Source organism: Heloderma suspectum, chromosome 4 (genome assembly GCF_057233095.1).
Source record: "Heloderma suspectum isolate Gila_16-S chromosome 4, 16-S_ref, whole genome shotgun sequence".
NCBI lineage: Eukaryota > Metazoa > Chordata > Lepidosauria > Squamata > Helodermatidae > Heloderma > Heloderma suspectum.
The window spans coordinates 58,701,978-58,990,335 of record NC_139461.1 but is presented as its reverse complement, the minus strand read 5'-3'; the positions used below and the strand labels follow the sequence as shown (position 1 = coordinate 58,990,335).

The 288,358-nt window shown below is 41.9% G+C and overlaps 1 protein-coding gene and 1 long non-coding RNA gene across 2 annotated transcripts; one reads left to right on the top strand and one right to left on the bottom strand.

Annotated features, from left to right (window-relative positions):
• The first annotated feature begins 55,681 nt into the window (after nt 1-55,681).
• On the top strand, nt 55,682-273,879 carry PREX2 (phosphatidylinositol-3,4,5-trisphosphate dependent Rac exchange factor 2). The gene is made up of 40 exons (XM_084848048.1): nt 55,682-56,075; nt 107,269-107,340; nt 107,420-107,542; nt 108,328-108,432; nt 110,435-110,536; nt 112,526-112,687; nt 121,235-121,368; nt 122,268-122,371; nt 123,378-123,527; nt 126,497-126,641; nt 127,042-127,142; nt 138,733-138,836; nt 140,794-140,843; nt 143,482-143,557; nt 144,915-144,987; nt 156,018-156,160; nt 156,647-156,739; nt 158,689-158,837; nt 159,485-159,570; nt 161,786-161,922; nt 164,807-164,924; nt 171,104-171,288; nt 184,875-185,036; nt 194,346-194,568; nt 197,546-197,753; nt 204,984-205,157; nt 206,167-206,261; nt 207,762-207,844; nt 211,016-211,106; nt 212,552-212,680; nt 216,654-216,695; nt 217,577-217,794; nt 221,190-221,292; nt 223,500-223,643; nt 226,390-226,504; nt 242,121-242,187; nt 242,999-243,189; nt 252,740-252,842; nt 264,130-264,197; nt 271,565-273,879. The coding sequence occupies exons 1-40, from the start codon at nt 55,935-55,937 to the stop codon at nt 271,608-271,610; spliced, it is 4,815 nt and encodes a 1,604-aa protein (XP_084704174.1). The 5' UTR covers nt 55,682-55,934; the 3' UTR covers nt 271,611-273,879.
• Nucleotides 117,907-147,731, bottom strand: LOC146346880 (uncharacterized). Its single transcript, XR_014789836.1, has 5 exons — nt 147,680-147,731; nt 143,149-143,260; nt 125,745-125,944; nt 121,092-121,347; nt 117,907-118,382 (listed from the first exon to the last, which is right to left on the bottom strand). It is a non-coding gene; the product is annotated as an uncharacterized LOC146346880 (long non-coding RNA).
• Nucleotides 273,880-288,358: the final 14,479 nt, after the last annotated feature.

Sequence of the window (288,358 nt, the reverse complement as noted above, 5' to 3'; positions counted from 1 at the left end):
CACATCTGCTCTGCTGAAAGCCCGTTCTGTAAAATACCACCTGCCAACCCACATTAGTAGTTCTTGTACAAGTAGAGGTGTGGCGCTGTACTGGTGAAGAGGGAGAATGCTTACGTCTCAACTGAAAATCATAACATGGGAGAAAGATGAACGCAACAGCAAACTGATGCTGCTTCAGACTCCTCTTAGCCACTCAGTTCTCTATAGTGAATGATCCTCGCTTTCAAAGTGGGTTCTTTCCTTTCTTTCAACTCTCCCAAGCAATTATGCTGATAAAAGACAGCTGCTCTGTCATACAGGAAGGATGAAGATGACTGTGCTTTGCTCTAGACCAGCTCTCCCATTTATTAAGAAACTTTATGTATAATTTCTGAAAAAGGACTTATTTGATTGCATTCTGTTCAGAATAGTTGTGGAGAGTTTTTGAAATGTTGAAGGTGTTACTGAGGATCTGTCTGAAGGATGAATAAGATACTTGCTAAAAAAGAAAGGCCCTGGATGGTAAAATGGGAAATGTCAATAGTGAAAGAGATCTGGGGTTATTGGGACGGCAGCATCTTTGGTGATATTGCCTGAAACGCGTGCACAGGCATACGTCCTTCATGTGTGGAACTTCCTTCTCCACTGATGTAAATACTGAAGTCAGTGCCAGCTGGAAAACCGAGTGTGTGCACTGAAGTCCCCAAACATAGCAGGGATTGTTGGATAAGCTGGTTGCCTGCAATATAATTCTATAAGCTTTAAATAGACATGCCTGGAGTGGAGAAAGCATCTCTTGAGGCATTTTGAGGTACTCCAGGATCATGAAATGTTATGCTTTAAGTTAGATATTTTTGTTTAAAAATATATGGTAAGATGTGCTTATGGTTCAAAAGTCAAAAGAAAGCCAAGATACTGATGTTAAAATTCAAGGTGAAAAATATCAGAGATCTGAGACAAAAAAATATAAGGGGAAGTTTAGTTAGTGGTTTTGCTGGACATCTGATTCTAGAATATGAGGTCAGGAACTTTAATTTGTTTATGAGTAATTATTCACTGTGTCATAACTGCAGAATTCAGTGGAACTGCATGTGTTTCAAAGTACCTTTGCATAGGAAGAACACAGAGATGTATGAAGCCAAAACAGATGACTAATAAAAGAAATAGGCACATTACGTAAATCATCCATCTCTTGTTCCCTCCCCCCTGCCCTGGTACCTCTGCCAAACATAATTATAAAAATGACACATCCTTTTCCATTAGAAGGAATTCACATTAACACAATAAGCTTAATTAAGATAATTTATAAAAAGCTTGAACAACAATGAGTACTTTGAGTACAATGAGTACTTAGAGGGAAATTATTTTTTTTAAACCACTGAAATACCTGAAACTTGAGGGCTATTTGGTATGATATAGAACAGGCCCATAAGAAAGCAGAATATTAGCTGTGACATTTTTCATGTGGAAAATATTAAATTATTGTAAGGAAAAAAAATGCAAAATTATGGTAATAAAAGGGCAGATTCTCCCAATAAGTTCCTAAAATGCACATGATATTTCACTGAGGGCTTATGGAAGCATTTTGTGGGGAATCAAGGACTAGTAAATATTCAGCAGAACACTATTTTTTCCCCTCCCAAGGCAAGTCCTTTCTATTTTCTATAATAAATCTTTCGCCATTATACTTCAGGCTGCAGACCCTCCTTTTGGAGCAGGTTTTTGATCACTAGCAGCTTGCTGCTAGGTTAACACTTTCCAGGTATATATTATTTCCTCTCTTTGACCAAGGTATAAATCAGTGGGGAAAAGTCTCAGTTAAGTGGGAAAAAGTCATAGACTTGGTTCACAAATGACACTAACCCATGGTTTATTTATCCCATGGGTTGTTGAATTCTGGGTTGTCATGATGTGCGAACCCAGCCATGCAAACAAAGCATGGTTTGTTAACCACAAACAACCCAGAAAGAGAATCCATGGTTTGTTGTTGGGTTGTATGCTCCGAGTTGTTTAAACCAATGGTTATGGTTATATGTTAACCCAGAACTGTGGGTTGTTTTGCCAGGCAGAAGCCAAGAGTGGTAAAAAACAACATCATTGATGACAGCAACAACACGAACAGCCATTCTACATGCCAGTACAACAGTGCCACAAAGGCATTTGGGATACAGGGAAGGGGTGGACGAAGGAGGAGAGAAACAAACAATCCAGGGATTGAGAAAACAAGGCATAGTTTGTTTGATCATCTAACAAATAAAACCTGGGTAAGGCAACAAACAATGGGTTAAATAAACCATGGGTTAGCATTATGTGTGAATCAGGTCACAGAGTGAGAACCATTTAAGCATCAAAAAGGATGACAAATTCAACATGAATAATTCCTGCCCTGATACCATGTACCACAAGAACGTTTTGCTGAACAGACCCTCAAGGTTTTGGCTTATTATTTTGATCCTGTTTCCCGCCTCCCAGCTGAGCAGAGCAGAGCAGAGCAAGCTGCTCCAGCTGGTCCAGGGACTACAGAAGCAGACAAGCTCCCAGAGAGCGAGCGAACAGAGCAAGCGAACAGGGGGAGCAAACAGGAGTTGGCCAGGGGAGTTGCAGTGGTTGAAGAGGCAAAGGAGACAAAGGAGACAGAGGCTAAGAGGTAAGTGGGTTTCAGGAAGCCCAGGGGGCTGCCCTTTATCCTTCTGATTGGCTTTGAGCTCACCAGGTGCTTCTGAGAGCTCCAACTGAATTGGAGGGGTGTGGCCTGAGTACTCCCAGCAGCTGACTGGACGGGAAGCTTCAGTCTGTTTCCCGCCTCCCAGCTGAGCAGAGCAGAGCAGAGCAAGCTGCTCCAGCTGGTCCAGGGACTACAGAAGCAGGCAAGCTCCCAGAGAGCGAGCGACCAGAGTGAGTGGACAGGGGGAGCAAACAGGAGTTGGCCAGGGGAGTTCGGCAGGGGAGGTCAAGGGGGAGGCCCCTAACATTTTTTTTCATTATTTTTATTTTTTATTTTAACTAACTTTTTTCCATTTATTTGTCTTGTAACACACACTCTCACACAAGTGGGACTCTGCTTTTAACCTCTACTGAGTAGAGGAGCAGGCACAGGCTAGTCTAGAACAATCACAAAGCTAGACACAAAAAGGGAAAAGAGGCTATGGAAGGACAAGACTCTCCAGTGGTGGTGACCTGCAAGGTGTGTGCAATGTTTGTTTTCTTGCCTGAGAACAACATGGCCTACACCTGCAACAAGTGCAAGTTGATCACGCTGCTGGAGGAAAAAGTAAGTGGACTGGAGCGGCGACTGTCGACCCTCCGGGGAATAAGAGAACACGAAGAGTTCTTGGACAGAATGGGGGAACTACAGCAGCAAAGGGCAGACCAGAAGCTTGAAGAGCAACAGCAAGATGAGGCAGTGGGAAATGCTGAGGTGAGGAAAAATGGAATAGAGGATACTCCTTGGAAAAGGGTGACAGTTAGGAGAAGAAGAACTAGACGCCACTCTGCACCAGTGGAAGCAGTGGAGCTGTGGAACCGATTCCAGGTACTTGCGGATGAGACTGGAGGACAGCCTGCAGAGGAAGAATCACAGGGGAACCTGCATGAGAGTGAGCAAGAGGCTAAAGGTCAGTCAAACAGAGGCGATGAAACCCAGGCCTACAAAAAGAAGAAGAGAAGAGTGGTAGTAGTGGGAGACTCCTTGCTGCATGGGATCGAGACCCAAGTATGTCGCGAGGACCCGTGGACTCGCCAGGTATGTTGTCTTCCAGGAGGACAGATTAGAGACGTGACTGAAAGGTTGCCTGTGCTCATAAAGCCCACTGACAGGTATCCCTTTCTTCTCATCCATGTGGGAACAAATGATACCGCCAAGCGGAGCTACGAAGAAATCACGTCAGACTTTGAAGCTTTGGGAAGGAAACTCAAGAACTTTGGGGCCCAGATAGTTTTCTCATCCATCCTTCCAGTAGTTAGAAGAGGGATAGAAAGGGAACGAAAAATACTCCGGGTGAATGACTGGCTACGAAGGTGGTGCCGACGAGAGAGATTTGGATTCTGGGACCACGGGCTATACTTCCTGGAAGATGGGCTGTTGGCTAGGGATGGGTTGCACCTCACAAAGGATGGGAAGAATGTGTTTGGCCACAGCATGAAGAACTTCATCAGGAGGGCTTTAAACTGAATCCCACGGGGAAGGGAGATGTAATGTTGGGGGTAACAATGGACATAGGCGCATGCACTGCAATGGAGAGAACAGCTCTGATAGCGCCCAATAATAGTCTTCAGACACATGTAGGAAGAAAGCCAGACTATGAAGCACATGGTCTTCGATGTCTATATACTAATGCCCAGAGTATGGGAAACAAACAGAACGAACTTGGAAATTATGACCTGATAGGTATAACTGAGACTTGGTGGGATGACTCTCATGACTGGAATACAGCAGTTGAAGGATATAACTTGTTCAAAAAGAACAGGAGGAACAGAAAGGGAGGTGGGGTTGCACTGTATGTGAAAAATACATATCTCTGCACAGAAATACAGGAGGAGGAGCTTGGTAGCCCCATCGAGAGCATCTGGGTTGAAATAAATGGAGCAAAGAATAAAAGGAACCTGGTGGTCGGAGTCTACTACCGGCCACCCAATCAAGAAGAAGACAAGGATGAAACTTTTGAAAAGCAAATAGCCAATGTTTTAAGGAAGCATGATGTAGTAGTAATGGGGGACTTCAATTTCCCCGATATTTGTTGGGAGACAAATTCTGCAAAACATGGCCCCTCCAGGAAATTCCTGACTTGTGTGGCGGATAACTTCCTCCTACAGAAAGCAGAGGAAGGAACTAGAGGATCGGCTATCCTTGACTTGATCCTAACCAACAGAGATGACTTAGTGGATAAAGTAGCAGTTACAGGAACTCTGGGGGAAAGTGACCATGTTGTACTTGAGTTCTTGGTTCTAAGGGAAGCAAAAGCCGAGTGTAGTCAAACGCGTACCCTGGATTTTAGGAAAGCTGATTTTCATAAACTCAGAACAATGATCAGTAAGGTCCCATGGCAAGCGATGCTAGCGAGAAAAGGAGTCCAAGATGGGTGGGAGCTTTTAAAAAAGGAAATTCTCAAGGCACAATCACAAGCAATTCCAACAAGAAGAAAAGGTGGAAGACAACAGAAGAAGCCAATGTGGCTTCACAAAAAGCTTAGGGATGACCTGAAAACAAAAAAGGGCACATATAGGAAATGGAAAGAAGGCCAAGTAACAAAGGAAGAGTACAGGCAGATAGCAAAGAATTGCAGGGATGGCGTCAGGAAGGCTAAAGCTGAGAATGAGATGAGGTTAGCAAGGGATGTTAAAAACAACAAAAAGGCTTTCTTCAGCTACGTGCATAGTAAAAGGCAGAGGAAAGAAATGGTGGTTCAGCTATTAAATAAGGATGGCAAAACAATAACAGATGACAAAGAAAAGGCAGAGGTGCTCAATTCCTACTTTGGCTCAGTCTTCTCCCAAAAGAAGGTCTATGACCCCCCTGGCAAAGGCGAAGTACAGGCTGAAGGGGCAGGATTGCAGCTTGAGATCGACAGGCATATGGTCAAGGAACACCTCATTACTTTGAATGAGTTCAAATCTCCAGGGCCAGATGAACTGCATCCTAGAGTCATAAAGGAACTGGCAGAAGAACTCTCAGAACCGCTGTCTATTCTCTTTGAGAAATCATGGAGGACAGGGGAAGTGCCAGATGACTGGAGGAGGGCTAACGTTGTCCCTATCTTCAAAAAGGGTAAAAAGGAGGAACCTGGGAACTACAGACCAGTCAGTCTGACATCAATCCCTGGGAAAATTCTGGAGCAGATCATAAAGCAATCCATCTGGAAGCACCTTGACAACAATGCCGTGATTACTCGAAGCCAACATGGATTTGTCAAAAACAAGTCCTGCCAGACAAATCTGATCTCATTTTTTGATCAAGTAACCTCCCTTGTAGACCGTGGGAATGCTGTAGACATCATATACCTCGACTTCAGCAAAGCTTTCGACAAAGTGCCCCATGATATCCTGATGAGCAAACTAGCTCAAAGCGGGCTAGATGAAACAACGATCCGGTGGATCCACAGTTGGCTACAGAATCGGACTCAAAGAGTGCTTATCAATGGGACCTTCTCAAACAGGGGAGAGGTAACGAGTGGGGTACCACAGGGCTCAGTCCTGGGCCCAGTGCTCTTCAACGTTTTTATTAATGACTTGGAGGAGAAGGTGCAGGGAATGCTGATCAAATTTGCAGATGACACAAAATTGGGAGGGATAGCTAATACTTTGGAAGACAGAAACAAAATTCAAAGTGATCTGGATAGACTGGAGCGCTGGGCAGAAAACAACAGAATGACATTTAATAGGGACAAATGCCAAGTTCTGCACCTAGGAAAAAGAAACCAAATGCACAGTTACAAGATGGGGGATACGTGGCTCAACCACACTACAAGCGAGAAGGATCTTGGAATTGTTGTCAATCACAAGCTGAATATGAGCCAACAATGTGATGTGGCTGCAAAAAAGGCAAATGCTATTTTGGGCTGCATTCATAGAAGCATCACTTCCAAATCCAGGGAAGTACTAGTTCCACTCTACTCAGCACTGGTTAGGCCTCATCTGGAGTACTGTGTCCAGTTCTGGGCACCACACTTTAAGAAGGATGCAGACAAACTGGAGAGGGTTCAAAGGAGGGCAACAAAGATGATCGGTGGACTGGAAAGAAAGCCCTATGAAGAGAGACTGAAAGAACTGGGCATGTTTAGCCTTGAGAAGAGAAGACTGAGGGGAGATATGATAGCACTCTTCAAGTACTTGAAAGGTTGTCACAGAGAAGAAGGCCAGGATCTCTTCTTGATCATCCCAGAGTGCAGGACACGGTATAATGGGCTCAAGTTACAGGAAGCCAGATTCCGGCTGAACATCAGGAAAAACTTCCTGACTGTAAGAGCAATACGACAATGGAACCAATTCCCTAGGGAGGTGGTGGGCTCTCCCACACTGGAGGCCTTTAAGATGAGGCTGGACAGCCATTTGTCAGGGATGCTCTGACTTGGATTCCTGCATTGAGCAGGGGGTTGGACTCGATGGCCTTGTGGGCCCCTTCCAGCCCTACTATTCTATGATTCTATGATCATACTAATTTGGTTTAGAAAGTGCTGAGAACATATAGTTCAACACAAACTCTCTGGCTCAGCTGGATAATGAAAAGGCTTTTCTATACATAGGTCAAATCATAACTCCTCAAATGATGCAACAGTAATGGTTTGAGAACTATATCGACAAAGTTTTGTCTTTTTCACATTCTGCATTTCCTTCCCTAAGGCAAGGCAAAGCTGGTAACTAACAATATCCCCTTGCTCTTATTCCCACCTCTGAATTCAAATTGAATCAAAACGTTACAGTGGTGTTGTTAGTTCTGTCGCACAATAGAAAATATATAACTCTGGACTAATATATATGGAGACATTTTTCTTCATAAATTGTGAAATGGATAGGCAACCAAAACACAGAATGTGTTCGTGTGTGTGTGCGGACACAAGAGAAACATGTCCCCAATACTTCAAAATTCCATTGTAAAAATAGAGAACTATGATTACTGGTTGGGAAATATTATTTTCTAGTTATCTAACCTGATTTGATATTCATGCTTTAGAGTTTCCTTGGACAAGTCAATTTGATACATTGTCAGCAATATATCACAAAAACGTATCACATCAATTCACTGCAGATGTAATATATCACTTGTTTTAACAAAGCAGAACTCATTAAGCAAAGCCTGTTCTCCGATTGATTGCTATCAATAACTAGGGTGATCTCGGAACAACAAAATATATAGTGATATTGCTGTATTTTGAAAAAACTAGTACAGTTTAGATGGGAGGAGAGATTTAGAGGGGAAATTGTCATACTGAAGCTACGCTTTGTGGCTACTGAGTACCAAACTCGTGTGTGTGTGTGTGTGTGTGTGTGTGTGTGTGTGTGTGTATACAACTGAGCTTCAGAGGAGGCAAATTTAAGTAGTAGGTACAGGGTAGAAGTTGCCTGCTCGGACTCAGATGTTGAAAGAATACCCCTTCACACACTTTTTGAACCCTGCGGGCACCACTTCTCTGTTACATTATCCCACATGACAGCATCATATGTGTACCACAACCATCGGAACAAAGTGTATCACAGTTGGTTGTCTCCCTCCTAGCACTGTGCTAATTGGGCAGTATTGGGCAGTGAACCCACACATTCACACATATGTCACACGGGAAAGCCATTACCACACAGAAAGTCTGTAAGGGGGACTGGACTCTAAAGCTCAGCTGAGATTCTCCAGCATGGACTGACATTTGCCAGGCCCCCCTGAAAATTCTTTTTAGAAGAACTTCAAGGAATTTAACAGGGCAATTGCCCTGGTTTTATCAGAGAAACCACCTGCCTGAAAGTGATTATCCCCTAATTCTTTCCAAGGTTTTGATTCCTTTGACGTTTCCACCCTTACCTTATGATGTAATTACAATGACGTTAGGTGCAGTAAAATTTCATATGCCATTGTAGTTGTATTTGCATTCTGTGTACAAATAGAGCAGATATGTTCTGCTATTTTGTGCATCAGTTGCAATCCCATCTGAACATTAAGCATGAAGGTCTGTGCTCATGTAGCTGTCCCACAGGTGACTGAAAGACCTTTAGGATGATGGTGACACAAAGGTGAAGCTAGGCCTATTCCACTACATGGTGGATCATTCAAATATACACTATTCTGTCACCATAACATTGTTTTCCCAGTCACAGTACATTGATAACTATATCAGTGGGACCAGGTCTTGTGAACAGCCTAGCATAAACTTGCTTTTCCATCTACCTGATTAAGTTACTTTCCACAGGGTGCATGAACATCCCCAATGTGAGAGACTGTTGGCCTTTTTGCCTCATTGACTGGCACAATTTTCCTCTTCTCCCGCTCCAGCCAGCAGCAGACTGGAGGGAACAGATGCAAAAAAACAAAAGAAAAGAAAAACATGCAAGAGTGGAAAGTAGGGTTTCCCGTGAACATTTTTGTTGTTGTTGTTCAGTCGTGTCCGACTCTTCGTGACCCCATGGACCATAGCACGCCAGGCCTTCCTGTCCTGCGCACTCTCCCGGAGTGTGCTCAGGTTCATATTCATTGCATTGGTGATGCTATCTAGCCATCTCATCCTCTGCCGTTCCCTTCTCCTTTTGCCTTCAGTCTTTCCCAGCATCAGGAGCTTTTCCAGAGAGTTTTCTCTTCGCATTAGGTGGCCAAAATATTGGAGCTTCAGCTTCAGTATCTGTCCTTCCAATGAGCACTCAGGGTTGATTTCCTTTAGGATGGACTGATTTGACCTCCTTGCAGTCCAGGGGACTCGTAAGAGTCTTCTCCAGCACCACAGTTCGAAAGCATCAATTCTTCGGCGCTCAGCCTTCCTTATAGTCCAGCTCTCACAGCCATACATTACTACTGGGAAAACCATAGCTTTGATTAGACGGACCTTTGTTGGCAAGGTGATGTCTCTGCTTCTTACTATGCTGTCTAGGTTTGCCATAGCTTTCCTCCCAAGGAGCAAGTGTCTTTTAATTTCATGGCTACAGTCACTGTCTGCAGTGATCTTGGAGCCCAAGAAAGTAAAATCTGTCACTGCTTCCAATTCTTCCCCTTCTATATGCCAGGAAATGATAGGGCCAGATGCCATGATCTTCGTTTTTTTAATGTTGAGTTTCAAACCAGCTTTTGCACTCTCCTCTTTCACCCTCAACAAGAGGCTCTTGAGATCCTCTTCACTTTCTGCCATTAGGGTGGTATCGTCTGCATATCGGAGGTTGTTGATAATTCTCCCAGCAATCTTAAATCCGACCTCTGATTCATCCAACCCGGCATTTCTCATGATGTACTCTGCATATAAGTTAAATAAGCAGGGTGACAATGTGCAGCCTTGTCATACTCCTTTCCCAATTTTGAACCACTCGGTTGTTCCATGTCCGGTTCTTACTGTTGCTTCTTGACCCTCGTATAGGTTTCTCAGGAGACAGGTAAGGTGGTCTGGTACTCCCATCACTTTAAGAATTTGCCAGAGTTTGTTGTGATCCACACAATCAAAGGCTTTAGCGTAGTCAATGAAGCAGAAATAGATGTTTTTCTGGAATTCTCTTGCTTTCTCCATGATGCAGCGAATGTTGGCGATTTGATCTCTGGTTCCTCTGCCTCTTCGAAACCCAGCTTGTACTTCCGGTCGTTCTCGGTTCGCATACTGCTGAAGCCTAGCTTGTAGGATTTTGAGCATCACCTTGCTGGCATGTGAAAAGAGCGCAATTGTGCGGTAGTTTGAACACTCTTTGGTGTGGCCCTTCTTTGGAATTGGAATGTAAACTGACCTTTTCCAGTCTTGCAGCCATTGGTGAGTGTTCCAAATTTGTTGGCATATTGAATGCAGCACTTTAACAGCATCATCTTTTAGGATTTTAAATAGCTCAGCTGGAATACTGTCATCTCCACTAGCTTTGTTGTTACTAATGCTTCCTAAGGCCCACTTGACTTCACTCTTGAGGATGTCCGGCTCAAGTTCAGTGACCGCACTATCATGGCTATCAAGGACATTACTATCATGGCTATCAAGGACATTAAGATCTTTCCTGTATAGTTCTGTGTATTCTTTCCACCTCTTCTTAATCTCATCTGCTTCTGTGAGGTCCCTGCCTTCATTGTCCTTTATCATGCCCGTCTTTGCACAAAACGTTCCCTTGAGATCTCCAATTTTCTTGAAGAGATCTCTAGTCTTTCCCATTCTGTTGTTTTCCGCGATTTCCTTGCATTGTTCATTTAAGAAGGCCTTCTTGTCTCTCCTTGCTATTCTCTGGAACTCTGCATTCAGTTGGATATATCTTCCCCTTTCTCCCTTGCTTTTTGCTTCCCTTCTTTCCTCAGCTACTTGTAAAGCCTCATCAGACAGCCACTTGGCTTTCTTGCATTTCTTTTTCTTCGGGATGGATTTTGTTGCTGCCTCCTGAACAATGTTACGGACCTCCGTCCATAGTTCCTCAGGCACTCTGTCTATCAGGTCTAATCCCTGCAATCTATTCCTCACCTCCACTGTATATTCATCAGGGATATGATTTAGGTCATACCTGAATGGTTTAGTGGTTTTCCCGACGTTCTTCAATTTCAGCCGAAATTTTGCAAGAAGCAGCTCATGATCTGAGCCACAGTCAGCTCCAGGTCTTGTTTTTACTGACTGTATGGAGCTTCTCCATCTTTGGCTGCAAAGGACATAATCAATCTGATTTCGATATTGACCATCTGGTGATGTCCATGTGTAGAGTCGTCTCTTGTGCTGTTGGAAAAGAGTGTTTGCTATGATCAGCGTGTTCTCTTGGCCAAACTCTATTAGCTTTTGTCCTGCTTCATTTCGTACACCAAGGCCATGCCTGCCTGTTATCCTGGTGATTTCTTGACTTCCTACTTTAGCATTCCAGTCCCCTATGATGAAGAGGACATCTTTTTTTGGTGTTAGTTCTAGAAGGTGTTGTAGGTCTTCATAGAACCGATCAACCTCAGCTTCTTCGGCATCAGTGGTTGGGGCATAGACTTGAATTACTGTGATGTTGAATGGTTTGCCTTGGATTTGTACTGAGATCATTCTGTCATTTTTAAGATTGTACCCCAGTACTGCTTTTCCCACCCTTTTGTTGACTATGAGTGCTACTCCATTTCTTCTAAGGGATTCTTGCCCACAGTAGTAGATATGATGGTCACCTGAATTAAATTCGCCCATTCCTGTCCATTTTAGTTCGCTGATTCCCAAGATGTCGATGTTCAATCTTGCCATCTCATGTTTGACCACCTCCAGCTTACCTTGATTCATTGATCTAACATTCCAGGTTCCTAAACAATATTGTTCTTTACAGCATCGGATTTTCTTTTCACCACCAGACATATCCACAGCTGAGTGTCCTTTTGGCTTTGGCCCAGCCGCTTCACTCTTTCCGGCACTACTTGGAAATTCCCTCTGTTCTTCCCCAGTAGTATATTGGACACCTTCCGACCTGAGGGGCTCATCTTCCGGCGTCATCTCTTTTAGCCTTGTGATACGTTCCATGGGGTTTTCTTGGCAAGAATACTGGAGTGGGTTGCCATTTCCTTCTCCAGTGGACCACATTTTGTCAGAACTCTCCGCCATGACCGGTCCGTCTTGGGTGGCCCTGCACGGCATAGCTTATGGCTTCACTGAGTTACGCAAGCCCCTTCGCCACAACAAGGCAGTGATCCATGAAGGGGGAACATTTTTGTATCACCTCCCAAATGGCACCTTTCAAAGCCAATATCGGGTCTCACAAATATTTAGCAGCGCTCTAGTAGTAGTTACACTGGGCCAGTACTTTTGGAATTGGGTTACTGGGCCAGTCCTACCACTAGGCAGAGTGAGCCAGCCACCTCAGCCAGCTGATTCTGGATGAAAGGGCAGCAAATTTTCGTTACTGTATTTTTTAATACCAGTGAAAAAGAAGAGGCACTTGTATGATTTTCTGCCTCAGGTGCCAAAATAACTTGACCAGCCTTGGGTTCTATGCACCTTGCCTTGTGGGGGAGTGCCATTTATTATTCCACTTCAGGCAGCAAAATGTCTTGGGCCACCCTGTCTGGGTAGCAGATGGCTTCCAAGACAAGTTGGAGGCCCTGGCATTTCTCACACAGATCACAATCCATAATCTCTTTGGGACACAATTTCCTACAGCATATCAATGAGGATTTGTTCTTTTGCTTTTGTTCTGTGAGATGACTCACTTGCCTCTTGATTCACTCAAATGTTCCTTTTGGGCAGACAATGTATTTTTAGTCTTAGAACAGTGTGGTGATCACAACAATCTTTCCAACTTTAAAAGAGTTTTTTCCCACTCTCTCTTGCCACCTTACATTTTCTGTGCTTCAGGTTTTTGGAAACCACGGCTTGCAACCTAGGAATCATAGTTAAACTTTCTGCTAAGCATGGAAGCAATTTTATTTTCCAATGCAAATGCTGTTTGTGAGTTAGCTGCATGGCAAATTACCAGGCAAAGAATCAAGGCATCCTAGGGTTAGCAGTGCTACAAACTGAAAAAAAGATAATTTCATGTTTATCTACTTAATTCTGATCCTCCAGTGTTTTACTGCTCATTGCTCGCCACCCATGTCAGTGGCACTGATGCTGTGGAGCATCTGGAGAATCAGGTTTCAGAGGTTTAGAATATGAATAGCATATGCTTCAATCCAGCAGTGTATTTACACAATTAATCTATGCACCGGGTTTGTGGTTTAAATTATGCAGTTTGAATATGGCTAAATCTCTCCTGGCCATATTAGCTCCAGTATGTCAATATAATGGGAAGAGAAGCCAAATTCACTCATATTATAAACTCCTTTGACTTGCCTTGGGGCTAAAGAGGTTTGTATATATTAGGTTTTCAGAGTTTACAAAATAATCAGATTCACATACTCTGCTGCACTTACCTTTTATCTAAACCTTTAAAAATAAGATTGGAAACAAATACATGCTTAGACTAAGTTTCCTGTTATTTATGCTATTTAAATATTCTATTATTTATGTTTAAATATTCTTAAAAACACACAAACCAGTGAACCTCAAGCCCTCAAGGTTAGGATGGAATAAGAATTAAAGAAATGTAGTATAGAAATGAATTTGCTCACCCTTAAGGTGAAATACAAAACGAATGATGAATAATTCATATTTTTATTTTTTTATATATACACACACATACACACACACACGCACACTGTATGTATGTGTATGTGTGTGTGTGTGTGTGTGTGTATATATATATATATATATATATATATATATATGATGCATTTGCAGTCTATCCCAACCATTCAAGATGTTTTACAATATAACATCAGCTCCTTTTTTTCTCCATAGAACAATGTTGTGAATTGGGTTCAGGTCAGAGGTAAAATTATATGTCCAAGGATACCTAGTAATATAAGCTAAGGCACAAAGTAGACCTGACACATCATTGCATGTATCTTTCCCCTGATATATTTTTTTAAGTAAACATCAAAAAACCATCTTGGCAGGCTGCCTTTAAGTGGAAGAATATGGTGAGAGGAGGTCTTTAACCCAGCTCTGGGTAGATTCACCTTCAATGCATGCTATGATCCTATTCATTTTCAGCACACACACACACATACACCCAGCTGATGCAATTTGCATTTTTAAAAACCTTTCCTGGTAGATGCAAATATGCATTTAACATCATATGTCTCTTGGCCCTAAGATGCTTCTGACCCTTCCTTGCAGATCCTCATCAGGATATTGTCCTTCATGTTTTCACAAACTGCATAAGCATTCTTCAAATCAGTCACAGCTGGTGTCAAATACTTTTCTTTCTTTCTTTCTTTCTTTCTTTCTTATTCATGGGTGCTATAATAAAAAATACTACTTGAATTTTCTATGACTGTTTGTCTTTAGGACAATTAGGCTGCGATCCTAGACACTGAAATCAACAGGACTTACTTCTGAGTAGACATGCATAGGATTGCATTGTTAATGTCTGAAAATTGCATGTCCAAAAATAAACAAACATCCCAAGATCAAATGAGATTCCCTTTCCAATAAGTAATTAGAATTTCATCACTCATGAAATGATTGTGTTATCAGGAATTCTAGACAGGCTAGAGGACTTAAATGGATTTTTAAATAGTCAACTTATATTTTTGTTGTAATATATGAACAATCTACACCATTAACCATTAATATATTTACCTGGAAAAAAATATGGTTAAGTATTTGTGTAGCAGGTTTTGCAACAAAGATAAAGCACTGGCCCGAAGGTCCAAATAAAAGTGATTTATAATTTAAAGAGGTTAGTGATGAATGTGCTTCATTTATTTTCTGTCTCAAAACAATGAAAACCAGATGACATTATTATTGAAATCAACATGAAATCAAAAGCTGTCCATATCCATATAAATCTCAAGAGCATTTTATAGGGGACCTGGGCAGAAGAGTGTAAAGCAGTATTTTTTCTTTTAAATGCTATATCAGGTTGCATAAAACAAGAGCATACCTATCTACAAGAAAGGACAAAAAGAAGAAGCACAATCCTATTCTGGTTTACTCAGAAGTAAGTACCCCTGAGTTCAGTTAGACATATTCCCAAGTAAGTGCACATAGGATTGAAGCCTAAAAGACCAATGCTTCACAAAGAAAGTTTGGCAAGTCTTCCTTATTTTAGCTTAGGACGTCCCTTAATTCATAAAGCATGAGTGCTCTGCAAAATTTAATTGATGGGAAAATTGCATCCACCATGCTGTTAATTATATTGGCCTGTTTGACCCGGCGATCCTGTTCATAAACACATGTAGATGTTTCCGATACAGGCAAAATGCTGGCTTATAGTTTCCACTTGAATCGAACAGAGCCATATGTGGTGCTGAGACAATGATATTCATAGGAATTGTGGAGGATGAGAACCACAGAGGAAGGCACCAGCACCTTACCGTATATATTTATATAGGACCAAAGCCATATGTTTATTATATTCATATGCTTTTTTAGCTGCAGCATTTCTGTATTCTGCATAGTTACCCATATCTTATGATAGGGTATAACAACACTTTGGAGCCATTTATATATTTCCTTTGAGTTTTTAAACAAGACACATATATCAATAACTGTGTGTGTATTGGAGTGTTTGTTGAAGCTAACATATATTTGGGAAGATTCCTCCAAGTCAATAATACTCATATTGTATCAGCATATCTGGTTAGTAGCTGAATGTGACTCCAGCAAAGGAGATCGTTACCTTGTTGTGGTGCTGGAGCTTGAGCACCTCAATGGTACCATGAGCTAAACCGTGAAGGGACACCCAAGACGGGAAGGTCATGGCAGAGGGTCAGACTAAATACGATCCCTGGGGAAGGTAATGGCAACTCACCCCTGTATTCTTGCCGTGAAAACTAAATGGATCAGTACAACCAGAGATATGTCGGTATACCAACGGAAGACGGGACTCCCAGGTCAGAAGATGGTCAAAATGCTATTGGGGAGGAACAGAGGATAAGTTCAACTAGCCCCAGATGTGAAGACGCACCTAGCTCAAAGCCGAAAGGATGGCTAGCGGCCGACGGTGCTGGTAGTGAACGACGAATCTGATATTCTAAAGATCAACACACCATAGGAATCTGGAATGTAAGATCTATGAGCCAGGGCAAATTGGATGTGGTTATTGGGGAGATGTCAAGATTAAATATAGACATTTTGGGTGTCAGTGAACTGAAATGGACTGGACTGGGCCACTTCACATCAGATGACCACCAGATCTACTACCGGGGACAAGAGGACCACAGAAGAAATGGAGTAGCCTTCATAATTAATAATAAAGTGGCTAAAGCAGTGCTTGGATACAATCCAAAAAATGACAGCATGATCTCAATTCGAATTCAGGGTAAGCCATTTAACACCACAGTGATCCAAATATATGCCCCAACCACAGATACTGAAGAAGCAGAAGTAGATCAGTTCTATGAGGATCTGCAGCACCTACTGGACAATACGCCCAAAAGAGATATTTTCATTACAGGAGACTGGAATGCTAAGGTGGGTAGTCAAACAACACCTGGAATTACAGGCAAGCATGGTTTGGGAGAGCAAAATGAAGCAGGACATAGGCTGATAGAATTTTGCCAAGACAACTCACTGTGCATAACAAACTCTCTCTTCCAACAACCTAAAAGATGACTTTATACATGGACTTCACCATGTATAAAGATGGTTGACACCGAAATCAGATTGACTACATCCTTTGTAGCCAAAGGTGGCAGACATCTATGCAGTCGGTAAAAACAAGACCTGGAGCTGACTGTAGTTCAGATCACGAACTTCTTATTGCACAATTTAGAATCAGATTAAAGAGAATAGGGAAGACCCACAGATCAGTTAGATATAAGCTCACTAATATTCCTAATGAATATGCAGTGGAGGTGAGGAATAGATTTAAGGGACTAGATTTAGTAGATAGGATCCCGGAAGAACTATGGACAGAAGTTCGCAACATTGTTCAGGAGGTGGCAACAAAAAAGTCCCAGAGAAAACCAAGAAGGCAAGATGGCTGTTTGCTGAGACACTGGAAGTAGCCCAAGAAAGAAGGAAAGCAAGCCCAATTAAATGCAAAATTCCAGAGGTTAGCCAGAAGAGATAAGGAATTATTTTTAAACAAGCAATGCACAGAAGTGGAAGAACATAATAGACTAGGAAGGACAAGAGACCTCTTCCAGAAGATCAGAAACATCGGAGGTAAATTCCAGGCAAAAATGGGTGTGATCAAAAACAAAGATGGCAAGGACCTAATAGAAGCAGAAGAGATCAAGAAAAGGTGGCAAGAATATACGGAAGATCTGTATAGGAAGGATAATATTATCGGGGATAGATTTGACGGTGTGGTCAGTGAGTTAGAGCCAGACATCCTGAAGAGTGAGGTTGAATGGGCCTTAAGAAGCATTGCTAATAAGGCAGCAGGAGACGACGGTATCCCAGCTGAACTGTTTAAAATCTTGCAAGATGATGCTGTCAAGGTGATGCATGCCATATGCCAGCAAATTTGGAAAACACAAGAATGGCCAGCAGATTGGAAAAAATCAACTTATATCCCCATACCAAAAAAGGGAAGCACTAAAGAATGTTCAAACTATCGAACAGTGGCACTTATTTCACATGCCAGTAAGGTAATGCTCAAGATCTTGCAAGGTAGACTCCAGCAATTCATGGAACGAGAATTGCCAGATGTACAAGCTGGGTTTAGAAAAAGCAGAGGAACTTGAGACCAAATTGCCAATGTCCGCTGGATAATGGAGAAAGCCCGGGAGTTTCAGAAAAACATCTACTGTATTTCTGTTTTATTGACTATTCTAAAGCCTTTGACTGTGTGGATCATCACAAATTGTGGCAAGTTCTTGGTGGTATGGGGATACCAAGTCATCTTGTCTGCCTCCTGAGGAATCTGTAGAATGACCAAGTAGCAACGGTAAGAACAGACCACGGAACAACGGACTGGTTTAAGATTGGGGAAGGAGTACGGCAGGGTTGTATACTCTCACCCTACCTATTCAACCTGTATGCAGAACACATCATGCAATGTGCTGGGCTTGATGAATCCAAGGCTGGAGTTAAAATCGCTGGAAGAAACATAAACAATCTCAGGTATGCAGATGATACCACTTTGAGGGCTGAAAGCGAGGAGGAGCTGAGGAACCTTCTGACAAAAGTGAAAGAAGAAAGTGCAAAAGCTGGGTTGCAGTTAAACCTCAAAAACCCCAAGATTATGGCAAGCAGCTTGATTGATAACTGGTAAATAGAGGGAGAAAACGTGGAGGCAGTGACAGACTTAGTCTTTCTAGGCGCAAAGATTACTGCAGACGCTGACTGCAGCCAGGAAATCAGAAGATGTTTACTTCTTGGGAGGAGAGCAATGACAAATCTTGATAAAATAGTGAAGAGCAGAGACATCACACTGACAACAAAGGTCCGCATAGTTAAAGCAATGGTATTCCCCGTAGTAACCTATGGCTGCGAGAGCTGGACCATAAGGAAGGCTGAGCGAAGGAAGAGAGATGCTTTTGAACTGTGGTGCTGGAGGAAAATTCTAAGAGTGCCTTGGACTGCAAGAAGATCAAACCAGTCCATACTCCAGGAAATCAAGGCAGACTGCTCACTTGAGGGAATGATATTAAAGGCAAAACTGAAGTACTTTGGCCACATAATGAGAAGACAGGATACCCTGGAGAAGATGCTGCTGCTAGGGAAAGTGGAAGGCAAAAGGAAGAGGGGCCAACCAAGGGCAAGATGGATGGATGATATTCTGGAGGTGATGGACTCGACCTTGGGGGAGGTGGGGGTGGCGACGCCCGACAGGAAGCTCTGGCGTGGACTGGTCCATGAAGTCATGAAGAGTTGGAAGCGACTGAACAAATAAACAACAACAACCTGAATGTGAATAGATTTCACATGACACCCCGTCCTTCCCACGGGGATGCTTCCAGATCATGCTTTTATGGCGCCATCACCCTGCCTCATTCACAGAATTTTATGGGGAGTTCAGGTGTTGGCATCTTCAACTTGTAACCCTTCTGTGTTTTCCCACCACTTCTTCCATTTTTTCTCTTACTGCAGATGATCTGTTAAGAAAGAAAGGATAGAATAGCTGCACAGTGCCTTCTCATTGGTAATGCTAGGAGGAGCCTTCCATGTCGAAGCACCCAAGGAGTATATGGAACTGAGCATCTACCCTCTAGAATAGCTTTCCCTGACTTTGTGCCCTCCAGATGTTTGGACTTCAACTCCCACCAGCCCCAGCTAGCATGGCCAATGATCAGGAATCCTGGGAGCTATAGTCTAAAACATCTGGAGGACACCAGGTTGGGGAAGGGTATCCTATAATTCCATGGCAGCATAGATGGTAGATCCTGATTGAGAATTCACTTGTTAACCCGTTGGTATCTCTGTGGGCTTCTCCACATTTAGCAAAAATCCTGCAGCATTACTGGGGCTTTGCTTCCGGAGTCTTCACAGGTTTAACAGTCAGAAAAAAAAGCCCCCATCCCGTTTTTGCTGGTTTCTTTCCTGTATGTTTCATTTATACCACCTGCACATAGCACTGTTTTACTGCATGATTTCAATTTCTTACAGCATTTTCAGGGTTTTATAAAATGGCCGATTCCAGCTTGAAAATGACAGGACAGGCATCGAAGATTGATGATGTTGTGAAAAAGGACCAGTGAACTTCTGTGAGTGAACAATCATGAGCGCACGATAAATGCCTTGTGTAGAGACTGTGTGTGTGTGTGTGTGTGTGTGTGTGTGAGAGAGAGAGAGAGAGAGAGAGAGAGAGATGCAATCTCCTGCATTGGCAGCAGGGGTCACTAAACAGTAAAGACATGAATGTCAGTTTCCAAGCGTAATCCTACTTGGTATGGCAAGTAACCTCCCATTTCCACCTTCATTTGACAAGTGACTTTTAAAAAAGTATTGCATGTTTATTTTAAATATACAAAATAAACAAAGTTGAAAATTCAATATATATAAAATATATATACACACAACTACACACAAGACAAACATTAAAAATAGTTACAAAACCTATCTTCAAAAACACTTTATGCCTATAAATAATAATTGTTATCAAAATAAATATTGGTTCATTAATACATTAATTCATTGATTCAGCAGCACCATTAACACTACATTTAAATAATCATTATTAATAGGCTAGATAGGTAATTTCAATTTTTCAGTGGTCTCAAACTTCACAAATATGTTGAAATGTTTAGTGTCTTCCTTGCAATATGCAAGCAATTTAACTAATAATATTAGATCCTATGCCTTTCTTAAGCATTCTGATTTTTAGTTATATAATGTGAGAACCACATTAGTCTTCTATAATAAAGAGAAAGAAATGTGTTTGATGGCACCTTCATATTACCTTTGAAAACTCAGAGCCTGATGAAGCAGATTGTCACCTATGAAAGTTTATGCCACTTCACAATAAAAAGAAAGTTACTCTCAAGGTGCCACTTAACACATTTCTTTCTGATTTTTAAGTGTGCATTACTAATCCTAGCTGCAGTCAGTAAATATGCATGATTGGACTTTGAAAATTTTGAGAGTAACAGAGCAATTGTACCTTACATTGATAAGGCTATCAATGGCTACTAGTCCTGATGACTATACAGTATGCTACCTCCAATAGCAGAGGCAGTATGCCTGTGTATACCAGTTGCTGGGGAACATGAGCAGGAGGATGGTATTGCACTCATGTCCTGCTTGTGGGCTTCTCACAGGCAGCTGGTTGGCCACTGTGTGAACATAATGTTGGGCTATAGTAAATGGACCTTCAATCCAATCTAGCATGCTTCAATCTTATGTTCTTGTGACATGGGAAGATCTACTGACAGAGCAAGTGCCGTATCCTATGCCCTCCCATTTAGCTATGGGCGGGGTGAGATGTGGGGGGCCGCTTTTTCTTTTGCCCTCCCATGGACTGCAATGGGAGGGAACCCTAGGGCAGGGCCATGGACTGCAGTGTGAGGTGAGCCAGGAGCTGGGAACCAGAAATCATGGGACAAGCCAGCACTCAGGGTCATAGGATCGTCATGTCCTACCACCTTCCTGGCAGGACTACCTGGAAACTAGAAGAGTCCTCAGAGGGTATCCTATCACTGGTCCTAGTGTCTGCAGAGGTCAAGAGGAGTTGGATGATACCAATAGCTCTTCTTGGATCATAAATCAAGGGGATGCCCCACTCAAGAAGCTTGTACCACTGGAAGAACTAAAGCACCCTGTCTGGCCAAAGCCAGAAGTGCAGGGCCCATCTGACAGCACATCATACAGAAGGGAGATGTTGATACTGTTCTGAAAATAAAGGAGATTTTCCACATGAGGTAGTTTTGTAAAGGAGCAGGGAGTATGACAGACAAGGAGGAAGGGCTAGTTTTGCCTTGCAGTAAGTAGCACATTTCAGCTGGCAGTTACTCTCACCCTGGGTGAAGTTAACTTTTAGCTCCCATGGCACCTCTTGCCTGGGAGTTAGAGTTTCAAAACAGGTGGTGGCGGCTGCAAAGCCATGATAGAATTTGTAGCTGGTTGTAGCAGTTCTAATCCCATTATAGCAGGGGTGGGCAACTTGTGGCCCTCCAGATGTTTTACCCTACAACTCCCATTAGCCCTAGCTAGCATAGCCAGTGGTGAGGGATCATAGGAGTTATAGGACAAAACATCTGAAGGGCCATGCATTGCAGGTCAGTGGGCAATATCCAATGCAACATGAGCATTAACTTAATTATGTTGTGCTAGCATAAGGCCCTCTAGAGCAGTGGTTTCCAAAGTGGGGTGTGCACACCCCAAGGGTACACAAGACGATCCACTGGGGTGCGCAAGCTGCCTCCCGGTGATCCTACGAGCTGCCGCTGTGTGCCAGGAGGGTGGCAGCAGTGATGGCGGTGGCTGAAGGAAAGCAGGAAGGAGATTAACCCCTCCCACTCAGCAAAGCAGGAAGGAGATTAACCCCTCCCACTCAGCAAAGCAGGAAGGAGATTAACCCTTCCCACTTTCCTTTCACAGAATGAAGCCAAGAAGGAAGCGGGCACTTTCCTCTCAGCTTCCATCCTGCCAAAGGAGAGCAGGAAGGCCAAGCCACCAGTCGGCCAAGGAGTTGGGGCTCTGCGCAGGGTGCGGGACTGGTGACCAGGACTCCTGGCTCTGGCGCAGGCAGGAGCCCAGCCAAGCACCCCTTTCCACTCCTTGCAAGGAGACCTTTCCCCTCTTTGCAAGTTGACAGTGGTGTCCTCACTCAATTGTCAGTGTATAGCAATGCTGTGTGCACAGTTAAATGGATTAACAGGTTATATTAATTATAACATTTTTAAGTGAGAGCTAAAAGGGATGTTGTACTGTTAATAAATAAAATACTTTTCAAAAAAAATGTTTACTTCATCTTTCTCATCCTGTTTAATTTTTATTTTTTGTGTATGTTTTATAATGTTCATAATATATTAGTACAGTAGTAAAAAAAAAAAAAAAAGGTAAAGGTGTCCCCAGCCAGTCGTGTCCGACTCTAGGGTGCGGTGCTCATCCCCGTTTCTAAGCCGAAGAGCCAGCGCTGTCCGAAGACGCTTCCGTGGTCATGTGGCCGGCATGACTGAATACCGAGGTGCACGGAACGCTGTTACCTTTCCCGCCAAAGCAGTGCCTATTTATCTACTTGCAATTCCTTGCTTTCGAACTGCTAGGTTGGCAGGAGCTGGGACTGAAGACGGGAGCTCACTCCGTCACGCGGCACTCGGGTCTCGAACTGCTGTCCTGCCGACCTTCCGGTCTGCAGTTCAGCATCTTAACCACTAAGCCACCACATGTATATAATTTATAAATTAATATGCATATATTGGGGGGAGGGTCAACATTTTTTCACTGATAGGGGTGCATGATCAAAAACGTTTGGAGACTTCTTTAGCATAACACCAACAGCTTTAGCTGGGAGAATGGGATTCCCCGGAAATCCTGATGCTAGTGCAATGTAATTTATGTTAGCACTTGTGTCCCATTCGATACTGCCCAGTATTATTACATCAACATTTATTGCAAATGTGGGGAAGATGAAGGGTTTATAAGAAACAACATAAGGCTTGCTGAAGGCCACTTGGTGAATACATGGCTGACCTGAGACTTGGGGCTCCTTCACACTGCGCTTTTATCCTGCGATTGAGATTGCTTCTTCACGGACGTTTATGGGCTCTTTACATAACGCAGTGACCCTGCTGTGACCCTCCAGGGTGTCTCCTGCATTAAATGCCCCTTTGTTCCATTTTTAAATAGATTGCAGATAATGAACTATCAAATTACCCCATTTTGTTTTGTTCTGCTTCAGTTTCCTCTGTGAAAAGAGTTAAAGTGGCAAGAAGAAGAGCAAGATCAATGAAAGATAATGGAAGATATGGTAAGAAGGAGGGGGAAGGGGGTGGAGGAAAAGGAAGCAGGTGAAAAAGGGAGTCATTGTGATCCTGCATTTAAAACGGAAGAAGAAAGCCCCGTTTTAAATGCAGGGTTTTAGGCTGGTGTAGAGATGCCCTTGAACTGGGGAATTTCCAGCTCATTGCTTATAATAAGGTGTACACTTTAAAGATGTACTTAAATGTGGGGGGGGGGGGCTGTGCTGCCATAGCAGTAACAGGGAACCTTTGGTCTGCCCCCATATCATTTATAATATTAGCTTTGGGGAATGGTGTACAACATTTCTTGTATTAAACCTCCTATTCATCCAGGATCCACCTCCCAGTTCCCATTTATCTGATAGGCATTTCAACCTCCTCAGCCTATATGTTAAAAATATATAAACGGACTGTTATAATGTGAGGTTCAATTGCCATGAATTCTACTGACAATTAATGAAGCCTCATTGAAAATGACCCACTTCAGGTGCACCAATGTCCTTTTTGTAGTATGAAGGAGGAACTGAATGGAAAGCTTTGAATGTGCTGGAACAGCTATGAAAAAATATGGTGGCACTAATTAGATTATATTTCTTGGTAGTTTGGGATATTAGTGTAATCGCTAGAACCTTTGGTAGGGCTACGTTAACATTATTTCCAATGTGCCCAAAATGTTGCTGCTTCTCTGCTGTTCAATTATTCTATAAGCCTCCCTCAAGACTATCATTAAAAAAAAGTCATGCCCAGTTCCCTCAAGCAAAAAATGTTGCTATGTGGCAAAGTAAAATAATTCCTGTTGTACCGTGTTCCCATTTTAAAATAAAGCATGTGACCTTATCCTGAACAGATTAAAAATATCAAGTAGATACTGCCCTATTAAAATTCTCTTTTGCTGAGCCAAGTGTTTTTAACTAGTTCTCTTGCAAGTAAAGGCCAGAATAAAGAAGCTGTTATTGGAGGATAGTCTGAAATCAATACTACCCTCCAGGCATTTATATCGGGCTTGTTTGACCAATCCAGAGGCTTCATACTTCCTGGCAGTTACTGGGGCTAATGTTGTACTGGTGTAACCCTTGCACATGGCCCTTTAAATCTAAAGACAGGCATAGGAAAGAGCACCCTGGAGCTGCATATGTAAAATGGGCCCCTCATTTTATTTCCTCATTTGATTTTTGTGCACCTTGCTGGTGGAGTTGGAGGCCTGTTTTCTGAGAGACAACTGAGAAAGAAAGAAGTGTGGAGGGAAAGGGAGATGTTACCTTGTAGGAGAGGTAACACTTAACTCATAACAGCGTGGCTCAGGTAAGATAAAGTTAGAAAACAAAATACAGCACTACACTGATTTTGTCCGTTCGACTTGAAACACACTGCAAAATGGAACCATTAAAGGGTTTTCCGCTTGCTTCTATCGTCTGTTTTCTTGGGCTCTTTGCTCCTGTGAAGGTTTGAGGCCTACAGAGGCAAAGGGGAAAAAAGGTCAGGCTTAGAAGCCTGGAGATTTCTGTTGGAATGGGGTAAGCCTGAGAGGAGTAGTTTCATTTTTCCAGTTAAATTTCTGTTTCAGTTTCCCTGGTAAGTTTTATTTTTTCAGGTCTGAAGCAATACTTTCAGTTCTGAGGGAGGAGGGCATAGAAAGAGGCAGCCAGAGCCTGAAGTGAGAGCAGAGTCTGAAGAGTGAGCAGGAAGAAGCAGCCTAGAAAAGTTTAAGGACAGCGAGATTGCATTCCGCAACTTTTATTTTCTTTTAATGCCTTTTGGATCACTCAGCTCTATTGAGTAAATATCTTTAGTTATGATTTGCTTGTTTTAATTTACTAGTAAATTATTGTGTTTAAACCCTGGGTCTAGTGTGTCAATCACCCCACATCTACAGCTGAGGGGAAGGTAAAAGAAGGAAGGTGGGACTCTTAAGGAGGCAAGAGATCCTTAAGGAGTTGCTCAGGGCGTCTAGGTCATAAGGGGAACCCTGACAGCTCCAAAGACACATGTTGGCAGTGTTTCTGCCACTTGAACTTTGGAATAGATTACCAGTGACTGATATCCTCCTAATAGTGACTTACAAAGAGTCCTACATCACCTGTTCTTGAGAACAGGACTGACTGAAGTGTTAAGATCGTAGTGTTGCAAGTAAAGCATCTTGTTCTGCTGCCTTTGAATATTTCATGATATGATGGCTGCTGCTTCTGAATGTTTGAAGAAGCAGTGTTATAAAAGAAAAAAGTCCGTAATTGTTGTTGATACAATCTGCATCTGGATCATTTGTAAAACATTTGCCTCTAAGTCTATTTTGCCACTAGTTCCTGACAGAGTATGTATGTTGGGGGAGTTGGGGGAGGGAAGAGTAAGTCATAGTGATATGCAGCACACACCTATTTCCTTATGCGCTTGAGGAGGGCTTTGAGGCCTGACCATACGTGATCCACATTAGTTCAGTAATGTAACTCCCAGCCTCAATCATTGGCTAATTAGTTCAGACCCTAGAGTTCTTGACATCCCAAATCCCAAAAGCAAATACAGAGAGTAAAGGGGGGGGGGGAATAAAAAAATTTAAATAGTGCTACATTCTGGTTAAAAGGACACTTTTTCTTTTTCTTTTAAAATGTGTTTTTCATATGTTTTATAAGTATTACAGAATTCAGAAACAGAACTTTTAATCAGACTTAATGGCGCTACATCCAATGTCATATGTGTGAACTTCTACTCCCTCAATGAGACTTCTGCTTCCTCTCCTTCCCTTACAACCCTCTTTCTTTCAATCTCCAGAGCTGATTTGGAGGGTGAATGGAGATCTCTAGGGGTGGGGAATACATTTTTTTTATAGTTATTTGGAAACTTGTTTTAAAGTAGTGGAAAGATTTATGCAGTCACCTTTTGTGCGTGCGCAAAGAAGAACTACAGTAATGAAGCCTAACTGGAGGATCAACCATCACTGTTGGAGTTTATCACTAGATGATTGGTGATGGATGTTGTGGACAATGCAGCGCAATACACTAAGGGAACAATTCTATGCATGTTTAGACAGAAAGAATTCCTACAACTCCCAGAATGCCCCAGCCAGCATGGGAGTTGTGGGATTTTTTTTCTGTCTAAACAGGCATCGGATTATGCTCTAAGGGAGTAATTGTATGGCTGTTAGACAGCAGCTAGACGGCCATAGGATATGCTGTTTCCAGGAACCAACCTCAGAGCCCATGCTCCGAAGTCGGTTCCCAGAGAACTGACCTCCCCCTACTTCTGCGCTGCCTCCAAGAACATCCCTGTCCTCTGCACTTGCAAGAGGAGTGTAGAGCGGCTGGAAAGGGGCGTGGCTGGGGGCATTCCGGGGCAGGGAGAGCGTAACTGCCTGTACGACACATCCTATGTGCCTCCTTCCCCGCTCCATCCTCCCTCAGCTAGACAGCTGCAATCAGATGTCTAGCTAAAAAAGCAGGGCAGGAGAAGCGCAGAGGGACTGTTCCCCTCCGTGCTTCTCCTGCCCTGCTTTGGATAGGCGGTCACCTCCGAGTTCGGAGGCAGCTGCCTATCTAGATAGGATTGCTCCCTAAGGGAATTAGTTTCACCTACACTTCAGGATGTTCTCTGGATATGTGGGTTCACAAGCCAAGATTCACTACAGGGGTGGGGTTCTCTTCTGTAACAAAGTTCCTGTTTTGAGTTCTTCTCCAAAATGTATTTTAGTGCCAAAGAAGCAGGAGCAAGAGAAATGTGTGGCTGATGCATCTGTAATTACACCATTGATTGAAATAATTTGTATCCTCATTCAGATGAGTTTATTTCCTTTATATCTCGCCTTTCTTCCATCATGGATCTCAAGCACACTTGCTGCACCAGGTGCCTTCAAACCATGCCCTAGGGCTGTGTTTAGCCTTATTTTCCTTCTCCACCACTTAAAACTCCCTACAGTCTGACATTCATTTTTATTTTTAAGAATCTAATCACTTCCATACTGCATATGAAAGAGATTGTTTTTCTCTGGCAAACTATGTTCATTTGTTGGCAGCTGTGCCAGAGACATGGCTCACCATTATTCTCATTTCTTGATGTTTCTCCAGGTGTCCGTCAACATTCCCTTTTGTATTAGTTGTTTTTGTACTTCAGATGAGATGCTAGGGAAATTTCAAATTAGGCACTCATTATCCTTTTGAGAGTGCATGCCAGTGCTCTTTTGAGTAAAGCATATGCACACATTAACAACCTATTTAAAATATTATGTACGTTGAATACTGATATCCTTTAATATTTTTAAAGCCTATTTTCAGAATAAGTTGCAGGTGTGATTGAAGATTATGCGTGCGTGTGTGAGAGAGAAAGATTTTAGGACGGAACTGCAGAATTACAAATTGTTAATCATTTCCAAAGCTGCAGCTGAGGTTTAGAATTTGCTGCTGTTGAACGTTGTCATGTAACACCAAATTTTACATAACACACTGAAATGACTTTCCTCCCATAAAATCTATTTTAACTTAAAATTAGGGCTGCAATGTTTACTTTGTTATATTAATTGATGGGTTTTTTTTAAGTTTAATAAACTGAAAACGTACTCTGATTATTCAAGCAGCATTCAATCTGGCCCCTTTCTATTTTTTGATGATCCCCCCCCCCCCCAATTCTCTACAAAGAACTTATTAAATCCCTATTATTGGTAGCTAGATTATTGGTTGAGGGGCCCTGGAAGTCTGGAACACAGTTGCGGGTTATACAGTAGATGGATGGTTCTGCAACGTATAGAAAATAGTTCCCGCAGACAAATTTAATGCACCAAAGCAGACTAATTAGAGGGATAATGAAGCAAGATTTATTTCTAGAAACATGGTTTCCTTTTAGAGCATATATAAATATTGGATCTTCTGGGTAATACCTCTTTCAGTTTCACTTTTCTTTCTGAATAGATGCCATCATCTGAAATAACAGAAATTTAATGACCAGAACGTACCTCTATCTGATTTCTCTTTATCCCAACTATGTGTCTTCTCTGAAGCTTTAGAATGTGCATTTGTTGTTTTATAATGTTACTGTGTAGTTACAATGTTGGTGTATGTAGAGGGTAATTAGAAAACCAGTAAAATATTTTAAATATACAGTGGCAGATTATATATATAACAAATTGAATGCAAGTGCTTATAAAAACTGCAGATGGCAAGCACCATCTCAAAAGAGCCATTTCCTCTTCTTTCAAACAAAGGGAGAATGCCTCAGTATGTGTGTGTATCACCTAAAAACAGAAAATGTGCTTTTTGCTTCAGGGTTGTTGTTTTTTTTTACCTATATGCAAATTTAATTGGTAGAGTAATTGATTAACAGTGCAATCCTATGGATGTTTTCTCAGAAGTAACTCCTACAGTGATAAATGGGGCTTACTTTCAGGCAGGTTTGCATAGGACTGAAGTTTACGTTTGCTTTAGTTACTATATTAACATGTCCCCTTTCTACCATCTCTGTTCTTTATAGGGAAGAGACCATAGGTCAGTGGTAGGGCACTCCTTTGCATGCAGAAGGTCCCACTAACAACCCCCAGCATATCCAGTTAAACGAATTGGGGCAGAATGTCTGTCTGAGGCCCTGGAAAGCCCCTGCCACTCAGAATAGACAATACTAGATGGACCAATAACGTGGCATGAAGCGGCTTGCTATGTTCCATACTAAATTAATGTCCTAAATGTGGTACATGGTAAGTTTAGGTGTTACATAAACTTTCTTTCTTGTAGACCTGTGTAATTCAGAACCTTGGCAGTGCTTTGGAAATCATGAGTCTGTGAGTATTCAGGCTTCTGTGGTACCAGTTCTCAAAGTGACTGTGTTCTAAGGGCCACCATACATATCATATATTTAACGTATACACCTAATATGTTTTACATAAGCTTTCCTTGAGGCATGACCCAGACAGTTTAGTTATAGTTTTATTGTTCAACAGTAATTATTTTAGTGTATTTTAGTGTTTTTTATTGTACTACTATTATTATGTTAACCACTTTGATCATTTTATTGGAAAGCGCTATACAAATCTGTGTAATAAATAAATTAAATGTACATCTAAAAATGTAACGTGACAGTGACAAACATGTGTTCACAAATACATGTGTTCACATTCACCAAGGAGCTTTGATTGGCTCCTCTCTCTGGTTGACTATACACTTAGTAGCAAACCTCAGTCTGCTTCTGTGCTATTATCATCTTCATCGTCATCTTCATCGTCATCATCATTTCTATGCCGCCCCATAGCCGAAGCTCTCTGGGTGGTTTACAAAAGTTAAAACATTAAAATACAATATACAACATTTAAAACCATTTACATAAAAGCATGCGGACAGTATATGCCGACAACATGTAACTAAAAACAACTTTGAACTAAAAACAATTTTTAAAAAATCCAACAATAAAACACAGCTTAAAACAACACAGCTTAAAAACAGTATACAAAAGTCAGCAAAAGGAACAAGAGTTCTAAAAAGGGAAGGCCTGCCGGAATAATAAAGTCTTTAATGCCTCCTTAAAAACCTTCAAAGAAATTCACAGGCACATTTCAATTGGCAGGTCATTCCACAACTGAGGAGCGCTGAAGGAAAGGTCCTCTTGCGTGTGGCTGCCAGGCTCACATTAGGCAGCCTCAGTAGAGAGCCCTCAAAGGAGCTTACGTGGCGGACTGGGATGCAGGGGAGAAGGCGCTCCCTAAGGTACCTTGGACATAGACCTAGGGATGTACAAAACACTTACCTGGTTTCATCCAGGGACATCCGTGGTGTGGGGGGAGGTGCTCCATCCCTCCCCCCGAAATCCTTGACGGGGGGGAGGCGATCCGTTCCTCCCCCCCAGAATCCTGCCTGGCTGGGTCCGCTCCGCGGCCAGGCTGCAGAGCCGCCGGCCAGGCCAACCCGCAGTGGGGCCTCCAGCCGCTGCCGGGCTGCTGCGGACGCAAATGGTGTCCTGAGTAGGGGACGCCATTTGTGTCCCTATGGTAGCCCATGATAGGCTATGTAAATATTTACATAGCCTATGATGGCTAAAGCAGGAACGCAAATGGCATCCCCTACGCCATTTGCGTTCCCATTTTCTCTGTGATAGGCTACGTAAATATTTGCGTCCCTGCTTTAGCTGTGATAGGCTATGTAAATATTTATGTAGCCTATCACGGGCTACCATAGGGACGCAAATGGCGTCCCTTACTCAGGACGCCATTTGCGTCCGCAGCAGCCCGGCAGCAGCCGCCGCCACAGCCAGGTAGGCTCCGTTTCGCGGGGCTTTGGTGGGGGGCTCGGTTCCACCATGGATTCACTGGAATTCGGCCCCCCCGGGGATCCGTGGCAGAATTCTCTAACATCCCTACCTAGACCATAGAAGGCTTTAAAGGTCAGAACCAGCACTTTATATTTTGCTCAGAAACAAACTGGCAGCCAGTGCAATGGGTGGGAAACAGCCCTAAGTCTTTTCTTACAGCTTCCTTCTTCTCTCTCTTCCTTTTATAATCCCAGCTTCTTGTTCTTTCTATGAGAAGGAAAACTGTGATGGTGCCTGGACTGTAACAGGCACCATTCCCTGCTGTAACAGTCAGTTGCTTTTCTCAGTAAAAGTGCCTGTGCATACAGGGCAGCAACTTATAAAGCTTCAACCCAGAGATCTATAGGCACATTAGCACTTGCAAAGCTCCCGTTCTACTCCAAACAGATGATTGGCAGAAGGCAAAGCTTAGAAATGTAATAAACACTCATCAAATTCAGAAGATTTCTCTAGATCATACACTATTGCTACAAGTTGTGGGTGGAGGGACACAAGGACTAATGCAGAGGAAGCAGTATTTTCCTGCCCAAAGACAAAATTTGACATGGTAGAAAGTAAGCTGAATATAAAACATAGGAAGGGTTATAACATGATAACTTTTGGTGAAGTACAGGACACAAATGCTTGTAGCACTTTGCTTTGAAAAGTCGAACTAGAAATGAATTAATAAAAAGAAAGTTCTGAGCACTGTTGTTTAATGCACTGAAGTAAACATATAAGCCTCTTGCTAAACTAAAATGAAAATGCAATAATGTTGTTAAGTCAGTATAGTGTGGCTGGTCCCAGAAATGAATCACTGCCTTCCTCACAAAACCTTGCCAAGGAAAAAGAAATGATAATGAGCACAGAGTCTTCTTACCAGGAAATCTCATTATACTAAGCTAGCGTTCAGATGTCAGAACAGCAATGCAGTGAGCATCAAGGGAGAAGGAGTATGCGCACATTTTATTCTACTGTACTGCACAAATAAATTCACTGATGCAATTCTATCCACAAATGTCTCAGCCTAAGTAGATCCACGCACCATTATCAAGATACAAACACCACATTCCATTATCTTAGGACCAAATCACAGTGTGCATGTTACAAACGTTGTAATAATTCCTGAGCAAAATAAATACTCAAACATTATCCACTTTCAGAGAAGGAGTGGTTGTTGTACAGAAAATTATTTCTGCATATACAAAGCACGAACAGGAGGCAACTATAACAGATATCCTAGTTACACACACAATCTGGATCCAGCAGCCCACACTCACAGAAGCAGGTTTTATTTATCTGCTGTACTAATGGAGATGCCTCTGTTCCCCATTGTGCTTGATGAATAAGTTTGCCTCCTTCATACACTCCATTGATGGCGAAGGGAGAAGTCCTTGAGCAAAACATCCTTAGTGGACCCTCTCAGTGAGACCCTGCCTTCTCGCCACCATTGTTGTCAGCTGCTGCCCCTCCCGCCCCTCACCATTTGCTACCATCTACTCTGTCTCCAAAGAGCCAACAAGCAGGTAGTAGCAGCAGTTGTTTCTCCCAGGACTCAAGCATGCTGGTGGGGGTGGGAGGGGCGGAAGGATTCACTTTATTGGGGTCCAGTGATCCAGCCCCCACCCCACTCCTGGGCCCGGGCTGCAGACCCATGACTATGAGGGGGGGAAAACAGCCTGAGACTAAACTGTAGATCACGCTTGAGGATATCTGTGGATACTTCTTTCCAATAGGCACTATATCAATCTCCCTATTGTCCAGATCTTCTGAGATTTGCTGGAGCCGATCAAAAGCAGTTAGAGTAAAGCAAGCAACATTCTGAACAGTGAGTTTCTGGCACAATCTGTTCTCTAGAACTGAGACAGTGTGCTTGTGTGGTTAAACCAGGACTTGTAGCTTGAGAAACAGAGAGATGTGAGCTTCTCTATGTGACATGCTTTCTCAAGAACTATGAGTCCCAGAGTTCCCTGTGCATACTGTAGGTAGGAGTGCGGGACAGAGCATCATAATTATCAGGCACATTGATCCCAGGGACAATGGGAGTCAGTGCTGCTGGTAGGATTTAAGGTCCTAAATATATGCGAGCAAATGTTTAGTTCTCTCTCACTCACTCACGGACCACCCCCTTGACACCCCATAGTGCCATGTCTGGCTATAAATACAAATTAGGCAGCCAGAAAAGAGAGAAGATTTAAAAAAAGGAAGCTAAAAAGAAGCTAAAGGACACCAATCAATCTTCCAGTTTTTCATGATTTTGAAATGAAAAAACCTGAAAATAAAGTGACTTCTCTATTTGTAAAATGTTTGTATAGCTGCTTTGGTTTATTTGGATTTTAAAAAATGAAAACATTGACAGGGTAATATTTTTGTTAGGACCAAATAAAAAGTTACAAAATAGTCAGTAAACTTTGTAGGACTCTTTTTCAGGCTGAATGTGATGTTAAACAAAAATAGCAAAAAGGGTGTGGGATGGGGCATTGTAGAAAAGGCCAGTGTGGGCCATGGGGGTATTTCAGAAATGTCGAAAATGTAGTTTCACAATTAAAGTAGAAATTTTCTTTCATGACTCACGGGATTGTATGTATGAGAGGGCATCATGATATGTGTATGGAGGGGGCCATGTTACAAGTTACTAGCCCTCCTGGTTTGGACCAGATCCTCCTTCTCAGAACTACCATTGTTGACATGTTCACTCATTCCTGGTCAGTGAAAGAGGTAGGGATGTCAGAGAATTCTGCCATGGACTCCAGTGAGGCCGAATTCTTTAGAATCCACTCCCCCGCCGGAATCCCAGGTGGAACGGCCTCCCCCCCCCCCGCAGAATCCCCCCGGGACGGAGCTTACCTGGTGGTGGATGCGGCAGTGGCGACGGCTCCGGCTGATCTCCTGGCAGGCCGCTGCCAGGCTGCTGTGGCCGCAAATGGCGGCTGTCCTAGCAGCCGCCATTTGCGTCGTTGCAGTCAGCCGTGATAGGCTATGTAAGTATATACATAGCCTATCATGGCAAAGAACAAGGACGCAAATGGCGGCTGCTACGCCATTTGTGCCCCTGCTCTTTGCCGTGATAGGCTACATAAGTATTTACGTAGCCTATCACGGTAAAGGCAGCAACGCAAATGGCGTAGCAGCTGCCATTTGCGCCCCTGCTCTTTGCCGTGATAGGCTATGTAAATACTTACGTAGCCTATCATGGCTGACCGCAAGGATGCAAATGGCCACTACGACGGCCGCCATTTGCGGCTGCAGCAGCCCAGCTGTGGCCGGAACTCCAGCTGCGGCCGGCCCCAGCCTATGGCTCTGTGGAGCCGCCATGGAGCGGAGCTGGCCGGGGAGGATTCCAGGGGGAGGGACAGAGCGCCTTCCCCCTACCGTGAATTGCCTGGTGCAGAGCCCTAGAAAGAGGGCAGGTGGACAAGCAGATGGCAATGGTAAAGTGGAGGACTAGTTGATCTAGGAGGTCATTGGTGATGGGTGTCTTGCTGGGGTGTGAGTCTTGGCATGTGCCGAGCCATACTAACCCCCTGATGCTGGCCCTGCAACACTGTTCTAATCATTTGCTTGTCAGGGGAATTGGAGTTCAGATGCAATGATGACACAGCATGAATCTTGGCTTCTCCTTCTTGGAAATGGAATTAGAGGAATTTGGAGTAGGGGAAATGCAAAATGACTGAGCTGAAAATATTCACCAGTGTCAAATGTTCCCCTTTAAAAATATAATCTTTATTGAAAGTTTCATAATACAATTTCTAAAACAAGTGAAAGGAGCAACTAACCATAAACCACAAATGAAGGCATAAACATAAAGAAATCACAGCGGCCTATATCTACTTAAATGTGCCCGTTATACAGATACAGAAGCAAAGAATTCACAAATATAAGGAGTCAAGTTTTTTTTTTTAGGTCAAATATGTACCATGACATTCATCAATATAAAGAAATACACCCAAATTTGGGTGGAGTGTTCTGTTTCTTTTCCTGATTTCAATATGCTTAAAAGCAAGACCAATGGTAGGGCTCAGTGGGAGGCTTATAGTAAGGAATGAGTCATTACATTTACAGTTAGTTTCCTGTATTTGGCATGTTAATTTATACATAACCATCAGTACCCTCACTTGGTTCATTTCCTCCTACAGAAAGTAGAGGAAGAACTAGAGGATCAGCTATCCTTGACTTGATTCTAACCAACAGAGATGGCTTAGTGGATAAAGTAGCAGTTACAGGAACTCCGGGGGAAAGCGACCATGTTATACTTGAGTTCTTGGTTCTAAAGGAAGCAAAAGCAGAGTGTAGCCAAACACGTACCCTGGATTTTAGGAAAGCCAATTTTAATCAACTCAGAACTATGATAAGTAAGGTCCCATGGCAAGTGACTCTAATGAGAAAAGGAGTCCAAGATGGGTGGGAGTTTTTTAAAAAGGAAATTGTAAAAGCACAATTACAAACAATTCCAACAAGAAAAAAAGGCGGAAGACAACAGAAGAAGCCAATGTGGCTTCACAAAAAACTTAGAGATGACCTGAAGACAAAAAAGCACACATATAGGAAGTGGAAGGAAGGCCAAGCAAAAAAGGCAGGCAGTTAGCACAGAATTGCAGGGATGGCGTCAGGAAGGCTAAAGCTGAGAACGAGCTGAGGTTAGTGAGGGATGCTCAAAGCAACAAAAAGGCTTTCTTCAGCTACGTGCATAGTAAAAGGCAGAGGAAAGACATGGTGGTTCAGCTAATAAATAAGGATGGCAAAATGATAACAGATGACAAAGAAAAGGCAGAAGTGCTCAATTCCTACTTTGGCTCATTCTTCTCTTGAAAGAGGGTCTATGAGCCCCCTGGCAAAGGTGAAGTACAGGATTGCAGCTTGAGATCGATAGGCATATGGTCGATAGGGAATAGGAACACCTAATTGCTTTGAATGAGTTCAAATCTCCAGGGCCAGATGAACTGCATCCTAGAGTAATAAAGGAACTGGCAGAAGAACTCTCAGAAACACTGTCTATTCCCTTTGAGAAACCATGGAGGACGGGTGAAGTGCCAGATGATTAGAGGAGGGCTAATGTTGTCCCCATCTTCAAAAACAGCAAAAAGGAGGAACCTGGGAACTACAGACCAGTCAGTCTGACATCAATCCCTGGGAAAATTCTGGAGCAGATCATAAAGCAATCCATCTGTAAGCACCTTGAAAACAATGCAGTGATTACTTGAAACCAACATGGATTTGTCAAGAACAAATCCTGCCAGACAAATCTGATCTCATTTTTTGATCAAGTCACCTCCCTTGTGGACTGTGGGAATGCTGTGGACATAATATACCTCGACTTCAGCAAAGCTTTTGACAAAGTGCCCCATGATATCCTGATGAGCAAACTAGCTCAAAGCGGGCTAGATGAAACAACGATCTGGTGGATCCACAGTTGGCTACAGAACTGGACTCAAAGAGTGCTTTATCAATGGGACCTTCTCAAACTGGGGAGAGGTAACGAACGGGGTACCGCAGGGCTCAATCTTGGGACCAGTGCTCTTCAACATTTGTATGAATGACTTGGAGGAGGAGGTGCAGGGAATGCTGATCAGATTTGCAGATGACACCAAATTGGGCAGGATAGCTAATACTTTGGAAGACAGAAACAGAATTCAAAGTGATCTGGATAGACTGGAGCGCTGGGCAGAAAACAACAGAATGAATTTTAATAGGGATAAATGCCAAGTTCTGCACCTAGGAAAACGAAACCAAATGCACAGTTACAAGATGGGGGATACGTGGCTCAACAACACTACAAGCGAGAAGGATCTTGGAATTGTTGTTGATCACAAGTTGAATATGAGCCAACCATGTGATGTGGCTGCAAAAAAGGCAAATGCTTTTTTGGGCTGCATTAATAGAAGCATAGCTTCCAAATCCCGGGAAGCACTAGTTTCCCTCTGCTCAGCACTGGTTAGGCCTCATCTGGAGGACTGTGTCCAGTTCTGGGCGCCACACTTTAAGAAGGATGCAGACAAGCTGAAGAGGGTTCAGAGGAGGGCAACAAAGATGATCAGGGAACTGGAAACAAAGCCCTATGAAGAGAGCCTGAAAGAGCTGGGCAGGTTTAGCATTGAGAAGAGAAGACTGAGGGGAGATATGATAGCGCTCTTGAAGTACTTGAAAGGTAATCACAGAGAGGAATGCCAGGATCTCTTCTCGATCATCCCAGAGTGCAGGATACGGAATAATAGGCTCAAGTTACAAGAATCCAGATTCCAGCTGAACATCAGGAAAAACTTCCTGACTGTTACAGCAATACGACAATGGAACCAATTACCTAAAGAGGTGGTGGGCTTAAGATGAAGCTGGACAGCCATCTGTCAGGGATGCTTTGACTTGGATTCCTGCATTGAGCAGGGGGTTGGACTCGATGGTCTTATAGGCCCCTTCCAACCCTACTATTCTATGATTCTGTTATTCCCAATAAAGGGGAGAAGCCTGAACCATCTGTTTGCTTACCAAAACGATCTTAGGAATGAACACAAAAAGGAGTTTCTTATGTGGGAATAAAGTATGAGTGGGTTCCATACAATGCAGAAATACAAGTTTAGGATCCCTATCAATTTTATTCATTCATTCATTCCAGTATTTATATGCCGCCTTTCAGGGCAAAACTCTCCCAAGGTGGCTTACATTCAGCAATTAAGAAGATAAAGCAATTATATAACAGGTCCCAGGTTCAAGCAAGATGCCATTCCAGATAGGGCTAGAAAAAGTCCTGCCTCAAACCCTGGAGAGTGGCTGTCAGTCAGGATTGACAACACTGAAAAAGCTAGACCAATGGTCTGTCTCAGTATAAGGCAGCTTCCTATATTCCTGTGGCTTCTTAATGATTCTCCTTCCAGTTCTGATCATTGCTACACGTGAACATATTGACACACTAGCCCTTCTAATGCATAGACATGCACTCCCAGTATGTATCAGGATGACAAGGGAATGTCTAGAGTCCTACAACTCCCAGCATGGCTAGTATTTGGTAGGAATTCAAAATTTTGTAGAATAGAAATCACAAGTGGACAACAGTCTTTTTAATACACTTCTGTGGCATTCCCTCCACTGAGCAAATAAACAATGGTTTCTTTTCCTTTTCTTTTCTGCCAGGTGTAGTTTAAGAGGTTACGTCTTACATCAGTAAATGAATGTTCACAGAAGAGGAAAAACATCCTTTTTGTGAACTTGACTAAGTCTGATATAACTGGCATTTTTCCAATGGCATTCTTTTAGTTACTATAGTTACCCCCTTAGTACTTTATTTTGCGTCTGTATGCTAATCTGCCAGCTTCCTTTTACTGGAACATTTAAAATAACTACATCCTCCCAGAGGTGCTGTCTGATCTTTAGGTACTACTGTATTTAGAATACTTTCTAAGAAAAGAATATTTAACATTTGTTTTGTTTTCTTGGGTTGCTCAGTGCTTCAAACTGATTTACTAATAAAGAAAACATTGGTAAAACATGCTCTAGTTGTGCTAACAGACATCTTTCTAGAATGCTGAAGATGAAGTGTCTCACTCAAATACTCCCATATTTAAGAACTCTGGAAAAACATGCAAGATATATGCAAGCCCCAAAAGCTATATAACCACACCTCATCCTGAATTACCAAAAATGGCCCAATGGAGTTACATTAAAGTGATGGCACCTTTTCCTCTTTTACAGTGCAATCCTATACATGTCTACTTCGAAGTCCTATTGAGTTCAGTGCGGCTTGCTCCTAGGCAACTGATCGCAGTCTTCATTTCAGATTTTTTGCAGGTAATTGAGCATCATTATTCCAGTGTCTACTCTCAGAGATTCACAAAATAGTTACTCTCATAAGCACTCTGCCTGAGGTGAGCCAACTATGTCCCTTTGCAAGATAAGGCTTGGCTTCTGCAATACCAGCAGTGTGTGCATGAGAGCATGTGTGCATGACACAGGACCAAGCACCCTGCACTTTTGGACTGGCAAAAGACGAGAACTGGGCGGCGGCGGGGGGGGGGGGAGATTTATTCCATCATGTTCCAGCTCCTTGCAACGTCTCCCCCTCACCTGCCAGTAACTTGCCTTGTGTAACCCTGACACCAATTGTGGAGTGAAGCCGCCTGTTGAAGAACTCCAGCCAATCAGAGCAGAGCACTATCTCTTAACCCTTTGAGACCTTTGCCATCACAGAGATTTAAGCTACCCTGCCATGAGGTGGCAGGCCGCTACTGGTGGGCCGCCCCAGTAGGGGCATCCCTGAAGGGGGTGACACCAAAGGGGGTGTGTCCCTTTGGTTTACCCCTTTGGGATGTCATGAGGGCAAGGGTGCCTCTTACTTTCCCCTTCTTCCTTGCTTTGTCTACTCTCTGCTTGTCTATTGACTACCTGTTCTGTGTGAGTGGGATGTCGCTGAGTGAGAGCAGAGATTCCCTGACAACAGTTGTATCTATATCTTACTGTTTGCCCACCCTGGGTGAGAGACAGGGGATCAGGGCTTCATGTACCAGAATTGCTTCTTCTGTCCAGGCTTGGAGCCTGTGGTAGTTAGAAGTGGGGCCTGCCCTGGGTGTGAGAGCTAGGGGGAGAACTGCAATTCAGGTGCAATCGACTTGATTGCACCTGAATGCGCTCTCCAGTGCTGTAGAGCCTGCTCTGCTCCTTGGTATTCTTGGCCTATTGTGGTCAATGAAACAGACTGGACATCGGCTAGAGTGCAAAAGGCATAAGGCTCGAAGTGAAGATGACCGAGCACGCTCTAGAGCACATAATTGTGCCTATTGTGTGGCGGTGCAGGCAGCAAAGAAGGCTTATTTTGCTGCCTCCATTGTGTCCTCAAGTAGCTGTCCAGCAGAACTCCTCCAGGTGGTCTGGGGGTTGTTAATACCCTCCCCAGCAAATGGGGCCTTTGCCCCATTGAGGACCCACTGTGATGTTTTTGCATCGCACTTTCAGGACAAAATTCCTTTCAGGACACTGTGTCTCCACAGTGAACTTGATGCTGTTGTTATCACAGTTCCCGCTCAGGTGTCCGATGCCACCATCTGCCTGATTTTGTAGGATCAGTTCCAATTGTTGCAGCCTGATGTGGACAAGGTGCTTGCAGCAATGTGACCAACCACATGCCCTCTCCATCCCTGCCCCTCTTGGCTTATAAAAGCTAGCTGAGGAGGTATGACTGGGTGGGTTCAGGGAGTGATAAATGCTTCCCTTTGGGAAGGGGTGGTCCCTTAAGGAGGCAGTAGTGCAGCCACTCCTGAAGAAGCCCACTCTGGGCCCAAAGGTATTTGACAACTACTGCCCAGTCACAAATGCCCTTTTCTTAGGGAAAGTATTGGAGAGGGTTGTGGTGGAGCAACTGCAGGCACTCTTGGAGAATACTGATTATCTAGACCCATTCCAGTCTGGGTTTCGATGTGGTTATGGGACTGAATCAGCATTGGTCACCCTAATGGATGAGCTTTATCAAGAGAAGGACAGGGGGAGTGCAACCCTCTTAATTCTGCTCGACCTCTCATCGGCTTTTGATACCATCGACCTTGGTATTCTCCTGAATTGACTCCATGGGATGGGTATCAGAGGCACTGTGTTACAGTGGTTCTGGTCCTATCTATGGGGCCAATTTCAGAAAGTAACATTGGGTGGCTATTCCTTGGCCCCTCAGCAATTGAGCTATGGGTGCTGCAGGGTACCATATTATCCCCAATGTTGTTTAACAACTATATGAAGCTACTGGGAGCGGTCATTAGGGGATTTGGAGCCAAGTGCCATCAGTATGCAGATGACACACAGTTCTATCTCCCTGTGACATCTGAATCAGGAGAGGCTGTGCAAGGCCTGGACCAGTGCCTAAAATGGGCTGGATAAAGGCCAGTAAACTGAAACTGAATCCTGGCAAGACGGAAGCCGTGTGGGTGAGTGGTTCCTGAGTCTGGGAGATAGGCTCATTGCCTGTTCTGGATGGGGTTGCACTCCCTCTGAAAGATCGGGTCCGTAGTTTGGGGGTACTCCTAGATCCATCACTGTTGCTGGAGGCCCAGTTGGCTGTTGCGGCTCGGAGTGCTTTTTACCAGCTGGTTCGCCAACTATGGCCTCTCCTGTACAGGGATAGCTTGGCCACAGTGGTACAGGCATTAGTAACCTCAAGTCTGGATTACTACAATATGTTCTAGGTGGGGCTGCCCTTAAGGCTGCTCTGGAAGCTGGAGCTAGTGCAGAATGCAGCAGCTCAGCTGTTGTCAGGAGCTAGGGATATGCAAACTCACCCCCATCCAGGTTCTCCGGATGCCCACCCAACCTCTGCCCCTGCTCGCCGGTCCCCGGACCACACTTGAGCTCCTCCCATGCTCGGTGAGCAGCCTGCACTCAACCCAGTGGCCTTGTCGAACTCCACGGTTGCCATTTTTTAAATAAAAATAAAATGGCAATCGCAAAAATGCATATGTCTTGGTATGCGTGAAAATGTGCATTTTGTGAATGCGCATATTCTCATGTGTGAAATGTGCATTTTTGTGAAGGTGCATATTTGTGTGTGTGCAAAAATCTGTATATTTTGGGAAATGCACATATGCGAATAAGTGCATTCGCAAAATGCACGTCTTCTCACATGCAAAAATGCGCATTTGCAAAAATGCGCATTGTGTGTGTGTGCAAATATGCACATTTTTGTGATCGCCATTTTAGTTCTCAAAAAATGGCAACTGCGAAGCTCAACGAGGCCACCAGAGTGAATGCAGGCCATTTGCTGAGTGCATGCAAGGGGAGAGGAGGGGCAGGGGCTTGGCAAGCAGGGCTTGGGGATGTGGGCAGGGGTGGTTCCACTAGATTCCTGGACTCAATCGGGTGCCTGCGCCATCCCTATCAAGAGCTGCCCCTTTTCAGCATGTAATTCCTTTGCTGAGGGAACTGCACTGGCTGCCTATTCACTACAAGGCCAGGTTTAAGGTATTCGTACTAGTGTACAAAGCCCTAAACAGCTTGAGACCAGGATACCTGAGAGAGATTACCAACCTGCCTATTCACTGAGGTCATTGGAGGGCTTGCTCCTGGTGGTTCCAGAAGGACCTATGGCCCAGTTGGAGTCCACCAGGACAAGAACATTCAGCATGGTGGCCCCCTTCCTGTGGAATTCCCTGCCTTTGGAGGTCAGGCAGGCACCAATGTTGTGTTGTCTTCAGGGCCTCCTGAAGACATTGCTATTTCGAGAGGCCTTCCCTGAGTGACCAGCTGTGGTTTATTAAGTTGAGAATCTGTTCTTTAAATGTTTTAATTGTTTTTAATTGTTTAATGGGGGTTTTATTCTTCTATCTTGTTGTTCACCACTCTGAAATCTTTGATGTGGAGCGGTGTGTGTGTGTGTGTGTATATGTATGTATGTATGTATGTATGTGTATATATATATATATATATATATATATATATATATATATAAATAAAATGAGTGTGTGTGTGTGTGTGTATGTCATGCATGGTCAGAGAGAGTGTATTTGTATGTGTGTGCATGAGAGAGGGAAAGGGTGTGTGTCTGTGCACATGGTGCAGCCCACTACCCATCACCCATCCCCGATTTTGGCCTTTGGGGCCAAAAAGGTTTCCCACCCCTGGCCCAGTTCTGGCCCAGCTGAATGCATGAACTAAGGCTAACTTGAGATTCCAAACATAACGAAAGATTTCCTTCCCAATCTGGAGTCATCTTTTCATATTGCAATTAAAACCGTTGAAAGAAGCAAGACTTTGTAGTTCGATTTGTTTTTGCCTCCTAACTAAAATGGCAATAATTTTAGAAAAATTGCTTTTCACTTTGGTTGAAATTTCACCCACTTTTGAAACACAAAGCTTTGTGCAGTGCTGCACCGTTCTCTTCTTAATGAGAATCACAGTTCTTGTGTGGCAGGTCCTGAAGCATGAGAATGAGGAAAACAGCACCAGTTTCAGCTGAGCAGTCAAATTGTTGGAGAATTGGATAATGGGTTCTATTAAAGATGCAAACCAGCAAAATTCAGCACAGTCCAGATAACAATATCATCTTCATTCCCGTTATATTATTTATTATAATAAATATGTTTATAATATTTCTAATAATGTTCAATATATTCTCACCAAAACCGATCTCCTGCATCTATCCCTTCTATGTACTGAGATGCTTTTTGAGGTTGCCCGCCACTTAATTCCTTTAACTTTTATGATGTCTGTCTCTAATTTAAACACATTTCAAGTACTTGGGAGGCATCCAGAATGCTGTATTCTATTTTTCTAAAGTATACATTTTACTACATTAAATACTACTGAAATTATACAATTGGTGAATATAGGATAGTGGCTAAGGGACTTACTAAAGGGATGCTATGCCAAAGATATTGTGGGAAATTTAAAATGAGCTTCAGTCCCCAATATTTCCAGGTAGGGTTAGGAAGGACCCTTGTCTGAAACTCTGGAGAGCTGCTGCCAGTCAGTGTTGACAATACCGGGATAGTCAGAAGTCAGTATGTGACAGCTTGCTATGTTCCTCTAGGTAATCTTAGGTAGGCACACCACTCTTTTTCATCCCACACCCATCTGCAATATGGGAAAATTATTACCCTGACCTTGAGCAGCAGCCAGGACTCTGGGACAGAAGAGGAACAGCTAGGAGAACCAGCAGCATAAATCATGAATGCGCTCAACCCAGACCTAGATCCTGGCACTGAGCTTTAGGCTGAGCCCATCAGCCAGGAGTCCCCTGAGCTCCTTGAGACTCATCAACTGGAATCCCCAGAGGCAGCAGTCCCTGAGCCAGATGCTTCTGAGGCATCAATCCCCTCTACAGTAGGGTCATCACACTCTTCATAGGGTCCCACCTTTCTTGCCTTCGCAGGCAACAGACAAGGCAGAAGCTGACTGGGAGGTGATGGGTCCAGGCCGGAGGACTGCCACTTTAAGGCTCTCCACAATTAGGAAAGAAGCAGAGCCTAGCAGGAGGAGCTTCACCCAAGAGAGATAACACTCCAGTCCAGAACTTGTCTGTTGTGTGTTTTGAGCTATCCAAAGTCCTGCACCTTCAGACCTGACTGTACCTGCTACTTGAATGAGTGACTTACAACGCCATCATCAGTCATCCATGATTGACCATGGGCTCCTGCTCATAGTCAGGGTAGGACAAAAGTCTTTAGTTGGCCCAAACATTTTGCTGCCTGAGGCAAAGGACAAGATGTTGCCCCCTCCCTTTCCATGTACAAATGCTGACTGGAGTAGCAGTCAATTCTTCCTTTAATGCTGGCAACATGACAGCATCCTCCACCACACTTGAAGGCAGCAGGCTAGCTTAGAGGAAACAAGGAAAGCCACATGGTCCACAGTTCTATTCTCCAACAGCCTGCTGCTGCCTCCCATATACAAATCCTAGCTATTAGTCCTAGGAGGAAGCATTAATTGGTGCCCCTTTCTGTATGCAGTGCCCTAATTGCCAACCAGCAATACTGCTATTTATAATTTTTAAAAGAAGCATAGTATGTCAAACCACATGTTTAACATCACATGTAGTTTCTCCCTCACAGTCTCAGAATGATGAACTGCAAAAATTATACTTGATACTAATTTAACCACACGGGCTTGAAGCCTAACTTTATTTCTTTCTGCAGCCTTCTGCACCACTGGAAAACTTACCCTTGAGGTTGGGGAACCCATGGGAATGGTGTGGGGTATGGTGCAGAGGGCTGCAGATCGTCAGGTGAGTTGGTGGAATTGTCCCACCCTCTTTATATGAACAGAGGAACAATGTAAGATCCAAGCCAGAGTGCGTATCCCTCCCTCTTGGGCTGAACTGGATGCATATATGTTGTATTGTCCCTTCCTTAACCCTCCATTAGAAATGGCGTGGCAGAAACAGAAATTCCATGGAAATAATTCATTTCTGTTGCAGCCACTAAGGAATAATAGAATGATGCACATGCAAAATACCATGTAAATGGTTCTCTTAGGACATATAAAGTTGAATTGCAGCTGAAACAAGTTTGATCCCAATGGTTGCAATTTTGTATTTTAGGCTCAAGGTTCCCCTAGAATGAAAGACATTTCCTGCTAAAACATTTTTCATGCTGATGGCATTAAAACAAAAGTACTGTTAGTGTGTTATACAGTGTGCTGTATAATTTCCTTGTTTGTATGTGGGTTCAGGGGGCATACATACTAATGTATTTCAGCTCTCAGAAAGTCTTTCCTCACAATCAGAAATTAGGCAAATGCACCAAAGTGTTAACAGAACAACACACTTTATTCACACTACAATACATCCTAGGACATGGCTGAGAGTCATACAATGAGAGTGAGAGTGAGATTGGGGGGCATGGGGAGGGAATCAAAGAGATTCAGAAAAGACATATATCACAGTATCGATATGGGAGATCTAAGGTAAAGACTTTACCCACAGAGCTAAAGTAGAATGCAAATAACATACATATTTTAAAAGTATATAAATAGCAGCCCTGCCCCCATCAGCATCAGATCTACAGGGTATGGGGGAAGAGTTTAACCTTTTCTCCCCTTCTGAGGCCTTGACAAAAATCACCCCCTGAAGCAGTTATTTGAGCCAATGGCAGCATCCCTCCCAATGAAAATAGGAGCTTCAAAGTCAGCATAGAGGAGGGAGACCAAAACTCCCACTTCCCACCCATTGTGGTCCCAATGCTATTTCCTTCCACCTCAGATCTGCTATTTACATTAACAAAAATGTGCATATTCAGTGCATTAATGTAATCAGTACATAGAGTCTGATCCATAGATCAGATCCTTGGGCAATACTCTCTGCTTCTGTCCTCTATCTCCTCTGTAAAGTGGAAAAATAGTGACCTATCTTAAATGGTTGTTGAGAAGGGAAAGAAAGGAAATGGTAAAGTACTTTGCATATTAAAAGCATCACAGGATTTTTTATCTTAAAACAAGTCTCATACAACAAAAACACTCATTTATTGGACACCTCAGAGATGTTTAATAAGGGCTAGTTACAGATCCTGACTTGCTGGAGATGTAATTTGTATGTTGAAACACTTACTCATATGGTCTGGGCGTGCCCTATTACTGCTTCATTTTGGTTTAAAGTACACAGAAGTGTCAACATGACTTTACAACCGCCACTGTTGGTTAATTACTCTTATGTTCTCTTAGGGTGTGTACCCCTAGCATATGAAATTTACCCTTATATCAAGAGTTATGGATTCTGCAAATACAGGGTGACCAGAGTGCAGAGAAGAAGATCTCCGCACTCCTCCCATCCTGCATTGGATGGTCAGTCACCTCCAAGTTCGGAGAAAGGTGACTATCCCCATAGGATTGTGCCCTGAATGAATTCAGTTTCTTGTTTAGCCAGAAGGCCATAGCAATCTCCTGGCTTGTTTGTAATATCATTTTTGGAAGGTTAACCAGGAACCTAATGATGTGATTTTATATATACTTGATGAGTTCATCCCTTATTTCCAGGTTTTAACGTGTAGAATTTTCTGTTGCGTTCCTTTTCTAGCATTGAATAAAGAAAACACTTTTTACACATCTTTGAATGCATTTGCTGAACTGAATCCTCCCAGTGTACTAAATTTCAAACTTGCTGATTATTATAGACGGCCAATTAGTGCTGTTGATCTTATTGTATTCCAAATGGCAAGATGAATTTGTCAGGAAGCAATATTCAGTGAACTGAAGTAAGCAAATATTGTTAATTTTAATTTTAAAGGAATTTCATTCATTCAAGAAAATTCCGAAAACGATCCTGCCAATAAAAATATAAGGTCTGTGCATAAGGAGAAACATGGTGGTAACTGTGCTACATTCAGTCAGTAGTCAATTGTACCAACATGGTGTGGAGGGGAAGTTGCTACAGCACAGAGCTATAGTATCTCCATACTTGGCCGCCTTCATCTTTGAACTGTAGTAGGTTCTTAAGCAAACAGCTGGATTGGCTGTAGTAGTGACAGGTGCATTCCTAATCTTCTCCATCTCTGTTCCTGCCCTTGCCTCCAGGAACCTACAGGGATACATTAGAGCTACATCTGTGCAGTGCAGATAAGACAGTTTCCACAATTATGCTAGCTCTTTCAACCCTCTACCACCACCAGTGCAGCCTAGTATGGAGGATCACCTACAAGAGTTTCTGTAAAAACTTACATTAACTAAGAGAAAAGAAGACAGTGATGTTGTTTTAAACTGTTGTTGTTGTTCAGTTGTTAAGTCGTGTCCGACTCTTTGTGACCCCATGGACCATAGCACGCCAGGCCTTCCTGTCCTGCGCTCTCTCCCGGAGTGTGCTCAAGTTCATATTCATTACATCAATGATGCTATCTAGCCATCTCATCCTCTGCCGCCCCTTCTCCTTTTGCCATCAATCTTTCCCAGCATCAGGGTCGTTTCCAGTAAGTTTTCTCTTCACATTAGGTGGCAAAAATATTTGAGCTTCAGCTTCAGTATCTGTCCTTCCAATGAGCAGTCAGGGCTGTACTCTTTGTTTTATGTACATTTACTTCAGTGAATCTGGATTGAACAAATGAGTGTTAATTTTCAATATAGATGTAGATAAATAATAATAATTGACTAGATGCTGAAAAGTCAAATACAGTATGATTGTTTCTGTGGCAGGAGGGCATGAGTAAGCTCTAAGATATTTGAAGAATAAATATATTTACAAGGGCAATCACAATGTATGCTGAAAGTTTAATTGTATGAGACATTAATTTCATTTATCACATAATTTTGTGGCTCAAGTGCTGTCCCTTTTCTGGCAGGGTAATCTTATGCATGTTCAACAGGGCTTACTTTCAGGAAAGTATAGGATTGCAGCCTATGCCTACTTTCATAGGAACAAAATAGACAAGATGAAGAAGATCCATTAATGGATCTCCAGACAGTTTAAATCTTACTCACAAGCAATGGAAGACCCCAACTGAGATTTGTGCGTTAATGCTTCCTCTGTGGAATTTCCCTATCTAAATCGCCTACTTGAAGCTGCCGCTAGCCCTGTGGGGGGAAACAAACAGGCACAATACATTTCTTTCTCCAAAACAGAGCTAATAACAGTTTTGGAAGGGGGAGTCTAGATTGATGAAATGGTGCAGAAGGAAAGGAATCTCCCCTGTTTTGCTTGTTCTGGTCCAGAGTCATAGTGGAATAATGATGATCCGTCAGCCAGTGTGTGGATCTCATCAGAGCTATTGGATGCAGCTACTGGAGAACAGAAACTTTCATTTAAATGAGAGAAGTAAAGTTTTGGAGCAAAATATCTTGTCAATTTAGCTTCTGCTTTTAATCCTGAAACCCACCTGCCTCAAACATCTTGCTCTCCTTACTAAAGAGATATAACTCCAACATCCTGCTACAATCATCCTCCTCTACCAGTCAGTGGTGCCAGTGACTTCCTCCCATCTCTTGAATGAGCAGGACTAGGATAGAGAACCTTTCTTCGTATGCATGAATATATAGATAATTAAGATTGCCCAGACAGACTGCATTACAGAATCTTAGGAATATAAGAAGCTGCCTTATACTGAGCCAGAATATGGGTCCATCTAGCCTAGTATTGTCAACACTGACTGGCAGCGGCTCCCCAGGGTTTCAGACAGGCATATTTGCTCCCCTACCTGGAGATGCCAGGGATTGAACCAGGTTCTTCTGCATGGGCTCTACCACTGAGCCATGGCCCCTCCCCTATTGAGCCATAGCCGCCCTTGTGTCACAGCTCCTCTCCCTTCCAAGTAACATACACTCTCTTCATAAGTATTTAATACTGAATTAAAATTTCTTTTCTAGATCACATGAACTCACACACAGACATATTCTGCCAATCTTATAACGCTGGTTTACTGGGAAATCACTGGGAAAAAAGCAAAGTTGGTGATAACAAAGGTTCTAGTGCTGATGGGAAGACAGGAAACGCAAGGGCCAGACCTTGTTTTGAAAGAAACTGGGATCAGCATCTACCATTCCCTCAGTCAGTTTAAACTTGAATATTTCATTTTCAGAAACCAATGACTTCCCCAAGGAAAGCACATAAATGTTTCTTACACAAGGACTGACCAATCACCATCACTACACATGTGCAGTGCTGATTATTTAGGGGTACTTTGTTGAGGGGCACTAACATCTCTATTGCCACTAAAATTATGCATTCTGCCATCTGTTTTTCCTGTGGGAGGATACTTGTCAATTTCATCCTCCACCTCAGTACTTCCTTAGCAAAGTCAGGGTGGATGGGTGGGGAAAATTGACAAGTTATTTCACAAGTATGGAATATGGCCCTGGTGGGCTAAATGAAGCGGTCTAGCGAGGATGAAACTGACAAGGACATTGACAACAGGGGGATATGCCTCTGTGGGGCTACATAGTGGACAGGCAGACTTGTGATCATGTGTACTTGCACAAATTGCTGGCAATAACCCCCCCCCCCCAAATCTGTGTATTGGCTCAACTCGCTACAGATCGAGTCAATACAAGTGAGGGGAAATGGAACAAAATCTGCAGGGCTGAACCAAAAAAATCCATCAAGTTTTCACCCCCCCAAACAGAATTCTCATACATACTTCCCTACTTAACAAGAAAGAAGTCTGGACTTGTTTTCTTATAGTACTTCTTGTGAGGGCACTTAAATTCAGAGCTCTCCATAGCCAACTGAGCAGTGATACATGTTGCTTTGATTAAATTAGAAAATGGAGGACATTAAGCATTAACAGTTCTAAGAAGTCCCAGAGGGTGTCAGTGGGAGACAAAATGGAGATAAACTGGAGTTTTGAGCCAAGATGATTGTGTAAGGACCCAGAACGCAGCTGAGCAAAAATCTCTGGCAACAGTTTGCTACCATAGTTCTGCCATATTTCAGTAGAAGGTCCATCCAAGTCCTTGCATGCCCAAGTCCTTGCAGTTACCATGGTGAAACCTCTGCTTTAGGTGTGCACTGGATGTGATGCTTTTACCCTTTTGTTAGTGATTTATAAAACTTGATGGACAGTGGAGGATACTTTTTTGAGGCCCATTCGCCAAACTACCACTCATGGACCGGTAGTTTGTTGCTATCCTAATGTATGTGACACAGTTTAGTTTGTGTGTGTGTGTGTGTGTGTGAGTGCGCATGTGTGCACATGCGTGTGTATTTGTGTGTATTAGAGGCCATTTAATCATACCAATTTCTTCCATGGAATTACTTGGAATGTGTAGTTTCCTGTGAAGGAATACCTGTAGATTTGCAAGGTCACATTTTTTCATTAATGATGTTAATGAACAATAAGCATTGCTTTCTAAAGAGTGTTACTGATATATCAAATGGCACTGAAAACTAGCTTTAAAAATGTTTATTTTGAGCATATATATTAATGAAGATCTCATGCTTGAAAGAAAACTCCCTTAAATATTTGCTAGGAACAAAAACAAACAGGAAGTTACAGGGTTTTTACATAATTCAACTATCTCTTTTTAGAAGGAGGAAATGGTTGGGGGATAGACAAGATTATGGGAAAGAGTCTAACAGTAGCAATAGATGGGTAAGGACCATCACAACCTGGCTGCATCTCTGCCCACACCGTGGCATGATGAACCTCCCTCATGTTAAGTGAGTAATTTCATTATTCTACAGCATGGACTGGAGTTTTCAACCAAAGGAAGGTGGAGCTAAATCTTCATGTGACCCCACCCACATTTGGCAGCAAACCTTATGCATGTTACATATATGGTTGTTTGATTTGTTGGCATTATATTTTACACTTTTAAGTCAAAACACTAGGTTTCATTATTAAATAATAATGCAGTATAATCTAAGTCAATGTCTGAGCAGGGTAATGGTTTAGATAAGCGCCAATAAACTGAAGCTCAATCCAGATAAGATGGAGGTATTGTTAGTGGGTGGTTAATCTGCCCAGTTGACTGGTGTTCAACCGGTTCTAGAGGGCATTGCGCTTGTCCTGAAGTTTCAGATGCACAGTTTCAGGGTGCTCCTGGATCCATCATTGTCACATTTTACAGGTGGCCTCAGTGGCTAAGATCGGCTTTTATTGGCTTAGGCTATATTATATACCAGCTGCAACCATATCTGTTCAGAGTTTGCCTGGCAACAGTTGTCCATGCTCTGGTAACTGCTTGGATAGATTATTGCAATGCATTGTATGTTGTGCTACCTTTGGAAATGGTTTGGAAACATCAGTTAGTCGAAAATAGAGCTGCTCAGTTACTAACTGGGACTGGTCAATACAATCATGAGATGCCAGTGCTTCATTAGCTGCACTGGCTGCCAGTCTGTTTCTAGGCCCAATTAAAAGTGTTGGAATGAAATAGCTTGGGACCAGAACATTTCTTCCGATCTGTACCTGCCCAGAACCTTGGGTACCCTTCAGAAGCCCTCCTCTGCTTGCTCCCACCAAATTAATTTAGGCAAGTAGCTACAAGAGAGAAGGCCTTCTCAGTTGTGGCACCGCCTCCCCAAGGAGGCTTGGCTGGCACACACATTGTTGGCACTAGGCTTCTCCCAGAGATTTAACATTTTTAATATATTTTTAGTGTTTAACCTGTTTTTAACTTATTTTATTGTGTGAGCCACCCTAAGAAGTTTTTAATAGAATTTACTTCTTAGTAGGTGTGTTTAGCTTTGTATGTCAAGTGTATTGTGAACAATAGACTTGTCAGTGCATTTGGACTTCAAATACCAGTAATGGTCACTTTTTAAAAGTTTTGCAAAATACTGATATGCTGTCTGAAATGCCAAGTCTCTCACACTGTAGTTCAAGTACTAAAAAGAAATATATCTCATAATGTCTTAATTTTACAGCCCTGAATAATAAAGTCTCTTTTGCAAACAGCATGATTCAAGAAGGCCAGATAAGTACTGCTGAAGGTATTTACATACACACACACGTGTGTGTGTGTATGTGTGTATATATGTCTGTATGTATGTATGTATATATCCATCCATCCATTCATCCATCCATCCATCCATCCATCCATCCATCCATCCACAATCTTAGTATCTCTCCTGGATAAATCTTCCTTTTCACAGGAGACAGTTGCATCTCTGTACCCTGGCTCATGACACAATTTGTGATGAGGAATTCTAAATCGTACACATTAAAGGGAAGAAAACAGAGGATTGACTGTTCCTTTTTCTTTGCCCTTTTTTTGGTGGCTCTCAAGCTGTCTTTGAATGGATCCTCTTTTTTTGCTCTTGAGAGATGCAGTAGTGTTTTGGGTCACCAAGTACATGTAAGAGGATAACAACATTGGAAAGTGATCCACTGTAAGCATGTCAACAAAAATATGAATCTGGATATTCTGGCAGCCTTGTCAGGGAACTATTAACTACAAACACTTATTATATATAATAAATAACTGCAAATTGTTATTTTTATTTCTTTAAATGCTATGTTTGACTGGATTCAAAATCCCAGCAAGACTAGAGCTTCAGTTACTGCACTCAATCAGAACTTTGTAGATGCTGTCGCACACATTTTGTGGAATTTGACAGCTATAACAGAATGTGTTTGTTTTCACATCCAGTTGCTGAAGAACTCACATAATTTTGTCAGTGTCAAGCAGCCATCAGCAGCAAATGGCAGCATTCCTGGGCTTCACCACTTGTGGTTTTCCCAAAACATAATAAGAGCCATGCTGGATCAGACCAAGGTCCATCTAGTCTAGCATTCTGTTTATACAGTGGCCAACCAGCTGCCTATGGGAAACCCACAAGTAGGGCATGAATTCAATAGCACCCTCCTGCTCATATTCTCCAGCAACTGATGTACATAGGCATACTGTCTCTGATACTGGAGGTAGCATATTGCTGCCATGACAAGTAGGCATTGATAGATCACATCTATCAAACCACTCCCTAAATGCTTTCAGTAGTATTTGCCACAGGAGAAGATGAGCTCCAAACTGTCCTGAAGATATGGGGAAAACCACTGTACTATTCTCACTTTCCACTTCAACAGGACTGAGTCTCTTCTTCAGCAAAGTACTTTGTATTTATAAAATCTGTTATCAATATCCAAGGTCTTGCAGAGATGCAGTATTGATGTCAAATAGACTTAGCTTTGATGAAAGCTCCCTGGCTAGCCTGGTGTTGATGGTTGTTTGGGCCCTCTCTGCTTTAAACTGCTATAATCTATTTTCTTCATATTTAACCCTGCACAGTTATAATATATTACTTTGTTTTGAGCTGTTTGAAAGTATAGTGTTATATAGTATAGCATATATACTATAGTTTGTATAGTATATATACCATAGAAAGTATAGTATAGTGTGAAAGCATAGGATTTTAGATATTTCAGTCAAGCCCTTTTCATGATTGTTCTTGATGAGAGACTCTCCCAGTACTGGTAAATGTCAAGTGTGCCACCTAAGTAAATGTTGGGCAGATGGTTGTAGGTAGCAACCTATCTGTCCATTTAACTTATTCTGGAGTTTCACAGAGATTATGTGAATTAAGATTGCCAGCTGTCCCTTTTTATTTCCCTTATTTTAAGTGACATTCCTTATTAAAAGAAAAACCCATTATGCTTCCGCAGAATATTATGTGCAATTCCTGTTGTTCAGTCGTTAAGTCGTGTCCGACTCTTCGTGACCCCATGGACCATAGCATGCCAGGCCTTCCTATCTTTTAGCCTTGTGATACGTTCCATGGGGTTTTCTTGGCAAGAATACTGGAGTGGGTTGCCATTTCCTTCTCCAGTGGACCACATTTTGTCAGAACTCTCCGCCATGACCTGTCTGTCTTGGGTGGCCCTGCACGCATAGCTTATGGCTTCACTGAGTTACGCAAGCCCCTTCGCCACAACAAGGCAGTGATCCATGAAGGGGAAATTCCTGACACAGATTCATACATCCCTCACAGGAGCTGTATGAATGCATTCTGTTTCTGTGTACAGTAAACATGTGAGGAGGGGGAGTGCTTTAGCCCTGCCCCATCCTGGCACATTTTTGAAGAGGAGAGCTTCCTGTATCTGTGGAGGCTTTTCATGCTCTTGAGAACCAGTGGTGTAGTTGGACCTGGGCTTGCAGGGACACAGGCACTTTTTGATTAGCAGGGATGTTGACATCATCTGCTACCCCCTCAGAATTCTATGTTCCCTCTGAGCTTAGCTGCAATCCTGAAAGTGGAGATAAATACATTTTCCCAGCAACAATATCTTATTCCCTGTCGCAATGCAAAGTATTTTGGGGTGGTTTGGTCTTGAATGGGCAATTAAGACCCACTGGATTTACAAAAGACATGCACCTGGTAGAGATGAAAACTTTGTATCTCTGACTCCTCTCTCTCTCTCTCTCTCTCTCTCTGTCTGACTCCTCTTTCTTCTCTCTTTCTCTGGCTTTTCTTTCTTCTCTCTCTCTCTGGCCTATCTATCTATCTATCTATCTATCTATCATCTGTTATCTCTCTAGCACCTCTCTAGTTTCTCCTTCCTTCCTTCTTTCCTTTCATCTCTGTAGCTCTTCCCTCTCCCTCCCTCTCCTCGTTCTTTCCTTCTCTCTCTCTCCTTTCTGTCCTTCCTTTTCTCTCTCTCTCCTCTCTCGCTCTCCAGATTGTCTTTCTTTCTTTTCTTCCTTCCTTTTCTCTTTGACTCTTCTTTCTTTCCCTCCTGCTTTCCTTCCATCTGTCTCTCTGCCCCTCCCCTCTCTGTGGCTCTGCTCTTCTCTCTGGCTTCCCCCACTTTCCTCTCCCACCTCACTCTCCCCATCCCCATGAATGGAGCAATTTAATTCCCTTGTTGAAAATCATCTGGAGGGGTGGTGGTGAAGGTCTTCCCCCCATCAAGAACCCTGTTGCCCCAAGGACCTTGGTGGTGGTGGGTGGACTGCACCTCAACCTGGCCTTTCAAGTGCTGTGTTGGAGACCCCTCGACTAGACCCTTTCCCTCCTTTATATATATGTAGTATCTATACAACACACACATTATTTTTCTTTTTTTGGTCTCCAGCACTGTGCAAATAATCCGTTTGGTAATATCTTACACTAAGGGGGGGGGGGAGAGTCAGGCTTGCTGACTCTCTGGTCATAGCCCCTTAGGGCATCTCACTTCCACACACATGCACAGGGGCCTATGTGTGTACAACAGAATGAACAGGCTCTGTCGCATGATCTGTACCCTGAAACAACGGAAGGTAGGGATCACTTGCAGGAAGGCTACATACATTTGGGTGTACATGCACAGGCCCCTATGCAGATGTGGCCTTGAACTCATGGGGGCCAGGTGAGCCAAGAAGCCAGTAGGTAATACCAACCCCACAAAATGGACTATACCTAAATTGCTTGTCTGCACAGGGCTCCTATTCCTACAACGGATGGGCATATACAGCTATTATCCATTTAATTCCTTATTTTGTATGACTTCTGCCATGAGATCTTAGTTCTGCAGAATAAATTGCTACATAGTTCAGCTAATTGATTTCAGGAGGCATGTAGGATACTGTACACTAACTAGATATGTACTTCTGTACAGTAAACTGTAATTATAGCTTCTCTAACAGATCCTGTTTATACTTATGCCTATGCCTTTTATATATAATACGTGAGGTGGGTGGGAAAATGTCGGTAGGAGGCACGACCCGTGACTGACTATTAAACACGAAGAATAATAAACTCAAGAGCCAGAATCTCAGCAGTCTGGCTCGTTTGAGGCACTTTAAAGCCGCAGCCTCTCAAATGGGAGATCTCCAATTAGCCCCGAACAAACTCAAAGCGCACAAACTTGTGTGTGAAACAAGCTGCCGTTGGCACGCAACCGTTCCCAAGGTTGTGCTTCCTTTTGCTTTTTCCTGAGATTTGGCGCAGGCCAAAAGGGGTCGGAAGGGGTCGGAGTCACATGGATGCAAAGCTTTTGATTAATGTCCAAACGTTGCTGCTGCTGCTGCTGCTGCTGCTTGAAGCGTCCAAATCTCTCAGTTAGTTGCACAAAGAGCGCAGGGAGCCGGTGACCGCTCACTTCCTACAGGCTGCGTCCCTCTTCCTTACTGGAAGAGGACACTTGGGGCGGCGGCGGGCGCGGGGGAGTGGAGTTGCTTCTCTCTCCTCAGCAGCGGGGGAAGCCCGACGGAGCGCCTGCGACCCACAGATGTCCAGCCCCGCTAGGGAACCGAGCGGGCTCTTTTGTTGTCTTTTCTGAACTTTGGTGGACGAACCCTTGAGGCAATTCCCCCGCCTTTCTCCTGCCGGTCGCCTCAGACAGGAGAAGGAGCTGAGCAAAAGTTTAAAAGGCGCTCCTTCTCTCTCTTTTTTTTTGGGGGGGGGGGCAGAAAAATGACAGAAGAAAGCAAAGGGGAAGGGAAAGGAGAAAGCGGGAAAGACCTGGAGAAGCAGCTGCGCCTCAGGGTGTGCGTTTTGAACGAGTTGCTGAAGACGGAGCGTGACTATGTGGGCACTTTGGAGTTTTTGGTGTCGGTGAGTTATCCGCATGATGCTTTTGCTTTGCGTTGCTGCCTCAGACGCCTTTTCCTTACTTGTTGTGCACAAACAACCTCTCTGCCTCCCCCTCCCCCTCGCCAAGTTTGCCAGCAGAGAGCGGGAGGGCGATGCCATGAAGGAACTAAATCTTTGGGGACCAATGTGAAAAGGCACGGACGAGTTAACATTCCTCCCTTGAGACACATGATTCTTTGAGTCCAGGACGATTTGGGGAGTATTGTGGCACCTTAAGAGGCGCGACTGGGTTGTTTTGTGTGTGGCCTGAATTTTCCTTGGTTGACTTTAGCATGTTGCTCTTATGCGGCACAAAATGATGAAGTTAACACTACCAACCAATAAGACACTTCGAAATCTCAGCTTCTCTGAACACCCCCAAATCAGGTAACTCCTCTAGGCAAAAATATTGAAAAGTAGTGAATGATGTTTTCTAAGTTCAGGTACATTTGGTTGAATGGTGTTTGGGGGGATATTAAGTATTGAAGTGTAGAGTTTCAACTCCAAAGGCGCCACAGTCTCTGTATTTACAATAAACCTTGAAACACAGTATTCTGGCAGGGGGTAACAGAAAGAGCCAGAGAAAGAGAGAGCAAAGGCTTGGGGGTAGGGGGTTGCTTGATCTATAGCAGCTGTTCAATATTAAAGCCACATGTAGCATTTACCCCTTCTTCTTTCTAACCCCCCCTTTGACATAATTCTGTTTAAAAACTTGTTTTGTAATAAGTTGATGAGTGATGATTGAAATATGTTAGTCATGACTAACTTAAATCCCACTGATTTTTCAGTGGGCATATTCTAGTATGACTAAGTCTAGATCCAACTCTATGCATTGCTTATTAAAAACAACAACAACAATGCACCTATAAGGTACACATGTTTTATGTAGCACCAAATAGTTGCCATTATAATGCTTGTTTTATTAGAACTTACTGTAAGAGAAGAGGCTTTTGCACTTGGATAAATCAGCCTTCTGAAAGAAAGAAGGTAGATTTTCCTGAGCACGACTGTAATAGAAACATTACCACCCTGCCCCATTTTCACATTTGTTGGCAGCATCACTTAAGAAGTTTTAGGGATAAACAAATCTCAAGTTGTCTGCTTAATTTTGTAGAGTGCCTGTCATAATAGTCCTCACATTTTTTATCTCTCCCCCCCATCCTGTTTGAAAGGGAAATCTTTCAAACAGCGAACTTCCTGCTTAGTTTTCTGAGATCTGTGAACTTTCTGCTTATTATCATGGAAGACAAAATTCTTAGCTTGGCTTCTTGGCAAGAAGAAGAATAGAGATGCTGAAGTAAAATATGTTCTACAGAGTAGTTTTGTAGTCAACTCCATATAATTATGATAAAGATACACATCAAACTATTTGATTTGTAAAATTTAATTCAAATTTACTATACTGTTTTGTTATTCATCTCCTTTTTTTATACAAAAGCTCACTGTTAAGGGTTTGTGGCTTCTGTTCCCAATCTAATGTACCTGAAAATTAGTTAAATGGTGTCAAACAGTTAATAAGCCCTGGATTCTAAGAAATCTTGTTTTAGGACACTGACTTGGTTCACGTGATCATTTTCAGCCACCCACAGGCTCCATTCCAGAACTCAACCTCTGTTCGTAGGTTGTTGTGTCATCCAAACCTGGCAAGGGTAGATTGTTGACATGGTCAACAAACCACCCACAACTCTAAAGCACCCCCCACTAACAACCCACTCGCACTGGGTTTAAATGACAGGACAACCTATGAGCAAAGGTTAGGTTATGGAATGGGCATCTGCAGCTATGTAGTGCTGGCAGGTTGCACCGGGTCTTTGCTCTTATACTTTTATTGGAGTTGGGTCCCAATCTGCTGCTGCTGCGGGGGCAGATGCAGCAGGAGGAGGGACAGAGGAAGGGAGTGCGGGCAACTGGTGGCTTCCTCTCACCTACCATGCAGAGCCAGCCAGACAAAGTGGGTAAGAGAGGGAGCCTGAGGCAGCTCTGCAACTCCAAGGTCAGCTGCTCTCCTCCTCAGCAGGGGAGGTGGGAGAAAAGAGGCATGTGGGACCAAAGTCACCTTCCCTCTCCTTGGTGTCCCCTATTCTCCTCCTCAGCTTCTCTGCCTTCCACTCCCTGAGCAGCCACCATGCTTCACAACTTGACCATCCCCAGCCAGCCCCTCAGCTTCCTGCCCCTTTTCCCACCCTGCTGCCTGTCCCCACTCTGTGCGTGTGCACCTGGCAGGCTGCGTGAGGTTCGCTGCCATTCTCTTCCCCTCTGCTGCCCTTATCCATTGTCCTGCAGCACTGGCCAGCCATTCAGGTCTGTTGCTCCTGGCCACCGCAGCAGCAGGAGCAGGCCAGGGACCACTGCCACCATTGTCTGTCACTCATACTTATGTGTGAGGTTAGCTGTGTATGGGAGAGGGATTCTAGTGGGCTTGATGTGCAGATGTTATCAGGGGATCATGTTTGAACACCATGCAGTGAAAAGTTTTCAACAGCTGTTTGTTTGCACGTCAAGTTTGTCCTTCAAGGTGCAGGAGGGGGCCTAGAGTTGAATCAAACCCCTCTGGTTGACAGTAGGATCCTAGGCTTGTTTATTCAGGAGCAAGTTCCAATGTGTTCAATGGAGTACTCCCCTAGTGAGTGTAGTTATGCTTGTAGCCGTGTAGGTAGGGATGGCAGAGAATTCCACCACGGACCCCAATGAGTCCGTGGCGGAACAGAGTACTTACCTCCACCTCCCTGCTGAATCCTCCCTGGCCGGATCCTCCCCACCGGTGGCCCCGTAGCACCAGCGATACGGCCGCCATTGCTGTGCCATTTTGCTGGCTGAGGGCTCACTCCGGACGCAAATGGCGTACTGGGCACCATTTGTGGCCGTAAAGCTCTTAGATTAAGCTAAATGCAGGCATAAATGGCTGCATTTAGCTTAAACTAAGGGCTTTACGGCATCTGTGGTTTTTTCGGGAATAGGCTAGCCTATCGCATGAAAAACCACAGATGCAAATGGCATAGCAGATGCCATTTGCGGCTGTAAAACCCTTGGTTTAAGCTGAATGCGGCTATTTATGGCTGCATTTAGCTTAATCAAGGAGCTTTATGGCTGCAAATGGCACCCAGTACGCCATTTGTGTCCGGAGTGAGCCCTCAGTCAGTGATACGGCATGGCAATGGCGGCCATATTGCTGGCACAACAGAGCCAGCAGCCAGCTCCACGGAATTGGTGTGGAGTGGAGCCGGCTGAAGAGGATTCCGGGGGAAGGGACGGATCGCCTCCCCCCAAGGACGGATTCCCCACCAGAGCAGCAGATAGGGAGTCCGCCCATCCCTACTTGTAGGGCAATCCTACTTGTCTATTCAGAAGTAAGTACCATTATGTTCAATGGGATTTATTCCCAAAAAAGTGTGTAGAGGATTGCAGCCTTAAAAGGGTTGTGGGTCACCATGGAGTAAGTTCCATTTATTTTAATGGGGCATTGCTTCACATCTGGTTGCAATGGCTCTTCATAATAATTAATAAATATACTATGATTATATTACTACTACTACTACAACTACTACATGTTTCTTGAATTAAAAAGGACTAACCAAATAATATTTTCTAGCAAGTTGCTGGACATGATTTTGTGTGTGTGTCTGTGTTTTCTTTTCAAATGGATCTTTTAATAATTTTGAACTAGGGTGACCAGATACTCCAAACAAAGTAAGTGACTGAAAGCTCATTTGTATTGTACTATCTTACAAGGTTGTATAATTTTAGAAGGGGCGTGGCTGTGAGGGGGCGTGCTGTGAACTCTATACTTCTGAATTTGCCACTATATTACTGGGTGCCTGGCACATGCCATAAACCACGGTGACTTATTTAAGCGACCGTGGCTGAAAATAATAGTGCGAATCCACCCACGGTTTGCCATTCCTGATTAATGAAGCTGTTGAGGTAAATCTTGCATCTTAGTTCTGGCTGCCGGTGTTGTTATTGTTGTTATTGGTAGTACAGTCTGTGAGATGAAGAAAAGACAACTTACATTTAACATCTATAAAGTTATTAGTGTATGCAGGCTAACTGGAGTTTCAACATGTCAGCTAAGGCTCTGGTAAACAATGAAAGTGTGTAAGACCTACTTATTCCAATGGGATCTGCATGCACATAAACTTGTCTAGGAGCAGGGCCTGAATGTGAATGGATGGTTCATCTATTGCTCTCTTATAGTGAGAGACCATAGCTCAGTGGGAGAGCACAAGATTTGCATGCAGATGGCCCTAGGTTCAAGGTCTGGCATCTCCAATTTAAAAAGGAATATGTATTAGGTAATGCAAAATACCTGTGCTATAAATCCCAGAGAGTGTCAGCCAGTCAGAGCAGGATAAGTATGTGGCTTCCAGATGTTGTGGACTACAACTCCCATCATTCCTAACCATTGGCCATGCTGGCAGAGGCTGAAAGAAGCTGGAGTCCAAAAACAACTGGAGGGCCAGCAGTTCCTCATCCCTGGAGTAGACCGTATTGGGCTAGATTTACACATAGTCTGACCAGCTGAATTGGCCCTTAGAATTAATTTATCAATTAGATATATGGAAACTTACAAAGAAACTAAGTTCTGTTTCAGGGAAATTAAAGTGTTTTTAAGGTTCGGGGGTGGGGTCAAGGTGGTCCTATATTAAATTAAAAATTAAATTCTAAAGGGATCCCAGCTATACTGAAAAAATACAGCTACCAATATTCTAGAATGGTAGAAGAACTAGAAGCTCACAGTTCACGGTCTGACCTCTTCACTCTGAACCTCAGCAGTCCCTGCCCCCTCCATTAACTCTCACTCAGTTCTTCCCTCCACAGCAAAGTTCAGGTCCCTAAGGCACAGCAAGTGAAATGGTGCAGTTGGTTGCTGGGTCTAGAACACGACCTGCATCTTTCCCTCTTCTTTATCTGTTAGCTTTGATTACAATAGCAGTGACTGGGTTTGCATAACATGCTAACCCACACTCAGTGGTTGAGTGTGGGTTGTTTGCTGAACCATGGGTTAGCATGTTGTCTGAACCCAGGACGTTTTCCGCAGGGTGGTTTGTTAACCATGCAGTGTGGTTTATTTTTCTTGAACCTTAAGAACCTATGGTTTGTTGTTGGGTTGTTCAGGGTGGTTAACAAGCCACACTGCATGGTTAACAAACTGTCCTGTGGAAAATGTCCTGGGTTCAGACAACACAGTAACCCACGGTTCAACAGAGAACCCACAGTTGAACAACAACCCACACTCAACCGCTGAGTGTGGCTAGTGTGTTGTGTGAACAGATGCCCCTCTTTTGCTTGATTATCCCTGGGGTGGGGTGGGGTGGGGAGGGGAGGGGAGGCTTAGTCCTCTCAACCTGGCCAGTTGTGGGGAGGGCATCTAGCCTCCTCTTCCTCACTCTTCTGGTGTCCCTGCTCTGTTGCCGAATCCTATTGCTTTAGTATAATAAACTCAGCTCTTAGAGAGCTCACCTGTTTGCTTACCTGTTTGGTGGTGCTGAATGTTCTTATGCATATTAGCTCTGCATATCAGTGGGGTTATTCTGAAATAAATAGTCTGAGAATTGTTGCCCCTGCCTATAATTATCTACTTGATCTTGTTGCCAGGCCTACTTACCAGGAAGTAAGCCACATTGAGCTCTATGGAGCTTACTTCTGAGTAAACATGCATAGTATTAGTCTGCACAAGTTTATTTTATGTAGGATGCTAGTAGTTGCCAACTACTGAGAAAAGGGTAGAGGGTTGGGTAGGTTGTACAAAACCTTATGCATTTTTAGCAATAGATTAATTAGCATTATGTTAGAAATATGAGTAAAATTTCCATAGAATTGGAAATTTCTATAGAAGTGGGGAGTAAAGACTGGAGAAAATTCTGAGAAATTATCTTAATCTAATATTTTTGATGTTTTGAACCTTAATATTGAGGTTATTGTGATTTCTGTGAGGACCAACAACATCAAAGTCATGTTGGTTTCCTTAAAGATGGTTCAGTGCAACAAATGATGCCCTGTCCATTACTAGAGGCATTCTATTCTTCAGGGCATCTTCAAAGTCTTCAAACCAGTCAATAAATAAATTGCATTGTTCAGACAGAGGTGATGGCATTTCAGCTGCCTTATAGTGCTGCTTTAAGGGGCAAAATCTAGGGACCCCAGGGAGTTGGTTGAGTCATACATGTACAATGCAAAGGTAGACCTGAGCCAAGCAGGATCTATGCAAAGGTTACATTCATATGAACAGATAGTGTGCTTTGGTGTCATGGTCAATAGTTATGATATATGAAAAGCAAGGAATAAAGGAAAGGTCAGAGGCAGGAGAAGGAATTGAACTGTGTGTGTTGGGATGGGGGACCTAAACAGCAATAAATTTGGATGGCTTGGACACTGCCAAAAAAGGAAGCCACATACATTTATGGTAAATTAGAAGCATGCTCAGGACCACTTTCTCTGAGTATATACTTGTACCACTCACTTATTTTCCAGGAGGAGAGACAAGCTATCCCTCTCTTTCCCTACTCCCGGAACATTTTGCTGCTTCTCTTTGTGGGTGAGAAGAAGGATTACTTATGAGCAAACATCTCTGCCTGGTATCCTTATTCATAAGGAAATCCATTGACATGGAATCTTTCCCAGCCACATGTTTGTCCCATTGAAGGGCTACAATCTGTTGGAGGAACCCTTAACTGAGTGCAGGTTATTATCTTGGTGTACAAGATATGTTGCATAAGAACTGGTTGTCAGTTCCTGCTGATTTTGAACCAGTGACCTTCTAGCTGCTGAGCTAACATAAACATTAGCCCTTTATCTAGCTCCAGCTCTAGTTCCATGATGTTCATATATACTTCCAGGTTAAACCTAGCGACTTTTCATATGCTCGTATGGAACCTAGCTCTTCTTTGGTACAATGTGTTTCTTGCCTTGGTTGATCCTATGTGCTTTGATTAAGCCACCTTTCTAGCGCCTCTAGTTCCTCAGTACCCCCCCCCCAAAAAAAACTTTTCCTCTGACTGAAATTCTGATTTCAATCTTATCTCATCTCTGATAATGGAATTTTGATAATGTATGAGGCAGCTTGCCTGATTTAACCACCATTATATACTGATTCTCCAGATTGCAGTTGAACTTTTGCCACCAACTTCATTACAGCTCCAAGTTCTTTGGAGCAGATTGTGCTGTAACATTAAGGCAAAAAGAGTGGTCCTTAAATTAATATACTGGAGGTAATTAAGACTCTTCAAAGCAGACTCTTGCTTACATTGAAAAGCTGAAAGCATGCAAACATAAACACACATCCAGTCCCTAGACCTAGTAAACAGGAAGTAAAAATAAACATTGAAGTCTTAACCCTAGAAGTTAAAAATGCTTGTGCAGGATTTACAGCAATATCTGCAACATGTATCTTTTAGTTGATAAGAATTCACATTAACTGGTGGCAGTTCTAGAAGAGTAGCTGTATTAGTCTGTTTCAGGAAAAAGACTCTTATGCCATTTTAAAGATTAACAGATGCATCAAATGTTATCCTTGGTTGGCAGGTACATATACATAGATGGGTAAAGAGAAACAATCCATACACAAGGGCCAAAAGATGTTTCATGGCTTTTTGGTCCCACTGTTTACAATTTTTTCCTCTATACTATACTCCTGTGTGGAGGCCCAAGCAAGGGGCGGGCGGGGGGAGAATGGGTACAGTATACTGGTACCTGGAGATCCAGCCACCCCCTCACCCTCTACCCCAGGTTGCATATTACTATGATGAAAAACAGGCTAAATTGTAGATCATGCTTGAAGATATTTGTGGAAACGTATTTTCCTGTATCCGCATACCTATTGTCCAGATCTTGGGAGATTTCCTTGAGCTAATCCAAAGCAGTTAGCAGAAACTGAAATGGCTCAGCCATTTCTCTAGAACAGAGAGTGTTTCCCTTTCTGACTATGCACTCTTAACTACCAGTCTGGGAGCCAATCTACATGTTACGCCAATCATACAGTATGTAGCTGAGGCTTGTCTTTCATTTTACTCTCATGTAAATTTGTGTGGCTCCAGATTTGGATTGAGACCATGGTGTTCTGAGAGGGGTGGGTTTAACTTCTCCCCTACCTAGTTTTCCCCTGGAATCCCTCCCCCACACACACACACACTGTGGAGTTACAAAAAAGAAAGTCTCCATTGGAGTGTATAGAGGCTTCCCCCTTTTTTTTTAAACCCACCCATGAGTGGGTGGAATTTCGGGGGGGGGGAATGGGTGGGGGAAGGTTAAGCCCGAACCAAATCAGGGCAACACATGCTTACACAAGAGTAAAATGTAAGACAAGCCTCAGCTACGAGATTAGCATAACATCTAGTTTGGCCCCAGTGTTCCCTGTGCATAGACAGGGAACACCGGGGCGGCGGGGACTTCTCCCTTCCACTGCCTTTCCATGTTTAAAACAGCTTCTGTGTTCCTAATACGTTAGAACAACAACAGCGAAACTGTTTTCCAATCTTGGTTTTTTTTAAAAAGCAGACATCTGTGCATGTCAAGTTTTGAATTTTAAATTCACTTAAATCATAATACCATCATGACTACAGGAATAAATGGAATGTTCTTCTGCTGCCCTGATACTCTCATCACCTGCTGCTCTCTGAGTGGTCATTTTGTGGAGGGGGCTTGGCTGTGGGGCCCTGGACTTTGTCCCAAAGTTTCAGCCCTAGACACACCACTGACGGGATGGGATCATAGTATGTGTGTAGGAGGGGACTGGTTTTACACATTTGGTCTGGGACCCGAATCATACTTGGTCCCTACGTGAGTGTGTGTGTGTGTGTGTGTGTGTGTGATCGATCAACCAATGGTGCCCAGAGGAAGGGGCAACTGAAGCAGTTTGCTAAAAGCTTCCCACGAACTAAGGTTATTTGTGTATTTGTGTTTGAAATAGAATCATGGGAATTACTGGCTTAGGTAATTAACACACTTGCATGCATAACAGTCTGAATTATTTTTACTCCTTTGGTCAAACCTAAAATGTAAAATGTATCCTTGAGAGGCTGGAAGGGAGGGGCCTTCTTATTAGCTAGGCCTGCACAACTGTAGAGTAGTCTGTCTAAACCAATCGGTAAGGTAAAATCTTGCTATATGTCTGGACAGCAATAGAGATAAAGTTTAATCACAGGCAAGTTTATGATTGGCCCAGGCCAAGTAGCTCTTGTTACAGGTGGCAGTTACTACAGGGAAAAGGGTAGGAGTGGTGCGAAGCTGGATTTTAAGCAGAAAAGTCAAGCCTAATGGAGAAGCCAGAAGGCCAGCAAGCAGGCCACTGTCAGAAGACCTGTGAGGCACTCAGCAAGCCCCAGGAAACTGGTAGGAGAGTGCAGCTCTGCCAGAACTGATTTGGAATTTGAAGGAGGTGCTTGGAAGAGAAGCACAACTGCTTTGAGTGCCATTTTTTGGTAGAAAGGCAGGGTACAAATCAAAATAAATAAATAAATCAACAAATAATAAAATGCTATACATTCAGAAAAGGTAAAGTGGCATAAAGTGTTGCAAGGCCTGCTTGACATTACCCTCTCTCAGAGCAAAATTTGCTATTCCAGGGATTACATTCTGCCTTGATGATGGTGATTGTGGGCTGTTCCTTTCTACTGTAAAGTTTATCAGTAAATACAATCAAGATCTGAACTGCCACCTTGCAACTGTTATGGGGCATTGAATGGCTGGAGAGAGAATGTGAGCACACTACATATCTTGGTGTAGTCACAATAAGTATTTGACAGTGTGTGTCAAGAAAATACTAAATACAATTCTTGAGTAGATGAGAAATGCTTGCTACTATGGAATCGTCATTAACTGCATAAACTTGTTTCTCTTAATCGGATTTTTATCTATGTATTAAAAAAAACACCCCTAAATTATCCAAGATACAACACTAGAGTTGTTCTGCTGTTATTATCCCAGTTCAATCACTGACTACTTGCTGAAAATCATCTACAAATCCCTTACCTTTGGTTATATGTATTGCGTTTCTTAACTTTTTCATGGCCACGGTTTTGCCAGCTTCATTCTGCAATTATAGATTTCCATAGTCTTGCCCAAATTGTTTTTGCTATTATGAATCCATGTGTTTGACAAGTGTCCTGCTGTGTGTATCATTTTGTGTTCAAAAAGCAATCTATATCCTGTCATTACTTCTATAATGCAAATGAGCCCCAGCAAGTAGGGAAGTTATATACTTTGATTATGTTATATACAGCTTTAATGAATTTGAGACACACAGCTGATTCTTGTACGTAGAAATGAAATAAGGACCTAGAAAAGGAATTCACTCTGAATTCATATATATCAGGGATAGCCAGTGTGGCATAATGAGTAGGGGTTGGCAATGTGGTGCCCATGGGCCCCAGTGCACCCAAGGACATCTTCCTTGGTGCTCAACAAGATACCCTCTCCCTCCCACTATTGGGCAGGTTACTTGTCCTTTGTGACTAGCCACCTCTCCCATGGAAGCCATTTTGTGGTAGTGCCCAGGATAGTTTCTCAAATTGCCAATGTGCTTATGGGGCCAAAAAGCCTGCCTCCCCCTGGGTTAGAGTGTTGGGCTAGGATGGAGAGATATGTGTTCAAATCCCCCCTCAGTTATAAATCTTACTGATCTTGGGCCAGTCAGCATCTTTTAGTGTATCCTACCTCACACTGTTACTGTTAGGATAAAATGCAGAGTGGAGGAAGAACTATCTAGGCCACCCTGTACTCCTTCTACTAAATAATATATATGTAAGGCATGAATGTAAAGATCCTACTATCTCACCTGGATTTCATGAAAAGGGGAAAAAAGGAGCTGGGTGTTGTCAGCATACAGATGACACTAACTCTCAGTTCTGCAGATGACTTCCCCCAGTGGTTTTGTATAGATCTTAATGCATAGGAGACAAAACTTGACTGTGAAGAACTGAAGTATTCTGACAAACATGTGTTTAACTCCATATGCTTAACATTAAGCTTGGTCTCACACTTTAATATTCTGCTTTCCCACTTGATGTTTTTTATTTAGATTTATAATCCACCCTTCTAGGGCCTTTTGTTTGGTAAAGTCTGGGTCACAACTAAATATGAGTTAATAAAAACAGGTTTAAAATGTACTTAGATTTATAGTCCACCTCTTCTGAGAGCTAAGGGCAGTATTCTTTCAAGCTTATAATTTTACATTTTAAATGAAAGATGATCCCTGTCCTATAAGGTTGATATTTTCCCTCTTTCCACACCAGCTGCTCACCTTCTCATTAAAAAAGAGTTTCATGCCTTCAACCAACTATAATCCTTTCTGCTGATTCATGCAGAGTCAGTTCAGATGTTTGGTTTAGGTGGCACAGTCCTCTCATAGAACTGTACCACATCAATGCTGCTATGAAGAGATGCTTATTACTTGCCAAATGGAGGTTTTTCTAACCTATAACCCCCCATACATAAACCAAAGTAGTAAAGTTTTGTGAAGGAACTAATTTAAACCAGTGAACGTTTTCATAGGATCTAATCTCTCCAGTCCCAATCCATTCATAGATGCATTACTACATCATTGATAACATCTCTTATCAAATTCTTTCTACTCACTACTGCTCCTGAGTCCCACCTCCATGAAGTCCTTTCCTTCCTTATCTCCACTTACATTAAGACAAAACATACAATTAAATACAGACACACATTTTATATGCTATTACTACAAAATTCAAAGTACACAGCATTCCCCCTGACTCTTGTTCTGCTTCTAAGTTCTGATTGCCTGAAGTTTGGCAAAGAGATAAGTTATGTGATCAGGAAGGAACAAGACCAGATTAGGCAGTGTAAGCAATGTATGTATGCATTTTAATATATATATAAGTGTGTGTGTGTGTGTATCATATGGCTGACGAGTGGGTAATGCTTTATGCAGATGGGGTTGACAACCACTGTCAGGGTTGCCTCTGAGCGCAGGGAGTGGGAGAGTAGTTCAGATTCTGAAGAAGAACCGCCAGACATGGGGGAGGTAGTTTCCCAGGCTTGTCCAGACATGGCTAGGCAGACTCCTCATGTTTCAAAGGTCCAGCTGGATGGAGAGGGCCCCTCTTCACACACACCCCGTGAGAGATAGCGAACAGGGAGAGGCGAGGTTTGGAGAGCCTGAATTTATAGATGCCAGGTGCAGACACAGAGCCAAGAGAGAGATGGCCGGGGTGGAACTTAGACCGTCTACCCAATTGGCCCGGTGTGAACAGCTGCACTTAGAAGCCTCACAAGAGAGAGGGAGACCTCCCCCCACTCCTTAAGTTAGGCTAGTGAGACTGTCTTTCTTCAAACGGTGGGCAGCTTTTGTAGCTATTCTTTTGAACACCCTGAAGGCATTTCCTTTGTAGACTGAGAGTCACTGAGAATTTGCATCTGTATGACCCATTGCAGTAATGGATTAAAAGCTGTAGATTGAAGCCTCTTGTCTGTGTTTGATTTGGCATTTGAAGGGGGCAAAAGGAATCCTGACACCCATATGGGCTAGGATGGTTTTCCCCATGTTCCTATTTTCTGTCATAACTCTAAAAAAAACTGTCAGAAAGATGGTGCCTTTTCACCCGCATTATGTTATTGAGCTTGCATTGACCCAATGCAAACCTCATGGATGTGGTAACAATTAAGAATATCAGTTAGAAGCCAAGGTTATGGAGATGAAACCTGCATATCTGTACAAAACCTGACAAATCAATAGGTATGATGAACTACTCATAGAAACCCAAGTAAAACTTGTCTTAAGTACTGGTTGCTGAACTAGATATATGTGCATTATAAACATTTAAAGGCCACACAAATCACTAATGAGGCAAATATTTCTATGACCAGTATGTGTAAGTGTTAGCAAAGAAAAGTAAATTAACTGAAGGATTCATACAAACAAAATAGATGCACTGTGTAGGATTTTTATTTTAAACTCACTGCCTCACTAGGGATTTAGTGGCATTCAGGATTCAGTACTTAGAATTATAGCAGTACTTCTGATTTGGTAAGTCGGTCATCAGCCTCTAAGGACAATGAAGACCCTTTAGGAAGGTTAGATCTTGAGATACACAGTGGGCCTCTTTCCTTTCCTACCAGCCCTTTATCTGAATGGACTGAATGCCTCCTTTCAGAGGACCCTCAGTGATCCAGATCAGAGTTTTTGGTGTGACAGTACCCTCACTGCCCTATCATCCCAATGCAATTGTGATGTTGAAGAATTTGGAAATGGGGGACTTAGGAATATGAAATCATCTAGTTCAAAATTTCATTCTGCATTAGGAACTGAGCCCAGATCCCTTTGAATTCGGGTTCAGCTTGTAAGGAGGTTCTCCCCTTCTGCTACTAGCCTGCCATCCCTTCCAGTTTTTCCTTCTTTCCCAGCAAGCTTACCCTTCTGAATTGAATCAGGAGGCACACTCCCATGCATCTCAGCAAAAAACTATGCTCTTATGCATGCTTAGAAATGTCGAGGCCAATTAAGGTGAGGCCTGTCTCTAGCAAGCCCTCCCTACTGTTGGTTCTTCCAGAACATAAGGGAAGGAGGCTTTGCACCAAGAGTTCCCTACTACCACCGCTGCTGTGTGAATGGGAAGGGAAGGGGAGCAGGGTCCAGGGATTCACGAGGACATGGGGAGCTCACATAGGCAGAGAAATGGGGGAGATGATGTCATTTTGAGATGATGATGTCCAAACTTCTTGTGGTTTGATGGTGGTTTTCCATAAAAGATAATAATACTAAAAAAACGGTTTGGAGATCTCAGTTCCAAATCAAATTGCAGGGAGTTTGCTCATCCCAACAAAGGGGTTTCAAGAAGTACTGCTGTTTTCTTTTTATGATTTTTCCCTGTACATCGTTTTAGGCAGGGGTCGAAGGTATACTAGAGCAAAAGTTTATTTCTCACCTTTGAAACATGAATAATTAATCGGGACTCATGCTCCTAAGGGCTTCCCTACAGCTGTTCTTATTTACACTGGAGGACTGAATTAAAGTAATGCAATGTGTTTTTTGACCTCTGAAGACTTTCCCCAGTTTATGCAAGCAGAAGGTAACCTGGGAGTTAAATTTAGATTTCTTACAAGTTAGTTATCTTAGCATCTGTTCCATATCTCATTTAGAAACAGCCCGTAATTTATTCATAGAAAAGTTATTAATCAATTGCTATAGTAATTTGTGACTGCATAATGGCTTGCAAAATGACAGTGTTTTGTGAAATATTTTAAATGGGGAGGGGAAGAACTTCAGCTGGCTGTGCTTTTTGATAAGGTTGTGCGATTTCCTTTTCCTTTGCTCTGTAACACACCAGTTGTATGGCTGATAGATCATGTAAAGTCAAAAGGAAGTTGAGACACAATTACCATAGAAAATCAACACTTCTTACATTTGCTTCCAGTTTCTGCTGTTTTTAACTTCTCTACTGTGTGAGAAAAAACATCATGAATGGTCACTTAGTCACTCAGAATTAAATATCAGTAGCACCACCTGTGTTCTTTATTAAGGTAGAATAGTTATTTGTTTCCCTGTACATAAAAAAAGAAAAGGAAATGCAGTAAACCTTATTTGCAGGAAAATATTGTAATGGTGGACACTGGGTTGTAGTTCAACCAGGGGCTGGCAAACATTAAAATGGCCCAGACCCTTACAGTACAAGCCTGTACATGTTTACTCAGAAGTAAGTCACACTGTGTTCAATGAGATTTACTTCCTTGTACGTGTGTTTACGATTCCATCCTTAACAAAACGATCAGTGCAATTTTAAGCGGAGTTGAGGTGTGTGTGAAGTGGTGGATTGCCTGCCACTTCCAAAGCCCAGTGCCGGCCAGAGTTGGAGGTGTGGGGGAGGATTGTTACAGTTTCCCCTCCTTGGAAATTAATTCTGTCAACTCCTGGCTCACGTAGAGTGGGGGACACAACCCTGGGGCTTCCCTGCCACCATTAGAACACTTTCTTTCAGGGGCGTTGGCTGCCTATCACGAGCAGGAACACAAGTGGTGTCAGATGTACACCTTTGGAGATTTTCATGAGCATAACTGGGACCTCTATGTCAGACAGTACCACCTCCAGCTGTAAAGCTCTTCTCCACCTCTGCTGCCCCATTCTAACCCCTCTTGGATGGCTGTCTGAGGGAGTTAGGATTGCTCTGTGACTAATGAAGGGACATTTTTCTGATAATAATTAAATATTTCAGTACACCAAATCCACTTCTTTCACATTGTCCTTTCACCTTGTTGGTTGGTTTTTAAACATACACTTGAAGCTCTAGTTTTGTAATTTTAATTTTTTCGTTAGCAATTCAGCAAAAAAAAAAAATTAAAAATATACCCTTAAAAAGTGAAAGTTTAGATAAAGACACAGAATGAGTGAAAGTAGAAAGTTTACACTGGGTATCAAGGCGTACATATAGAATGTTTGTTATAGGTTATGTTAAGCCCATACACAACAAGTGAAATGTGATGGTAAATCTTTCTAATGCGTTAGAAGTCATAAATATAATTGAGGAGGTAAGAGAAAAATATAATTGAGAAGGTAATAGTAGAAAGCAAATTACTTTTGAATGGAAAACTCTAAGACAAATGTATGTACTATGCAAGATTGTGACATTATTTGAATGAGAAAGAATGAATAGTGTAGCAAAAAAGATAGGAAATTAACAGTCCAATCTTAATCACAGGTATTACAGAGTAGGCTCCATTAAACGTAGTGGAACGGTTCAGACGTAGTGATAAACTATGGTTTATTGTTATGTACATTAGTCTTGGGTTCATGCCCCCTTGCACAGCCACATGGAGGAGACCAGAAGTTTTCACTTCCATTTTCAATTAATCACAGTGTAGGATTATGTCCAAACCCTAAACTGTGGTACTTAACCTTAAGTATGGCTTGTTAAAACAAGCCAGCTTCATAAAGTTTGATGTTGGATTGTTTCAGTAAACCATAGTTAACTAACCTTAGTTTGGATATAACATCAAACTGTGGTTAGTTAAAAATGGAAGTGAAAATGTCTGATCTCCTCATGGCCATGCTGGAGATGGAGAAGTGCATGACCCCAAGGCTCATCTAGGCTCATTTGAGATGATAAGCCATAGTTTTTCATTGTGTCTGAATGGACTAACTTCAGAGTACTGTACTGCATGATTACATTTAAACTGGAGAATACTGTATCTATCAGAAGAAGGTACAAAGTAAAGTTACTGCAGCAGTAAAGAGCTTCCATAGCTTACATACAATGGGAGATTTCCTTAATTCTAGGTAATCATTTTCACGTGATCAATGCAAGTAGCTTAAAACCCAGACTAGTAATGCTTGAGAATTCTTATTTTGTCATCGAGGTAGGGATCGATCAACAGAAAACACCAATAGCCCAATCCTGTGCTTGCTATACATAGAACTGAGCTCAGGTCTCCACACTATGGCACAAGTAGGCTGCTCTTCCTCTTCCACTGCTGTTGAGAACTGTTTTCCCATCCCCCAAAACAGCAACAGCCATTGGTGCTGTTCTGGTGCTTGGGATAAATTTTTACACAGGGCAGAAGCAATGCACTAAAGATCCCTTTAGGGTAGGGAAGTGATTGTGGCTGCCATGATCTCATCACCAACACTGGCACAGCTCTGGTAAGCAGGACTGAGCTATTTAACACTGCTCTCCTTGCCTTGATCAGAATGCCATTTTGTGCATCTGTGGTATGTTCACATATTTCTTGTTCAGTTTACTTTAATCTGGGGATACCCCGTATTTAGTTGTGGTTGATTTTTGAAATTGGATGGTAATTGGTGTTTCCTTTCCTGGCAAAGCTTTACAAGACATTTATACTTACTACCCATGGAATTCCTTGCCAGCATAACACTGGTGATCATTATACCAGTTTCAGTAACTTGGCTCCAGAGAAGTCTCTTCAAAATGATAGAATGACAGATCAGAGATTTAAATAATGTAACCACTTATGCTTGCTTAGTTCTAATTACATTTTGCTTGTTTGTTGAAATGATGACATATAATTATGTGATTCATTATATGGTTGCAAAATCTATATTTTAATGTACATGATTTTCTATAAGTCAGTAAACATGCTGATTTTCCTTTCCGGAAAGAAGTAAAGAAAGAGGATTATATAACTGCATCTGCTTTTCTAAGTGTGAGGGTATGTGAGTTCTCTTCTCTGACCGACATAGCAGAATTAAAGGTCACTAACTGCCATGGCTTGGTCAGCATAACGCCACACAATGCAGAGCAAATGCTAGCATGAATTGTCTTAATTTACAGACTCTACAGGTATAGGTGGTTTCAGCTATTGCTAGGTTTTCCCAGTTCAACGTGTCATCTACATTAATAGCTTGACCTCCGAATGGCTAGAGTATGGGGGTCTTAACTAAGGGATATGTACACATACACAAACTGATATGAATGATGGAAGTATTGATGCCCCCCACTAGTTCTTGTACAAAAGCTAAGCTATGGGGAATAGCAGCAATGTATGTATGTATGTAGGGGATTGTTCTTGTTTTAGTGATAATGAGTTATCTTTTGAAGATGGTATAATGTTTTAGTAAAAACTGCCCTGGTTAAACCATCTGCTTTGTTTCCCAATGAGGTGCTTGGTTATAATTGACAGCAGCAGGACTCTTGCGTTATCTCTGCGTGTAGGATTATCTGTACCTTCACTCTGAAAACAGAATCTATTATATTTTGCAGGACATACATCAGAGATGTAGGTACAGATGCATACCAGTTTAAATGACATGTATCAAAACATACACTGCATGCTGCTTTCCAAATATATTTATAGAGGCTTATTGAAATTCTTAGTTATGGGATTGTTGAATATACTGAAATACTCTGCAACGTTCTATAAAGAAGAAAGGTCCACGAAACGTGTTTTATATCAACTGAACAAGATAAACCCAATGAGCAAGCCGCTTCCATCAGGTTGGTAACTTGGCACTAAAGAATTTTAGATATAATAATTTAAATTATACAAGAGGTACGTGTTTCTACAATTTTAAAACGCATTTTCATGGGTGCATCACATAAATTTGTACATTTCTATTACCACAGAAATTATTAAAGGGGACTTTTAATCCGCTTTAATAATTCCTAGTGGTAGTCTTGTAGTTGTGATGTTATTTACACCTGCTAACTGTGCATTCCATAGAATCTGAGTAATTTTGTTGGACTGAATACCCTTGGGACTGCAAGCTTGCCATATACCTCCTTTTTGGAATCAGGCCTTCTTACACTAATTGATTATAACAGGAACTGGGGTGAGGAAAGTAAGTCAGAAGTCTATATTTTGGGGTAGACTTTAGGAGCATCAGTGATGGAGAAACCCATGCCCAGTGACAAAGCACTGAAAAAAACACGAGCCAGGCAAGTATCTGTGTGAGGACAAAACAAATTGTACTTCTACATGAAAATCTGCTAAGGATGCAGTACATTAAGAGTTGAGTTCTGAGAAAGCAATTCTATAGCAGCTGTCAGGTTCTCAGCTTTGCTATAAAGAGATTAGGGTCCTGAGACTGGGAGGTCAGGTAATTAGAGATGGGTGTGTGATAGGCAAGTCCCCATGCAATCATCATGCTACTGTGTCGGGGAGGAGTCAGTGGTCATAATACATGTCAGCACCAACCACTTAGATATTGCTCTGAGGTACTGGAAACAAAATTTTGATTTCTAGGTAAGATGTTGAAGTAGAGGACCTCCAACATAGCATTTTCAAAAATACTACCTGTCCTACATACAGAACCAACTAGACAGTTAGAACGGCTGGTTTTCAGTGTGTGGATAAGACAGAGGTGAAGGGAGGAAAGGTTTAGATTTGTTAGGCACAGGGGAACATTTTGGAGACAAGACAAGCCCAAACAAAAGAGACAGACTCCATTTGAACTGCAATGGAGCCAGACTGCTGGCATTATATATCAAAAAGGTCGCAGAGCCGCTTTTAATCAGGGAGATGCCAACAGGAGCTGAAGAGCATCCGATATGGGACAACTCATCCCTTAGGAATAATGCTACAAGTGTTTCAGGTATAGTGTAGAAGAGATACTCTAGAACTTGACAATGAGCATACATAAACCAGTTACAGCATTTAAAAGGCCAATGAATTGTAGGAATTTTTTGTCCCAAAAGAGGCCTTTGGAAAGGGACGTGATTAATAGGTATTTATACACTGAAGCCTCCAAGCCAAGATAGGGAAACTGGAATGCTTGGAATTGAAGGGGAACATACATATAATAGCATATCAGAAATCAGGACAAACTTTGAGGATTTATGGGGTACAGTTATAAATATAAAATATATAGTAAGATAGGGAAGGTTTATAGGAGTTGGTGTTGCTGTGTATGCCAAAGAGGACATAGTGCGCAATAAACTAGAACACCTAAGGGACACAACACCTTTACAGAATAACTGTGGATAGAAATACCAGGCAAAAAAGTAATTTAGTAGTGGGGCTTACTATTGTCCCTCTGACCAAAACAGTGTCTTGATATGGTGAAAGAAATCAGGGAGATCTATAAAGGAGACTGGGTAAATGTACATTTGTGTCATGACAAATACATATGATAAATTACTGTGTCTTGGAACTGAATAGAATGAAGGCAACCCATGACTTAATCCGAAGTAGTGCCCAGGACTTGGTGCAAGATGTAATTATATCAAATTCAACATATATGTATATATCCACATGCACACACATGAAATCACACCCTAAAAATCCAGTATGGGCACATTTAATTTTGGCAGAGGATATCTTTTGACAAAATCCCTCACCAAAGATTCCTCATCAGATTTAGCTGTCATGGGAGAACAACAGAGTTTGAAGAACAGGAATCAGAAAGTAGGAATAAATGGGCAGTTCTGACAATGGAGGAATATAAACAGTGGGCTTCCCCAAGGATCTGTATTGGGACCAGTGCTTTTTAACTTGTTCATAAATGATCTGGAGTTAGGGGTGAGCAGTGAGGTAGCCAGATTTGCTTATGACACAAAATTATGTAGGGTAGTTGAAACAAAAATGGGTAGGGTGGAGCCCCCCTAAAGAAGCTGTTTCTGGGGGAATAACATTGAAATGGCAAATGCAGTTAAATGTAAGCAAATGTAAGGTGATGAAGACTGCAACACCCTAAGGAAATTTACATAATTGCAAAATATTTTTCTACTTGAGCTGTTGTATATTCCAAGGCAAAGGTATAACCATGATCTTTCAAAAATAAATAAATAAATAATGCATGCCACTTATTTTGGAACCTAATCATCTGGTTATCACTAGTCCTTGCCTTTATAAGAATTATATCCATTATTGCTACATCCTTAATATCTTGTTAGCAGTTTTTTAATTGTTGGAGAAGCAGCCTCCTTCCATATTTTAGCCAGACATGTTTTTGGTGCAGCAAGCACAAGCTGGATCAATTCATGATAGTCCTTCTACACATGTTCTAATGAACCTATCTAGGGTCAGAGAAGGAGACTGCTATGCAATGGTGTTCCTCTCCCGTGCATATTAGAATGTTTGAAACATTTAGCCATGTTAGAACATCTGAAAAGGGCTAAAAAAGCTATAAAAGGCAAGAAGATGTCCTTTTAAAAGTGGAAATCTTGCCAAAATGAGGAAACTAGCAAGTGTACATTGATAAAGAAAGGGGTGGGGGAAAGGAATTTTAAGATCACATTGCTAAAAACATGGAGGGCATAATCCTATGTGTATAGTCAGCCGCCTCTGAACTCAGAGGTGACCGACTATCCAATGCAGGGTTGGAGGAGCATGGTGGGGGCGGGAGGCCGGGTGGCACATGCTTCAGCTTCAGCTGCCCTGCATTTTTGGCTAGATGGCCGATTTCAGCTGTCTAGCCAGGGCGCTTTGAAGGGTGGGGGCGGGAGGCCGGGTGGCACATAGGAAGTGTTGTAACGGTGCTCCTACCGTCCCCTTCCCTCCCTGCCCCCAGGAACACCCCCTTTCCCCCCTGCTCTACGCTGCTCTTATGAGTGCGGAGCTGGGCACAAACCGCACTGCTTATGAGGCTGCGGGGGAAGGGGCAGGGAGTCAGTTTTCTGGGAACCGACCTCAAAACACTGGCTCCAAGCTTGGTTCCCAAAAAACCAAAAATCCTATGGATGTCTCGCCACTGTCTAGCAGCCATAGGATTGCGCCCTAAAATAATCAACAGAAGTTCCTTTAAATACATTAGAAGCAGGAAACCAGCCAGAAAAACATTGGAGTGGTAGATGACAAGGTGTAAAATGATTACTGAAGGAAGATAGGGAGATTGCAGGAAAGCTGAATGAATTGCCAGCTGGCATACATTTGAAAATCCTTAAAAGCACTCATATGTGAAGTTGTTAATCTAAAAACGCACATTCAACTTGTCACCAAAATATTGGTGGCTTGGAAGGTAGCCAACTAGTTTTTTAAAAGTGAGTGAAGAAACCCTTCCCTCAGGTGGCTATAAGGATCCATCATGGCAGGGGCTGTGCCTAAGGGTTTCAGCAGCTGTGCTGTCACTCAGACAGGGTGGGCACAATGTGTCCAATTCTGACAGCTGTATAACTTTGCTTGAAGGCTTTGATGTAGCTGTATCAAACTATGGGCTATTCCAACCCATGTGAAGCCTGGTCCATTCACTAGTTAAGCACACAGAAGTACAAGCCTTGCTGAAGAAGAATTAGCATGCCTTCTAAAAAGGGAAGTCTTGACTTATAGGGCTGGTTTCGATATACTGCTAAATCACAGCTAAATACTAAGAGCCTATCTTCCCGCTGGGCTTTTGTGCTCCCCCTTCCCTCTCCTTTGCATTCAGCAAAACCAGAAACTGGAGCATCTTCTGGAATACTTTCTACTTCAGGCTAGAATTCAGTAGCTTGGATTAAGCTGGTGATGAGATATTTTAGCATAGTTTTGAATGTTGTTACTTTTTTTGTGGAATGTTTATATCTGTTTTTCTGGGATATATTTTAATAATGTACTTGTGACCTTAGCACCATTTTATTAAAATGTTGTTAACCTGCCCAGAAGATTCAGGAATGTGGCTAGATAGAAATTTAAAAAGAGAAGTGCCATTAAATAATCAGAACTCTGGCATCTTAGTTTTAGTTTCCATTCTGGCATCTAATGAGAAATGGTCACCAGAAATTGTCATCTATTCAAGATTTTAGCTCTTGCCCCTGATGAAGCACATCTGTAGCTTTAACATTTGCAGAAAGTTATTATATGGGAGTAATGTTTGTTGTTCAGAGCTGCGGTGTTCCATCTGTCCATTACGGTTCCATCTGCCAACTGTGAAACAGGGCTTGAGTCCTGCTTGATGCAGCTGGAAGAAGGTTGGTGCCCCTAGAGTGCTTAAAGCTATAGATGCTTCATTCAGGTGAAGGACTTGGAGTTCTACACCTTTGCTTGCAACAGTTTTTGTACCAACTACTATCAATATAAGACAGACAAATACTTGTTGATCAAACTTAAAATAAACTTCCATATTCTGTTTTCAAGAGTTCTCTGTCTGAAGTAGGATATAGCATGCATAATAGTTTGTATTTTTCTTTTAACATTGTCTTCTCCTGTTTATGTTTTCCTTTCTCATTGTGTGAAATGTTGTTTATTAAGAATAGTGCCTGGAAATTGGTCTTTCTTATTCTACACAAGTATGTTAATTTCTTTCCATATACTATCACTCTGTTTCCACAGGAAACATTTTTCTTTTTGTATATTGAATAGACAACTGTGAATGTAGTTAGATTGACCTGAAAACAAGGGAAGGATTTTTCCTGTTGTTTTGTAATTGTTCAGATATTCAGTATTTGTGCTCTGAACAACTATGACCATTGTCATCAGACAAAGGAAAAAAGAAAAAGGATTATCTTTACATTTTTGTGTTTGCTAAGCTGGCAATTTCTCTTGAAAATACAACAGTCTCACCAATGTGTAGATTACTATTTCTTCTGGGTGTTTTCAGTCACATTTCAGTGAACTATTGAACTTCCACTTTAATTCTAGAATTCTGAAGTTTTAAAATAAGGCTATTAACATCGTATGTGTTGCAGAACTGCTATGTGAAACCCAAACTAAGTTTCTGTATTGTTTTATAAATGCTGAAGAGAAAGTACTGCTACTGTCAGTGCAGAGAATGGCAATATTTCCAAAACACTGTGGGGTCTTTGGATGAATACTGGGTACAACAATGGTTGCACACAGACAAAGAGTCATATTGCACCTAATGAAATAATTTTGTTTGTACCAAAAAGTTAAAAATACAGGATTTGATAAGTTCATTGGTCAAGTACCCACTGAAATATGATGAAGGGTATAGGGGAAGGCCCTGGACTTGTAAATGATGTAGGGCAACTGAAGAGCAGGGCTGGGCCTGACTTTCACAATGAAAAATTTGGACCAGACACACCGTTTGCTCACCAACAATGGCTGCTTGGAAAAATGGGAAGGGTGTTGTATATGTTGCTGTTGCTTTAAGACCAACTCCCAGATGATCTCTAGCAAGAGTGGAGTAGACACATGGTTAGAAACTGGGAGGGGAACTTGGTATAGCCTGATGCTAGATGAGGCCTTTCATTAGTTAGTAGTTATAGCTCAGTTAATAAATATTGATCAATCATCTTGTCTCAACTACTGCTTCCTGAATAAAGGGAATATTACATGGTGTCAGAAGTGGCCACAGACTCCTGAATGCTATATGGCTCACAGTGAGTACTGGGAAGTGGAGCCAAAGTAAAGCAGCTATGGAACAAAGGAACTGTACCGATTTTCTGCAGTGCAGGCATGTACCCCAACCTTGTCTCTTGTGGGAAATCTTGCAGAAGGTTGGAGGAGATGGCAACAGGACATGGCAAAGTCTGCTAAGGCAGGTCTTTGGGGGCAGAAATCCAGGGCCCCACTCAGCAGAAAGAGCAGGAGGGCCCCAAAACACAGTAGAGCTGGCTTATCACATTTTGCAGTAATACATATTACCATCTAAAGAGCTCCCCCCTCCCCCACCGTCAGAACATTAAGTCTAGACTAGAGTCTAAAATTAGCTAGCTGCACAGCTGGATGGGAACAGCATTTTCAGCTTTATACAACTGTTTCAGGCTGCACTGAGCTCCCTCCCAGCTTCTAGTCATGTGACTAGTTTCTCTTGCTGGCTAGGGCCGAACTACAGATTCTGTTCATCGTGTAGGTGCAGCCAAGCCAGATATTTTTCCTTAGTTTAGTATAACCGCATAAGGCCCTAATTTGGATTGTGATTCTGCCCCACCCCACCTTTGGCAGGGGCATTAAAAAATGTCTTCAGTAACTCCAGTGGACTTTGGAGGGGCCTGAACAATGAAGCTAAATGATGAATAAATACTATGGCAGCTGCTGGTTCTGCCAATAACAAATTGCAAAAAAGTTTGAGCTGCTGGAATTATCCCTTCTGAGCTGAGAACTTTTATAAAATTTGGGCAGTGCAATATTGAAGAAGCTTGAATTATGAGAATAACTTTAAAAGAGTAATATGAACAGAGGAATAATATTAATGTTGCTAGGACAAAGACAAATGCAGTAGCCTACTGTCATGTTGTCCTATATTTTAAGTGGAGTGCTGTTTTGCAAGGTGATTTAGAAAACAGGTGGTAAAGCATTGGGAGGGGGGAGGGGGGAGGGGGGAGGGGGGAAGGACATGCAAATAATCCTTCTGAAGATGTTGAATTAATTTCTGGATTGTTGATTCAATCAAGCACAGGAAGCAGTAAGAGCTCTTAGTGATATCTTGGGAGGTGGGGAGTGAAACGGGATGGGTGCATGGGACATTCCATTTCATTCACAAATGCAAGGATGGCAGTAAGCCCAGACTCCTCAAAGAAGCCCCTGTACAACTGTTTTCAGGCTAAATTCATTCTGCTGATTAGATGCAAAATCTTTCTTTAATTTGTAGCAGCCAGTTTGCTTCAGTAAGCAGATAACCGTAACATAAAATATAAGAAACACATCCAGCCCTGGGCAGATTTTTTTTAAAAAAATAAATAAATATTGAAATATTTAAGTGGATTATCCATTTCTCAGATGTTAACTAGATGCAACAACATAGTGAACTCTTAATAATGATTTCGTAAAATCTGAAACTTTTTGCTCAAGCTAACTGCTGTGATTTCTTATGAGATGAAGTGGTGGTATCTAGAGTGAACATCTAGAATGAGCCATACAGTATCTAGAGTAAATCATGAATGATAAGCCTTCAGTTACCTATACTTTCAGTGTTATGAAGTTTGTACTTGTATTTTTGTTATGTAAATGAATTTTAGGTAGTTTTCTAATTAGAATCTCACATTCCTTTGACTTCCACTGCCCAAATTTTTAATGACTGAATGTGTTTTTTTTAAATACATGTAATTAAAAATCTGTTTTCTTTTAAAGTACAGCTATTGAAGTTGTTAGCAGAAACCATCTACACTATGCATTGTAAAAATCAGTGGGAATATTTGGAAACCCTGCAATTCTTCATGATAATGATTTTAAAAGAAATAGTTAAAGCGAAGGACATGTTTTGCTTCACTGTATCATTACTAGCAGCTCACAGGTAGAAACCTGTGTCAGGTATGTTTATTTAAAATGTATTTTCTTACTTTCCAAATAGTGAGACTGAGTCAGTCACACAAGACATGTGTAAAGGATAAATTTAAGGCAAGTACAAAAGTACAAATTTGTACTGTTATTCATTGGACAGAGTGCCAAAAATTAGAGTTAATTCCCCATGCCTTTGTTGTTTATGGAAGGAATGAGTGATTCATTATACAGTAGCATTTCACAAGCCCATTCTATTTTTATGCCAACAGAATTATTTTATGCTAGGAGAATTTCATCATAGGAAGCATTGTTGTTTATTCGGTCAGTCGCTTCCGACTCTTCGTGACTTCATGGACCAGCCCATGCCAGAGCTTCCTGTCGGCTGTCGCCATCCCCAGCTCCCCCAAGGTCGAATCCGTCACCTCCAGAATATCATCCATCCATCTTGCCCTTGGTCGGCCCCTCTTCCTTTTGCCTTCCACTTTCCCTAGCAGCAGCATCTTCTCCAGGGTATCCTGTCTTCTCATGATGTGGCCAAAGTACTTCAGTTTTGCCTTGAATATCCTTCCCTCAGGTGAGCAGTCTGGCTTGATTTCCTGGAGTATGGACTGGTTTAATCTTCTTGCAGTCCAAGGCACTCTCAGAATTTTCCTCCAGCAGCACAGTTCAAAAGCATCTCTCTTCCTTCACTCAGCCTTCCTTATGGTCCAGCTCTCGCAGCCATAGGTTACTACGGGGAATACCATTGCTTAACTATGCGCACCTTTGTTGTCAGTGTGATGTCTCTGCTCTTCACTATTTTATCAAGATTTGTCATTGCTGTCCTTCCCAAGAAGTAAACATCTTCTGATTTCCTGGCTGCAGTCAGCATCTGCAGTAATCTTTGTGCCTAGAAAGACAAAGTCTGTCACTGCCTCCACGTTTTCTCCCTCTATTTGCCAGTTATCAGTCAAGCTGGTTGCCATAATCTTGGTTTTTTTGAGGTTTAACTGCAACCCAGCTTTTGCACTTTCTTCTTTCACCTTTGTCAGAAGGTTCCTCAGCTCCTCCTCACTTTCAGCCCTCAAAGTGGTATCATCTGCATATCTGAGACTGTTAATGTTTCTTCCAGGGATTTTAACTCCAGCCTTGGATTCATGAAGCCCAGCACATCGCATGATGTGGTCTGTGTACAGGTTGAATAGGTAGGGTGAGAGTATACAACCCTGCTGTGCTCCTTTCCCAATCTTAAACCAGTCCGTTGTTCCGTGGTCTGTTCTTACCGTTGCTACTTGGTCATTCTACAGATTCCTCAGGATGCAGACAAGATGACTTGGTATCCCCATACCACCAAGAACTTGCCACAATTTGTTATGATCCACACAGTCAAAGGCTTTAGAATAGTCAATAAAACAGAAATACAGTAGATGTTTTTCTGAAATTCCCGGGCTTTCTCCATTATCCAGCGGACATTAGCAATTTGGTCTCTAGTTCCTCTGCCTTTTCTAAACCCAGCTTGTACATCTGGCAATTCTCGTTCCATGAATTGCTGGAGTCTACCTTGCAAGATCTTGAGCATTACCTTACTGGCATGTGAAATAAGTGCCACTGTTCGATAGTTTGAACATTCTTTGATGCTTCCATTTTTTGGTATGGGGATATAAGTTGATCTTTTCCAATCTGCTGGCCATTCTTGTGTTTTCCAAATTTGCTGGCATATGGCATGCATCACCTTGACAGCATCATCTTGCAAGATTTTAACCAGTTCAGCTGGGATACCGGTCATCTCCTGCTGCCTTGTTATTAGCAATGCTTCTTAAGGCCCATTCAACCTCACGCTTCAGGATGTCTGGCTCTAGCTCACTGACCACACCGTCAAATCTATCCCTGATGTTATTATCTTTCCTATACAGATCTTCCGTATATTCTTGCCACCTTTTCTTGCTCTCTTCTGCTTCTGTTAGGTCCTTGCCATCTTTGTTTTTGATCATACCCATTTTTGCGTGGAATTTACCTCCGATGTTTCTAATTTTCTGGAAGAGGTCTCTTGTCCTTCATATTCTATTATCTTCTTCCACTTCCACACATTGCTTGTTTAAAAATAATTCCTGATCTCTTCTGGCTAACCTCTGGAATTTTGCATTTAATTGGGCATATCTCCCCCTATCACTGTTGCCTTTTGCTTTCCTTCTTTCTTGGGCTGCTTCCAGTGTCTCAGCAGACAGCCATCTTGCCTTCTTCGTTTTCTTTTTCTTTGGGACGTTTTTTGTTGCCGCCTCCTGAACAATGTTGCGAACTTCTGTCCATAGTTCTTCCGGGACCCTATCTACTAAATCTAGTCCCTGAAATCTATTCTTCACCTCTACTGCATATTCATTAGGAATATTAGTGAACTCATACCTAACTGATCTGTGGGTCTTCCCTATTCTCTTTAGTCTGATTCTAAATTGTGCAATAAGAAGTTCGTGATCTGAACTACAATCAGGTCTTGTTTTTACCAACTGCATAGATGTCCGCCACCTTTGGCTACAAAGGATGTAGTCAATCTGATTTCGGTGTCGACCGTCTGGTGAAGTCCATGTATAAAGTCGTCTCTTAGGTTGTTGGAAGAGAGTGTTTGTTATGCACAGTGAGTTATCTTGGCAAAATTCTATCAGCCTATGTCCCGCTTCATTTTGTTCTCCCAGACCATGCTCGCCTGTAATTCCAGGTGTTATTTGACTACTCACCTTAGCATTCCAGTCTCCTGTAATGAAGATAACATATTTGTTTGGCGTACTATCCAGTAGGTGCTGCTGGATAGTAGATCCTCATAGAACTGATCTACTTCTGCTTCTTCAGCATCTGTGGTTGGGGCGTATATTTGGATCACTGTGATGTTAAATGGCTTACCCTGAATTCGAATTGAGATCATTCTGTCATTTTTTGGATTGTATCCAAGCACTGCTTTAGCCACTTTATTATTAATTATGAAGGCTACTCCATTTCTTCTGTGGTCCTCTTGTCCACAGTAGTAGATCTGGTGGTCATTTGATGTGAAGTGGCCCATTCCAGTCCATTTCAGTTCACTGACACCCAAAATGTCTATATTTAATCTTGACATCTCCCCAATAACCACATCCAATTTGCCCTGGCTTATAGATCTTACATTCCAGGTTCCTATGGTGTGTTGATCTTTAGAACATCAGATTCGTCGTTCACCACCAGCACCATCGGCTGCTAGCCGTCCTTTCGGCTTTGAGCTAGCTGCGTCATCACATCTGGGGCTAGGTGAACTTATCCTCTGTTCCTCCCCAGTAGCATTTTGACCATCTTGTGACCTGGGAGTCCCATCTTCCAATGGTATACCGATATATCTCTGGTTGTACTGATCCATTTAGTTTTCATGGCAAGAATACTGGGGTGGGTTGCTGTTTCCTTCCCCAGGGATCGTATTTAGTCTGACCTCTCTGCTATGACCTTCCTGTCTTGGGTGTCCCTTCACGGTTTAGCTCATGACATCATTGAGGTGCTCAAGCTCCAGCACCACGACAAGGTAACGACCTCCTTTGCTGAAGCATAGGAAGCATTTGTATGGATAAAAGTATACCCTTTTATACAAGTATATTTGTTTTGGTGTACAATAGGAGTGCATTGGTAAGCAACTAAAAATCATGTGATCTTCCAGTTTGCACTGATTTTGATTTGACGTCAAGGAGAAGGAATGGAAATGTTCTCCATCACTAGCAAGGATTTCTGCATAAGTATAGAACCCCCCTGGTAACTTGCATGTATAAATACTAAGATTCCATGCACTACTTGCAAGTAGTGCATAGTGTTTTGACAGCTGCTAGAGCCTGGCTTGGAGACACTGGCCTCCTTTCCTGACAGACAACTGGCCAGAGAAGAAAAGAGCAGCTCTTGTCCAAGTCTAACAAGCACCATAGAGCTCCCTTGTTCCTGATGATAGCACACCCTTTGAGAATTGACTTATCAGTGAAAGGAGAACTTGTGCCTCTACTTTAGTGTAATGTAGGAAGCAGAGTATGCTGCTCTTTAAAATCTTTAGCACAGCAACTTGGAGACTACCTTTTGGCAGCATTTTAAGCAATGGTGGGAAGCAAAGTCCAAAGCACAGAAAAACCAACAGTGCCAGCTACGGATGCATGAACGAATAAATAAGTAATTCTAGCAGCTCTGACCTCAGTTTTAGAAAGTTACAATGAGAAAATGAATGAAAGTTGAGAAATGCAACTAAATAGAACAGGATGTTTGATACATATTCACATCAATATTTCTGCATATAAGAGAGGAACTATTATGTATGTTATCTGGGTATATACTCATTGACCGGGTTCGCACACTCAGGGAGGAAAAATAAGCTACCTGCTGGTTTCAAGCCACCTAATTAGCATAATTACCCTTGCCAGGTGTGGATTGTCATCATGTCTGATCCCTGTGAGGGTGGGGGGCTGTGATGGTTTACAAACCACCCTGTACCCCATGACTTGTTCTAGGGTTGCTGGGTGGTTTGTAAACCATCCAGTCACCCACCCTTGCCAGATTCGGACGTCACAACAACCCGCAGCTGGTCAGGGTAATTATGCTAATTAGGCAGCTTGCGACTGGCATGCACAGGGTGGGAAAATAAGCCACCGTGGCTTATTTACCCTCCATGATTGTGCAAACTTGCCAATTGGCAGCATTCAGATGTAACACTATAAAGCCCTATACGGCTCTGGTCCAGGTTATCTGAAAGACCATATCCTCCCTTATGAACCTGCCCGTGTCCTCTTCTGGGGAGGCCCTTCTCTAAGTCCCACCACTGTCATTGGCACATTTAGTGGGAACTTGGGAAAGGGCCTTCTCAGTGGCTACCCCACGGCTGTGGAACACCCTTCCCATGGAGGCTAGGATGGCTCCTTCCTTGATGTGTTTCCGGAGGCAGGCTAAAACATTCTTGTTCCAGCAGGCCTTTGGGACATCGTTGGAACCTGAGGGTAAGCGGCTAAAATGCTGTTTTAACGTGCTGTTTTAATGTTTTAATATAATTTTAATTGTATTGTTGTTTAATTATATTTTAACTTTTGTATATTTTCATATGTTTTAATTGTAAACGTTTTAATCTCTGTAAGCCACCTTGTATCCCGGTACTGGGGAAAAGATGGGGTATAAATAACTAAATAATAATAATAATAATAATAATAATAATACCAAACTCTGGTTAGAGCTATGTGAATGAGCCTTGAGCTCAATGTACCCCACCCTCCCTTCTTCTCTCCCAGTGTGGCCAAGAGGAGATCAGAAGCATTTGATTTAATTTTCAGTGATCTATGTTTTGTCATTACATCCAAACTTGGACAAACGGATTAGTTTTAACTAATATTTGTAAGAACTAGCCAACTTCACACCATAGTTCAGCCTTCCCCAATCTGGTGTTCTCCAGATGTTTTGGACTACAACTTCCATCAGTCCCAGTCAGCATGGCTAATGGTCAGGGATGGTTGGAGTTGTCATCCAAAACAACTGATGGGCACAAGCTTGGAAAAAGCTCTTAGTTCATATTCCTGGCTTGTTCAGATAACCATAGTTAAAACTAACTATGATCCCGGTTCAGACGTAACGACAAACTGCACATAAGGTTTGTGCACATAATCCTAAACTACTGTTTAGAAGTACATATGAATACGGTCAGTATATAGAAAATTGAGAAACCATTGTACTAAGATTGGATGGGAATAAAGTAGAACAATATTGATGAAAAGCGCAGGTGAGACAAAATTGATGTCAAGACAGGGTTCTAAAGAAAATCAATAAAACTGATAAAATCTAAGCAGTATTTAGGTATTCCGGAATTTTTCAAGGTTCAGATATAACCTTCAATAAACCTAATGTCGGACATGACTTAACGACTGAATAACAACAACAACAAAAGAATTGAGGAAGTTCAATCATGAATGTGATTTATTTCTGAGAGCTTGTGATTGGAGCACTTCTTTACTCTTTAGGGAGCAATCCTATCGGAATAGGCCACTACCTCCGAACTCGGAGGCAACTGCCTATTTAATGCAGAGCAGGAGAAGCACGGATTGTCCCCTCCGCGCTTCAGCCGCCCTGCATTTGTAGCTAGACAGCTGATTTCAGCTGTCTAGCTGTGGGAAGGCAGAATGGGGAAGCTGCGGGAAGGCATCTAGCTGTGGGAAGGCAGATGCCTACTTGCAGTCTTTGGTCCCACCCACAGATTATAGGCTTTTTCACACCTTCTAGTAAATGCATGTACAGGTGGGGATGGGGTCAGCAGCCACAAGCAGATGCAGTCCTGCCGCCTGCTATACATGCATTCAGATAAACATGTGAAAAGCTAAAAAGAAGGTATGCAAAAAGTATTTCTGCAACATTATAAAATGGAGCTAACTCTTAAGATGTAGCTGTATGTATTTATTTACATTAGATCAGGGGTAAATGGTGTAAGAGCAATGTGCAGGGGATTAAAAATATCAGCTTGGCTTACCAGCCATCTGTCCTTCCTACCAGTACCCCCCCACACACACACACACCTTCTAGCATGTGCAGAGAGCTTCCAGACGAGGCCAGGGTTTCTTTAGTTTACATTGCAGCATGGAGAAGCTAAGCAAACGCAGGATTCACTATGCTTTTCTTGTTTTTTACCTACCCAGAACTACTATGGGAGAGACAAGACTCTGTCTCTCTCCTAAGCCCTCTGGCAAGCACATGGGTACACAACAATGCAGAAAAGAGCAAGCAACTTCTTCTTTTTCCTTTCTTATACAAGCAAATCTCAATGTGAAAAACACCCATACCTCCCTTCCATACCCTCTCTGTGTTCAAGGAGATGGATAACTTTTCCAGGACTTTGAGGCCAAATAGGCAACATAATGTCTTATAAGTTCATATCAGTGATGTACATTGTATGAAGAGCTGAAAGGGAAATATGAAGAATTAATTGCCAAAACCTAATAAAACCTGGTAAGTTAATTTTAGATTGCAGAAAGGCAGGCACCTTTCTGTTAAGTTTATTTATCATTGATCAAATTATTGATGTTAATGTTTATACCCATTTTTTTCAAACAAAATACTCTTTTCTGGGGGGGGGGGAGCCTTGATATGAATTTTGGAAAATAGACTCAGTAGAGTTGAGTTAACGTTTAAAGAAACAACTGCTGATTGCTGATGATGATGAAGATTCAGTTAAAAAATAAAGAATACTGACTGATGATCCAATTTAGTAATTGCTTAAGGACACATGCAGATAATTTTGTCACCCACAAGAACTCCTTGATTTCAACTGAAAGCTGAGCCCACATCCATACATGCAAATTGGGTTCCTCCCTAGCCTGTGCATAAAAGATATCTATCCATATATCTGAAGGAGCATAAATGTATAGACTGGGCACAAGACTGTTATGTTTAAGAATGATGCTTTGGATTGTACTTGTTTTTCAAGAAGACTCTTCCTAGTAATTGTCCCAAATTTGGTCAAACATTTCAGGCATATGCAAGAATTTGTCAGTTTGTCAGAGTATGGAGATAATTGGTAAGAGAAAAAGGGAAAGCATTAACATTATGTATTCTTCAGGTCAAATAAAGTTTAATGTTTCAATTCTAAGCATATTGGCTATGATTTAGTGAGCCATTTGAGGTTGTACACAGGCTTAGTGGAGTTTTCATAATTTTTTCTTGATTATAGTCTCTGTCTTTTACCTCTCTGCAACTGTTATTGCTGTTGCATTATCACTTCTACTCCGCAAGATTAAATAACCATGTTTGACAGCAACACTAGCTATGCCCTTTTCCAGATCATGGCCATTACATAGAAGTAATTATGGTAATGATGGGGCATGTGACTGGCACACACGGGGCTGGAAAATAAGTGATAATGGCTTATTTTCTTCTCCTGATCTGGCAAACCCAGTCATCGTGATAAAATGTATGCAAATATTTCAGTGGAAATATAAGTATTTAATTTGGACTCACAATATAGTTCGTAGGAAGAAAATGTGGACACCATGCTTTCCCATGCTAACACATTTTAGTGCTGTCAACCCCACACCCGCCCACCTTCCTCATACATATCATGATGATTACCATTTGCCTTTCCAATCACTGGAGGGTTTTTGTTAGTGATAAATGCATTAAAGCATTTTAAGATCATAATAATGAGTAAAATGTTTTAGAATGTTTGTGCAAGGAAAAGTCATTATGATCTTTGAGCTGGAGGGAAATTATTTCTTATTTAATTAATAAGAATTAAATAAGATTAATTTATTATTATTTATTTATTAATAAATAAATAGATTTATTTATTAATCTTATTATTATTATAATAAGATTAATTTATTACAAGTAATATAAATGTATTATATTACTTGTGCCCAGCTGCGGTATCCCCAAAGACTCTTTGGCTACCAAAAGTGAATCTAACTAGATATGAAATACCCTTTTTCACAGATGGCTTAGGATGGAATATGTATTAATAGCTTAAATCTCTGAAATTTTGCATGACAGAGTCATGGTCAGTGACATGAATTATGGACCTTGATATGCTGGCACAGTAACTAGTGCGTCAAGTTTTTGAACTTTGAACATTGTCTTGTCATTCTTTTCTGTAAAGGCAGATCAGTTAAATTAAATAATGTGTGTCCTGACTGAGAATGAAGAGAAATTCTGAACTGATCATGTGAGCACATTCACTATCTTGAAATTGGCTATCCATATGATTTCTCTGGGGACACAGCTTTGCCTGAGAGCCCGGAGAGTACAGTAGACAACATAAGATTGTATAAAACTAGTATAAGATAGCTTCCAATAGGCTGTATCTAATGTTGTCCTGGCACAATGTTAGTGATGTTCACATTAGTGTAATCCAACGCTTGTGCAACATAACTAGCTCCATGGGAAAAAACAGCTATTTGCTGCCAAACTTCAGCCGTGTGGAGGCCAAAAGGGTTGAATTTTCTTTAGAACAAGGGGCACACTCCACACCTTGAAAAATCACCCGTCTTTTGCTGCCGCCTTGCTGAATTTTAGTGAATTGCTGCCTTCTTCCATTGCATTATTTATATCACACAAGCATTGGTTTATGCTAGCACAACCTCATTAGTGCTAGCACCAGGACAATTCTGGATAATATCCTGTGTTTCCATATTCATGTGATTACTCTATTATTCAAAACAGTTATTGTAAGAGTACCAAAACCTACATCAGAAGGAATATAACTTGCCTGTAAAATTTCCGTTTAGCCAGTTAGACTCATCAGGGACAGACTAAATGTTATGAAGGAAACATATTTGTGATCTTAATACAATACATGCCTTAATACAATACAATACATGGCAGGGATTTCCTGTTTTATTGTTTTGTTCTGTACAGTGCCATGTGAATTGATGGTGCTATATTAATGTTAATATCTATATTAATATTAATAATAAACATTTTTCCACAGCCAGGCTCTAAAACCTGGAAGATGAAAGGCAAGGAGAAGGGAGATTTTCAGGGGAGAAGTCCTGTTCCTCCTTACCTTAACAGATGTAGGGTTGAAATCATGCCATGCATTTTCCAAGATTATTATTTAGAGTGATATATTTATTTAATTTATGAAACGCCTCATGAATACATTTCTTTAGGCATTGTACAAAACACGATTATGTCTTGCTTGAGTATATTTAGCTTTGCCCTCAGGTGACTTCAGAAATCTCTGGTGCAAACATCTCCATCGCCCTAAAAACAACTCATATGAGCAAACTAGGTTAAGGTTGCCAGTTCTGATTGGACATAAATTTGATACAGAGCTACTATATCAGAGCAACATGTGGCCATTCATGTCCTTATATTACCATGGCATCAATATAGTAATACGAAAAACAACAGCACTCCCACCAGTTTTCTACCAGGCATATTCTCTTATCATTCTGTCTTTAAAAAATAGGTTTTGAGGGAAGAATCTGCAGTGTTACCCTGAAGCCAGTTATTGTTTCTTCTAAGTATCAGTCTTCAGTGAAACAGACAAGCAGTTTCATGCTAGTGTATTTTTCAGCCAACAAGCTGTTATATTAAGAGTAATGGTATTGCACTCTTTGGGTATAATATTTGGCCTTGTTTCTGCATCTCCACATGTGGATTGTTTATTCCATTTATCTGCTAGGATTGCTTATGTCATGGTGATCCATTAAATGTTCAGTTGTCAGAGGCATCATATTATAAGTGCACATTTAAATGTGTTGCCCAGGAACAAAAGAGTATTGAGGTCTCCACCCTCTCCTGTTCCCAGGGTAAACTCTATTTTTCCTCTGCAGTGAGGAAATTACATTTGCTTCCTTTTTGTCTACTTAAGAATAACAGGGAAAGAAAAGCCTGTTTTTCTACAATTTGCAGTTAACAGCTGGCAAATGTGTTGGGTAATACAGATTTCTTTATATGGTTGGATAAGTCTTGCAGTGTCCGTAGAAAGGGTCATTCCATTTCTATGACCTCACAGTGTCTATCAGAAAGTGTAGGAGCAAGAAATAACTGGACACATTCTTTGCTCCCAGTTGCAGAAAAAAATCTCATGAGTAGTTCACTTAACCACATGACATATAACTGTACAGGTTATGTGGTTATTGTAGAATACATAGGTGAGGAGTCGTAGTTTGTTAGTGGGTAACGCAATGCCATCAAATAAGACATACAAAAATGTACTACAATAATATACGTATAAATATCCAAAGTACAGTACACAGAGTGACAGCTGTTACCTCTTTTGGAATCTTCCTCAGTAAGAAAAGGCTGTCAAAACAAAAGTAAGACTCAGCACAAAAAAATGTAGATAACGCAAAGCATGTACAGTATTAATTATTATATAAAATATACTCACAAACCGTATTGTCTAACAATCTTCATACAAATTGTCTGGATTACATATAATTACCAAAGTCCTATAGCAGATAAAGTACAGAAATCATTTTTAAAATTGTCAATGGAGACTTGTTTTCTTTTTTTAACCCCCCAGAGGGTGTGTGTGTGGAATGTTGGGGAAAAAATGGGTGGAAGGGAAGCTTAAACCCTCCTCTCCCAAATCGCTATGGTCAGGATCCAGATTAGGATGAAACACGCTTACATGAAAACAAAGTAAAATAGCAGGCTCAACTATACCCATGCGATTATAAGAAAGAGTAGTTTGGCCCTAACTTCTGAAGGAAGGAGCACCCAGAAGGGCCTCAGGCATGTCCATGTGGGAGTAGCAAGTTATACCAAATCATGGTTGAAGAGCATGTGGCCCATAACTTGGGCCCAGTGTTCTTCAACATTTTTATTAATGACTTGGAAGAGGAAGTGCAGGGAATGCTGATCAAATTTGCAGATGACACAGAATTGAGCGGGATAGCTAATACTTTGGAAGACAGAAACAAAATTCAAAGTGATCTTGATAGACTGGAGTGTTGGGCAGAAAACAACAGAATGAAATTTAATAGAGATAAATGCCAAGTTCTGCACCTAGGAAAATGAAACCAAATACACAGTTACAAGATGGGGGATACATGGCCCAACCACACTACACGCGAGAAGGATCTTGGAATTGTTGTCGATCACAAGCTGAATATGAGCCAACAATGTGATGTGGCTGCAACAAAGGCAAATGCTATTTTGGGTTGCATTAACAGAAGCATAGCTTCCAAATCCCAGGAAGTACTAGCTGCCCTCTACTCAGCACTGGTTAGGCCTCATCTGGAGTACGGTGTCCAGTTCTGGGCATCGCACTTTAAGAAGGATGGAGACAAGCTTGACAGGGTTCAGAGGAGGGCAACAAAGATGATCAGGGGACTGGAAAGAAAGCCTTATGAAGATAAAGATAAGAGACTGAAAGAACTGGACATGTTTAGCCTTGAGAAGAGAAGCCTGAGGGGAAATATGATAGCGCTCTTCAAGTACTTGAAAGGTGGTCAAAGAGAGGAAGGCCAGGATCTCTTCATCCCAGAGTGCTGGACACGAAATAATGGGCTCAAGTCACGGGAAGCTAGATTCCGACTGAGCATCAGGAAAAACGGCCTGACTGTTGAAGCAATATGACAATGGAACTAATTCCCTAGGGAGGTGGTGGGCTCTCCCACACTGGAGGCATTTAAGATGAGGCTGGACAGCCATCTGTCAGGGATGCTCTGACTTGGATTCCTGCATTGAGCAGGGGGTTGGACTCGATGGTCTTGTGGGTCCCTTCCAACCCTACTATTCTATGATTCCTGGATTCCAGGGAATACCATTCCCTAACTCACAAGTAGAGAAAGACATACATCCGTACCATGGTATGACTTTAGACATAGGATTTATGCAGTACTAACCATGCAACAAATGTGATAGATAAAAAGATCTGAATAATGTATTAGATGGCTTCATAATCATCTAGCATTGGCCACCAGCTAGTTGTATTTCTGCCGTATGCTTACTACATAGAGATATCAAACAGCAAAAAATTGACTACAAAATGTTTGATTTATGGTTATTAGCGAGTCAGTTTCAACTGTGTTAAAGTATGACTTGTATCAAAGTATGCCTTGAATCAAGCCTGGCAAGTATCATAGTTATAAATAAAAGATTTGGAAGATACATAGTCCTACCCTTTTAGGGAGACAAATATGTTTCAGGTTAATTCAGTTTTTTTGCAGATAAAATATCCATTTTATATATAAATGTTATGCAATGTTTACAGTAGAGCTGCCTAGAAATGCATTTCAAATAAAAGCGCAGTTCTCTAGGAAAAAAGAACCCTGTAAAGTTGGCAGCATTCCCACTTCTTATCCTGGATACCTTAGCATATAGCTGGAAAAGCCAAAGCCTCAGTAATATATATTTCCCTGTGGAAGTTATGTTCTTAAAAAGCACAACATCGAATCACTTTTTCATTTTGAGCTCATCATGAGGTATTAGTTGAGAAAAAAGTAATATAAAAATTACAACCCAAGGTTGTAATTTAAAAAAAATAAGGGCGCAATCCTAACTAGATAGGCAGGTGCCTCCGAACTTGGAGGCGACCACCTATCCAAAGCAAGGCAGGAGAGGCATGGGGGGATTGTTCCCTCCGCACCTCTCCTGCTTTGCTGTTTTTTGCTAGACAGCTGTTTTCAGCAGTCTAGCAGCGGGGGACCCGACTGGGAGAGGAAGCTGCCATACGACACATTGGATGTGTCGTATCAGCAGCTCCACTCTCCCCGCCCCGGAATGCCCCCCAGCCCCACCCCTTTTCAGTCGCTCCGCGCTCCTCTTATGAGTGCGGAGGATGGGGATTCTCTGTGCTGCCTTGGAGGCAGTGCGGACGAGGGGGAAGGTCAGTTTTCCGGAAACTGACGTCGGAGCACGGGATCCAAGGTCGGTTCCCAGAAAAGAACATATCCTATGGTCCTCTAGACAGTGTCTAGTGGCCATAGGATTGCTCCCTAAATCACTATATAAAAGAATGATATTCAGGGAAACAAACAGTTTTATCATTCATCCAGGTGGTTTGTACAGAATGCAGGATATTTACCAGGAAAAGAGGATATATATCATTGTAAATTCTTTGGTAAAAAAGAAGAAAGATATTTTATCCTACAAGGAATCTTATTACATACTATCTGCTATCATTTGAAAATCTGAGATACAGGGTCTAGCTACATCTATCAGTGTCTACCCTGATTCTTTAAATATTTGAAGTTCTGACTTGAAATACCAAGGCTTCAGCCATGTTACATACACAAAGTTCTTACCAACATTGGAATGAACATATAGTCAAATGTATAGGTTTCAGGTTGTGCCTTGAGTTTGTAAATTCATATATTCACCTTATGTAGTTTTACACATGAAGGATGCTAAGGCAGAGGACATGGCTTCCAGGTAGACTTGAGTGCCAGTACTCCTTTCTTAGAAATAAAGCTGTTGCCAGTTAGCCTTGAAACATGCCAGACTACTTCATGGTTGCTTCCATACTAGAAACCTTTAGTGCTTCTGAGGCATTGCTTTTCATCAGTCGGGTATAAATGGAATTACAATGGTTGTTCCACACAATATGGGAATGGTTGACTGCACCAGGCTCATTCATATATATGTAGATGTCCAGCTAGCAAGAACATAGAAAACTGCCTTACACTAAGTCGAATCATTGGTCCATCTAGCTCAGCATGACACTAACTGGTAGCAGCTTTCCAAGGTTTCAGCCAGGAGTCTTTTCCAGCCCTACTGGGAGATGCTGATTGAATCTGGGAGCTACTATATGCAAAGCACGTGTTCCTCCACAAAGCTACATCATTTCCCAATATAGTTGAGTGGACATAATGTTGGACTCAATCATTCCTGGGTGATCTTGGGCCAGACAGTGGTCCAGTTAGCATGTAATGCCAAACTACTGTTTAGTGCTACGCATATGAACTGGAATGAGCCTGTGGGCTCTCCTTCCACAAAACAAAGAAAATGACTTCTCTAGCATTTAGTTTCTGGTCAGTTTCTAAACAAAACTCAAACTGTGGTTTCTGAAGGTGATGTGTTTAAGTAGCCAGGCTTTATTATAAACCACTAGCTCTAGTTCATATGAAACAATAAGCTAGGATTCTTTGAAAGTGAAACTAAATGTTAGCAAAGTCATTCTCCTGGCTGCATGGGAAGTGGAGTGGGGAGGGAGGAGAGTGTGAGCCCAAAATGTCACTAGTGCATGTAACACTAAACCATGGTCTAACCTTTCACTCTAACCGTTCTCAGTCTTGTTGTGAAGAAAAAGGATGTATACTGCCTTCATCTCCTTAGACAAAGAGCGGGATAAAAAAATAATGATAATAGTACAGAGTTAGGGTTCTAATTTTCAACAGCCAACAATGACTAAAGTTAGCATATTTAAAATATGTAAAATACATAAAAAGCCATAATTATTATTAGAAAATCATGATACGAAGTAAGTAATAAAAGGTAGGGGACTTTGTAGATGTATATTAAAACTTCCTCAATCATGAAAAACGTGGAACAAATATTATTGGTTCATTTGCATGAAAATTGGCTCATTACAGTGTCAGATAAAAATTCACAAGAATAAGTTTGTGGAGACTTGCTATCACTGATTGCTTTTTTAAAAGGCTCATATAAGTTTATTCTTAAAAAAATACTTACAATGTGGCCATCATGAATTTTACAATGTGGTTATAATAAAAGTGACTATAGTCACTTACACTAGAAGCTAGATAATTATACCTACTTACAGTATACATTTTCCCTTATTATATCAGTGGTGACATAGACAGATGTGATAAGATGTTTGTTGAATCTTTGTTCAGAAAACTTTCATCAGTTTTTTAAAATACTTTTTATTATATTTTTTATCTTTATAAATGAAATAAACAGTACCAACAACCTAGTCATTATCTACAGATTCCAACAACACAGTATTCTTAGGAGGACACAGCAATAACGAAAAAGAAAAAAAAAAAGAACAGGAGAAGGAAGAGGAAGAAGAAAGCAAGAAAGAAAAAGAAAAAAAATATTAAAAAGTTACTTAAAAGGATTAAATTTAAACTGCATTACGCACAAACTTCAAGTATCATTCTACTTAAAAGTTATACCTATAACATTGGCAATATTACAATTCAGTACAGCATAGATAATATTGGCGTTTTATATAAAGTCCCAGCATCCTACCCAAGCTAGCTAGAGCTGACTCATTTTGTGCTTTACTAAGGAAATACACTTTGGCAAGGCTTTACTACTAGAAAGGAAATCTGCAAAGGTATGTCCTGTTAGTTTATTCAGTTATATTTATAACCTCTGTTCATCCAAATATTGAAAGAAAGTATAAAACATCAGCACTTGGCATTAGAGTTTTATCTTGGAAAATATAGCTTTCCAGCATGCCAAATGGCATAGCGATTACTTAGAGAGTAAATACTTCTGCATCTCTATTTGCCAATAGCATGGTACACACTAAAATCTTGTTCAGGTTTCTTATTCTTAGTGACCCAGCCTCAACAACTTTTGAATCAAACCATGGCTCTGAGAGTAACATCAGAGTATTGGCAAGGCTGTTGCCAGCCCTCATAATTTGACCTCCACCTCTTGATAGCTTCATCCATAACAGCTTTACTAACTCTCACCAGTCCCCAAACCCTGCCTAATGTGCATAAGTGGGGGGGGGGGAATAGGTGAATGTGTGTAATTGTAAATAGAACGGTTCTATTGTTCTTTATTTGAAACATTGTTTTAACAAGAGTCTTCAAGTGTTTCCCCACTGGTTTTAAATATCGCCATTTCAGATGTTAGTATGCATTTATTCTTTTGCATAGAAACTGGTCTGTTTGTCCTATGTAAAATGCCATATATGCTGGCAAATACCACATTTGAAGATGAGCAGGTATATGAACCCATGATGTTTTAGCTGGCATTATTAGGTCCTGTAATAGTCAATTACCTTAAGTTGGCCGTTCTTGAACAATGGAACCTCAAAGACAGATATCAATGCAAAATTGCTGAATTATAATTCATCATGAAATTCATCTCTATTTCCTATGGTGTGATCAAGGAATACTAATTAATTTGTCTTGTGAAGAAGATTCAATATTCTACTGAGCTTTTAGATTGCCACGTAAACTTATTAAATCCTGGATTTAAAAAAAACAGGATTATTGTCTGCCAATGTATCATGATTCTTATTTCTTTTTCCAAATATATTATCAGGCATCATTCTGAAAGAATTTGAATACTATTAGTGTTCTTTTGAATAATCTAAAAAAAATGATTATATCATTTAATTAAATGCATGGACTAAAATTGTGGGATAAATTCTGAATTATTATCCTGGTTGCTGAACGGACTTTAAATCAGAGTTTTCTGGTTTGAATGTAACAGGGAGCTCTGTTTTAATGCAAGCCAGGAAGCACCATTTATGTTGATTTAGCTTGCATGCTTAACATTATGAGATGCAACAAATGAAAATACAGCTCAATGACAATTTGAATAGTCACCTCTTGTGTGTTAAAGCTTCTGTGATACATTTTAGAATAGGCATTTGTTTTATGAATACAACCATCAACACAAGCAGATATCAAGATTCAGCAAATCTAAAAACCATCAAAATGTGATTATCAAATTCGATAGGAACTCGTAGTACAGCAAAATGTTGTTATTTGTAGCCAAGCTCTTAAGACTTCATAAAATCTGCTTTAAGGAGAGCTCATCTATATATGCTTTGCCATGTTAAGAATTACCTTTTGTAATAGTAATCCTTAAATGGATCTGTTAAATTACAGAGAGAAGGTTCTCTTCCCTTCTCTAGTTGTCCATATGAGGAATTTCCAGAGAGCTATAGCCTTTGCTTGATGGAGACAGAATTTAACAAAATGTCTGTCAGAACTTTCACTCTGTAGGAAGCCACCTGTGTTCCTCTCATGCCTAGGTGCTGCAGGTCGAGACTGGAGTAGTTGAGGTTGACAGCACCTGGTTATGACACCTGTCCTATATCTGAGAACTTAGCTTGGAAGGAACCAGAGGGGTTATACAAGGTACTCAGCTCTTCTTTTAGCTGAAGAGCCATATTCCATTTCAGATAACCTCTTGGGGGATGGATTCCAGGGGGGGAAGGGCTGAAGGCAAAAAGAATGGGGCCAAACACCAAAGATACCAGCATATTTTAGCTTAAAGCTCTTACTGCCAGTAACTGTGGCTTAGGGGAGGCATTCCAACTTTTAGAATGGGCAACAAACTGCACAAAAACTGGGGAACCACCAAATGATTGATAGCTGGGGAAAAGGGAGCTTGGCTAAGGGAAAGGGGCATGTCCTTCTGGGAAACACCAGAGGGCCAGATTGTGATCCAAATGGGGCTGGATAGGGCCTCTAGTCCTAAGGTTCTGCACCCTTGAGTTATACATTGAGATTTGCTAATGGTCATTGTATTGGAGTTCCCATACTTGTTAAACTCTTGTTAGAATCTTATACTGCCCTAAAAGCTTGTTAAGACTTTAGTTACCTCAGTGGACATGGTTAATTAACTTGATTTTTTCATAAATTCAGATTGAAGATGCTGGGACTTAAATCTGGATATACGCCCTAGAATTTTTTTGAATTAATCTTTTAATTTCAGGCCCAGGATGGTGGATTATGTAGTTCTGTTAGTTCTTCAGCACTCCAGCCAAGTTAGGAAAACAGGTGGTCATCCAGCTGGTGAATTACTGAAAGAAGAGCCTTTTTGTTCAGTATCATGCAACAGCATCGTTGGCCTTTGTCTCTGTTGCTGGCACAGGTTAATGGACATAGGGAGGAGAGCTACACTACACATTTGCCAATGTTTCTCGTGTGTGTGTGTGTGTGTGTGTGTATGAAAAAGTATGTTTCATTGCAAAGTCAGGGGGAAGTATGCCAAGCCTTTCCAAAGTATATTGTATGTACTAGCACCCTTCAAAGCTATTATACAAGTTGAGATTCTGCACAAATATTTATGCTTCCTAATGAGTTAGTAAAGCAATTGAAATCCAAATGCTTCAAGGAACACAAATAGGCTTTTGCATATAACGTGACTGTATGTGTGTTCTTCTTAATTTATTCTCCACGTTTTCATTAAAAGCATCACTAGAGTCAAGGAAAATAATTAAAAATAACATTTCCAAAGCTTTGTGGAAAGAAAGAAAAAAGAGAAAAAGTAAAGAAAAACGCACACTTGTTTTGAAGTCTTGGTGAATATGAAATGTAGAAACAGGTGAAAAGCACATTGATTCTGGGTTTTTTTAATAGCAATCTGGATGTGTTCCCATGCCATTGTTACAATATTTAGTATTCTACGTTAGACCATTGACTTGGAAAATAAGATTTTATTCGTTTTCAGCAGGAAAAAAATCCATTTGTCTAAACAACTGCACATATTGTAAATTGAACTTGAATTATTTTCTGAGGTAGATATGGTTACCAGTGTATTATATATTAATCTTAAATGGCATTGAATGCCTCAGTATGTCCGAGCCAAAGGGAATGCTCTCAGTAGACTTAAAACTGAGATTTTCCATTTTCTAATTATGAAACTGAAAATCCTAATTCATGTTGATATGATACAATGGCTGCTTTTGCACAAAAGTCTAAGCCAGAGTTTTCATTATTGGTAATGAGCAGCATGCTGGTGCACGCTGCTTGTTACTGATAAGTCAGAATTCTCAGCAATTCTGACTAAGAATTTTGTGCGAACATGGCCAATAAAATTCCTATATCTGAATAAAATGATGCATGGTTTCCACTGATCCTCATATTTGTTAGCAATCTGGGGATATGATTTGCTGCATCTAAATGGGTTTATTTTCAACTTTCAGAAAGAAGTTAGTCTTTTATAATGCTCCATCTTTCCAGTAATAGCCCTTTAATCTGGAAATGGGGCATAAACATAAATCTTTATTTTTGAAGGAAACAATTGGTATTACTATTGATTGTTCGTTCAGTACAGTCATTTACTATACTAGCTTTAACTGGCTTCCAAAATTAGCTGGAAACAGAAAAGTTTGGATGATGTGAATATGCTATAGCAGAAAGTTCAGAGCTGTGAGGAGAGGCTGCCACATTTCCAGATGAGGCTTCAAAGAAATGAATGGAACATCAATAATTTTCTCATAACTGCAGGAACCTCTATAAACCTATCATGAAGCCCAAATGTCTATGTATTTTAGTGTCAGAAACATACTGAGTTCAATAAACTTTTTTTTTTTTAGTTTAAATGCTTTATGTTACTTATAAATGAATACTTTCCTTAAAAGAATAAACACACTTTAAAGGATAGATTTACAGATGGGTTTATGCAGGCAATGTTATTATAAACACATTAGACTAATGAACTGGAATAATTTTGATTTAATAAGAATTAAGAGTTGTACAGAGAAATGTATCCTGAAAGGGCTACAACATCGGGAGGAGAAAATCTGAGAATTTCCTGCCTTTCCTCACATCCACAGTGGAAAGCTCTCTACCGGCCCCTCTTCTGGAGTCACAATACTTGGGAAAAGGGTCAGGGAGGGAGAAAACAAGATGGGCCAGAGTCCTGTCTAGCTGAAAATAACAAAACTGGAGGAACAGGAAGCTTCTGTCCTCCTCCCGCCCTGTCTGGCTCTTGCCGGCAGGGCATTGGATAGACGGAGGGCTCCAAGGTCAGAGCCCTACATCTACTGAGAGTCTAATCTGTAGGATTGTGCTCTTAATGGTGTATAACGAACAAGGTGTTCCAAAAGGTGTAAAGTAAACAAAGCAGTCTACACTATATACAGAAAGTGAAAAGACATCTGCAGTCAATTTTCTTGAAAACTTTGTTTTTATATAAGGTTATTGAACAGTTCCAACCATACAAGTCATAATAAAATTGTTCATATTAGTAAAGGAAGATCCTATCAAGACTTATATGACCACAGTGTATATTCCAGAAATCTATAAAATACCAATTTTTCAGCAACATGATACTAGAAAAGTCTGTTTTAATCATATGTTGCACACCTGTACAAAAACCACATACAAGGTGCCTCTGCCAGTTTTTGGCCAAATCCACCCTCCCCCAGGAACCCTCAGTGCCCATCCTAAGTCATTTAGGAGGGCTCCTGGTTCTCCAGAAGGGCTTTTCAGGAATGCTGGGGACTGCAACAGGGACAGGGAGATGGAGATGGGAAACTACCCATTCATGAGTTTCCTCCTTCTTCTTGTTCACAAGATCCAAGACAGTATAATGAAATAGTATTAATATGTTAAATAAGAAGGAAACAATCACCTGCTATACTTTAATAAACAGGTATTCTAGAATTAGATGTCTTATAAAACCTGAGCTGAAGAACAAAAGCAAAAAAGGTAATGTCCAGGCCACATAACATAAAATGATTAACGGTTTAGAAGCTTCTGTTTATATTGCAACTTTCCATCATTGGTGTTCCAGGCACCTCTCATAAAAGCAATATGGCTTCTGTCTTGCTGCTAAGCTGCCTTATTTATTCTGTCTTGTACCTAATTTATTATATAGTATATTTACCTGTCATAGAAGATTAGTATATATCATAAAATGGATGCACAGATACTAAAAATATGCACTTTAGGTTTCCAGTGGTATTGAGGGTTTATAAAAACAAAACAAAAATTGTTTTTCATAGTACAAAGAGTTATCTGGCTCATCATTTTCCAATATAAATTGATTTCATTATTCTCTGTCAGTTTTCCTACCCTCCTGATGTAAAGCAGTGAAAGCAGAGGTTGTGTTTATCCAGCCCATTGCTCTATTCAAGTTTTAAAAAACAGATATGTGAAATGCATTCATGCTTAAATGCACATCTTTTGTTGGTAGACACATATTGGAAGTACATTCTCTTTCGCATCAGCACCAATTGGCACTGTTCATGGAAGAGAATGTGCTAATTAGGTGCTAACTAGGCTTTTCCGGCTTTTTAGGCTTTTCCATGATCCCCTTCATGGATCACTGCCTTGTTGTGGCAAAGGGGCTTGCGTAACTCAGTGAAGCCATAAGCTATGCCGTGCAGGGCCACCCAAGACGGACAGGTCATGGCAGAGAGTTCTGACAAAATGTGGTCCACTGGAGCAGGAAATGGCAACCCACTCCAGTATTCTTGCCAAGAAAACCCCATGGAACGTATCACAAGGCTAAAAGATATGACGCTGGAAGATGAGCCCCTCAGGTCGGAAGGTGTCCAATATGCTACTGGGGAAGAGCAGAGGGTATTTCCAAGTAGCGCCAGAAAGAGTGAAGCGGCTGGGCCAAAGCCGAAAGGACACTCAGCTGTGGATGTGTCTGGAGGTGAAAAGAAAATCCGATGCTGTAAAGAACGATATTGTTTAGGAACCTGGAATGTCAGATCAATGAATCAAGGTAAGCTGGAGGTGGTCAAACATGAGATGGCAAGATTGAACATCGACATCTTGGGAATCAGCGAACTAAAATGGACAGGAATGGGCGAATTTAATTCAGGTGACCATCATATCTACTATTGTGGGCAAGAATCCCTTAGAAGAAATGGAGTAGCACTCATAGTCAACAAAAGGGTGGGAAAAGCAGTACTGGGGTACAATCTCAAAAACGATAGAATGATCTCAGTACGAATCCAAGGCAAACCATTCAACATCACAGTAATTCAAGTCTATGCCCCAACCACTGAGGCCGAAGAAGCTGAGGTTGATCAGTTCTATGAAGACCTCCAACACCTTCTAGAACTAACACCAAAAAAAGATGTCCTCTTCATCATAGGGGATTGGAATGCTAAAGTAGGAAGTCAAGAAATCACCGGGATAACAGGCAGCCATGGCCTTGGTGTACAAAATGAAGCAGGACAAAAGCTAATAGAGTTTTGCCAAGAGAACATGCTGATCATAGCAAACACTCTTTTCCAACAGCACAAGAGGCGAGTCTACACATGGACGTCACCAGATGGTCAATATCGAAATCAGATTGATTATGTCCTTTGCAGCCAAAGATGAAGAAGCTCCACACAGTCAGTAAAAACAAGACCTGGAGCTGACTGTGGCTCAGATCATGAGCTGCTTCTTGCAAAATTTCGGCTTAAATTGAAGAACGTCGGGAAAACCACTAAACCGTTCAGGTATGACCTAAATCATATCCCTGATGAATATACAGTGGAGGTGAGGAATAGATTTCAGGGATTAGACCTGATAGACAGAGTGCCTGAGGAACTATGGACGGAGGTCCGTAACATTGTTCAGGAGGCAGCAACGAAATCCGTCCCAAAGAAAAAGAAATGCAAGAAAGCCAAGTGGCTGTCTGATGAGGCTTTACAAGTAGCTCACGATAGAAGGGAAGCGAAAAGCAAGGGAGAAAGGGGAAGATATACCCAACTGAATGCAGAGTTCCAGAGAATAGCAAGGAGAGACAAGAAGGCCTTCTTAAATGAACAATGTAAAGAAATCGAGGAAAACAACAGAATGGGAAAGACTAGAGATCTCTTCAAGAAAATTGGAGATCTCAAGGGAACGTTTTGTGCAAAGACGGGCATGATAAAGGACAAAGAAGGCAGGGACCTAACAGAAGCAGATGAGATTATGAAGAGGTGGCAAGAATACACAGAAGAACTATACAGGAAAGATCTGAATGTCCCTGATAGCCATGAGAGTGCGGTCACTGAACTTGAGCCGGATATCCTAGAGAGTGAAGTCAAGTGGGCCTTAGGAAGCATTAGTAACAACAAAGCTAGCGGAGATCACAGTATTCCAGCCGAGCTATTTAAAATCCTAAAAGATGATGCTGTTAAAGTGCTGCATTCAATATGCCAACAAATCTGGAACACTCAACAGTGGCCACAAGACTGGAAAAGGTCAGTTTACATTCCAATTCCAAAGAAGGGCAACGCCAAAGAGTGTTCAAACTACCGCACAATTGCGCTCATTTCACATGCCAGCAAGGTGATGCTCAAAATCCTACAAGCTAGGCTTCAGCAGTATGCGAATCGAGAACGACCGGAAGTACAAGCTGGGTTTAGAAGAGGCAGAGGAACTAGAGATCAAATCGCCAACATTCGCTGCATCATGGAGAAAGCAAGAGAATTCCAGAAAAACGTCTATTTCTGCTTCATTGACTACGCTAAAGCCTTTGATTGTGTGGATCACAACAAACTGTGGCAAATTCTGAAAGTGATGGGAGTACCAGACCACCTTACCTGTCTCCTGAGAAACCTGTACGAGGGTCAAGAAGCAACCGTAAGAACCAGACATGGAACAACCGATTGGTTCAAAATTGGGAAAGGAGTACGACAAGGCTGCATATTGTCACCCTGCTTATTTAACTTATATGCAGAGTACATCATGAGAAATGCCGGATTGGATGAATCAGAGGTCGGAATTAAGATTGCCGGGAGAATTATCAACAACCTCCGATATGCAGACGATACCACCCTAATGGCAGAAAGCGAAGAGGATCTAAAGAGCCTCTTGTTGAGGGTGAAAGAGGAGAGTGCAAAAGCTGGTTTGAAACTCAACATTAAAAAAACTAAGATCATGGCATCTGGCCCTATCACTTCCTGGCATATAGAAGGGGAAGAAATGGAAGCAGTGACAGATTTTACTTTCTTGGGCTCCAAGATCACCGCAGATGGTGACTGTAGCCATGAAATTAAAAGACGCTTGCTCCTTGGGAGGAAAGCTATGGCAAACCTAGACAGCATAGTAAGAAGCAGAGACATCACCTTGCCGACAAAGGTCCGTCGAATCAAAGCTATGGTTTTCCCAGTAGTAATGTATGGCTGTGAGAGCTGGACTATAAGGAAGGCTGAGTGCCGAAGAATTGATGCTTTCGAACTGTGGTGCTGGAGAAGACTCTTACGAGTCCCCTGGACTGCAAGGAGGTCAAATCAGTCCATCCTAAAGGAAATCAACCCTGAGTGCTCATTGGAAGGACAGATAATGAAGCTGAAGCTCCAATATTTTGGCCACCTAATGCGAAGAGAAAACTCCCTGGAAAAGACCCTGATGCTGGGAAAGACTGAAGGCAAAAGGAGAAGGGGACGGCAGAGGATGAGATGGCTAGATAGCATCACGGATGCAATGAATATGAACTTGAGCACGCTCCGGGAGAGAGCGCAGGACAGGAAGGCCTGGCGTGCTATGGTCCATGGGGTCACGAAGAGTCGGACACGACTGAACGACTGAACAACAGGCTTTTCCGGAGGATGTATATCTTTGGCTTCTACATGTATTGTCTAATCTGGCCCTGAGTGTGTATGTTGTGTCCTAAAAACCATAGGACAACCATGTCAGAACCTAATTCTGCATACCGCACATACAATTGGCTGCCACTTTTGGTTATGGAAGGCAAGAACTGTTGAGCACATAACTGACCATCTGAAAGCAATGCTTACATACATGGTATTCATTTATTGGATTGTGACCTTAATGTAGAATTGGTCATACTTGCCTTCGTGCATTTCTGCTGCAGTTGGTTTAAAAATGGAAGTAATTTCCTTCAAAGTGCTGGCAGAGTAGCACTAAGGAATGGTGTGCCTATACTGATTTCTATATGCTGCTGTTGCAGACTAAGCTGTTCAGATGCATATTGCAGATGTGACAATTCAGTTCTGACTGGTGCATATAGCCAGAACAGCTATGCACTTGGATAGACATGTTTCTGCAATGCATATGATGATGAAAACTACACTCACATAGGATTGCTGAGAAATGCTAAGTGTTCTATTTTACTTTGTGGTTCATACTTAGGGGTTCTCAGGATATATAATTCTAGCTCAGATTATTACTTCTTAACAGTACATTAAGCCGTAAGCAGAAGACTTATGAGAGCCTTTCCAGGCTTGGTGCTAAATGACTGCGTAGTAGTAATGGTATTTTATCATCTGCTTCCACTTCTTCCACCATCTGTATACAGGTAGCATTTCTTGTTTATTTTAAAATGTTTCTACTTAACTAAGGGCAGTTTCAGGTATCCATTTATCTTGCCACAGTTCACTTTTTTTAGCATTCATTATCCTTCCTATCACAATTAGGGATTGTGGTGTGATGAAATACATCTCTGAATCATCCCCAATATTCACACCACCATATTAGTTCACTTTGTGCATCTGATGTAGTTAGAAGACTATTCCCCATGATGGTGCATGTCAGAATATATAAATTCCAACACTTCTTACTTTTTTGTTGTTGCTACAGACTACCATGGCTATTTCTTTGGCCTACAGTTCTTCAATGCTTTGACTATTGCTTTCTTTTCCTGCTCTCTCTCTCTCTCTCTCCAGGCATTCCTTCATAGAATAATGCAGTGGACTATTTCCAAGGTTGATAAAAACATTACAGAGGAAACAGTTAAGGTTAGTTGTTAATTATTCTCACTCCCATTTTATTGTTGTTTGTTTCTTTTTATTTATACTCTGGATTTCTTACTTACAGACGTTGTTCTCAAATATTGAAGATATTCTTGAAGTGCACAAGGATTTCCTGTCCAGTATTGAGGAGTGTCTACATCCTGAACCTAATGCTCAACAAGAAGTGGGAGCGTGCTTTCTTCATTTTGTATGTCAACTTTGATAATATAACCTTCATATTTAATTGATCTTCTCTTTCACTGTGCTACTTTAAAAAAAAATCTGGCATGGTAGTTCATGTACAGTCCACTCTGAGGACAAAACAGGCATAACTGCATAATTTAAGGTTTTTTAAGGACGCATGGAAGCTGTAGGCAGTGCTAAAAGGAAAGCTTTACTGTTGGATGTCTATTCTGTGGAAGGAGTAAGATTCATTATGATTTTTTCATCGAGAAGGTAGCTTTTAGCATATTCTGCTGGACTGAACTGTATTCAATTATTTTTCACTTGTTCTGAATAGATTTCATTTTTTTCAGAGAGGTGCAAATAAGGTGTTTTTTCCCCAATTTGAACACGTTTACTACAGAAATGAGCAGCAGTATGTGCTCTATCATGTTTGGCATATACAGAGTTGTAATTCAGCCAAACATACGCCGTGTTCTGATGTTACACTTAGTATTTATTGTGTAGTGGGTTTCGTTGAACCATGAGAAGGAGCAAAACCTTCTTGAACTTAACTATGAAACTAAAACAGAAAAGAGTACCTTTTCTTTTTGTCTGGATTTTTCTCTTAGCTTTCAATATTTGTCATATATGTTTGTATTTTATAGTATTTTCTTTCATATTGTCTATCTATAAGGTTACAGAAACTGTGTCTTGTAATTTTTTTTAATCTATGCTGTTTAATTATTTTTTAAATGTCTAATAAAAATAAAGTTGAACAAGGAAATCTGAGGCAAAATGACTAATATGAAAAAAATTCCCCCCCCCCAGAAAGACAGATTTCGTATCTATGATGAATACTGTAGTAATCATGAAAAGGCACAAAAACTTTTGCTTGAACTTAACAAAATAAGAACAGTACGGACTTTTCTATTGGTAAGCTAATATTTATTTGTATTCTTTATCTAGACCTGCAATCTATACCACTTACCTGAGAGTAAGCCCCATAGAACTCAGTGGTTCTTACTACTGAGTAGACATATATGATTGCACATTTGATTAGAATGGTAATTTGATACAGTTCTTTTCTAAGTGACATATTTGCCTACTTTAATTGCACAGAATTTAAGAGCAGCCCTGCTGGATCAGACAAAAGGTCCATTTTGTCCAGCATCCTGCTTCCTACAGTAGCCAATCAGATGCCACCAAGAGAGTCCTAAGTAGGGTATTAAAGCAATAGATTAGGTTGATGAATCTGTGGTCCCCCAGAAGTTGCTGAACTCCTTCAGCCCCAGCCATCATGGCCAATGGCCAGGGATGATGAGAGTTGTGGTCCAACAACACCTGGAAGGTCATAGATTCACCATCCTGTCTAAAGACCTTTCGTACTATTTCTTCCCAGCCATTGTTATTCATTTGCATACTGTCTGTGAACATGGAGGTTCCATATAACCATCATTGGTAATAGCCACTTTCCTCCATGATTTTCTCAGCGACATGGCCACCACCACACCTGAATTCCATAAATTAATTATGTCTTGTGTGAAATACTGTCTCATGTCTGTTCTGAATCTACTGCCAATCAATTTCACTGGATGACTTCAAGTCCTAGCATTATGAAATAGGGAGAAAGTAGGCATAATTTTATAAACCTCTTTCATGTCGTCCCCTCAGCTGCCTTTTTTCTAAACTTCAAAGCCCCAAATGCTTTACTCTTTTACTTGTAGGAAAAGTGCTCCAACCACAGTAATCCATGGCTGTAGAGCAGATGAATGCTAAAATAATAATTTTAGAGAGCAAGTCTGCATCACACAGTCAGTGCCATCTCATGATGATTTTACAGAATTGCATGATATGTCTGGCTTAGAAGCAAAGAATTTTAGCCAAAATTACAGCATAATCTATATAGAGCTGGTTTAAGATTTTTTGCTGCTCTGGGTGTATTAAAATGTTGTCCAATTTTATTGTATGCTAGACATATGCTGATAGCACATTAAATTATCAAGAATAAATTGGGATTTTTTTTTAGTTTCATGTTAAATGTCTGTTACTACTTCACTTCCTCCCCTTTATAACTGTATGTATGTTCTAGGCAGCTGAGAAAGACCACCAGAATTCAGGAGATATGACTCAGCTAATAAGCTGCTAAGTTTCCTCTGTGCATTTCCTCCAGAGGTGGTTCTCTGCATTTGCTTGCCTGGTTTGCGCCTATGGTTAGGTCAGCCCTGAATCTTTTGCCACTGAAATTTGCAACATGAAGTGACAATGTTCCAACAAATTTATTGCAAAACCTAAAGATCTGGAAGGATTTGTCTCTAGTGTAGGATAGACTTTGCAAGAGAATATCTAACACACTTAAACACACACACACACACACCAAACATCCCTGTGCACTTATTTGGAATAAGCTCCACTAAATTTATCAAGAAAGTTCTACCTGATGTACCAGCACATCTCACAGGGAGGAGCAAAAAGGAAATGTACTATCTAATGTACAGAGGGGCCATGCCATTTAAGCCTGTAAAAGTAATAACCAACAGCTTTAATTGAGTCTAGAAACGTATTAGAAGTGCATGCAATCAACCTAGTATAGTTTTAATGTGCTCTCTGTGGCATGTCCCCAGTAATATGCTAACCACAGAGTTTTGACCAGATGAAATTTACAAAGTGTCTTCACTGGCTGCCTAAGTAAAGCTAATTGCAATAATCCAAATGGGAGTTTACTAAACGGTGTGGTGGGAGGGACAGTGGCCAGGTCATGTTAACAGAGGAATGGCTACTGACAGCTAATAAAATGGGAATTAGTAAAAGCCACCTCTGTCCATTGAAGCTACCCAACAATTGAGCAACCAAGCAGGACTCAGGAGCATAGCATTGATACAGCAGTAGAAAAGGTCAATTCCCCCAAATAATTAAAAGTGTTTTAATTCCTTTCTAGAACTGCATGCTGCTAGGAGGACGCAAGAATACTGCTGTACCATTAGAAGGTTACTTAGTAACACCAATCCAGAGAATATGCAAGTATCCACTTCTTTTGAAGGTAAGTATTTTTGTTACTTACAATATTGTAACTGAAAACATGTTCTCTGCTAAATTATATTTAACATTCCGTGATGACAAGCCCTTCCCTGAAACAAACGAGTTTAGTATTTTAAAAGATTTACCAGCTGTGCACAAAAACAAGACGGGAGCCCAGCATGCTGGCAGCACTAGGATAATTCCAGTGGTTCACACCAGAGGTCCCCAGAGCAAGAGTATCGGAAGAGAGCTGCCCGTCTGTGAATTGCTTTGTGACTTGTACTGTGGGTGCTGGCAGCTACTGCAATGCTTGTTCTGGGGGAAAACTGCTACATTCCACTTCTCTTGTGCAAATCTGCTGCTGGATGTCATGTCATTCGCTCCCTTTCTTTCCCAAGGGACAGGCTCCATTCCTTTCACTGTCTGCTTCTATCAGCATCTTTAAATAAAGGGACCAGCTTGTCCCTCCATTCCAGGCTGTATAACTGTGGGGTCCCTGAAACCATCAGAATGCAATATGCCAGTGTCTGCTAAATGCCACGATCTGGAGTAGGAGAGAGTGAGGAATTTGTGGGTGAGCAAGAGTGTAGCAAGGGTGATGCTTTTACTTATTTATAAACGTATGAGTTGCCTTTTGACCCAAATGGGTCTCCGTGGCAACTTATACTTAAAACAATTTTAGGGCACAATCGTGTGCATGTTTAGAGAGAAAAAAATTCTACAACTCCCAGCATCCCTCAACCATCAGGGCTGGCTGGGAAATGCTAGGAGCTGTAGGACTTTTCCTGTCTAAACATGCATAGGATTACACATTTCAAACATTTCAAAATAATTTTAAAAAAACATTGTTCACAGCAGAGATAAGAGAAGGACAGAATCTTAAAAACAGAGTGCAGAGCTAATACGTTTAAAAAGCCATGCAGAATAATAAAAAAAGTCTTATAGTCCACCTAAAACTGAACAAAGACATTTCGTGCCTGCCTACTTGTGGACCATGTCCATGCACTCTTACTATATGGCCTGTGGTCTATCATGCACATGCACTACTTCTCATGTACACAGGTGATCCGTTCAGGCCTCAGATACAAATGTTACTAACTTTTTCAAAAGTAGATAATAAAGAACAATCAGCGATTTCAATTGTTTTCTTCAGTATTTGAACAAATAACCTTTGCAGAAAGTGCAACTTTTGTTTTATGACTGTGACTGTAATAATAGTGGTGAAAAAGTTATCAGTAAAAAAAGGTATTGACTGAAACACAAATAGGAGTCAGGCACACCTAGCCAGGCATGATTTCTCAAAGTCACATAGATTTGAATGGGAGCATTAACCACACATTTAATGAAATAGGATACTCATGCATGGTGTGGAGAATGTGGATAGGGAGATGTTTTTCTCCCTCTCCCAAAATAATACAACCCAGGGTCATCCCATGAAGCTGATTAGTGAAAGATTCAGGATAGATGAAAGGAAGTACTTCTCCACACAGCTTATAGTTAAACTATGGAATTTGCTACCACAGGATGTAGTGATGGCCACCAGTTTGGATGGCTTTAAAAGGGGGTTAGAAAAATTCCTGGAGGAAAAGGCTATGTGCTATCTCCAGTACCAGAGGTAGTGAGCCTGTGTACACCAGTTGTTAGGGAACATGGGTGGGAGGGTGCTGTTGTACTCGTGTCCTGCTTGTGGGTTCCTGGTTGACAGCTGGTTGGTCGCTGTGTTAACAGAATGCTGGACTAGATGGACCCTTGTTCTGATCCAGTATGGCTCTTCTTATGTTCTTATACTGATGGATACTGATACTATTTAATTTTAGTATCCCTATCTGTTTGATGGTCTAACCCTATATATGCCTAGTTCGATGTATGCCTATTTACTCCCAATTAAACCTACATGGAATGACAGCATGAGCCTCCTATAATGAACAATGAAAGTGCAGGAATTGATTTTCATTATTGTGAAAGTGCAAGAATTGATTTGTTTTTCTTTTTTTAAAAAACGGACAAACAGGAGCTGCTAAAGCGCACTCCCAAAAAACACAGTGACTACTCTGCCTTAATGGAAGCTCTCCAGACCATGAAAGCTGTCTGCTCCAACATAAATGAGGCCAAGAGACAGATGGAAAAATTAGAGGTTTTAGAAGAATGGCAGTCTCACATTGAAGGATGGGAGGTAATGTCACAAAATTTGTCATTCTGTTAGATATCGGAGGCATTTAGAAGTCTACACATGGTATGTTCTTTATATTCATCACACTACATTATGTGACATATTGGGTGGAACAGTCCATAACTCACAATTAGAATAAAATGCTTTGTCCTTTTTCTTGCTGGTAAGAATAAGATTATGTTTGTGAACTTGGTCAGTCCATGTATAGGTAACTGCTAACAGAAACGTAGGAACTGCAAGGCAGAGTCTCTGTTGACTGTTTTTCCAAACCATCTATATTTTCCAATGTGGAGGGAAGAAGGTGGAAATAAGGTGAGATTCCCTCCCACTGCATTGTCTCTTTCATGGTAAATGGAGGGAGAGATTGTGATGGGGAAACAGGTGTTGAGGGAGTGTTCCCTGTCTTCGCCTTGCCCTCCCTCCCCCTATGATTACTCACAGATCTCAATTTCTTACTCTTAGTTGTACATGGAACACTCAGGATTGTTGTTCAGTCGTTAAGTCGTGTCCAACCCTTCGTGACCCCATGGACCATAGCACGCCAGGCCTTCCTGTCCTGCACTCTCTCCCGGAGCGTGCTGAAGTCCATATTCATTGCATCAGTGATGCTATCTAGCCATCTCATCCTCTGCCGTGCCCTTCTCCTTTTGCCTTCAGTAAAAGACCAGCATCAGGGTCTTTTCCAGAGAGTTTTCTCTTCGCATTAGGTGGCCAAAATATTTGAGCTTCAGCATCTGTCCTTCCAATGAGCACTCAGGGTTGATTTCCTTTAGGATTGACTGATTTGACCTCTTTGCAGTCCAGGGGACTCGTAAGAGTCTTCTCCAGCACCACAGTTCGAAAGCATCAATTCTTCGGCGCTCAGCCTTCCTTATAGTCCAGCTCTCACAGCCAGACGTTACTACTGGGAAAACCATAGCTTTGATTATGTGGACCTTTGTCAGCAAGGTGATGTCTCTGCTTCTTACTCTGCTGTCTAGGTTTGCCATAGCTTTCCTCCCAAGGAGCAAGCATCTTTTAATTTCATGGCTACAGTCACCATCTGCGGTGATCTTGGAGCCCAAGAAAGTAAAATCTGTCACTGTTCCCATTTCTTCCCCTTCTATATGCCAGGAAGTGATGGGGCCAGATGCCATGATCTTCGTTTTTTTAATGTTGAGTTTCAAACCAGCTTTTGCACTCTCCTCTTTCACCCTCAACAAGAGGCTCTTTAGATCCTCTTTACGTTCTGCCATTAGGGTGGTATCGTCTGCATATCGGAGGTTGTTGATAATTCTCCCGGCAATCTTAATTCCGACCTGTGATTCATCCAACCCAGCGTTTCTCATGATATACTCTGCATATAAATTAAATAAGCAGGGCGACAATATACAGCCTTGTCGTACTCCTTTCCCAATTTTGAACCAATTGGTTGTTCCATGTCTGGTTCTTACTGTTGCTTCTTGACCCTCGTACAGGTTTCTCAGGAGACAGGTAAGGTGGTCTGGTACTCCCATCTCTTTAAGAATTTGTCACAGTTTGTTGTGATCCACACAATCAAAGGCTTTAGCAATTGTATTTATTATATTATACAATTTAGGCAATTGTACAGTAGTTTGAACACTCTTTGGCATTGCCCTTCTTTGGAATTGGAATGTAAACTGACCTTTTCCAGTCTTGTGGCCACTGTTGAGTGTTCCAAATGTGTTGGCATATTGAGTGCAGCACTTCAACAGCATCATCTTTTAGGATTTTAAATAGCTCAGCTGGAATACTGTCACCTCCGCTAGCTTTGTTGTTACTAATGCTTCCTAAGGCCCACTTGACTTCACTCTCTAGGATGTCCGGCTTAAGTTCAGTGACCGCACTATCATAGCTATCAGGGACATTCAGATCTTTCCTGTATAGTTCTTCTGTGTATTCTTTCCACCTCTTCTTAATATCATCTGCTTCTGTTAGGTCCCTGCCTTCTTTGTCCTTTATCATGCCCGTCTTTGCACAAAATGTTCCCTTGAGATCTCCGATTTTCTTGAAAAGATCTCTAGTCTTTCCCATTCTGTTGTTTTCCTCGATTTCTTTGCATTGTTCATTTAAGAAGGTCTTCTTGTCTCTCCTTGCTCTTTTCTGGAATTCTGCATTCAGTTGGGTATATCTTCCCCTTTCTCCCTTGCTTTTCGCTTCCCTTCTATCGTGAGCTACTTGTAAAGCCTCATCAGACAGCCACTTGGCTTTCTTGCATTTCTTTTTCTTTGGGATGGATTGAACGGCGGCCTCCTGAACAATGTTATGGACCTCCGTCCATAGTTCCTCAGGCACTCTGTCTATCAGGTCTAATTCCTTAAATCTATAACACTCAGGATAGAACTAAATAAATAAATAAAACTTGATAATAGTGCTTGAATACTAGGGGCAATCCCCTTTTATCCGTAGCTACTGTTTTAGAAGCATATAGGGACATGATTCGGCTAAAACTGGGTGAGAATCAGAGGGCAAGGCTGTATATTTCATTGAGACCCACCTATTGTTCCCCCCATAGTTTGAATCTGTTAGACAATATGGATAATGCCTGCCTGCCACCAAAGGCAGCAGCCTGACACCTTCTCTTCTCCTTCCCCTAGAAGTTTAGTAAATGAAAAAATGTGATATGATGTCATTGCATCGAGACTGGGGACTGGAAAATTTGCACCACTATCATGCATTGGGATTTATTAGATGTTGCTGCTTTTGGCAGCAGCCATGTATTTGTATCCATATAATGTAGTTCCACCTTCATTCTGCAGAATCATATTATTAAATCAAAATATACATTATTTATTAAGGCTCTAGACATAATAGGCAGTGATAGAAATAAAAATAATGAAAATATCAACCTAAGCTTCTTGAATTACTGATTTCATCTTCTGCTGCATATTTACATGTATTACCTTATCTTTTCAATCAAAAAAAAGTAAAGATGGTTGTGATTGATAACTGCTTTGGAATATATAACTGCATTAAATTCAGTAAGTGTGGAATTCTGCAGCTGACAGAGAGCTGCCTGTGCATGTTAAGCAGAATAAATACAACAGCCTCTAGATGGTGTAATAGAAACTATGTCATAATACTAAACTCTAGGTTTATATGTGGACATTCTTTTAATGCTTTTGCTATGGCCATAGACATATGATGGACGTGAAAAACTCAGAACATGATATTTGACTAAATAAATAGATTTGTTTTAAAAGCCTCTAGGACTCAAGAAGGACAGAATCTGAAGTAGAAACATGTTTGGCTGTTACCAATTTACAGTCCTTCCCTAGCCAGTGAATCTGCTTTTGAAATCCCAGAGAAACCTGAAGAAAAATAGGAAGAATGAAGGTGGAAATAAGTGAACTGGAAGAAAGTACTCAAAGGAAGATAGGACACGGGTCTGAATATCATAGGTGTGAGGTTAAAAGTGGACTTAAGGCAGGCATGGGGGAACCAGTGGCTCTTCAGATGTTTTGGCCTATAATTCCCATGATCTTTCAGCATTAGCTATGCTGACCAGGGCTGGTGGGAATTGTAAGCCAAAACATCTGGAGGGTGACAAGTTGCCCACCCCTGACTTAAGGGAAGGGAAGTTGTAGATAGAGCACATAGACAAGAAAGGGAGTGGAAGGGAATGAAAGGAGTAGCCCATATTATTTATCGACTAAGCTATTGAAAGATCATCTTCCTGGCTACCGTTTGGCTCTGCTTTTTGCTTTTCACTTGTCTGTGCTGCTGCTTCGGATGGATAAAATCCATATGTCACCATTTCAAACATGTATCCTTGTTATTTCAAATCCTTGGCATTATTGGGAAATATTATGCCTACTGCAATCCACTGTCATAATCCTCAATTTTCTTTTATCCTTGATTGTATAGCTCAGTGAATTTCCAACCTCTTGATCCTGGAAGATGTATGGGATTTTGCCTGCTTTTGCAAATTGCAAATTGCGTATGATACTTACATTTTCTTGCATAAATTACTATATTAAATGGATAGTTTCACCAAATTAAAAATTGCCAGCTTTAATTTATGTGCCTTTCTAAGAACTATGTCAAAGTATATGACTGAACATACTAAAAGACTGAAACAATAGCTATGTTAACATTCAGACTAGAGGCACCATGACCAATAAAGAAGTGTGGAAGGAAAAGCGAGAAGTAATTTTTATTCAGACAAAGATATTGTAATGAAATAAAGACTGATCAGTGTCACTCACCAGTAAGAATTAGGCATTGATTTTCCTGTGCTGTTTATAATTTTTATATTGTATTTTATTCTTTTAACTTTATGTAATCTGCCCAAATAACTTTTGTTATTAGGTGAATTAAAAATATAAGTAATAAATATAAGTAGCTAAAATGTAGTTAGAAATCTATGCACTCTCAGGTCTGTACATGGATCTCTTGTGTACAGAACTGTCCCCATTAATTAGAAGGAACATACATAATCTGCATGTGGACTCTCTCCCACCATTGAAATAAATGGGATGTAAACAGGTTGGAGTAGGGGGGATAGCTCACGCATATAGCAACGTTTTTATATCCAGTGGGTGGGCATTGCTCAGGGGTAGAACACCTGCTTTTCATGCAGAATGTCCCAGATTCAATCCCTGGTATCACCAGTTAAAAAAGATCAGGTAGCAGGTGATGTGAGACACCTCTGTAGAGACACTTGTCATTCACAGCAAACAGTACTGGGCAAGATGGACAAATAGTCTGCCCTGGTGTAAGGCAGCTTTTACTGTACCGTACAAGGAACATGTTGCTGGATAATGGAGAGTTTTCAGTAAGGGCATGCCACATTCACACCTATATTAATAATCAGATTTGAAGGTATGTTTTGGTTACAAATTAATACTCAGTTGCTAAATATGTAACATTTTTCATATGATGGTTTTCCACTTTAAATATTCTAAACTTAAACGGTTTCTGCAAGAACTAGCCAAGTTTTATGAGGCTTCACTGCAATAAATCCTCCTATGCTACAAGACTTGCTTTAATTAACTAAACATCTGGTTTGCTATAATGCATAAGAACAGAGACACACACTTGTTAGAGATTTTCTGTCAGAAGAAAATGCTTAGCACATTGCTTAGCTAGGAAAAGGATTATATTTAGCATCTGATGGAGGATCAAAGCATGACTTGCATTCCTACACAAAAGTGTCATAAAGCTAAGCTTGTGTTGGTTATAATTAAAAATGTACAGGAAAACAGACATTAGAAGAATATAAATACTAAAACTTAATTTAATTTTCCCCATTTAATATTGTAATGTTACATTCACTAGATCCAAAGCAAGGTTTGTTGTTGTTCAGTCATGTCCGACTCTTCGTGACCCCATGGACCATAGCATGCCAGGCCTTCCTGTCCTGTGCTCTCTCGTAGCTGTCATAAAAATAGTTCAACTTCTTTTTTTTGTTTTGCAACAGAAGAAACCCCATGATACTGTGTAGAGCAACTCAAAACACATACAGAATTGTTTTCTAGCCAGCAAGTTAATATGAGGATGTGTTGTCTTCACTTACGAAATGGTTATTTTTGTTGAATGGTTTTGTATCCTAGTTCTGAAAGTCTGTAGTTCTACCCTAAGAACACAGTAGCATTAATTATCTTCTTGATACTAGCTTGATCAGAGGGCTGCAGGAGTAGAGGTCCATGTGCTGCACTTTCTTCTTAACTTTCTCCAGTAGCGTGTCGCAGTGTGGCTGTAAAAAGCATGGACATTAAAAGCACTTTAGCAGTTTCTTCAAAGTGGCTCCTGGAGAAAACCGAGGAGAGAGGCTGAATATAAAGGTGGAACTGGGGCTAGTCATTTTTTCCCCAAATGTTTTATTGAGTTTCATATAAAAACTGATATAATACATATTGTTTCATTATAAACATATGAACCAATAGCATAAAAACAAAACAATCACTGGTTACATTACATTCCTAGGATTTAATTATTTTTCAGTTTAATTTCAAGATTTCAAGTTTATGTAAAAATTAAACAACCTCTTGCCTCTATTTGTAAATCATTATTAATTATGTTCATTCATACCAAGACATAATTCCAACAGGATCCATATGAGTATGGACGTTCTATACTGTTTGAATTATTTGTAAAATGTATGAAAGCTGCCCAATTTTTGTAGAAGCTATTTTTATAGTTTTCATACCTTTGTATCCTAACCTGATTTGTTAATTTCTCCATCAGGATGATGGACCATAACTTATTTCTCCACATTGGCATTGGGTTTGCTATTTCCTTTCTCCAAGATGATACTATAATTAGTCAAGCCTTCACCCACATAAAAGTCAAAAGCTCCTTGTGTCTTAAATTTGTATTTGCTCTGTCAGCAATAATAAACGTAATTCTGGCAAAACCTCAGTTTTTTGTTTTGTTTCTCAGCCTCTTTAAATACATTTTCCCGGAACTGATTAACTGTGGGGCATGTCCACCATGTGTGAAAATATGAACCAGTAGTCGAACACCCCCTCCAGCATTTTGGGGGTATAGCTTTATTAATATAACTCATTCTCACTGGAGTGAGATCGACCAATTTTGAAGAATTTTCTTTAACTTTACTAGAAATTGATTTAAAAGGTACACTTGTCCACATTTTAGCCCATGTGGTTTGTTCAATTTGGTGTCCTAGAACCTTTGGGGCTGGTAATTTTCTAACCAAGTGTAGTACGTAACTCTGCTGTCATCCTTACACTGATCAGTGTATTTTAGTATTAACCTGGAAAAAAGGCTGTAGTTTAGGGGCAGTTAGCAAAGTCACATGCTAAGCTTATTACCTATGGAGGGTACTTCTTGGAAGCTACTCTCTGCCAACAATGCAAATTATGATAGGACTTAAGAAAATATTTGTGAATTGTATTTTTGTACTACCTTTTCTTCCCCGAAAATGATTGTTTTGACTACATAATCTCTGCCTGTACAACTTTAATATAATCTAATTCAACTCCTTAGCAGAAGCTGAGGATTTGGAAAAGAAAGAGAAGGCCCTACTGAGTCGGCTGAAGCATTGTTAAATCAATTCACAGCTAATTGAAATGTGTGTGTGTTCTGATTTTGAATTTCTAGTTTAAGCTGCATATAAAGCTATAGCTGTAATATTTAGGACATGAATAACTTCATGTTTTTCAAGAGCTTTCTATTTTAGCTGAGCTCTATAGAGCTCTTATTCTTTATTGGTTAATACTGGTAGGTGATAGTCTACAATTGGTTTGCACACTATTTTGGGGTGCATTTTTGGACTTCCTTGCTGGTCTGGGAATGTGTTTATTTATTTATTTATTGCATTTATATCCCGCCTTTTTTCCTCTTGCAAGGAACCCAAGGCGGCTTACATTATCCTCCTCCTCTCCATTTTATCCTCACAACAACAACCCTGTGAGGTGGATTGGGCTGAGAGTGTGTGACTGGCCCAAAGTCACCCAGTGAGCTTCCGTGGCCGAGTGGGGACTAGAACCCGGATCTCCCAGCTCCTAGTCCAACACTCTTGCCACTACACCACACTGGCTCTCAGTGTTCATGCTTCTGCCAATGCAGTTGACACTGTGCTTACAAAGCATGTAAGTAATTGCATTTCCAAAGAGAACTATAGCAGCAAGAGCTCTGTATGTTAAAAAAATGTGTAAAGGGGCTGGTCATATCTTCCAGACACCACACCACACCTCCAACCTTTGTAGGCTTTTCAGCAACTAATGAGGTTCCATGGTTCAGAAGTAAACCACATACTTTGCATGCATAAGGTCCCAGGTACAGTTTTCAGTATTTTCCGATAAGGCATCGGAAGAATCTCATGGCATTCCAAGTTTTCATATATCCAGTTGATTGTGGCTGCAATCCAGGTGGGTGCATGCAAATTCTCTGAAAGCCTCTCCTCAGAATCTGCTTCCAGAGAACATGGAACAGGTTCAAACAGCAGGTTATGAATTTTGTTTTGGGGGTGAGACCATGCCACAGTGGCTGAGATATGCTTTGTATGTAGAAGGTCCAAATTTAGTCTCTGCCATCTCCACTTAGAAGGACCAGGTAGGACTTAAGGACTAAAAGGACCATGGGAAAGTCCTCTGTCTGAGACTCCGAAGAACAGCTGCCAGTCAAAACAAATAACTGGGCTAGAGAGACAAATAGTCTGACGTGGTATAAGGCATCTTCCTATGTACAAGAGCAATTTAAGGGGAAACTCAGAGGAAAGTAATGACCACATGCTGCAATTTGTTGGCTCTGTAGGATCACCTGCTAAGAGGGAAACTTTCAGAAAACATGTAAGTGCATGCTCGTATGGTACCCAGGCATCTCATTAGACCAAAGTCAATCATTTGATTCAGAGGAAAAATTACTAATACATAATAAAGCATTTCTTAAAACAAGTTGTGGTAGTAGATAATGCCTATGCATATATACGTTTAAATAATACCTGCAATAAAATGTGATATTTTCTTTTCTTGATTAACCAAAACTGCAAAGTTTGTGTGGAAAACCTGCATGTTTATTGGTTTTACCAACGTCTAACAGCTTTCAGGGTCCAATCCATTGTTTCTTCTATATATTTTTTGTTAGGGATCTAACATCACAGACACGTGCACTGAAATGCTGATGTATGGAATTTTGCTGAAAATCTCTGCAGGAAATATACAGGAACGGGTGTTTTTTCTTTTTGACAATCTTTTGGTCTATTGCAAAAGAAAGCATAGGTAAGATACATTTTATCAGTTTATGTGTTGAAAGCTGACCTTATAAAACAAAATGATTTGGATTTCAATGTTAAAAATATTTCTGATACTCTGATTTAACTACTATAATGGTAAGATATACACTTATTTTTTGAAATATATGACTTCATCCAATGCAAAGTAAACTATACAAAAGATAGAATAATCTTAGAGTAAAAATTTAAAGATGACAGAGCATCTTTCTCTCTGTCATTTCAAACTTAATTTCATAACAGAGTTGATTTATTTGTTGGAGCATACATAATAAAATAAGGAGTCTGTATAGTAATCATTTTTAAAATAAGATTTCTGGCATCTGTAATACAATTAATTGCTAATGATGAACAGGCCCAGTTTGGATGTCACAGTAAGTCAGGGTCCTGTGGTACCCTGGCTTACAGTTTACAACCATTTACAAGCATTGCACCAGCCACTGTGTGAACAGAATGCTGGACTAGATGGAGCCTTGGACTGACCTAGCATGGCTCTTATGTTCTTATGTACATGGTGCCCAGTCACTCCCACTGCAAATGAGAGTTATTCAGCAAATTGTGGACTTTTTGTCGATGGTTTGTTTAGTGTGACATACAAACCTCTCCCCTGACAAGCCAGATAAATAATGTATAGTTTGTTCTTGGGTTATTTTTATGGCTTGTCAGGGGAGAGAAAAGCCAGAGTTCTGGGCTCGCATGTCACACTAATGTCTGTGGTTTGTTGACCCACTCCTGATTGCAGTGGCAGTGCTTGGACAGTGTGCACCAGCACACTGCTCGTAAATGGTTAGTGTTACATGGGAATCGAGCTGCAGTCTTGATGCTCATGGAGTAAAAATAGTAATGCTAATGTTTGGACAATGCTTTTGTGCCCCTACCCTTCATAAGACGATTGAAGAACAGCAAAGCATCTACAGAAGGTCATCGGTATCTCTTCCGAGGCAGAATAAACACTGAGGTGATGGAAGTGGAGAATGTAGATGATGGTACAGGTATGTGTATCTGCACCAATCTCATAATCTATTTAAATATAAGTGTCTCTCTTTTTAAAAACAACATTTGGTTGGCTTTGTAACCTATGTCTTATATGACAAACATTCATGCAATTATTTGGCACTAGCTAGCAGAAGGGAAATGGAAGACCAAATATTAGAAGAATAAGAGTTGAGCTCCTATGTATAAACAAAGACCTGTAGTCTTTATTAGGCCTTGATTCTATGAGCTACCATGCCAAGGCAGTATGGAACAAGGACCCCGGTGGTGGCAAAACTTGTTAGTGCTAGTTCAGGGCTAGCAACAGCCACTCATTTAGCATCCAGGGGGGCATTTATCTGCGTCAGAGCCCAAAACTCTAAGGATTTTTTAAAAAGGCAAGTATAGCAGAGCTGCATCTTTTTTTTCAAAGTACAAGACTGCTTTACCTGCTGTAATGGAAGCTACCATTGTTCTGTAAGCACTGGTTCTTTGCTTGGGGCACACTTTGGTTTTGATGGTGTTATCTCTTGGTGGATGGATGATCCTGTCTGAGATTAATAGATTGGTTTAGATAGCCTTTTGGTCTCCTCCAACTCTGTGATTTCATAGAATTGTAGGGTTGAAAGGGGCCTATAAGACCATCGAGTCCAACCTCAAAGCACAAATTTGACTGTTGGTGCTTGAGATGCTGAAGTACATTCATAATTCTGGGCCACCAAAGTCAGAAATGAAACCAGTGATAAGACTGAAAAGCTTCCCAGCTGTTTCTCAAATGAGTTCTGATATACATGAAGGAAGCCAGTTAAAAGCCTCCTCATAATCTGGAAGAAAGCTCATATAAGTATGCTAGCATTTATTATCTGTGAAGTGATGTGTTGTTGTTTTTTTTAAGTAAAACCAGAGTATATTTTTTCATTGCTTATAATTCTTCTTTTTATCTTAGGGCAGAATCAGAAATTATTTTGTCTGGACCAAACATTCATGCACATCTCTAAATATTTCCTTTCTGTTATCCTTTTCCAGCTGACTATCACAGCAGTGGCCACATTGTTCTCAATGGTTGGAAGATACATAACACAGCAAAGAACAAATGGTTTGTGTGTATGGCCAAGACACCTGAAGAAAAGCAAGAATGGCTGGAAGCTATTCTAAAAGAAAGGGAAAGAAGGAAAGGTAGAACTTGTGGAATTTTCACATTATAATTTTTTTCTAGGCAATGTTGCACCTACAAGAAGATTGGTTGTGTGCCTCTTGTCCTTTGCTTTCTTTAGCCTGAGCTGCTTAGCCTCCTACTTTGGCATAATTTCAGAAAGGTGGAAAACGTAACTTCAGAATTAAAATCAAATCTTTTCTTTCATGACTCATGAGACGGTAGATGTAGGATAGGATTGTAGTATGTGTGTGTAACAGGCCCCATTTTACAAGTGACGCTTGGGCCCAGGTTGAGGAAATGTGTTTTGGATCCCCCATTAGGTTTGTGTAAGTGGAGTATTTTTGATGCACAAGAAACCCATTGGGTAGAAAGGCCCCTAGTGGAAAAGTACAGCCAGAGCTTTGAGGTAAACAAAGTAGGAATAAGAGTAAAATGATCTGTCACATCAGTTATCAAATTAGAAACTTTTTAAACATTTCTCAAGCAATTTTATTTTGACAATCTATATATTTCTATCTCCTCTCATGTCAAAAACATCTGTGTAAACACCTGTTTTAAAAAGCACAATGCATTGACTTAATTACAAGTAGAAAACAGATGATTCAAGAACAAAGGAGTTTACAGATTTCAAACACCTTTGCTAAAAGTAGCCATAAACAGCATCCCATTCACCATGAATAAAAGGAAGCTTTAAATTCTTTTGTTTACTTTATAAGATGGCATTGACCAAATTTATGCTCACTTCCATGGATACAGACTAATTTAAAAGATTTGCACAATTATAACTGAAAAAGAAATTGAGCTGACTTTCTGAAATGGAGAGCTTATGCTCTTGCAAATACAGCCAAAGTTTTTATCTACTTGAAAAAAAAAGACTGGGAGGAGATTAGGAGAAGACTGTTCACTCCCTCACTTATCCCTTAGATTTTTAAGCATTGTGGGCATTGTCCCATATTGTAATGTTACCAAATGTTGTATTTACCAGAGTCAAAGTATGGATTTCTTCTGTTCATAATGCTCAGCAGCATTAAGAATCAAGTGTTATTTCCTCACAAAATTCTTCTCCTACTCAGAGTATGAACCAAGCATCTGGCATGCGCATAGTCCAAGAACATATTCCAAGGTGCCTCAGTAGTCAGTAGAAACATGGAAACTACATGTCCAACGTTTCCTTGCACTGTTGTGAGCATACTCTGTAGCACCCCAGTGCAAAAATTCCTGGGATATGTAGTTTCCATGCACCCAGAGAACTTTTCATTATTGGTTAATGTATAAATTTAATTATTGGGTAATTGTAAACAAACAAACACCTCTGGTTCCCTAGGAAACTATGGGTTGGATTCAGACTTAATCATACTTAGAGCAGACACATCAAAATCAGTGGGAGTTACTTAGTCTTTACTATGTTAAGTCCCATTTATTTAAATGGGTTTACTTTAACTATTGCTCAGTCTGGATCCAACACAATGCCCTGGTTCGCATGGCACGACAACCCACCATGGGGGCTGTGGTGTTATGTGAGGTGTCTGGTTTGCCTTGGTTTGTTGTGTCATGCAAACCCCAGGTAGTAGGGGTTGTTTGAGGGCTGGACAACCCTCAAATAACCCATGGCTTGTTTTAGAGTTATTTGAGGTTTTCTAACTCTCGACCTATGCTGCCTGGGTTTGCATGACATGATAAGCCACGACAGGTTGGGTGACCATAGGTGCCATGCAGAAATGGTGCCTGCAGGAGCCCAGCACAATGCAACAGCCCCTAGGGGTAAATTAAGCCATGGTGGTCTGTCATGTCATGTAACTAGGTCTATATGTCCCATAGTCCTTAGCCTGAAATGCTGCCTTTTCAGTATTCTAAGCACCAGGAAGGTATGGAAGTCTGCTTGTTCATGCCGCTGGTGCTACCACCAACAGATATGTTTTGGATGAAGGGAAGAGTAGTAGAGCAAGGCTCATTGATGGGGGGCTTGGTGGAGGCGTTTGGGCCCTTTCCACACCTAATGATGTCACTGGGCATGCAACAGAGTTTCCAAAGTTTGGAACTGGGTTCTAGAAAATAGCTCATATTAGCTGAGCTGTATTCTGAATTGAGCTGAGGAACGTTCACCCATCGCTGCCACTGAGTAGCCTCACATTTGATGGGGCGTAACTTTATAATTAGAATTCATAATGCAAAGGAGTTTATAAATACAGAGAAATTTAATCAAGAAGAGTTTAGCCTGCAGGTTCAAGGTGACTTACCAAAGCACTCTTTTCCAAAGGTTGTTACTTCCTGCAGTCTGATCCAACTGTGGAACATTAACTGTGTGTGCCTTAGGCCTCAGGGGCAAAGAGTAATAGTAGAGGCATAGTTTTGTGGCTGGGTAGATTTACTTTTGTCTGTCTTCAGTTAGGCCTCTCAGGAAATATGGTAGTTAGGCTCTAATGGACAGAAGCAACTCCTGTACAAACAGAAACAAATATCAGCTTTTGTGTGAATTGTACTGCTTACTCTTAGGCCCTGTCCTTATTATCTAATTTTGTCAACCTGGTACTGCAGCTGTGTCCGGTTTCCCTGGCAACTCCACAGGTAGACTGAAACTCAGCCCATTCAGACTTTTGAAATCTCACTTTTGAGGTGAGATCCCTGTTGAATGGTAATGTCTGAAAAGACTCTGTAGTCACTTTGGATTTGGCAGGGATCTTTCCAGACTTGCTACCCAAGATCCTTATAACTGAAGATACAAGGAATTGAACATGGGACTTTTTAGTATTTCTTGTTTATATTTTTAGTCTATAGGAAAATGATGCATACATTCTTTTATTGGAAATAATTAACTGCTTCTTCTCAATAATGTTACCATTGTGTTTTTGTTAAAAGACCTTTAAATATGCCCCTTATCTTTCATCTAAAGTGTCGAAGCTTGAAATATGAAAAAAAATGTTCAGTTGAAATTATAAAGGTCAATACTTAGAAACAGTTCAAAATGACTGAATTTTGGTTTATTTCCCAGGGCTAAAACTAGGTGTGGAACAAGATACTTGGGTGATGATCTCTGAACAAGGAGAGAAGCTTTACAAAATGATGTGCAGACAAGGAAACTTGATCAAAGACCGGAAGAGGAAATTAACCACTTTCCCAAAATGCTTCCTTGGAAGGTATATATTTGTGCTTTGGATTTTACCACACTGGAAGCTTTTATTTGTCATTCTTTTATTTGTCATTATAAGGTTTATTATGCCAGATTCCTCTAACCTGTCTGCACCTGTCTCATGGTTTCTTGATAAAGGAAACAGAGGATTTAGATCTTTGTACAGGTAGCATGCACTTTCAAACAGCAAATTTATGCTGTTATCCTATACACACTTACCTGAGGGTAAGTTCTACTGAACGCAACAGGGCTTCTGCGTAGACATGTATAGGTTTGCACTGCCAAAAACCAAACCACGTTCTTTTGTTTCCACAGCAATTTTGCTTCAATTGGTGCCACAAGTTCCTATAACTTGATTTTTAAAACATGATAAAGTAATTCTTGTTTTAATTACTTTTTATAACTAGTGAGTTTGTATCCTGGTTGCTGGAAACTGGAGAGATTCACAGACCCGAAGAAGGTGTTCATCTTGGTCAGGCTTTGCTAGAGAATGGCATTATCCACCATGGTAAATATGTGTGTGCACCCCCCTCGCCCCAATAATTTTCAAATATTTAACTTTTTTAGTTCAGTGTTTGTCTGCAGGTGTGTCTGCAGTTCTGTTATTATACCTGTCTGTATGACTTCCAATTGTTCTAGCCCAAGGCTGCTGATAGAGTCATTGGAGCAATGTGGTATACCATGTGTGTTCTAGACCTCTGTCCTACATGACTAGCTTTCAGCTTATTCAGAGGTACAAGCGGATTCCATCTAGGCTAAAGATATTGCCTGTTTAATCGAGGGAGTAGTTCCTGGCCCATAATAGAATTTCTTTAAAAAAACCTACCCTGGATCCTAGGAGAATTATTGGTCAGTCTTAAATCTGCCATACTTAGGCAAGGTTACAGAGCTCATGGTGACAGATCAACTCTAGGATCTCTTAGAAGAAAGCAAGTACTTAGACCTATTTCAATCTGGTTTCATCCTGGGGTTTAGAATGAAATAGCCTTGGTCTTTGCCAGAGGAATGTGATCTTGTTGACTTATGGTACTTCTTAGTGGCATTCAATACCATTGGACATGCTGTCCTTCTGGATCAACTGACCAGGTAGATTGCTGGAAGCTTTTGTGGTGCTATAAGATTCTATCTTGTCCCCCTTGTTGCATAATGACGTACATGAAGCAGCTGGGAGATATTCTGGAGTTCAGTGTCATCAAATATGCTGATAACATCAAGTTATAGTTTTACTTTACTTCAAATCCTAGTGATGTGATGAATTCTCTGAACCAGTACCTGGAATCAGTAATATTGGTTGCATTGTTATATTGTGGTTTTAAGCTTTTATATTTTATAATGTTTTATGTTGCACTCTATGGTTTTAATTTTTGTGAACTGCCCAGAGAGCTTCGGCTATTGGGCAGTATAGAATGAAATAGATAGATAGATAGATAGATAGATAGATAGATTAGATGAGGGCTAATAAACTGAATTACAATGAAGATAAGGCTGAGTGGATAATGAGTGAGTCTGCTGATACAAAGGATCAGGAAATGGGAGGTGTGTGTCAGGAGCGCCCTAGCTGCCTCTTGCAGTCCCCACCAATAGCCAACTCAGAACACAGATGACGAGGAATTCTTTCCAAGGCTTTATTCCTTGATTACTTTATGACTCTTTCAGAATACTAGTTGCTAGCGCCAAAGCAAGGAACAGCACTGGGGAAAGATAGCTGAGTAGCCTAAGCTCCAGGTAAGGCAGTTGGTCCCTGTTTGAAGGAGAATCACGGGAAGACCCTGAACTTATGGGCTAGGGAGAGATCCTCCCTCTTTCCCTTGGGTCCTTGGGACGCGACCGTTGTTTGCACACCAAACGAGCACTACGCCTCCTTTCCGCGTCCTCCATCTGTCATCGCTCCCTGCATCTGCGCCAAGCTTCCAGCAAGCCCCCCTCCAGCACTCTCTCACTGCCAGGGTCACTATCTATCCCAGGAATGCTGGCAGGAGGAATCTCTGCCAGCTGCTGTGCTTGTGACAGATGAGCGAGCTCCTCTCCCACAGATTGCTGTTCCTCCTCAGAATCAGAACTGCTCTGGTGCTCTATTGGCTCAGTTTCCACCCTGACAGGAAGTTGGTGATGGGGTCTTGCTCCTTCTGTAGGACCAGGTCCACTTGGATCCAGCTTTGATGTTTGCTTTTCAGGTGGTATCTATGGCCAAGCATAATGTTTTCCAGCTATACCTGGGGTGCCACCTCCACCCTCTCCTGGACAACGGAGATTTTGCTATCATGATAGACTCCTTAGTAATCTCTAGGTTGGACTATGGTAATATCCTTGACAGGGAGGTGCCTTTGACAAGTGCTCAGAAATTATGCTTGCTCCAGAATGCTGTGGTGAGCTTACTGACTAAAGCCTATAGAAAAGAACACATAGCACCTATTCTCAAAGAGTTGCACAGGTTACAAGTAAATTTCTGGGCATAATTCCGAGTGGTGGTTTTGGACTTTAAACCCCTAACAGTTGAGGTGAGAAGTGATTGCCCATATCTGAGCTTATTTGTTCACTTTCCTGCCTGTCATTCCTACCCTACCCTAAGTAGTCTCAGTCCTGACTATCTGAATTAGTGCCTATTCCCATAAGCTCCCTCCTGTACTTTAAGCTTGGCCAGAGATACCCACTGCGAACACTCTTGCCATATGAGGTGTAGCAGGTAGTTCCTTGAACCTGCATGAGAGTGAGCAAGAGGCTGAAGGTCAGTCAAGCAGAGGTGACGAAACCCAGGCCTACAACAAGAAGAAGAGAAGAGTAGTAGTAGTGGGAGACTCCTTGCTGCATGCGATCGAGACCCAAGTATGTTGCGAAGACCCGTGGACTCACTAGGTATGTTGTCTCCCAGGAGGACAGATTAGAGACATGACTGAAAGGTTGCCTGCACTAATAAAGCCCACTGACAGGTATCCCTTTCTTCTCATCCATGTGGGAACAAATGATACTGCCAAGCGGAGCTACAAAGAAATAACGTCAGACTTCGAAGCTTTGGGAAAGAAACTCAATAACTTTGGGGCCCAGATAGTTTTCTCATCCATCCTTCCAATAGTTAGAAGAGCAATAGAAAGGGAAAGAAAAATACTCTGGGTGAATGACTGGCTATGAAGGTGGTGCTGGTGCGAGAGATTTGGATTCTGGGACCATGGGCTATACTTCCTGGAAGATGGGCTGTTGGTAAGGGATGGGTTGCACCTCACAAAGGCTGGGAAGAATGTGTTTGGCCACAGCATGAAGAACTTCATCAGGAGGGCTTTAAACTGAATCCTTCGGGGAAGGGAGATGTAAAGTTGGAGGTAACAATGGACGTAGGCTCATGCACTGCAACGGAGAGAACAGCTCTAATAGTGTCCAGTAATAGTCTTCAGACACATGTAGGAAGAAAGCCAGACTATGAAGCACATGGTCTTCAGTGTCTATATACTAATGCCCAGAGTATGGGAAACAAACAGCACGAACTTGAACTCTTAATACAGGAGGGAAATTATGACTTGATAGGTATAACTAAGTAACTGAGACTTGTTGGGATGACTCTCATGACTGGAATACAGCAATTGAAGGATATAACTTGTTCAAAAAGAACAGGAGGAACAGAAAGGGAGGTGGGGTTGCACTGTATGTGAAAAATACATATCTCTTCACAGAAATACAGGAGGATGAGCTTGGTAGCCCCATTGAGAGCATCTGGATCAAAATAAATGGAGCAAAGAATAAAAGGAACCTGGTGGTCAGAATCTACTATCAGCCACCCAATCAAGGAGAAGACGAGGATGAAACTTTTGACAAGCAAATAGCCAATGTTTTAAGGAAGCATGATGTAGTAGTAATGGGGGACTTCAATTTCCCTGATATTTGTTGGGAGACAAATTCTGCAAAACATGGCCCCTCCAGGAAATTCCTGACTTGTGTGGCAGATAACTTCCTCCTACAGAAAGTAGAGGAAGGAACTAGAGGATTGGCTATCCTTGACTTGATCCTAACCAACAGGGATGACTTAGTGGATCAAGTAGCAGTTACAGGAACTCTGGGGGAAAGCGAACATGTTATACTTGAGTTCTTGGTTCTAAGGGAAGCAAAAGCCAAGGGTAGTCAAACATGTACCCTGGATTTTAGGAAAGCCAATTTAATCACCTCAGAACTATGATAAGTAAGGTCCCATGGCAAGTGACTCTAATGAGAAAAGGAGTCCAAGATGGGTGGGAGTTTTTTAAAAAGGAAATTGTAAAAGCACAATTACAAACAATTCCAACAAGAAAAAAAGGCGGAAGACAACAGAAGAAGCCAATATGGCTTCACAAAAAACTTAGAGATGACCTGAAGACAAAAAGCACACATATAGGAAGTGGAAGGAAGGCCAGGCAACAAAGGAAGAGTGCAGGCAGGTAGCACAGAATTGCAGGGATGGCATCAGGAAGGCTAAAGCTGAGAACGAGCTGAGGTTAGCGAGGGATGATAAAAACAACAAAAAGGCTTTCTTCAGCTACGTGCATAGTAAAAGACAGATGAAAGAAATGGTGGTTCAGCTATTAAATAAGGATGGCAAAATGATAACAGATGACAAAGAACAGGCAGAGGTGCTCAATTCCTACTTTGGCTCAGTCTTCTCCCAAAAGAGGGTCTATGACACCCCTGGCAAAGGCTGAAGGAGCAGGATTGCAACTTGAGATCAATAGGCATATGGTCAAGGAACACCTAATTGCTTTGAATGAGTTCAAATCTCCAGGGCCAGATGAACTGCATCCGAGAGTAATAAAGGAACTGGCAGAAGAACTATCAGAACCTCTGTCTATTCTCTTTGAGAAATCATGGAGGACGGGGGAAGTGCCAGATGACTGGAGGAGGGCTAATGTTGCCCCTATCTTCAAAAAGGGTAAAAAGGAGGAACCTGGGAACTACAGACCAGTCATTCTGACATCAATCCCTGGGAAAATTCTGGAGCAGATAATAAAGCAATCCATCTGTAAGCACCTTGAAAACAATGCAGTGATTACGCGAAGCCAACATGGATTTGTCAAGAACAAATCCTACCAGACGAATCTGATCTCATTTTTTGATCAAGTCACCTCCCTTGTGGACTGTGGGAATGCTGTGGACATAATATACCTCAACTTCAGCAAAGCTTTCTCAAACTGGGGAAAGGTAACGAGCAGGGTACTGCAGGGCTCAGTCCAGGGCCCAGTGCTCTTCCACATTTTTATGAATGACTTAGAGGAGGAGGTACGGGGAATGCTGATCAAATTTGCAGATGACACAAAATTGGGTGGGATAGCTAATACCTTGGAAGACAGAAACAAAATTCAAAGTGATCTTGATAGACTGGAGCGCAGGGTAGAAAACAACAGAATGACATTTAATAGGGATAAATGCCAAGTACTGCACCTAGGAAAACGAAACCAAATGCACAGTTACAAGATGGGGGATATGTGGCTCAAACACACTACAAGCGAAAAGGATCTTGTAATTGTTGTCGATCACAAGCTGAATATGAGCCAACAATGTGATGTGGCTGCAAAAAAGGCAAATGCTATTTTGGGCTGCATTAATAAAAGCATCTCCAACAAAGGAGATCGTTACCTTATCGTGGTGCTGGAGCTTGAGCACCTCAATGACGTCATGAGCTAAACCGTGAAGGGACACCCAAGATGGGAAGGTCATGGCAGAGAAGTCAGACTAAATACGATCCCTGGGGAAGGAAACGGCAACCCACCCCAGTATTCTTGCCATGAAAACTAAATGGATCAGTACAACCAGAGATAGGTCGGTATACCATTGGAAGATGGGACTTCCAGGTCGGAAGATGGTCAAAATGCTACTGGGGAGGAACAGAGGATAAGTTCATCTAGCCCCAGATGTGATGACGCAGCTAGCTCAAAGCCGAAAGGACAGCTAGCAGCCGATGGTGCTGGTGGTGAACGATGAATCCGATGTTCTAAAGATCAACACAGTATAGGAACCTGGAATGTAAGATCTATAAGACAGGGCAAATTGGATGTGGTTATTGGGGAGATGTCAAGATTAAATATAGACATTTTGGGTGTCAGTGAACTGAAATGGACTGGAATGGGCCACTTCACATCAAATGACCACCAGATCTACTACTGTGGACAAGAGGACCACAGAAGAAATGGAGTAGCCTTCATAATTAATAATAAAGTGGCTAAAGCAGTGCTTGGATACAATCCAAAAAATGACAGAATGATCTCAATTCGAATTCAGGGTAAGCCATTTAACATCACAGTGATCTAAATACACGCCCCAACCACAGATGCTGAAGAAGCAGAAGTAGATCAGTTCTATGAGGATCTACTATCCAGCAGCACCTACTGGATAGTACGCCAAGCAAAGATGTTATTTTCATTACAGGAGACTGGAATGCTAAGGTGGGTAGTCACCTGGAATTACAGGCAAGCGTGGTCTGGGAGAACAAAATGAAGCAGGACATAGGCTGATAGAATTTTGCCAAGACAACTCACTGTGCATAACAAACACTCTTTTCCAACAACCTAAGAGACGACTTTATACATGGACTTCACCAGACGATCGACACCGAAATCAGATTGACTACATCCTTTGTAGCCAAAGGTGGCGGACATCTATGTAGTTGGTAAAAACAAGACCTGGAGCTGATTGTAGTCACAAGAGACCTCTTCCAGAAAATTAGAAACATCGGAGGTAAATTCCACGCAAAAATGGGTATGATCAAAAACAAAGATGGAGCTGATCACGAACTTCTTATTGCACAATTTATAATCAGACTAAAGAGAATAGGGAAGACCCACAGATCAGTTAGATATGAGCTCACTAATATTCCTAATGAATATGCAGTGGAGGTGAAGAATAGATTTAAGGGACTAGATTTAGTAGATAGGATCCCGGAAGAACTATGGACAGAAGTTCGCAACATTGTTCAGGAGGCAGCAACAAAAAAGTCCCAGAGAAAAAGAAAACCAAGAAGGCAAGATGGCTGTCTGCTGAGACACTGGAAGCAGCCCAAGAAAGAAGGAAAGCAAAAGGCAACAGTGAAAGGGGGAGATATGCCCAATTAAATGCAAAATTCCAGAGATCAGGAATTATTTTTAAACAAGCAATATCTGGAAGTGGAAGAAGATAATAGAATAGGAAGGACAAGAGACCTCTTCCAGAAAATTAGAAACATCAGAGGTAAATTCCACGCAAAAATGGGTATGATCAAAAACAAAGATGGCAAGGACCTAACAGAAGCAGAAGAGATCAAGAAAAGGTGGCAAGAATATATGGAAGATCTGTATAGGAAGGATAATAATATCGGGGATAGATTTGACGGTGTGGTCAGTGACCTAGAGCCAGACATCCTGAAGCATGAGGTTGAATGGGCCTTAAGAAGCATTGCTAATAACAAGGCGGCAGGAGACGACGGTATCCCAACTGAACTGGTTCAAATCTTGCAAGATGATGCTGTCAAGGTGATGCATGCCATATGCCAACAAATTTGGAAAACACAAGAGTGGCCAACAGATTGGAAAAGATCAACTTATATCCCCATACCAAAAAATGGAAGCATCAAAGAATGTTCAAACTATCGAACAGTGGCACTTATTTCACATGCCAGTAAGGTAATGCTCAAGATCTTGCAAGGTAAACTCCAGCAATTCATGGAACGAGAATTGCCAGATGTACAAGCTGGGTTTAGAAAAGGCAGAGAAACTAGAGACCAAATTGCCAATATACGCTGGATAATGGAGAAAGCCCGGGAATTTCAGAAAAACATCTACTGTATTTCTGTTTTATTGACTATTCTAAAGCCTTTGACTGTGTGGATCATAACAAATTGTGGCAAGTTCTTGGTGGTATGGGGATACCAAGTCATCTTGTCTGCATCCTGAGGAATCTGTATAACGACCAAGTAGCAACGGTAAGAACAGACCACGGAACAACGGACTGGTTTAAGATTGGGAAAGGAGTACGGCAGGGTTGTATACTCTCACCCTACCTATTCAACCTGTACACAGACCACATCATGCGATGTGCTGGGCTTCATGAATCCAAGGCTGGAGTTAAAATCGCTGGAAGAAACATTAACAGTCTCAGATATGCAGATGATACCACTTTGATGGCTGAAAGCGAGGAGGAGCTGAGGAACCTGATGACGAAGGTGAAAGAGAGTGCAAAAGCTGGGTTGCAGTTAAACCTCAAAAAAACCAAGATTATGGCAACCAGCTTGATTGATAACTGGCAAATAGAGGGAGAAAACGTGGAGACAGTGACAGACTTTGTCTTTCTAGGCGCAAAGATTACTGCAGATGCTGACTGCAGCCAGGAAATCAGAAGACGTTTACTTCTTGGGAAGGACAGCAATGACAAATCTTGATAAAATAGTGAAGAGCAGAGACATCACACTGACAAATGTCCGCAAAGTTAAAGCAATGGTATTCCCCATACTCCAGGAAATCAAGGCAGACTGCTCACTTGAGGGAATGATATTAAAGGCAAAACTGAAGTACTTTGGCCACATCATGAGAAGACAGGATACCCTGGAGAAGATGCTGATGCTAGGGAAAGTGGAAGGCAAAAGGAAGAGGGGCCGACCAAGGGCAAGATGGATGGATGATATTCTGGAGGTGATGGACTTGACCTTGGGGGAGCTGGGGGTGGCGACGGCCGACAGGAAGCTCTGGCATGGGCTGGTCCATGAAGTCACGAAGAGTCGGAAGCGACTGACCGAATAAACAACGACAACAATAGAAGCATAGCTTCCAAATCCCGGGAAGTACTAGTTCCCCTCTACTCAGCACTGGTTAGGCCTCATCTGGAGTACTGTGTCCAGTTCTGGGCACCACATTTTAAGAAGGATGCAGACAAACTGGGGAGGGTTCACAGGAGGGCAACAAAGATGATCAGGGGACTGGAAACAAAGCCCTATGAGGGGAGACTGAAAGAACTGGGCATGTTTAGCCTTGAGAAGAGAAGCCTGAGGGGAGATATGATAGTGCTGTTCGGGTACTTGAAAGGTTGTCACAGAGAGGAAGGCCAGGATCTCTTCTCAATCATCCCAGAGTGTAGGACACGGAATAATGGGCTCAAGTTACAGGAAGCCAGATTCCGGCTGAACATCAGGAAAAACTTCCTGACTGTTAGAGCAATGCGACAATGGAACCAATTCCCTAGGGAGGTGGTGGGCACTCCCACACGGGAGGCATTCAAGATGAGGCTGGACAGCCATCTGTCAGGGATGCTCTGACCTAGATTCCTGCATTGAGCAGGGGGTTGGACTCAATGGCCTTGTAGGCCCCTTCCAACCCTACTATTCTATGATTCTATTCTATGATTCTATGATTGATAACTTTTTCCATCATGACACAATCATCTATGGAACTTCCTACTTTGGGAGGCCTGGCTGGCTATCTCACTTTTTGTATTCAGTCAAAACCTACCTTAATGGGATAGCTTCCCACAATCCTGATTGCATATACTGGTAACTATTGCTTTTTAAGTGCCTGCTTTTAGATGATGAAATTTTAGTTCTATGTTGCTGCTTAGCTTTATTTTGTGGTGTTAAATTGTCGTAATTATAATTGTTGTTTTGGTTTATCTGTTTTATGATTATAAGCCACTTCAGAGTCAATGTTCTTGCCTGAAAAGTGGAATATAAATGCAAATAATAAATATTGTTCAGTTATTGCATAATTGCTAAACTGCCTAATCTTATGAGTTACACAAGCCCCTTCGCCACAACAAGGCAGTGATCCATGAAGGGGATATGAATGCAACTTTTCATCAAATAAAGCCTTTTTCAAAAAGAGAAAAGGAGAATGGATATGTGTTTGAGAGAGAGTCAGGTTTGAAAGTCATTATAGTTCTATTTTATATTGGGGGTTTGCTACACCCAACTTAGTCGAGTGAAGAATGAGGATGGAAAAATTATAAATTGCATTAAATGTGAATGCAACTTTTCATCAATAAACCAAAATAAATCGAGCCTTCTGGATTACATCATATTTATGTAGATTACATTCTGTGACCAGGCAATTAATGTAAAAAAGAAGAAAGGTTGATGCTTGGATGTGCGTTAATTAAAGTAACAGCACTGAGAAAAATCTGATTTTATATAATGGCTATATTCTTTAATTGTTTTAATATTGGAGGTGTATACTATTTTCTTATGCCAGACTGTGTTTATGTGCTCCGTATAAAATTTTTGACAGAAGAAAGATTTTGATGTCAAAGCTGCAACTTCTTTTAAATTGTACTTAGAATTCAATCTTAGATTGACCCAACATAAATTTAATGAAAATTTTATAATGGTGTAATTATTTTAGAACACAAAACTTTGAGTCAGACATACTACTTTTATTAGCATGTGGACCAGCTGTGTTTTCCACAGGAATAGAATTCTTAAAATAAAGTTGAATGAACCATCTGTTTTTGCACAGAGAAAGGGAGAATGGATGTGTGTTTGAGAGAGTCAGGTTTGAGAGTCATTATAGTTCTATTTTATATTGGGGGTTTGCTACACCCAACTTTAATTATATATTTTAAGGAATTTATTATTATTTATTGGGTTAAACCTGCACACTGCATCAGGTATTGTTTGCTAATAATGGGGTAACTTAAAACAATTATGGAGATCGTGGGTAGTATTTTTTGTTTGTTTGCTTATTTTCTGAACTTGTAATGAGGCATAATCACATCTAATGGATGTATGCATACACACACAGACGCATACAAATACAGACTACATAATATGTATGTATTATATATAAAATATGAAATTCTCATAGAAGTCTTGTTTGGTATCCTAGATAACTCCAAGCCATTAATTAGTAAGCACAGCTGTTGTTGTTTTTTTAATACACTGCTGTTAAGAAATGCAAGATAATAAATGCCAGCTTCCTATCACTACAACAAAGAGATTCATACTAGTTAAATTATTTCAATATTAGAGATGAATAAATCAATCTGGACCACAGACCAAGGGTGATCAACATGCAGCTTGTTTCTTCCTTTTTGCAGCACTCCCTCTTAAACATCTCCAGATGCTGCATGTAATTGTTTTTCCTGCTGTTCCAACCTCATCCTTTTGTTCACTCTTTCTTACTGTGCTGTTTCCTGGTTTGAAAACCCTCTGTAAACCAGTTCACTTGTTTTCCTACACTTATTTGGCTACAGGTCTACACCAGACAGACACACACAACACACGCGCAGCTGGTAGCTGCTGTGAGCCAAAATGGATAGAGAAGTGAAACATGAACATGATGGATAACCACATAAAGTATGCTATGCATGAAGGGGTAGAGGAGTAGCAAAGTTGTGAGAAAGGAGAGAAAGTTTATTTGTTAATACTGGGCAAAGTGTTACCAGAGAGAAAAGATAGGATTAAGCAACTGCAATATATATAGCGCTGGTATGCTTGTCTTGATTCAGAATGTATTCTGCTAAAATGGGCTAATTTGGGCTTGATTTGGATTAGTTCATTTTAAAGTTCATCAAGAGCAGGGCCTTGTCATGGCCCCAATGATATCATCAGAAACATGATGATCCCAGAGGCATCCCCACTCTTAACCGCCTTATAAAAGTCCCTGTCCTCTTCTCCAAACGTACCTCCCAGCAGCAGTTCTGAGAGCGGAAGGCTGTTAAGGGGAATGCTGTTTCTCAGGCTTTCGATAGGCCCCAACATGACTTTCCAGCACAAAGATTCCTGGGAATGGTAGTTTGCTTACTGGGAATTCTTACAAAGGGCCCAGAAGGTCTGCCAAACCATAATTTGCAGGGAAGTTTGAACTGGGAAGTTCCTATTGGTAAGGATTAGGTCATAATGAAGGCCTGTAGAGGAACTCCTTGATTGGGACAAATAATCTTAATTACATGTATACAGTACTGTATTTTGAATTGGAAGAGCTATGGGGAACATCGTAGAAAGCGCACTAAAATGTAACCTTGGTAAGCTGCAACAGTGAAAAAGGCAAAACATTTAATACATACCTGTTATGGGATAGTTCATAGTCCTAGCTCCCATGGTTATCTTTTACATAGTTCCATGAATTTCCTTTAAGTCTTAAAGCTATAGAATTTTTCATCTACCTTTATGTTTGCTTTTGTTTTAGTTACCGATAAGCATCAATTTAAACCTGAACACATGCTCTACAGATTCCGTTACGATGATGGTACATACTATCCAAGAAGTGAAATGCAAGATGTAATTTCCAAGGTATGAGCCTTCTAATGTCATAGTATAAATGTAACAGATTAAACATTCTGATTAAAAACCAGGCAGCTGTACTTCACTATGATCAAATTCTACTATCTGTTGTAAGCAACTATTAATGTGAATCAAATTGAATTTTGCATACATGATGTGCAAAAAACTAATTTTATAAAATATACTATATCTAATAAACTTTATATGGGCTTTACAGAACTAAATTGTCATGTCATGTAATAGCCAACTCCACTTTAATTTCATATAGGAGACGGCTTTGTATAGGAAAGGGCTTCAATTCTTTTTAGGGGATCTAGTAAGTTAGGGGATCTAGTAAGATAGTAAGTTATCTGTGTTCTGCTGTTTTTAAGTCTGAATGTTTGCTAGTTTTCTTTCAGTGCATAATGTATAATATTTATTTGCTGAAGTTACCAGAAGGCATACAAAGAGATAGTGGCTGCATTCAAACATAATAATAAGCCATGAATCCTATCTTATTAAACTACAGTGGGAATGTACTGTGTGCTAGTGCACATAGCCTACCCACTCCTGCTTTGCACTGGCCCTTGTGCAAGTGGATACAAGAAGGCAGGGATATCTTAGTGTGATGTCCAAACCTAGGATTATAGTTCGTTGGGCCCAAACAAGCCAGGATTTATAAGCCAACAACAACCCCTAGTTTAAAGTTGGCTTATGATCCTGGTTTGTTTGGTGCAATGAACCATAATTCTGGCTTCAGATGTCTCACTAAGCTATCCCTGCCTGGTTTATCTGCTTATGTGGAGGGAGGATCAAAGTGGGCATGAAAAGGCTGTAGTTCACACTGTGGTTCCGTAAGCTAGGGTTTCTGGCATCATTATGTGTGAATGTGGCCACTGAGTTACAGTCGTGTTAACATAATTTTAATGAGAAAAAATACCACGCAGCATTGGTTTTATAGGCCTTTATATCTTTGGATGCTATTTTGTATAGAAGGCAGGCTGGAACTGCATAGTGCATATACCTGGGCAATGGGCGACCACATTCAATCTGAGCTGCTGAAATCATTAGACTAATACCCATGCTGAATGCTGTTGGCCACTCCTTAGGCACCACACAATTCCCTCCTTCTGGGCTTATCAGTAAGTGTGTAGGCCCTCACTTTGGTTGCTGCTCAGTGGTGAAGGTTTAATGGTACATCCCATCTCCCTGACACTCCAGACATATTGGTCCGTTTTAAATGCACCATTTCTGAATGTACTTTTAATAAATTTCTTTCTGAATAATTATGTGTTTTTTCAGAAGATTCATTTATTACAGCATTTGAAAACCTACTACTATATTTACTGGAATTCTTAAAGATTTTGAATCATTTCAGTGTTAATTTTTCATTTAATTTGCTGGGAATGTCTGGACAAGATTATTTTTTATGTGGATACAATCAGAAGCAGAAATCAGCCTCCAGATGCATGCATCTGACTGAAAATATACATTCAGTACTACATTAAAAGTACATTCATCATCACACACAATAAAGCTGCATGTATACAAGAAGGAAGTCTCAAAGGGAGACTGAGAAACCTGTTTTCTAGTTCACTGGGCCCAGGTAGGGCCTTTTCTCATTCTTGGCTCAGTAGGGTTAAGTGTGCCTAGGGGGGGTGGGGGGATGGGCAACAGGGCACATTCGAAAGATAATCTTGCCATTGCATACCAAAATGACAAATATGAAAAATGCCTGCATTTGATGACTTATCAACAAATCAATAGTTAGTTTTGGGTGGTGGGAATTCCTAGCCTTTAAAATATTACTTTGGAGCATATACATTTGTATGTGATGGCTGCTTTACCTCTTTCACTTTATTACTGCAATTTAAGGTAGCATTTTGAATGGATATTATTGAGCTGATTTGTTTTGAACAAGCATTTATTAGTTTTACTTGATTTTGAGTAATGTAGGTTTAACATTAGACCTGTTCATCTCTAACAGGGTGTAAGATTATACTGTCGTCTGCACAGTCTGTTTACTCCTGTGGTAAGGTAGGTCTTGTTTTCAGACTTTTTCCTTCAGAAGGTTAGACTTTAGTTGCTACCATATGTGCAGGATTAAGATTCACAAGTGTGTTGGTAGTGGAGATGTAGATAAAGAGTGAGGTAGAGCTGTTTCAGTAGGGAAGGGCTGCAATAATGGCAACCTCATAAACAGTGCAAAAATAATGCAAGGGTATACTGGGGAAGCTTGTACCCAGAAGCAGGGGATGGGGGGCGGAGCAGCACAATTTTCCACTACTCCCTCTCTGCTGCCTGGTATGGGTACCTCACCCTGCTTCATGGGTGGGATGGCCCTGCTGTAAAAGGGAATTCCATAAGGATGGGCTCACTACTAAAAAAAAGCCCTATCTCATGTACTTGCTAAACTGATGGATTTTCATGGTGGACCCTTGTGCAGACCTGGACAGATTTATATAGGTACAGGCAGTCCTTCAAGTACCCAGTTCCTAAGCCATTTAAAGATAAAGGCTTTAAAGATGAAGACCAGTACTTTCAGTTGGGTCCAGAAATGCACTGGCAAGCAGTGCAGCTGGTTATGGAATCAGTGTTGTATGTATGCTGATTACAAGCAACCAGGCAGCTGCATTCTTCACCAGGTGAAGCTTTTGATCTGACTTTAAAGGCAGCCCCATGTAGAGCAGACTACAGTAGCCTAGTCTGGATGTAACTAGGGTGTGAATAACTTCAATTTTCTCTAGATAGGCGAATCTTCAGAAGATTATAAAAGGTACCCCTGGTAACCAGTGCCACTCGTACCTCTAGATTGGAAGAGATCCAAATGTGATCATTATCATCTAAGACCATCTGGAGTTGAGAAGTGATCACCTTTACCCATATCTTCCTCCAATATCTTCCTCAGGAATGGAGCATTAGATACTGAATAATAAATATCCAGAATCCAAGGATTCAATTTTTTTTTCTAACATGGAGCTAACCACTATCTCCTTGAGGACAGAGGGAACTACATGATTCTTCAGAGAGATAGTAACTACTTTTGATATCCAGATGCTAAGCGCAGACCTGGCAGATTTTAATATCCGGGAGGGTCATGGATCCAAAGAGCACATTGTGCATCTCAAACCTGAAAAGCTTGTCCATATCTTCAGTCTGCACAAGCTAAATATATCCAGAACAACATGATTACACAGTTCCCTGGCTGTATCCGTCTCTGACCCTGTCAAAACGATGGCATCCAGGTTGATGGCATCCAGGTTGAAATGAATGCAAGCAACTTTTCTTTACAAAATGTAATGCATATTGGTCACAGCAAGCCTTTGAGAAATTCACCTTCTGATCTCTTGAGCCTATAGAAAGAAACCTCCTTGCCACTTGGTTGGTCAACATTATGCAGATGCAACGGAGGTGGAGAAATAAGCTTTTTTCACTGCCATCACCATTATAGAATACGCCTTAAAATAGTTTCTCACCTGGGTTTGGTCATGCTCACCACATGTTGTCTGCCACCTGTGCTCTAGTTCTTGACCCAACCATTTCATTGCCCTCAGCTCCTTGGAATACCAAGGTACAGATATGCCTGTACAATTCTGGGCAAAGGTTCAACTGTTGGATTTCTGCTTGCTATGTACCTTATATAGATAGCACTTTTTACAAGCTTTTCTATAAAACAGTGCAGCAGTGGTTGCCCTAACGGTTCCTAACCCAGGGCCCATATTTAATCTTGGTACTGATTTTCTAACCTAATTTCTATTTGAAAGGTACACTACAATTATTTCTGCCTTTCTACAGTTTGTATTCATTCATTCATTCAATATATGAGTCTCCCTATAGCTCTCAGGCCAATGTACATAATAAAAGCAAAAAACAATACATTAAAAAGATTAATAATGGAGCAGCTAAAAACACGGAAAAGTTGATTTTAAAATGCAGCCTTAAACATATTAAAAATAAAGCAAGCAGCAGCTAAAATACTTTTGAAAGGCCTGGGAGAATAAAAAGGTATTTGCGTGGCACTGAATTGTCAGCAAAGTAGGTGCCAGACTTCTCTAGGGAGGGCATTCCACACTTTTGGAGGCCGCCAAAGAAAAGGCTCATTCATGAGTATCCACCCACTGAATCTCAGTGTATAAGAACACTCGAAGCCTTAATAACCCTTAAATCATTGTTTTAAAAAACCCAACAATTCCACAGCAATTAATAATTCAACAAAGTGCCAAAATAACATTGATTCATGATAAAAAGAGAAAACAATGGGAAAACATGGAAAAAAGGGCAGGCAGATGAGTGTGCAAGTTAGTAATAAATGTAAATAATAGTAATAAATAGTAATAAATACATGTTTAAGTATTGGTCCAAGAGTTCCTCCCTGGCACACTTTGGGGAGAATGGAGAGTGGGTAGAGGAGAAGGAATATTCAAACAGGTCTTCAGTGGGCAGATTCTAGACGACTGTTGGAAATAAATAGGTGTTAATTTTTTTTAAAATAAACTTCATATCATATGGCTGGCGTACACTTAACCATTATAACCACAGCAATGTTTTATTGTCAGAAGCTAATAAAAATGGAAATGATTTTGAATTAATAATGGGCTGTGTTACGTATGGTATTCAATAAATGTCAAATGTATATGTTTGGGAGTGAATTCTTTCGTATGTTTTCCCCCCCCAGAGATAAAGATTACCATCTAAGAACCTACAAATCTGTAGTCATGGCTAATAAATTGATAGACTGGCTAATTGCACAGGTAAGACAGTGCTCTGAAGCACATAACCATGATAGAAAATGGAATGTATATATTTATTACTATATATGAGTGTGTGTGTGTGTGTGTGTATACACACACACATACACACACATACAGACTTTCCCATGACATATAGCTTAGCTTATATACACCTCACCCAGGACTTTCACCACCATCTGGCATTGTTGGCCAGCTACTAGGGCCCCAGTGTTCCAGAACGGCCCATTGAAGTTGCCTGATCCAACTCCCTTTATTTTTTTTTGTCTCAGTACTCCAAACAAACCCTGGCAGCTGGGTGAAGTCTCCATTTTAATTTTCCACAATGCTTCAACAAAGTGTTTCTCTGGGGCATTGTGAGAAATAAAAAAAAATAGTGGCTAGACCCAGGCACATGGTATGGCTTGGAGTCCTGCTGCTGTCTCTTGCCACTATCATGGAAGCCCACCAGGACCCACTTACAAAGGAGGGCCCCCACCAGAGTGCACTTTGCCCAGGGCCTCCTCAGACCAAGCACCAGCCCTGAGCTGAGCTTCTCTGATGTGTCCATTCTGCCTAAAAAAGATTGCTATGAATCTGGAAAGCTTTTTTACTTCCACACCAAACTAAGTTAGTCCAACATAAGGTATCATTTAACCTACTTTATAGCTCCTTAAAAAATGGATCTCTCTCTCTCTCTCTCTCTCTCAGAGAAAGAAACTATAAGCTTTTAAAAAGTGATCTCTTGAATTATGAATATTACTGAAAATTAAGGTTTTTAAAAAAGAATTTTCAGCCTATATAACTGAAACAAAACATTACTAAGACATATATTACATATATTAGAACATAATACAAGCTTCAATACTGACAGTGATCCACAGGTTCATATTTTAGTCCAGAGATAAGCAAAATAAAGCATACAGATGTTTTTTGGCCCACCAAGCCTTTGTCCCTGGGTCTTGCAGCCCCACACTGCCATCATCTGGTGGCTAATTTGCAATCAGATTATTCTGAGCAAAATCATTCATGGTTTTATATTACATTTTAAATCTTTATTTTAGCCAGTCAGCATACATTCAGCATACGATGTAAAGAAGTAGCCAATATTTTATGGGAGAGTATTTGATCAACCAGTCACTGACAGAGTAAATAAAAGTGTTTATATGACTTTTAAAATTGTAGATACAAAGCAAGTATGTTAATATATTTTATTGTTCCCAAAATAAGGTATTAACTTTGTTTCAGTCATGCTCTGGGACTAAAATAGTGGACATGGGCAATCCAGTTTCTGCACATATTGCAAAAATGATGTGTAACCATTTTCCAGATTTAAAGTTGCATCCCTTTATGTTTATATTGATGTGTACGTTATTCGCAGGGGGATTGCAGGACAAGAGAAGAAGCAATGATCTTTGGAATAGCACTTTGTGACAATGGATTTATGCACCATGGTAAGCAATATTCTTATTTTGGAATTCTGGCACTTTGACAAGATACCATGTAAAGAGAGAGGTAATACCTCTTGTGTTTTAGTTCTGAGGACTCTCACTTATGAGATACTTTTGTGTCTCAATATCATGTGGCTAAAAAGGATGTTAGCTAAGTTTGATGCTATCAGGTATGCAGTGTTCCCTTTGAGTCTGCATTAATTATATCTTCTATTTTGCAAAACTCCTACAAACTCTTTTTGCTATACATGGAACATCATGGTTCACTTGCTTAAGCCACTGATGTATGTTTTTAATACATGTAGTATTTATCCTGCAAACACATTTTGTATAGTACACCTTTGTATAGTACAAATTTCTACCTTATGGATACATATGTCCCAGAACATGATACTAATAACAGATGCAGCCTACAGCACTTACTGATTTGTGGCTCTGATTAGGGCTTGAGTTCCAAATTTTATCCTGGGAAAATTAGTATTTAGTTAAAAAGGAACTTAGTTGGGGTTTGGGATGTCTGGACAGTTATTGGAAAGCAAATGGTCTTCCTTGCTTTCAAGTGACACACTGCTACACCTTCTCATGAGTAAAATGACTTGCTACTATCTATGACAATATGCCATTGGAAGGACCCGTCTTTTTAGTTTCATACTCATGAGTAGTTGTGGTAATGTGCCACTTACCAATACAATAACAATAACTTTGCTTCCACCACAACCCAGCCACCCTATCTTTACTGTTTTTAACCCTGAATATGTATTTCTGGACACAAACAATCCTAGTTTGTTAACTAATAACAACATAAAAAACCCTCTTTGGTAGTCTGAACACACATTCACAGGAAATACATAAATATGAGTGCAAGAACAAATGATAACCCAAACATATGAGAAATGTAACAAGTGGTAATAACTTGTGTATATAAGAGTCCATGTCCTATAATAGGAGTTCTCCAGGTTGGTGTGAGGAAGGCACCCAACAATAGGTTAACTCCCTCTGCTGCCCAGGAAAAAGCAGGGACCACGTGATCAGATTTTTGTTTAGTCTACTGGTCCCAGGCTCCTCCCTGCCAGTTCGTCCCTGCTTTTCACCCAAGATACAGCACCTTTGTTAGCTATTGTAATTTATCAACCTAACGTATCTCAAAGCCTTAACTCTGGGGTCCTCAATCTTTTTCGTCCTGTGAATGCATTTGGAACTGACAGAGTGCCATGGGCACCAGTGGCAAAATGGCCATAGTGTAGGCATGGCTACTCACAAAATGGCCACCATGGGGGAGTCAGGTCAGAAAGACGACAAGACTGCAAAATACTTCGAATATGAAATAATTTACTAACAAATAAATAAACAGAAATACAAACATTCAAACATTCTCAGTAAATAGTTGTAACAGAAATACAAATATCCAAATATTCCTGGCAGAAAAATACAAACGGCAAACATCCAAACATTCCTGCCATAGAAATACAAACATCCAAACTTGCCAGCACAATCGTAGCATGCATAGAAGGATCAGAGGCATGGATCATCATGATTTTTATATGGGATCTCTGTCAAACCACCCTGAAATTTCAGATCTGTGATTTTAAGATGGTTTGGGGGAGATCACATGTAGAAATAATGAGCAAGAGAAAGCCCACTTTTAGTCTTAAAGGAAACTCAGCTTTAAAAACAACAATGAGGTGAGCTTGTGTGACACTATAAAAAAAGACTGCTAACATGTTAGTACTAACTGGCATAAGCTTTCATGGGCTATAACCAACTTCAGTCACACACACACAGACACTCCATATCCCATGAGCGCAGGCACGTGCGCATGCGCACATACGCACAATACACACACACACAATACACACACAGAGAGGAATGTGCTGTTGAGGAGTCTCTGAAAACTTGATGGTGGAAGGATAGTGCTGGAGCAGGGAAACTCTTTGCTACTGGAAAACAGACTTAAGAAGGAGCAGAGGAGGGCCAGGAAAATTGGGGTGGTGGGGTGGAAAGAAACAAAATTGAGGGAAGAGAGTGGGGAAATGCCCTCGCTTCGCCCATGCCACCTCCCCACTACATAAGGTACCAATCCTGGCAGCCTCCACTAACAGAAAGGAGTCGGGTGGGCAAGCAGGCAGGGAAAGGCTCTGGTTTCCCCCCTCCCTCATAGAAGGCCTCATCACCACGCTCCTCAACACAAACAAATGGGGCTGGATGGGGCAGCCAGTGGGCCCAGAAATCTAACACACGCAGTGAACAAGAACAGAGCAGGTGTGTGAGCAAGCATGCGGCAAAATCCTTAACTTTGCACATGCTCCCTACATGCACCAAACAACATCCGGAGTGCCACAGCAAACACACGGCAGACAGCTATGGGGGAGAATGGGAAAAGCTCTCACATCACCACACCCCAGCACTAAAGACTGGAGGTAAAGCAATGCAGGCAGATAAGTGAACAGGCTGGAAATTCCATTGCTTTACTCACCCACCCCCAACAAACAAACAGAAGGGCACAGAGGACAAGCACCACACCTCCCAACATACAAAGATAAAGGGTTGGAGACCAAGCACCATCCTCCTCCTGCACAGACAGTGCAGATAGGAGGATAAGCAGGCAGGAAATGCCCTCTCTTTGCTTGTGCTTCCCTCTCAGATGGAAAAGACCCCATCCCTGTACTGCCAGTTTGCATTCAAGGGAAACACTTACCTTTCCCTTCTGCCACAGCCACCCACCACTCATGCCTGCTTCTATCAGGCATGGAATGGGTGTAAGTATGCTGGTTAGTAAACTACTACTTTGGCCAATCAGAGAGCAAGTGGGTGTGTCAAAACTGCAAGTATAGGTACATAGACTTAAAAATATAGAGAAACTGGGTCCATAGACTTAAAAGTTTAGAGCAACCAAGAAGTTAGCAGGCATGCCTTATATACATGGAAATCAACACGAGGGTGCCATTAAAGGCCTCGCGGGCGCACCTGCATCCTTGGGAGCCCTGTTGGGGAACTCTGCCTTAAGTTTTACTACCTTGCATCTTTTCTTCTTATACTATTCTCTATTCTGTACTCTCTCTTACTAATTTAAAAAATCATCTACCTTTTCTTCCGGTGCTTTGACCCTCTTCTTCACTATGGGTCTGACTAAGGAAGAAAGCAGCAGTACAATCTGCAACATAAGCGAGCAGTGTTACGTCCGCATTATCGGAGACAAGAAATGTACACAGTGCAGCAGTGACCTCAGCCCCTGATTTGAGACTGATTTCACTGGCCGTGACAGAGAGGAAATGGGTGGCGAGCACCAGCCTGAAGGCTCCATCAGTTTGCTTAATCTCGCCACCAAGGAGCAGCCTACAACAGTTTCAGCCACATTTTCTAATACCGGATCTCCTCACTCAAGACCCATATCCAGGCTCACTTTGACTAGCCACATGGTTGTTGAACAGTCAGCCTACTCAGCTTTAGGATACCCTAACTTGGTCATTACTACCTTGCTGGTCTCAAGCAATGACTCCACTGTGTGTATATATGAAAAGTCCTGGAAAGCCTTCTCTAGGTGATGCAGATGTAAAGAACTGGATATCCACCCTGTTGGCCTAAAGGAACTCCTCTTATTTCTCCAAGCAGGCCTTGATCTAGGTCTCAAACCAGGTACCTTACGAAGGCAAACCTCACCCATCTCCTCAGTGCTGTCCAAACCAGGCTGCCTTCCGCTTAGCTCCCATCCTCACATGAAACATTTCTTAAAAATGCCCATGCTCCTAAGTCTACTACCAGAAACAGATTGCCATCCTGCAACTGATGTGTCATCTTATACACTCCAACCAAAGCTCCCACTCAAAACAGTACCTCTCAGGACCGATCTACACTTACAGTTTTTTACGCTTCCAATGAAGTTTCGTCTCCTGTCTTTCACATTACGCCGTCCCCGCCTTGTATTGGAACTGCAATTTCCCACTTCCCTGCTACTGCTTTCAATACCCTGATATTCCGGCTCCTATTCATGTGCTCTGCTCTTCCATGTTTGTCATCATATAAGGTCATAGTCCCCTCCCATGCCTGCCCATATACGGTGGTGTTTGTATTTCCCTCCTGTCCAGTCACAGCTCTCAACGCCCCCATGCGGTCTTCTGGATACTGATTGCATAGCTTCCTCAGCACTCAAAGTTTCTTCATCAACCAGCAAAGGGCTAGATGTGCATGCACTTGTCTGATCTCAGAGGTTCAGCGGGGTCGGCTGTGGTTGGTACTTGGATGGGCGACCACCTGGGAATCAGGCTTCCTGCACTGAGCAGGGGGTTGTTCTCTCCCTTCAAATGACACTAGGTTTTACCTCCTTCTATCCCCTGCTTTGGCTTAAAAAAATAAATAAATAAGGCATTATCTTCAAATCTTCGAAGAATTGTAGCTTCTCCAGCCCGATTTCTCTGCACACTTGCCTGGGCAAGCCCGGGCAAGCATAATTTTTTTCACGGTCCCCACCATGCTCTCAGCACAGAAAGAACACACACACATATCCAGGCAGACAGTCATCGCTACTCACAGATTAACATCAATAAAAATCTCCGTGGACAATTTTAGCATCATCTCATGAGCGGCGGACAAACACAGGGCAGTCTTCGAAGCTTTAGCAGCCCCCCCAAACCCAAATGCTGGGTACTGCTGCCGCTGCCCCTCTTCCTCATGCCGGCTGTCAAGGGCTAGTGCAGGAAAAAGAGCATCGGGAAACACCCCCCAGCCTCTCGCTCTGGCCTCCAGCAGGTGGGGTGGGGAGAAGAGGATAGGAGCCTCCTTCTTCTCTCTACACCCACTTGCTACAGCAGCAGCAGCGAGGGACAAGCTGGTCATTTCCCCTAAGGCCAGGAGAACTTATGGAGAACGACCAGCCTCTCCTGCACCACTGCCTCTGTAGCAATGATGCGGGGAGGATGAGAGGTGCTGCCTTCTTCCCCTCTCCTTGCTGAGGGAACTGGTGTCGGGGGGGGGGGCAGAATGGCAACTTCTTGCTAGGCTTCGAGTCCAAACAGGATGCTCGTGCCATCCCTAAACACACAAGGATAGAGGAAGAGAGGGACGGTGGGTGGGGGATCCGCTAAAACAGGAAGAGTTGCTGCTCCTCCAATGAGAGCTGCCTTGCTGGAGAGCTGGAAAACAGCATGGTGCTGGAGTGTGAACCATGCTTGCGCATTTGATGAAGTACTGGAACGGGGAAACTGAGTGGGTGTGGCTAATCACATTTTAATGCAATTGCGTTTAACCCGAGAGCACGCCAACTTCATTGCAATGGTGGATGCAACGTAGATCAGCCCTCAGGCTCCTATAGCAAAAGGTGTTATTCCTTGTAGCCATCACTTCAGCACAAAATATTTCCAAACTCTCCACACTTGAAAGGTGATGAGAGGGGTCTCATCACCTTTCAAAAGGCACAGTCATCCTGTGACTGAACCCACCATAATCCCTAAAATGAATACCATATTTCACAGAGCACAGGAGATAATCGCACTTTTTTTCTGCTCTAATCCTTCTCACCCCTAGAGAGGGACTGGCATAGGTTAGACATACGCAGAGCGGTCAAATGTATGTTAAAAGAACTACCTCCTTCAGAAAGTCAGATTCACTCTTTATCCCTTTCTCTCCTACAGCTATGGGGAAAAATGGTATCCAGATCCATCTTACTTAGTGAGATGGCTTAAACCCTGCATCTTCTTGGCCTACGAGGCCTCACACCTCCCCAAACCCCTTAATGTCACTGCCCATTCCACTAGGTCAGCACATACATCAGCAGGTACATGGCCCTGTAGCAGAAATCTGCAGATCTGCAACATGGAAAAATCCAAATGTATGAGGCATTGTAAAATAGACACCATCTCAGCAGAGGCCTCCTTCAGCAGGGGCATCCTTCAGCAGGTAGTATCTTCAGCTAAAACACTGATCTTACATACCCACCCTACACTGGCACTAAGCTTTAGTATATCCCATTGTGGGATGCCTTCCTCACACTAATCTGGAGAACAAGACATTGGTTACTCACTGAGAAGGTTCCTTCTGGTTTGGTGTGCAGAAGGCATCCCAACTACGCCCTACATACATCTGAGGATATACCATAATTTGTCTAAGATCACTGGCTTCTGCATCTGCCTGGGTCAGGTCCTCTTCAAGGGTCATATCTAGAGGCTCACTATCTTCTGTGTACTCTCCTATCTCCAGTTGTTATGTTTCTTTATTTATCTGAGCTATATCCACAAATGGAACTGGGAGGGAGGAGCCTGGGATGGGTAGACTAAACAAAAATCTGATAATGTTCCTGCTTTTTCTGGGGCAGTAGAGGGAGTAAACCCATTGTGTGATGCTTTCTGCGCACCAACCCAGAAGAAACCTTCTCAGTGAGTAACCAATGTTCCAGTCAGTAATGGACTATAATATTCAGGGAAATTATAGGTTCTCTTTTTCTGCAGAAACCTGACAAACATCTTTCAGAGACACTTCAGATATGAAATCTCCTGCCTTAGCATGGAGGGTTGGATTAGATGACAAGTGGAGTCCTTTGAACTCTGTTGTCCCATGTTAAAGCAAAGTAGATTGACTGCAGTCTTGTTTGCACAGGTTTTTTAAACAAAAGGCTCTATCAATGTGTGTTAAATTTACAAACCAAGAGTGCATATTCAGGATCTTTTAATAGTTAAGGCATAACTTACATGTATGAAACAATCCAGAGTATGCACTCTTGATTAAAAGAAGTGGCTTGCAGTAGTTGAGACTGTGGTCTACATTGTTCAGCTTTGTTTGCAATGATCCCTGCAGCCAGCAGACACTAAGTGGGCCCTGGATTTTCACCAGTGTCCACTCATAGACTGTGGTCTAATCTCTGTCTGCTTCAGATATAAAAGTTCTTGTTACATGGTTGGATTCAATTAGCTTTTTATCCTTTATTATGTAATTCTAAGGGGACAATTCCTATTGAAATCAATGGCTTATTACTACTCAAGTAACTCCCCTTCATGGATCACTGCCTTGTGGCGAAGGGGCTTGCGTAACTCATTGAAGCCATAAGCTATGCCGTGCAGGGCCACCCAAGACGGACAGGTCATGGCAGAGAGTTCTGACAAAATGTGGTCCACTGGAGAAGGAAATGGCAACCCACTCCAGTATTCTTGCCAAGAAAACCCCATGGAACATATCACAAGGCTAAAAGAGATGACACCGGAAGATGAGACCCTCAGGTCGGAAGGTGTCCAATATACTACTGGGGAAGAGCAGAGGGTATTTCCAAGTAGCGCCAGAAAGAGTGAAGCGGCTGGGCCAAAGCTGAAAGGACACTCAGCTGTGGATGTGTCTGGTGGTGAAAAGAAAATCCGATGCTGTAAAGAACAATATTGTTTAGGAACCTGGAATGTCAGATCAATGAATCAAGGTAAACTGGAGGTGGTCAAACATGAGATGGCAAGATTGAACATCGACATTTTGGGAATCAGCGAACTAAAATGGACTAGCATGGGTGAATTTAATTCAGGTGACCATCATACCTACTACTGTGGGCAAGAATCCCCTAGAAGAAATGGAGTGGCACTCATAGTCAACAAAAGGGTGGGAAAAGCAGTCCTGGGGTACAATCTCAAAAACGATAGAATGATCTCAGTACGAATCCAAGGCAAACCATTCAACATCACAGTAATTTAAGTCTATGCCCCAACCACTGAGGCCGAAGAAGCTGAGGTTGATCGGTTCTATGAAGACCTACAACACCTTCTAGAACTAACACCAAAAAAAGATGTCCTTTTCATCATAGGGGATTGGAATGCTAAAGTAGGAAGTCAAGAAATCACCGGGATAACAGGCAAGCATGGCCTTGGTGTACAAAATGAAGCAGGACAAAGGCTAATAGAGTTTTGCCAAGAGAAGACGTTGATTATAGCAAACACTCTTTTCCAACAGCACAAGAGACGACTCTACACATGGACATCACCAGATGGTCAATATCGAAATCAGATTGATTATGTCCTTTACAGCCAAAGATGGAGAAGCTCTATACAGTCATTAAAAACAAGGCCTGGAGCTGACTGTGGCTCAGATCATGAGCTTCTTGTTGCAAAATTTCAGCTTAAATTGAAGAACGTAGGAAAAACCACTAAACCATTCAGGTATGCCCTCAATCATATCCCTTATGAATATACAGTGGAGGTGAGGAATAGATTTAAGGGATTAGACCTGACAGAACACCTGAGGAACTATGGACGGAGGTCCGTAACATTGTTCAGGAGGCAGCAACTCAATCCATCCCAAAGAAAAAGAAATGCAAGAAAGCCAAGTGGCTGTCTGATGAGGCTTTACAAGTAGCTGAGGAAAGAAGGGAAGCGAAAAGCAAGGGAGAAAGGGGAAGATATATCCAACTGAATGCAGAGTTCCAGAGAATAGCAAGGAGAGACAAGAAGGCCTTCTTAAATGAACAATGCAAAGAAATCGAGGAAAATAACAGAATGGGAAAGACTATAGAACTTTTCAAGAAAATCGGAGATCTCAAGGGAATGTTTTGTGCAAAGACAGCCATGATAAAGGACAAAGAAGGCAAGGACGACGTGGGAAGAATGCACAGAAGAACTATACAGGAAAGATCTTAATGTCCCTGATAGCCATGATAGTGTGGTCACTGAACCTGAGCCGGACATCCTCGAGAGTGAAGTCAAGTGGGCCTTAGGAAGCATTCCTAACAACAAAGCTAGCGGAGATTACAGTATTCCAGCTGAGCTATTTAAAATCCTAAAAGTTGATGCTGTTAAAGTGCTGCACTCAATATGCCAACAAATTTGGAACACTCAACAGTGGCCACAAGACTGGAAAAGGTCAATTTACATTCCAATTCCAAAGAAGGGCAACGCCAAAGAGTGTTCAAACTTCCGTAAAATTGCGCTCATTTCACATGCCAGCAAGGTGATGCTCAAAATCCGACAAGCTAGGCTTCAGCAGTATGTGAACCGAGAACTACTGGAAGTACAAGCTGGGTTGTGAAGAGGCAGAGGAACTAGAGATCAAATCGTCAACATTCGCTGGATCATGGAGAAAGCAAGAGAATTCCAGAAAAACGTCTATTTCTGCTTCATTGACTACGCTAAAGCCTTTGATTGTGTGGATCACAACAGACTCTGACAATTCTTCAAGAGATGGGAGTACCAGACCACCTTACCTGTCTCCTGAGAAACCTGTGCGAGGGTCAAGAAGCAACAGTAAGAACCAGACATGGAACAACCGATTGGTTCAAAATTGGGAAAGGAGTACGAGAAGGCTGTATATTGTCGCCCTGCTTATTTAACTTACATGCAGAGTATATCATGAGAAACGCCAGGTTGGATGAATCACAGGTCGGAATTAAGATTGCCGGGAGAATTATCAACAACCTCAGATACGCAGACGATACCACCCTAATGGCAGAAAGTGAAGAGGATCTAAAGAGACTCTTGTTGAGGGTGAAAGAGGAGAGTGCAAAAGCTGGCTTGAAACTGAACATTAAAAAAACTAAGGTCATGGCATCTGGCCCCATCACTTCCTAGCATATAGAAGGGGAAGAAATAGAAGCAGTGACAGATTTTATTTTCTTAGGCTCCAAGGTCACCGCAGATGGTGACTGTAGCCATGAAATTAAAAGATGCTTGTTCCTTGGGAGGAAAGCTATGGCAAACCTAGACAGCATAGTAAGCAGCAGAGACATCACCTTGCCGACAAAGGTCCGTCTAATCAAAGCTATGGTTTTCCCAGTAGTAACGTCTGGCTGTGAGAGCTGGACTATACGGAAGGCTGAGTGCCGAAGAAATGATGCCTTCGAACTGTGGTGCTGGAGAAGACTCTTACGAGTCCCCTGGACTGCAAGGAGGTCCAATCAGTCAATCCTAAAGGAAATCAACCCTGAGTGCTCATTGGAAGGACAGATACTGAAGCTGAAGCTCAAATATTTTGGCCACCTAATGCGAAGAGGAAACTCTCTGGAAAAGACCCTGATGCTGGGAAAGATTGAAGGCAAAAGGAGAAGGGGACAGCAGAGGATGAGATGGCTAGATAGTATCACCGATGCAATGAATATGAACTTGAGCATGCTCCGGGAGTGAGCGGAGGACAGGAAGGCCTGGCGTGCTATGGTCCATGGAGTCACGAAGAGTCGGACACGACTTAATGACTGAACAACAAGTAACCAGTCCACTACAACCCATCAGGAAGTTCTTCTGAAGGACAGCCAATGAATTACATTGGAGCTATACAACACCACACCATTGGTGAGATGGGGATAGCCATAGGTTGCTGCTGCTGATCATCAATTAAGGGGCATGTCACCCTTATTGGTGGGCATCATTTGGTAGAAGCAGACACTGGAGTAACTGGAACTGGTGGCTGCTAAATAGCCAGCAGTGGCTGCCATGGTCATCGGTTGATATGCTGCTGGCCATTTAGCAACCATATGCTTGCCATAGTGCTGCTTCGGTCACCGCTGCGTATGTTGCTGCCAAACAATTCCCCCAAATATGGGCCCTGTTTCTCTCAGGCAGGGGCAGTGGCCTCTTATTACCCTCTGTCCCATCTCACCTGCAACCACTGGTGTTTATTGTACAGCTCCAATGAAATGAAGCTTAAGGAGTGCTTTCTGGTGGAGTTTTTGCTAAATAAAATATTTAGTTTGTGCAATGAGGAAAAAGTAATGAATGCCTTTATGAATGAAGGCATCAAAGAATCTTGGATACAACAATGTACAAATTGCAAATTTTCTCCACTACAGTTATGTGCAAAAAATACTTCTTCATGATTTAAATGTATTTGTACTTGACCAATATTTATATCACCATCAGTGTGCATGGTGCTTTACAGAGTAGAAGAGGACAGGTCCCTTCTCTGAGGAGTTTACAATCTAAACATTGACATGGGAAAACAAAGGAAGGAGAGTGTGGGAGACACAGGGAAGCAATGTGTGGTTGTTTCAGTTGCACGTGCTTAGGCTTAATCAGAATATCAGAAAGTGAAATTAGTTTGTAGCATCAGAGAGAAATCATTCATATTATTTGTGTATCAAACAGTGCTGGAAAAAAGTGAATTCAAAGATGAACCACTTCTCTTTCGTTTTTTTGCGGATGAAGAAATGGAGGGTTCGAACATGAAGCACAGGCTCATGAAACATGATTTAAAAGTCGTGGAAAATGTAATAGCCAAATCACTGCTGGTAAGTTTTTAAAAATGGAGTGTGTATGTGTGTGTGTATATATCCTGGCACCTTACTCTTAGTTGTAACAAGTGAAGAAGGTCCATCCTGCATTGCTGCTTGTCAGTTTAAATCTGTTACAGCCCTGGTCCTGTCCTAGTCTTCTCTGCCACTCTTCCCATATGTCAGTTTTTAGCAGAAGATACATCTATCATCAAAATCTATTGGTGGGACACTAACATAGACTAAAACATATCATTGTGTGTTGGCTAGAGGCATCGACACAATACTGCAACTTCTGATATCAGTCAAATGCAGCAGTCTTTGCAGCTGGTCGTACTTGCCAGAGCCAAAGATTACAGGAACAGTGTGTTAGGTAATCATAATTTAAATAACAATATGTTATCTATTTGCTGTTGGCAACATTAATTTAATCTGATCATTTAAAGATATTTTCAGTATTTTGTTTTATATAAATAGCAATTTATATTTTTTCCTTTTTTTCAGATTAAATCAACTGAAGGAAGCTATGGTTTTGGCTTGGAAGACAAAAACAAAGTGCCAATAATTAAAGTAGTGGAGAAGGGATCGAATGCTGAGGTTAATTTATAATCATATAGGCTAATTCATAATCATGTGTATAGTTTACTTCACAGATATTCCTGTCTGAAAAAATATTTTTATACATTCACTTCAGTGTGATTTTTAACTGCATGGAAGTAACTTCTCCAGTTACTGAATGTAATGAGAAGGTTTTGCTCACATAGATGCTCTATACATGAATAGTGAATACCCGCACAGAAGTGTTTCCTGGATTATGTGGTTAGAAAGTTAAGATTTTCCATTTATGGGAGTATTGTTTCAAAATTAATTTGTGTGTGTTTGAAATCATTACTCTTCAAAACAGAAATAAAATAATTGTTTGCTCTTTAGGCTTTAACTGTGCTTTTCAGGCTCAAGTTCCTTTACTTCAGTGGGAAGGATCCAGTGGTGCACTACTGCTGTTGACATTGCGATAGTGGAAACCACCACTTGCGTAACAACAATAGCACATGTTAGTGCCACGGATTTCCCTGGAAAGTGCATTATCAAGTGCTATTGATGTTTTGAGAGGATTGATTTCCACCAGTGCAACGTCAATAGTGCTACCGGTAGCACATTATTGGATCCTTCCCATGATCTTGTACTAGTAATGTTTGGGGGCGATTGGTCTGTCCTGCTAGATTTAGAAAGCATTGATGGAAATTATATATTTTACATTTGGGTGGCTGTGAGAATGTGATTGTTTAGTGTGTAAAACTTAAGCTTACAGTTAAATCTGTGGAGTATTGAATTGGTTCAAAATGTGTCGTGTTCTGTTAGAGTGTTTCTCAGTGTGGATAGGGCACGGGGAAACCACCAATGTAGGCAGAGCTGCAAACAATTGTGCATGCCTTATTGGTAGTAGGTTTATAGGCAGTAAAGGCTCCTAATTCCCAAACCATGAGGTCTGACCACGCTGGGATCATTGAAAGAAAGGAGCGGGATCGTGACTTCTTGACCCAGTTGCTGGAGATTACGTTGTATAGGGAGAAAGCCATCGTAGGAATCCAAAGGATGAATTGATGTTAGGGATGTGTAAAGTGGGGTGGGGGTAGAGGGAATAAGAACTGGGTAGAACTGCTGTAGCTCTGCCTACATATACCCAGTGAGGTTTTTTAGACTGACAAGATGCAGAAGATAGACGGGGACATGTTTTCACAGGATTTGAGAACACTGTTCTAACACAATAAATACATCTGTTGAGCACAATCCTATACATGTCTACTCAGAAGAAAGCTCCATGGAGTTCGTAGGTATAGGATTTGGTCTTATATCCCAGGTAAGTAAGTATAAGATTGCAGCTTAAAGTTAGATTTTAAAGTTGGAGGTCTTCTGCATCTTCTCAGGAGACAGGGAACAATACAGGAAGTGAAACAGGTTTTTAATGATAAGGTTGTGATACAAGGTTATACTCCGCCATCATTCAGGTTGAATTTTTGAATAAACTAAGAAATATTCCCTGAGTAGTTCGATTTACTCCAGAGTCTTATAGGTATAAGCAATTCCTTTGCGAGATGAACCTGGGATGTGAAAGATTTTTGTGATGTAGCAGGTCCACTCTTTTGGTCAAAAGAGTTAGTCATTTGAAGGTACCATTTGGCTGATGTACATTTTGATCTGTATCCACAAATTAAATGTTCAGTAAATTCTGTATTTTCAAATGCATTTCTCTCTAAAGTAAACTGTTTTGCAGTATATGGAAAGATGAATCAAGATAATCTAGCATTAAACTTTTTAGACACAATTGCCAAGGCTTGCATAAAAAATAATATAGCTATGTCTCCAATAATTCTGAATTTACAAAACTTGCACTTTTAACAGAAAAGGATTGTGTAGATTTTACAATTGTGGGCATAAGCCACATGGCAAGCCTTTCAACATCTTCCTCTGTATAAGCAAAGGATATTAGTACATCACTGGTTTTGCTAAAATAACTGCTTGTGCATGTTTCTTGTTTTCTTATCTAGATGGCAGGTCTGGAAGTTGGGAAAAAGATCTTTGCCATTAATGGTGACCTAGTTTTTCTGAGACCCTTCAATGAAGTGGATAGCTTTCTGAAAGCATGTTTAAGCAGCAGAAAGCCCCTCAGGGTACTTGTGAACACAAAACCCAGGGAGTAAGTTTGGGAAATTGTAAAGATGGTTTGGGAAATTGCAAAGATGGTGATCAACGTACATTGCAAAAGCATACTCATAAATTTATTTAAGGTGGAAGGACAGAAAAAACTCACTTTTGCTAAATTTTAAATGCCTAGAATAGGGGCTAAAGGTTACTGAGTGAAAGGACTGATGACCTAATGGGAATTCAGGTAATTTAAGTTATTGATATTTATCTAGTGTTGTTCTTGAATTATAATAATCATTGAGTAATGATCTACATATCAGAAAAATGTGAATAAAATTATCTTTTTGTTAATCTTTAATGACAATTTATCTGTCAACAATGAAGAAATATTTAGGGCATATTCTGATGCATGTTTAGACAGAAAAAAGTCCTACAACTCCCAGCATTCCCCAGCCAGTATGCGCCCTTAATCAAACATTTGAAGAAGGCATTTCTGAAATTTATAAGCAGTGTTCCTTGCTTGTCTACATTAGATTCAGTGTTTATTCTCCCCCTCAAAAGTTAAGCTTTATTAATAGACCATGCAATATATTCTTTGAGTCTTCCAGATAATTTTAAATATAATTTATGTAAAATTTGATGAATTAAATAAACACATTGGTACTGAATTTTTTATCTTGAGGTTTGTCTTGTTCTCAGGACAGTGAAGATCCTTGACTCTATGGATGGTCTTGGATTCCAAATACGAGGCTTCGGTCCTTCTGTTGTCCATGCTGTTGGAAGAGGTAGGATTTGGGATTTAAATGGACTGTTGTTATGAATACCTTTTCCAAACACAAAAGCCCATACAAAACTGTACGCAGAATTACCCAGAAGTAAATTGTTGAATCACATACTTAACTCTTGAAGGGTATTTGCCATTAAAAGTAGCTGTAAAAAGTAATGATGAAAGGAGATTATGGGGTTCACCATACCAAGCTTTTTATTTTGCAGTTTACCAGGGCTTTGTTTCCGCTTTCTAAGTGAGATAAAGATCAGCTCTTTACACAGACAGGCTCTCCGCAGCCTTGGGGTGGAGAATGAGCAGTGAATCAGTGGGCCTCCCAAGAGATTCAAGTATATCTCTCTGGTGCTCTCTCTTTGCAAAGCAGCACTGGTGTGTGTGTATGGCTTTGTTGCTGTCAGCTGTTTACATGGGGGTGGGTGGGTTGCTGTCTTCTTCTTCTTCCTCCTCCCCTAGCCAGCTCCACACTCGCTTTGAGCCTTTCCTAGCCTGGCCAAGAAAACTCCTTCCAGCCCAGGTCAGCAGGCAGACTTGCTGGAGTGGGAGAGGGAAGGGCAACTGTTATTTTCCTGCTCTGCCCAATGGCTTCTTCTTCCCAGGCTGTGGTTATATTGGAACCATACATTTACACACAGCCATTAAAGAGGATTTACATTTAAACAGTGGATTATCTTTGCGGGATAAAGATAAAAAATAGCTGGATTTGCCTTGGAGGTTACAGAGTCATGTAATGACCCACAAACTTCCGTGAGTGACCAATCACGAGTACGCTATAATGCCTTGTATAAAGGCAGCCTATACTGTATGTGCAGCCACCCTAATTCACTTGCAAGCAAAGCAGATGCTCATTCTGGGCAACAGTGAGGAGAGCAATTGTCTTCAAGCCCTGTTTGTGGGCTTCCCAAATGTATTAGGCTGATGCATGTTTTGAGCAGGTAGTTATACGTTTTGGAGGTGTGTATATGTGTCATCAAGATTCTGCTTTTGGCAGTCAAAATGTTAAGGTCTTTTAGGTGAGCAGTCACTGGTACAACAGCTTACACTGATGAGCTTCCTGACATCCTAGCCAAGACAAGCTGTGATCTTTCTCTAAGCTTTGCTCTGCTGAGCTGCCATGATTTGCTGCCAGAAGTACGGTCAAGAATCATTTGCTGCCTGTAGCCTTCACTCTATTTAGCTCTGTTGTGAGGTCAGAACAGTAAAGCATAGTTACATTGAGGTATTCCAGGTTAACTGATTTGTGGACTGGCCTGCCCAAATACAGTTTCATACCTTTTACCCATGGCCACAATCTCAGTAGAAAAAGAACACAATCTATTTGGAAACAGAACTAGGTTCCAGCTGCCAGATCATTCAGGACGAACTCCAGCTATATAGACAAGGTATTGTAAATTGACTGCCTGGATTTGGTCAATGAGTAGGAGAGTTTTTAAGACAACATGAGAGAGAGAGTGAGAAAGTTTAAAGAGTACTTAAAAAAAATTTTTTAGAAATTAAGGTTTCTAAAACATAATTTTTACTGAAACTTTTAATAAAGGTAATTTCCTTTATTTAAATAAATTTAGGTTTCCATTACAGATGAAATGTTAAAGAAATTTAAAATGTGGACTTTTAGCAATGTCCATGGACTTGGATCTTTTGCTTATTGTTTTGTAAAGAAACATCAGATCTGTTTCAGCACTTGTGTCAGTCTAAGAGTGACAGAGAAATCTATTATTTAAGAGTAGTGTCAGTTCCTACCATCAAGGTCCAGGGGGCTTCTTGGGAGACATAAAATGATTTAAGTGTGAAATGGATGTGAATATAACGTGAAATTTCCAAATCAGTTTTTTTATCCTATATTTCCATCAATATCAAATCTTCCTCTGCATTTCTGTTTAAGTTCCAACTTCTGTATTTTTGTATGATCAAAGTTGCATACAGTTATGGAAAGTTTAAAAAATTGTCCACAAATCCACTGAATCCACAATACTCTGAAAAGCCAGTCTTTTGTGGATTCTGCATTATGGATTCATAGATATCTGGTGTCATTTTGATCGATTGTGGATTTCTCCCACATCCCTATTCTGCATTAGGGCCATAAAGCTGGTTCACTTCACAATGCTTCTGAATTGATCAGCAACTATACTGTACAATCAAGCATTTGGGGGCTGCTGTTTTCCTTCCTTTCCAAGAAGGAAACTTCTAACTTGGTGCCTTTTCTAACTATTTCAAAGGAACTGTGGCAGCTGCTGCTGGTCTCCACTCTGGACAGTGCATAATCAAAGTGAATGGAATTAATGTCAGCAAAGAAACGCATGCAAGCGTTATTGCCCATGTCACAGCTTGCAGGAAATACAGACGTCCAATGCATGTAAAGATGCTTCTTACTTTGTTTTATTGTAAATGTGTTATTTTTTGTATTTTACTTGTTCATGTCTATCCCCTTGGGTAATGAATGCAAAAAATATAATTGAGGCAATAATTCACAGTCAGTTATATCAAAGGCTGCTATCTGATCGAATCTGAAGTACACATTGGAACTAACTTCCTCTGAAATCAAAGGGGACCAACCTCTAAATAAGAGTGTCAGATATAGGGATATCACCCCTTTCCATCACTCAGCTGAATCCAGCAGAGTCTCTGATGTTATACATGCAGCATGGAAACTGAATTGAAAAGTGAAAGGCATGTATATACCTAGTTCTAAACATGCCCTTTGACAACCTTGTCAATAACCTTTCTTGAGAAGAATTATTAGAAAGAAGACAGGCTTGTCAGAGAGCTTCCAGTGAAGGGCTTCCGTTACTGTTAAAACAGAAGTTCTTAACATTCTGAACAGCTCTGGACTCATTCTGATGCCATGGTGCTCTGCAAGGGCCCTGCTTCAGGGACTTTCCTGACAGAAGAACTGAAGAACGATTTAAGGGAACAGTCATGCATTGCATTGGTGCATGGGCCTGACTTTCTCGTTCTCAACATGAAGTCAATTAAGCAAAATTGAGATTTGATATCCTGAGAGTATAGAATTGAGATTATCTTCTTTTTCACAAGTATACACAAATCATCAAGAAATTTGTGTTGACATTTTTGGCAACAGGATGCTGTAATATGAAAGAAAGTTTTTTTTTAAATGCCATTTATTACAATGCATGTTTATAAAATATATTTTTATTATTATTTATTATTTATTGCATTTATACCCTGCCTTTTTTCCTCTTGCAAGGAACTCAAGGCGGCTTACATTATCCTCCTCCTCTCCATTTTATCCTCACAACAACAACCCTGTGAGGTGGATTGGGCTGAGAGTGTGTGACTGGCCCAAAGTCACCCAGTGAGCTTCCGTGGCCGAGTGGGGACTAGAACCCGGATCTCCCAGCTCCTAGTCCAACACTTTTGCCACTACACCACACTGACTCTATAAATATATCCCAATTTCAGTCTCATAAGGTAAATAAAAAAGATTTGGAATTCTTCAGGAATACTTTTGCCATGTTATTGAAAGGAAAATAAGCTTACAACCTAGTTTAACATGTCATATGGAAGCAATATAGATAAGTTCTAATTTTTGGTGTCCTTGCTTAGCTTCCATTCCATCCCACACATTTCCCTTTAGAGGCTGTGTTTTCAATTCTGTCAGAACACACACTATTTTTGTAGTTCATCCAGCTGCATTTAAGTCAGGGTGACAAAAATTTCCATGGGGAGAGAATGATTCTGTAACTCAGCATCTGATTGATTTTTGTTTTATTAAGTCAATTAAAATATTTTTTTAATTTACTTTTTACTGTCAGAGTTTCCAGCAATGCTTCTACATAATTACTAAGAGCACATTTTGGAGTAAAACAAATAAGGAAAAGTTACTTAGTCTGGCTAGAGTGATCTATAACCTGTTAACTGTTGTGGCAATCTAAGTAACAACCAACAAGCGATAGCGACAGATTTCTACAGCTCAGCCAAGCTTCCTCCCAAACATGGCTTGTTAAAATCATTTGTGGATAAAACGCAGTGATATGGAATAGGTTGCATACAGTTCATTTCACTGGAGAAATGGAGCTTTTTCCAAATATTTCAATAACAGCCTATTCCTATTTATGTAAGAGTAATCTTTTCGAAAGGGAAAGGAGAAGGGGACAGCAGAGGATGAGATGGTTAGATAGCATCACCAATGTAATGAACATGAACTTGAGCACACTCCGGGAGAGAGTAGAGGACAGGAAGGCCTGGTGTGCTATGGTCCACGGGGTCATGAAGAGTCGGACACAACTTAACGACTGAACAACAACAACCACCTTTTTGAAGATGTGGGAGCTTTATAGCTTGAACTAAGACTCTAACTTTGATTTATGAGCATTAGTATGTAACAAGTGGGACCTACAACAAAAGTTACAGTGTGGAGTATTCAGTATTCCAAGCAACCAGCCATGCCATCTTCTAGGATACTCATTCCATTCCAGTCTGTTTTTTTAACCCCCCCCCCCCACTGCCCCGTCAACACACTGCATGGCTGTCCTTATGTCCTTATGTGGTCACTGAGTCCTCAGTAGGCTATTTTTGGTCCTCAGCCCCCTGCTCTTCTCTTTTGTCTTTTTTTCATAACCATTGACAGTCTGACCTGCTGTTGTTTCAACACCATTTCTCCCTTATTGTTAAGCTTCTCTCTCAATCAGATGACATCATGATATGACATAGCAAATCAATTTTGGCCACATGATGACATGACTGTGGGCAAATGAAGCTGCACTATCCTCACTACAGATGGGTGTCTGGGGCAAGGGAGGGGGGCAGGGAGAAGGCCAAGGGAACTGATGCTCCCTGCTTTTCCGTGCTGCAGTGGCTCATTGCCTGCCTTTGCAGTACAGTGCTGCAAAACACAGAACATTTGCCTGGTTGCCTTGGCAAGGTAGGAATGCACTTCCTGGTTTTCTAACTGCACTGCAAGAGTTGGCAATGAAATTGCCACTCTGCAGCACAAACACAGCATTTTCTGCCTTGCCATACCATGCCATGGCGGTTTCATTGTCAGCCCCCACAGCACAGCATGGCAAGACAGGGAGCAACAGGGATGCTTCCTGCAAATATTTTTGCCCCCTTTGTGGCAAGACTTTCATGAAAAAGGGGCTGCTTGGGGGCCATTAAAATCGACTCTTCATTTTGATTCAGCATTAATAAAAACATTAGTGCTATTGCAAAGCTAGTATGCATTACTGTTTTATTAGGCATGTAAACTTTTTGTCACTGTTATTACTGTCCTATAGCAAGACTCTATTCAGTGGGTATATAACAGCATTGAGAGTGCTCAGGAAGATCTTCAGAAAACAAACTCTAAACCCTTGGGTGATGATGGAGGAGATGCATTTGATTGCAAAGTAGAAGGTGGGATTATTTATCTCTTTCTATTATTAAGCAAAATAAAGGGAAGCTTTAGTTATTACATTTACACCAAAGCAGGAAAAGCAAATACCCCATGTAATGTCCAAGGAGGAAAGTTGTACATCTCCTTTGAAGTGAGATGCATGGCACCAAATGTGAGGGTAGTTCATGCATTGTATTGCAGAGAGATGTGTGACTTCACCTTGACACATTATACAAGAAGTACAAAAAACGGATACATGAGTCAATTATATTCCTGGTTTCTTCACTTCAGTGCAATATCCAAAATGACATAAGGGTAGGAATCTGATGGAGTATAGGTTTTATTTGAATGTGGATTTATTTACAGCCACGTTATCTGGCATACTGACATTGAAAATGGCACTGCTGTTAACCAAATTATGGCTAAGTATGTTCAAAAAGGAAGTGAGAACTTTTGTAGAATGTTACTTTTGTAGGATGTGAGGCAAGATCATAACATAAAATTCAAAGAACAAGATGAAATGCAATTATTACTTGATGGCATGGTTTTCTTAGCTATTGTGTATCTGATATCACAGTACTTATTCATCATATGAATGCAATACTTATTACTAGAGAGTAAGCTAATACATGTTCTATATAGATAAAATGTCTCATGATTTGATGCTCTAGGGTTGAATTCAGGGAAAGTTGAGAATTCTGTTTTTCCCTCTTGGTGAATGAGTGAAAGTGTTCACCTGTTTAGGATGTATTGCCTTAAATAAGCATCATTTGCCCTCACCTTTGCAATAGGCTAGGGTAATCCAAGTTAAGGAGTCACTGCTGTCTTTAGGGATGTCAGAGAAATCCTCAGTGGATTCAAATGAGTTCAGATTTCTATGAATACGACCTGTGGCTTCCACAGTGGACCATCTTTTTCTGAGTTGTATGGATTCCACATGCTTATGGACCAGTTTTTTTTAGCGGGGGGGATTTGTGCAATTTCATCTGTTTGAAAATGTGCATTTGCAAAAGTGCACATTTGCAAATGAATAAAATTCTTATACAAAAAATCCAATTCCATCAATGAGCGGATGACAGAATGTAACATGCCTGACAAGCTGCGAAACAGATGGAATGGATTTAACAAAATCTGTACATTCCTATGTCTTGCTAATATAAGTGTGCTTAACTTTTTATTTGTTAGGCTCTTGGTCTTCAATATTCCTTCTTAGAAACTGGACCTAAAATGGATGAGAAATCCTTCAAGACGAGCTTGCAAACTTCCACATCATAGCACTCTTTTATTCTATATAAGATTATAAAGGGAGATAAAAATAGTATTAACAGATTTTAATTCTAATATGCTGTTAATCTAGGCCAGGGACATTGCTAGGTTCTTAAAAGATCCAGGGCACAGGCCCATAACAAAAATTTGCATATACACACACACACACACACGAGTCTAAGCACATGTCCAATATATGTGTGTGTGTGTGTGGTATGTGCATGCAATGTGCTTGCGTATGTGTATAGATTACATACATACATAAGAAGTGTGCACTAACCCCCCACCCCACTTCAACTCAGACCCCGATTCAGCATTTTGGAAAACATCCAGCTTCTGCTGTGGCCAATTTGTAGTCGGACCACTTCAGCTCAGCACCAAACCTGAGTCAATGTTTGGAAAAATGAGTCTTTATGCTTCCTGTTGACTGCCATGGGAAATTAGAAAAAAAAACCTGTAACTTTTTTCTCTTGGTCAGAACTGGATGATAATTTCAGGCATAGTAGCCCCCTAGAAGGGGATAACACCCGCCCAATGTCAGAAAAATAGGTGCAGAGTTTATATTTTGATTTTCTTTTAAAGGGAACTGCCAATAACGTTTTAATTCCTTGGAAGAATTGGATAAACACAGGATTCATTGCCCCATCAGAGGAGATCATGTCTGCCAAATTTCAGAATGCTAGCCCCAAGGGTTTTTGTGTAAGGGTGGCCTTGACATTTTGAGGTCTCCAAAAGAAGACATACTTATCTCCCTATGTTCCTTATGGACCATGGTTCTGAAAATTACAGAAAACCTACAGTTGTTCCTAAGTAAGAAACCAGCAAAGTTTCAGAAGGATAGGTGCAGCAGTTCATGTGGAAGGAGAGTTCTCCAATTTGGAGGAGGGAGTGGTTTGCTTTCCCTTCCATTCACCCCTTCCCCAATATTTTTTGGATACATTTGTATGCAAATGCACAGGTCATTTGAGGTGTCCCTCAGGCAAGAAACCTTAATTCTATAATTTAGAATTACTAGAATTTATTTACATTTCACCAACGTCAGCAGCAAGTGGGAAGGTGCTATTGCACTCATGTCCTGCCTGTGGGTTTCCTATGGGCATCTGGTTGGCCACTGTGTGAACAGAATGCTGGACTAGATGGACCTTGGTCTGATGCAGCACGGCTCTTTTTATGTTTTTAAATAGAGAGTGGCTCTGAGCATGTGCAGAATGTTTTTCTTTCACCACTGAGCACGTACATTCTCCCCCTACCAATTCTATTCTCCTCCATGCAACCATCCCTCCTCATCCTACCATCCTCCAGCAACTCTTCATAAAAACAGATGTCTTGTTTTGTGCAACTCCTTTCTACCTCCTCCTTGTTATGCACAAGCTCTCAATGTATCTTCCTCCCCATAACCTCATTTGTGCCAAGACTTCACCAGGATTCAGCCAATGAGTCTGTTTTCAAAACTAAGGCTAACTGTTTTCAAAACTTAGCATGCACTAAGTGCCTTTCCCTCACCACTGCAACTAGAGTTCATGCAACCCCCCCCCAACCCACAAATGACAAAACGTGCATAGGACTGAGCTGAAAGGGTAGTCAATTCATTAGACAGAATTGAGTAGGCACTGTATTAAGCTTGCAGTACCATACTCGTAACTCAGGACTTATTTCTGAGTAAACATGCAGAACATCGGGGTGCAACCCTCCCTGCAAAAGTAACTTGTGCTGAAGTCCTATGCACACTTTCCTGAGGGTAAGCCTTATTAAATGTAATGGGACTTCTCATACATAGGCATACATAGGATTGCATAAATTAGCAATATTTATCTTCCCTCCACTTAAAAAACAAACCAAAAACTCCTGTTTTTAATTAAAGCTTTCTGTTCATAAGAACATAGGAAGCTGCCTTATACTGAGTCAGACCCTGGTCCATCTAGCCCTGAATTGTTGACACTGACTGGCAGCAGCAGCTCTCCAACGTTTCAGGCAGGATTCTTTTGTAGCCCTACCTGGAGATGCTGGGGATTGAACCCAGGACCTTCTGCATGCCAAGCATGTGCTCTGCCACTGAGCTACAGCCCTTCCTATTGCTGGATAATGGCAACTGACAAACAAAACAGCCCCAGATTTGTTTCTCTGCAACCATGTGAACCCACTCTTCTCAAAGACTTGAGTGAGGAGAAGGAGAAAAGCCAACCCTCTTGTCTGTTTGTATAAAGTCAAATACAGTTCAGAACTTCTATTGCCCACCGAAGAGAATTATCTTTAAGAATTCCCCAAGATATGCTCTGGATGGAATAAAGAAGAGAAAGAAAGAATAGGATAGGGGAGGGGAGGGGAGGGAAGAAGAAAAGAAGAATGGTGATTGGAAATGTGTGCAGGGGTGGGGGGTAGAGAGAATTCCCTAAGCCAAGTGGCTCCTTTCAGAGAGGTAGTACATCAGAAGAATTTAGGAGGCTATGCAGGGTTTGCAAGGATTGCACGTATTTAAATGAACTTTATGAGGTGAAATGGCTGAGGGCTTTTTCTTGCTTTTTTAAAACTATAGAACCTATTTAAAAGCCTCAGCAGTTTCTCGATCATGACGCCACATAGTCCTAACCCTCCCTTTGGAATAATTTGAGTCCTACAGCTATTTAGGAGAAATTAAAGTGGAGGGGGGAAAGAAGTTTGTGGAGGCTGATTGGATCTTTTGCTGTACTGAAGCTACTAAACTTCTTCAGAATCCAAAGGTTCCAGTTTGGGGCAGTAAAATCAGATGCTGTGTGAAATACCAGTATTTCACATGGAGCTCTTTCTTCCCTTTCTTCTCATTCTTCAAAATTTCATTGCAGGCAAGCTCACAACAGTGGGCATGTAAGAGCAGAAAAGAAAAGGGGGGGGGGAGAGGGTTTTTTGCACCTCAAAAAACAAAAACAAAAAAACCAAACCACACCCTACACCAGAGATTAGGGATAGTGACCTCCTAATGGTCACCTTAAACACCTTCTGATTAGGATCTCTAATCCCCTGGGTGACAGATTTTACTATTTGTTTTAGACTTTGAGAAAAGGAAACTTTATGCATGGCTAGCGCAAAAGCCACTGGACCTAACTGTCTGAAATTTGGCAGGCTCAGTCAGCTCTAGAGGGTCCCCAAATTCCATGCACATATATATGGAAGCACAAAAAAATTATAGCTCTTTGCTTTGACAGATTTTCTTGAAAATAGCAAATTTTACCTGTGGCTAGCACAAAAGCCACTGGACCTAACTGCCTGAAATTTGGCATATTTAATCACCTCCATGGGAGCTACCAAACCCCCAGATTCCATATATTTATCTTACAAACTAAAAAGGTTATGGCCATTTTTGTTTTCCAATGCAAGTCAATGGGAAAATGTAAAAAAATGGCAAGTAGGACAGCTCAAAAGATCCAGGGCCTGTGCCCAGGTGGCCATGTTTAATGACACCCCTGATCTAGGCTATCTCTGGCAAAAATCAGCCCTCGGTGTTATCCAGCACAGAGTTAATGGTACTTAACCTGATTAAGGTTATTGATGGTTAGCAATCATGGCCATCCACCCAGAAAGAAAGAGTGGGTAGAATTTCTCCAGATGCTTTAATCAGCATCCCCCTCTTAGCAAAATGAGTGAAAGTGGTCACCTATTTAGGAAGCATTGCCCTAAATAGCCAGAATTTGCCACGCCTGTCTGATTGGCCAGGATCATCCATGCCCAGAAAGCATTGCTGTCTTGCCCTTAGCGATGTTAGCAGGCAGGCAAATCTGATTGGCTACATATCATTGTGATGACATCACATTCATTATTTGTCTTGTGTGGGATCTTATACAGAAGGAGAAAGAAGCTCCAACTTATGAGAAAATTTATTTACTTTGTATATTTATATCCTGCCTACTAACTGAAGTTCTTGCGGTGGCTTAAAATGCATTTAAAATATAACAAAATAAACATGCCTTATTGGGGAAGGGCAAAGGTGTATACAGATTTTCCCCCAGACCTCAGTTGTTCCAGGTGCTATTTTGTTTCTGAATCACTGAGCCATGGCTGGTCTCAGGAGAAATGACTGCTGCAGTAGTCAGGTGTTAGGAAAAATGGCTGCTGCAGTAGCCTCAGAAGACAGGGCTTCGTCACCAAAGCTGTTGCTGCTGATGTCTCCTGCAGTTCTGGGCTCCTGGTGGTAGGTATATGAGGCACTGGGGGAGCAAAGCTGCCTCCCCAGTCCTCAGACAGCTGACAACCTGTTTCTGAATCCCTGAGCCATACCCGGTCTTGGGGGAGAATTACCCTGGCCTGGAATTGACTGTCAGAGCAGCCATGTGTTAGCTGCCCACAGGGCAGGTCTTCCATACTTGGGCTGCTGCCAGTGCTGATCTCTTTCACAGTTTTGGCTACTCATGGTACAAAAAGCACTGGGGGGAAGGTGCAAAGGTGTTTACAAGCCTCCCCCAGTCCTCCAACAGCCACTGTATTTCCTGATCTGCACCTCGTGGATTCAAGTACAATGGCACTTGAACAATGTTTATGAAGACAAAAAAGGTGAACAGTAGGTTTTATTTGTGAAATCCTTTTGCCTTGAAAACTGACAAAGACCATCAATACAGCCTTGTTCATTTCAGTTCATTGAAATCAATAGATTCAAGGATGTTTATATTTGAGTTGGATTGTGCCCATCAAGTAACAGCTAGGAATGTTCACACTTAAGTTTTCCATTACTGTGATTACATCTTTAGTTTGACAATAATTTATTTTGATATCAGTGTTTCAGAGATATAAATGCACTACAACCTGTTTCAACTAGTTTACTCATCCAGTTGAACTGTTAATATAATTAAACAGAATTAGTTTGTTTATTTAGCAGTGATAATTAGCAGATTTAGATGCATTAGTTAATTTAGTAAAAATAAGTAGGCAGCAAAACAAGATGATTTTTTTTTACATTTGTTTTTAGAAGTAATAGACAAATTGAACACTATGGCAATAATCGATGGACGGAAGGACCATGTCAGTCTAACGGTTGATAATGTTCATCTGGAATATGGTGTAGTTTATGAGTATGATAGTACTGCTGGAATAAAATGCCATGTTTTGGAGAAGATGATTGAACCAAAGGGCTTTTTCAGCTTGACTGCAAAGGTATGACACATAAAATATTTATTTCTTTAATTCTTAATTGTTCCTTCTGTCACTGAAGTAGCATATCTCATTTATGGGCATCGGGGCTGGGAAAGCGTCTACCGGCCAGAGGGAGGCAGTAATGGCCCACATAGACCAGTAGCCTGAAAATCATTTCATGGCAAACGTGGTCATGAAAATGGGTCCCTCCCTCCTTATTTACTGATAGGATTATAGTAATTTCATTTCAAGTCTATTCCTTGTCAGTGACCTCTCTTCTGTTGATGATTATTGGTGGTTATTGATGGTTATGAATTATGGTCATCCACCCAGAAAGAAAATTAAACACAATAAATGCTGAAGAGATTAAATATCCACTGTACCCTGATTTTGCTGCTGCACTGCTGCTGCTTCCTCAAGAATTACTGAATGTCACATTCCCCACCCACTCACCCTTAGAGTTCTATTTTAATAGCAAAATTTAAGATGCAGTTAGTCAGTGATTTTGTAGAAGCGATGTCAACAATGTATTTGCTTACAGAAGTAAGCAGATATTCAGTTGTTCCATTCATATATTAAGCATTCCACATGTGTTCTATGTTAGTTGCTCAGAGGAGCAGCACCCTATAAAGGAGCTTTGAAATGACTTGGGCCCCATCCACATGGAGATGCTTCATGATCCATTTCCGGTTTAATCCGGAGTTTCATCAGTTCGGGCCCACAGTAGCTAGTAAAGTGATATATACCTTTTTAAAAATGCTTGCACTGGGCAAACAACACCTGAAGCTGCATTAATTTGAGGTTGGGTGGGCAAGTAGAAAAATGTCATGAATTGCATAGGTGCAGGGCAATGAATGAGCGGAGGCTTGCTCTCCGCCCTGTTCCCCTTTCCCTGCTCAGTGAAGTGCAATGGACGTCCATGACTTACTTCCAAGTAGGCATGTTTAACGAACACCTCCCCTCGCATGCTCCCTCCCTCAGAGGAAGTTGGGGTGAATTAAAATACTTTAATTAAATTGCTGTGGACGTGTGGACAGAAAGGCTTTCCCCCCACCCCCGCACTCCTGTGCTTTGTTAAATCAATAGGAGACCTATCCCTGTTTCCTGCCTCCCAGCTGAGCAGAGCAGAGGAGAGCAAGCTGCTCTAGCTGGTCCAGGGACTACAGAAGCAAGCAAGCTCCCAGAGAGCAAGCGACCAGAGCGAGCAAACAGGGGGAGCAAACAGGAGTTGGCCAGGGGAGTTGCAGTGGTAGAAGAGACAATGGAGACAAAGGAGACAGAGGCTAAGAGGTAAGTGGGCTGCAGGAAGCCCAGGGGGCTGCCCTTTATCCTTCTGAGTGGCTGGGAGCTCACAAGGTGCTTCTGAGAGCTCCAACTGTATTGTGGGGTGTGTGGCCTGAGTACTCCCAGCAGCTGAGTGGGTGGGAAGCTTCAGTCTGTTTCCCGCCACCCAGCTAAGCAGAGCAGAGCAAGCTGCTCCAGGTGGTCCAGGGACTACATAAGCAAGCAAGCTCCCAGAGAGCGAGCGACCAGAGCGAGCAGACAGGAGGAGCAAACAGGAGTTGACCAGGGGAGGTCAAAGGGGAGGCCCCTAACATTTTTTTTTCTTTTTTAACTAATTTTTTAAAAATTTATTTGTCTTGTAACACACACTTCCACACCAGTGGGACTGTGCTTTTAACCTCTACTGAGTAGAGGAGCAGGCACAGGCTAGTCTAGAACAATCACAGAGCTAGACACAAAAAGGGAAAAGAGGCTATGGAAGGACAAGACTCTCCAGTGGTAGTGACCTGCTAGGTGTGTGCAATGTTTGTTTTCTTGCCTGAGAACAACATGGCCTACACCTGCAACAAGTGCAAGTTGATCACGCTGCTGGAAGAAAAAGTAAGTGGATTGGAGCGGCGACTGTCAACCCTCCAGGGAAAAAGAGAACACGAAGAGTTCTTGGACAGAATGAGGGAACTACAGCAGCAGAGGGAGGACCAGAAGCTTGAAGAGCAACAGCAAGCTGAGGCAGAAGTGGGAAATGCTGATGTGAAGAAAAATGGAGTAGAGGATACTCCTTGGAAAAGGGTGACAGTTAGGAGAAGAAGAACTAGACGCTACTCTGGACCAGTGGAAGCAGTGGAGCTGTGGACCCAATTCCAGGTACTTGCGGATGAGACTGAGGACAGCCTGCAGACGAATAATCACAGGGGAACCTACATGAGAGTGAGCAAGAGGCTGAAGGTCAGTCAAACAGAGGCGATGAAACCCAGGCCTACAACAACAAGAAGAGCAGTAGTAGTGGGAGACTCCTTGTTGCATGGGATCGAGACCCAAGTATGTTGCGAAGACTCATGGACTTGCCAGGTATGTTGTCTCCCGGGAGGACGGATTAGAGATGTGACTGAAAGGTTGCCTGTGCTCATAAAGCCCACTGACAGGTATCCCTTTCTTCTCATCCATGTGGAAACAAATGATACCGCCAAGCAGAGCTACGAAGAAATCATGTCAGACTTTGAAGCTTTGGGAAGGAAACTCAATAACTTTGGGGCCCAGATAGTTTTCTCATCCATCCTTCCAGGAGTTAGAAGAGGGATAGAAAGTGAACGAAAAATACTCCAGGTGAATGACTGGCTATGAAGGTGGTGCCGACGAGAGAGATTTGGATTCTAGGACCACGGGATATATTTCCTGGAAGGTGGGCTGATGGCAAGGGATGGGTTGCACCTCACAAAGGCTGGGAAGAATGTGTTTGGCCACAGCATGAAGAACTTCATCAGGAGGGCTTTAAACTGAATCCTACAGGGAAGGGAGATGTAAAGTTGGGGGTAACAATGGACGTAGGCTCATGCACTGCAATGGAGGGAACAGCTCTAATAGCACCCAATAATAGTCTTCAGACACATGTAGGAAGGAAGCCAGATTATGAAGCACGTGGTCTTCGATGTCTATATACTAATGCCCAGAGTATGGGAAACAAACAGCACGAACTTGAACTCTTAATACAGGAGGGAAATTATGACTTGATAGGTATAACTGAGACTTGGTGGGATGACTCTCATGACTGGAATACAGCAATTAAAGGATATAATTTGTTCAAAAAGAAGAGGAGGAACAGAAAGGGAGGTGGGGTTGCACTGTATGTGAAAAATACATATCTCTGCACAGAAATACAGGAGGATGAGCTTGGTAGCCCCATCGAGAGCATCTGGATCAAAATAAATGGAGCAAAGAATAAAAGGAACCTGATGGTCAGAGTCTACTACCGGCCATCCAATCAAGGAGAAGACGAGGATGAAACTTTTGAAAAGCAAATAGCCAATGTTTTAAGGAAGCATGATGTAGTAGTAATGGGGGACTTCAATTTCCCCGATATTTGTTGGGAGACAAATTCTGCAAAACATGGCCCCTCCAGGAAATTTCTGACTTGTGTGGTGGATAACTTCCTCCTACAGAAAGTAGAGGAAGGAACTAGAGGATCGGCTATCCTTGACTTGATCCTAACCAACAGAGATGACCTAGTGGATCAAGTAGCAGTTCCATGAACTCTGGGGGAAAGCGACCATGTTGTACTTGAGTTCTTGGTTCTAAGGGAAGGAAAAGCTGAGTGTAGTCAAATGCGTACCCTGGATTTTAGGAAAGCTGATTTTAATAAACTAAGAACAATGATCAGTAAGGTCCCATGGCAAGCGACACTAATGAGAAAAGGAGTCCAAGATGGGTGGGAGCTTTTTAAAAAGGAAATTCTCAAGGCACAATTACAAATAATTCCAACAAGAAGAAAAGGTGGAAGACAACAGAAGAAGCCAATGTGGCTTCACAAAAAACTTAGAGATGACCTGGATACAAAAAAGCACACATATAGGAAGTGGAAGGAAGGCCAAGCAACAAAGGAAGAGTGCAGGCAGGTAGCACAGAATTGCAGGGATGGCGTCAGGAAGGCTAAAGCTGAGAACGAGCTGAGATTAGCGAGGGATGCTAAAAACAACAAAAAGGCTTTCTTCAGCTACGTGCATAGTAAAAGACAGAGGAAAGAAATGGTTGTTAAGCTATTAAATAAGGATGGCAAAACGACAACAGATGACAAAGAAAAGGCAGAGGTGCTCAATTCCTACTTTGGCTCAGTCTTCTCCGAAAAGAGGGTCTATGACCCCCCTGGCAAAGGCAAAGTACAGGCTGAAGGGGCAGGATTGCAGCTTGAAATCGATAGGCATATGGTCGATAGGCAATAGGAACACCTAATTACTTTGAATGAGTTCAAATCTCCAGGGCCAGATGAACTGCATCCTAGAGTAATAAAGGAACTGGCAGAAGAACTCTCAGAACCACTGTCTATTCCCTTTGAGAAATCATGGAGGATGGGTGAAGTGCCAGATGACTGGAGGAGGGCTAATGTTGTCCCTATCTTCAAAAAGGGTAAAAAGGAGGAACCTGGGAACTACAGACCAGTCATTCTGACATCAATCCCTGGGAAAATTCTGGAGCAGATAATAAAGCAATCAATCTGTAAGCACCTTGAAAAGAATGCAGTGATTACTCGAAGCCAACATGGATTTGTCAAGAACAAGTCCTGCCAGACGAATCTGATCTCATTTTTTGATCAAGTCACCTCCCTTGTGGACCGTGGGAATGCTGTAGACATAATATACCTCGACTTCAGCAAAGCTTTTGACAAAGTGCCCCATGATATCCTGATGAGCAAACTCGCTCAAAGTGGGCTAGATGAAGCAACGATCCGGTGGATCCACAGTTGGCTAGAGAATCAGACTCAAAGAGTGCTTATCAATGGGACCTTCTCAAACTGGGGAGAGGTAACGAGTGGGGTACCGCAGGGCTCAGTCCTGGGCCCAGTACTCTTCAACATTTTTATGAATGACTTGGAGGAGGAGGTGCAGGGAATGCTGATCAAATTTGCAGATGACACAAAATTGGACGGGGTAGCTAATACCTTGGAAGAAAGAAAACAAAATTCAAAGTGATCTTGATAGACTGGAGCACTGGGCAGAAAACAACAGAATGATATTTAATAGGGATAAATGCCAAGTTCTGCACCTAGGAAAAAGAAACCAAATGCACAGTTACAAGATGGGGGATACGTAGCTCAACCATACTACCAGCGAGAAGGATCTTGGAATTGTTGTAGATCACAAGCTGAATATGAGCCAACCATGTGATGTGGCTGCAAAAAAGGCAAATGCTATTTTGGGCTGCATTGATAGAAGCATAGCTTCCAAATCCTGGGAAGTACTAGTCCCCCTCTACTCAGCACTGGTTAGGCCTCATCTGGAGTACTGTGTCCAGTTCTGGGCACCATACTTTAAGAAGGATGCAGACAAACTGGAGAGGGTTCCGAGGAGGTCAACAAAGATGATCAGGGGACTGGAAACAAAGCCCTATGAAGAGAGCCTGAAAGAGCTGGGCAGGTTTAGCCTTGAGAAGAGAAGACTGAGGGGAGATATGATAGCGCTCTTCAAGTACTTGAAAGGTGGTCACAGAGAGGAAGGCCAGGATCTCTTCTCGATCATCCCAGGAATCCAGATTCTGGCTGAACCTCCTGACTGTCAGAGCAATACGACAGTGGAACCAATTACCTAGGGAGGTGGTGGGCTCACCCACGCTGGAGGCATTCAGGACGAGGCTGGACAGCCATCTGTCAGGGATGCTCTGACTTGGATTCCTGCATTGAGCAGGGAGCTGGACTCGATAGCCTTGTAGGCTCCTTCCAACCCTACTATTCTATGATTCTTTGAGACACTGAGTTACTTCTGCCCTGTTCTCCTTTCCATACTCAGTCAAGTAAAATGGATGAGAATGAGGAGGGCTGGTGATGACTGCTATTTGAGCGCCTAGAATTGCGCAGTTTGGCACACCTGTATATGAATCAACATGCCCCCCCTCCGTCACTTATGTGCAGTCGAGGAGTTACTTCCAAGTAGACATGCAAACTTCCTCCTTCCCACCCCGCCACTTTCCCTTCTGCCAATCAGTGCTGCTCCAGCAGCCACAGCGAGGGCAGTTCAGCACACACAGACCCCGAAAGCACCCTGCAATTTCAGAAACACCAGATTTTAGAGCTAGAAACAGCGCACTGGCTACAAAGAAGGGCATGCGTCATCTGACTCTATCAACTTTGAGGCGCAGTAGGACTAGCTGAAAAGCTTCATGGAAATCCAGCCCTGGTCAAACTATATCAAGGAGGAGGAGGAAAGAGCAAGTGATGCAGACATTGCAATTAGGAGAAAAGGGAAGAAGAATTAAGAGAAAAAATAGCCACATGGCATGGAATTCAAGGAGGTTTAGGGAGGTAGAAAGGGAAAGAAACATACTCAAATATCCTGATGTGGGCTTAAGAGTGATACTGTCTGTGTGTGTCATATATGACACCCTCCCCATTTAAGAACACGTGAAGGGAATTGCAAGGCTGTATGACTCAGCCCCACCCCCACTGCTGGTGTGTGCTACACCCATGTCTCCACCCCCCATCCTCACATTCAGCCAGCATGGGAAGGGTTCTATGGTCATACTGATGTATATGGAGGAGTGCTATGTATCATTATACGCCTAGAGCTTCTTCCCACACTAGCTGGCTAGTGGGGACATGGCCATGGTCCATGTCGGTGGGTGGGTGTGGCTAGCCCTTTTGACCAGTGCCTCCAACAGCCCCTTCTCTGAATTCTCCCCCTATACACATGATGTTTGGGGAAAATCAGAGGAATAACTGTCCTCATTTTTGTCAATACAGTTTTCAAACTCATTGAAATTCTCTCCAAACATTTTAAAGCCATGGGAATGAATGTTTGGTGGAAAAGATGCGAACAAATATGTTCTTGCTCCAAAATATTTTTTCAAAATATTTCCCCTTACATCGCTAGACAGTAACAGTTCATAAGCTAATCAGCTCTGTCAGAACATTAACCTATGGCTTGACTTAACAAAGTAGTTTGTATCTTGATTGTCAGCTTCTGCAGTTTAAGCTAAGCTACATCTGATCACTTAAATCCTAGCTGAAGTATTTTCAAGGGACTAGTATTTCTTTAAGTATTCTCAGGTCTCAGATGAAGTGAAGCAGTGCATCCAGTACCTTAATTTAGAGTTAGTCCAGATAGCAGCTCCCCCTGAGGTGGTTTTGCACTACTACAGTGCTAAACCAGATTTGGGTGAGGAGGCAGTAAGTGGTATGGGGATTCTGTAAAGCTCACAATTCAAACAGTGCTACCTACACTGATTTTTCTAATTTTTGATCTGCTATTTGGACTAACAAGAATCATCCCAAGAAACATACAGCTTGTTTGTATCAGCCATATGGAATCAGCATGTCTGACATATGCAAAGGCCTAGAAGCATTCTTCAGAGCTACCTGAATGTGTACAAAGCTGTAGTGTCCCTCCTACACTTGCAGTGACAGCTTACTCTCACTTTCCCCGTGCTGGGTAGTAGTGGAACTCTGGATGTGCAGGAACAGCTTGTTCAGCTGCATGTATCTGGGCTATGATCCTGCAAGGCAAAAATGTACTTGAGAGTGTGCCTAGCAGAAGCAGTGGTTGATGCAGAAAGAATACCTGTCTTTTGCCAACAAAGAACTTTCCCGTATCAGTGCTTTTCTTGTGTAGATGACAGTGTTCCCTGCTATTGAGAGGAAACATAAGTACATGAGATGAACTGTGATGGATAAGACCATCTAGTTCAGTATTCTGTTCCTGCAGTGGCCAACCAGATGCCTATGGGAAACCTATAAGCAGGACACAAGGGCAATGGCCCTCTCCTGCTTGTATGCTGGGGACCGGCTGCTTTATGCAAAGTGCCCTTTCCCCATAGTTCCCTTAATCAAAGTGCCCCCTTATGAGCTATAAGTGTGTTCAACCTGAATTAGGGAGATACAGTCCCATATTGAACTCCCCATCATCTGAGTTGTGGTATCCCTGTGTGAAGTTTATATACTTGTAGTGGTGTGCTGTGATTGGGTGCTGACTTGCACCATATCTTATGCTCTGTTGTTGTGATGTGGGCAGAGCAGTCATTATTGTGGGAGTGGCTATTTTTAAATTGATTTTTCCCACCCGTTGAACTCAGTGGGATGGACATTAGTTGTGCCTGTTCTGAGATAAAGTTGCACCATTTGTGGTGTCATGGACTTGAGGATACAAAATAAATATGTTTCTCCCTTGTGCAGCCCCCATCCAGCTCACAAATTCCTGTTTTAGTCATTCTACTGCCATGTCTTTGGAAGAACAGCTGCACTGGAAGAGTGTTCTGCTGGCATATCCAAGCTGTGCTGTTGCTGTATCTTTCACATGGTGGCATATCTCGTGTTGTGCCGGGATTTATTTATTTATTGCATTTATACTCCGCCTTTTTTCCTCTTGCAAGGAACCCAAGGTGGCTTACATTATCCTCCTCCTCCTTCTCCATTTTATTTATTATTAAATTTATTAATTGCCCATCTGGGCGATGTACAGTGTATAATAAAACAGTTTAAAACAATAAAATTCTACAATAAAAACGTTTTCTAAAATACCCTAACCCACCCCAAATGCCTGCCTGAACAACCACGTTTTGAATGCACGGCGGAAGCTCATTAAAGAGGGGGCATGGTGGAGTTCCCTAGGGAGGGAGTTCCACAGAGTGGGGGCCACCACAGAAAAGGCCCTCTCCCTCGTCCACACTAGTCTAGCTGTCCTGGCTGATGGGACAGAGAGAAGGCCATCCGAGGCTGATCTTGTTAAGCGGCCTGTCTGGTGTTGCTGGAGGCGCTCCTTAAGATAGGCTGGGCCGGAACCATATAGGGTTTTAAAGGTCAAAACCAACACCTTGAATTTGGCCTGGGAAACAACTGGTAACCGGTGCAACTCCTTCAGCACTGGAGTGATGTGATCTCACCGGCGGCTGCCTTTAATCAGGCGAGCTGCCACGTTCTGTACCAGCTGCAGCTTCCGAACCGTCTTCAAGGGTAACCCCACGTAGAGCGCATTACAGTAGTCTAAACGAGAGGAGACCAGGGCATGTACTACCAATGGGAGCAGATGGTCGGGAAGGAAGAGGCGCAGCCGCCGTATCAGATGGAGTTGATACAGCGCTGTCTGGCTCATAGCTGACACCTGAGCCTCCATGGACAGCTGGGAGTTCAAAATGACCAGGCTGCGGACCTGGTCTTTCAAGGGTACTCATACCCCATTCAACACCAGGTCAGCATCCCCCAGCCGCCTCTTGTCTCCCACCAAAAGTACCTCGGTCTTGTCAGGGTTCAGCTTCAGCTTATTCCTCCCCATCCAGCCACTCACCGTCTCCAGACATTTGGACAGGGATTCTACGGCCAACCTTGGTGAAGATTTGAATGAGAGGTAGAGCTGCGTGTCATCCGCATATTGATGACACCGCACCCCAAACCTCCTGATGATAGCCCCCAGCGGCTTCACATAGATGTTAAATAGCATCGGAGAGAGGATGGAACCCTGTGGCATCCCACAAGTGAGTGGCCACGGGTCCGAAACCTCCTCTCCCAGTGCTACCCTCTGGTACCTGCCGGAGAGGAAGGACCGAAACCACCGCAATACGGTGTCTCCAATGCCCAACCCCGCCAGGCGGTCCAAGAGGATACCGTGGTCAACGGTATCAAAAGCCGCTGAGAGGTCGAGGAGAACAAGGAAGGAGCATTCACCCCTATCCAGAGCCCTCCTCATATCATCCACCGAGGCGACCAAGGCCCTTTCTATCCCATGCCCAAGCCTGAAGCCCGACTGAAATGGGTCTAGATAATCGGTTTCTTCCAAGTGTGCCTTCAACTGCATCGCCACCACCCGCTCAATCACCTTGCCCAAAAATGGCAGATTTGAGACTGGGCGAAAGTTGTTCAGAACTTGAGGATCCAAGGAGGGCTTCTTTAAGAGCGGTCTTATCACTGCCTCCTTGAGGGCTGATGGCATCACTCCCTCCTCAAGGGAGGCATTCACCACCGCCCTGATCCCCTCACCCAGTCACTCTCTGCAGCCCATAATGAGCCAAGATGGGCAAGGATCCAGTAAGCAGGTGGTCGGCCTTACAGATGAAAGCACCTTGTCCACTTCATCAGGAGGAAGAAGCTGGAACCGATCCCACAAAACCGGTTTGCCACAGGCCGCCTCTTGCTCACTAACTGTATCCATAGCGTGCAGAGTAACACTCCTAATCTGATCAATTTTATCTGCAAAGTTCCTTGCCAAGGCCTCACAGGAGGCCTTAGAATGCTCCAGTGGTTCAGGAGCCTCAGGACCAACCAGGCTCCGGACCACTTGGAACAGCCTCCTGGGACAGCACTCTGCAGATGCGATAGAGGCAGCATAATATTCCTTTTTTGCGGCCTTCACCGCCACGTGATAGGCTGAAGATACAGCTCTAGCCCGTGTCTGATCGTCTTTGGAGCAAGACTTCCGCCACCGGCGCTCTAGCCATCTCACCTCCTGTTTCAGAGCTCATATTTTATCCTCACACCAACAACCCTGTGAGGTGGGTTGGGCTGAGAGTGTGTGACTGGCCCAAAGTCACCCAGTGAGCTTCCATGGCCGAGTGGGGACTAGAACCTGGATCTCCCAGCTGCTAGGATAATGGAGCCTCCCTCATGTTTTATAGCTCCTTAGCTGGCATAACTGAAGTACAGGATTGCTCAGTAAGGGTGCAGTCCTATTGATTGTGCCCTCAACACTTGTAAGCCTCCAATGGAGTGGGAGGTGCGGCGGAGGTGGTTATCGCTTCCACCACGCTGCCTGCTCTGCATTTTAGCTAGACAGGCTTGGAGGAGGAGGGAAGGAGGCTGGAGAGGCCTGAGGCTACTGCATACGCCGACCTCTCCAGTCCCATCCCCTGCCCACCAACCCTTTAGCAACTTTGGAGAGGCAACTGGCATGGTTCTCTTTGCACAAGCTGCGAGGGGGAGGGGATAGGGGAAGGGAACACAGATTCCTGGCTCTGAGGTCAGAGTGCTGTTTCTGACCTTGGATCTGGGAATCCAAAGAAGCCTATGGCCCCACAGAAAAATCCTGTGGCCCCCCAGATTGCAATTGCTGTCATCCTGGAGTGGAGAAAAAGTAATGTGAAACAAATGAAAGGTAGCTATGCTTGAGTGTTGAATGTAATAATCCTTGTGGATGTTTTTCTTCAAAGCTGGGAAGCCTAATTACTAGGCAGTTTATTTTTAATCATAAGTCATGCAGCAGTCCAATGTTTTAGTGTTGCTAAAAATATAATAATATGAAATTGAAGAACAGGGTGTAGAAGACCTGGTACTGATTTAACTATAATCTTTGTAGCTGTAGCCAAGGGATAGGTTTTGCAGAAATATTTTGCATTATTAATTAAATCTGCAGAAAACTAAAGTCTTATAAGCAATTGGCAACCTTTAATGGGTGATTGAGTAACTAAGAGTTAAAATACTTTCTGGCAATAATTACATGAGCTATGCAAAAAACCTCTTCAACTCTAGGGTAACTATAATTAAATATATGCAAAAAAATGAACAATCGCCCTATATCCTTTGACTTTTTCCAAATTCCAGTCAGACATTTCAAGAAAATAATATTATTTCATATAGAATAAATTAATTTAATGCTACTATTTCCCATTTTAGACTGCACCATCTGGTATTTGATTTTATATATACTGAAATTGTATGATTTGGGGTGAGGATATTGATTCCCGTGCAGGAGCCCATTCTTTTTTGAATTTGGCCACTCTACAGTGTGTTTAGGATTTTACGGGGGTGGGGAGAAGGCTTAAAAGCTCACTTTTCCTTTGAAGTGGCCTTTTTAATTTATACTGCTATTAATTTTTTCTTTTGTTTTAGACAGTACAAACATAAGGGCAGTGGAGTAGGGCAGGGAGTTAAACATTGTGAGGTTACAGCTCACACTGTTAAAGAGATTGATGTGAGGAGGTACAGCCAGGTAGACTAGTATTTAAAGACAGCACTTAGGCATATACACCAGTCTATACAGCCCAGACATCCAAATAAGTGTAGTGCCAATAGTAAGCTGCATATTCAACAGTGGAAAGGACAGTAAGGTCCTCTGTCCATTTATAAATTGAAAGCAGGGATTTGTCCATCCGTTGGAGTATGAGTCTTTTTGCAATCATAAGTGCTTGCAAGATCCATTTTCATTGTCTGTTTGACAACTCGCAAAGCGCAAGAATATAGTTCAGGATTATGTGGACATCTGTAAACGTCAGTGAAGTCTCTAATGGAATCACTGGCATCTAATGGCATGATGGTAGGTATATTTCCGATTTAGCAATAGAGTTTTAACAAGATTTCTAGAAATCTTGTAATATATTTATTATACATTAAGCAATAATAATCTTATTTTGACAACTAGACAGCACGTCTACTTCCAGATGTGCCTTCCATCACTAGCTATTTTCACATCCAAAAACCTACTTTTACATGTTACCAGGACTTGGCATGACCAGTAGGTCTTTGAATGGTGTACGGCCAATAGTGTAATTCTGCTAGCAAGCAGAGTTTCCACTCATGGGGGGTGTCTTTGCCTGATCTTCGGGAATCCCCCCTTCCCTTTTAGTCCCCCACAGCTCACCCTGTTCAGGAGGGTCCCCTGCTTGGGGGAATCTTGGGGCTGCCAAGGGAAGGAGGGGCAGGATCTTTCACTTTTCCCAATGTGATGTTGGATGGAACCCTACATAATAAACTACTTTTAAAACCTTCAACAATTTCAAAAGAGGCTTGTTACGAATCACCAGTTCAAAGCCCTCTTGTGAAACTAGTTGTGTGGTTCTTTGGATCTAGGTCATAATAGCTGCAACAAAGGGCCAAACCAATAGCCCACCTGTCCTAGTTACTAAACATGGTGTGTAATACATGATAGGATAGCAGTCCTAGTATTCAATGGAAGATTTATCAGTTGGAAGTTTTGCTGCCATCTGACGAGCCTTTAATGGGTATTTGAGACAAGTCTTGCTGATAATGCATAGAGTCCAGAACTCCCTCCCTTAGGAGGTTCATCTAGTTTTTTCCCTTCTAGCCTTTTTCAAATTGTTGAAAACTATCTTATTTAGACAGGCTTTTAGTTAAGATTACGTTTTGTGCTCTGTATCCTACAGTGTTTTGTTTTAATTCTGTGGCTCTGTGTTGCTGTTTGTTTTTTATTATTTGGTGATACTATTTGTTATTCGCTAATATTTTAATCTTTCCCATATGATTAACTCTTTGATTTTTTTTGCCAATTTTAAATAACAACAACAACAACAACAACAATAATAATAATTTCTGCCTAATGAAAATTGCTAACCTTTTGTATTAAATAGTGACTATAGAACAAATTATTGGTTTTCACATATGCTTTAAGTTAATTATTGCATTATAATTTTGTAGCCATTGGTTTATCATTTTTTTATATGTACATTTTATGGACATATTGTTTTTCTAGTGGAAAATATATTGTCTAAAAAGGGAATATTTGTCTCCATACATTCTGTATATTTGCTACTGTAAATTGGGAGAAGATTGCTAATATGAAAAGAAACATCCTTTACAGAAAAAGATCCTTTCTTATCATGTGCTTCATATATGTTTACGCTGACATTCTGCTTTTTGAAATATCGGGACATTTTAACATCTACTGCTTTTATGTTATTTACAGATTCTTGAAGCACTAGCAAAAAGTGATGAGCAATTTGTGCAAAACTGTAATAGTCTAAATAGTTTAAATGAAGTAGTCCCCACTGACCTTCAAAGTAAATTCAGTACCATTTGCAATGAGAAAATAGAACACATTTGCAGACGGATCACTAGTTACAAAAAGGTAAGGACTGGAAATGTTCTGGAAATTTACTGCATTTATTTGGAAGAAATAATAAAAAAATGTTCAGCTGGAACTAAATGCATATGCTCTGCTTCTATGCCCCCCCTTCCCTTCCTCTGTTTTCTCCCTTCTGTCAAATTCTAGATTATAAGCTCTTCAATTCAGGGACATGTCTCCTCTCTAAAATGTCATGATGCTAAATAAAAAATAAATTTTTAATCAGTCATCTTACAGTAAAAGAGATGGAGGAATATTGTACAGTCATCTGTAAAACTACATGGCTAGGACTGTACTGGAAAGAAGGTAAAAAAATGGGCTTATCCAGTTTAGCTCATGCGATGTCTCAAGTACTCTTGTAAAAGAATAATGTGAATAATTTCCCAGAGTAATTCTTCTTACTATATTGATGACATATATGTACAAACTGTCAGTGGAGCAGGGAGAGTTGTAGAAATAAGTCAGATGGAGTTGTACCTGCCTGTTCTTTCCACTGTACCATATACCTGGTTACAAAATATAAATCAAGAAGCGTTACATTGAAGATATTGCTTATCAAGCCCTAAGCACATGGGAAGAGGCAGGCTGCTGCTGATTAGCTTGCTAAAGATCTGATTTAACAAAGATCTTGCTAAAGATCTGATTAGGGGAAATTATGTGGCCTGGGTGGATTTAGTATATGTACTGTAGTCCTGTCTTCCTACTAGAAACATACTACCTGTATTCAGGGATTCACCTGAATATATGAAGGCCAAAATTGAATAGGGGGTGGATGTGTACATGCAAGCTTTGCCTTCATTGTCTCTGCATGTGAGGGATACTCTTTAGACCCAATCACAGGGAGGCTTCTAAAGACATTCTGGCAAATATGATTAGAAATCCTCTTCAGGCCTTCATGCTGAAGATATGAAGAGGAGCCCCTATGTGTGGGGATGCTGGAAGTAGATCTTGTGTGTGTGGCCCCATCCCCCTACTCACTGTTAGCCCTCATGTGTTCAGGGTAGTATGTTGCAAGTAAGAGGATGGAAAACTATCCCTGGCCTGGGAGATGGGCTTGAAAGTGTTCTCTCTCAATCTCTCTCTCTCTCTCTCTCTCTCTCTCTCTCTCTCACACACACACACACACACACACACACTCACATTTGCAAATAAAAGAAAAAAAGAAAAGAAAGAATTCTTGGCCTAGTGGTAGCAGTGACATGAAACTTTCTTATTGTAACTTCAGACAATCTTTTCTACTGTTATTCATGATGAATTTGGCTTCAGTTGAAGAAATAGTTATTAGTATAGTTGCAAATAGGGTTGACCCTTTATGTCTTGCATGACTCTTGTGCAATTGAACATTTTATTTACAATATTTATATACTGTTCCACATCAAAAGATTATTTGGTATGGCAGGCAGAAATGTAGCAGACAAAGCTTATCACTGCAGCTATTGAATTTCTGCACAGGAGCCTTGCCAGACAACTCTTTGTCCTACCATCAAATGATCCTACATGGGCCAGCATCCAAATAGATATGTCTTCTACCTAACTGGATCAGCTAGTTACCTTTTTCTTTCTTCCTTCCTCTTGCTGTCCCTGCATGCATTTGATGTGTTGGCATAGGAGCCTGAGAGACACTTTGCCCCACTATTTTGTGTGACACTGTGTGCTGTCACTTTAAGAAGTTCAGCCTGGCACCCTCTGTAAAGACAACCCTGGAAGGTTTCATCTCTGAATGGAATGGGTGAAATGTTCTAAATAAGTGGTTGAATCATAGGTCATTAGCATCTGGTCACATATTCAGGTCAAGTTTCAGCAATTTGACTTAATCAACACCACTAAGATTGGGTGCCTCATGATGGAATTAGGTGGTAGGCATGAATGCACCTCAGGCAAAGAGTAACAAACCTTCACAGTGTTGCATAATTACTGATAAGTATGGTGGTTGGGCAGAGGTCCCTGCCCTTAAGTACAATCCCTGGAAAATCCTGGCATGATTAGATTTGGACAAATGAACACCTAGGTGTCAAGAGGAGTATTAATTTCACCCAGAAACATGGTTTCTTTTGCCTAAATGCTATAAAAACCCAGGGCTCCGATGTCCATTGTTCCTGGCCTCCCCAAGGGCCTTGTATCACATATTTGTGATGCGTGGCAAGCTGGCTACATCCATTAGCTCTCTCTCTCTCCCCCCCGCCCCTTTGCTGAAATCACTCTTAAGCCATGGAACCCAGGTTTCTGCCAGAGAGCCTCGTCAATTATTTTCCCCAGAATACCCAGTTCTGGCTGTTTAAGTCCCTGCTTTTATTGAAGCTGCCACACACATACAGCCCTTTTCAGGGCTCCTTTTCCCTCAGCAGCTGCAGGAGTTTCCCCGCAGCCCACCTCTGTCTTCAGGATGATCCAATGGGATCTCTGGAAAGTTAGTTTTCAGTTCTGCTCTATTTTCTGGAGGTCCTTTCCCTACAAATTGCAACCTCCACTCCTTCATTTGCTTTTTCTATTTAATGATTCTCTGTGTGTGTGCGCATGCGTGTGTGTGTTTTATTGTGAATCAGGTCTTGGTTGGAAGCCCAGCTGTGCTTAAGTAGCTGTGCTACTTAAGCTGTGCTACTTAAGCACAGCTTTTCCCTGGAACACCAGTAAAAAGGATTGTAGCCAAGCTCCCATTCTGTGGTCTGCCTTGGTTCTTCTTCAGGCCCTGTGCCTACTGTGGTTGCCCAAATCCCCTAGAGGATTTGGGCAACACAGAAGGTAACCTGGAGTTTTTATGAATCCTGGGGTTCACAACAAAGAACTGGAACAGAAAACAAGGTGGTGTGCAAGGCACTGGGAATTGGTGTTGTTGTTCTGAATTTAGCTGCCCCAATCATCCTACCTTCTACTTTGCCACAATGACTTTGTGCAAGGACTAGCCATTGCACTTTGCTCACAGCTAGAGGCAAACTGCTTTGGATCCTTCCCTCCCTGATCACACCATCCTCCTTTCCCATGCCTCTTTCCTTTCTTTCCCTCTCCCAGAAAGCCTTAAATCCCAGATTTGCCTAGCCACAATTTCTTCAGCTCCAAGGAACTGTAATCCAGCCCATTTAGGTCCAGACTCTCTCTCTCCTTTGTTCAGTTTGACTACAATGTAGCTCAGATGGGTATTTTAATTGCAGAGTCAGAAATTCTATTTAGGGCACAATCCTATGGCCACTAGACAGTGTCTAGATGGCCATAGGATTTTTTGGGTTCTGGGAACTATGCTCAGAGCCAGTTCTCTGAGCTTGGTTTCTAGAAATCCGACTCCCTGCCCCTTCCCCCGCTGCCTTGTAGGAGGTGCAGGTCATCCCTGGCTCTGCAGTTGGAACAGAGCGGCCGAAAAGGGCATGTTCCTGGGGGCGGGGCAGGGACTGTGGATGTGTCATTATGACGCTTCTTGTGCACTGTCTGGCCTCAACCGCACCCCCGCTCTGAGGAGCCCTGGTTAGACAGCTGAAATTGGCTGTTTGGCCTCAAGTGAAGGGCAGCCGAAGCATGGAGGAGAGGATCCATCCTACGCCCTGCCTGCCTTGCATTCGATAGTCAGTTGCCTCTGAGTTTGGAGGTAGCCAACTATCTCCATTGGATTGTGCCTTTAGACAATTAAGTTGTGCTTTTCATATTTTTCCTGTCTACTGTAGAATAGTTTAATACCATCTGCAGTGTCCAGGGACAAGAATAGCAAGATAATATTGGGTCAGGAGGAAGTACATTGGCACAGCCACATGGGAAGGTGTATATAATTACTATACCTGACGTTATCTTATTATAAACCCACAAATTCATCAACTGCTCAGATGAGACCTTTCGAAAATCCATAAACATGATGCATATTTGTCATCTCAAAAATGCTTACTGGTCGTGATGGCTGTTAGTAACATGTTTTATTCCAAGAATAGCTATGCCTTCTTTTAGGGAGGTAAATGTAACCATAGTAACAAAAGTGTCTGAGAATGCTTTAGCTGTGCTGTTAGTTTCACTGTGAAAGTTTGAAATCTATAAATAGAAACTCAGTGGCTTCCTGCAGTTTTTATTATTATCCCATTTTTTCTAACAGAAGTTTGAGCCCAGCGTAATAGTCCCCAGATTTTTCCAACACATGCATGAAAAGAAATGTGGATCTTACTTATGATCTGATTAAATTATAACCAGGCATTTGGTCTCCGTGGGAGACAATGTGTGGGAGATTTAAATGTGAAACATGTACTGCTGTTCTTGCTATTTAAATGTCCTTAGTGTACTTCTTGTACTAGTTTCACATATTAAGGGCAATATATCAGTAGAAGCCTGCATGGACAGGAATGAAAGAACATAAGAAGAGCCACGCCAGATCAGACCAAGGGTCCATTTAGTCCAGCATTCTGTTGACACTATGTCCAACCAGCTGCCTGTGGGAAACCCACAAGTAAACTGTGAGTGCAATAGCATCCTCCTGTTCATGATCCCCAGCAAGTGGTATACAGAGGAATACTACCTCTGATACTGGAGTTAACCCACAAGTAGGACATGAGTGTAACAGCACCCTCCCGCCTGTGTTCCCCATCAACACAACACAGTACACCATCAAAGTAAATTTCTTGTATGAGTCCCACAGAAATCTATATTTTGTTAAGATTTTGTTGAAAACTGGAACTGGTTTTTGTTTATTTGTAAGTGTAGGAGTCTAGTATAGCTATTGATAGGTCTGTAAGACAAAATAACTACTGCTATTAGAATTGCTGCTAAAACTACTATCAATTTAAAAACCTCCATTCCTAGGCTGTGACTATATAAAATCTCTCCCTTTTTGCTTTAATTCTTTAAAAACTGGTAGTCAGCCTAGTAGCTCTTGTCATCATAAAAAGTTTGATTGGACCCTAAGGGATCAGTTGTAACCACCACAGTAGGTATTGGATATCTCATAAAAGGCTAGGTGAGAAGCCCTAACTTGTCAGGAGCCACAAAATGGGTGGTAGTAAACAGCATTTGTCACATTTCCTCCTCCTCACCATGCCATTTCAAATTTGCAAGTCTAGGAGACCCTTTTTTTTATGCTGAAGGTTTTTTAGTCCAGGTTCTCTATATCAAATGCTAGTTCTTGACTTCCCAAACTTGAGGATACCCTTAAAGTAGACAAGGACAACTGTTTCTTCCCTGCTTCCATTGCATCCTTGTGTAGCCAGCAAGCAGAGGTGTGTTGTGTGATTTGGGTTTTAACATCTATCCCAGTAATTTGAGTGTGGGTGCCCATGGATACTTGCTGTGACATATTTGCAAGGCACTTTTGGAATAAAATGGCTTGTCTCCATGCTATCTCGGAGGCCACAGTTGATGCAAGTCCAAACAAGGTGCTCAGTGCTCCATGTGGTCTAGTTTTGTTGGATCAATTTCAGCTTTTGAGGCCTGATGATGTGGACATCGCTTGAGGCGGTGTGTCCAACTATTTGCCTTCTCAGCCCTTGCTCTTTATGCGTAATTTGAACTAGCAGGAGGGGACTGGCTGGATAGTTCCAGTATGTGGTGAACACATTTGCTGCAGGATTGGTGGACACACAGTGCCTTGAAAGAGGTGATTGGGCACCACATCTCAAGAAAGCCACACTGGACCCAGAGGGACTTAGTAACAGCCTTCCAGTCACTAATATCCCCTTCTTAAGGAAGACGCTTGATAGGGTGGTGACCACACAGGTTCAAACACTCTTGGAAGAAACAGATTATCTAGGTAAAGGCCTAGTTTTGGGACTTGATCACCCTGACAGATAACCATTATCAGGAGAGAGAAAGGGCGAATGTAACCCTGTTGATTCTCCTTGATCTGTCAGCGGCTTTTGATACTGTTGCCCATAAAGTATCATCAGCATGCTGATGATACCCAACTACAGTGCCTTGCATAAGTATTCACCCGCCTTTGACTTTTCCACATTTTGTTGTGTTACAACCTGGAATTAAAATAGATTTAATTAGGATTTCCTGCCACTGATCTACACAAAATAGTCCATAATGTTGAAGTGGGGGAAAACATCTACATATTTTACAAAATGATTTACAAATAAAAACCTGAAAAGTTTGGATTGCATAGGTATTCACCCCCTTTGCTGTGACACGTATAAATAAGGTCTGGTGCAACCAACTGCCTTATGAAGTCACATAATTAGTTGAATGGAGTCCACCTCTGTGCAATTCAAGTGTCATATGTTCTCAGATTAAACATACCTGTTTCTGGAAGGCCCCAGAGTTTGTTGGAGAGCATATGTAAACAAACGGCATCATGAAGACCAAGGTGCTATCAAAACAGATCTGGGATACATTTCTGGAGAAGCACCAATCAGGGTTGGGTTATTAAAAACAAACAAACCCAAACTATGAACATCCCCTAGATGAATCCATTATTACAAAATGGAAAGAATATGGTACAACTGCGACTCTGCCTAGAGAAGGCCATCCACCAAAATTCAGTGGTTGAGTGGTCAAGTAAGGAGGGCGTTTGTCAGAGAATCAACCAAGAGGCCAATGGTTACTATGAAGGAGCTGGAGAGATCCAAGGCTGAGATGGGAGAAACTGTCCATGGGACAACTATCACCTGGACACTCTACAAAGCTGGGCTTTATGGAAGAGTGGAGAGAAGAAAGCCATTGCTGAAAAAAACCCATATCAAATCCCATCTGGATTTGCCAAAAGGCATGTGGGAGACACAGCAAACATATGAAAAAAAGGTTCTCTGGTCCGATGAGACCAAAATTGAACTTTTTGGCCTTACAGTAAAACCCTATGTGTGGCACAAATCCAACAGTGTTCATCACCCTGAGAACACCATCCCCATGGTGAAGCATAGTGGTGGTATCATCATGTTGTGGCGATGCTTTTCATCGGCAAGGACTGGGAAACTCGTTAGGATTGAGGGCAAGATGGCTGGAGCCAAATACAGGGCAATTCTAAAGGAAAACCTGTTTCAGTCTGCAAGGGACCTGGGACTGGGGTAGAGAGGTTCACATTCCGTCAGTATAATGACCCAAGCACACATCCAAAGTTACACTGGAGTGGTTTAAAAACAAGGACTTGAATGTCTTAGAATGGCCCAGTCAAAGCCCAGACCTCAATCCAGTTGGGAATCTGTGGCAAGACTTAGAAATTGCTGTTCACTAACAGTCCCCATCCAACCTGTCAGAGCTTGAGCAATTCTGCCAAGAAGAATGGGCAAAAGGTGCAGGATCCAGATGGTAGAGACTTACCCAAAAAGATTTACAGCTGTAATTGCAGCCAAAGGTGCTTCTACCAAGTATTGACTGGGGTGTGTGTGAATACTTACGAAACCAACAAATGACAGTTTGTTTTTGTTTAATTAACTTCTGTGCCACAATACAAATGTTTTGCACCTTCAGAGTGTTAAGTATGTTGTGTAAATCAAATGGTAAAAATGCCAATTAAATCCATTTAAATTCCAGGTTGTAATACAACAAAATGTGGAAAAGTCAAAGCGGGATGAATACCTATGCAAGGCACTGTACATTTCTCTGTATCATCTGTCTTAGGAGAAGCTATGCAGGCCCTGGACCAGTGTCTGGATGCAGCAGTGGGCTGGATGAAAGCCAATAAGCTGAGAATGAATCCTGACAAAGAGGCACCGTGGATAGGTAGTTCCCTTGTCTGGTGATTAGGGACATTCCCGGTTGGGGTTTCACTCCCTCTGAAGAAGCAGCTTGGGTGCTTCTAGATCCCTCATGGTCAATCAAGGCACAAGTAGCCTTCACCTTTTCCAGTTAGAGTTGTTTGCCAGCTATAGCCATTCTTGGACAGGAATAGCCTGGCCACAATGATCAATGTACAAGTAACCTCAAGGCTGGACTATTGAAATGTGCTTTATGTGAGATTGCATTTGAGGCTGGTCCAGAAGCTAGAATTAGTGCAGAATCCCATGACTAGGCTGCTGAGTGCAACAGCCTACCAGGAACATATCACCGCAGTTCTGAAGGAGTTGTGCTGGGTGCTAATAAGCTACTGAGCCAAGTTCAAGGTACTTGTTGTAACATACATGTCTTAGGACCTAGATGGAGTGCCTTTTCCCTTATGTACCTGTCTGGATATTAAGATCTAGTAGAGATGCCCTCTTGACAGTGCCATACTTGCCTGGGATTTGATACATGACAACCTGAGAAAGGATGTTCTTGATACAGGCACCCCGATTGTGGAACTCCATCAGCCCTCATATATAGTCAGCACTGACTCTTAAAACCTTTCAGCACCAAATAAATACTTATTTGTTCACCCAGGCTTTTGATTTCATCTGTGTTGCTCCATCTTGTAAATTTATTTGCGTTTCAGTTAATTGTTTTATTGGTTGATATTGTCTGATTGTATTGTTTTTTACTGGTTTTATACCCCACTTTGGGATTATTTTATTATGAAAATGTAGTAATAAATTATGTATGCATACATGTATGTATAAATAAATATTTAAGGGTTTTAAGAATATGACCTTCATACCACTGAACTTAGTATCAAATGGCAAATATTTAGGATTGATAATACAACTGAAGCAGCATTTATTTTTCATAGTAATCCCATGTATTATGCCTAGGCCAAAGAATGATAAGGCAAAGAGCTGCTCTGGACATTATATGAAAGTGGCAATAGTGGATTCATGTGGAGGCACATGCTTTTGTTGTTGTTGTTGCATTTCTGGTATAATTTCTGGAAGTGGAACTTGTGCATCTTTCCATTACAAAGTTACATGAATTACCAAGTGGGTACAACTCATGCTTTTCTTTATGGACAAAAATGGTATTTTGCTACATCAGTATTTGATTGGATGGTGGTGGGGGAAGAACATGTGGAAGGCCCCTAAGCCAAATCAGTCATGTAAAGTCATCACCTACATTGGGGCTACATTTTAAGCTACTGAGTACAGCTCATGCTTATCAACAGAGGATATACACAAGTTCCTTCTGCAGATGTTGCACTGAAAACTCAAAGAGCAGTTAGGTAAACTTTTCACATACCCACAATTATTGGTTCTGTATAACAATTGATGCTGTCTTTAATTTATCAAAGAGATAAACTATCATCATAGAGTGTTTATTGTGACTGTGTGCAGAAATATAAGTCTGGAACAAACGGTTTTCTTTTCAGGAGAGGGTCCCTTCTGTAATACTAAGCACAAAATGGTAATGCAAGTTCTTGAAAAGAAGAAAAGACTTTTCCTTCTTTTAATACTAGGCACAATTCTGCTGACAAAGACAGATTTTCTCACACCTAAAAAATAAAAACGTGAAGTTAAATGTTCAAGTTGTAAGTTTTGATACTAATATACCTCCCCCTATTTGCAGTTTTCACGAGTCCTAAAAAATCGAGCTTGGCCTACCTTCAAGCAAGCCAAGTCAAAGATCTCACCACTGCACAGCAGTGATTTCTGTCCAACCAACTGCCACATAAATGTGATGGAAGTTTCGTATCCTAAAACTTCAACATCACTCGGCAGTGCCTTTGGTGTTCAGCTAGACAGTAGAAAACACCTTTCACAAGAAAAAGAAAACAAACACACAGACCAAGGTAAGCTTCAAGATCTGCTATCTCTTTTCCTGCCCCCGCCCCCATTTACTCTGTCTGAAAACTAGTTCTCTACATTAGATCCCAGAGTAGTGTGACCAAGAAATGGAGCCCACGAAGGTTCCACAGTGGTCTACAATTTTTTGCTAGCCTTGCTGGCCATGCCACATATTGTGGTAGCTAGACTTTAACCCCCTCCCCCACTCCCATATTCTACCCCTACTGGCCTTTCCCACAGCACAGGTGGATGGAGAGGGAGTGTGTTGGATTGGGCATTGATGCTTGAAGATACCCTGAGCACCTTCCAAAAAGGACATAAACCGCTCCCTGCCCACTTAGGAGAAGGACAGGTGAGGAGACTCATTGGTTGGCCACAGCTCTTTGAAAGTGCCCTGAGCACTGGTGTCCAACAACCCCTCCCCTGCCCACCTGCCTTTCCTGGTCTGGAGAAGGAAATATTTCTTTTGTGGGGGTGGGGGAGTTTGCCCTTTTTGGCCCTGCATGCCCAAAGTTCACCAGATGCCTTGGCTGCATAGCTGCCAAATAATTCCCAGCCTTTTGGCGGGGATCCCTGAGCAACTGCCAAGATTTCCTCTGAAGCTTCAAAGTTGGGAGGAAGGCTGACCTCTTGTCAACACTTGCCAGAGGGAAGTATCACATTTGTCATATTGAGTGTGGTGAGAAGTATTATTGCCCACTCCCACACCAGTGTTGACCCTAAGTACACTCCATTTTTTCTTGTAATTAAATGGCTTCTATTCATTCCTATGGGGAAGAGCAAAGCATTGCACCTGAGAATGACATTGTGGTTAGGGCAAAACCTGCTCTCCATCTCTTACAGTGTAGTGTCTCACCTTTTTTGGTGAAAATCTGCTGCTTCCCAACACACACACACACACACACACACACACCACCACCTGCCACAATTGGGCTACACCAAATGATTTCCCATTTTGGTTTTTGAGTGAAAAGTATTGCTTTTCCCCTAATTGAGGGAATATTTGAAACAACCCCTAATTGAGGAAATACCTATCCTTCTGCTCTCTCCAGTATGTTTCCCAGGTGCCTTTGTGGTAGAACTCATTTCCTCAGTCCCTACATCACCACCCTTTCTTTAATTGGTGTACTGGGGAGGGTTCCATCCCCCCCCCGCATAAAATCACCAAATGGAATTAATTTTCTGAGCCCTGATGAATGCAGTACCACATTCGCAAACATTCCCCCATGGGAATTATGCTCTTGTACAAGGCTGCCTGTCTGATATTTAGCCCAGCATACTGATATCCCCCTCTTGTCAATGTCCTGGTCAATTTCATCCTCCATTTCAGCACTTACCTTGCTAGTGAATGCCACTTTTTTAAAAAGGCTGTTTGATGTAACACTAAAGTAAAAACACCTGCCTGCAAAGTTCCTTTCATGCAGCTGCCAGCTGCTTTTGGCTGTCCCCACCCTGCATCAGATCATAAAAAGGGAATAATTTTCCAAGCTTTATTAAAAAAAATAGTTTGGGGGTCTTGCGCTCTTGCACTATCTGTTACTTAGCCGCCAAGCATACCCCCAGCCCCTTCTTTTCGATATCCTCCACTTCAGGTCTTCCCTTGCTAGTGAACACCTTTTTCAAAACAAACAAACAAAACAGCTTCACATAACGCTGAAGTAAGCCCACACACCCCTAAATCACCTTCTCTCTTGCAGGTGCCAGCTGCTTTCAGCTCCCCATCCCTTCGTTCTTATCACTTCTCTCCACTGGTCTCCATTGCTAGCTGTCACATATACATATACAGAGCAGTGAGCAGGATCTCTAAACATACGCAAATGTCATGGCAAAGCCGTAACATGGAGTAGAAAATTGCTGAAATCCCAAGGCAGAGCAATCAAACAGAGGGAGAAATTGCTGAAATTTCAAGGCAGAGCAGTAAAACAGAGCAGAAATGTATGCAAATTTCCTAGCAGTGGACATTTGCTCCTGTGCATTTGTGGACATTTGCTCCTGTGCATTTCGGTCCTGTGCAGGGCCGAAAAGTTGCAAAAGCATTTGGGACGCTGTCTGGTGTCCTTTCTTTAGTATTTTTATGAGCATGGGGCAGAAGAAACTGAAAAGGGATGAGGGAGGATGGTGGCAGAACTAGCGAGATCGTGAGGAGTAGCAGGGTTTTTTGCTGCTCTCACCAGGTAGCTCTGTAGCTCTTCTCAGCAACCTGTGATGAAGTCTCCCTTCCAGGTTTGGACGATGCAATAAGCTATCATGGGTATGAACAACCCTAAAACAAACCATGGGTTCTCTGGGTGGCTTGTTCATGATGAATAAGCCACCCTGCAGAAACCACGCCAGGTTCGCACAACACTTGAACCGACCATGGCTGATCAACCATGGTGGTTGTTGTGTCTTGTGAATCAGGTCAATGACATCATGACACTGTATCGTGAATCAGATTTGGCTATATGTTGACTCACTAAGGGAAAATGCAGCCTATTCAAAATGAGAGCCATCCTTCTTGATTAGGTGAAACACTTTGTGCCCTTTTGAAGTAATCCCTGAGAAGGGGGGTGCATTTTGATGCTGACAGTATTTTTTGCTAAAATTATTCCCTCTTTCACTCAGAACTAATTACGATCATGGGCATTTTTTGCCAGTGTGTATTAACAACCAATTAGATACTGGCAGACTTTGCCAAGAATTACCTATGACTTTTTAATGCTTAGATTGCATAATTATACTTATTTTGAATAACGTATTTTTTTTTAACTAGCATGTGGACAATTTTTAAAAATGAATTTATTTTGAAAATATAAATTGTCTTCTACACGTTTGGATTTCCAACATCAAATTGCTCATGTAACAAATGTGTGCAAACTGAATTCTTTAACTCAGCATGATTATTAATTGGATTCATAGTATGGTTTGAAAATAAGCGAGCTACAACGATCAGCATACCTGATAACCTATTCATGCATTTTATTTGATTTGCCTCATGCCCAGGTAAATTGAGTCCCATGGTTTGTATACAACATACGATTACCACCATGGCAGCTCCATCAGGACACTCCTTAGGTCAACAGGATGGCCATGGTTTGAGATATCTATTAAAGGAAGAGGATCTGGAAACACAAGATGTCTATCAGAAACTGTTGTGCAAATTGCAGGCTGCATTAAGAGAGGTGGAAAACTGTATTTCTCAAATAGATGAGTAAGTAAATCTATGAAATATATCTTTAGGGATTTTGTTGTTAATACATAAATTTGGTATAAGAGGTACCCCCCTAACTTTGGGTTTCATTAAAATGAATGGGACTTAAGTGAGACTAAGTTTGGATACAACCCACTGTAGCTTATGTATTGTACTTTGCTGGGAGACCCATAGAACAGCAGTAGAGGCTTGATATGCTGAAATCCCAGATTCAATACCTGGCATCTATGGACTGGATTCATACTTAAGTCATACTTAAGAGGGGTTAAGGCTATTGCAACAATTCGTGTCTTAAGTTCAATATAACATTCACAAAAAATAATAGCAAAGAGTCTAAAGTGGGATGGATTCATTTCTATTATTTCTAAAATGTATAGACTGCTTGCATAGCTTTATGGTCTCTTGAAGCAGCTCATAATTTTAAAAAATGATACCATAAAACTGCAGTAAAATATTCCAATTCCAATATAAAAGAACAACAAAATCAGAAGCAGAAGTAATAATAAGTGGGTATCAGTGGAGGACAGGAAGGCCTGGCGTGCTATGGTCCATGGGGTCACAAAGAGTTGGACACGACTTAACAACTGAACAACAACAAATCAATGTCTTCCTGATCAAAAAGTGTTTGACCAACATTCTAAAAGTCAGCGATAAACTGGCCTAATAGGCTTCCTTAGGAAAAAAGTTTCAGAGGGACAATGTCACCACTGAAAAGGTGGCATCGTGCACAGCTGTGCTTTATTTAGCTGGCCAAAGTGCTGGTTTTGCTGTAATGGTGCAATCAGTTAAAATAGTGGATAGGATCAAGCTGAAAAGTAAGGAATAGTTTTGTTGGAACCTTATAATTCTCTTTTAAAGACAGGAAAGCAATTATCTTAGCAACAGAAGAAGCAAACATGCAGTCTTGCAAACTTTACACAGGAACAAAAATTAATACAGGAGCCAATTCCTCGATTAGGATATTTATGATGTCATAATACTAAAACTTTTGTTACTGAAAACTGTATAAACAGAAAAACAAGTGTTCCCCAATTCCCCGTAAATATACATTTTTCTGGCCCATGCAATTGCCTTTATAGCCAATTGTAATGAAAAAGTAGTATGAATGCCTACACTGAATGTTTTATTTACATCCTTTTGAAAGAATTACAATAAAATTTCAAAGCATTTGTAATTTATTTTCATATGATAGATTACACTGTTTCTCCTCTCAGATATTTCATTTATAAATACTACAGCATAAACATTATAAAGCTGAAACATGGTTAACTACAGGGTGAACCTAGAAAAATATAAATTGTTTAAAATCATCAGTCTCTTTTGATCAATATTTCCATTTTGAGTCTCAGTTAATATTTCAGTAGCTTCCTACTTATTAAGCTGTCACTGTCATTGCTTTTCTGTTCTCAAGAGTATATGATGTAATATCAGTAACTTTTCCCTATTTTTTTTTTCATTTTGGAGTAAATATGCTATAATTAAGAATAGATAAATTCTGTGAGTCACATAGTTGCAAATGTTAACAGTACACAAGAGAATCTTACATAAAATATTTATTTGGTAACAAGAATTCTGTATAAAGTGAGCTAACAGAAAACTCTATTTAAGATGTAAAGATTATATTTGAAAGGATATAAACATTTTAATGCCTAGAACTATCAGGCTTTTAATCACTTATTCCTTATGGGCTTTGAGTGGGCTGCCAGCATTTAATTGTTCTGGAAGAAAGTAGTTTTGTACAGGAAACAGGATACCTAGAAGCCTATTTTTAAATCTCTGTGGAAGAACATGAAAAATGAGGCCAGGATTGTCTGGCTATTAATATCTATATATTAGTTACTTCCCTAAGTTCCATCATACACTAGCATCACTACACCAGTTTATACAGGATGCAGAGTGCATGTCTCAACATCTCAACAGTTCTTAACCTGAATGCTGGTCTCTTTGCTTGTATCATTTACACAATTATATATGGCCTGGAGGCATGAAACCATTTAAAATACCTCAAGCATTAGGGCTGAAAAAGACTGTGAGGTCTTGGGGAACAGTTGCCAACTAGAGTAGACAGTAGTGGGCAAGATGGTCAATCATACTATTTTATAGAGGATATTCCTCTTTTCATTCTGGGTAGCATCCAACATTGCACTACTGCTAACGTAAATGATGTTGTGCTAGCATAAACTATCTGTCTTGTAATGCCGTCGGCTCTTGCTGACCCAGTGAGTTTTCCAGGGAAACCTGTGGTGCCAATAAGTGCTATTTGTGTTGTGATAGAGATAGTTCATGCTAGCACAATGTCATTTACGTTAATGGTAGTGTAGTGTTGGATACTACCCAGAGGATCTCTAGCATCCTCTAGTGGCTTCCAATAAATATGAGTATTGACATGCAAAGCCGCTGGACTATTTTTGATTTCTGATACAAGAGCCACTTCTAGAATGTTCTTGTTATTTGTCCCAAGTAACACACCAACAAAACTTATGCTGATTAGTATAGGAGCAAAATAATGATACCGTTCGTTAATTTGGCTTTAGAAATATTATGTATATATTAAGTATATTAAAAATAAGTATTAAAATTGCTGTGATTTTCAGAGATACCATTTTTATGTATGCTCAAATATTTTACGACTTTTCATTTTTTCTTACAACATGCAAGCATAATTGTGATCGTAGAAGGATACATTCTCTTAGGAAAATAGTCACATCTACTGCAAAATGTTGAACGCTGGAACAAAATTTGTAAGGACAACTTGATTTTTTGTTGTCCACATGTAGGATATAGTATTTTGTACAATTTATTATTTCGTATCAGTTTTACTGTCCATCATGCAAGGTTTTCTGACTCAGTACCAGAATTTATCCCCTTCATGGATCACTGCCTTGTTGTGGCAAAGGGGCTTGCGTAATTCAGTGAAGCCATAAGCTATGCCGTGCAGGGCCACCCAAGATGGACAGGTCATGGTGGAGAGTTCTGACAAAATGTGGTCCACTGGAGAAGGAAATGGCAACCCACTCCAATATTCTTGCCAAGAAAACCCCATGGAACGTATCACAGGGCTAAAAGATATGACGCTGGAAGATGAGGCCCTCAGGTCGGAAGGTGTCCAATATACTACTGGGGAAGAGCAGAGGGTATTTCCAAGTAGCGCCAGAAAGAGTGAAGCGGCTGGGCCAAAGCCGAAAGGACACTCAGCTGTGGATGTGTCTGGTGGTGAAAAGAAAATCCGATGCTGTAAAGAACAATATTATTTAGGAACCTGGAATGTCAGATCAATGAATCAAGGTAAGCTGGAAGTGGTCAAACATGAGATGGCAAGATTGAACATCGACATCTTGGGAATCAGCGAACTAAAATGGACAAGCATGGGCGAATTTAATTCAGGTGACCATCATATCTACTACTGTGGGCAAGAATCCCTTAGAAGAAATGGAGTAGCACTCATAGTCAACAAAAGGGTGGGAAAAGCAGTACTGGGGTACAGTCTCAAAAACGATAGAATGATCTCAGTACGAATCCAAGGCAAACCATTCAACATCACAGTAATTCAAGTCTACGCCCCAACCACTGAGGCCAAAGAAGCTGAGGTTGATCGGTTCTATGAAGACCTACAACACCTTCTAGAACTAACACCAAAAAAAGATGTCCTCTTCATCATATGGGATTGGAATGCCAAAGTAGGAAGTCAAGAAATCACTGGGATAACAGGCAAGCATGGCCTTGGTGTACAACATGAAGCAGGACAAGGACTAATAGAGTTTTGCCAAGAGAACACGCTGATCATAGCAAACACTCTTTTCCAGCAGCACAAGAGGTGACTCTACACATGGATATCACCAGATGGTCAATATTGAAATCAGATTGATTATGTCCTTTGCAGCCAAAGATGGAGAAGCTCTATACAGTCAGTCAAAACAAGACCTGGAGCTGACTGTGGCTCAGATCATGAGCTTCTTGTTGCAAAATTTCGGCTTAAATTGAAGAACGTAGGGAAAACCACTAAACCATTCAGGTATGACCTCAATCATATCCCTTATGAATATACAGTGGAGGTGAGGAATAGATTTCAGGGATTAGATTTGATAGACGGAGTGCCTGAGGAACTATGGATGGAGGTCCGTAACATTGTTCAGGAGGCAGCAATTCAATCCATCCCAAAGAAAAAGAAATGCAAGAAAGCAAAGTGACTGTTTGATGAGGCTTTACAAGTAGCTGAGGAAAGAAGGGAAGTGAAAAGCAAGGGAGAAAGGGGAAGATATATCCAACTGAATGCAGAGTTCCAGAGAACAGCAAGGAGAGACAAGAAGGCCTTCTTAAATGAACAATGCAAAGAAATCGAGGAAAAGAATAGAATGGGAAAGACTATAGATCTTTTCAAGAAAATCGGAGATCTCAAAGGAACGTTTTGTGCAAAGACGGCCATGATAACGGACAAAGAAGGCAGGGACCTAACAGAAGCAGATGAGATTAAGAAGAGGTGGCAAGAATACACAGAAGAACTATACAGGAAAGATCTGAATGTCCCTGATAGCCATGATAGTGCGGTCACTGAACTTGAGCTGGACATCCTCGAGAGTGAAGTCAAGTGGGCCTTAGGAAGCATTACTAACAACAAAGCTAGCGGAGATGACAGTATTCCAGCTGAGCTATTTAAAATCCTAAAAGATGATGCTGTTAAAGTGCTGCACTCAATATGCCAACAAATTTGGAACACTCAACAGTGGCCACAAGACTGGAAACATTCCAATTCCAAAGAAGGGCAACGCCAAAGAGTGTTCAAACTACCGTACAATTGCGCTCATTTCACATGCCAGCAAGGTTATACTCAAAATCCTACAAGCTAGGCTTCAGCAGTATGTGAACCGAGAACTACTGGAAGTACAAGCTGGGTTGTGAAGAGGCAGAGGAACTAGAGATCAAATCGTCAACATTCGCTGGATCATGGAGAAAGCAAGAGAATTTCAGAAAAACGTCTATTTCTGCTTCATTGACTATGCTAAAGCCTTTGATTGTGTGGATCACAACAAACTGTGACAATTCTTCAAGAGATGGGAGTACCAGACCACCTTACCTGTCTCCTGAGAAACCTGTACGAGGGTCAAGAAGCAACAGTAAGAACCGGACATGGAACAACCGATTGGTTCAAAATTGGGAAAGGAGTACGAGAAGGCTGTATATTGTCGCCCTGCTTATTTAATTTACATGCAGAGTACATCATGAGAAACGCCGGGTTGGATGAATCACAGGTTGGAATTAAGATTGCCGGGAGAATTATCAACAACCTCAGATATCAGATGATACCACCCTAATGGCAGAAAGCGAAGAGGATCTCAAGAGCCTCTTGTGGAGGGTGAAAGGGGAGAGTGCAAAAGCTGATTTGAAACTCAACATTAAAAAAACTAAGGTCATGGCATCTGGCCCCATCACTTCCTGGCATATAGAAGGGGAAGAAATGGAAGCAGTGACAGATTTTACTTTCTTGGGCTCCAAAATCACCGCAGATTGTGACTGTAGCCATGAAATTAACAGACGCTTGATCCTTGGGAGGAAAGCTATGGCACACCTAGACAGCATAGTAAGAAGCAGAGACATCACCTTGCCGACAAAGGTTCGGATAATCAAAGCTATGGTTTTCCCAGTAGTAATGGATGGCTGTGAGAGCTGAACTATAAGGAAGGCTGAGCGCCGAAGAATTGATGCTTTCAAACTGTGGTGCTGGAGAAGACTCTTACGAGTCCCCTGGACTGCAAGGAGGTCAAATCAGTCAATTCTAAAGGAAATCAACCCTGAGTGCTCATTGGAAGGACAGATACTGAAGCTGAAGCTCAAATATTTTGTCCACCTAATGCGAAGAGAAAAGTCACTGGAAAAGACCCTGATGCTAGGAAAGATTGAAGGCAAAAGGAGAAGGGGACGGCAGAGGATGAGATGGCTAGATAGCATCACGGATGCAATGAATATGAACTTGAGCTCCCTCCGGGAGAGAGCAGAGGACAGGAAGGCCTGGTGTGCTATGGTCCATGGGGTCACGAAGAGTTGGAGACGACTTAACGACTGAACAACAACCAGAATTTGAAACAATGCATAATATGATGCATAGATTCATGTGTACAAATAGGAATATCTTTTATATTGCCTCTGTATATTTTCTATTGCTGCATTTTTTGAAAGAGTCATAAACATTCCTTTTTGCTGCTGATGCCAAGACTGTTAAAAATCCGAACATGGCAGCTTGGTTTGAGTGCTACTGTTCCAGAGCATTTCAGTGCTACTGTTTGTTGCTGTTTATTTCTTCCTGTGCTTATGATTTTGATGAGTTTGTTACTACATTTCATGCATTATTTAATCACTTTACTGGAAAATGCCACAGCTCTCAATTGCAGCATTGCTTCTTTAACATTGCTAAGTCTCCAAAGTCTGGCAAAATTATATCTGTTTCATTTAATTTGAAACTGCATCTGTTTCCTTTCATTATGAGGGCACAATTTCCTTTTGTGGTGTGTGTTGAGGGACATTCATTGGATTATAATAACTATGAGGAGTATGCCCCTGCTGTTCTCACAGTCATACTAGAGGGCCCGTTTTTATATAAGGGTATATGCTACCTCCAGTATCAGAGATAGTATTCCTCTGTATACCACTTGCTGGGGAAGGATGCTATTGCACTCACAATTTACTTGTGGGTTTCCCACAAGCAGCTGGTTGGACACAGTGTCAACAGAATGCTGGACTAGATGGATCCTTAGTCAGTTCCAGCATGGCTCTTCTTATGTTCTTATGGGATAAAATGTCCTTGTGTTATAACTGGGATCTTTAAGCTAGACCTGCCCCTTCCAAAAACTAGCATTCCTGCTCGTCTCAGGGCTTGCTCCCAGAAGTGCTACAATGCAGTTGCCAGTGATAAGGGCCACATGCATGGTGGGGCTGGGACTGGTGGGACTGGCCGCCTGGGCAAGGGCACAATTGGATCCTGCCCCAAGGACCAGGTTCATAACTAGGGCAAGGTATGTAGAACCTGTCTGTAGCAGAACTACTGTTTTAATGTGTCCACATCTGTATTCAATTAATACAGCTATAAAACTAAATCGTACACTCCCTACACTAATCCACATCAGTATTCACAGATCATTATACTGTGTTAGTAGTATATACTGCCTGTGTTAGCAGTATATACTGCTTTTTAAAAATGAGAACCTTTTATTAATTCTGCTTGAATTTATCCTATTTCAGCCTTCTGTCTTCAATAACATACTCTCCAGAACGTAAAACTCATGAACCATTAACACCAACAGACAGTGATAACGAAAAAGGAGAACACAATGGGAAAAAGGTCTGTTTCAATGTAGCAGGTGATGAGCAGGAAGATTCTGGTCATGACACAATTAGCAACCGGGATTCATATAGGTAACTGTCTCTTATCTCCATCAGTGGTAAGAGGATAAATAATGAATAATCCCCTCAAGTTTTAGTGAACATAATGCTGATGAAACATTTAGCTGTTAATTAAAAAAACACACAATTAAAATAAAACAACATAAAGGCTCATAAAGGATCAGTGTACTAAAGTGAACAGAATAGCAAATGGAAAATTATTTTAATTTTGGGGTGTATATAAATTCCTCCCCCCTTTGTACTTGTATATTAGGAAAAATGTGTATGAAAATATATATGGATTTTCAGGCTGATTTTTAAAGTCACAAACTGATGCAGAAATGTGATGGAATGAACTTAAGATGGAAAAAATGAGAAATGGTGAGAAACTGAAATTGATCTCATTCACACGATCACTGCAGCCCACTGTGGCTTATTAGCCATGGTGGGTTGCAGTGCCCACGGGTGTCACAGGATCCAAACCTCCATCGCCATAGCTTCTCTTTACATGTGAACTCAGCAAGGGTTGGTTGTTGGGGTGGTTGACAAGCCACCCAGAACCCATGGGCTGTTTTAGGGTTGCAGGTGGCTTACCAACCACCTCAACAACCCACCCTCACTGGGTTCACACATAATGGGAAGCTATGGCTGTGAATATTCAAAATGTTCAAAATGATGGTCCTCTCATCAATGAGAACCCCCACGGGGAAATTTACCCATGGTGGCTTCTTGTTAAGTGTGAACCAAGTTGTTGACAGATTTGCCCATCCCTAAGAATTAATTTATTTCAGCAGGCTTATTCTGTTGCATTGTAGCCTTGGACATTATTCTGTTCAGTTTTTAAATTATACTACTGCTGAGATTTCTACCTCGGGAGACAAATACAATTATTGTGCGGCTTGTTTAATGGCACAAATAACTTTGGTAAAGTATTGCAAAGTGGTGCCTGGAAAAAAGAAGATAAAAGGAAGGGAAAGCCACAATTAAAATATAAATATTCTGAAAGGATTTGTAATCCTGTGTTTTTCTCTTCTCTATTCAGTGATTGCAACAGCAACAGGAATTCTATTGCTTCTTTTACCAGTATTTGCAGTAGCCAATGCAGTTCTTACTTTCACAGTGATGAAATGGATTCAGGTATTTTTTAAAAAATGTACTGTGCTAGGGGATGTTGTATGAGATTTCTTAGCAGGAAGGGTTTGTCCACCACTCTATTGAAGTAAATGAAAGGAGTGTCTGTCTGTCTTTTGCTTCGGTGCTGCAATTAGGTTCTTTCTGCAGAGCTTTCCATTTCCAGTACAGACAAATTGGATCTGTAAGAAGTGGTAGTCTGACTTTGCTATAACTAAGTTCCTTCTGCTGTTTTGCCATACTTCATACTTGAAAATTAGGGTGGATTATACAAATCATCTTAATCTCTCTCCCCCTCTCCAAGCACCGGTAACATGTAGAGAGAGATAAAGAACAAAGGCCAGTGTTGTCAGCATAAAGCTTGTGATACATAAATTATTACACTGCAGCTGCAGCTCTCTATTTGCTGTAGCTTCTGTTGCAGGATAAAAGGTTCCACATTCCAATGAGTGTTATTTGAGTGGGGGTGGCATGCCTGTCACCATTAATTGCCAAAAACATCATCTACCAGAGGGAAACATTCTGGCTGTTAACACCTCCTCTTCTCCATCTGAGCCATGCTGCAGTACAAGCAATCTCCTGGACACCTCTCCTACAGTGCCTGGAGGGACCCCCTCAGAGCCAGGCATTTGGGTCAGGCCAGATCTCTAAAGAGCCACACAAGCAGCTTTTTTTGGCTGACATGGCTCTTCAGAGAGCCTACCCTCTGGCCTGCTTTGAGAGGATCCTCAGAGCAAACCAGAGGGCAGGTAGCTGCTCTAGAGAGCCCCACCAACCCCATTCTCCCACTGAGGCAAATGCTACAATGGGCAAGCAGCCAGCAGGACTCGATGAAGCATCCACTGTGTGGGGCCCCTCCTGGTGTGTGTGGGGGGAGTGTGCAGTTTGCCACTCCTTCCACTCGGCCACCTGAGACAAGGGATTCACCCTGTCTCATGGGAAGGCCAGCCCTGTGATAATTTATGGGATAATCTCCCATAAATAATCTCATGGGAAGGCCAGCCCTGTGATAATTCCCTTTAACAATTGACAGCAATGCCTTGCCATTTCAGAATACTTTTTTTTTCTACCCCCCGCCCTAAAAAAAGACCAGCCCATATTTCACTGTGCTTTCCCCTACAGGTCCATTGCAGTACTTGAGTGCTCAGTCATTACTAGTTACCAAAACTTGAGAAGCAGTACGTTTTACCCCTTCTACCTTCTGGCACTTCAGGAACTGGGGTTAGGGATAAAATGAATTAGATGGAGGGGTGGCGGCTGTAGTGTTTCTGTTTGAAACTGTCAAGAAAGCTGAAGGGAGCCTGCATGAAATAAGGAGGGAAGTAAGGTGATAGCTTTAGTGTTGGAGTATCCTCTTTACAAAGAGAAACAAAGATATTCTGTCTGGCAGCCATATTATTGCCTCAGTCCAATTTGTCACTTTTCTGTGCAACAAAATAATCCAGATATAGAGTTTGAATAGTCTGTGAAAGCCTAAGTCAGTGATTTCAAATATTGTTTTTATAGGTGATGAACTTCCTCTAAGTATACACATCTCTCATGACAAACAGGACAAACTCCATGGTTGTTTGGAGCATCTTTTTGGTCAGGTAAGAGATTTTGTTTTCTGTTGCCTCAGGTCTATTCAACTACTACAGCCTCATAGGCACAGAATTTTATGAATTGCTTTCTGAATGCTGTGTCTGCAAAAACTTCAGCTTCTCAGCTTTGGCATTTCTGTGCCCCATGTTGGCTCCTACCATTCTTGTCTGGTTGCAGTGTTGTGTCCAGTAATATAAAAGTAAGGTCAGTTCATTAATCAAGCACATATATGGGACAGAGCTTTGCATCCAGGAGCTGCCATTTAGCAATGGAGAATCATGAACACAGCTGGGGATTTCCTATTGATGGTAACAGAGTGGCTTTCACTCCCAGATCCTTGACTTGCATAGGGACTGGTTGCACATTTCTATTGTAGACTAGAGTCCTGGAGCAGTATCCAATGGGACTGCTGTGTTTATGCAATTGATGTAGTGCCAGCACAATGCCAATAGTGTTTTTTTTTAAATACTTTTTATCCTATTTTTTATCTTTATAAATGAAATAAACAATACCAACAACCTAATCAATAAGTACAATTTCCCAACAATACAGTATTCTTAAGAGGACGCAGCAATAACGAAAGAGGATAAGAAAAAAAAAAGAAAAAAAAAGAGAGAGATAAAATGAAAACAAAAAGGATTAAATTTAAACTCCATTAAACAAAAACTTCAAATCCCATTCCACTTAAAAATTATACCTATAACATTGGCAATATTACAATTCAATACAGTATAAATAATCAACCTTACATTTCCATATCATATCATCAGACCTATGGCAAGGAAGCAGGCCTACAATTCATTTCCAGTAACCATATATTGCCCTTCAGCTAACATATAATATTAAAGCTTAACAATTTAACCAGTCAAAAATCTTACTAACCAATAATAATAGTAATAATAATAAAAAAGAAAGGAGATTTAAAAGGATTAATAATAATACTAATAACTAATAAATTTTATAATATATGATAATAAATCTTAAAATCAACCTTACAACAATCACTAATATATTTTGTACTTGATATATAATTGAGTGTGCACATTTCTATACACCCTCAGACAGTAAATTTAAGTACAGTATATCATATCTGTTTTAAAAAGAGAGGATTTAAAAAAGAGAGAGAAAAAGAAAAGAAAAAAATGAGAGAAGATAAACAAAAAGAACGGATATATATATATATGACCAATTATCTCTGGCCTAGCCTGAATCTTCCAGACTAAATATAGCCAATTAGCAAAACATGTTTGTAGATTCTAGTGCATGGTGGTAGAGCAGAAATCTCATGTGATTTTCCATTTAGCCACGCCTCCGCCATTTCATGATTTAGAAGCTTCTTCATCTGGCCTTCAGAAAAAATGCAAAATGTAGCAGGCTGTTTTAAGTGGTATTGTAAGTTCATTTGTTTTGCCAGATTTTTCGCCTTGGTAACCTTCTTTTATCGGCAACCTCTTTGGTGTAATCCGGAAATAGCATAACTTTATCTTGTTTCCAAAAAAGGTTTCCACCCTCTCTTGCCAATCGCAGGATACAATTTTTTGTGGAGATTCTTGCAAATTGGACTATAATCGTATAACTTGTCCCTTTGGTATTTGACACATGGAATGCCTGCTCAATATCAAGTGAATAATCAGATGGCACAGGGAGTATCTCATGCAGGAACTTATCTACAAAAGTAGACAAATTTACATCAGTAGGTAAATTTTTAATACCAGTGATACGTACATTTGCCCTGCATACAGAAGCCTCCAATTGAGAAATTCTGACAGAGAAATTGTTGAAAAAAGCTTGTGATGTCTCATTCCCTGCCACCCAATCTTGCTGCTCATTAATCTTTGCCTCCATTTTTTGCCAAGAAGTGTTGATTAAATCCACAGCCCCTTGCAGGGCGGTGATGGAATTTTGAATAGTATCCAGTCTCTTAGCCTGTTCAGCAAATTGCAAGGACAAAGTTTTTATCAAAGCAAGTAACTCCTCTGTATTTTCACTTCTCGGAGCCTTTGCCAAGGGAGGCGTGGTAGGTGGAGAACCTTTTTTTCGCCTTAATGTAGTCATCCTTCTTTTCAAACAAATCTTGCAGGTCCTCAAATATTGTTGATATATCTTAATCCATTCCTCAAATGTTGTTGGTGTTTCTTAATCCATAAACTACAATGGAGCATGTCAGTCCTATTTTCTCCTATTTAGATAGGAGGTTCAAAACAACTTTGAGCAATGATTAAGCTCTGGCAGACTAGCTCCGGAGTCTAGCCCCCCTGCTAATACGCAGAGATAGCTAATCTTCCAAAACCTCATCCAAAGCTGCTCCTGCCCTCCCTTTTCATTCCAGGGGATATGATAAACAAAAAGAACGGATATATATATATGACCAATTATTTCTGGCCTAGCCTGAATCTTCCAGACTAAACATAGAGAGATGAAAAGGTTTTTCAACCTTTTAAAAAGCTGTTTTGAGATAGCGTCCTGCGGAAGCTCCGCAGCATGCTGCAAGGGCAACATTGGCTCCGACCGGAAGTCAGCACAATGCCAATAGTGTAAGCTGGTGTGATGGGTTACACTATTAGTGTTGCACTAGGGGTCACTTATGCAAGTGCTATGTCAGTTGCGTTAAGCGACTAACATACAGTTAAGCGCACTGGCCCTGTTAGACACTGCCCGTGGTCTTTGGTCACATTTCCTTAACTGTACCTCCTTTTGCCCCATAGTAACTGAAGGATAAATATTAATTTTAGGCTGATGGTCAGTGTACAAGCAATGCAGGAGGTACAAGATCAGATCTCCTGTATTTTTGCTGTTATTACAGTTAAAAGCAGCCATGAGGATGGGTGAGATCAGACTCAGGCTGCAGCACTGGAGGAGAGGGGTTTAACCCCTTTCCCCACATCATTTTCGTTATTTAAATCACCCTGCAAATTTCTGTTTGCTTCATGGGGAAAACATACATGTACCTTTAGTGGATTATTTAGATCAGAAGAATTGTGACAGGTAAAAAGGGTAACTTCCTCATTCTTCCACTGCCCTATCCCAAGTCAGATTCAAGCTTCCATCTGTGGCTGCCCAGGTTCTTTTGTGCTTGCCTGGATCCAACATATACTTAAATATTTTAAGCCAGATACACAGGTATTTTCAAGTTACGTTTCCTTCAATGCTTTTCGTTCAATCACTTTTTAACCCAACAGGTAGATTCAATTGTCAATCTACTGAAAGGACCAGCGGTAGCAAGAGCTTTTGAGCAGTCCAAGTTCTTCACACCAGGCCGAAGCTTGCAAGGTATTATTCAAAGCTAAGTATGGCAATCAGTGGGGTTTCTAATAGAAGTACACCTGTTTTAATATAGCATTTGAGTTCTACAATAGGAGGTTTCCTAAATACCTGAAAACGTACTTAAGGGTGAAGTGTACTCTACATTGTATTTGGACAGACCTGTATATTCCTGCAAAGGCAATTGTCTCATTAACTTATTGTACCAGTCTTAGTTCTGTGTCTTTCTTTGGTTTTCACCTTCTGATACTGCCCAGCTCTCATTTTTTGCTAGTTTGGGTTAGAGTAAGGTTTATTTCAGGTCTGTAAATAGACAGTAGCCTGGTTGCCTATGGCAAGTAAAAATGGTTTCCAGTCAACTAGGCAGGGTTGGTTCTTTTCTCTTGTCAGTCAGTCAGTGTGCAGTCCTACATATTACTAGCAGGCCTTGTTCAGGCTTTGGGCTTGTGTGTTTCCTCCATTCCCATCCTTACTTCCACACTGTGCTCTGATTTCCTCCTTCACTTTCTGGTTTGAACAGACTGTATGAAAGGGCCACATTCTCCTACATGAACCTGCCCAAGTTTTAGGAATATCCTTGGAGACTCTCCTCTGAGTCCTTCAGCCTTCTGAAGTTCGGCCTGTGGTGATCGTGGAGAGAACCTTCTCTGCTGTGATGCCCTGGTGGTAGAATGCTCTCTCCAAGGAGGCTTTCCTGAGATCAGCTGAAGACCTTGTTGTTTGCCCAAACCATTTAATACAGCCTTCCCCATCCTGGTGTCCTCCAGGTGTTTTGGAGTTCAGCTCTGTCAGCCCCAGCCAGCATGGCCAATGGTCAGGAAACCTGGGAGATGTAGTCCAAAACACCTCAAGGGCACCAGGTTGGGGAAAGGTGATTTAATGTAACCTTTTATATCTGTTTTTAGGCTGGAGTTTTATTGATATCATGTTGATACTGACCTTTTTAAAGATTAATGATCATATTTATGCTTTTATCTTTTTTACATTGCAAACCGTTCTGAAAGACCGGGTACTGAAGATATCAATAGTAGTAATAATTGTAAGAGTAGTTATGTATTATTAATAGTAGTAATAAATAGTATTTAATTTTAATAGTAGTATTAATAGTAGGATATTAATAGTAGTAATAAAATAAATCAATGTATAAATAATTTGCTGTGATGTCCAAATCAAGAAAACGCTGGTTTGTGCAAGTCATACTTTGTTTCCCAACCAGAATTAAAAACCCAGTACAAAATGTAGTTTCCAGTTCTGATTTGGAAGCAAACAATGGGTTTTTCTTCACACTGGCACATCTCCTGTCTGCTGGTAGAGAGGCTTCCCCACACTATCTGAGTGTGGAGAATCCCCCTCCAGCAGGTCTGGGGGTTAGGACTGCATTGTAAGACTACTTAAAAGTTCTGGAGCAAAAGTAAGTTATAATAAATTAAATATGTAATTTTGCTTTTGACTAGAATTTCAGCAAGAAATTGAACTTAAACTCAGTTGTCCAAAGAGACTAAGACTTCACATCAAACAAGACCCTTGGAATCTTCCCAGCAGTGTCCGAAATCTTTCCCAAAACATCAGAAAATTTGTTGAAGGTCAGTAACTCATATCTAATAGGTAGTTTTGTCAAGCTCTGAGGCAGAGTTTATGGAATGTAAAGATGCTTACAGGGAGTAATGTAGATTCTGGAAGAGCTGCACAATCCTAGCAGCCTGACTAGCTGAAAAGCCTTTGCAAAACCTTATTTTGCAAAGGAAGCACCAGGCATGTGTTCAGAAATGGGAGGCATCTCTGCATTCCTTAATGTGAATATATCAGGGGGTTATGACTACGTAGTGCTATGTATGTGCAACTCCTGTTGAAATCTCTTAATCTGATTTTGTCTCCACTGAACCCTAAGAGCATAAAAAAGGAACAAGAACAGTCCTAAGAGCAAAGAGTGCGGTAAGATACGCAGTAGTGTGCTTCAGCAGATGTATCTGTGTGGGAATTAAACCCAGTTGAAGTTGGCTTCTATCCATATTTAAAATATTTGTCTGCTATTTTAGCCAGATCCATTGTACAGATTAATTTAAATGACATTCTATGATTAATCTGCTTAATTTCTCATAACTGCAAAAGAAAATGTGCTTTTGTAAAGATAAATGTTTCAGTCCCCCATGGGGTTTTCTAGTTTAGATTATGAAATGTTGCTAGAGGGGGGAAAACAAAGTGATCTACAAATTATTACAAAGCTAATTATCACGAAGCTTACATATCTACATTACTTTCCTTTGCCAATGGGTCTGTCAGGAGGATTAGCAGGTTTCCACTGAGGGCAGAGAAACCCTACCCTTACAGAAAATAATGGGGGTCAGAACAAACCCCCATCTCCCCTAGAGGGAGGCAGCAATGGACTATCTCTGGAAGGAGAGGGCAGCATGCAGATGCTATCTGGGTCTGTGGTGATGGGGAAATTATGTTGGCTGAAGGGGCAACTTACTTCCCATATGTCAATACAAGAAGTCCCTGTTGAGTTTCATTCTGGGTGGGCCATAGCCATCTTGGAGAGCTTATGAGCTATGGGATCAGCCTCCTTAGGGTCATCCTGCCTAGTGGTTCAAGGGACCTAATAGACAGAAAGATTCTGGAGAAACCAGCACCGTGCAGCTCAAGGACTCTTGAGCTGTGGCACCAGTCTCTTCAGGGTCTTCTTGCTCACTTGCCCATCTGCCAAGTCAAATGCTGGTTACGACCTATAAACCCCTATATGACTTGGGACCAGACTACCTGAAAGACCCCCTTCTCCCGTACAAAGCCTGCCTTGGTTTTACGATCTTCGGGAGAGGCCTCTCTTTTGGTATTGCCACCTTTGGAGGTGCATTTGATAGTAATGCGAGAGAGGGTCTTCTCAGTAGCTGCTCCTAGCCTGTGGAACTCTCTGCTGAGAGAGAATCCTTATTTGCTGTCCTTCCGCCAGCAGGCAAATACATTTTTATTCAAGCAAGCCTTTGGTGTGTGATGTTTTTATTCTGTTATTGTTGTGTTTTAATTGTGTTTTTAATGTATTTGTTTTATTGTTTTAGTCAAGTTTTTATTTATCTACAACTGTAAGCTGGATTAAGTGCCATTTCTTGGTAGAAAGGCAGGGTAAAAATTGAATGAATGAAGAAATAAACCTTTTGGACCAGCATCTAAACCTAATTTTGGTGAACTGAGTATACTATGATTGGCAGGTTATTGATGCATTTTAGAGGTTTACTAAATACATCTGTGCGACGATGAAAATCATCTCCAAACTCTAAGAGGCTATTGGATTTTTAGTCATAGTTCTTTTCTATTGGGTATATAAGAATACCAAATTAAATTCTAATAGCTGGTGATTAAAACAGATGTAAAATTAGATAGTTCACCGCTTTTAGTTTCTTTATAAGTGAATCACAAGGAACAAAACAGAAAAGTCAGATCATGATTTTCCTAAGATTTCACTTGGTTTGTTCACTTAGATACAAAGGAGATTATTAGTACAGAATAAAAGCTATCCAAAAAAACAGGACAAGAACTGTACAGTTCTTTCTTTAGGAAAGTGGTAAAGATGTTTAATTGAATGTGAAATATATATTAAGCCATCAGATGAATTTTTAAAAGACTCACAATGTGACCAGATCAAGAAGATTAATTAAGATGGATGGTGTGCATTTCAGTATGGATGCTGACCATGTGACAGGTGTGTTGGCTGATTGGCACTAGATAGATATGAATGTAAAAGCCTGCTGATTAAGCTGAAGGGGTCTTGGAGCATAGAAACGGAAGCTAGTAAGCTGACTTTCATGGATCTGAAGGTAAAAAGGTGGGAACCAATAAATGCAGACCTGGGAAAGAAAACCAGCATGAATGGGATTACAAGAGTGAGACACTGAGGAATGCTGTATAGAGGTACATTCAGAAAACTAATACAAAGGGCTTCCAAAAAAGGAGGGTTCCAAATCAGATATCTTCCAGTGAGCCAAATGCACACTGGACAAAAGTCTCAGCTTCAGTGGTAGTCTCTGGGCATGAGTTGGGATGAAAATAGGAATAAGTTCAACATTGTCTATGCTCAGAGCCAAAGGCATCAAATATTGTAAAGGAGCAGCAAAATTATATTGTCTGATACACATATTTTTAAAATAAACTCTTGGAAATCCATATAATTAGCTGATTAAAAACAATGATTCATACTTTTTTTGAATTCCTCATATGGCAGCCTCTGAAAGTATCTAACTAACAAATGATTGGCAGAAGCAAAGTGAAATTTGATACTGAAATAAATACTTTTTAAAAACCACACTAATGGCTCCTTTTTCTTGACCATAAATCCTACCCTGGCTATGGCTTAGTGTTACATGAGTGTGATGCAAGAAGTTGGGAATTTGCTATTAGACAGAGAAATATTTGTTTATCTAATATGGCATATCTAGGCTTCATTTTTTAGAGGTTGTGTTTGTGACAACATCAAGGCTGTTATCAGTTAGAACTATGAAGCCTATACGTTTATGAGGATCAAACCTTCTAGCTCATTAACAAAGCAATCCCATAGCCACTTACCTGGGAGTAAGCACCATTGAACTCAGTGAGATATACTTCTTAGTAAACATGTATAGGATTGCACTGTAAATTAGAATTCCAAAATAGCAAGTAAAATGTTATGCATAGTCTAAGCAAAACCTTGTTGCAGTCAAACTCCTCATTCTCATTACATCTTTTGTATAGTTTTTTCCTTCTGTACAGTTCTTCCCATTTTCTGACATGGTTAAAGCAACATTCCTTTAAAGCAGAATTAGAGTAACAATTTCAGGGTTCTAGTGAGCTGGAGCAATGTACAGAAACACTTGCGTGAAATGAATCAGTAGCTCTTTTAGGGTACTGGATTCATACACATGCATGTTTTGTCCATGACAGCTGTAGGGGTGTGAATGAAATCCAGATTTGTGAGAGCATCCAGTGCTTCTGTGTGGCTGGTGTCCTATATGGTAGATTGCACCCTCCCAGAAATTCTGTGCCACTTATGGAGTCATTGGCCATCCACACTGCTCTACTTTCCTAAGGAATCATCTGTTGAAAGTGGCAGGGAGGACATAATGTGACCTGTGTAGGCTGCAGCATGTATGGAGATCTTGGATGCTCCTGTCCTTGGAACGTGCCTCATTAAAAGTCATGCTGCTTTATGGAAACAACAGTTCTCATGACAGTGCATGACAGAAAGTGAGTTGTGATGTGTGGAACTATCCAGACACAGCTTCCCCCCACACAGCTTACACAGTGTAGATTTGGCTCTCCTTGTTGCCACTGGATAACAGCATACCTGGTTATGCATGCCCATACTCACAGTTTACAAGAACTGTAATAGTCAGGTAATCCATGTGGTGTATACTGCTACTTTATTATTTAGCTTGGAAATTGAAGATTTTGTAAACTAACAGGCATGATTCCTTCTAAAAAGGTATAAATTGGAAGACTGTGTTGAAATCAATAGAAAGATGCACAAAGAAAGGTCAACTCTACAAAAACAGGATTTTGTTTTCAAGTTCCTGTATTTTATTTTTTCAGAGGTGAAAGCAAGGATCCTTTTGGCACTCCTTGAATATACAGGTAATTTTAATGTATCCATTTCAATATTTTTATTCAGAGTGTTCTCTTACAGTATTATGAACGCAAGGGAGACTCATTAAATGTGAAAGAAAATGCATAGAAGCTGAGTGGTCCAAATCTAATGAACTGAACTCATTAAATGTGATTTCCCCCCTGCTTAACAGATGCAAAGTATAAAGCAGTGTCAATCAAATAAGATAGGGCATATATTTAGAAATGGGGGATTAGTCAAATATATACCAAGAGGAGTTAGAAGAAAGAACAAGTGGAAGACCTAAAGACAGTAACATAAAGCAAATTAAAGAGGAAAAAAGTGCAGAAATATGAAAACCTGAAAAGGATTGCACAAGACAGAAAATGTTATTGCCTTTGCAATATGAGTTCATGAAATGCATTATGAACCAATACTGCATCCTATTCCCATGTATCTGGGAGTAAGCCCCATAGTATGCAATTAGAGTTACTTCTGAGTAGACATGTATAGCATTGTACTGCAAATTATATCCATGTGTCAAAGATAACTGAATATACAGAAGATACTTTTTCTGCAATTAGGCCAACTTGTGGTCCTATATTAAGTGGAAAGGGAGAATAGAAATGTACTATATAAATGTAATAAAAATAGAATTTTCACAGTCAATAGATAAACTAAATTAATCTATTGTTTTGACCATAGTTTACAAAAATGCTGGATATGCATTCCTGTCCCTACAGAAACAACATGTACACAAATTACTTGGTGCTTGATAGCAGCGTTTATGTATAATGTGACATTTTGCCCAAGAAAATAGTGATCGTGCTGTTACAATTTGTTGTGCATTTACTTTACAGTGAACTTATTTTTCCTTATTTATTGTTCTCCTTCATTGTGCCCTTCACAGATAGTGAGATACAGCTCAGACGAGACATGGTTTTCTGCCAGAGTCTAGTGGCCACGGTTTGTGCTTTTTCAGAGCAACTAATAGCTGCTTTAAATCAGATGTTTGACAATAGCAAGGAGTGTGAAATGGAGACACAAGAGGCCAGCAGAAGATGGCTGGAACAGATATCCAATGCAGGTGTCCTCCTTTACTTCCAGTCACTATTGTCACCAAACCTGGTGAGAATTCCTATGCATGTCTATCATTCTGTGTAATGTTCTTATTGTCCTGACCAAATGCAGCTAGAATTAACCTCTGTCACAAGAAGAAGGAGCAATTTTCTAAAAACGTCACGAAGTTGCTGAATTTAATTTAGATGGCTCTGTACTATAGTCTATTTTGGAAGTTGATAAATTGAACTAATAGGCAAACTATATCAAGGTTCTGGTATACTTTTTCTTTTCTACTTGAAGTCATTAACACTTCTTTTTTACTGGAAGCCTGAAGCCAAATAATTGGCTGGTTAGTTCAAATCAATATGTGAAATGCCTCCCCTCCCCTCCTTCTTGTTCTGTTTTGATCCTAATTGCCTCCTTAGAGTTGCCAAGGTCACATACTGGAGTAACCATTGAAGCCACAACTGGTGGGAGTTTAAGACTCTTAGAGATAGCATTCCTTGGCTTCCAGAGCTTTCTACTCTGCCCTCAAAACTGTGGTCTGTGGCAATACTGCCAGTCTGCAGACTATCCTGTCTCCAGTTCCTATGTAAAATTTTGCCCTCATCCTGATTTTCTCCAGGGTCTCTCTTTTTTCAACTACATGTATCCACTGCCCATTGGGTTGGATCCAGACTAAGTTACTTGAACTTTGGTCCTAGTGAAATCAGTGGGGCAACTTAGTCATGACTGGCCCATTGATTTCATTGGGAACAAAGTGCAACTAACTTAGTCTGGATGCAACACATTATATCCCAAGAGTCCTACTTTTCAGTACCCTACCACGTTTACCCATTTCCTTTAACCTTTCTAGCATTTCTCTCTCTTTCTCCCATCAAAGCATATAGCCCCTTCATAAATACTGTCAATTTTTTTTCTTATCTCTGATTTGTCTTTTGTTTTTGTCTCAATTCCATTTCTTATCTGCCCTTTTCTTCAAGCTTCATTCTCCACCTACCCTTCCTTCAGGTTGCTCTGGTGCACATTTCACATTATATACTAACACACAAACATGCATTTGAAACCCTATGCAATGATGAGGCAATTTAGAATGGGGAAATGGCAGGCAGGGTAGGTGGGGAAAATGTCTTCCCCTCCCCTGCCATTTGTCCACTCTAAATGCCTCCCTTTTAAAGCAGCTGTACTAAACAAAAACAAAAAAAAGACATTGGAACATTGCTACATACATTAGCATGTAACTTGCAATTCTCTCCTCTTCCTTAGTTGACTGCTGCACCATAAGTCCCAGCATATGTGAAATCATTTTTATTAAGCATCTTTCCATGGTACTTTAGTACAATCTTACAGATAAATGTTCAGGGGATAGTAGTTCAGTTCCTACCCATTTATCTTGTCTCATTACCAAAGACTCAAGGAACTAGTGGGTTTCTAGAACTCTGCTTACATCGATAACTTTGGTGGAATGCTTAATCAAATCCTAGAATAATATATTAGCAGATCATTGACCAAATTGTTTCTAAGTACCTTTTCCCACAGGCCAGAGTGTAGTGTGATGAAAGATAAAGTGGTCAGTGTTGGGTAAGAAAGAAAATGGAAGAGAAGGCCATAGAGGAAAGACAAGGATTGTTTTCTTAATACTGATTTGGAGGTGGTGGCAAGTTATCCAGGCAGAGGTAAAAGACAGTAGGAAAGGTCTATCAGTACTACCCTGGATTTGTAATCTTTGAATATGTCTGGCTGCAGTTGTGTAGGACGAGATACAGTTTCGGCTTATTTCAGCATTGTGAGTTCAGGTTTTGTTTAGTGTTTTAGTTTTTAAATGTATATTTGAGGAAGTAACAAAGGTCTACCTTTATTATATGCATCAGAAATGAAATCTCTGTGTTCAGTTATTTAATGCTTCTTGCTTTGAAGAGAAGCTAAATATATAGTAAAATCATTTCCAGAGGTGTAGCTGTGTTAGTTCATTGCAGCAAAAACAACAAAGAGCTTTGTGGCTAACAAATATATTATTGCATAAGCTTTTGTAGCCTAGAGCCCACTTCATCTGGTTCACAAAAATATTTGGTTCAATAAATTTGTTAGTTTTTAAGATACCTTTAAGGGTTTTTTTGTTTTAGTAAATTCATATTTTGTTTCTTGATATGCTAATAAACTAGGGAAGGTATCATAAAATACAATTACTCAGAATCAAATTCTTTGATTTCTGTTGTAGCTGCTATAAGCCTTTCATAGAATCATAGAATAGTAGGGTTGGAAGACCATCGAGTCCAACCCCCTGCTCAGTGCAGGAATCCAAGTCAGAGCATCCCCGACAGATGGTTGTCCAGCCTCATCTTGAATGCTTCCAGTGTGGGAGAGCCCACTACCTCCCTAGGTAATTGGTTCCATTGTCATATTGCTCTAACAGTCAGGAAGTTTTTCCTGATGTTCAGCTGTAATCTGGCTTCCTGTAACTTGAGTCCATTATTCCGTGTCCTGCATTCTGGGATGATCGAGAAGAGATGCTGGCCTTCCTCTCTGTGACAACCTTTCAAGTACTTGAAGAGTGCTATCATATCTCCCTTCAGTCTTCTCTTCTCAAGGCTAAACATTCCCAGTTCTTTCAGTCTCTCTTTACCTCCTGGCAGCACATAGTTCTAAGTTGGCAAGAATGTAATAAAATGTGCTGAGAAGACATACAGAGATGCATTTTTAAAGTTCTCAACATTGTAACACAAAGTGTTTTAGGGCGCAATCCTATCTGGATAATCACCAGCCTCTGAAATCAGAGGCTGCTGATTACCCTATGCAGGGTGGCTGGAACATGGGGGGAACCACCATTTTGCCTGGATGGGTGATTTTGCCTGTCCAGGTGCAGCTTTGAGGAGGGGGAGGGAAGGGGCCTGGAAACCCGATAGGAAGCTGTGAGAAGCAGCTTCCATGGTCTCCTCCCCTCCCTGTCCCCGGGAACGCCCCCCTTTCCCCATCTCTATGCTCTGTTTCCAAGTACGGAGATGTAGCTGGCACGAAGAGAACTACACTGGCTATGAGGATGTGGGGGAGGGGGTGGGGAGCACAGTTCCCAGAAACTGAACAATCCTATGGCCTCTAGATGGTGTCTAGCAGCAATAGGATTGCTCCCTTAAGCATTTAATCTTAAATTGTTGTGCAGCATTTCTAGGCGTACTCATTTGCATGAGCAACAATTACAGTTCCATGTGATTAAATGCCATGGCCAACACAGCAAACAGTAAATCATCTTGCTATATTCAACATATTTCATCATTGCTAGTAATCTTCTTTTGACAGCAGATGTAGTGGAAATTCAATAGAAATAAATCCATCTTCAGTTACTGTTGAGTTAATTGGGTTAACTACTGCTTCAGTGAAACAGGATGTGACCATCTGCAGTTAATGTTAATAATCACATGCATCAATCTAGAGTAATTACTAGACTCATTATTTTTTTTTTCCAGACTGATGAACAAGCTATGCTAGAAGACACATTGGTTGCATTGTTTGACCTGGAGAAAGTTACATTTTATTTTAAACAATCTGAACAAGAGCCACTAGTTGCAAGTGAGTATCGCAAAGTATATTTAAGTCTTCTATTAGACTTAATGGTCTATTTTAGTAGACCATTAGTAGACCATTTAGCAGACCATTTAGTAAGTCCATATTACTTCAAAATGTAGTATGACATAAATACCAAATTCTCATTTGTGTCTTATCACTTGCGTATGGAACTCCTGGAAATTCTAAATCGTTTTGGAATAAATATCTGTGCAGCCTTAAAGCCTAATCCAGGTGCAACATCCCCAATTTCCTAATAATTGTCAGGAGATTCAGAGCATGAATGGATTTTTTCATCCTTTCCTTAACAATGGTGCAGGATTACATGTGCATCAGTGAATGCTAGTTATGATAACTGCAGGCAGTCTAACAAGTTAGAGGGATGGGGAAGAGGAGTTGCTGAGCTTTTCTACACAAGGCTGTTAATCTGCTGTATCTACTTTCAGTTTCATTGCAGAATTGAGATCTGAAGAGCATTTCCTTTCCTGCTTTTCCGCTACATAACCTCTAGATGCTACTGTAGATAGCATCTACTTTACTGTATATTTACTATTTTATTTTACTGTATTTTATTTTACTGTATTTTATTTTATTTTACTGTAGCAAATATTTCGCTATTTGTGCGAAATAGCACAAATAACACAAGCAAAAAAAGCATTTTCTTTTGGTTTCACAATTAAATGCTGCATTTTCCCTGCTCTGAACAAAGTCGCTGAAAGTGCTTGTTAGGCGCAGAAGTAAAAGCAGAGGGTCACAATATCATCTAAAGAACCCGTAAACATTGATGAGTAGGGAATGATGAGTGCACAATAAATGCCTCATGTTGAAAAGCCCCAAAGTTCCTGGGACCAAGGCCTGAAGGGAATCTAGCAGAGAGGATAATGAAAGCCATAGCTAGCAGTAAGAAAGACAAGGCAAAATGGGATGCGTTCAATGGTACACATGCTTTGCATGCAAAAGGTTCCAGTTCAATTCCCAGTATCTCCAGTTTAGCCATGTTAGCTTTAACATCAGTACAATGTAATGCTGCACCAATTATCTCCAGAATGCAAGAGAAAGTGAAGGAGGGAGTCCTCCTGATTGGGAAAGTTACATTTTCGCTGAACTTAAATAAACATAATGCATATATACAGGAAACTTTAAACATTCTGAAAAGCCTCTAGCTGCGAGTTACTACTAAAGACTACTATATTTCCACCTTCCACTGTTACGAAGATGAATCAGCCATTTTTATTTCCACGGTAGGATTTTTGGTATGCATGGGTTTAGTAATATGGGTCAGAATTTTAGCCTGACAAAAATCCGGAGAAAGTGAAGAAAGCAAGGATTTGTGTAATATTTTGATCTCATCTACTCAGTTGAGGGTCCAAATTTGATTTAAAGCAGCAGAGTAGAATTGTCCTAATGTTTCAACTAAATATTAATGCTTGCCATGTGGATACCGCCAAAAACTGCACTGCATGTTGAATTGTCCCATTCTCCCGCATAACATAGGAACACTCACCACATGATATGTCATCATGAGGTGAATTTCCATGTTTCCCTCAGCAGCATCCAATTATGTGGAGTGGAAGTTAGGAAACACACCTCATGCTGATGTCATAACACAGTTGCTATTCCTACATGTTATAGAAGACAAGTGGAGATTGTGACACTGGGATTCCATTTTTGTGGAATTCCCTTGGCAAGTGTAACATATACTTCCAGTCTAAATCACATTTGCTGGGTGATTTGCTATCATCATAAAGATAGGGATTAACTCTGCTGGATAGGAAACACTTTTTATTTGTATTTGTATTTGTTTATTTAATGCATTTATATCCTACTTTTCCTCAAAGGCTTTCAAGCATACATGGCTTTTTCCCATTTTATCCTCAAAACAAAACAGAGAGCTTCGGCTATTGGGCGGTACAGAAATTAAATAAATAAATAAATTAAATAAATAAACAACCCTATGAGGTGGGTTAAGCTGAGAGATAGTGACTGGCCCATGGTCACTCAGTGATCTTGGCAGAGTGGGGATTTGAACCTGGGTCTTCCCAGTTCTAGTCCAGTACTAATCACTACAAAACACTGGCTTTCATCTCTTACCCACAGATCCTTTCCTTTTTTCTAGCATGAGAAATTTTTTAGTTTTGTTTTCTTACAGTAGTTGTAGCAAAAATCTTGACTGGGTGTTGGCCTTTGATTTAATATGATTTTTTTTTTTTTAGATATGCCAATCACATACCAAGCAGAAGGAAGCCGACAAGCCTTGAAAATTTACTTTTACCTTGATAGTTACAATTTTGAACAACTTCCTCAAAGATTGAAGAATGGCGGAGGTTTTAACACTTATCCAGTTCTGTTTGCCCAAGGTAAAACATCCACGCCCCCACACACAACATTAATATGATAAAACATAACTGCTGAAATTCTCAAGCATGCCTGTTTTCTTCAATACAGCAGCATTCTACAGAAAAATATGTTATTTTAGTGTGAAACTCATGCATTAATTATGCACATACATATATATATGAACATACATACATACATATATATATATGAATCAAAGCTATGGTTTTCCCAGTAGTAATGTATGGCTGTGAGAGCTGGACTATAAGGAAGGCTGAGCGCCGAAGAATTGATGCTTTCGAACTGTGGTGCTGGAGAAGACTCTTACGAGTCCCCTGGACTGCAAGGAGGTCAAATCAGTCCTTCCTAAAGGAAATCAACCCTGAGTGCTCATTGGAAGGACAGATACTGAAGCTGAAGCTCCAATATTTTGGCCACCTAATGCGAAGAGAAAACTCTCTGGAAAAGACCCTGCTGCTGGGAAAGACTGAAGGCAAAAGGAGAAGGGGACGGCAGAGGATGAGATGGCTAGATGGTATCACCGATGCAATGAATATGAACTTGAGCACACTCCGGGAGAGAGCGCAGGACAGGAAGGCCTGGCGTGCTATGGTCCATGGGGTCACGAAGAGTCGGACACGACTGAACGACTGAACAACAAAATATATGAACATTCTTCTCCACAACAACCTGACATAAGCTGTAATACATTCATTCACTTGTTCACTTCCATCTGTTTGGACACTGTCTTGCAAGCTTGAACTTGTAATATGTACACACTACAAGCCCTGCCCCCACATCAAAACAAAAAACTTCATGGTGGAAATGCACATCCACATCTTTCGATGTGCATAGTCATGCACATTGCGATGATTATCTGGACCTCATTGAACAAGCTGGATGCAACATTTACTAGGCTGGTTTGCCCAACATGCCAGGCTCACTGTGGGTTATTTAATCCACATTAAACTGTGGCACATGCTAAGCGCATATGGCTGCCATTATGAATATGCAACCCCTGATGGGGTTGTGACATGTTGTCCGAAGCCAGCCACCATGGTTTATTCAAGGGTTAAACAACCCTCTCATAACCTTCAGTTTATAGTAGGGTTATGTAAGGGTGGTTTAACCCTCAAATAACCTACAGTGGTCAGGTGCTGGTAACATGCTGCAACTTCATCAGGATTGCATATTCAAAATGGTGGCCACATGTGCCTGGCACATGCTGTGGATTATCATGGGTTAAATAATTCACAGTGAGTCCAGCGTGTTGTGTGAACCAGGTAATTGTGTGTGAGGATGTGTGGCCCTGTTTAGGGTTACTTGTGATTTAGAGCTAGATTTGGAACCATTATTTATAGTGATTTTTTTTTTTTTTTACTCTTGCTTAAATGTAAGTAGCAAAGCCTCTTTATACTGGACCCTGTCCCAGAGTAAAGGGATAAGCACCTCTTTCTTACAGATCTGATTCTACACCACTGTCTTTGTAGATCATATGGTTCCATGTACCACTTATTAATTTACAGCATGGATCTGGGCATATAATTTGACCAATGGACTTAACTATCTTTTATGCAGAAAGAAAATTAAGGTCTTTGGAAACACTCAAGAGGTTGAACAATAAATAAATTATTTATTAACTGATCATTTAAAGAACTTTTAGCAGAATTAATATCCTGCATATTAAGGCTATGAATCCACAGGCTGTTTTCAACAAAATTATTCTTATTGGCTACATTTTAATCATTCCCTAGGGAGATGTACTCTTACAATTTATATTTATTATCAAAGTGGCACCATTATTAATTGAAATATCTTTTATTAATATGCTCCTTCTGTCAAATGTCAACTACCATGTTCACATTTCAATGTAATAATGGGATTATTCACTTAATAGGTTCTAATTTTATCAGCTCCGGATTTACATAAATTCTTCTTAAATGAGTAGTAAAGGCTCAGCAGTGTATAACGATCAAAGCTGCAATCCTATGCACACATATAGTGCAACCCTACCACCCCCCTCAAGTGTTGATGGCTGGAGGGCACTAAGACTGTGCATTGTTGGCTGGCTCCCCATTGGCAGAGAGACACATCATCCGGGGAGGGGAGGGCTCAGCTGTGGCAGAGACCCTCACTGTGCTAAGTGGGTAGAAAGCTACTGCCAGCAGAAAGCTCTGTTCCAGGAGTGGGGTGCAGAGAAGCCAGCTCTGAATCCATTGGATCCAAAGCTGTTCCATTCCCCAGAAGGGCCCAGTCTAGGCCTGTCAGCTGCTTGATGGGAGTGTAAAGACTGTTTCCAATTCTAAGGAAATATTCTGGAATGTTAACTCCCTATTTGAGGTGACTTATTGGAGTGTATCAGTAGAAAATTAAGACCTTATTTTAGTGGCAGTCAAGACCAGTTACTGGGGTGAAGAAAGCTATTGAATAAACTCTGCTTAGCTTATCATTCTTATGAGAAGGTATCATAGGATCCTTCTGGTGAAAACAGCAAAGAAAGACTCAGATAATTCTTCCTTAATAGGTACTTCTAAAGGTAAATAACAAGGACAAGCTAATAACTCTTCCATTTGGCAAACATTTTCCCAGAGTTTGTTTACAATGATTATTTCAATGATTACTTGGGCCTTGTGCAGCCCAATCCTGTTCATGTTGATATAGGTAAGGTAAAAACACATTTGGAGGCTTCAGCATCTATTGATATATTTTAACTCGAAAAAAAGGAATAAATAATACACATCTTCCATTCTTATTTCCATTCTCCTATAGCTCTGGAAAGCATGGAAGGCTATTATTATAGAGACAATGTATCAGTAGAAGAATTTCAAGCCCAGATTAATGCAGCTTCATTGGAAAAAGTGAAACAGTATAACCAAAAACTCAGGTAAGTAATTAGCTATCAATTATATCCAAGATCACAAATTTGGTTCATAGTCCTGAAACAGTATGGGCAAGTGAAGCCCTATTTAGTGGATCTCCAGGCACAAACACCTTTAGGACTGCAAATAATAATAATAATAATAATGATAATAATAATAATAATAATATATCATCATCCCAATCTACAAATTAGTAAAATATGAGTACATGAAAGGGCAGTAAGAAAGGGCCCCTGCCTTACTGTAACTCAGCCTATGGCTGGGTTGGGATGATCACGGGGATAAAAGAAGCCATCATGGCTTCTCCCTCCACGCCTGTGCATGCCGGTTGTGGGACTGGCATTTGCATAATTATACCCACCATGCAGTTGCTGTTTCATCCGAACCCAGCACATGGTGCAACGGGGTGGCTTCGTACCCACCCTGCCATCCCTCCTGCACATTGTGAATTGTAGGGTGAGTACGAAGCCACCCCCACTGCACCGCACTCTAGGTTTGGAAGACACACCAACCCGTGCTGCATTGTGGGGGATTATGCAGATACCGGCCCTGCATACACAGGGGCTGGGGTAGAAGCCATGATGGCTTCTTTTACCCTCACTATCATCCCAACCCAGCCTATAACTAAACCTAAGCAGGCATAAGTGAAACCACTGCGTGTTCCCTGCTCACATCTGCCACTGCCCTTTTCTTCCTCGGTCAGTTCCCCTGTGTTGAATTTTAGACTGTAAGCTTCTTGGAGAAGAGGCCTTTCTTCTGGTACTGTATAAAGCACTAAGCATTTAGAGAGCAACATGCGCGTGCGCACTCACACCATATAATCTTAAATAAAATCAGTGTGGTTCATTTGTTCATTAAAAAATAATACTTAGGTTTTACAAGGATTCACAACTCTTCACTTACAGCCACCTCACCTGATTTGGGCATAGCATTCAGACTGCAGGAGCTATGGTGTATGCAGCTAGGAACAAGCGTCAAGCCCACATGCTCAGCCTTCCTTCTCCCACTCCACTCCTTCCCTACTCCTTTCGTGTGCCAGATCAGATCCTGTCTTGATATTCTGGTTACCAATCCAGTATTAAACGAGGATTCCCCATTTCTGATGTAATGGGGAACCTGGTTTAAAACAAATGAGGATCTCCACACCAAAACCAGCATGTGAGACGGGTGGGGTGAGGGAAAAGCGTGTGTGCCTGATACCCATTCCTTACTTCATAAACTCTGGTCTGTGCAGCCCAGAAAGTTGCACCTGAATCGGGCTCTTATTTCACAAAGCCGTTCAAAATTTTAAATGAGCCTCTCTGATTTTAAGATGAACCATACAAATGTTTTGCCAAATGATCTGAAGGAAAACGGAAGACAAGATTAGAGTTAAGAGTCTATGAAACATTCTTCCAAACCCAACAGACGTAACGCCCTTCTACCACAAGTCATGCTTAAGAGAGCCAACCAAAGCCATTCCGCCATGATATCCTTCCCTTCCACTTTGCTCCATGGACCAGCATGTATACTATGGCCCGTAAGGAATGGACTGTGCGGTAGGTGCTACAAACAGCTAAGCCATGTTAATAGGCAAGAAACGTCTTATCTTGATTTTTTTGTTTAGCTGCAGATAAATCTTTAGTGCCTGCCCCAATCTCATTTTAATGGTTCTATATGTCCTTGTCAAACTGTCAGCCAGATTGCAGTTGTCTTCTATAATTAGACTTTACTAGTTTTGCTTTCTTGGCACTTGCAAGAAAAATAGTATGCTAATGTTCTGTTTTCAAGTTGTGGGAGAGCTTAGTGCCGTACATTTACTCAAACCCTATGTTTTTCTGGTGGGAAGATGTTGCTCTAAGCATACAATATAATATGTTGTATAATATAATATATAATATTTTATAAGCATAAAATATGTTGTAAGCATACAATAAAATATAAAAGCAGTAAAACTACGGTATAACCCCACCCAGTCATCCACACTGGGGGATTAGGATTACGCTCAAAATCAGTAATGATTTTTTAAACACCTTTATTATTGTATATATAAAAGCTCAGCAGTTATGAAAAGCTTAAGGGACCTTAGTGATAGATTTATAACAACAGAAAGACATTGTATTGTAAACAGCGAATAATTACAGGAGTTTTTTATTAGATCAGTTAGTCTCTTCATAATCTTGGGAAATTAGGTAAAAGGAAGAAGTCAAATACAGTTGTAAGGCATTACTATCAATTCTAAAACCAATTAAGGATTTATTTGTTACTGTTATGCTAGACATCTTTTATTCTTCACCACTAATCTTATTTTATGGCAGTAGGGGCATATTTGGTGAAATACTAGTTCTCATTTTCCATTGCTTTCAAATCACACCAAATAATTGGAATTGCACCAAATTTGGGGCCATTTAGCATTTACATGTTATACAAGCTACTTTGAAAATTGTGGATATTGTCTCCCCGTTGTCATAGCTGTATGTGTTGGATGGGTACAAACATGCTTGATCCATTGATCCGAATCATGTGGAGTCTCTTCAAGGCAATCTAGCAAGTAAGAGATGGTACTAGTGTGGAGAGAATCCATATGCTTCCGTGGCGGAATTTTTTTTTTTTTTTTTTATGTATTAGGGCTAGGAACCTTTTTTCTGTTTAGGGCCACATGTTCTCTCTCTCTCTTTCTCTCTGCCATCCCCTTTTCTCCTGCCCCCTCTTTTTCTGGTACCCTCTTTTCTCTCCATCTCTCTCTTTTTCTGACATCCCTTTTCTCTCTCTCTCTCTTTCTTTCTCTTTGGCACTCCCTTGTCGCCTGGTGAATTTGCTTTCCAGATGAACCTATTCCTCAATTAATGAAAAGCATTAGGAATTTTTAGCCTTTTTATCTGCTCAGTCAAGTGCAGCTAGTTCTGTTTTTCTGATTGGCTGAAATGCCGCTTGTTGCGAGGCAGATCTGTGGGGAAATCCAGTGACAAGTGAAAGCAGAGAATGACAGTCTCAACAACTCCTGATGTCAGCTTCACACTGACCCTTGACCCACAACATATCTGGCCTTTCCTCTTAGCCAGCCTAGCAGAAAGATGTTCCATTGCTGAAGTTCACCTGTAAACTTGCCCCATTGCCTTTGAAGAGCATCAGCGCTACATGTAAAACATACCAGCAGCAGCCATTCTCCTGTCTCCTCTGCCACCAACTCCCAAGTTCATTACTAAAGTTCAGCCCTCCCCATTTCTATTTCCATGGCAACCACTCCAAGCCAAGTACAAGTCACTGCTTGTTCTCTTCCTTTTCTCTTCCTCATCTCCCCAGCCAGCACCTCTGCACCTGCTGGGTGCTTTGAAACCCAGATGCCTAACAGAGACGAGTCTCTCTCATCCCCTTCTAGCTCAGAGCCAGGCAATGGTACCTGAATCTTGGTCTTCTTCTGCCTCAGGCTGGCCTCCTGCAGCTGGTGGATCTTGCAGGCTTGCTGCCGCTCTCATTTGAAGAAGAACAGCTCGGATAACAGCTGTTTGTCCTACTTGGTCACCTTGTGGAGCTGTTAGGCCTTAAGGGTGAAGTGATTTTGGGTCTCCTCACAGTGCTCAGCTTCTAGGTCTGCCCACAGTGCTTCCAGATCGTGCTGGTAGCCCTTGTGGAAGAGTGACAGTGAGCAGCTTCTGCTGCGAGTGCTGCTACTCTCCACAAGAACTCCAGTGCCAACATCAAGGGGCTGGTATGGGATCTAGTATGAAAATAGGTGAGGGGTGCCCAGAGGAACATCTGATGATGGTGTGGGCCATCCTATGGGCTGTGGGTTCCACACCTCAGCATTATTTATTTATTAAATTTATTAATCGCCCATCTGACTGGTCACCCAGCCACTCTGGGCGATGTACAACCCACCATAAACAATTTAAAACAATAAAATTTTACCATAAATTTTTTTTAAAAAAAATACCCTAACCCACCCCAAATGCCTGCCTGAACAACCACGTTTTTAATGCACGACGGAAGCTCATTAAAGAGGGGGCATGACGGAGTTCCCTAGGGAGGGAATTCCACAGAGTGGGGGCCACCAGAGAGAAGGCCCTCTCCCTCGTCCCCACCAGTCTAGCTGTCCTGGCTGATGGGACAGAGAGAAGGCCATCCGAGGCTGATCTTGTTAAGCGGCCTGTCTGGTGTTGCTGGAGGCGCTCCTTAAGATAGGCTGGGCCGGAACCATATAGGGTTTTAAAGGTCAAAACCAACACCTTGAATTTGGCCCGGAAAACAACTGGTAACCCGTGCAACTCCTTCAGCACTGGAGTGATGTGATCTCGCCGGCGGCTGCCTTTAATCAGGCGAGCCGCCGCGTTCTGTACCAGCTGCAGTTTCTGAACCGTCTTCAAGGGTAACCCCACGTAGAGCGCATTACAGTAGTCTAAACGAGAGGAGACCAGGGCATGTACTACCGATGGGAGCAGATGGTCGGGAAGGAAGGGGCGCAGCCGCCGTATCAGATGGAGTTGATACAGCGCTGTCCGGCTCACAGCTGACACCTGAGCCTCCATGGACAGCTGGGAGTCCAAAATGACCCCCAGGCTGCGGACCTGGTCTTTCAAGGGTAGCCGTACCCCATTCAACACCAGGTCAACATCCCCCAGCCGCCTCTTGTCTCCCACCAAAAGTACCTCGGTCTCGTCAGGGTTGAGCTTCAGCTTATTCCTCCCCATCCAGCCACTCACCGTCTCCAGACATTTGGACAGGGATTCTACGGCCAACCTTGGTGAAGATTTGAATGAGAGGTAGAGCTGCGTGTCATCCGCATATTGATGACACTGCACCCCAAACCTCCTGATGATAGCCCCCAGTGGCTTCACATAGATGTTAAATAGCATCGGGGAGTGGATGGAACCCTGTGGCACCCCACAAGTAAGTGGCCACGGGTCCGAAACCTCCTCTCCCAGTGCTACCCTCTGGTACCTGCCAGAAAGGAAGGACTGGAACCACCGCAATACAGTGTTTCCAATGCCCAACCCCTCCAGGCGGTCCAGGAGGATACCGTGGTCAACGGTATCAAAAGCCGCTGAGAGGTCGAGGAGAACAAGGAAGGAGCATTCACCCCTATCCAGAGCCCTCCTCATATCATCCACCAAGGCGACCAAGGCCGTTTCTGTCCCATGCCCAGGCCTGAAGCCCAACTGAAATGGGTCTAGATAATCAGTTTCTTCCAAGTGTGCCTTCAACTGCACCGCCACCACCCGCTCAATCACCTTGCCCAAAAATGGCAGATTTGAGACTGGGCGAAAGTTGTTCAGAACTTGAGGATCCAAGGAGGGCTTCTTTAAGAGCGGTCTTATCACTGCCTCCTTGAGGGCTGATGGCATCACTCCCTCCTCAAGGGAGGCGTTCACCACCGCCTTGATCCCCTCACCCAGTCTCTCTCTGCAGCTCATAATGAGCCAAGATGGGCAAGGATCAAGTAAGCAGGTGGTTGGCCTTACAGATGAAAGCACCTTGTCCACTTCATCAGGAGGAAGAAGCTGGAACCGATCCCACAAAACCGGTTTGCCACAGGCCGCCTCTTGCTCACTAACTGTATCCACAGTGTGCAGAGTAACACACCTAATCTGATCAATTTTATCTGCAAAGTGCCTTGCCAAAGCCTCACAGGAGAACTTAGAATGCTCCAGTGGTTCCGGAGCCACAGGACCGACCAGGCTCCGGACCACTTGGAACAGCCTCCTGGGGAAGCACTCTGCAGACGCGATGGAGGCAGCATAATATTCCTTTTTTGCTGCCTTCACCGCCAAGTGATAGGCTGAAGATATAGCTCTAGCCCGTGTCTGATCGTCTTTGGAGCGAGACTTCTGCCACCGGCGCTCTAGCCGTCTCACCTCCTGTTTCAGAGCTCGTAACCGCGGATTGAACCATGGTGCAGTCCGAGCCCTGTTCAGGGGGAGAGGGCATTTTGGAGCCACCCGATCTAATGCCCCAGTGATTGCGGCATTCCAGCCACCCACCAGGGTCTCGACCGAGTGGCCGTTGGCATGCCCCAGAGAATCCCCAAGCGCGTTCAGGAATCCATTTGGATCCATAAGACGCCTGGGGCGGACCATTTTAATGGGTCCTCCACCCCTGCGGAGGGGTTGTGGAACCGAGAAGTCCAACATCACCAGATAGTGATCTGACCATGACAAGGGGGTGGTGGATATACCCCCGACTTCCAGATCACTCCCCGCTTCTCCAGAAACAAACACAAGGTCTAGTGCATGACCGGCTACATGGGTGGGCCCAGTTAGAATATGGTGCAGCTCCCAGGAGGCCATGGTCTCCATGAAGTCCCAAGGTGCTCCTGTGAGGATGGCCTCCGAATGTACGTTGAAGTCCCCCAACACCAGTAAGTTAGGGGACTGTACACGCACATCAGAGACCACCTCAAGCACCTCGGCCAGGGAGTCAGTCATGCAGAGGGGTGGACGGTACACTAGCAGAATCCCCAGACTGCCCTTCGGGCCCAACCTCCAGTACATGCACTCAACAACCTTGGTCTCCCAGAGAGGGGGTCTGGTGAAGACCAAGGACTCTCGGTAGATAACAGCCACTCCCCCTCCCCGATCCCCAGCCCTCGGCTGCTGTGCATACGAAAATCCAGCTGGACACATGGCTGCAAGGGTTGGAGCAGCAGCCTCGGCCAGCCAGGTCTCCGTAATACATGCCAGGTCTGCACCCTCATCCAGGATCATGTCATGGATGAGGGAGGTTTTCTGGGTAACAGACCTGGCATTGCAGAGCAGCAAACGAAGGCCAGAAGATGGGGTCACGCCTCCCCCAGACATCCTTTGGCTCTGGACAGGCCCGGAGCAGGGGACAGATACTACACATCTCTCCCTTGTTCCCCTTTCCTGGTATGGCCTGCCCCTAGCGCTCCGCCAGCGCCTGCCGCCCAGCCTCGGTATGTTCTGGCCCCCAACACTCCCCCCACTGCCTCCATCAGGTGGACACATGCCCCCTCGCTCCCGCCTATCAGGCAGGCTACCCACCCCTAAAAACACAACAAAATCCCCCCCCCAAAAATAAAACAAACAAACAAAACAATTAAAATCCCCTTAAAAATGCCAGGCAGGAGTCCACAGGGAAGGCCTGGTGGCGGTGGTAGCGGCGACGGCGGCAGCAGGCCCAGCGGCGGCAAGCACGCCTCTTCCCCGGTGGTGGTGGTGGTGGCTTCTCCTGCAGGCCCTGGCTCTCCCAGGCCACCTCAGCCAGCCAGCTTATGTAGCCCCTCCAGGGAGGGGCAGGTGGAGCAGCACAGCTGGCTCGGTACCTGGGGGCCTGGTCCTGCAGGGACTGGCGGTCTGCCAGGCAGAAGTCCACAAGGAAGGCCTGGTGGTGGTGGCAGCGGCGGCAGCAGCAGGCCCAGCGGCGGCAGCAGCAGGCCCAGCGGCGGCAGCAGCAGGCCCAGCGGCGGCAAGCACGCCTCTTCCCCGGTGGTGGTGGTGGTGGTGGCTTCTCCTGCAGGCCCTGGCTCTCCAGGCATTAGGGTATGGATACTTAAATCTGTAGTAAGGGATACTTATTATAAGTCCAGGTGTTTTAGCTATTATAATTGTTCTATGTTCTGCATTTTTCCTTGCAAACGAAATAGAAATATTCTCCTTCCTAAGCATATAATGCAACCCATTTGAATAATATTCTGTCTGAACTCATTTATATATAAAAAAAGTCCTCAGGTAATAGGTTCCTTGGATCCCCCCCCCCCCCGCAATATAATTTTATTTGAGAGATACGATGGCACTTGTCTTTTTTGACTATGATTTGAATTCTCCATTAGAGCAAATGTGATAGATGGTTTACTTCCAGCCAGAACTAGTTAATTACAATTTCAGATTTTGGTAATGGAAAAGATGCTTTTCCGCTGATAGCAAACTTTATTTCTTTAACAGTCATTTGCATTGATTCAAATAAGTAAGCAAATGAAGGATTAGAGATGGACAAAAGCATTTTCTAACCATACTGGGAAATAAACAATTATGGAGATCTCTTTCATGAATCTGTCTGCCATGCATTTTTTGTACTTAAGACTTCAGTCTGTCAGTTGAACAATATGAAATAACCAGAAGATTCAGCCTGGAAATTGCCAAAGTTGTTACATTTTAATAGAATATAGCAGTAACAGTAAATGCCCATTGCAACAGAACCCCCAAGCAGCACATTTGGTTCTTCAGGGGGATTGTAACCCCACCCAGCAGCAGTTTCACACCTCCAACCAGACTAGCTGGTTTCTCCACCTACAGTACTTTGTGTGTATCTCAATTAAGCCTCAGTTTGTTTACCCTCATCTACCCCCAAGTCACCTCTAGACACCTGTTCAGGGTTTCCACAGCCTCCCTGGGACTAGTTAGAAGAAACAAAAAGTAACCAGTTGATAGAATTTGGAAAGATAACAATAACAACAACAACAACAACAGATTATTCCTATATTTGTGTGTATATATGTATATTTATATATATTTACATGCTCCATCCAGAAACTTGCTTGCGTTTTCTTTTAAACCATTTTTTCTTAACCATGTTCTGGAGTCTGATTTTGGGTCTCATATGTTCTTTTACTGAGCTCTTTGACTAAGTTTTAATTTGGCCTGTTATTTAGGTTGATGGTTCCTTTCATATGTTGATTTTGAATACATTATTAACTGTGCAATTCAATGCATGTTGAGTGTTCAGACTCAGTGTACACTTACACTGGTATAAGCCCTGTTGAAGCATTGAGTTCAACAGGGCTTATACTAATGTAAGCGTACATAGGATTGCAACGTACAACATTTTACCAAACATTGTCTTAACTTAATTGGTTTTAGATCTGCTCATGTTAAAGATTTACTTCCAAATAGTTACTTTACTAAATGCAAAAAAAATGAATGTACTCTTAGGCCCAGTTCAGGCCTAATCATAGTTTGATTCTTTTTTTTTTTAAATAACTGTGGTTTCAACAAATCACAATTTCCTTTATTCAGATGTAACAGGGAACCGCAAATGGAAGCTTCAAGTTTCCTCTCTTCACACAGGAGGGTGGAAGAGAAAGGGAGCCACATGTGCCCGAAGCTTGCTGCAGCATTATGTCTGGATCGGCCCTTACTGTACATATCTTCTACCTTTACCAAAATAAATAAATAAAAATTGACTACACTTAAAAAAATGCTAAGGCTAATATTTTCTACACATGGAATAAATTTTAATGTTTCATGCTTGTCACTTCAAGTAGATTAGAAAATATTGCCTTGCTTTGGGCTTTAAGCCAGGTTTTCCATTAGCTTTCCTCATAAAATTTGATTAAGGTCCTAAACAAGCATTTAGTAATTATGTGAAGTGCTTTGGAAATTTGTATGCTGTCCTCAGTCTGCTATGTTCTCAGAAAGACCAAGGATAATTTTGTGAAAAGCTATACAAGTGTTACACTTCCAAATTTTCTGTGCCAGCTAATTGGTGAGGGATTTTTTTTTCATTTTTCTTTTGATAAATCACACTGTGAAAACTAAATTGGTGTTTGGGCAGAGCAATCCTATACCCTCATTATGTCAGGAATGAAAATACGCTGCTGCTACACTGGCAGACTAGCAGCTCTACCCAATGTGTGTGTTTTCCCCCTCCCTCTGGGGATGAGCACAACGAAGAAATACCAAAATGGCGGAAAAATGACAGACATGCCATCAGGGTCCCTAGAATCACCAGCAGTGGCAACTAATCAGCATCCACATGCTGCCCACACTCAGAGGGAGGTAATGAACACACAATGACAGGGATATACCCCCAGAACACCTTCTGCATCACTACACTCACAACAGGCAAGATGACCCTTGTATTCATGTGTACAATACTCTGATTTAACTAAAACAAAAACTTGTGGCACCTTTACAGTGAACTCCTACATTTACTAATAAATAAGTTCCACTGTCCCCTTCATGGATCACTGCCTTGTTGTAGCAAAGGGGCTTGCGTAACTCAGTGAAGCCATAAGCTTTGCTGTGCAGGGCCACCCAAGACGGACAGGTCATGGCAGAGAGTTCTGACAAAATGTGGTCCACTGGAGCAGGAAATGGCAACCCACTCCAGTATTCTTGCCAAGAAAACCCCATGGAACGTATCACAAGGCTAAAAGATATGACGCTGGAAGATGAGCCCCTCAGGTCGGAAGGTGTCCAATATACTACTGGGGAAGAGCAGAGGGTATTTCCAAGTAGCGCCAGAAAGAGTGAAGCGGCTGGGCCAAAGCCGAAAGGACACTCAGCTGTGGATGTGTCTGGTGGTGAAAAGAAAATCCGATGCTGTAAAGAACAATATTGTTTAGGAACCTGGAATGTCAGATCAATGAATCAAGGTAAGTTGGAGGTGGTCAAACATGAGATGGCAAGATTGAACATCGACATCTTGGGAATCAGCGAACTAAAATGGACAAGCATGGGCGAATTTAATTCAGGTGACCATCATACCTACTACTGTGGGCAAGAATCCCTTAGAAGAAATGGAGTAGCACTCATAGTCAACAAAAGGGTGGGAAAAGCAGTCCTGGGGTACAATCTTAAAAACGATAGAATGACCTCAGTACGAATCCAAGGCAAACCATTCAACATCACAGTAATTCAAGTCTATGCCTCAACCACTGATGCCGAAGAAGCTGAGGTTGATTGGTTCTATGAAGACCTACAACACCTTCTAGAACTAACACCAAAAAAAAGATGTCCTCTTCATCATAGGGGATTGGAATGCTAAAGTAGGAAGTCAAGAAATCACCGGGATAACAGGCAAGCATGGCCTTGGTGTACAAAATGAAGCAGGACAAAGGCTAATAGAGTTTTGCCAAGAGAACACGCTGATCATAGCAAACACTCTTCCAACAGCACAAGAGACGACTCTACACATGGACATCACCAGATGGTCAATATCGAAATCAGATTGATTATGTCCTTTGCAGCCAAAGATGGAGAAGCTCTATACAGTCAGTCAAAACAAGACCTGGAGCTGACTGTGGCTCAGATCATGAGCTTCTTGTTGCAAAATTTCGGCTTAAATTGAAGAACGTAGGGAAAACCACTAAACCATTCAGGTATGACCTCAATCATATCCCTTATGAATATACAGTGGAGATTAGGAATAGATTTAAGGGATTAAACCTGATAGACAGAGTGCCTGAGGAACTATGGACGGAGGTCCGTAACATTGTTCAGTAGGCAGCAACAAAATCCATCCCAAAGAAAAAGAAATGCAAGAAAGCCAAGTGGCTGTCTGATGAGGCTTTACAAGTAGCTGAGGAAAGAAGGGAAGCGAAAAGCAAGGGAAAAAGGGGAAGATATATCCAACTGAATGCAGAATTCCAGAGAATAGCAAGGAGAGACAAGAAGGCCTTCTTAAATGAACAATGCAAAGAAATCGAGGAAAACAACAGAATGGGAAAGACTAGAGATCTCTTCAAGAAAATTGGAGATCTCAAGGGAACGTTTTGTGCAAAGACAGGCATGATAAAGGACAAAGAAGGCAGGGACCTAACAAGCAGATGAGATTAAGAAGAGGTGGCAAGAATACACAGAAGAACTATACAGGAAAGATCTGAATGTCCCTGATAGCCATGATAGTGTGGTCACTGAACTTGAGCCAGACATCCTAGAGAGTGAAGTCAAGTGGGCCTTAGGAAGCATTAGTAACAACAAAGCTAGCGGAGATGACAGTATTCCAGCTGAGCTGTTTAAAATCCTAAAAGATGATGCTGTTAAAGTGCTGCATTCAATATGCCAACAAATTTGGAACACTCAACAATGGCCGCAAGACTGGAAAAGGTCAGTTTACATTCCAGTTCCAAAGAAGGGCAACACCAAAGAATGTTCAAACTACCGCACAATTGTGCTCATTTCACATGCCAGCAAGGTGATGCTCAAAATCCTACAAGCCAGGCTTCAGCAGTATGTGAACCGAGAACTACCGGAAGTACAAGCTGGGTTTCGAAGAGACAGAGGAACTAGAGATCAAATCGCCAACATTCGCTGGATCATGGAGAAAGTAAGAGAATTCCAGAAAAATGTCTATTTCTGCTTCATTGACTATGCTAAAGCCTTTGATTGTGTGGACCACAACAAACTGTGGCAAATTCTGAAAGTGATGGTAGTACCAGACCACCTTACCTGTCTCCTGAGAAACCTGTACGAGGGTCAAGAAGCAATAGTAAGAACCAGACATGGAACAACCGAGTGGTTCCAAATTGGGAAAGGAGTACGACAAGGCTGCATATTGTCACCCTGCTTATTTAACTTATATGCAGAGTACATCATGAGAAACGCCGGGTTGGATGAATCACAGGTCGGAATTAAGATTGCCGGGAGAATTATCAACAACCTCCGATATGCAGACGATACCACCCTAATGGCAGAAAGTGAAGAGGATCTAAAGAGCCTCTTGTTGAGTGTGAAAGAGGAGAGTGCAAAAGCTGGTTTGAAACTCAACATTAAAAAAACTAAGATCATGGTATCTGGCCCCATCACTTCCAGGCGTATGGAAGGGGAAGAAATGGAAGCAGTGACATATTTTACTTTCTTGGGCTCCAAGATCACCGCAGACGGTGACTGTAGCCATGAAATTAAAAGATGCTTGCTCCTTGGGAGGAAAGCTATGGCAAACCTAGACAGCAGAGTAAGAAGCAGAGACATCACCTTGCCGACAAAGGTCCGTCTAATCAAAGCTATGGTTTTCCCAGTAGTAATGGATGGCTGTGAGAGCTGGACTATAAGGAAGGCTGAGCGCCGAAGAATTGATGCTTTCGAACTGTGGTGCTGGAGAAGACTCTTACGAGTCCCCTGGACTGCAAGGAGGTCAAATCAGACAGTCCTAAAGGAAATCAACCCTGAGTGCTCATTGGAAGGACAGATACTGAAGCTGAAGCTCCAATATTTTGGCCACCTAATGCGAAGAGAAAACTCCTGGGAAAAGACCCTGATGCTGGGAAAGACTGAAGGCAAAAGGAGAAGGGGACAGCAGAGGATGAGATGGCTAGATGGTATCACCGATGCAATGAATATGAACTTGAGCACACTCCGGGAGAGAGCGGAGGACAGGAAGGCCTGGCGTGCTATGGTCCATGGGTCATGAAGAGTCGGACACGACTGAACGACTGAACAACAACAACAAAGTTCCACTGAGTGCAATTGCACTTACATCCTGGTAAGTTTGTATAGGATGGCAGCATTACTACGGCTTAAGATTTTTGTGGACTAGACCCTACTTTGTCAAATGCATGCAATGTTATTCATACTTAGCCAAAACTATCAATCTATCTATCTATGAGTACACAGGGGATGGGAATTATAAAATTGGGGCAAAAGGCCATGCAACTCCTTCTCTTGCATTTCATGGCCTTTCGAACCCCCTGTTGCCTTTTCTATTTTGACTGTGTATATACACACACACCTCTGCCAGCTAGCTGTGTGCTTCTGATAAAATGGTCCATGAAAGATTATGCCACAATAAATATTTACTATACAGTGGGCTGTTTCACACGATCAAAATAAGCCCTCATGGCTTATTTAAATCATTGCATGGACAGGGCACAATTTTCATAATCACTGCCTGGGCGCGGCTTGGTGCGTCATCCAAACCTGGGCAGCATGGCTTGTTGGAGGGGGAAACAACCTTCCAGTAATCCATGGACTGTGTAGGGTTATTGGAGGGTTGTTTTCCCCTCCAACAAGCCATGTTGGCCAGGTTTGGACAACGTGAGAGGCTGCACCCGTCCGGTGATTATAGAAATTGCATTCAGCTTAAGCCTCGGTGGTTTAGTTTGATCATGCAAACCAGGTCATTAAGTCTTTAAAGTGTCACAGAAGTTTCTTTCTCTCTTTTTGCTGCATAAGACTCACATGGCTATTCCTCTGATTTAACTGAAATGTATTTTCTGAAATAAAAGTTTTATAAGAAGTAAAAATGTCTCTGGCATCGCTCTAGAAAATGTTGTTTCCTTTTGTTAATGTTCAGTTTGTGCATTATGAAAGTTAAGTTGTTTATAATAACACAGAAAACAGAGCTATATCAGTACAGAAGTAGCTTTTAATATGCAGTGGCCACTTAACTTGAGCGAATTTTTAAAATAATAATAATGTTCCACCATTCAGTTTGTCCTTTCGATTCTGGGTACATTCAGAAAAGCATTACAAACTCAATTTAAGTGAAATTAGCAGAATGTGCACCATTTGCATATTTCTGAAGTGAAGGCTTCTCTGCCCTGTAGCTGAAAAAATAAGCCGAGTGCTATAGTCATCATCGTCTTTATTACGGTCACTAACCAGACTTTGAACATACAAAAATACAAAGAGTCTACAAACAGATTCAGGAAATATACAGTAAAATCAGTTCTGAAGAGATATTCTCATAGCATTCAAAAAGAATTTGGCAATAGCCTCGATTGTATCCCTATCCTCTGTTGTCCTAAAACAGTAGAGAAGTACATTTATATCTGATCTAGTATCCGACAGTAATTTCTCTCTAATCTCTATATAAAACGAGCAGCAAAGTAAAACATGAATAACTGATTCGATTTCATTCCTTCCACATGGGCATATACCATCTAAAAGGCTAGTTTTCTGAAACCTCCCTTGTAAGAAAGCAGAGGGAGGGTAAGACATTAAATCTTGCTAAAGTAAGTGCACGCTGATATTTGGGAAAGTTAAGGATTGAGAGATATTTTGCTTCTACCAACCCATAACTCAGATTTGCACCCAAAAACAGAGGAGAGCAAGTTCTATCTGCTGCAGAATTTAAAGCTTGTAGATCATAATCCCTGACCCTTTGAGACAGAAGAGCTCTGGCCTGCCTAGCGTCCATCATTAGTACAGACTCTGGGCATAAGCCCAGAGAACTGATCTTATTCCAGAGCAATTTCATCCACTCAGAGACGTAAGAGTCATTGCGTACCTTATATAAATAACCTAAGGATCCAGGGCCGTACAAACAGATCCAAAAATATAATGCGCTAATCCAAGCTTTTGAGGTGGAGTGCTATAGTATCGACAACCGAAATTCTGAAAGATTTTAAGAAGGCATGGGTAGGAAGCCTTATCATTAGAGAAGTGCTGGAGATTACAAGTGCTGGATCGCACTGACCATTTCCTACATGATTATTTCTGTAGAACATAAATATTAATTCAAATAAGTGTTCTTCATTTGTTGCATTGAAATGAAAGTATTTGATCTCTTTCAAGCATTTATACCCATTTAAAACCTACTCCTCTAAACTATTACTAATTACAGTGCCTTGTGTGGGAGCTGCTGTAAATGTGATCCTGCCCCATGTGGAGATCATGTATTCTAAATTTAATTTTAAAAAAAAGTTTAGAATGCAAACAGAAATAACTCTTCTTTCTCAACTTTTAGCTAAGATGGTTTCCAAGGTTTAGCTTCTTTTATTTTAATAAGGGAACATTCAAAAGTTTACATCTTATAGTAGGATGTATTTAATTTTTAAAAGAGCTTATACTTCATCTTGTCTCAAAATTATTGTTTTCACAATAGTGTTCAGTGGACGATTGCATTGAACGGTGCACTTTTACCCTGCGCTAATTTTCATGGTTCCTTTTTCTATGTGTCTTGAATGCTTTTAAAATCATGGAAGTTCTTGAACAGTTAACACATTATGGGTGTGTGTTTTCTCAGGGCATTTTACCTGGACAAGTCAAATCTTCCATCTAATTCAACATCAAAAGCTGCTTATATAGATAAGGTAAATCAAATAAAAAAATGCTTTGTGTGGGATTAAATTATTTCATCATCTAAATTGGCTGTGCATTGGAGCAATATTTCAATGCATGCTGTCCACAAGGAAAATTTTGTATGTCATGGGTCATAGTAGGTTTCAATGGTTGGATTAATTATGTAAAATAATACCCACTATTGTGGGACCATGAAAGTAAGTGCTGTATGCTGGAAAGTTGGAAGACTCATACTGTTTATCTTCCAAGTTATAATCCAGATCCAGGATACAGAGCTCACTAAATGTCCAGTGTTGCTATTGCCATATTTGTTTTCTCCATAGATATTAGCAGAGGTCAGTTGAAGTCTCCAGAGCTACAAACCTCCCTTGAAAATACAGAATAGTATTTTCAGAAATATTCTCTGTTATAATAAAGTATACCAGCTCATTAGCTCAATTTCCTTTCTTTGACTCACCAGTGTCAATCTCCTATTCAGAAAGGGCATGCTGTTAATCCTTTTAATTGCCCAATTAATGATTGTTCTAAGCATAAGAACTTCGTTCTTTTGTTATATAATTACTAAGGGTCCAACTACGACGTTGGCTGCCTCTTGAAGAAAGAGAGAACTTTTTGCCATAGTAATGGCATCTAAAGTTACTGAACCTGTACATGAAGGACAGAAAAGGTAGTATGGCATCATGAAGACAACGGGTGCTCTGAATTTAACCTCAGGTCATCAAAGATAACTGCAGTTTGGTTTTTGTTGGATGTATAATTCATTATATTCATTGCCATAAATTAACCTATTCTTATGACAGCCGTTTTGTCATTTATTTGCAGCTGATGCGGCCCATCAATTGTTTGGATGAACTTTATCGACTAATGGTGTCTTTCATAAGATCCAAGCGCACAACAACCTGTGCTTACACGGCTTGCGGTGCCTCTGGAGTTGGGCTGCTGTCAATCTCTTCAGAACTCTGTAGCAGACTTGGAGCTTGCCATATCATCATGTGCAATAGTGGAGTTCACCGGTATGATAATGTATCGATTCTTTTTATTTAAGTTATTGCTGTCCAGTTCCAAGAATTATGATTTATTCAAAACATTTGTATTTAATCTGAATATGTACATAGAGGCAGTGTAACTGGCTAAGAACATGAGCTGTAAGGTGGAGGTCTCTGGTTCAAATCGCAACTCAGCTATTATCTTATTGGATGGCCTTAGGCAAGCTATTATCTCTTAGCCTTCCTCATTATCTAAGATGTGGTAATAATAGTGGCTTATTTTATAGGGCTATTCTAAAGGTTAACAGTATATACATAAGACTTTGAGGACAGAAAGAAATGATAGAGTAGAATTCAGCCGATGTTAAGCATTTTGATTTCAGTGGAAGACTTATTTATTTATTTATTTATTTTTATTAAATTTATTAATCACCCATCTGGCCGGTCACCCAGCCACTCTGGGCGATGTACAACAATAAAAACAGTTTATACAATAAAATTCAACATTAAAAACATCACATTTCTAAAATTACCCTAGCCCACCCCAAATGCCTGCCTGAACAACCATGTTTTTAATGCATGGCGGAAGCTCATTAAAGAGGGGGCATGGCGGAGTTCCCTAGGGAGGGAGTTCCACAGAGTGGGGGCCACCACAGAGAAGGCCCTCTCCCTCGTCCTCACCAGCCTAGCTGTCCTGGCTGATGGGACAGAGAGAAGGCCATCCAAGGCTGATCTTGTTGAGCGGCCTGTCTGGTGTTGCTGGAGGCGCTCCTTGAGATAGGCTGGGCCGGAGCCGTGTAGTGTTTTAAAGGTCAAAACCAACACCTTGAATTTGGCCCAGAAAACAACTGGTAGCCAGTGCAGCTCCTTCAGCACTGGAGTGATGTGATCTCGCCGGCAGCTGCCTTTAATCAAGCGAGCCGCCGCGTTCTGTACCAGCTGCAGCTTCCGAACCATAATTCTATACGTGTCTATAGAGGTAAGTCCCACTGAATTCAGTGAGGCTTACTATCAGAAGATCCCAGGTTCATGCATGCGGAAGGCCCCTGGAAGGGCTAGGAAAGAACCCTGGAGAGCTGCTGCCAGTCAGTGTTGATGATTCTGGGCTAGACCAATACTGGGCTAGATAGAAACTGGGGTGGGAGCATCGCTCAGTGGTAGAGAACCTGCTTTGCACGCTGAAGGTCCCAGGTTCAATCCCTGCTATTTCCAGGTAGAGCTATGAAATAATCCTGCCTGAAACCCTGGATAGCTGCTGCCAGTCAGTGTGAGCAATACTGGGCTAGATGGAACAATGGAGTGATTCGGTATAAGGCAGCTTCCTATGTTTCACATTAGATCAGAGAGGCATGGGGTGTATTTCATAGCCTTCTTAGTCCCCGAGAAGGATGTATGTGCCTGTCTTATTTTGAAATTAAAAGCCTAAGCAAGGATGTGAGTCTCAGATGCTTTTGCGTGGATATTCTAACTATGACAGAACCTGATGATTTCATTATGAATGGATCTGAAGGATGCTCACCTCCATGTGGCAATAAGAACATCATAGAGAAGGTTTCATTGATTTTGCTTGTTTCAACAAGCGGAATTATCAGTATCTGTCTTGTCCTTTGTACTCTCCATCTCATCCAGGATATTCAGTGGGAGCAGAGAGTACTATTCTCCTTATCTCAATGATCAGCCCCTTTCTTGAAAGAAAGCCATACACAACACATCCATAATAGTAAAAAGTCTCAATAGACTTGGCTTCCTGATAAATTTGAAGAGTCTAAACCAAGCAGTTAAATTCATACAACATGTGGGAGTGGTTTTGTGCTGACTGGGACACAGGATAGGAAACCCAGACTGATGTCCCTGATTAACAGTCAAAATAAGAGAGGAAATATCTAGCTTTGAAATATCCAGGGTTTTATGTGAGTACATTGCCATCTCCATTTTTTCATGATAGCAGGAAACATCTGCATTAATGTCAGGATACAGTATCACCTTGTTATCCACTTTACCTAGTGAGATGGCAAATATCTAGTCAGAAGGGGGACACCAGTCACAGAATCAAACAAGATGGTTTTGATTATGGATGCCAATTTATGTGTGGGAGATCCCGGGAAGTCAGACATGTAACAGGTCACTCATCAAGAACACCTTTGATCTCATGGTTCATCATTTGGAACTCTGATAGGACACCTGTCCTTTTCACTAGGACCTACAGGCTTCTTCAGTAGGACCTACAGGCTTTGACACCAGTTTCCTTCTCAAAGTATCCAATAGGGATTCTTTGCAAGAAGCTTCAGTGGCTTCGCAGACCCTAGGAGGTCAAATTACAAGATGAACTTAAACTGGAAACATTCCTTCAAGTTCAAGTTTAGGGAATGATACGCAGAATCATTCCATGCTGGATGGTGTTTGAGCAAGGGTATATAAGTCTCTAGGCTACTCTAAGCTAACCAAAGGAAGGAAAGGCCATTTTTGATAATTTTCCTTCCCTCCTGAAGGGCCCAGTGCTGCCTCCCCACTGTTCTGAAAAGTCCCTCAGTGCACAGGGACTCCCTCCCTCCCTCCCTGTTAATGGAGGCCTCTGCTTCTGCAAACAGAAAGACTCTCTTTGTGGAAGGGCAATGTTGGATGCAGCTCTGCACATCTTTGGGGCAACAGCATTTCCTCCTGTGGTTCACAGGTTTTCTTCTGGAATCAACTTGGTCATAAAAACTATAACTACATCATCCTTCAAACCGCCTTGTTTAGTAACATCCTATTTTCTCTATATTAAACTAGCTTTTCTCATTGGTACTGTAATGTCTAAAACTGTATCAGGCAGTTTTAAGTGCAATGTGTGCATAATTCAGAAGGATTGTCCTTTGACCAGACCCAGGCCTGAAGCCCAAGGTGAGTTCTGTGTTTTATCATTTTCAAGTTCTAGACTTGCCATTATTCTCTTACAGAAGAAAATGTGGCACGCACTAGAAATTAGTCACATCTACAGGAGAAATTGCAGCACATACAAGAAATTAGGAGTTCAGTTAAGGTTTTCAGTCCTAGGACAGGTCCTTTTAGGATAGACACTGCATAGTGTTACCTACTGGAGGGTAAATACACGCAAAAAATATTTTATAGCACCTATATCAGGATGGATAAAGGCATGAATTATGGAATCCTTTCAAGGCTTCTGCAGTTTCTCCCTCAGAGTGGGTTGCAGTACTCTCCATGGAGAAAAGGATGTTCCTGAAATCCATGGCTTCTGGGGACAGGTATGCAGGGATATCTCTTCTTTGTGAGGCATTACAGCAGGGGTGGGCAACACCTCGCTCCCCCCACTGTGGCCCCCACCATCCCCGAATTCACATTTTTTTAAAGGTACCTGTAGCAGCTATAGAGTGCCAAAAAGGTCAACATTGTAAACAATTTTGTAAAGTTGCTCTTTTGGGGGCTTCGTAGTTGCTTTGGATGCTATATATATATATATATAGAGAGAGAGAGAGAGAGAGAGAGAGAGAGAGAGGATCCCGCAAACAGGACTGCAGTGGCAGTGAAAATGTGCCCCAGACCTCCCACAATTGCCCACCCTGTATTACAGGATGGAAATCTTCACCTCAGGGGTGCACTAGAAGGTGGGCCCCCCTAAGGGTCGGGGCAGCACTTTAAATCCCTGGAGTCGCTTGGCTAACTGGGTGATCTTGAGCACTTTGACTGGTGGGGAAAGTGCTCAAGATCACCCAGTTAGCCGAGTGCCACATTGTCACAGAGAGCGTCTTTTTCAAGCAGATCCAGTCATTTCCCCTCTACCCGTCTTGTTCCACTAACCTTAGCAAGCTTTGACTGTTCCTGTGACACCTGTCAAACTCCCATGCGGCTAATAGAAAATGAGTGAAAAAGGGTTGGAATGCACTTTTATATGAAAATGGGGTTTTCATATAATGGTGGACTAGAAGGGGGACACTCCTAAGGGTCAGGGCAAGATTTTAAATCTGGGGGGGGGGACTTGGCTAATGGGGCAATCTTGAGCACTTTCCCCAGCCATCGAAGTACTCAAGATCACCCAGTTAGCCAAACAATCCCAGGCATTTAAAGTGTTGCCCCGACCCTTGGTGGGGGCCACCTTCTAGCGCACCTCCCCGAGTCTGCAGCAGCCCGTTTTCATATAAAAGTGCACATCGCCTGTTTTTTCTCTCCAAAAGGAAGTAACTGCTTCTAGTTTGACAGCTGGCAGAGGCAGTTACAGGGATCTGTAGAGAAAAAAAGGGGTGGTATCTTGGGCACCCTTAAAAACAGGTGCTGGGGACTCGGGTAAGTAGGGATTCCTAGCAGGGTGATGCATTGAACTCTGGGGATACCCTTGCGAGAGGGGATGATCTACACCCTGTTTCCCTACCTGTCAACTGTGCAAGGCTGTGAAAACAGCTTTGCTACAGTGTAGCCTTGTCTGTTACCTTGTCTGTTTGACATACAAGGGAGCAGCCAAGGCAAGCCTCTATATTTTGAATACTGCAGTTGCACAAGTTCGCAACTGTGAATAACTGAAAAAAAATTAAAGGGGCCATTTGTGCACGTTAACCAGGGCTGGAAAAATGTGATTCCGCCCCAGCCCTGGCCCTGTTTCTGTGCCAAAAAATAAAATTAAAAGGCTCCGACTGCAATCAGGATTGTGGTCGGAACCGGTATGGGGATGCCTGGCAGAGCCGGCTGCAGGACCACGGGGGAAAAGGGAAGGGTGGGGAGAAACAAGCCATGCACTGTGAGTGGCTGGTCATCCATCGTGGGTCAGTGTGTTATGTGAATGTGCCCACTGTCTTTTTCAAATTTACATTTATTCATGAATCCATGGTTAACACAGGGTGCTTATTGCTTTGGAAGAATTAATCTGGAACACTGCAGGTACATGGTGCTGTTATGGGCATGGTGTTCTTACAGGCAATATCCAATCAATTCTTAGTATACAGTCTGCCTCGTATTGGCCTGTGAGGAATATAAGCCACCTTGTGGAGTGGTACCTGAGAGAATCTAAGTAGGACAATTCACAAGTGAAAACCCAGGAGGCAGTTTTAAGAATAACGTTTTTGGCACTTTTTTCTGCATTTTGCATAAAACTCTGAGTAGCTTTGCTTTCTCATGAATAAAGAACTAATTTATTTAAAGGTCACTAATTAATTAAATCCAATGAAGGGAACAGAATGAGTAAGTGGCAGATGGATAGGGTGTAGATGTGTTCTTTAAAAAATACATGAGGAAATAAAAAGCCAAAGTTAATATAAAAAGCTCTTATTTTTTAGAGCAATCCAACTAGCCTTACAGTAGTAAGGAATTGATTATAATCTGTTGAAATGTACATCAGGCATGACCTGATAAATGTAAGTACTTTAAGGCTGCAATCCTACACAGTAAGCGGAGTAAGAGGCACTGAACTTAATGCAGCATATGTCTGAGTGAGTGGTCATACATAGGATAGCACTGTAAGTCTCACTGATTTCAATGTGAGTGTTAAGCATGGACTTAATTCCCCACAACTGAAATAAATGGGTCTTTGGCAGCCTCAGCATCTGCACTGTATTTTTTTTAAACTTGTTCCTGTCCCACAAAATATCATGGAACTTACACATAATGTGTAGGTCTCCCCTTGTTTTTCCAGGGCTCCCCTTGTTAGTTTCTCCCCTCTCACAAAACGCAAACTATTTTTAAAATGTCTTCAGAGGTGGTGGGCTCTCCCTCTTGATTGCTGAAGTGCCTATCTACTGGGTATTTTTTTTCCAAAGGTGACAAATAGCTGTCCATTTTGTGGCAAGAGTTTCTATTCCTTCTCAACTGCGGGTGGAGGAAAGTACTATGAGGGGCACGGGGATATCACAGATTACAATGTCGTTGTGCGTGATTTGCCAGATTGGGTGGAATTGTCATCAGTTTAAAAACTGGTTGGTTAAAATTACTTGGCAAAAGGCTGAATGATGTATCTGAGATTGGGGGATGAGGGATATTAAGAAACAAAGGAAAAATGTTGCAGAGACTCAGCTGTCTTATGCTTTGAGGATACATTTAGGTAAATTAAAAGGACAATGAGTATAGTGGTGCAAGTTCTCAGGAAATAGTTAATATGAATTAGCAACAAAATATGTAATCAACTTTTCATTTCAGTTAAGTACAAATCCATGCCCAGCCATCCTTCACCTTGGTACGGAAAGCAGATGGAACTATTGGATTTTTAGATTCGTTGGCTGTTTTGTCTGTTAATTCTTTAACTGTGATCCAAATTGAACTGTACTTAACAGCACTATGCTGCAAAAAAAGCTTGAAAGATTTTTAAAATTTGCATTCCAGTATCTAAGCTAATATTTGAGCTTTTGAATAGCTAGCATTTACTTTTAATTGATTTTTATTACAGGGTATTTTCCCATTTTACATTAAAACAACAAATCCTATATCTGTCTCAGACAGACATCTGTAGTAAGGGTAGCATCTGAGTAGGAGCACACCAGGAACAAACTAAATGCCCCTTTTAATCTTTACAGTGTCATATGGAGCATGTGTATTATAATTTATATAAATTAATTAATTGTGTGGATTCTCCATCAGTTATTAAAATGAAAATAATCCTACAGAGAGAGAATCTCCTATTTTGGATTTTAAGGCCAAAACGAAAATCCTAGGCACAGGTGTTTGCTTGTTTTTAAATGCCTTGCATGCAAGCACAAAATGCCACTCCTGCCCACAGGCCACAGCAGCTCACAACAATTTACAATGCAAAAACTCCAGACTCAGTTCTGGATAAACATGCATTAGACTGAAGTGTATGTGTCACCCAGCAGATTAGAGCACTGGACTGGAATATCTGAAAATCCCAGGATCAAATTTAAATTCTGAAATGAACATATTGAATATGCTCTGTAAACTTCAGCTTTACCCATCTGACAAAATAATAACCATAGAGTTGCTCTTTAAATTCAGTAGGAAATTTCACACTGCATTTGATTTACTCATATGGAGCACAGCGTAAACATATTTACTATAAAACGTAGTCAGCAGGTGAGGTATTCTATGAAGATGTGTGTATTAGAACAGTAAATATAAGGGGTTTGATGCAGCCCTTATACGCAGGCCAGTGTAGCACAGTTACACTTATTTTTAGGCCAGAATACTCCATGGAGAGGGGGACATGGAATTTCAGGGATGCCCCTGTTGATGTAAAATTTACGTATCCAGTTTCAGGGGTTGGGGAGAGATATGGAAGGGGCTGGTGCTCTTGGATTAAGCTGTCACAGAATTCAGAGGGCTAAACATGTTGGTTACCTAACCTTTTCCACCATCATCTCAGTCAATACAAAAATGTGAGAGTAGTAAAACCTAGTAGAGCCTCCTTTTCCCAGGGCAGGTTACTCTGCCTGGACACTGCAAGCAGACTCATCATGAATAAACTATGTGCCTGTGCCAATCTATGGGGAAGTGAATATGGATTTCCATTGCCTGGTGTAGCAGTGCCACAATTTTCTTTCATGTGCAGCCTCCGGAGTTTGGATGCAGGTCCTGGCAGCTCATGCTGCTGTCCCCATAGCTTGTTTATATATATATGGACACTGCCCAACTCTGTCTTCCACCATATATATGGATAGTGATAGCCTAGCTACAGTTATCCATGCTCCATTAAGCTCTCATCTGGATTACTGCAATGTGTTATATGCGGGGCTGCCTTTGAAAATAGTTCAGAAACTTCAGCTAGTCCAAAATAGGGCAGCAAGATTTTTAACAGGGACTGGCCAATGAGATCACGTTACGCCAGTACTCTTCTAGCTGCACTGTCTGTCTATTTCCAGGCCCAATTCAAAGTGCTGGTATTAACATTCAAAGTCCTAAACGGCTTGGGAGCAGGTTATCTGAAGGATCACCTCCTCCCATATGTGTCTGCCCAGACACTAAGGGGTCCTTCTCCGGGAGCCACCACCAAAGGAAGTGAGGCGGGTGGCTACCAGGAAGGGGGCCTTTTCTGCTGTGACCCCCTGGCTGTGGACTGAGCTCCCTAGAGAGGTTTGCCTGGTGCCTATGTTGTTCTCTTTCTGGCACCAGGTGAATACTTTCTTATTCTCCCAGTATTTTAGCTTCTTAATCTTGTAGCTCTGGTTTTTCTAATCTGTATTTTAAATCTCTGCATTTCTGCTAGGTTTTATTGTGGTTTTAAGCTTTCATAGTTTATACTGTTTTATGCTGCACTCTGTGATTTTAATTTTTGTGAACCATCCAGACAGCTTTGGCTATTGGGCAGCATATAAAATAAATAAATAAATAAATAAATTTATTTAACATTATATAATAAGGGCACAGGCCTATGGGGAACTCGGAGGCAGCTGACTATCCAGTGCAGGGCGGGTGGAGCATGGAGGGGATCCTCTCCTTTGCGCTCTGGCCACCCTGCATTTGTAGCTAGATGGCTGATTTTGGTTGTCTAGCCAGGGCGCATTGGAGCTGGGGAGGGGGAGGAGGCCAGACGGCACATAGGAAGTGTCCTAACAGCGCTTCCGTGGTTCCCTCCCCTCCCTGTCCCCAGGAACACCTCCTCTTTGCCTGCTCTGCACTGCTCCTATGAGTGCAGAGCTGGGGACAAACCGTGCTGCCTACGAGGCTGGCTCCAAGCTCAGTTCCCAGAAACCAAAAAATCTTATGGCTGTCTGGACACTGTCTAGCGGCCATAGGATTGTGCCCTAAAATTCCTAAGCAGTTTATATAATATCCTATCAAATCACAACTAAAATGCATATATAATACAATATAAACATACCAAGCAGTTCACAATTTATAGCAACAGCAATAAAAGTTATTAGTTGGTCCTAATCAAGATATTTCCTAGGGCTGTGCACTGCTTCGGCCTGAAGCAGTTCGGGGTAATTTTGGGCCAACGTGGTCTGGTTCCACAGTGGGTTGGGAACAACTCGAAGCGGGTTGGACTGCTCTCAAAGCACTTTAGGTGGCTTTGGCCTGATCCAAGCAGCTGCCTGCCCAGCGACACAAGCACCCTGCTCTTTACCTAGACCTGTGGGGAGTGCCTGCAGCCATTGTTGTCTTGGAGGGAGTCGCCATGGTGAATCTTCTTCTGGTAAGTAAATGATGCATAGATTGCGGATGTAAAGGGGCCATCTGTGCAATATTACAGGTGTAAATGGGCCATTTACACCTGCAATATTGTGTAGATGGCAGCTTTACGGCTGCCATCTACACACTATTTACTTACCCGAAGAAGAAGAGTCACCATTTTAAAAGAAAATGGTAAGCCCTCCAAGATGGTGGTGACTGGAGGTGCTCCCCACGGGTGCATGTAAGGAGGAGCAGGGAGCTTGTGTGGCTGGGTGCGGGACTTGTGCAGCTAGGTGGGGGTGGGGGCACTTTGGCTGTTTGGATCGTGCTAGAGATTGGCCCAAGGCAGGTTGGGACCGATTTGGAAGCTCTGAATTGGCCTCCGGAGAGGGTTGGGGGTCCCTGCACAGCCCTAATATTTCCCTACCATGTGTTTGGATTTTTTAATGGATAGCTACAGATTTTTTAAAATATTTTAGTAGTATTCTATGAAATAAATTGGATTTTTATTGGATTATCTGATTTTGTGTTGCAGTTGCACTCTGAGTGTCACTCTGGAACAAGCTATAATTCTTGCTCGGAGTCATGGCCTACCTCCTCGCTATATCCTGCAAGCTACAGATGTGATGCGCAAACAAGTAAGTCATCTTTAAAAAAAATTATATATTACATTTTTCCTATCCATCACCTATCCATCCCAAAGGAATCAGTGGTTTTGCAAAACAATTCTACTATTTTGAAAATATGAGGAACTGTGATATGTGCAGCCTGAGATGTATGTGCACTGGGCCTGAAGATCCAAGATTTGTCAGTCAAGGCATTGACGCATATGGAGTAACACATTCTGAATTTAATGAAGTGGGATATTAGGGGAGGATTCAGATGACAGCAAGGCAGCAGGTGAGTTTACTGCAAATAAGATCAGAATAGGAATACAACTTGAGCTAAGCAGGAACAAGCATAGAAGAACTGAACATGTATGGTAAAGTGCATGGATTAGGGCATATATATGAGAGAAACTATTATCAATCTTTAAATATTATTTTACTCTTTTGACGCATAACCTTCTGCTCCTGAGTAAGATAAATTAGCAGTTTTGCTTCACTCTGTGTAGTTCTGGCTAAGAAAATAACTAGTTTTAATGTCTGCATTGATAACAGCACTGAAGACAGGCTGGCACTGATTTTTCTAAGTCCTTTTTCAGTCCTTCCACAAAATAATTTCTACTTTGCATAGTCTAGATATTGATTTAGATCCTGACTTCTTACTCTATGCACGAAAGGGGCTTCTGCTCATGGAAGAGGTCCTTCTGTGAGTGGAACTCTCCTGACATGTCAGCAAACTCCTTCTGTTCATGGAGTGAATAGAAAGAATCCAAGCCAATAATTTTACCATGGAAGCATTCTGAATTCAAGTTAATAAAGATAAAACAACACTGTCTATAAATCAACAAAATGGAGTAATTGCTCCTTAATCTCATCAACATATCAGGAAACAAAATTATGTACAGTGATCTGTTCTTTTTTTTAATGTAAGTATATTTTATAACAAAAACCATCTGGTAAGTACTGCTGCATTGTCTTACAAGAACTTCTGAACATCAAGATGAGAAATGGTCCTATCCTAGGACGGGCTTTAATGGTAAGAAATTAATAGAGGAAAAGGTGTATATGTTAACAGAGAAATTAGTAATTTAAGGCATGCTATCATTCTGATCGAGATCTCCTGATGTTCCCCATTAATTTCAATAAAGGGGACAGAAAATGCATCATTTTCTGTGTGTAGAGATTAAGTGAATGGGAAAGCAAGCACTTGTGAGTGTGACAGTTCTGTGTGTGTATCACAATTTCTATGCCTGAAACACTGGATTAGAACATACTTTTAGAGGCATGGGAGATAACCATACTAGCTGTTTTATTGTTAATGTTATAATGAATGTTACGGTTTTCTTGCACCTTTTAATGATTTATATGTGCTGTACAACACCCTGGAATCTGTTGGATGAAGGGTGGTACGCCAATGTTTTAAACAAACACACAAACAAAACTCTTATGTACCTATTATAGGTATATTACATTCATAAATTTCTCCAATATTGTGGTTTTTCAATTTTATATTTAAAAAAAATGGTAAGTCAATTAATCAAATAAGTGATCACTGAAAGTATTGAAGATGAAATATAGATTAAATAAAAATATAATAATGGTTGAAGAGCAGAACTGAATAGTTCTTCCAGAAGTTGCTACTCTCTTCATGATGTATTTCATTTCCTCATTATTTATTGTCTCTTTTTGTTAAGGTTTTCTTCATTTTTTTAAAGCAAATGTTGTACTATGATCATGGCAGTTTAGATACAGCAGTATTGTTTTATTTGCCTTAACCAAAGCTATTACATAAAAATGCTGGTCCTGTTAAAATTGCAGTCTTCTCCCTTTCCATTAATGTCACTAAATTTATGTGCATCTGTTTTTGTCTATGGATAGTCCATTTTCATATCTCTATACAAAACATGAATTAAGTTCTGTTATACATAAATTCCCTCAAGGTTATATCGGAATACTCAGAAATTGTGGCTTCAATTTGGCTTCAATACAGGATAGAATACAACAGTGAAGTTACATTTCTCACCTAGCTAGTTGGTGTTTCTCCAGTAATGTTGACTCAAGGCAATTCAGTCTCATTTGTATTAATAGGAAAATGTATACTCAGAAACAAAGATGTAGATCTGCCCTAAAGGTTCCCTTGTGTGTTCTTCATTACTGTCTTTCTTGCAGTTTTTCAGAAAACGTTGGCATATCTTTTGAATTTGTTACATTTTAGAAGCAAGAAAACATGGATAGCACTAACAAAAATATTTTTAAGAGCTGCCTTCTTTATTTGTTCCCTCCAAGAGAAGCTCGGGGGGTATCAGTACAGGAATGGATCTTTTCTGTTACAGCCCCGTGTTTATGGAATGCTCTCCTGAAGGAGGCTTGTCTGGCACCAACTTTTCAGACCCAGGCAAAGACATTCGTATAGAGCAATCCTATGGTCCCTGGAAGAGCATGCCAGGGAACATAGGATTGTTCAGTCTCCCTCCTGAGGCCAAAGACACTGCTATGAGCTTGGGAGGGGGACTCTGACATCTGATACCCTTCCTTCACACCCCCACAGCCACCACAGAAAGAACTGGGCTTCCCAAGGTTGCGCATGTGGCCTCGGGGGGAGGGGAAAGGGGGCATTCCACTGGGCAGGGAGGGGAATTTAATAAATAATAATAATGCCTTGAACTTGAAAAATCCAGGGGTTGTTCATGATTATAATAATTAATAACCTGGTCCCAAGAAATTTAGGGCATTAAAGCTTAATACCAGCACCTTAAATTGGCCTTGGAAATGAATAGACAGCCAATGTAACTGGTACAGAATAGGTGTAATGTGATCAGAAAGCCTATCTCCTAGAAGTGTTCTTGCTGTCACATTCTGCACCAATTGACACTTCTGAACCATCTTCAAGGGCAGTCCCACATAGAGTGCTTTACAGTAATATAGCCTGAATGTAACCAACACATATAAATTTGCCTTCTCAAGATAAGGCTGCAGTTTCCCCCTGATGACACCTGCATCTCCATAGAGAGCACCAGCTCCAGGAGAATTCCCAAGCCGCGTACTTGGCTCTTTAGGGGGAGTGCAACCCTGTTCAGGGCCACTTGTACACCATCATCCAGCTCAGCAAATTTCCCAGCCACCAACATTTCCATCTTGTTTCAATTAAGTTTCAGCGTTTTTGCCTTCATTCACACAAAGACTGCCCCCACAGAACCACCTCCTTGAGATTAGAAGGTGGAAAAGAGAGGTGGAGCTGTGTGTCATCCGCATACTGATGATACCTCAGCCCAAACCTCAGCTGACTTCACCCACTCGTTTTATGTAGATGTTGAAAAGCGTGGCATCTAAATGTCACTGGAGAGATACAGGTCATTAATCAGACAAGTAGATTATTTGTCAGGGATGCTCTGACCTGGATTCCTGCACTGAGCAGGGGGTTGGACTCGATGGCCTTGTAGGCCCCTTCCAACCCTACCATTCTATGATTCTATGATTTGGGGACTTTCATATCTGCTTCCCAAGTGTTCCCCTTCTCCTGCATTAAATCACAAGCTACCTTTGAAACAAGTCTTCACCCGAAACCTGTTTGAGCTGTGATAGACCCATTGGCCTCCAATACCATATCCTTGGAATTAAATGCAGTCTAACACTTCTATGATGGTTATGTATAGTTCTTCTCCGTGGTCTCTGCGAATCATATATATGGGCTCTGCGCTTGCGCGGAACCTCTATTCGGGAAAAAGTTCATAGCTGAGGAACACTGTTTTCGGTGGGAACCTTCCCCCACCATCCCACTGTGCATGTCCAAATGGGTTCCTGCTGATCTCCTCAGTTCCTTTTCGACTGCCATTACGGCTGCCTCTTTGGGAACTTCATCTATTTTGTTAGGACTTAGAGCTGAGTGTTTCCCTCTTCATTCTTCGTTCTTTCGTCTTTCTTGCTTTTCTCTTGCTATATACACACACACATTTAGAATAGTTAAGTTTGTTGTTTTTTCTCCTTGTCTTGTTGGTGTATGCACTGACCCTTCAGAAAGTATGTCTGTTGTGGCAGCAAGTTGCCACTGTCGGATGGTCATTCTTTATGCTTTTTTTTGTCTTGGGGAGGCTCACGTTGTGGAGGCTTTCCAGCATTGTCAAGCCTTCTCCAAGCAAGCCTGTAAAAATCGTTCCAATAGACTAAAAGCAATTTTGTGGCAAAAAGCTCCTCAAGCTGTAGACACCCAGAAGTTTCAGACTCAATCTGGTGCCTCAAGATCTAAGGAGATCTCTGATTTAGCCTCTCCTCCTCTATCTTCGTCAGAAGTGGAGAGCGCAGACCCACTAACTCCTGGCCATTCGCTAGCAGTTTTGGTGGCTAAGAAACTTGCCAAAAAGGCTAAGCGTGCTAAGCTGACGACAGAGGCTGAGCCTAAGAAAAAGAGGAAAAAGGTGGTTAAGAAAATTCCCATCGGAGCCAGAGATTCCTCCTCCACCACCTCTTTTAAATTCACTGAAATAGACTTTGCCTTCGGTACCGACTGCCACCATACTGTTGGATCCTCCATCTATGGTCTCTGAAGGGGAGATTAGAGACCTCTCCACCATTCAGCACTGACCCAGTCTCAGTCCTCGGGTCCGACGTTCTCAATTTCCAGAAACACAATACTGTGGTCGAGGGTTGCAACCCTCTTGGTACGGAAGACCACAAGCGTCTATAGTTTATGGAAATCCCACTTCTCGGTTTCGATCACCTCTCTGTGGTTATGACAATGACTGTTGCAACAGATCTTCCTCCCCTCAATGGGAGTGGGACCTATACTCGGGATGGTCCATGCCTCCTCCAAGATCGTACCAATGCGATGACTGGTGTCTTAGAAGATATTATGATCTGTACCATGATTGTACCAGATATTTAGGAGAAGCTTCTCCTTGATACACATCGCGGCCATCAGCTTTGGTTTCATGCCTGCTGGATGTGGATGTTTTTCTACAGCCACCTCCTGTGCCTCCATGCTCCATTTCTTTGCAAGTGGCTAGAAATATATCAAATCGGGCTCCACCAGATTGCTCCCTTCCAGCTCCACTGGTACAAGAGCAGAGCAAGAAAGAAAGGATTGCCAATCGGACTGAACAGTCTCATGATTCAATGGGGGATTATCAGTCAGTTTCTTCATCTTATTCTTCTGTCCCACCATCTATTTCATCTCCTGATGATGTCATAGGTACTCAAGATAGAGTTTCTCCTTCAGAAGATATGGGACATTTTTCAGAACAAGTTTTGTGAATGGCGCAGTCATTAGGAATATACCTTCAACAGCTGACAGAAAAGGTTCAAGACCCTGTCTCTGACATTGTGTATTCTGAATCCTTGGTACCGGTAGCGATCCCGTTCCTGCTGACCCTTCTTCAATCATGGAACAAACATGGTCTGCCCCATCTTCTATGGCACCTATATCAAAGAGATTGGAGTCAATGTATAGGATACAAAAAAAGGATGCCACATTCCTTTTCTCACACCCACGGCCCAATTCTATAATAGTTGAGTCAGCTCAGGGTCAGTCTCAGCAATCTCATGCATCTCCAATGGATAAAAAAGGTTGTAGGCTCGACCTCATGGGATGCAGATTTTATTTATCGGCAGCATCAGGTCTCTGTGTTGCAAACTACCAAGCCATGGTGTCCCGTTATCAGTTGTTTTTATGGGAGAAGATGGATTCCCTATGTACCTACCTGCCAGAAGATCAAAGAGAATTGACCAGAGTGTTCCAATCGGAAGTGGTTTGATATTCATGTCAACAGATCAATACCACACAGTGTCAGGCAGATTGCAATGTGAAGTCAATGGTGGGCTCACATGTCACGCATGGCTCCGGTCTGGATTAACACCTAAGGCCCATTCTAGAATTGAAGACTTACCATTTGATGGAGAATGTCTATTTAATTCTAAGACGGATGACCAAATGGATTCCGTACAAAAGGCCAGAATGACAGCTAAACAGATGGGACTTGGACAACCCCAACAACAACAACAATCACACCAACCTCGCTGTTGGTTCAGACATCAACCTTTGTACTTTCAGAAACAAGCTGCAGACCATACCTCTCAGTACCAGCCACAACAGCAACAGCAGAGGAAGCAATACTCTACTGCTAGATATCGTACCAATTGTCCTATGCCTGACAACTCCTCTAAACGGCATCTTTGACACTGCCCTCAGTCAAATCCATTATCATCTCCCTCTACGGCAGTTTCACAATCGTCTTTCTTTCTTTCTTTCTTTCTTTCTTTCTTTCTTTCTTTCTTCCTACTTGGTGTGTGATAATCTCAGATCAATGGGTGTTGGCTATTGTTCATAGCGGATACAAGATCAACTTTGACATTCTTACCCTAGTGGGAACTGTGAGAGTGACCCCACCATCGGTAGTGTTACATCTAGAAATGGAATCTCTCCTCCAGTGCATTTCTCCAGAGGAGCAGAGCGAGAGTTTTTTCTCCTGTTACCTCACAGTTCTGAAGCATGACGGTGGACTCCATCCTATTTTGGACCTGCGGAAGTTAAACGAGTTTATCACACCCAAGAGATTCAGGATGACAATGCTTTCAACAATTCTTCTCCTCCTTCGGAAAGGTGTCTGGTTCATGGTGGTGGACCTCAAAGATGGTTACTTCCACATAGCAGTTGAAGAGTCCTACCGGAGGTTCCCTTGTTTTGCTGTAGGCTTGGAGATGTTTTGGTTTTATGTGCTACTGTTCAGCCTCACTACGGCACTGAGAGTGTTTATAAAATGTGTGGCTCAAGGGCATCAAAGTTTACTTGTATTTGGACAACTGGCTCCTAGCTGACAATTCCAAAGAGGCCATGCACTGTTCAGTCACTTTCGTTCACAGCCTTCTTGACGCTTTCGGACTTTGCCTCAACGAGGACAAATCAAACTTATTCCCTACTCAGACTGTTAAGTTCATAGGAGCACTCCTAGATGCCACTATGGGTTGTGCCTATTTCCCTTGAGACCGTGCAATTTAGCTAGTACAGTTGGCGAGCACTCTGTACTGAAAAAGCCTGGTTTCCGCATACAACATTCAGCGACTATTAGGACATATGGCAGCGATGGTGCTGGTATTGAGAATTTTCTGGGCATGATTGAGAATGTGACCCATACAAAACTGGTTCATCCAGATTTTCCACAATGAGACCGATGCTTGTCGAACCCGGTTCATGATCCCGGACCACAGTGCTCAATCTCTCCTCTGGTGGATGGACTCCAACAATCTGAATTGAGGCATTTCCTTTCTACAGCCCTCGCCATCTTGAGTCCTCACCACCGATGCCTCCCTCGATGGGTAAGGAGCTCATTGTGGGCCTCTGAAAATCCAAGGTTGTTGGTCGTCAGTAGAACGTCAGGCTCACATAAATTTTTTGGAGCTCCTTGTGGTATGGAAGGCTCTACAGGCTTCCGCAACTTACCTCAGGGGAAGACACATTCAAATCCTAACAGACAACACTTCCGTTCTGTGGCACTTGAACAAACAAGGGGGACCCACTCATCCAAACTAGTGCAGCTCACCCTCAAAATTTACGATTGGCTTGTCCCCAGGGGCATACACATCACCATGCTTCACATCACAGGGGAAGACAACATTTTGGCAGACTCAGTCGTACCTTCTGAACATCTCAAGAATGGGAACTGTCACCAGCCATCCTACACAGGATCTTTCTAAGGTGGGAAACCCCTTGAATGTGGTGTACAAGAAGTTCTGTTCAAGAGTGGGAGCAGGCTGTTGTTTGTTGGGGGATGCCTTTCTTCTTCACCGGAGTGGAACTTTCTTCTGTTGCTTTCCCCCATTTCCTCTACTACCGAGAGTGATAGCGAAGATCAAGGAGGAAGGAACCAGTTGTTTGTTGATCGCCCCATGGGAGCCGGTTTGTCTAATTGCCCATGGGTTCTAGGTGGCTTCTTACCCATGGCAACTAGCAACTCTGCCTGGGTTCGCACATCACAATTAGCTTGAATATTCACAATGGCAGCTGGCATGCACTACAACCCATTGTGGCTTATTTAAAACATGGTGGATGCTGGCAGTCAAATGAACTGGGTCAATGTGTTAAAGGGGGTTGAGAAACCCTATATAAAACCTGTATTTATGCCTATGCATGCATCATGCAGTATGCTCTGACTTCATGTAACACTGACAGGCTGGTTTTGAAAACGGAAGCAGCTTTGGCAGAAGTTAATTTTGCTGATAGGTGTAGCAACACAGCGCCCTCCAGATGGGGATGGACTACAACTCTCATCATCCCTGACCCTCGGCTGTGTTGTCTGGTGGTCATGGGAGCTGGAGTCCTCCAAGATCTAGAGGTTTCCCAAGTTGTAGGATGCTTAATCCTTTCTTGGCCTGCTGTTTTTCAGTTGCAACTCTTCCCACCAAGCTGCTTTCTGTTCTTTAGGTTGTGCTTGTGAACTTAAAAGCAGCTTGGTGGGAAATAATGGCAGTGGAAACAGTGAGCAGAAATGGCTAAGCATCACATTCCCCTCACTCCTTCTCCTTTCAATAACACCCCCTATTGAAGCTGCTTTGATTAAAAAAGCCATCCGTTGGGACTCTGTCACATGCATTTTGCATTTTAAATGCAACATAATAAAATTAACAGTTCCCTGTCTGCTACATGCTGCAGAACATGATTTTTTGTTGTTTATTCGGTCAGTTGCTTCCGACTCTTCGTGACTTCATGGACCAGTCCACGCCAGAGCTTCCTGTCGGCCGTCGCCACCCCCAGCTCCCCCAAGGTCGAGTCCATCACCTCCAGAATATCATCCATCCATCTTGCCCTTGGTCGGCCCTTCTTCCTTTTGCCTTCCACTTTCCCTAGCAGCAGCATCTTCTCCAGGGTGTCCTGTCTTCTCATTATGTGGCCAAAGTACTTCAGTTTTGCCTTGAATATCATTCCCTCAAGTGAGCAGTCTGGCTTGATTTCCTGGAGTATGGACTGGTTTGATCTTCTTGCAGTCCAAGGCACTCTCAGAATTTTCCTCCAGCACCACAGTTCAAAAGCATCTATCTTCCTTCGCTCAGCCTTCCGTAGTTATGGTCCAGCTCTCGCAGCCATAGGTTACTATGGGGAATACCATTGCTTTAACTATGCGGACCTTTGTTGTCAGTGTGGTGTCTCTGCACTTCACTATTTTATCAAGATTTGTCATTGCTGTCCTCCCAAAAAGTAAATGTCTTCTAATTTCCTGGCTGCAGTCAGTGTCTGCAGTAATCTTTGCGTCTAGAAAGACAAAGTCTGTCACTGCCTCCACGTTTTCTCCCCCTATTTGCCAGTTATCAATCAAGCTGGTTGCCATAATCTTGGTCATTTTGAGGTTTAACTGCAACCCAGCTATTGCACTTTCTTCTTTCACCTTCGTCATAAGGTTCCTCAGCTCCTCCTCTCTTTCAGCCATCAAAGTGGTATTACAAAGGCCGTAATCCTATGTACACATATGTGTGAGTAATCCCCATTGAACTCAATGGGGTTTACTTCTGAGAAGGCACTATAGGATTGCACTGACAATCAGTTCAATATCAGACAGTAGGGGGGAGTTTGAAATAGCAGACATACTAATGACCAGCCGTCCTTTTATCTTCGATATCTCTTGTTCAGGAATTTTTGACAGATCAAATGTAGTTATTCATCTTATAGCTGAGACTATTATTCCATTTATTTTGATTGGTCCATCACTTTCAAAGTTGCATCCACCTGCCAAGAGTCCTATTTTCCTGCTGAAATAGTAATTTTGATAATATACTAACTTATGTTTTATACCCTAGAAATGTAAATATTTAATTTATAATGCATACCTTCAGATTATGCCATCCAGTTGCTCATGGTAGTAGCTTTTGATAACTTTAAATGAAGGGAAGAAACACTTTGTGGGTGTTGGGGATGTGAGACCATATGTGTATGTGTGATTTACTTCTGATTGGAGAGAAACTATCAGCTTGCCATTAAGTTGTGGCTTAGAACACTAGGTCAAATGCAAGTGTTTTCTGGCCTGGATTTCAGGCCTCTAGTTATGTAACCTTTTGTATTAAATGCAATGTTAAGTTAATGGGCTAGTTTGCACTGTGTGTGCCAGCTAAATTTCCCTAATTACCCTTGCTGGATTGGCTTCCCATATTGACTGAACCCAGATGCCATGGCTTGTGCGTGTGTGTGTGCGTGTGTGTGTGTGTGTGTTGAGGGGGCACGCACAGCAATCCTCAAATAACCCAACAACAACCCATGGATTATTTGAGGGTTGTGGCCCCCTCAAACAAGTGATGCCGCCTGGGTTTGGATGACACAGCAAGCTGCACCAGCAAGGGTAATTGAGGAAATCCAGCCAGCACGCAACCAGCATGTGCAGTGGGGGAAATTAATAGTTTGCATGTTTGCATGCGTTTTGTAAGTATGTCCATGTATTTGAAGTCTTAAAATATGATTCCTCACATACTGCCAAGGTTTTCAAGAGGGCAGTGTGTACTTAGGAGGTGGGATAGTCTATCAGTCTCCTGTGCCAAAGAATAAATGTAAACCCTTCTATAATAACTATAAATTCCTAATTCTGGTTCCTTTTTGGGTGTATTTATTTTATTGCCTCTTCCCTTACACATGACTAGAATGTTTGGGAGAGTAGGGAGAGGCATGCTAGCTCCACCCCTCTCTGTTGCTGTCCTCATCACCCTCCACAAGTTGAAGGCTGACTATCTGCAGCAGGGAGCCTGCTCGTCTTAGAATCAGGGTTTTAAATTGCGGGTGTGTGTGGAGGTGCTACACGAGTAGCCCCTGGTGCAGACATCCACCATCTAACTCATGAAAAACAATGGGGCTAGAACATTCATCCCCACACTCATTGCATGGGGAATTCAGAATGCCTGAGTAAGTCTATAGATAGCCCTTGGTTTTCTCTGCTCTCACCACATTTCTCAGAAATACTGAAACTGTCCTTAAATTTGTGCACAACCTCCCTAACACCATTCTTTACCCATTCTTTCTTTCACCAAAGCTAGAAACAGAAGTTTCCCACCATTATTGTGGGAGCAGAGTTGATCATTCTCTGCACCTTTCCATGCCTTAAACAGTTTGGTCAAAATCCTGTGTTTAGAATCTGCACTGGAAACATTCTTTGATTTTTAAAATATTATTATATTTCCTGAAACTGTGAACAACTCCTTGTTTTTATTTACTGTTATTTTTTGGTATTAAGCATTTCCCACACTGCAAATAAAAATGATTATTTGGGTATCCTATCTTTGATAACTGTAACTGTCATGGTGCAAGCTTAAAAAAGATCAGCTATATATGAAACACAACCATTTTTGTGCCTTACAGGGAGCAAGAGTGCAGAACACTGCCAAGAATTTAGGAGTTAGGGACCGCACACCACCATCTGCTCCAAGGTAACTCAACATTACAATCAATTGTCTGTGACCAAGACCAACATTTCTCAAGCTTCTGTCAAATAATTCATCCAGACTCAGGCTGCAACTTTTACTAATATTTAAGTACAGATCTTTTTTGTTTTGTTTAGTTTTGAGGGTCAAATTTCAACAAAACTAGTTTGATCTTTAGTTGTGGAATCTGCCCCTCAGAAGATACTCATGATTCCCAAGCTTGACAGGGTTTGTTTTTTTTTAAAGATAATACTGGAGAAAACCAACTGATGCTTTTGGGGACCTACTCCATGAAGAATGATTCACTACTGAAGCATTTGCCCTTTGCAGAGCTCTGCATACCAAATACCTCATAATGCAGTGATTGTGGGGAGGGGGGGGATCCAACTATCATGGGAGCTCCAATTGTCCAGTTAGACCTGACTCATAATATATGATGCTGCTTTAGCTTGTTGTTGTTGTTCAGTTGTTAAGTCATGTCCGACTATTCATGACCCCATGGCCCATAGCACGCCAGGCCTTCCTGTCCTCCCCTCTCTCCTGGAGTGTGCTCAAGTTCATGATGCTTTAGCTACAGCATTATAAATTGAGATGCCAATGAAGTTCTTCCAAGCCAGGCTCAGAAACAGACTTCAAGGGCATGTAAAACCTACTTCAAATGAGAGGCGAAGTTTATTTCAATAGAGAAATATTTATCTGGCTTGGATCAGCATCTGAGCTTGAGAAGAATACCCAGCTTCCCTGCAGCCAGTCTCTGACACCTTACCAGCCCCTCAAACATACTCCCCACTTCTCTTTCACCAGTGCCAGAGTTGGAAACAGGAGTGGATATGTGAACTGAGAGCAAAAGACATAGGTGTTTTTCTTCTTCCAATACCCTGGCCCCTAATACGCTGGGTAACAGTGAGTCTTGGTGTGGAGGACCAAGCTCTCTGCAGCAGCTTACATGGACTTAAAAAACTGTCTTGAACATACTTATTTAGAGTTAAGTATCCAATACCCCAGTCCAATTCATGTACACTCAGAAAATCCAATGGGCTTTACTCCAAAAGAAGGATGAATAAGATTGCAGCCCAATTCAATGTAATAAAATATTTTAATGCTGCATCTTTATCAGTTCTTATCGGTCTACAATGGTATTTTGCTTTTTTAAAAACTAGCTGTATTAGAATGACAAATATGGCTGGTCCACGTTTTTGAGAATTTTTTCAGTTGGTGATGGATTGCACACACCTCAAATTTGTTTGAGTTGCCGTGGTCTATAGGAATTCAATCTCCCTCTCCAGGCTTCCTGCTCATTCGAGTGCAGATCTTGAGTGTTTGTACCTTGTGTTGGGTACCCGGGACAGATTAGGGATTCTGTTGGTGTACCGCCCACCCCGCTGCCCATCAGACTCCCTGCCTGAGCTGACGGAGGTGGTCTCGGACTTGGTGTTGAGGACCCCCAGAATGATGGTCCTGGGGGATCTCAACTTCCATGCCGAGGCCGCTTTATCCGGGGCGGCTCAGGACTTCATGGCCGCCATGACAACCATGGGGCTGTCCCAACATGTCATCGGCCCAACGCATATAAAAGGACACACGCTTGATCTGGTTTTCTCGACTGGGCAGGTGGATGGTGATCTGAAAGTGGAGGAATTAACATCTGTCCCTTTGTCATGGTCAGATCACTTCCTGCTGAGGTTTAGACTTCTGGCGGCCTTTCCCCTCTGCAAGGGTGGGGGACCTATTAAAATGGTCCGCCCCCGGAGATTAACGGATTCCTATGGATTCCAGAGGGCTCTGGGGGATTTTCCTGCTGGTATGGCTGGTGCTCCTGTCGAAGCCCAGGTCGCTCTGTGGAATGCAGAGATGACTCGGGCGGTTGACACGATCGCGCCCAAGCGCCCTCTCCCTCTGAGCAGAGCCCGGCCAGCTCCTTGGTATACACCTGAGCTGAGGGCAATGAAGCAAGAGGGGAGACGGCTAGAACGCAGGTGGAGGAAAACTTGTGCTGAGTCTGACCGAACACAGGTAAAAGCCCACTATCGAGCCTACTCTGTGGCGGTGAGGGAGGCAAAGAGGCAGTTCTTTTCCACCAGCATCGCATCTTCTCAGTGTCGTCCAGCGGAGCTTTTCCGAGTGGTTCGCGGCCTGTTACATTCTGGGCCAGGGAGAGAGATGGTGGAACCCTCGGTAGCATGCTGTGACAAGTTTGCGCGGCACTTTGAGGATAAAGTCGCTCAGATTCGTCATGAATTGGACACCACCATTAATGCAGTTCCATTGGTAGAGGCGTTCAGAGCACCGTCTGGTCCAGTTTTATTGGATGAGTTTCAGTTACTGAGGCCTGAGGATGCGGACAAGGTGCTTGGCCAAGTCCGATCGACCACTTGTGTGCTTGACCCTTGCCCTACATGGCTTATTCAATCAAACAGGAGGGGTTGTCCGGCTGGGTCCAGGAGGTTGTAAATTCCTCCTTGAGAGAGGGAGTGGTGCCTGCTGCTTTAAAAGAGGCAGTAATTAGACCACTCCTGAAAAAGCCTAACCTGGACCCAGAGGATGTTAATAATTATAGGCCAGTGGCCAACATCCCCTTCCTGGGCAAGGTGCTTGAGCGGGTGGTTGTAGGACAGCTCCAGGCACTCTTGAATGAAACGGATTATCTAGATCCATTTCAATCGGGCTTCAGGCCTGGTTTTGGAACGGAAACTGCCTTGGTCGCCCTGTGGGATGACCTCTGCTGGGAGAGGGACAGGGGGAGTGCGACCCTGTTGATTCTCCTGGACCTCTCAGCGGCTTTTGATACCATCGACCATGGTATCCTTCTGGATAGGTTGTCTGGGTTGGGAGTTGGAGGCACTGCACTACAGTGGTTCCGCTCCTACTTGGATGGCCAATTCCAGAAGGTGGTGCTGGGGGATTATTGCTCTGTGCCATGGCAATTGTGCCATGGGGTTCCACAGGACTCTATTTTATCCCCCATGCTGTTTAACATCTACATGAAACCGCTGGGGGAGGTTATCTGGAGGTGTGGGCTGAGGTGCCATCAATATGCGGATGACACCCAGCTCTACCTCTCTTTTTCATCAAACCCAGGTGAGGCAGTGGCTGTTCTGAACCAGTGCCTGGGCACGGTAATGGACTGGATGAGGGCTAATAAACTGAAACTCAATCCAGACAAGACGGAGGTACTGTTAGTGGGTGGTTCGTCTGCCCGGCTAGGTGATATTCAACCTGTTCTGGAGGGGGTTGCACTCCCCCTAAAGGATCAGGTTCGTAGTTTGGGGGTGCTCTTGGATCCAGAACTGTCACTTGAGGCACAGGTGAACTCAGTGGCACGGAACACTTTTTATCAGCTTAGGCTGGTATACCAACTACGCCCTTATCTGGACAGAGATAGCCTAGCTACAGTTATCCATGCTCTGATAACTTCTCGTCTGGATTACTGCAATGCGTTATACGTGGGGCTGCCTTTGAAAACGGTCCGGAAACTTCAGCTGGTCCAAAATAGGGCAGCAAGATTGTTAACAGGGACTGGCCTGCGAGCTCATATTACGCCAGTACTTTTCCAGCTGCACTGGCTGCCAGTCCATTTCCGGGCCCGATTCAAAGTGCTGGTGTTAACATTCAAAGCCCTTAACGGCTTGGGGCCAGGTTACCTGAAGGATCGCCTACTCCCATATGTGCCTGCCCGGACCTTAAGATCATCATCAGCGGCCCTTCTCCGTGAGCCCCTGCCAAAGGAAGTGAGGCGGGTGGCTACTAGGAGGAGGGCTTTTTCTGTTGTGGCACCCCGGCTCTGGAATGAGCTCCCTAGTGAGGTTCGCCTGGCGCCTACATGGTACTCCTTTCGGCGCCAGGTGAAGACCTTTTTATTTTCCCAGGCTTTTTAGCTTTCTAAATTTTTATCTTTGCTGTTTTAAATCTGTATTTTAAATTCCTGTACTGCTGCTAGGTTTTATTGTGGTTGTATTGTTATATTGTGGTTTTAATGTTCTATATATTTTAAATTGTTTTATTGTGTGTTGTTTGGTTTTAATTTTTGTGAACCGCCCAGAGAGCTTCGGCTATTGGGCGGTATAGAAATGAAATAAATAAATAAATAAAATAAAATAAAATTTCTAACAAGTAAACTTAATGAAAATAACTGAACAAACCCCAAGGATTGCATGAGAGTTTTTTTCTGCCCTACAGAGTTTATGTCAATCTAGTTGTTGTTTACAGTCTGTCTTGTACTGTGTAGATCAAAATGTAATACTTTGTTATTGAAGAACTGAAACCTGATGTACCTATACAGGCATACATTGGAGTTGTAAAACTCTTATAGAAAAATATAATGAAGAAAATATGATACTTCTGAGACACCTTTTTCCATGTTCACAAAAAGATTTAAATGGGTACCCCCATTAATATAATCAGTAAATAAGATGTTTCAGTTGATGAGCAACATAGAAGGCATACTTATTGCAATTTTGTGGCAATTATCTTGTAGTAAATTATATTTATGCGGAAGTAGCAGCCACTTGTTTGTTTCTTATATACAGACAACTGTTGTTCTTCATTCTTTTTTTGATTAGATGCAGGTTTACAGTGTTCTAGAAGTAAATGTAGAATTCGCTTCTTGATATAGCAACAGTGCAATCCACACATGTTCTCAGAAATTAACCCCATTGTGTTCAATGGGGCTTATTCCCACTTCCCAAACATTACCATAGAAGCTGGGAAACAAGTAGTGTGGGTCACTCATCCCACCCTGTTTGAATCAACTCTTAAGACCTTTTGCTATGCACTGAACTTAGCAAACACCATTTTTGAGTATCCAGTCACAACCATAACTTTTTGAGCTGTTGTGATTAAGTTGTTGTTGTTCAGTCGTTCAGTCGTGTCCGACACTTCGTGACCCCATGGATCATAGCACGCCAGGCCTTCCTGTCCTCCGCTCTTTCCTGGAGCGTGCTCAAGTCCATATTCATTGCATCAGTGATGCTATCTAGCCATCTCATCCTCTGCTGTTCCCTTCTCCTTTTGCTTCAGTCTTTCCCAGCAGCAGGGTCTTTTCCAGAGAGTTTTCTCTTCGCATTAGGTGGCCAAAATATTTGAGCTTCAGCTTTAATATCTGTCCTTCCAATGAGCACTCAGGGTTGATTTCCTTTAGGATGGACTGATTTGACCTCCTTGCAGTCCAGGGGACTCGTAAGAGTCTTCTCCAGCACCACAGTTCGAAAGCATCAATTCTTCGGCGCTCAGCCTTCCTTATAGTCCAGCTCTCACAGCCGTACGTTACTACTGGGAAAGCTATAGCTTTGATTAGATGGACCTTTGTCGGCAGGTGATGTCTCTGCTTCTTACTCTGCTGTCTAGGTTTGCCATAGCTTTCCTCCCAAGGAGCAAGCGTCTTTTAATTTCATTATTTATTATTATTTATTATTTATTACATTTATATCCCGCCTTTTTTCCTACAAGGAACTCAAGGCGGTGTACATACTCCTCCTCCTCTCCATTTTATTCTCACAACAACAACCCTGTGAGGTGGGTTGGGCTGAGAGTCTGTGACTGGCCCAAAGTCACCCAGTGAGCTTCCATGGCCGAGTGGGGACTAGAACCCAGATCTCCCAACTCCCAGTCCAGCACTCTAGCCTCTACACCACACCATCTGCGGTGATCTTGGAGCCCAAGAAAATAAAATCTGTCACTGCTTCCATTTCTTCCCCTTCCATATGCCAGGAAGTGATGGGGGCAGATGCCATGATCTTAGTTTTTTTAATGTTGAGTTTCAAACTAGCTTTTGCACTCTCCTCTTTCACCCTCAACAAGAGGCTCTTTAGATCCTCTTCGCTTTCTGCCATTAGGGTGGTATCATCTGCGTATCTGAGGTTGTTGATAATTCTCCCGGCAATCTTAATTCCGACCTGTGATTCATCCAACCCGGCGTTTCTCATGATGTACTCTGCATAGAAGTTAAATAAGCAGGGTGACAATATGCAGCCTTGTCATACTCCTTTCCCAATTTTGAACCAATCGGTTTTTCCATGTCTGGTTCTTACTGTTGCTTCTTGACCCTTGTACAGGTTTCTCAGGAGACAGGTAAGGTGGTCTGGTACCCCCATCCCTTTCAGAATTTGCCACAGTTTGTTGTGATCCACACAATCAAAGGCTTTAGCATAGTCAATGAAGCAGAAATAGACGTTTTTCTGGAATTCTCTTGCTTTCTCCATGATCCAGCGAATGTTGGCGATTTGATCTCTAGTTCCTCTGCCTCTTCGAAACCCAGCTTGTACATCTGGTAGTTCTCAGTTCGCATACTGCTGAAGCCTGGCTTGTAGGATTTTGAGCATCACCTTGCTGGCATGTGAAATGAGCGCAATTGTACGGTAGTTTGAACACTCTTTGGCGTTGCCCTTCTTTGGAATGTGATTAAGTACTACAACTCAATTTTTCCTGAGGTCATGGTTTAATAACCAGAACACACATGGCCAGCTTGAGGAGAAAACATTATAAAAGGATATCATTTAGCTAGCTTGGGCAAATATCCTGATGGTTGAGTCTGTTAAATTCCTGACTCCATGGAGAGGTAGTTATGAGCATGTACATGGACTCCGGGGATGCTTTGAGTTTCTCTGAGCCCATCTAAAAGAGATTTCCTGTGAGCAGTCAGTTATCTCCTTTTTGTATTATAAAAGTTTTAGGTGATACAGGCCCTCCTGTTGGAGGTAGGAGTTGGAATGCACAGAATTTGTGTTGCATCTTAAAAAGAGCTGTATGGTTAAAATATATATGTTATATCCCAACTCATCAACTGCATGACCATTCAGGGATTGCTTTACCCTTCCCTTTCCCTGTTGGGTGAACATTTTTGTGTGTGTTATGCTTTGGAAGCTCTCTGATGAAACTTGTAATTCTGCCTACCTAGATTAGAGCTTGTTTTAATAAGCTAAGCATTTCTTTTCTTTTCTTATATGCTCAGTCCACCTGAACCTTAATAAGCCACCTAGTTTTATGAAAGGGATGGGATCCTAACTTTCCCCTCCATTCATGGAAGAAGCTTCATTGTAGGAATGGGAGTTGCGGTCAGAGAAGGACCCCTTCTGTGAGCACAAATCTCATTCCATTCACAGAGCAAAAAGTTAAGATCAGTGACAATGGTCCCTTGACATGGTAAATGAGTATTACAGCATTTTTCTGTTGGTGCGAAACTATTTTTATACCTAAACATTTCATTACATGAAGGATACATGTACTAAAGGCACTGGCCTCATTCTGCTTTGCAATCTATATTCTTTTACTGACTCAACGGATCTATAGTAAATGGAAAATGATCACATAATATTTAAATGTTCCAGCATCTTTCACAAAGTGTGGCAATTGTAATAATTAGTCTTTGTTTTTGGCAGGTTGTACAAGTTGTGTCAGCCACCACCTCCTGTTGGAGAAGAGTAAAGACTCCTATCTGAGGAATAATCAAAAGACCAGTTTCCATGACAGTGAAGTAAAACATGAAAACCACAGTCTTTGATAGAATGTGCCTTGAGTACTGATCAGCAGCAGCACTTGGCTTCGGATAAAGCAACCTTTCTTCTTAAATATGACTGTGCCAATGAGGAACAACTACTTCTGGGGAGAAAAGGATATTTGGATTTGATGTGCGTGCTCTGTGAATTTATACTGAGGACATTTACACTGGAATAATGTTATATCTTAAGTGGTTGCTTCAGCAGTGCCAATCACCCAATTATGCACCGGTAACAAAATGAACACAAAGATGAAGCACAGATTGGAAAAACCACTATATCAGACCCTTTCAGAAAGTGATGCCTTGATCCAGAGAGAGATAAAAGAATAAACAGTTTAAAGTTGTTATGCTAGACTTAGGCTCTTGCATACATAATAACCTGAGGAGGCAGTTACACACTCAAAGCAGTCTCAGTGGGCCATTCGCACTTCACAATAAGCCATGCTGAAAACAAGCCATGGTGGGTTGTTTAAACACTCACTAAGCCATGCTTTGGCAATAATCAGGCACTTCCTAGCTTGCCATGGTTTATTTCCCCTTTCATCCTCCTACCCGCTCCACACCTCACCCTTGCTGGATTTGCATGTAACGGCAAACTATGGTGTCCCCTCACTGCAGCTCGAATGTTTAAATTGGTGGCTGCTGCTGCAATTTGAAACCCCATGGGGAAATTCACCCACAATGGCTTCTTGTTACATCCAGATCAAGTCTGATTCTCAGGCTGGCTTGTTTGTGGTTAACAACCATGCTGAGGAAACCACACTGGGTTCGGACGTCACGACATGCCACCCTGAAACAAACAAGGGTAACAACCCATCGTGGGTTGTCATGTCATGCAAACCAGGTCAGTGACTTCCTCATATAGTCACAAGAGTTTTGTGTTTGCTTTGCATGACTTGGCAATAGTCACATTCAGCATAAGATGCTCAATTTATTTCACATTGCGATGAGAGATTAGATATGATAGGTGGATTCTGATGAGTCAAAATTCTATTCATTGGTCTCCTTGATAAATTGTTCAGGAGTCACTGACAGGAATGTTTCCTACAACAGTGAACTCTTTGTGGCATAAGAGGTTTTTGATTTTACTCAGTGAGTTTATAGAAAGTCAACTGAGAACATGCATTCTTAATGCATTTTTTAACTTTGGAAATTCTGAAGTACATATACATGAGAATACAGATTTTGATGACTGAAAAGTCCTACCAATTGTGTGTGTTGTAGTTCAAAGCTCTATAATCTTCCTTCATACTACCTGGAAAATTATGTTGCATCAAGGTCTTGAAGTTAAAGCAGTTTTTTTTTTGATGGCAGACAGACAGGATTGGATACAAACCTATGATTAAGAAGTTGGTCACACAGGAAAATGACATTCTATGCATATTCACACTAGGAAAGTGGCGAGGCACTTGCTATTCTAAAGTGAATATATCACATAATTTTGTCTTATCATGATAAAATGAAATGTTGTTTCTAATGTGTTCTACAGCAGCACAATAGAAATTATAAATCAGATATAAATGTGTACCAGGTTCAGGATATCTATGTTACAGTAGAAAGTATAAATGCTAGTGGCCCTGAATGGCAATGTGGATTCACATCTGGATAAGCATAATATGTGTGCATAGAAGCCTAGTTCCATGAGTAGATCTCCCTTTTTAGATAAGGGTGGTATGCTGTATATAGCAAGCAACTAATCCTTTATTTTTCAAATATATAACATACATAATTCACTTAGTGAACTGTAATTGTTCCTTGTATATGTCCCTTCCAAAATCTTGAACTTTGTTTATGTTTAAATGTATCTAGCGTATCCATTTGCAGGATTCAGGTTCTAAAATGTAAAAGTAATTTCAAATTGTCCACTGCAAAATCATATTAAATGTTATTTCTCAGACTTGACTATAAATGAAATTTTCATGCTGGAGATGTTTGCTTAGAACTGAAATTCTGCCTTATGGACAAGATGAAATGCTGCTACAGTTCAAAAGCACAATTTAGTATAGTCTAATAGTGCCTGGAACATATTTCTTCTTAACTCATACTTCAGTATTGCTGGCTGTGGTCAAATCCTAACTAGAAAATTGTACCGTCCGCAATTAAAAAAAAAAAAAATCTATCTATCTATCTATCTATCTATCTATCTATCTATCTATCTATCTATACACACACACACACACACACACACACACACACCAATTTCAAAAGATTATCATAACACTATTTAGTCTGTAGCATCATGTATATAGTGTAAGAAATCCATTAAACTTATGCATTCCTTGAGTTATAAAAGGTATTTTTTTCTGTTCTAGCAGTATTAGATTTTGCAGAGGGAGAATATATTTTTGTAATTACTCAGTAAGAAGTCTAGAACATTGCTGCTTTTTAAGAAGTATAAATATGTATGTAAAGACATTTACAAAATATATCATTTTCTTCTAAATCTCCCATACTTGTAGCCATATTCTTTAACTTTTGTTACAAGTAATATTGATAAATAAAAATGAAATCTTCTTTATATATGGATTTGAATAACATTATTTTTCAGTGTGGTATATCTCTATGTCCATTACATGATTTCTTATAGTTGAATCTAATATATTCCATTTTTATTGTATACCAGATTTTTTTCCCAAATCTATATAAAATGTATGGAATGGAACCAAATAGTAATACACTTTTTCATGTCTCTCTTGTAAGACTATTTATTATTATTTTTATTGTTATATCATCAATGCATGTGACACTTTTCAGGGTAATGTAAAGAGAGAGAGAGAGAGAGAGAGAGAGATCTGTCTGAAGAGTTTATAGTTGTATTTTTTACAGTAAAGGCTAAACTTGGGCCCCATCTACGTGAGCCATTTGCCCTGGTGCCGCTTTGAAGGGAAGATCTTTGTGACAGTTGCAGCTTCGCAGTCCAACTGTGGTTTCACTGAGAAATCTGGATTTGCTCAGAGTCCATTTGCTGCAACGTTTTCGCTTGCTTCGGGTTCACGGGGTGGGGGTGGGGCGGGGTGAGCTGTCTGTCCCTTCCTTGGATTGAAATCACAGCGCTATTAGTGATGCCCCTCCCCATTCCTCCTCCGCAGCTCCGCAGTTACAGAGGCACGAAGAAGCAGGCTGGTGGAAGGGAAAGTGGCCTGGGGTGGGGGCGGGGGGAGAGCAGAGGGGCAAACATGTCTGCCGGGAAGTAACGCATTGCCTTCAGTTCCACGTCTCTGCCTCTCTCCCTTTAAGTATCGAGCTTGGGAGTGGAGACGTGCAGCTATGCAGGAACACAGCTGAGAAACGCTGGATGCCTGTGGATTCGAAGCTGCGTGGTTGAGGTGTGGGGGGAGGAGTCTGTGTGTGTGTGGGGGGAGCCTGTTGCCTGGGCAGTTAATGGACTACGTGCTCCTCGCTCTCTCTTCCTCCCCAGCTCCGTGCTCTCTGCTCTCAGCGCCGGCTCAATCTCTGGAGGCAGCGGCTGCCTGCTTGCCTGCCCGCCTCAGAAATGAGTATGCAGGGCTTGTTCTGAGCGTCTACTCGCAAGCAAGTCCTACATGCTAGTCGCACACCATCCTGCCCAGCCCTGTGCTCTCTCCTCTTCCTGGCTTGGGAAGTCTGCATTAACCCTCCCATCTACCGCCCCAGTTGTTAATTTGCAGCGCTAATACTGCGCAGCTCCGACTGAGCAAACAATGAAATCGGTGCCATGTAGATGCGGCCTTATTCACACTTTTAAAAAAGCATTTGTTAACATTTGTTCATGTTTGGAGGCAAATAGCGGCCTCCAATCCAGATCAGAAGTACATTCTAGAAAAGAGCGCCACGTGGCTGCTTTTCCTTCAAAATAAAAGTGGTTAGCTTATGTGCTTTTTTTTTTTAAGTGTGACTAATGTAACATGTAGTTTGGCCCTATGACACAAAAAGGGAGAGGAAGTTAAGGGAAGAAAGCCAAGGTAATAATCAGATATGGGTTCTAGCAAACACAATTAGATTTCATTTAGTCACACATAGAGTAGACCCACTGAAAGCAATTGGACTTATCAGTCATGACTAATTTCTTAGTGATTTCAGTGGGTCTACTTCTAATTATTACTATATCTGGAACCAACCCTATGTATGTAGCATGTAATGAATAATGTTATAATATTAGCCCCCTTCATACATTATACACATCCACGTGTTGAAGGGCAGTGGAGCTACACTGCTCGTCCTGCCCTCAGTGTTGCATGACTTCCCCAGGTCTGTTATCCATGCCTTAGGCATAAACCTCTTGGTGTCTGGACTTCCAGAGGAGTCGGAATGCCAGTCGCACAAGGTTCCAGTTCCTGTGGAGGCCTACAAGTGTCACTTCCCTTGCTCAGATAGCAATACCTAATTCATGGACATCAAGATCAGGAAAGCAATGTGATATTGAGGGTGGACCAGCAATGCAGTCCCACTATCCTTGGATCACTTTCATGCTATTGCCTTGAATTATTTTACATCTGATGGCGGATTTCATCCTACCTGTGAACTTTCGGGAAGGCTTTCCTGGGTTTTGATAGGACCCACTCAATTAACAGGGATTTATTTCATAGCACACTGACTACTTAGTCATTCCTACAATCACAGTGGTTGAAAGACTGCCAGAAGGTGGACTTCTAACTTTTTTGATGCATGTAGGAAAAGCATTCCTATTCATAGAGATCTCAATGCAGCCAGCTATCCTGCATGCAGGTATCTGACCCTTAGTGTCAGATACGTCTACATTTCATTTCAGATATCAAGCTTCTGCTTTCTTAAGTTGCAAAAGGGGAAGAGTTTTGGTGTGAGCAGTAGCTCTGAGATAAAAGGACATGAGAAATGTCCAGTGCCAACTCCTGTTGATTCCCAATGACAAAGCTAGCGAGGGACTAATATTCTCTTAATCCACCCAGGGGTAGTACTCTGCATCTATTAGCTCTCCCGCTGCTGAGTAAAGCCTAACAAAGCTTTCTTTCTGTAAGGTTCTTTCTAGGCATGTCTACTCAGAAGTAAATGCCAGTGAGGGGAAACAAACTCAATCTAGTCTCCACTCAAGCAAAGTCTCTGGCCTCTGGTTCAAGGCAGGTGGATAGGCTTTCTGCATAAAAGATAAAAGAGTGGGCCCCATTTTGTTGAGGAAAAACTGCCTACTACTGGTGGAGCAAGGGACAGCACCTAATTAAAAGTGGTGCGAAAACCCCACTAGGAAAGTTTTCAATAAAACTTCAATAAAACCAGGGGTGGGCAACACACAACCCACGGCCTGCTCCTGGCTGCTGTCACTACCACACCATCAAAGCTTACAACAACAGCAAGTATATTGCTGGTTACCATCAAAACTACTAAGGCAGCCTAAAGTGGCCAAATCTCACTTGTTTTAAAGTGACATTTTGCAGTTTTAGGCTTCTGTAAAGTGACCAAACTTTACTTGAAACAAGCAAGATTTGACCACCTTAGGCTTTCTTACTGGTTTGGTGCCAATTCTCAGCAGCTAACCAGGGTGTTCTTTTGGGTCCCCCACAGAGTGGAGGACAACCCACAGAGTGCAGCCTGTGTGGGTGTAGATGTGTGAAAGTGCCCCCCCTGCACCCCCTGAAGTTGTCCACCCCTGAGTTAGGCCATTGTAGACCCTCAAAACATTCTAGAAACTTTGGGATCCATAAAGCCTCCCTGAAAGCCTTGTAATTTTTTCTGCAAGTCTGGCTCCTAAAGCATGTGGTGACTAGGGATGGCGGAGAATTCCTCCACGGACTCCAATGAGGCCAGATTCTAAAGAATCTGCCCCCCCCCCCGAGTCCGTGGCGGAACGGAAGACTTATTCCCGCCTCCGTGCGGAATCCTCTTCGGCCAGATCCTCCGGCTCTGGATTGCCAGCGATACAGCCATCATGGCATATTGCTGGCTGAAGGGGACTGACTGCGTAAAGGCCTTAGTTTAAGGTAAATGCAGCCCAGCCATAGTCAGCATGGTGGCCGTATTGCTGGCACTTTGGAGCCGGCCGGCAGCTCTGCGGAATCGTGGCGGAGTGGAGCCGGCCGAAGAGGATTCCGGGGGGAGGAATGGATCACCTCCCCCCCTGTGGACACGCCCCCCAGACTGGCAGGTAAGGGATTCATACATCCCTAGTGGTGACAAGCTCCAGCCACTGATCAATGAGGTCAAATGTCTGGTTTAACTGAGGCTCAACTATACGATCCATAGAGAGTTATGTTTCTTTCCTCCATATCAAGTTCCTGGTGTCAGTGTCCCCAATTTATCTTGTGGCACCACCTTAAAGACTAATAGATTTATTGTTGCACAAGTTTTCATGAACCCACCTTGCACAAAGTGTTATCTTCAGTAGGTAGATATGCATTACATGGGCGTAGATGAAAAAATGGCCAAAATGCTATGAAACACAAGTGAAGTCTAACCTTTCTATGCAAAGCTGAAATGCATACAGGAAACACTGTATACATTTGAATTTTGCACAGAAGATCACATACTGTACTTCTTACGTTTCATGGTTTGGCTGATGAACTGGGCTTTAATGTGGAAAGTTTATGTTCCAATACATGTTAGTCTTTAATGCGCCTGCAGATTATTTTTGTGCAGTTGCTGTAACAGCGTAACATGTCTTTCCCACTGGAATTTCTTCCAAGCTTATCAATTAGCTATTTAATGCCTCCCCCCCATACCTGACATGATAGCTTAAGTTTGTAAATTTAGCATGGTTCAAGCAAATTTATTATTTTACTGTACACAGGGCTTTCAGGATTCTGAAACTGGATAGGGATGGCGGAAGTGTAGAAGCTTGTACTGAGCACAAAATTTTGTATCCATGCACTGTTATTGTATGCATGCTTTCTTGGAAGAAGGGCCCTCTGATTTCATTGAGACTCAACTCCTGCCGTAGTAAGTGTGCATAGGGTTGAAGCCTATAAATTCCCATTTTTTCTTTTTAAAAGGCAGTGTTCTGACTGTTCAACCTATGAGCTTGGAAATACGTAAAAAAATTATTCTTATTTAAGAATAATACAAATTCTTAAATAAAATAAAATAAAATAAAATAGGGAAGGGAAGGGATTTCAGTAAGATTTCCACAAGATTAATTAGAACATGAACAAAAGAGACACATTGGGTTGTATCCAATATTAGCCCTACTTAGAGCAGACGCATTGAAATGAATGGGACATAAGTTAGTCATGACTAGTTCATTTCAATGGATCCACTCCAAGTAGGACTAATACTGCATACTACCCCTGGAATGTCCCTACCATTGCTGGCAATGGGAGGGGAGGAATTAAAAAGTACCTGCCCCTTCATCAAGGACTGCCTCACCCATGTCACCATGACAGAGCATAGGACATGGCATAACTCAGGGGTCCCTAGTCTTTTTAGGCCAGTGGGCATATTTGGAATTTTGAGAATGTGTTGTGTTTTCACAAAATGGTTGCCCTGAGCAGGTGTTTGTGCCCATTTACAAAATGGTTGCCATGGTGAGCATCATCAGTCACAAAACACCCATTTCCTGGAAAGCACACTGGTGAGACTAAAAGAAAAGTAACTTGCTCAAGGACCAAAGTACAAGGCAGAGGTGAGGCCTAAGTCCCAAATCACAAAACCACTCTTTTGAACCCACAGATTTTTGCTCCAGTACCCATTTCATGGAAGGCAAACAGAGGAGGCTCACAGGCAAGCAACCTGGCTAAGAAAATGAATAAAAGGAGGAAGTAGGATATGAGCCCCAAATGCCAAATCACGTATTTGTCCCCATAAAGCACCATCAAATACCAATTTCACAGAAGGCAAACTGAGTGGCACTTTACTTGGCAGTATGCCAACCACCCAGTTTTAAAAATGGTTTTTAAATTACAAATCAGGATGGGCAGGGAACCTGGCAGGTGCCAAGGGGGTCTCCCTGGGCTTGTTGGTGTCAGTGGCTGTAACTCAACACCCAGTCACAGCACACCACCACCAGTATATGAATGCCATGTAGGGGCACTATAACTCAGATGTTATGGTGTATGTCATGCAGCTACATCTTTCTGGACTTGTACTGTGCACACTTAGAGTTCACAGTGGTTCCCTTGCGAGCCTCAAAGGGAAAGGGGTATGCATACTCACATTCACTGCAGTCTCACCCTCCCCTCACGGTATAGGTTGAGGCATGAGCATGGCAAAGCAATCAGCTCTTCTCTCTCATTCTCCCTCATACATCTCCTATGCATCCAGTTCAGGGGCTGTGTGCTTTCGCTGTTGCCCATTGCTCATTGCCCTTCACAGTCTGCCCTCCCACATGTACATGATCCATCTCACACCCTATTCTGTGCAGGCTACTAGGGAGGCCCACCTGATAACCAGCAGCAGTGATCAGGATGCTCCCAAATGTTTGCCACTGTCCAAGGCACAGAAGCACTGGCGGGGTGACCAGTTGACAATGCCACATGTGTATTTCCCTATCATGATCTACTCCATCCCAGATGCTGATCAATAACAGCTATGACTGTATCACGTGTGTTGTTTCCTTTTTAAGGGGTAGTAGATAGGGATCCCTTTCTCCTACCCTAGCATGATCTGGCACCAGCTGGGACTCTGGGTGGGACTCTGAGGGAGTGGAATGGTCAAGAAGCTTGATGGGCTCAGTGCAGTGGCCCCCTCTTTATCTGCTCAGTTAGGTACCCTGTACTTTTTTTTGGGGGGGGGGGCTCTCAGGGTGCACAAGTTGGATGGGTGCTGCTGCCACTGAGGTTGCTGCTGTCACTATGTGTCTGCCAGTGCCCTTGTTGTGTATCCTGGCCCCTTTCCTTGGTTCTTGGTAAAAAAATAAAAAAAAAAGTATTTTCTTTCTGGGGTTGGTCTTGATCCCTTCTCCCAGAGAGGGCTGTGTGTGTTTTTTTTGCAGGCCCCATGCCCAGGGAGCTATGTAGGGGCCATGTTGTGTGGGCTCTACTTCCTCCCATTTGAGTGTTGTGCTCCAAAACTGGTTGCAGGAAGGATTCATACCCCTGTGAGTTGGATGCCTGGAGACCTGCATGCTAGGCTCATTGCTGCCTGAGCCAGTGAGGGTGCTGTGGTGTCATTTTATGTGGGTGCTGCCTGCTGCTGATGCAGGGGTGTGTGCTGGGACATGTCCCAGTCATTGTGACTTCATTGGCACTCTCCATGTATGGGTGGCATATGATATTGTTGCTGGCACAGTCACTGATAGGTGGATACTGGTAGAGTTTCCATGTATACCGTTTTTAGACAATTTTTGTATTTTATGGTGGGGTGTGTGGTTTTCCCCTTCCTTCCAGGGCTGAGCATCCATTGGATGGCATAGTGGTGTCATATCTCCCCATGCCCCTGGTAGAATATGCATATACGATTGTTGTTGTTCAGTCGTTCAGTCGTGTCCGACTCTTCGTGACCCCATGGACCATAGCACGCCAGGCCTTCCTGTCCTGCGCTCTCTCCCGGAGCGTGCTCAAGTTCATATTCATTGCATCCGTGATGCCATCTAGCCATCTCATCCTCTGCCGTCCCCTTCTCCTTTTGCCTTCAGTCTTTCCCAGCATCAGGGTCTTTTCCAGGGAGTTTTCTCTTCGCATTAGGTGGCCAAAATATTGGAGCTTCAGCTTCATTATCTGTCCTTCCAATGAGCACTCAGGGTTGATTTCCTTTAGGATGGACTGATTTGACCTCCTTGCAGTCCAGGGGACTCGTAAGAGTCTTCTCCAGCACCACAGTTCGAAAGCATCAATTCTTCGGCGCTCAGCCTTCCTTATAGTCCAGCTCTCACAGCCATACATTACTACTGGGAAAACCATAGCTTTGATTAGACGGACCTTTGTCGGCAAGGTGATGTCTCTGCTTCTTACTATGCTGTCTAGGTTGACCATAGCTTTCCTCGCAAGGAGCAAGCGTCTTTTAATTTCATGGCTACAGTCACCGTCTGCGGTGATCTTGGAACCCAAGAAAGTAAAATCTGTCACTGCTTCCATTTCTTCCCCTTCCATATGCCAGGAAGTGATGGGGCCAGATGCCATGATCTTCGTTTTTTTAATGTTGAGTTTCAAACCAGCTTTTGCACTCTCTTCTTTCACCCTCAACAAGAGGCTCTTTAGATCCTCTTCGCTTTCTGCCATTAGGGTGGTATCGTCTGCATATCGGAGGTTGTTGATAATTCTCCCGGCAATCTTAATTCCGACCTCTGATTCATCCAACCCGGCATTTCTCATGATGTACTCTGCATATAAGTTAAATAAGCAGGGTGACAATATGCAGCCTTGTCGTACTCCTTTCCCAATTTTGAACCAATCGGTTGTTCCATGTCTGGTTCTTACTGTTGCTTCTTGACCCTCGTACAGGTTTCTCAGGAGACAGGTAAGGTGGTCTGGTACTCCCATCACTTTAAGAATTTGCCACAGTTTGTTGTGATCCACACAATCAAAGGCTTTAGCGTAGTCAATGAAGCAGAAATAGACGTTTTTCTGGAATTCTCTTGCTTTCTCCATGATGCAGCGAATGTTGGCGATTTGATCTCTAGTTCCTCTGCCTCTTCGAAACCCAGCTTGTACTTCCGGTAATTCTCGGTTCTCATACTGCTGAAGCCTAGCTTGTAGGATTTTGAGCATCACCTTGCTGGCATGTGAAATGAGCGCAATTGTGCGGTAGTTTGAACACTCTTTGGCGTTGCCCTTCTTTGGAATTGGAATGTAAACTGACCTTTTCCAGTCTTGTGGCCACTGTTGAGTGTTCCAGATTTGTTGGCATATTGAATGCAGCACTTTAACAGCATCATCTTTTAGGATTTTAAATAGCTCGGCTGGAATACTGTCATCTCCGCTAGCTTTGTTGTTACTAATGCTTCCTAAGGCCCACTTGACTTCACTCTCTAGGATGTCCGGCTCAAGTTCAATGACCGCACTATCATGGCTATCAGGGACATTCAGCTCTTTCCTGTATAGTTCTTCTGTGTATTCTTGCCACCTCTTCTTAATCTCATCTGCTTCTGTTAGGTCCCTGCCTTCTTTGTCCTTGATCATGCCCGTCTTTGCACAAAACGTTCCCTTGAGATCTCCAATTTTCTTGAAGAGATCTCTAGTCTTTCCCATTCTGTTGTTTTCCTCGATTTCTTTGCATTGTTCATTTAAGAAGGCCTTCTTGTCTCTCCTTGCTATTCTCTGGAACTCTGCATTCAGTTGGGTATATCTTCCCCTTTCTCCCTTGCTTTTCGCTTCCCTTCTTTCGTGAGCTACTTGTAAAGCCTCATCAGACAGCCACTTGGCTTTCTTGCATTTCTTTTTCTTTGGGATGGATTTCGTTGCTGCCTCCTGAACAATGTTACGGACCTCCGTCCATAGTTCCTCAGGCACTCTGTCTATCAGGTCTAATCCCTGAAATCTATTCCTCACCTCCACTGTATATTCATCAGGGATATGATTTAGGTCATACCTGAACGGTTTAGTGGTTTTCCCGACTTTCTTCAATTTAAGCCGAAATTTTGCAAGAAGCAGCTCATGATCTGAGCCACAGTCAGCTCCAGGTCTTGTTTTTACTGACTGTATGGAGCTTCTCCATCTTTGGCTGCAAAGGACATAATCAATCTGATTTCGATATTGACCATCTGGTGATGTCCATGTGTAGAGTCGCCTCTTGTGCTGTTGGAAAAGAGTGTTTGCTATGATCAGCATGTTCTCTTGGCAAAACTCTATTAGCTTTTGTCCTGCTTCATTTTGTACACCAAGGCCATGCTTGCCTGTTATCCCGGTGATTTCTTGACTTCCTACTTTAGCATTCCAATCCCCTATGATGAAGAGGACATCTTTTTTTGGTGTTAGTTCTAGAAGGCGTTGTAGGTCTTCATAGAACCGATCAACCTCAGCTTCTTCGGCCTCAGTGGTTGGGGCATAGACTTGAATTACTGTGATGTTGAATGGTTTGCCTTGGATTCGTACTGAGATCATTCTATCATTTTTAAGATTGTACCCCAGTACTGCTTTTCCCACCCTTTTGTTGACTATGAGTGCTACTCCATTTCTTCTAAGGGATTCTTGCCCACAATAGTAGATATGATAGTCACCTGAATTAAATTCGCCCATGCCTGTCCATTTGAGTTCGCTGATTCCCAAGATGTCGATGTTCAATCTTGCCATCTCATGTTTGACCACCTCCAGCTTACCTTGATTCATTGATCTGACATTCCAGGTTCCTAAACAATATTGTTCTTTACAGCATCGGATTTTCTTTTCACCACCAGACACATCCACAGCTGAGTGTCCTTTCGGGTTTGGCCCAGCCGCTTCACTCTTTCTGGAGCTACTTGGAAATACCCTCTGCTCTTCCCCAGTAGCATATTGGACACCTTCCGACCTGAGGGGCTCATCTTCCGGCGTCATCTCGTTTAGCCTTGTGATACATTCCATGGGGTTTTCTTGGCAGGAATACTGGAGTGGGTTGCCATTTCCTTCTCCAGTGGACCACATTTTGTCAGAACTCTCTGCCATGACCTGTCCGTCTTGGGTGGCCCTTCACGGCATAGCTTATGGCTTCATTGAGTTACGCAAGCCCCTTCGCCACAACAAGGCAGTGATCCATGAAGGGGCATATACGATTGCTCTGTTACTTACCCATATTGCTGTTGTACCATTGGTTTTAATTTTGTAAGTGGAATGACAGCCCAAGGACACCTCAAAATATCACCTGCTTAAATGAAACATACTGGAATGGTATTAGATTATGATCCCATAGGCAGGAACTTGTTTACTTTTATTCATATACAGAGCCTACTGCAGTTTAGGGTTTTATAAATGCTAAATGATGATGAAATGGTAATGCTGTTTTACAATCAACCAGAGTTCTTAGAGCCTTTGTTGCATATGGAAATTCTGCATATAATGTGCATTTATAGTGTTCATGAAGGATGCCTGCACTTCAGTCTGAAACACATTGGTTATTATCCAGAGTCCATTTATGCAAGAGATTGTGTATATGCCATGGGGGTTTTAAATTCTCTCCATTATACTTCTCATTATGCATTGCGAGCTGCTTTCTAAACCACCAAGCAGCTTGTTGCATTGCTGTGTGGAGGTGAAAATTGTACGCATAACTTCTTTTTATCGTGGTTGTTCTGTCAAGCTCCTTTGAAATCAACTGGGACTTAATTATAGGTAGGACAGCCACTTAGCATGTGATTGCACAAATTATGCAACCATACACATGATGGTTTGGATCCAGATTTAGTCATACTTAGTGACTTTCTTGAGCACCATTGATTTCAATGTGTCTAAGTATGACCAAATCTGGATCCAACCCATAGTCACTTTTAAGCCCTAACAAGGCCCCCCAAAGTGGAAATCGATGTTTTCACTGCTGACATTCACCAAAATGCCATCAGGGACCTTTGGAAGGGAATTCCATAACCGGCGTGCTGCCACAGAAAATGCCCTGTTTTGTATTACCACCAACTGACCTCTTTTGGTGATGGGGCATATAACAGGGCCCTTAATGGGGAAGGTCATATGGGAGGAGGCAGTCTATCAAAGGTAATGCATAGGATTTGGATACTATGTATCTGTAATCATACGTAGTTACCAAAACTGAATTTCATCTACAGCTTTGATGTCTCCTCACCCAGTATTATGATGGGGCACAATTGCAGGTGTACTTATGAATATTCCCTCTATTTCCAAAATTAAGAAGTGTGAATCTTTATGTAGCCAAAAATGACCCACAGACAGAAAACAGGGAGGAACTGGCAGGTTTGGTGAACCCAAAGGGCAGTGTCCTATCGTGCCTGTGCACCAGCAGGAGTAACTGCTTGCACAATGGGGATTTTGTGGTTTCACAAGCACCCTGAAAGGAGCAGAAATGCTAATTTCTCCCTTGCAGAAGGGAGCTCTGCTGACCTGTCCTGATTTGGAAATGTGTGTTTCCAGGGTTGCTTTAAGAACCACAAAATCCCCATTATACAAGCAACAAATCCTTCTGGTGCAAAAGAAACAGTGGGGGCGCAGCAGCAGTATAGATTATTGCCCAAAGTTTGAAGAAGCACAAAAAATATTTAGAAAACAAACCCCAAAACAGCCCAATGAAGACTGAGCATGTTCAGTGAACAAATAATGCTAACTGGCTGTTGGGGGGGGGGGGGATGGAATTGAAGAGCACATGGCTGACTGATTAGAACACTGAAAAAGAGCACTCCATAACGCAACATTTTGTTACAAGTCTCATGTGTCATTAGCTGCTTAAGAACTCATTATGATATTAGTACAACTGGCTGGTTGTACTGCAATTCTGTCTGGGATTGTGTTGTTATAACTGAGTTGTATCATCTGCTTCCATCTGTCATATTTCCTGACAGAATATTGTTATCACCCCTTAAAAGTACCTGTGTATACATTCTTGGAGACACACTGCTCTTTAACATGTATCTTTATAGCAGTCTTAGATTTCTTTTATGGCTAGTCTTTGAATGTATTCCCCCCCCCCTTTAATCCTCCTCCTTTCTCTATACAAAATGACCACTGGATTTACACACTGTACAATGAATCCATCTCTGAAAATATGCCAGGTTATTTAATTCACGGTCCACAAAATTATAAAGGAATTTACTCCTATGGATCTTGCTTTATGAATATCTAGTAGGGAAGTTTTTCAATGAAAAGGTCAGAACTGGCACAGATGTAATGTGCCAGCCAGTCTTTTAATCATGGCTAAGAGATTGAAAATGGGCTACTTCCCCCCGCCCCGGTCCAGTTTTCTTTGGTGTGAATTCCTCTCTCCCTCCCTTCTCTTATCAGCTTAATCATAATTTAGCATTACATCTGCACCGAAGCTTACCATGGTTAACCGGAGTTCTCATCTTAATCAGGATCTGAAGCAACTTCGTAAACCTTGGTGAACAGGGAACCCAGTTAGCATTAACAATGGTTAGCACTGATGATGTAGCACTAAATAATGGTTAATGCCCACAAATAAGGGCATAACTCATGACAGGGGAGGGGGGAGTAGATGACCAACTTGGGGTAGAATTGGAGTAAAAGCCCTGTGTAGATACCCCCATGGATGAAGCATCCTGCTCCCAGTGTCTTAGCCAGAGACTGGCAGAGTTACATCTGCACTTGGCCTCAGTAAGAGCTCAACTAATCTGTGCCTACAAGACAGTGGGGTGAATCCAGATTGGCCATTCCATGAATGGAAGGGCTTGTTCCATTTATGGAAGGCGCTGGGATCCAGCAGAGGGTTCCCAGTGGAGGAAAAGGGCAGGGCAACCATCTTTGCCCATTCTCCCTTCCCCTTGCAGTCCCCTGTATTGTTTCTCTGCCCCCCTTCCTTCAGTGTGGGCTCAACTCTGCTAAGTGCCACTCTGGAGCCAACCCATTATTCTGAAACACGTGGTACACTGCCAGACATTGTTGCAGAACCCAGAGTCAGAGAGACCACGGAGTGAAGGAAAAAGAGTTTCTTTATTTAACGCGCAGGCTTAAGGCTGGAATCATTTCCAAAGAGCCAGAAGCCCCGATTTACACCAGCACATTGTTTTTATAGATATTGTGACACATAGGAAACGGCTTCTCCTCTCCCTCCCATGTGGGGTTGCAGTCCTCAACATTTCTTCTCTTAGCACCATTGTTTATAATACAAGAAATGGGTTATAGGGTAGCCATGATAAGCAGAGAACCGAAGAGAACATGGTATGCAATAAGCAAAGAACAGGAACATGATATGCAATTTGACTTAACCTTAGCCTTGCTTACAAGATAAGAAATTCCTGTGTCTCGTCAGCTTACAACAATATATTCAAGGGAGAAAGAACTCAGCAAGAACATGAAGCATGATACTGCATGAGGCTACTTAGTCTGACCCCCAATATGGCTGCTACAACATGAGGGGGTTTAATTTCATACATGATGCTCATATTCAGGTTCTAAGGTCTCAAGATGTCTGCAAATACTCAGGTACCTGCCAAGAGAGGCCAAGCCCTCTGTAGCTTCACAGCTAGGCCAAAGTCAGGCACATGTCCATTACTCTCTGTCAACACAGGCTGACTGTGCGGATCAGCCAATGGTAGCAAGAAAGATGGGTGAAGCAGAGCGGATAGAAAAAAGGAAAAGGGAATTCAGGACCACCAGGATGGAGGCTTAACAATACTCTTGGACTCGCATTCTTGGACTGTCCTTTACTGGTACAAATATCTGTACTGGAAAATGTTTTGGCAAAAATGGCCAAAGAACTCTCAAACTACGAGAACTCTCAAACTTTATCCCTACATATTTACATCCAAAACAATTAGTGAAAGGCATGTCTTTCATTATTACCAGTTGTGACTATTTATCCATCAGAAAAATCTAGTATTCCATAATTTTTATATGCCTCTCCCCTGGCCAAATATTTACATATGCAATACCTGAAATTCTTGAGGATGAAAGTGCTGAAGTCTTTTATCATCTTCAAACATAACATTTTGCCTTAGAGATTAACAATAGCTTTTTCATAATCACCTGTGGAAAATGTACTCTGTATTTCTGAAGATGGGCTGTGGAGAAGAGGAAAGTGCAAGAAAGAGCTGTGCAGGATCAGACCAAAGGCGTATCTAGTCCAGCATTCGGTTCCCACAGTGGCCAACCAAATGCCTTTGGTTTGGGAAGCGCACAAGTAGGAAATGAGCACAATAGCCCCTTCCAGTTACGTTCCCCAGCAACTGGTACTGAGACGCATA

Bases quoted from the DNA above. Each gene is read 5' to 3' on its own strand.
- PREX2 (XM_084848048.1), top strand. From the start codon at position 55,935: ATGACAGAAGAAAGCAAAGGGGAAGGGAAAGGAGAAAGCGGGAAAGAC. The intron at 156,161-156,646 runs GTAAGTTTTTAA...CCTTTTTTTCAG, and splicing joins TAATAGCCAAATCACTGCTG to ATTAAATCAACTGAAGGAAG. The intron at 223,644-226,389 runs GTAAAACATCCA...ATTCTCCTATAG, and splicing joins TCCAGTTCTGTTTGCCCAAG to CTCTGGAAAGCATGGAAGGC.